Here is a 243,793-nt window from a genome sequence, read left to right on the forward strand (position 1 = left end):
GTTTATCCTTTCCAGAAGCGCTTCATTCAGTCCGTCGGAGCCCTGCAGCAATGGAGAAGGGGGTGCTCAGATCCGCGGGGGGGCACACCTTCCCCAGCAGGCCAAGCAGCGTGGGCAGGGCGGCCACGGGTCACTGCCCCTCGCCTGTTGTGGGCAAAGGTCAAATCTCAACTAAGGAGCCCTGACGTGGCCCCAAAAGATGGCAGCCTCCCCTTGAAGTCAATTTCTTCCTGTTCTACCAGAAAAGGAGACTCCAGGATCCGGGTCTTTTTAGGGCAACAATGACAATCTCTAGGTATGTTACCTGCAAGCTGATGCGCTCCAACAGCACAACTGGGGGTCCTGAGGGCACCAGTGACAGGGTCTCACGAAAACCCAGGAGAAAATATCAGCAAGGTAGAAGATGAAGCGTAAGCGTCACCTTCTTGCTAGAATCTGGGAAAACGGCCCAGGAATCATAGACAAGGGACCAGTGGTGGGCCTGGCTCTGGAAGGGAGCAGCCGGCCAGCCCAGGGCAGGGAGGGGCCTCGCACTGGCCAGACTGGATGTGTCCTGCCTGGGAGCCGTCCCTTCCTGTCTGTGCTGCGTCCTCTGCCCTCCTCCGTCTGGCTGCTCCTCTCATCCTCCCTGCCTCTCTGTTTTTAGGCAGCAATTCCACCCCTGCCCGCCTGTGAGTTGATACAGAAAGGCCTGCATGTGGGGCCCAGCGTCCTGGGTCACAGGGCCATCACTGGCTTGAACCGTTTGCGTCCTCCGTCTGTCTCCACGTAACGGGGAGGAGCAAACTTGGCTCCATGTTAGATCTGTTCTTTTAACTGCGACCTTTGTCCTCTGTCCCTTGTGCTTGGTCATCCTGGTTCTGCACCGTTTGCGAAAGGATGCGGCCCAGAGCCTGAAATACACAGGATGGCCCGTCCTTGAGGCGCTGGCCTTTAAGGGGATTCCATTTTTAGATTAAAAGCTGCTGGACAGAGGATAACATCAGCCTTGTTGGAGGTGTACTGGAACATTCTGACCTGAGCTAAAAGCACAGAGCATTCTGCACCGAGCCATGTGCAACAACTAACCACCCCCTCCCCTCCTCAGAATTCTGATCCGGGGAGATGCTTCTGCGAGACCTTAAGCTGCTACCTTCCCGGTCGGCTGCCTCTACTCCTGGCCCCAACCACTTGTCCCGATTTCCTGGCCTAGAGGGCCGCGAGCAGAACGAGCCTGGCCTCGGGCACGTGGAAGTGAGGGCAGGGAGGACAGTGGGAGAGAGACGTTCTCGGAGGCCAGGCTTGGGCGTGTGTCTGCGCAGAGCCTCCCGGCTGAAGGCCTGGGTGGGCTCCTCCCGGTGCCCAGGGGCAGTGCCTGGGACAAAGGCCTCTCAGACCCTGCCGGTGTGCCCCGGGTCCAGACAGAGCTGGTCCCATGCGAGGACAAGGATGAGACAGAGGAAATGAAGGTACGAAGGGCTGGCATGTCACCAGGAAGACGTCGCAGAAGAGCCAAGGCCTGAAAATTGACATATGCAGAATGTAACAGCAAGTCACTTAGGGAAAACGTGCTTGCCATTTTCAAATGAATGTTTGGACGAGGCACGTTTTCTACTAAATAGAGGCGAAGAGCCAAAGACAGAAAACGGAGATGGAACCGCAGCAGCAAACGGCCAAGGCGAGGAAGGGCGTCTTGCTTGGTCATGAGGAGGGGGTGGGAGGAAATGGGTTCCCTGGAAACAGCGACCAGCCTCAGGTGAAATCAAGACCGTGCCCACTGAGCCGGCCGTGGAGGCCTTGAGGTCCTGAGGGGACAGAGTGGCGCGCAGGATCAAATGGGGACGAGCCGGTAGAGGTGGAGGCAGAAAAATGAACCCTGAGGACTGGACAACAGGCTTCCTCCAGGAGAAGCTGGACTCAGAGAAGGAACAAGTTTCACAAAGCACATGTTTGTCTCCTGAAAAGCCCTGGGCTTCCTGTGTGGGGACCCCCAACTGGGTTTGGTGTCCCAGCAAATTAGGAAGAGAGCATAAAAGGCTTAACTTTTTTTTTTCTTTTCTTCTTCTTTTTTTTTTTTTTTTTTTTTTTTGTCTTTTTCTAGGGCTGCACCCACAGCATATGGAAGTTCCCAGGTTAGGGGTCTAATCAGAGCTGCAGCTTCTGGCCACAGCACAGCAACACGGGATCCATGCCACGTCTGTCACCTACACCACAGCTCATGGCAATGCCGGATCTTTAACCCACGGAGGGAGGCCAGGGATTGAACCCACGTCCTCAGGGATACCAGGGGGGCCATCCACCACTGAGCCATGACAGGAACTCCAATACAAGGCTTAACTTTGACAACACTGCACTAAGTGAAAGAAGCCAGTCACAAAGGCAGTATACTGACGACCCCATTGACATGAATGGCCAGAGCCAACAAATCTGCAGGGACTGAAAGCAGCCAGTGCGAGGTCCCGTCGTGGCTCAGTGGAAACAATCTGACTAGCATCCATGAGGACGCAGGTTCGATCCCTCACCTCACTCAGTGGGTTGAGGATCCGGCGTTGCTGTGAGCTGCGGTGCAGGTCGCAGATGTGACTCGGATCTGGCATAGCTGTGGCTGTGGTGGAGGCTGGCAGCTACAGCTCCAATTCCACCCCTAGCCTAGGAACCTCCATATGCCTTGGGTTCGGCCCTAAAAAAAAAAAAGCAAAAAAAAAGAGAGAGTTGTCCCAAGGATGGGGGTGCTGAGGGTGACTGCCTCTGGCCTTGGGGTTTCTTTGGAGGAGACTGAGGATGCGTGTCTAAGGTTCCATGGACGCCTCCTTCTAAAGTTTGACGGCTGCGCAATGCTGTGGATGTGCCAGGAATCGTTCCAATGTATACGTTCATGGATAAGGTGTGTGGCGTGTGGACGACGCCTCAATAAAACTTTAAAGTTTAAAATCCTACAGGAGCGCTGGCAGTGAAATACATACAAAGCAACTGCTTGATGGCAAACAAGTCCAAGCGCCCTCGGCCGAGGCCAGGGCTGAGAATCTCCACCTCTGCTCACCCGCACGCCTCGTACCCGGACCGGCGCCAGCCTCGCACACCCGCACTCGGGTCTCCACATCGCACTCTGCAGGGAGCTCGCGTCGCCCTGCCAGCTCTTGGGTCAGGACTCCACTATCTCTCTGTCACTTCCAGGCTTCTCCACATCCAGTGCCAGCCAGCCCCCCAAACCTCAAGAATCAGAGAGGGAAGGAAAGTGAGCGAGGGCTGCGCTGTGACTGGCAGCACCTCGACAGGGCCCCTGGGCCCTCGGCTCCTTCTCCCGCTGGCCTTCGTGGGTTTGAGCAGCAAGGCCTGGGGACAGGGTGGACTCTGCAAACGAAAATCTAGCCCCAGGGGTCAGGGCAGTTGGCTCTCACCCAGCCTCCTTCACACAAGGTAGCTTCGTGGGGGCCTGTGAGCTGCACCTCTTGGGGCCCTTGGAGAAACATGGGCATCGTTCCCTGCAAAGGCGGCTGATGGCCTCAGGGCACCACAGGCCAGGGTCCCTCATACCCCTGTGTGCCTGCCAGCAGCCTGGGGGGCATGGAGGGTGCAGAGGCCTCAGGCCCCGGGTGAGCCTAAGCCTGGCTTCTCACAGGCTCCCAGCTGCTGCTGGTCTGGGTCAGGCACCACGCTCAGACTGGAGCCTCTGGACAGGTGGATGGGAAAGTGGCTAGCCCGAGGCCCAGTCTACACCAGCAGAATGCCTGAGACCCGTGAGAAGAGCCGTGTCCTGGAACGTCAGGGCCAGGAGGCGGGAACAGCAGACTGAAAACTGGGGTGCAGTCTGTGGTCTCTGGGGAGCTGAGGTGAGTTTTTGAGCACAGACATCGTTAAAGACACCTTTCTCCCGGTCACAGTCAGGACAGTGCAGGAGACTAGGGGAGACATGGACATACCTTCAGCCGGAAACACACCAGCCCCAGGGTGACTTCGGCACAGACTTCAAAGCGGGGATCCTGAAGCACAAATGCCTCAAACTCATGAGACAGCTGCACGTGCTTGAAAGGAAAGGGAAATCTGAGGTTCTCATCTCCCCTTGATTCAGAACCCAACCGCCTCGACAGCCTCATTAGGCTGCACATCTAGAGTTCATTTATATGCTTTTAGCCGTTTCTTCAGGCACTTCTGCCACCCACTCCCCAGCTGTCCCCACGCAGGTTGGGAAGAAACTGGCTACCTTCAGAAAAACAGCCATTGTCATTTTCTTCTGTTCAGGGAACCATTTTCATCACACCAGAACCATCTTTACAATTTTAGGATAAATGTTGTGAAGAGGGGCTTAGACATTCTAGAAGAGAGATGGTGGCCGACGCGAATCGGATGGCTGAGTGCCGAGGCTTCACCATCCTGTCCTCACCATGGCCCATAAGGCAGGGGATCACACGGAAGCCAGGCCCATTCTGCAGACAAGAAGACTGAGGCTGATCTGGCGCAGCCGCCCAGCACCCGCGCTCCAGTGGGGTCGTTTGTTCTTTTACGGCCCTCGCCACGGTGGGGAGGGCCACGTCCAGGGCTGCTTCCTCTCGCTGGACCCACCTACTTAACTTCTAGGTGTTTATGGAGCTCAAAAGCCGATTCAAACAGTATGAGGTCTGAGGACCAGCTCGCCAATGCCTGGGCACACGCGCAGCTCGCGCTAAACCCGGGCGTCCAGCTCAGGGCTCACTCGCAGGTGCCCAGGGAGCCTCTGAGCAGAAATCGGGCTGCTCAGGCTGAAACGCATTTCAGTGAGCTGTCCCCGGGCACGCGATGAATCTGGTGCCACTAGAGGGTGCCAAAGACAGCTGCTGGCGATGCCCTCAGCTGGATGGGGCTCTGGCCACAGGCACCCTCCTGGTAAGGCAGGACCACACTCTCCGAGAGGCAGGGAGGAGAGCTGCAGCGGGAAGCACCGGACCACACCCGGCTTTCCCTGAGCCTCCAGCTGGGATGGGGAAGTGCGGATAAGCCATTTGTGTTTTGCCTTCTTTCCGCACAGAAGCAGAACCCTCCCTGCTTTTCAGCACAGGTTCTTCAGTGGGGAGAACTCAGGAACACACACACACACACACACACACACACACACACTCCTTTCTTAGTTTCCTTCCCACCGCGACCCCCCTGCACAGCCTTGTACAACAAACAGATGGCCATGCGTGCTCCAGGGGCCCCCCTGCACTGCCCACTGCTACGTGCCCTGCCACGAGGGAGGGGCCTGGGGCCAGCCACACGCCCTGCCTGCAGCTGCAGTGGGATGTAAACGGGAAGGCTGGCCCAGTGCTGTCCCCAGGCTTAAAGACTGCAGGTGTGACCCATCCCTGTGATGTCTGAGGACCTCTGTCCATCAGGGTGGGGTCACGGCTGAGGAAGGACCCCAAAATGGGAGGGCCTGGCTGGAAATCGGCCTTCTGCAGCCAACTAAAGAAGGGGGCGTCCTCTGGCCTCAGTTTCCTCAATTGTCAAAAAGGGAAAACCAGGCTTTACACACTGTCTATAAAATAGATAACCAACAAGGACCTACGACTGCACAGCACAGGGAACTCTACTCAGTATCTTATAATAACCTATAAGGGAAAAGAATCTGAAAAATAGACCATATGTGTATAATAACTGAACCACTTTGCTGTACACTTGAAGTTAACACAGCATGGAAATTTACCATACTTCAAAAAAGAACTGGGGGGTGGGGAGTTCCTGTCGTGGCTCAGCGGTTAATGAACCTGACTAGCATCCATGAGGATGCAGGTTTGCTCCCTGGCCTTGCTCAGTGGGTTAAGGATCCAGCATTGCCGTGAGCTGTGGTGTGGACTGGCAGCTACAGCTCCAATTGGACCCCTACCCTGGGAACCTCCATATGCCACGGGTGCGGCCCTAGAAAGACTAAAAAAAAAAAAAAAAAAATTAAACAAAACAGGGTAATGGGGCTTGGAGTTGATCCATGGTTTTCACATTTCAGTGCTCATCACAGTCACATGTTTGCTGGTTAAACAGTTACCGAGACCCAGCCGCAGAGACCGAGGTCACACACGTGCTTCTGGGTGGAGCGTGTCTGAGAATCATTGGCTGGAAGACACACACTGCCCCCTGGCTCAATCTCTCCCAATCTGGCAGATTTTTTGGAGAAAAACCTATCGCCTTCTGACTGCTGCACTGTTAACTGGACCTCACTGTGGGCCAGCCGTGGCTCCAGCATCAGCTAAGTGTGTTATCACTTCAACAGCATCCTGGAGTGAAAACCTGTCATCTACATGGAAAGGTCTAGAAGCTCCAGAATCTTGCAGTGCCCCAAACTATCCCTCTTATTTGGGTATTAATACATATTACTTGCTTTCTAAAATCTAGGCCTGCCCCAGTGGCACTGGATAAATAATGGAAACAAAATTACCTTGCGGATATAGGCCTGCAGTCCCTTGACTCCGTACATCCTGAAAACAAACCACATTTTCAGGGACCGGAATCGCCGACCCAGTGGCAGCTGCCAGTGCTGAAAGAAAACATAAAATGGCATTTCAGGACCATGCTAAGAGTTGCTTTCCTTTTTGGCTCGTGTCCTTGCCTATTTCCCTCTCTCTCTCTCTCTGTAACATTTTATGTATTATTTATTCATTCATTCATTTATTTTGGCTGAGTCCGCAGCATGTGTAAGTTCCCAGGCCAGGGATAGAATCTTTGCAACAGCAACAACCCAAGCCACAGTGGTGATGACGCCAGCTCCTTAACCCACCAAGCCACCAGGGAACTCGGACTGTTTCTCTTGAAGGCAATTAATTCCCTGGAGGCCACCCCTCTGGCTGCCATGCCCCAAGTTGGACGGCAGAGCTGACAGCAGTGAGATGAGTGGTCCGGTGCCACCGCCCTTGTGGGCAGACAGGGGAGGTGCAGCCCTGCCCCAGGAGGCTTACACTCTAGCAGGGTGGCAGGGGAGCGGTTCACTGATTTCTGCCCATGGGAAAGAGGAAGCAGAGAACAGAAAGCCACACCCTCTGCTGTGCACGTCCCCTGAGCCCCAGAGCCGTCTGGGGAGCAACTTGGATCCTTTTTCTGCCCCACAGGCCACCAAGGAGTCACCTACAAAACACATCTGTCAACATGCGGGGCTTTGCAGGAGCTCTCCCTAGCTTTTGTTTTGTTTTTTGTCTTTTTAGGGTCGCGCCTGCGGCATATGGAGGTTCCCAGGCTAGGGGTCGAATTGGAGCTGCAGCTGCCGGCCTACACCACAGCCACAGCCACAGAAATGCAGGATCCAAGCCGAGTCTGCAACCTACACCACAGCTCACAGCAACGCCAGATCCTTAACCCTCTGAGAAGGGCAGCGATTGGACCTGCATCCTCATGGATACTGGTTGGGCTCTTAACCGGCTGCGCCACAGTGAGAACTCCAGTATCTCTGTTTTATCGACCAGAAAGCAGGCATCAGAGGCTAAGGGTTGTGGAACTCAGAGAGCCGGAGTCACACCCCTGCACGGCTGGCTGGCTTTTATTTAGCTGTGCGTTTGCACATTGTTGGGGGATCTTCTGTAAAGATGAACCTAACTTGGAAACCTTACTGTCACCCCATTCGCTAACGAAGCTGCAAGGTCCCGATACACACGGTGCTGCATCCCTTGCTTTTTCCTCCCAAGGCAGAGCCTCCCGGGAAACCCCAGCAGGATTCAGGGCTAACCCTGGAGAGAAGAGTAGGCAGAACTCCATTTCTCTGGTGCTGGAGTAACAACGCCCACAGTTGAGTTGCCAGCTCATTCCGGTGTGGCCCGAAAAGGCTGTCACTGCCTCTCTGGGGCCCGAGGCTGGGCTGGATTCCCCGGGAAGCAGAGGTGCCTCCGAGCCCCCAGCCTCCACCAGAGGAAAGTTGAGAGAGGACGGTGGGGTCCTGTCTTGTGGGCCATTTTAGTCCCTGCCCAGGGCTCCTGCCTGGGAAGGCGGCTTGTCACCAGAGCAGCGGTTAAGAGCTCTGAGCACTTCTTATGCCCTCTGACCCTTTGTTCTCCCCCTGCCCTGGGGGCTCCAGGCACCAGCCTGAGTGGAAGGGAGGGGCCCGCCTTACAGAGGGATCTGAGTGCCCAGTCCCTGCCCTTCGGCCGAGTGCAGGCATCATCATTTCATCCTAACTCGAGACCTCAGCAGAGGTGCCCACTGCCCAGCACGACCTGTTGTTAGGACCCAGTTAGAGGCTGTGCCTTGTGGAAGGGACCTTGACCCTGAGGGGAACAAGGGGCAGCCGGGGTTACAGTCCAGGACGCCTGGCACTGCATCCGCATTTTGGATTCCCACGTACCTGGCGCTCAGGACGACAACCCCCACTTACCCTGTAGTCCGTGATAAGCCCTGGAAAAGAGAAAGCAGCAGAAAAAAGAACTCATTGAACATGTTGTTGATGACATGCTAATTTGTCCCATCATCTCCTGAACCAGACCTAGGACCTGGGACCGCCGAGGGCAGAGGCTAGGTGTTGGTTGAGACGCGTCTGGGGGAACGGGTCCCCAGGGGAGCCTCAGAGGGCAGAGCCCAGAGGGAAATGCTGACTGGCTTCCCATTCGTGTCACTTTCTGCAGTTACAAAAGCATGGTGATCCGAGAGTCCTTCCATGCCCTTCAGGAAATTGGCCCTCGGATCACACAGAGCTTTATCATCCGGTCGTTCATGCGTAGGGGGGAGGTCTGTGATAGCCAGAGTGGTTAGAATGTGAAAAAGAATCCAACTTGGAGGAGTGTCCATCTCTGTATTCTTGGCTCTTCCTATGTTTGTTTGTTTTTGTCTTTTTAGGGCCGCTCCCTTGGCACATGGAGGTTCCCAGGCTAGGGATCAAATCAGAGCTGCAGCCGCCGGTGTACACCACAGCCACAGCCACATGGGATCTGAGCCGCGTCTGCCACCTACACCACAGCTCATGGCAACGCCAGATCCTTAACCCACTGAGCGAGGCCAGGGATGGAACCTGTGTCCTCATGGGTCCTAGTCAGATTTGTTTCTGCTGAGCCACAACGGGAACTCCTAGGCTCTTTGTCTGGGTTCTGGATCCGCTGAGTCAGTTTCATTATCTTGGATGCAAAGGCCTTCGCAGGGCCAGGAGCGATGGCTGTCAGTCTCTGCCCTCGTGCCGGAAGCCGGGGCCGCAAGGGTGCCCCCGGACAAAGATTGTGCATGGGGTTTATACGTGGTGGCCATGGGCCCGGGGTCACAGGGCGGGGGGGGGCTGGAAAAATGTGTTTTGGAGTCTGACCCTCCAGGGCGTCCAGGGAAGGCTCACTGTGGCTGGTGTCCCCCAGCTGTGGAGGGCATGGCAGACCGCCCAGAGGGACAGGCAGCCCGCCTGATGCCATCCCCCCTGACGGACTGCTCTGGGTCCACTGTGCAGTGGGTCTATACCACATTCTCAAGGAAATCTAAAGTCACGACTGCTTGGGGTTTCCCGACGGACGCCTGGAGAGACCAGGTGTTTTCACAACTAGGACCCTCCTACGGCAGAGATGGGAGGACACGCAGGGCATTTTGCAAGTTTCCATCTCCCTGTTTCATCTGGGACCCTGGGCGGAAGCCCCAGGTCACCCCACCTTGGTCGCCCCCCAGCCCGTTCTCTCTTCTTCACACCCCGTGGCACGAAGTTGTTAACAAACACACCACCAGCAGTGTCGTCAGAAGGGACCTGGCAGGAGTTCCTGGTATGGCGCAGCGGAGACAAATCCGACTAGGAACCATGAGGTTTTGAGTTCGATCCCTGGCCTCACTCACTGGGTTAAGGATCCAGCGTTGCCGCAAGCTGCAGAGTAGGTCGCAGATGCAGCTTGAATCCCGTGTTGCTGTGGCTGTGGTATAGGCTGGCAGCTGCAGCTCCAGTTCAGCCCTTAGCCCGAGAACTTCCATATGCGATGGGGATGGCCATTCAAAAAATAAAATAAAATAAAAAATAAAGAAGGGACTTTAAATATGCCCATGGAAATGAACTAGCAGCATCCAGGAGTGTGCTTGCGGTGTAACAAGGGCTCAGTAAGAATTTGTGGAAAACCCAGGGGCTGTCATGAAGAGGGAGGCATGAGTGGTCCACCCTTTCGGTGACGTCACTCTCCCATCCTGACAGCCACCGGCCACACGTGGCTACTTACACTTAATGCAAATCAAAGGCATTTAAAAATGGTCACACCAGCCACCTTCAGGCGCTCCACAGCCACAGCCACCCGTGGTTTAGCGCCTCCATGTGGGACAGCACAGAATTACAGACCATTTCCTGCATCATAGGAAATACTACTGGACCACGCGGCCGAAGATTTTAGTAAGAGGAGTCGGACACCGTAGCTGCTGCAGCTCAATGACACGGCGTCCAATGAAAGACAACATCTGCTTCTCAAAGAATCTGCTTCCTTAAGGACCAGCTGAAGACCTGGCCAGATAGGAGCTTCTGTGCCAATGTTTACTGGTGACATAAGGAATGCCAATGCCAGAGCTCCCTGGTGGCTCAGCAGTTAAGGACCCAGCGTTGTTACGGCTATGGCGCAGGTCACTGCTGTGGCATGGATTCGATCCCAGGCCTGGGAATTTCTGCATATGCCATGGGGTAGCCAAAAAAAAAAAAAAAAAAAAAAGAAGGCCAAAGCTCTTCTCTGCCAGCAGTTCCTTGATGATACTTTTACTTACACTGTGGATTGCTTCACGTGTCTCATAAGCTTAGGATGTCTTTAAAACTACGTAAGATATGTATGGGGTGAGCAGCTTCTAAATTTGCAAATGGCATATAGTAAAAACAATAAAACCTAGCAATGCCTAAGAGAAACCCGGCAAGAAATACAGCCCCATTTAGCAGGGTGGACATTTGAGCACTGGGTTGTGGGGCCGTTCTGGCTCACCTTTTTTTTTTTTTTTAATTTAATTTTTTTACAACATTGTATTAGTTTCAGGTGTTCCGCAAAGTGAGTCAGTTAGACGTACGCGCACATTCATTCTCTTTCAGATTCTCCTCCCGCTTAGGTTATCAGAGTCCTGGGTCAAACTCCCTGCGCTGCACAGCAGGTCCTGGTTACTCAGCTGTGTGACATGCAGCCGGGGTGTATGTTAATCCCCACCTCCTAATTTACCCCCTTCCCTGCATTTCCCCTTTGGTACCTAAATTTAGCTGCAAAATCTGTAAGTCTGTTTTCGTTTTGTGAGTAAGTTCTTTCATATTATTTTTTAAAATCAAAGTATATTGATTTACAATGTTGTACCAATTTCTGCTGTACCGCAAAGTGACCCAGCCAAACATATGTGTACATTCCTTTTCTTATATTATCTTCCACCCGTTTTTATTAGGTTCCACATATTACGGCTCAGCTCCCTTCTATTTTCCAAATGTACACACTTTATAATGAAAGAATGCATCTGAAAACGTCTGCATGCCAGCTCTGGCGACTATCTTCCTAGCATCTGTGTTGTGAAATTTCTGTCATCGGAAGAAATAAAAAATCATCTTTGTTTTGGTCACTAGTTGGCACAAATCCAATGAGAACACACGAAAGTGCAAAGCCGCGGGGGGCGCGGTAACCATGACCCCTCCTGCCGTTGCTGCTCTACCGTGGCCGCCGCAGCGCCCGCCCGCCAGGCACCGTTGCAGTTAGGAGGCAGCAGGTCTCCCCAGCCCCAAGGATCTGGGGTTCCAGTGGCAGCAAAGTGACCCGGGAGGTGGCTTCACAAATTGTAGGGAGCCGTGGTGGGGAGACAGCTGAGAGGAGGGCACCTGCCCGCAGGGAGAGGCCGCACCACCTCCCCACCCTGGGGGCAGCGCTTCCTGGCCCTGCACCCACCCCCCAGGACCCGTCTGCGGCCCTGACTCTTCACGTCTGGCTCCCGCAGTGTGGAGGCAGCTCTGCTGGAAACAAAACGGGAAGCAATCGGAGACCCTGAGGCCAGCACTCACCCGAGCCCTGGTGGCTGTGCTTTAAGTACACGGGGTCCAATTTGAAGGCTCCAGTCAGGTCCGTTCTCCTTTTCACCCTGTTTTTAGACGACAAATGCAGAGGCTTAATAAGGACGGGAGGGCTGGGCCGTCCTGGCCTCCTGCTCCTGCCTGCCAGGCCCAGCTGGGGCTGCCCGGCCCCCTGACCCCCTTCCCCACGCCTGGCTGCAATACAGCAGCGACCTCCAGAGCTCCGGGCATGGGGGCGGGGGGTGGGGGGAATGCCATATTATCAACAATAAGTCTTTGGTCTTTGTCCCTGGTTGCTGGCCCCCAGCTCCTGAAACCCTCGCAACGCCCAGATGCGATGGTGCCGGGCACCTGGAGAGCTTCAGGGTTTGGCCCGGAGGCGTGGGACTTCGAAAATCACCCCTGATCTCCTAGGAGGGACCATGAGACCAGTCAACCCCAACCTAAGCCTAACCCTTAGCCCTCAGCCCTAACCCCTAACCCTAACCTACTATGCAGCAAAGTGACCCAGCCACACGCATACAGGCCGTGCAGCCCTTGAGCCCCTGTCAGTCCGCATCCGAGCCGCACGCAGTGTGGGGAGACTTTAGTTCCCAGCACCTGCAGTGCGTCCCTGAGATTTAGCGTGCGTGTCTGATGACTAATGAAGTGAGTAACTTTGCCTTCACCAAGCGGCCACTCCTGCTTCTTCCTCAGAGAGAAGGGTTTTGTTCACCTCTTCATTAGATTGTTTACCTCGGTATCGCGTGCAGGATTGTAAGGCATCAGGAATCCCGTGGGTACAAAATACTACGGGCTGTTTCCCGGCCTCTCTCTTCCTCTTTTTCTTTGTAGGGCTGCACCTGCAGCATATGGAAGTTCCCGGGCCAGGAGTCAAATCAGAGCTACAGCTGCAGGCTACAGCACAGCAATGCTGGATCTGGATCCAAGCCGCAACTTGGACCTACACCGCAGACTGAGGCCAGGCCAGAGCCTTAACCCACGAGGGAGGCCAAGGGTTGCACTCGCATCCTCACAGAGTCAGTGTTGGGTCCTTAACCCGCTGAGTCACAGCAGGAACTCCTGGGCTCTCTCCTGCGACCTCCGCTGGGTTTGCCCCTCCGATGGTCCTGGCTCAGCCAGAGTCGCTGGCGCGGAATCCCCACCAGATTTTTCTTCACTATTCTCCTGGCTGTTCTGGGGCCCTACTAACGGTCGGCTCAGCTTCCCCAAGTTCCACAAAACACTGAGTCCGGATATTTCCTAGAACAGCTCTGAGGCCTGACCCTGAGTCTCCCTCACCTTGTGTGGGTCAGGCCACTTCATTTAGTTAGGACCTGGAACGGCTCCCCCCCAGATAGCATCCTTTTCTTCACAGGTTTCTGATATATTCTTTTTTTTTTTTTTTTTTTTTTTGCTTTTTAGGGCCACACCCGCGGCATATGGAAGTTCCCAGGGCAGGGGTCAAATGGGAGCTGGAGCCACCAGCCTACGCCACAGCCACAGCCACACCAGATCCAAGCCGAGTCTGTGACCTACACCACAGCTCACGGCAACGCTGGATCCTTAACTCACTGAGCAAGGCCAGCGGTAGAACCCGCATCCTCATGGATACCAGTCGGATTCGTTTCCACTGGGTCACGACAGGAACTCCCAATATATTTATTCACAGTAACCTTGTATCTTTTCTTGCTATTATCAAAGTACTTATTTTAGAATTTTTGCACATGCTATTTACTGTATATGTAAAGAAATGCAGCCTTAGGTGCCTTCTAGAATCCCTGCTGTGTTCTATCAACGCTCTCCTGGAAGGTCCCTGTCTCAGGGCAGAGAGTCACGCCATCCGAGAGTAATGAGTTTTGCGGCTGCCACTCTAACCTCTCCTTTCATTTCTCTGTGGTTTTTCACTGCAGAGGTGAGGAGAGCACAGAGCTGAACAGACTGCGCTTTACGGGAATTGTGATTTTTTTTTTCCTCCTGATATTAAAGGGAGCCCTTCTAATATTTCACTGCTAAGAATAGGTTTGCTATAGTTTTTTGGTAGTTTTTTTTAATCTGATTAAAATAGTTCTCCCCTGCTCCTCTTTTACGAAGAGCTTTTGTTCCACATAGGTTAGAATTTTATCTGATATTTTTCCCGTATCTAATGTGATGATAACTGCTTCCTCCTTTACTGGTAAACATGGTCATATTTTGAAATCTTCTAATATTTAAGCCTCTCTGGCATATCTGGAATAAACCTATTTTCGTCATGATGTATCATCTTTTCCCCCCTTTTGAACATCATTGAATTTTATTTGTTAAAATTTGACGTGGAGGCGTTCCTGCTGTGGGGCAGCGGGACCAGCCGCATCTTGGGGAGCCCTGGGATGCGGGTTCAATCCCCAGCCCCACACAGTGGGTTAAAGATCTGATGTTGCTGCCACAGCTGTGCCTTAGGTCACCACTGCAGCTTGGATCTGATCCCTGGCCCAGGAATTCCATATGCCTCGGGGCGACCTAAGTAAATAAATAAAATTTGACTTGGAATTTCCATGTGTAATTTTGTGAGCTCGTCCTGTTGCTTTTTTTCCTCCGCTTCTCATCTGGTTTGGAACGCGACGTGACACTAACTTCACGATGTACCCCTCTCTGGCTGGTCTCTGAACTACATTTAAGTTTGGACCGATAATGGCCTTGACAGTTTGGTAGAATGCACTGCTGGAAGAATCTGGATGTTTCTGTCATGTGACATGTAGCTCTTGGCACCTTGTCTTTAAGGCCAGGAGACTCTTGAGGTCTTCTCTTTATGCTGGAGTCACTCTGATGCACGCTTTTGGAGTGATGGGATGTGCACGTTTGAGGCAGTTCTGGCATTCCGTGCTCCTCGGCCACCTTTAGAGGTCCCTGCTGCGTCCGTGGTCATGTCTCTCTTCTTTCCAGGGCAGTTCACTGTCCTGCCTCTTTCTGGGCCCTCTTTCCAGGTCATCTGTTCTATGAGGCAGTTCGGGGCGCTCTGGAGCCGTGTTACTCTTCCCTACTTCCTAGTTCGCGAGTGTCTCTCTCTCTCTTTACTGTTTCCCTCCTTCTCGTTTCGGGGCTTTATTCTGTCATTCTCCAGCTTCCACGGGGCCCTGTGCTCCGGATTTTCTGGCTTTCGTCTTTCTGTTTAAGTCTGTTCTCTGGAGTCCTGCTTTAGCAGCTGTTGCTTCTGTTCCATCTTCAAATGCATTCAATTTCTATTATTTCCAATTTCCCGTCTTCTTTGTTCATGGACCCCTGGCTGCAACGGGTCTGTGGCGGCCTGCTCTTGCAATTTTAGGTACTGACTTTGTTTTTCTTTGCAAAGTTTAGCGACATTATGAAAAGGAGCTTTATGGAAACAACGAAATGGACGTGTGCGTGCATGTGGGAGCACACGCACCACAGAAACACCCTTTCTGGGCATCAAAGTCACCTCACCTGGGATAAGCCTGATGGTCAGGAAAGCCTTTCCCTGTCAGCAGACACAGTCCCGAGCCATCCCCTGTCTTATGCAGAAAGCATGGTTTCCTAAGTTGTCTTTAAACAAAACCCCAACACCATGTGTGTGAGCTCAAGAGATGAGGGCTCCCATGACCTTCTGGTGCCAGGAACGCCACAAAGTTTCGAGATGCCAAAAGCACCAAAGGACAAAGAAATCAAAGAGATTGCTAGAATCCTGTGCCCTCAAGCTTCTGACGTAAATTCCAGAATCATGTCTTATCCTAACCAGCGTGATCAAAAGCTCCTTCCCAAGGAACTGAATTAAAAAAAAAAAATCCAATGTAGCAGAAGCGTACACAAGCTATGAAAATGTTGGTGAAAATTTTAATTTTGTGTGGAAGAAAATCAAGCCTCTTTTTAAAGGTTTTATATCCATGTCCTTGGTGGATTTTGAGGCTTGCTTTGGAGAGGATCTAATATTAAGAGACATTAAGATCAGAACAGGATGGTTCATATTTACATATAAAAGATTCAAAATGCCAAGTAAACAATAAAAAGCTTATGAACAGAATAATGAAATCATTATAAAATGTATTTACGATGCTTGTAATGATGGCGAGTTTTAGCAACTTCAATTATCTTGTCCATTTCAATATTTAGCGAATAAAACCAATGGGCTTACTTTAAATTAGGGACTAACCATTGGTAAAATGTCATTAAACAAAAGAGCGACACTTCTGGTTTTGAGGAATACAAAAAAGCTGGTGAGAGCAAGAAAAAAAACGGGGTCTGTTTATATCTTTCTTGTTGTATCAACGAAATCTTTAAATAGAACTTGGGTAGTTCCCGTTGTGGCTCAGCAGGGTAAGAACACAACTAGTACCCATGAGGATGCGGGTTTGATCCCTGGCCTCGCTCAGTGGGTTAAGGATCCACGGCCACTGCGGCTGAGGCGTAGGCCCCCCGCCTGGGAACTTCCACATGCACACGTGTGGTCCTAAAAAGAAAAAGAAATAAAATAATGGTAAAAATTCACAACTTAGGGCTGTTTGCTTGTTTCCACTCTGGGCGCTGAAGGAATGAATGCCCAGCGTTCTCTGGAATCCACTCAGGAGGTTCCTCATTACCCGCATTCTACTGTGTTAGGACACCTCATTTCACTGCAGTGACCTCTTAGAATGGCCAGCTGTCTGCAGATGGCTCTCTGGATATTCAGGACAGCGCAAAAAATGCCTCTGAGTAGGCTCTCAGCTTCCTTCTCTCCCTGCTCCCTGACCACACTCAGACCTTCTGCAAACACGCAGGGGTCTCCAGGCTGGCCCAGCCTGCTCGGCAGACCCGCAGCTCAGGTCCTTGGGATGGGGGAGGGATGGGGAGGGAAGCTGCTGTGGTCCTTCTGCACACCTTTGGCTTCTGGGTTCTATAGGCCTCGGTAGACACAGAATCTGATTCTGCCTCATTCACACACACACACACACACACACACACAGAGACAAACCAAAATACCCCACTCATATTCTCTAATCAATCCTGTTTCTACCCGGAAAAACCCCGTGTGATCTCCAGGCATCCTTTTGTGTGTATGTGTGTTTGTAAAGGTGTGTCACTTTGCGTGTTTGTCTTCACTGGTGTCCTGAGAGATACATGATTCTGTACTGGACTCTCTACTCAGTTATGGTTTGTGAACCTTCACCCTCGTGCATTTAGTCGAGCATGAATGGTCCCATGCGCTTAGAAACCCACGACACATCTCAGAACTCTGGTCATCTTACCGGTAAAACAGTTAATTCCTCTATCAGTAAGGTCACAACAGGATGAACGGAGATGGTGCGTGAGAGAGTAAGGGCTGCCGAAGAGCAGGTAGGATCTTGAATGTAGAATTCCTACCCAAACGTCATGACGGACGTAAATCAGAGACTTGGGCACCCCTGGAGGAGGGCTTGCGTGTGCCCCCCTTTTCCAGGCTCTGTGAAAGGGCCAGCCTTTCCTCGTCCATGGCACTGATAAAGCAGGCTTTCCTCATGCCCAGCCTACGGCCTGGCTTCCTGAACCTGAGGGCATGGATGTATGTGTTATGCTCGTCCTCATCAAAGTCAGCATTCGGATCATACATTGGAGGTCCAGAATACTTGTGGTCCCTGGCAGCTCCCGTCTTCCCCACCTGCAGAGCTGCGGTGGGGGCCAGAGACGCTGCTTAAATGAAATGTGTGGAAGGGACCTGCACTCGCCAGGGCTCCTGAAATATCCGCTTCCGATACTGTTTGACCCAGGAAATGAGTAAAGCATCACGGCACCCCGCAAGCCCCTCTGGTGAGCCCTACCCAGCTGCCCACCTCACTCCACCTCTCAACAGCCATCGGATGGTCTGTCCGGGCTGGTTTTGTGGCTTCCTCTGCCAAGTGACTCACTGGCAGCTAAGGACCCCTTTGCAGCTCGTTAACTTGCACGGAGGCCAGCCCCCCCTCACCCAACGGAGGCCTCTGGGACTCCCGCCAGCTCCATTCTAGCTGGGAGCTCAGGACCCACAACCAGATCACGAGCTCTCTCGGACTGTGACTGCGCCTGATCAAACACCCCAGCAGACGGAATCACACCCCGACCCCTCCTTTTTTGAGGAGGGGATTGACATGTACAAATTACCCTCAAGATGTTCCACTTTAGGTAAAAGAGGAATACAAAAGAAGACTAACGCTCACATTACAGCATTTATAAATTCTTATTCACGTTTCGAAGTTAAGCCTGAAATGCCCATATACGGATGGGTTTTTAAATCATGGGTCAGAGTTTGAGGCAAACACTGACCAAAAAAAGAACCTGATTTAGACAGATGTAAAGCACTGAAAATGTAGCTCACCTTTAGAAACACTAGTTAAAGGGCAAACCCTTCATTTGGAGAACTGGGGAAACAGACTTACCTGGACTCCTCACCTTTCTAAAGAAGAAAGAGACCATTCTGCCCTAGAACAAGTCTGCACAAAATTCCTGCAAAGCCGCCGATCTTAAGAGTCACTGACCAACTTCTCACTCTCCTGAACCCAGAAAAACTAGTTTCTAACGACCTCATTCTACTCCGTCATCGTTATTCCTTTAAACACCATGGACGGAGTGAAATAGCGCCCACTTTAATTTTTTTTTTTTCTTTCTAGGGCTGCACCTGCGCATGTGGAATTTCCCAGGCCAGGGGGTCAGAGCTACAGCTGCAGGCCTGCACCGCAGCCACAACACTACCAGATCTGAGCCGCATCTGTGACCTACACTGCAGCTTGCGACAACACCAGATCCTTAACCCACTGAAGGAGGCCAAGAACTGAACCTGCCTCCTCAGGGACACTATGTCAGGTTCCTACCCCACGGAGCCACAACAGGAACCCACACTTTACTTTTTGAATTCTTTTCTTCTTGCTCTAAATATAACCAATGTGATAACCGTACTGCTAGGAAGAATTTCCAGGGAACTTCCTAGAAAATAGAATTACTTTAATTTTTCCTTAGCAAATACTTGTAAGCGTTCAGACTTAGATTTAGAAAACATTTAAGAATAAAAACACAGAAGCAAATCCATTAGAAAGATGTGCTGAGGTTACTGCGCACTTTTTTGGTTAAGGCTATTTATATTAAGGCAGAGATTTGCTCTGTCAACCTTCTCTCCTCTTGAGCCAGTATGTTCTAGACAGCAGTGTACAACAGGGTAAGATTTAGCAAGAATTCTACCCATGGTTGAGAAATGCAGGCAAGTAATAGGTGATGGATGTGTTTCTCCAGCAAGGACACCCTGGTCGGCCAGGTCTCTTTCATATAAACTATTCTAAAGAGCATGTAATTGTAGGGTAATTGACATCAGAGGCAAGGGGAGACTTACCACATAGCCGAGCAGTCAAAATTCACCAAGAGCCATTTGTGGGGATTAAAGTTAAATGAATCTGCAAACTGCCAGGGAATAATAAGAACAAAAAGAAAGCACTTCAGTTATTAATGTTTAGCTAAAAAAAAACAAGACCTCATGCATGGTAATGAATGGTTCGTTGTCTCATGAGGGAAAACGTGGTATTTGGGGCCAGGGACACTGGAGGAGGTCTGGGCTCTGAGCACACAGCCCCGCACTCAGCCTCTTTTCATTCATTTTCAGATCACATCTCATGAGACCTGGAGCGAATATGCATCTGACTCTGGGCAGAATCGCAAAGGCAGGAAGAGAACTTTGGAGCGGGAGACCCAGGGTTGGCATCCGGCACAGCCACTTCTCTGTGTGGCCCAGACGGGAGTCCTGCTTCATGGGGATGGCGTGACAGTGCAGCCAGGAACTCCTCAGTGTGGCTCCTGAGGGTCGGAGCAGCAACCCTCCCCTGCAAATAGTGTGACAGTCGCTGCTCTGTGGTGGTACAGCTGGCCAGGTGGAGGCCCAGGGAAGCACGTGATGAAAACTGGCTGCCGACCTCCAGCAGCTCTGGTGAAGCAGAGACATCCGGCAAGAGAGCAGTCACAGGGAGACCATGTGACAACGGCCTTGGGGCAGCCCTAAGCCAGGCACAGAGGAGCAGGGGAGGGACTTGCTTCGGGGGGGAGGGAGGGGCAGGCCTCAGAAGCGCCCCGCAGAGGGGCAGCCACAGAACTGGAGCGAGGCTTGAGGTCCCAAGGACACGAAGGCAGCGGGTCCAGGCTGATGGTCTTCGGGACACAGCGAGGGCCAAAGCGCCCAGATGTCCAGGGAGTGCTCGCGGGCAGCGCGAGATGAATCACGCTCTTTCTGAGCTGGAAAGAGCAAGGCATCTGAAGGGCGGTGGAGCCCCAGTTCTTTCCGTCTCCAGCCGGGGGCCTTGGTGCCCTAATAGAAGAGGGGCTGGAAGGAGATATTACCTGGAGCCTTCCTATCATGTCTGTATCAATCCTAATTCAGTATAAGCCTATCACATTTGAACCAAGGATGCACTTCGGGGACCTTGGATAATTTAAAATATGCAGAATTTCAAAGCATAACCCGAGACCAAGCCTGATAAAGGCCATGCGGAGTTTCCATGGCGGGCAGATGCACACCACAGCCCGGTGGGCTCTCTCTTGCTTTGGATCTGGGAGTCCCAATTCTTTTTTTTTTTTTTTTTTGTCCTCACTCACAGCACACAGAAGTTCCCAGGCCAGGGATTGAACCCGTGCCACAGCAGTGACAACGCCGGATCCTTAACCCACCATGCCACAGTAGGAACTCCCTGCCTCCAATTCATTTATTAATGGAGAAAATTCATACTTCTTCTTTTCCACATAGAATAAGATGTTATTACTACTTTAAGTTGCATGCTTTCAAAGTGGCATAGTCTGAAGTCACACAACATTTTTCCACATTTCAAAGTGCTGGATTATTGGGAATAATCGGAATTTTAATGCACAGGCGCTATGTCAGAAAACTGACTTGGCTTCGGAAATACCCTGTGCCGAAGTTTTCTCAACTCTAGGAACTAGCAAGTTCTCCGAACAGATGTTATCCTGAGTAGTGGGATGGTGAAAATTTCACATCTAATCTACAATAATCAGGATCAGCCCATTTTTTATTTAATCGGTGGACTCTTTTGCCACCATCGATGTGGTAGATCAACGGCTGCTTCCATTTGTCTAAATGTTTTAGTTCTTTTGTCCCCTCTTTTCTTCCTTTACTAGAATATTTATTTATTTATTAAAGTATCATTGATTTATGGTGCCGCGCCCATTTCTGCTGCGCAGCGTCGTGTCAGCCATACCTATACATCTGTTCTTTTTCTCATACGACCTTCCCCTGTGGTCTATCCCAGGAGACCTGACAGAGCTCCCTGTGCTGGGCAGCAGGACCTGATCGCTCATGCACTCTAAGTGGCATAGGGTGCATCTACCAACCCAGACCTCATCCGCGCTCATTGCATTCTAACAGTGTCCTCCCTGGAAGCCCGTGGTGATGGCTGCCAACACCGGGCCCGCCAGTCACACATCAGGTTCAAGTGCCATCCTATTTTCAGGGAGAAAAAGAAGAGATTTCGACCAGCAAGGCTGGCCGAGGAGGGCATGCTGAGTTTTCATGGGCCTTTGCCGGGGGCCAGAGTGCATGCCCTTTGTTCATCCCCAGCTGATGAACGGGATCCGGCCCAGCTGGAGGCCCAGGGACGTGGCCACGCAGCCACCTCTGTACTAGAAGCAGAAAGGGTGGCAGGGCCATGGCAAGGCCCCAGTGGGGCTGAGTCTCCTGTCGGAAGCTTCGAAGTCTTCCCAGGGCTTTGGGACACCTCCCTCCGGACGAGCAAAGAGCAGGAGGAGGCCAGGGTGGGGACGTGGGGAGACATGTGGTCAGCTGATGGCAATCTCACACCCAACCCACTCTAGGGGGGCAGATTCATTTCCCTCCAGGCTTCAGTAAAAGCAATATTGGGCAGAGGCAGGAAATTAAAGCGCGTTTCATTTCTTGATAACGGGAAACTAAAGGTGAAAGAAAGGCTTTGTTTGCTAGGAATTTTATTAGTTTCCTCCTGGGGGCTGATCTGTTTGAACATCTTTCATACCAGCTGCGCCATTTTCTTCCTGCTGATGGAGAGGAAGGCACTTATCTCCAGGGCAGCGGCCAGAACAGGATATTACAGCCCCTTATCTGCCCAGCTGAGCGGCCGGCCCCCCTGGCAGAAACGGGGAACAGGGCAATGACTCACTGTCATCGGGTGTGGATCCAGGTCTGCTGCTGGTAGGAGCTCCCGGCAGCGCCCCCCATGGTGGTGGTCTGACAACTGGACCGCCCCCCACCGCCCCCGAGAAAGCGAAACGGTGTCAGTGCACACGGAAGAGAAGAGTTAGCAGGACAGATGGTGGAATTCTGTACCTGATACGCAGAAAAGACCAAACTCAGGGGGCACACACACCTACCTCCGTGAGTGCTTCGCCCTTTGTCCCTCCAGACGGCGGTACAGACGTCCCTGGGGACGTATCACCACACACGAGAACCCAGGCCACAGCAAAAGGTGCTTACATGGTGTAGAGATTTGCACCAACACCCACAGAACTAGCTACCAGCCGCGACCTATAGGGACCCGTGTCAGCACCGCGTCCCCCACTGTCAGGACGGCTCACATTTACAGAGGAAGCTCCGTCCCTCCAAGGACGGAGCTAAGCCCCTGAACACATTCGGGAATCAATAAGTCATTCTGGAATAAATGAGTGAACCACGACGGATGAGGGGGAGGTATCCACCTTGGCGTATGAGCAATGAGGGGCTATTCTTTTCAAAGACGGCAGTTTTGTATTCCAGACCCTGAGGCCCGCTTTCCCAGGATTATTATTTGGGGCGTTACGAGAATCCAAATGAGCCATTAGAACTTGGTCAGCGGCAGACGAGAGAACAGACGGAGACGTGGAGTGACCGTCTCTCCAGACCGCGGTGGCGGACGATGATGGCATCAATGCATGCACGGCTGGCTGTGGGCAGGTGCGGCTCTCAGGCCTTTAAACGTGATTCACTCCTCTGATCCTCACGACAACCCCTCCGAGGAGGCCTGACCCCGAAATCCATTCTGTGAGGTATGGACAGGCTACCAGCCTGCCCAGGGGATGTGGCCGGTCGGAGGGCGAAGCCGGGATGGAACAGGCCATCCAAGCTCAAGCCCACACCCTGGGTCCTTGGAAGCCATGAGGCCAGGGTCTCGAGAAACCCCCCAGGGTCTCCAGAGAACCCAGCTCTGAGTGCGAAGCCACCACACGCCCCCTTTGATTCAGCAGCTGCTTCTTCCTCACTGGCAAAGCCGGCCTCTCTGGGCCCTTCCTGCATGGGGTCCCTGGCGAGAAGGAACTTCCCACCCCGGGAGGTGCCAACAGGGAAACCCCGCTCAGGCCTAAAATAACAAGCCAGGGCCCATCCCTACGCTCAGCTCTTCATGGTAGGTCTGCCACCCTGGAGAAGCACAGCATCAGCCGATGGTGTCGTTTTTTTTGTTGTTTTTTTGTTTTTTTGGTGGGTGCTGTTCCCAGGCTAGGAATTGAAACCAAGCCACAGCTGCAACACCACCAGTTCCTTTAACCCACTGCGCTGGGCCGAGGAGCAAACCCGAGCCTCCGAAGCGACCTGAATCACTGCACTCGATTCTCGACCCACTTCACACAGCAGGAACTCTTGAGCAGATCATTTTGATTTTGCCATTTCTCCAAAGAAGCAGGTGTCTTCGTCGGCATTACAGGCCATGGTTTTTTTGTTTGTTTGTTTGTTTTTGTTTTTGTTCTTCGTCTTTTCGCCATTTTTTGGGCTGCTCCTGCAGCATATGGAGGTTCCCAGGCTAGAGGTCGAATCGGAGCTGCAGCCGCTGGCCTACACCAGAGCCACAGCAACAGGGGATCCAAGCCGCGTCTGTGACCTACACCACAGCTCACGGCAATGCCGGATCCTTAACCCACTGAGCAGGGCCAGGGACAAACCCCGCAACCTCATGGTTCCTAGTTGGATTCGTTAACCACTGCGCCACGATGGGAACTCCCAGGCCATGTTTTCTGAATTCTGAGCATGTCCAGGGCGCTGCCGGCTGCTTGTTCAAACTCAACAGAAGTGAAAACCACACTCAGGTGATGGTCGCAGTGTGACTGCGCTATTGATCCAGATCGATGGGAAGTGCAGGCTGGCTTTTTAAATTACCCCTTCATCTGCAATGCCTTATGATGTCATTTTCTTCCTGAATATGTTTCCACAGTTCTGATAGGGATGGAGGAGGCACAGGTGGCTGTGGAAGTCCCAGGAAGGGGCTGCAGATAGAGAGGGAAACCCAGGGGGCGCTGGGAGGTCATTGTAAGTTAATGATGGCTCAGGAAAGCCATCAGCACAAGGCAGGCGGCTGGACTAGTGGAGGCAGGGGAAGGGCCTCAGGGTGTTGGGTTGGGGATGGGGTGAGGCCTGCCTTCAGATTCAGACCCAGGGCAGGAGTTTGAGGACCGCCCCCGAATAATCAATCTGTTTCTTGCCTATCACCCTGTCTCTCGCTGAATTCCTTCTTCGGGAGACATGAAGAACTTGAACCTCAGGGAGTCCAGACGCAGGGGGAGTGATTCTGAGTTAAAACCGTGGGTTCGAGTCCCAGCCTGGGTTCAGGCCAGATTCAGGCCATTCGTGCTGTCAGTTTCAGTTCTATAAGCTCAACTCTATGTGACTGACCGTGACAGCTCTGCCCAGGATTCGTGAGAAATGGCCTGGACGTCAGGTGTGTTTTGAGGGAGCAGACGCTATGACCCATCACAGGAAGCTGCAATGTCCAGTCATCACAGAAGCTGGTTGGGACAACCCTGGTTTGGACCCTGATTTGCTGAAACAAACCACAGTCGGAGAACACGAATGTCTCGTCCTTCTAAGGAGAAGTCACGGATGACATCATACTTTTGCAGAATGATCTTTGTTAAAGACTCACTCACCTCCACTCCATTCAGCAGGTGCCGGAACTCAGGGCAGATGAAGGCACTGCCTGCGTAGGCAGCATCCACGTGCAGCCATATGTCCTCTTCGTGACCTGAAGCCCAGAAGCACCTTGTGAGCTCCGGAAGGGACACCCTCCTCCCGGGGCTGAGCGCCTGTCCCAACCCACACGTTCCCTACCGCGGTCTGTCAGTGCCGCGTGTTGGCCTGAGGTCTGCATCCTGACAGGCTGCTCTGGTCTGAAGGCAGGGATGCTAACGGCAGAGGGAGCGTGCGGCTGGCCCCACGGTGACGGGTGAGGACCAGGTGCTCAGTGAACGCAGGAGACCCAGGGGAATGCCTTGATGGTCAAGGCTGACCCTAAAGCCCACCGCAGCCCAAGCCTCAGCGCGTCCACCCACAGCCGCTCCAGGTACTCGCCGTGCCCCGCCCCCACCCCACCCACTGGCAACTTTCTCCTGGATCCTCTCGGCCCTAAAGTCACCAGAGGAAGGGGCCTCTCTCTGCCCGACTCCACCTCACACGAAGTCCAGGCTCCTGTTCTCCGCTTCCTGGAATCATTCTCCGCTCCTTTTCTGAATATACTTTTTGTTTTCCAAGCGGACTGGAAAAGCCTGGGAGGAAGGGAGCCCACCTGGCTTTGCAGCTGAGATGGAGTCCCGTCTACACGGGGTCCCTCAAGTCGACGTATCACCTGCCTCCTCCGGTGGCGCCCAGCCCCCTGCGGGCGCCCAGCAGGTGCGGATAAAGCAGCCCCGAGCTGTGATTACTTCCTCCCTCAGTGCTGGGTGCTTCTCGGATGGAGAGTCCGCAAGCCCGCAGGGCGTGGGTCTGGGGTGAGGGGCGGGCGTCCTTCCCTCCCTTGGGTGTGGGGGGGGGCTGCCCAGAAGCACCCAGTCAGGGCTCCACGAAGCGTCCCTCAGCACTGCCAACGCTTTGTGCTGATGGATGGGTTCCTGGCTCACTTTTGCCTGCGAGATGCTCGTGGATCACACACGATGCTGAGGTGTGAGGAGCCGTTCTGAGCTCAGCCGATAAAAGACATGAGGCGTTTCAAAGCCTCGATCCCCTTCCATCTTCAGGATGGATGGGATTAAGACCCGCGGTTGGATAGGATCCAGTACGGCCTGGGGACATGGGACATCGCCACAGAGTTGCACTGAGTGGGGCCTGGGCAGCCTGGAGCAGGCTGGGCGGGTGAAAGGAGTCTGGGTCCCTGACCTCACAAGAGACCAGTGGCCCCGGTGACCGAGGATCCCACGCAGGTGTAACAGCAGGGTTTTGGGGGGCTTTGGGCACCCCCTCTCCATGTCAATCTGACCTCTGGAGGACCAGGAGGGACTGGAGAACCAAGGGCAGCTACACGGCCAGTGTGAGACAGAGCCCCAGTAAAACCCCGGCGCCAGAGTCTGTGTCTGCTTCCCTGGCAGCGAGGAACCCCACTCTGTGCCTACTGTCACACACTGGGGCTTGGGGGCAGGGGTCTGCCCTTGTGACCTCCCAGGAGAGGACACCCAGGAGCCCCAAGCCTGGACCCCTCCCGGGCATCGCCCCCCAAACACCCGGTAACCATGAGCGTGCTCTCCCTGGGATCATCAGCCCCGAGAGTGGCCCTGGAAGCCCTGAACTTGGAGTGACTGTCAGAAGCAAGGCAGCCTTTGAGGGGCTGGGTGCCCTCTAACCATGTACTTGGCCTAAAGCTCCCGCAGGAGGAACTCACAGGCTCCCGAGGAGAGTGGATTCCCAATGGGCCGCCTCTTTCCACAAGGAGGAAACTGTGGGTACCACCTCCACATCCTGCATCTCATACATGATCAGCCCACAGCACAACCTGCCTCTGGCCCCTTCAAATACTGTGGGCATCTGCAGGGGTCAGGGCATCCCTGAGACCCCAAGGCCAGGGCACAGGAGTCGTATGGCCCCAGGCGAGGTGCACCCAGCACCCAGGCCATCTGGATGGGGAGCTTCCTGATGCGTCCAGAAGGGAAGGGGCTGCCCCCACTGCCTGCAAGTTTCCTGTCGAGGCCTCCATGACAGGGTGGCCAGGCCTCCTGCACCGTCAGTCACATCCCCCCATCAGCCAGCCCGCCCTCCCGCCCTGCCCACCCCCACTCCCTGAAGCTGCTATCCTCAGCCGGCTGCCTTTAACCCCCTGCTTTCTGCTTCTCATCCTCTTCTCAATAAACCTGCCAGGAAATTCCACTGGTCAGTCCAAGGGGACCAGCTGAAACCATCTCTCTAGATAATTGTTTTGAAAGGAACTAGAAAGAAAGTGTCTTTCCTAAAGTAGCAGTTTGAAGAACCCCACCCCCGATGTGCCCCCTTGGTCAAAAGCTGGTGGGTGAAAACTACTCTGAATTATTTTAATGATTTACTCTAATCACGCTACAGAACAGGGTCAGCCCCGGGCTCAGGGTGAAGGATGCTAAATATTTGGTGACAGTCAAGTAAGCAATGTCAGAGGAAGGGACGCAGGTCAAAGGCTCATCCACGGGGCTCATTCGTGGGGCAGCTCTACGGATGGTTACCAACAGCATCATGGGTCGTATATACAGTTGTCAAAATCAACCCGCCACGCCGGCTTCCCTGGCCCCAGAACAGCCTCTGCTTTTGGCCCCAAACACATCCCCCATCCAGCTCGTCCACCACCCCCAGACCTGGGAGCAGAGGGAGCCCCAGGACAGCAGGACAGCCGGCACTGGACGGCAGGGCCATGTGGGCCATGCCCTGCAGGGACCTCACCCTCTAATCCGATAGCCCCAGAGTTACATCAGCCGGCCGCCGGCCAGGACGTCCAGTTCTCGGCTTGACGGCTGAGTCAGACCAGCTCAGAGGCTTGGCTCGTGACCAGGAGTTGCAGCTTGTCACCGCCGCTCAGCCCTTCTCCCCAGCCCCAGCGCCAAGGCCCCGCACCCCTGCCTTCAGCGCCAGCTGCTCAGACAGACACTGCCACGGCCCTAGCAGGGAGCCCGAGACCGTGGGAACAGGCCAGGCCCCACCCAGCCACTTGGCAGCGGCCACCTGCCCCACGTAGCTGCAGCTCCAGGGCCCCTCTCCTTCTGGTCTCGCCCCGTTTCTGCGCATTAACTCAGTGCTCCCAGAATCCGATCATTTACAACTCCAAGTGCTAGTTCCCCTCGGCTCTGCAGGTGGGGACGGAGCTCAGAACCGAAGACACGGGCTTCAGGAGGGACCCAGGCTGCACCACAACGCGTGTGCCAGCGGGCCAGCACCCACGGCTCCGAAGAGGGTCCACACACGGACCCAGGTTAGGAGAGGCAAGAAACCGCTGGGGTCACGCAGACGGACAGTGAGCCAGGCCCCAGGTTCCTGGCACAAGCCACAGTGTGGTCACAGACACCCAGACCCCTCGGGTGACTTCGGTCACCTGTCCCTCCCCGCCCGTGGGCAGCAGCTGTGGGACTGGTCCTCCCCGCCGAGGATGGGGTGGGGGCGGGGGATATGATCTGACGCCCCTGCCTGAGCAAAGGCCTTCCGGCCACACAACCCCTCCCAGTCCACCACGTCCCCAGGGCCGCAGGCTCAAGGTGACACTCCAGGAACACGGCCTCTTATTCCCGGTTCACCTTGGAGTTCTCTGAATTCTGGTCTCTGGGGGAAAGCTCAGTGGTCCGGGGAGGGCGGCGTGAGGCCGGCCCAGCACACACAAGCAGCACACACTCCCCTCGGGAAACACCCTCCACGGATCTGTCACAGGAGGGCATCACTCGACCTCATTCAGTAAAAGTGCCAGGAAGAAAAGATGCTGGAAGGCTCAGTCCAAGGATAGAAAACTCTCCTGCCATCACGTACACGACCCTCTGAGAGTCTGAGGAGTTTATTCTCCTCCGGGGGCCTGTAGCCTCACAACCTGACATCACTAGTCCACGGCTCGGGATACTTTAGTCCCACAAATAGTTTAGCTATCGTCCAATTAGCCCAAACTCGGAGTTTATGGAATTCGAACTAAGGAGGTTTATGTCACCGCAAGTACGAGGAGAGTTGGGCAAACGAACCCACAACGAGTTTAACTACGTGATATGTTACATTATATTGTATTGTATTATGTCGTATCACACTGTATTGCACAGTATTACATTATATCATATTATATTTCGTTGTATTCTATGCTATTACATCGTATTGTGTTGTATTGTATTATACCACTAATTATATTATATTTTATATAATACTGAGTTCACGTTATGAAGAACTCAAAGAGACCAGCTGCTAAAGTCCCCATATATTGAGAACACTTTCCAAAAGAAAACTGAATCAGATACTTACAGATGGGTCCCACTTCTAAGAGATTGTCAAAGGAGCAGCACGATGTGGTCCCCAGCGTAGCCACCACCTGGAGAGGAAGAAGCAGACCTGTTCGGCCCCAGCTCGGAGTCACGCTGTAACCTCCATACACACAGCCGCCACCCCAGGCCGAGCTCCGAGCCTTGAATCCACATGCTAGAGGATGTCTGCTGGACGGACATGCGAGTCTTTGGATTCGTGTTTCCTACGTGCATGGAAGCCTTCTAACAGGTTAAGAGAAATAGGCCGTGAGATTACAAGGAGCACTTGCACAACTTCCCAGGATGCTGAGGACAGAAATACAGGCGTGGACCACAGGAACAGCATTCCCTGGGCTTTGCTTTACTGATGGCAGCCTATTGGTTCGCTGGGAGTGTTATTCCCTCCACAGAGTAAGGAGTCCGGATGTTTTTAGTTTAGTGAGTGTGTGCAGAGGCCTGGCTGTGCTACTCCAGACATCACAGGATGCTTCTTCTGGTCCAGCCCCCAGGTCAGCACAGAGCCACCCAGGCGTCGGACCAAGAGTATCCCTCCCTAGCCTCCATCTGCTGCTCCTCTCTCTTGGAACAAAGTCTTCCCGAAGGTTAACTTCAACCTTCAGAAGATGAAGCTTTGCTCTCCCAAGGAGATGCGTGAAAAAGACCTACCAACCCTGAACATAATTCTCAAAGGGCGTCCTGGAGAGCTGTCGACGCCACAGCTGGGAGATGTGACTGGGAATCCTCTGCGCTCTCACTCCTGCTCCCTGAGGGCCCCGCAGCCCTGCGCAGGTGACCACATCTGCACGCCTGACCTGTCTATTCTTATGCACGAGGCCATCTCTCCTCCTTGACCCAAGAAGCTCTTGAAGCCAGCATCTCCATCTTACGCGTTGCTAGGAAGTCACACTTTTATGGGCAGAGAATCGGTGCCGAAACATTTGCTGAATGCAAAGTCCCGCCAAATGATCAAAGAGCATCTTGTATTTACAAAACCACAGAGCCTAATCGATTTACGATGGCAGGTACTGTCTGGATAATGAAATTTCTCTTTTGATGTGACAAGACTGTGAAATTTCATTCGATCCATGTAGCCTTCAGGGAGCCTCCAGCACTGCTCTGAGCCCTGAGAACAGAGATGGTGAATTCAGAAAGACACAAGCTAGAAAACTTGAGAAACTGGCTGGAGCCTCTCTGGTTCCATTTCACCCGTGACCACTCGCATTTGACCTGAAAACCAAATGCAGGTCTCAGAGACAGCCAGAGAGCTCTCACCACAGAGGGCTGGGGTCTGCGCCATGAAAGCTCAGGTGACAGGCCCTGGCCCTCTGCTGGCACAGTCACCTGGGTCAGAGAGAGTGTTGCATTGTGATTCAGATGTGGCAAGGACCATCTTGGGAGGCTACTGCCGTGGGAAAGACAGCTTGTTCTATCCACGGAGAAGGGACCATGCCATGTCATGCAGGGCCACACAAGGAATGACCAGGGTCGGTCAGGAGGCAGAGGGGAGGCGGGGGAAGGCGGGCAAGAGCCTTTACCATGGATTCTGCGGAAAGGACCAGGCGAGGCAGAGCAAGCAGGCCGAGAAGTGGGCAGCGAGAATTATCTCAGTGGGCTGCGGGGCAGAGGGGCTGCCCTGGCTCTCAGGCCTCTGGCTCGGGGGAGATCAGGGCAGCAGAAGAGAGCCCCACGGGGAGGTGGGCAGGCCTGGTGGGCCCTGGGGTGGCTGCTTCGCTTAGGAAAGGCCCACTTGCCTCTAAGACCTCGAGCTACTGGCTAGACCTTCAGGGCCAGCAAGGACCCTAAGACTCCCAGGCACCAGCCGGACAGGAAATAGAAGGCCTGATGAATACGCAGACACTGAAGCCGAGCACTTGGGACAAGGAGGCCTGTGTTCGAGGCCCAGCTCTGCAGCAGCCTGTCACCTCGCTGGGCTTTCGTTTTCCCCTTTCCGACACAGGTGCACTGGACTAGGACCTGCCCATCGTAAGGTCTGCGAGTGTAGACCTTCCAGCCTCAACGGTGCTGGGGCTTCTCAGCCCCCTTTTCCTTCCACCTCTGGTCCTGCCTTCCCCAGTTCAAGCTGATATATATTTCTTCCTGATATAGAAATGGCTGCTAAAATGCTTTGTCAAAGGAGCCTCGTTGGGTTGGTGGAGCATAAGACTCTTAAAATGCTTCGACTCAGAGTTCCCACCCTGGTACGTGAATGAAGAATCCAACTGCAGCAGCTCAGGGCGATCCCCAGCCGGGAGCAGTGGGTTAAGGATCCAGCATTGCCACAACTGTGGTGTAGGTTGCAGCTGTGGCTTGGATTCAATCCCCGGCCAGGGAATATCCATCCGGCAGGGGTGCAGCCAAAAAAAAAAAAAAGCTTCGACTCGGTCATAAAAATTGCATCGCTTAAAAACAACCACAGGATGATTCAGCCTTCTTAAAGTGGCTTGTGATTTATTTTCTCAATTTTAAGAATCTCTTGGGAATGACGGTTCTGCAGTTCGGTGGTTCCTTCAGTTTCACCTCATTTTCCTCAGTTTAATTCTAATGGAAATGAAGGCAATACCTCCTGTTTTTAAAATTACACGTAAATACCCTCTTAACAGTGTTTTCTGTTGATGTGCACACAGGAGCGTGTCTAGAGTGATTTGACCAAATATTAATACTGCTTGTCTTTTCCGATGAGATTAGGTTAATATAGACCTTTGATTCCTAGATATTCATGTAATTCTGGATGTTTTTGTTCTAGGTAGGGAGCATTTTGTACAAACAAGAAAATGCTTGTTTTCTGGGCGTGCGCTCTGCTGAGAACAAGGACAGGTGACTTTTTTCAGCGCCCAGGCCAGCTGGCCCGGGGAACTCGGCAGAGACTATTCTCAGCCAGCACAAGCCTCATGCATTGGATGCATTCATGAACACCCCCCTTTACAGCTGGCTTTCGACTCCCAGGGCGGGGCCCGAGGACACGCCGGCAGGAGTACACCAAGACACGAACCCAGGTGTGTCAACTCGGGTCCTGCCGGTTAAAGGACCCAGCACGCTGGGCCGTGCCAGAGGCCCCTTGCAGCTCACGAGGGCGGCATGTGGGTGGCACGGGGACCCAGGCTCGCACGAGGATGTGCCAGGCCGGCGGGGAGGCGGGGGCCCTGCGTGCTTGGAGTTTTGGATGGCTGTGAGTCAGCGCGTCCTGATTCTCAGAAGCCACTTGAAAGCCCAGCACCTGCTCTCCTCCAGGCTCTGATTTCCCCAGCTCAGCTCATGACGTTAACCTGATTTCAGCCGCTCTGCTGTGGCCTAATCACATTTGCGCAGGGGGAGGCGGGTGAGGGGGGCGGTGCAGGAGCCCCACCTCTGAGACCCGGGGCGGCCCTGCTGCCCAGCGCTGTCCCCATCCCTCCTCCTCGTCTCTGGCCCCCTCTGCTTGAATACAGCCGCACAGGCCCTGCCCTCTGCCTCCGGCCTGACTTGATCAAGCCAGAATGCCAAACTGTGGAGAGGAAGAAAGGGAAATTTATCACAAGCCCCAGGAAGTTCGTGGAGGGGTGGTGGTTCTGACTTCCCAGGTCCAATCTGCCCCGCAAGCCCCCTGCTCTCAGCAGTGGGGCTGGATTTTGAAGGGGCTGCAACCTCTTTGTGAAATGATGAAGGCTAAGGGGCTGCATCTCGGGGTCATGCACAGAGTTCACACAGAGTGATAACCACCAGGCACATGATTCCAGAGAATAACCAAGCCACAGGTTCAAGCCCAAGCTACCCTCCCGCCCAGTCTGGGCAGCCTCTCTCTCCAGCTTCACAGCCCTTGGCTGCCCCTTTAAGATAAGAACCAGCTGCATTTCCGCCCAGATTCTCTGACCTTCAGCATCTCGAGGCCTTGGCAGTGCCGTTTTCTTCAAGCAGACAGTCAGGGGCTCCCGGGCGCTGCCTGCTGTCCTCCAGGACGGGGCTTATGGGTTACCTCTTAGCAAGGCGTCACTGACCCCCTCTGCTGACCTCATCACCCTCTCTAGCCCTCGTCACGTGGGTACAGAGACAAATGACACAGAGATGGGGGACGCGTCTGTCTCCCCCAGGAGCGCTCCAGGAGGAAAGGGACGATGGCTCTCCGTGAATGCCCGGGGCTGGCGCAGGCATTTGACGCGGATCAGACCACGAGCTCTGATGAGCTGTGAAACTTCCCTCTGCTCCGAACCACGGGCTTCCAATGTAGGTCACGGTGCACCTTGACTGCTCTCTTAACCTCTCTGCTCGAGCACCTAAGGTCCTCGAGGGTCCCCCGGATCTCAGCACCCACAGGCCCAGCACCCAGTGGGCGCTCATCTGTCAGCCACGTGAACGGCGCAGTGAATGATCACGGAACTGGGGCACGTTCCATCCCCAGCAGCTCTGAAATACACGAGTGGAGGTGTCTGGCCCCTGCTTCCAAGACCATGAATTTGAGAGCCCACGGGGAGGACCATGACACGCAGCCAAGGTAGATGCCACCTAAGGAGACACAGGAAATGTCCCGACAAAGGCCACTCGGCAGGGCTCCCAAGCGGTGCTTTATTTCCAAGTCCTCACAAACACGAAGGCAGAGGGCAGCGGCCAGAGCAGCACCCCGCCCCCCACCCCACAGATGGTGAGCGCGAGCCTGGACCAAGGATGCCCCTGCCACACCAGTAAACGAAGGATATTGCCCCAGGCTGTGCACCCCGAGGGCACTCAGGACACTGGCCCTGAAGAGTTGAGATGCACATCAAAGCCATGCTCTCAATGGGCCCAGACTCCTGCTCTCCCCACGCATAGGAAACTGCTAAATTCAAAACCAGACGTTTAAAGAAAGTTTAACACCAGTTCTACCCACTGTCTTGTACAGAGTGTTGAGTAGTGGGGGAGGGAAGGAAGGGGAGTTTGGCGTGGGCAGAGGCGAACTACGACATCCGGGATGGGAAACTAGCAAGGCCCTCCTGTGGCGCCCAGGGGACTCTACGCAACATCCTGTGTAAACCATACCGGAAAAGAACACGAAAAGGAGTGTTACACACACACATACGTATAACTGAGTCACTTTGCTGTTCAGCAGAAATTCACAAAACATTGGAAATCAACCATCCTTCAGTAAAATTGTAAAAATAATTTTTAAAAGAAAAAGAAAAATTAGCTTCAATTCTATACAATCTTTCCCAGGAAACAGAAGAGGCAGGAACCACTTCTCAAGGGTTTTTATGAAGCCAGTATTACCCCAACATCAAAACCAGAACAAGACTATAAAAAAGGAAAATGCACAAAACAACATCACTCACGATTATAGAAGCAAAAGTCCTTAGAAATATTCGTAATTAGAATAGATAAAAGGAACTACACACTATGAACTAGTGGGATTCATTCCGGAGGCGAGAGGCTGGTTTAACACTTGAAATTCGTGGTACTCTCCCCTGTTAGCAGACTAAAGAAGAAAAAAAACCACACGACCACACTAATCGATGCAGAAAAAGCACTTGACGAAATTCAACACTAACTCACGAAAAAAATTCTCAGAACTCTAAGGATAGAGAAAAACTCGCTCACCTTGAGAAGGAACATCCATCAAAAAACCTGCAGCTGACACCACACGTAATGGCAAAAAACTGAGTACATTTCACTTAACACTGGGAACAAGGTAAGAATGCCCACTCCCATCCCTGCACTGGGAGGTTCCCGTTGTGGCTCAGTGTAACAAACCCAACTAGTATCCATGAGGTTTTGGGTTCGATCCCCGGCCTTGCTCAGCGGGGTAAGGATCCAGCATTGCCGTGAGCTGTGGTATAGGTTACAGGTGTGTCTCGGATCCTGCACTGCTGTGGCTGTAGCATAGGCTGGCAGCTACAGCTCTGATTCAACCCCTAGCCTGGGAACCTCCATATGCCATAGGTGTGGCTCCAAAAAGAAAAACAAAAGCACTGGAAATGCTATCTAATGCAAGAAGGCATGAAAAAGAAATAAAAGGCATAAAAAGGCGCACAGTTCAGAAAGAAAGAAAGAAAACTGTAGCTAATTGCCAAAGACCTGTTGATCTAGACAGAAAACCCCAAGAAATCTATTTTTTTAAAATCCTCCTATAACTAAGAAGTGAGTTCAGCAGGGTTACAAGGATACAAGAGCAATGTGCAAAAATAATTGTTTTTCTATGAGCTACAGTAAACGCAGGGACACCAAAATTAGACATACAATACCATTCACGATCTTTCCAAAAAGAATTCTGTAGGCAAAAACCTAGCAAAACATGTATAGGTTTATACGATGGAATAAAGATTTAAGTGAATACAGAGACATATCATGTTCCTGGCTTGAAGACTCAACGTAAAGATTTTAATTAACATTTAGAGCAAAGGGAAAGTCTCAAGAAAAAGTTTAAAAATATTTTTACCTCAGTGAAAATGAAAAAGGGACTTATCAAAATGTGTGGCATGCAATGAAAAGAATGCTTAGAGGGAATTTTATAGCATTAAATACATATATATATATACACACACACACATATATGAAAAGAAAGGAATATAAATTCTAATATATTAGAAAAGAAAGGAAATTTTAAGTCTACTATGCAAGCTTCCACCTTAAACTGGAAAACAGAGCAAATTAACTTCAAAGGAACTGGAAGAAGAGAAATAATAATTAGAGCAGACGTCAGAGAAATTAGAAACAGGAAGTCAATGGTGAGAATCAACAAAACCAAATGCTGGTGCTTTGAAGAGATCAATAAAATTGACAAACATCTAATTAGGTTAACTAAGGAAAAACATACATTACTAATATTAGCAATATAAATAAATAAATAGATAAACAAACAAACAAACAAAAGGAGTTCCCGCCATGGCTCAGCAGAAACGAATCTGACTAGCATCCATGAGGACACAGGTGCAGGTTCGATCCCTGGCCTCGCTCAGTGGGCTAAGGATCCAGCGTTGCCGTCAGCTGTGGTGTAGGTCGCAGATGTGGCTCGGATCCCATGGTGCTGTGGCTGTGGTGTAGGCCGGCAGCTGCAGCTCTGATTCTACCCCTAGCCTGAGAACCTCCATGTGCTGTGGATGCAGCCCTAAAAAGACACAAAAGAAAAAGAAAAGAAAACTAAACTAGTGGTTACCCGTGGTGATGGGGGAAGATGGGGATGAGGGATTAAGAGTATGAACAGCCTCGGATAAGCAAAGAGGATATATGGTACAGCACAGGTGGTTACAGGCGGTGTACGGCACTAAATTCTAATGGAGTGAATCTGCACAGATGCCAAGCCCTGTGCTGCACACTGAGACGACCATAATACTGCAAACCAACCACACTTCAATTTAAAGAAAGAAAATTAACTGAATTCTCTACACTCTCTTCCAGACAATTGAAGAAAAGGGAACGTTTGCTAACTCATTCTGTGAGGCCAGTATTAGCCCCGTTCCAAAATCGGATAGAGACATCGCAAGAAAGCAACTATAGACGACTGTCTCTTGTGGATAAAGATGTGAAAATTCTCAAAAAGACATCCGCAAACTGATTTCAATTACAGAGTTAAAAAAAATAACAACTAAGTGGGACTTCGTCCAGATATGCAAAGCTGACGGAAAGTAAGCACTGAACATCAATGAGTGTAACCTACCATAAAGGCTAAAGAAGAAAAAAAAACCACGTGAGCGTATCAACAGATAAAGAAAAAGCATTTGACAAAATCCAAGATCCATTTACAATTAAAAAAATTCTTAGCAAATTTAGGATTAGAGCAGAATTCCTTCAACTTGATAGAGAACATTTATTAAAAATCAGACATACTGAAGAGTGAGAGAGTAAAGGATTTCCTGGTAAGATCAGAAACAAGGCAAGGCTTTTGCTTAGGCCCCTCGCAGTCAACATGACACGGGGGATTCTCGCTATTATGACAAGACCTAAAAAGGGAACTAAAGGTACACAGACTGCGAGGGAAATACGCTATCCTATTTAACTGTGTGTTAACCGGTCACTGCTTTGCTCACTCTGCCTCTCTCACAAATGGGGCATCTTAGCAGCTACTGAGGTCTCAGATCTGGACCTTCTGTGGTTAGTTCTTCTTCGGTCAGTCTTGCATGTCCCAGGTCCAGGGGCCATCGATGGTGTCACCTTTAACAGGAAGCAGAAGCAAGGCTTCTCGGCTTGGCAGAGTCCCCTGGGCTGGGCTCTGGTGACAGGTTTCTGCGCTTAGCACACGCCGAGGAAAAGGAGTCTCGCTCCACCCGCCCTCGAGGAGAAACGGGCCGACCTGGAACTGCCTGGCCTGGGGCCGCTGCTACCGCCTGGAAAGGGGCCCTGGCCCTGGCCCTGCCCCCCCAGAACCCCCACCCCCTCCCCAGTGCAGGACTCAGACACCCCCAGAACTTACGAAGAAAGGAATCAGGCCGGCAGCCTTGTCTCTCTCCAGGGCCTCCTGCAGGGCAGAAGCTCGCATGGCAAACTTGCCATCCGAAGGGATTGCTTTTAATTTCACGCCACCAATCAAGCCGGCTCTTTCCACCGAGGAGTGTGCCTACAGAAAGGGCCAGGGTCAGATGCTGCAGCCCCTGAGCCTCCTTTCCTGCACCCCCCCCCCCCCCGCCCCAGGCCTGGAACCGGTTCAGGTCCTGAAGAATCCACATCCTGGTTTTATCATTCACTCTTAGCAGGTGAAGTGCTAGGCACGCTGGGGATGGTTTTCATCCAGTGGTTTGAATTCTAGAGAAGCAGGGCGCGCCGGGAAGGCACACCCCACACGTGGAGCGAGGACCTGGCCGCAGAGCTGGGCCTGCCTCCAATGCGGGGCCTCGGGCAGCAGGGCTCAGCCCAGAACACAGGGCTCAGGGACCCATACCTGGCAGAAGGGGGAGCCAGGATGGCAGCACCACGGGATGACAGGTGCATTCTCGCAGGGACGGCAGGAAAGCCAGCTCTCATTGATGCCTCCGCCCTCTGCCTGCAGCCCCACCATCACGGCCTCAGACTTGACCCTGTCCTGGGGCCTGGGTCTCAGCATTCCCTAAGGTCGGCCTCTGAGGCCTGGGCAACTCTGGCTCCAGCCCTTTCCTGGGATGCCGGCAGGTTACGCCGTGAACCTCCACGGCCTACAGTGCCCACTGGACAGCACGGCTGGAAAAAGGACACATAATGAGGGCACTTCCTAAGCTGCTGTTCTGCTCTTCAAATGAAGATCTAAAATGGCCTGTGACGCGTACGACCAGTCTCAGAGGCAGGGCTCCCCGTGGGCTCTGGGGAGTGAGGTGATCAGGCTGTAAACCGAGAGCGGGCACCTGGACCCCACGCCCACTGGGCTCCTGCCCATCAGGAACTGTGGACTCCACCCGGAGGAGCTGATTGGAGCTAAGAAGTCTCAGCAGGCCTGGGACGCAGCGACAACAGGAATTGTTGCCAAAACCACCGTTGTTTCTGTTGGTCCCTAAAAGATGGATCTCTTGGGCCCCAAGCTTCCTGGACCCCCCACTCGGCAGGGCCCGGGCATCCATCCACCCTGCATTGCTGTGGATGCTGGCTGGCCTCGGCTCCCGCCGCCCCCTCACTGCAGAGCTGCCTTCTGCTGATGGAGCCGTCTTGTCCACACCCCTCGGGACGCACAGACGCAGAAAAGGCTGGCTCTTTGCCTCAAGGTGAGGCAGCCCCATGGGGTTCATGGGCCAGGCTATGGCAGACTGTCCCATCCTGCCTCCCTAACTGCTACAGGTTTCCCCAGAAAGCACCCCTCAATAAATGGTGAACCCCTAAAACCCTGCATTCGGCCCTGCTGCTGGGGAACGCGACAGGACCTCGGAATTGCGTCCAAGAGCCCCGGCTGTCCGGTGGATGTAACGAGCTCACCTGTCGCCTAGGATGGTACTAGCCGCGCACTGCCCTTGGGAGAATCTAGAAAACATCACAGATCCCATCTCTTGGGCTAAAAGTTCCCTCACGAGACCCCGTGAGGAAAGGCAAGACCCTAACATTCACAGCAGCTCAACCTACACCCACTGACCACCTACACGGGGGGCTTCTTCTTCTTCCTTTTTTTTGGCTGTACCCACGGCACGTGGCGTTTCCTGATTGAGCCTGTGCCACAGCGGTGACAATGCTGGCTCCTTAACCCACTGAGGCACCAGGGAACTCCAAATGCATGCATTTAATAAAAAAAAATTAGGGCCTCATCTGTGGCACATGGACGTTCCCAGGCTAGGGGTGAAGTTGGAGCTGCAACTGCCAGCCTACACCGCAGCTCACAGCAATGCTGGAGCCTTAACCACTGAGTGAGGCCAGGGATCAAACCCGCGTCCTCATGGACACTAGTTGGAAGCGTCACTGCTGGGCCATGATGAGAAGTCCCACACCATTCTGTTTTGGTTTTGTTTGCAGCCTTTTCCCAGCGGGCTGGCCAGTGGGAAACGCGATGCTTCTACTTGCAGCGTCCTCTACACATCACACCGCACCCACATCTCCATTATCCTAGCGCAGCCACCAGCCAGCAGGGTGCCCATGCTGGGGGGCAGGGGCTTTTGTCCCGCAGGACGGTTTTCAAAAGGCTCAGGGGTTGACATGATTTGCCTGAGATCACAAAACTTAAAACAGCACAGCCGTGAGATGGGCCTGGGTCTTTGAGCCCCACGTGCCCACAGCACTCTGCAGGGGCCAGACGACCTCAACACCAGCCTCACGGGGGGAGGGGGGGAGGGGGGAGCTGGGCACTCGGACCTGACGGGACGTTTCTTTTCAACTCGATCCAAGTGGCCACACTTTCTCTTTAGTACAAGTCTATCTTTTTTTTTTTTTTTTGGCCACACCCTCGGCATGTGGCATTTCCCAGGCCGAGGATCAAACCTGCACGACAGTGTGACGATGCCAGATGCTTATCCTGCTGCACCACCAGGGAACTCCCAGGTCTCTATCTTGAGACAGCTGGGGCACTGCTTCTGGATTGGAAATGGCACTGTATAGTTCGGTTTGGCTCGAGGGCCCTCCCGGGCTCGCACACCCACCTGGTCGGATGCATAGGCCACCAGCTTCTCCAAGACGGCCCCTTGGGTCAGCCCCGGGGAGGCGGCCTGCAGGCGTCGCGTCACTTTGGTCCGAGCAGCCAGCAGGGCCACCAAGGTAGCTTCACTGGCACTTCCCTAAATCCAAGAACAGGTAGACATGAGCTTCAAAGGGCAGCCAGAGAATCGGTCTCTAAGCTTGGGAGATGCGAGCTGAGATCTCCGTACTTTCTTAAAGGATGAATCTAAAATTGCGACACTCAGCCTGGATCACACGGGGAGCACTGCACTCCTGCATCTACCACTGCTGCTCTCACTACCACGTCAAGGATGCTGTGTCTGTGTCACATGACACAACGGCCAGCACCTCGGAGCTCTTAGCGTGTCCTGGGCACCACCAGGCCCGCCTGTGGCCACCCCCCCACCGGGGAGGCCTCCAGCCGGGCCAGCACATGCTGCCCCCCTCCCCAGAGGAGGAGACGCCCAGGGCGCAGTGCTCAGCCCCGCTCTGTGCACAGGCACTTGGTCAGAGACATCCGCATGTCTTGACAGATGGGTTGCCTCCTGTTTGAGACTCAGAAGTGGCCCTGGGGGGTTTCCTCCATCACTAATGCTGTGGCCTGAATTGTCCCGCCCCCAAATGTCATATGTCAAAGTCCCAATGCCAGTACCTCAGACGGCGACTGCGTTTGGAGAGAGATCTTTCCAAGGGTCACTAAGCGAAAATGAGCTCTTTCCAGAGGCCCCACGCCGACCGCCTGACACGCTTTCCTCCTGTGCCCACGTCTCGTGTGTCAGCGATCTGTCCCCTGCCTCCTTTGTTGTCACCAGACATGGACCATCAAAGCTCACTGAAGGGACAGCTCCGGGGGGGAATGCTCGTCTCCCCCCGATTCCCATGAGAGTGCGGCACCCCAAGCACCACCTTCGTCGGCAGCCTTGGAACACACACTACCCCCATGTCCACTCTCCTCCCAACTCCATTTCAACGAAAGGTTGGAGGAGTTCCCTGGTGGCTCAGCAGGTTAAGGACCTGGTGTGGTCATTACGGCAGCTCAGGTTGCTGCTATGGTGCAGGTTCAAACCCTGGCCTGGGATCTTCCACATGCCGCGGGGGCAAAAATAAACAAAATAAATAAATAAATAATGAAAGGCTTGAATTACCAGGCCAGTTCAGTATGAGTTTTCCTGGAAAACTCCCCTCCTCCAGGCAACAAAAAGTGATTTAAAAAAAAAAAAAAAAAAGCCCAATGAGATCACTATTAGTCAAGCATCTGTGACTGGGACAGCTCAGGGCGGCCAGCTCGGCTCGGTGACCAAGGCAGGAGGGCAAGAGGGTCTTCCCGGCCTTTGCTGGAAGCAGATCTGTGCCCAAAGGAGGGGCCCAGGGGCAGTAACGGGACCTTTGCGTTCCCGCCGCAGACGAAGGTTGCCATGGCGAGGCCACTGCGACGCAAAGAAACAGGCTGAGCACTGCCACTGGGCTGCTGACCTGGGAGCAGAAAGGTCCTTGCATCTTTTGAGTTTTCAAGTGTCACCCCACACATGGCAGGAAACTGCCTTTTCTTCCAAGAGAGCTTTCAAACCCAATTAGGAGCAGCCCATTCTCCGTGGCCCTGTTTGTCCAGCTCAGAGGACGATTTGCCATTTGAGTCAGATGCCTGGCACTGCGCTGGTGCCCAGCAGCTGCGATTATGGCTGCGAAGGGCACAGCATCGCCCACATCCGTGGCCCCCAGGCTGCCACCAGGCTCGGGCATTCCGGGACTTCGCCAATTACAGAGTCAGCCTTGTCGGCCCGGAAGGGCAGACGTCCTGCCTCGAACGCAGACACAGCTCCTTTCATCCAGCAAACTCAGTGGACTCGTCATTCAGGAGAGCGGATTGAATTCTGGGTTAAGAGATACCAGAATTATGCTGAACCTAATGCTGGGGCTTTTGTTGATTCTGGAAAGTGGGACTGTCTTTAAAGGAACGAGCATTTAAAGGCAGGGCCCAAGGCAGCACGGCCACCTCTGGACAGTCTCACCCAAGCCAACGGTCAGGGATGCACCTCATGGTTCATTCACGGGCCCAACTCACCCGTGAACCAGCCTTGCCTCCAAGAGCTGGAGCCTATGTCTCCAGCTCTCAGTTTCCTTAACTAAGAAAAGGATTGTCAATAATTCCATCACTCTTCACGAGTATTTGGAGCTTAAAAAATGAGCACATAAAACACAAGAAATAATGAGTTCCCATGTGGCTCAGCGGGTTAAGAACCTGACTAGTACCCATGAGGGTGTGGGTTCGATCCCTGGCCTCGCTCAGTGGGTTAAGGATCTGGTGTTGCTGCAAGCTGCGGCATAGATTGCGGATGCAGCTTGGATCTGGCATTGACGGGGCTGTGCTGTAGGCCTGTAGCTGCAGCTCTGCTTTGACACCTATCCCTGGAACTTCCAAATGCTGCAGGTGTGCCCCTTAAAAAAAAAAAAAAAAAACACAAGAAATAAGCTAAAACGCAGCTTAGCTCAGAATGGGCATTCAATAAGAAATAGCTCTTATTAGACGCTACACACCTTGGATTATGAGGTATTTGTAAAATTTTGAGAAGTATCAAATTAGAAGAGTCACCTTGGGCTGCTAAAAAGAACTGAATGTGAAATTGTTTTAGCTATAACCCCCATGAAACCCAGAAAAACTATTATTATTTTTTTTTTTAGGGCTGTACCTATGGCATATGGAAGTTCTCAGGTTAGAGGTCGAATCAGAGGGGCCTACACCACAGCCATAGCCACACCAGATCCAAGCCACATCTGCGACCTACACCAGAGCTCATGGCAATGCTGTAACCTTAACCCACTGAGCGAGGCCGGGGATCGAACCCTCATCTTCATGGGTACTAGTCAGATTCGTTTCCACTGTGCCACAACAGGGACTCCCAAATTCTTTATTTGGGTTTTGTTTTGACTTTGGTGGAGAGGGGTGGTGAATATGGACTCAACCAGGAGAGCCCCAGCAGAAAGCTGACAACCTTTGTAGGCGACGGTTGAGCCCCATCCGAAAGGGTGTCCTTTGAGGGATGATTTAGAAGAGGGAGCGCTGTGACCCAATATAAATAGCTTCTATTTCTATAAATTGTGACACATCATAGAAAGGCATGCAATCGTAATAGTCTCAAAGACCTTGTAAACGAGGGGAAATGCTCAAATAAAACGGTAAGTAAAATACCACCCAGAAAATCTTCATGGCCTATCATGCCAGTTTGGTATATATATGTACACACACACACAACTGAGATAACACAGGGAGGAAGTGTGCCCCCAAATGCTTCTGCAGCTCTTCCATTCTTATAAAGGATCATGTCTTTTTCCGCAGGAGGGACAATCCTTTACAAGGAACAACAGAACCAAAACTGACACTGACGGCAATCAGTCGGCAACGTGGAAAACTGAGCCAAGGATGTAAAGAAAACCAAAATGCGGAAGAGAAAGTGACCAAAAGAAAAGAAAGAAATGAAATGAGAACGATGAGAGAAAACCAAAAATGACAGAAGAGACACCCAATCGTGGAAAAGTGAAGCTCCTGAAAAGCAGGGTAGAGGTGACGCAGAGACGGTAAAGAAACTAGAGTCGAAGAAGCGCGTTCCCGGGTAAAGGAAGAGCAAGTGGATCTTGGCCAAATGTACAGAATGATAAAGAGGAAGGAAGCCCGCTGCAAGGTCCAGGCTGTCCCGAAGGGTGCAGTCGCCCTCGGGTGCAGAACTGGGTCCAGTAGAATTAAAATCCGGGGTCCCCAGGGCAATCCTGCGCCCTGGCTCTCACGGCTCTGACCCCTAGGCTCTGCTCTTCCTTGGCAGGAGCACCCCAGAGAAACAGGAGCAACATGCCCGGGACCAGGAAGCCCCCTGAGCACTGCCCCCTGAAGGGAGATGAGGACAGGGCTGAGCCCAGCAGCCCCTCCCCAAGGCTGGAAGGAGCTTGAATTCAGATCTTTGTGTGAGGTTTCTCCAAAGTGGAAACATAACCTGTAACAAGCAGGAAACTGTCCCGGGGGGCTGAGATGTATGCATTTGTGACACAAGCCCCAGTGGCTGCTATGTTTCATTCCAGTTCGGAGCATCACATTGCAGCTTTGTTAACGTTCCTTCTCACAGTGCCCCCACTCGGAATCCTGGGCGTCGGGTGGAAAGTGCTGTGACCAGAGAGGTGGGGCAGGAGGGGCAGAGGGAGGGGAGTGGAGCCCAGCCCCCTGGGCAGCCGCCCAGACAAGGTCATACCAAGTACCACAGCACGATCCCTGACCAGAATCCTTTTATCCTATTAATAAACTGATCATTGACGCTCTCGACCATATCGTTACCCACGAGCATCTAGGACAGGACGTCCCACCCCAACCTCAGCCATCGTGGGACTATCTCAACTCCGCCAGAAACCCCAGGAACCCCCTGGAACGGAGAGAGGCAGCCCTCCTCTCTGGCTTCAAAGGGGAACATGCACAGGCTCGTTTGCCCAGTTCTTCCAGCAGAAAAGGCGGCCAGCATCACAACAGACATCCTCACAACCATCCTAGTCCCGGGAGGTTCCCTCGCCCCGACGCGCCAGGATGAGACACGGCCAGCGCCGGCGCCAAACCCTCCGCTCGCCGGCTCCTCGTCAGGAATCCATGCATCGCCCCCAGGACTTCAGTACCATCAACCGCTACTGTGTCTGTACGGAGAAACCGTCCACCACCATCACCAGCCCTCCGCCTGGACGTCCCACCTCGCACATCAACACACCAGACATCCCAACACAAAGGGAAGAAAGAGGTCTGACAGAAGAAGCTCTGGCGGGAAGGCCACGGTCACAGCGGTGTCGGTGTCAGCTGTGGGTCACGGCAGGAGGCCGTCTATCAACGTGTCTGAGCGTCTCTGCAGCAGAGTGACCTGACCCGCGGGTCAGAGGGCCTGTTCCGGGGCCCACCTAAGACCGTTGAACCTGAATCTGCAGGGAGGGTAGCGTGGGAGCCCCGGTCCCTGACACGGGCTGACTGGGTTCGGCACAGTAAGGGCCCCCCAAAGACGTCACGCTTTATCCTGCAAACTGCGAAGCTCTGCCTTCCACGGAAGCCGGACGGACTCTGCCCCGTAATGAAGTAAGAACCTTGACTCGGGGGAGGGGGTTACCTTGGATGATCTGGATGGACCCAAACTAATCTCCTGGATCCTTGAAAGTGAGGAATTGTTCTCATCTGTGAGCAGATGCAGCCATGAAGGAAGGAAGGGTCAGAGAGACAGAGCACTGCCCCCCTGAAGACAGGGGCGGGCTGTGGCCAGGAATGAGGGAAGCTTCTAGAAACTGGAAAAGCCACGGACAGATTCTCGCGTGAAACCCCCAAGGGATCAGCCCTGGTTTTAGCCCAGGAAGATCCATGTCAGCCTCCTGACCTACACCACAGCTTTCAGCAACGTCAGATCTTTAACCCACTGAGAGAGGCCAGGGGTCGAACCTGCATCCCCACGGAGACAATGTCAGGTCCTTAACCTGCTGAGCCGCAACGGGAACTCCTCCATCGTTTTTATTTCTATGCACCTGCCTAGCGAGAGCCAGTACTGTTGCCACCATAAACAGGGGTCTGGGGTGAGAGACGGCATGGAGAGACAGATCCAGACACTGTTTCCAAAGCTCAGCTTTGCTTATTCTCCAGAACAAACATGAGGGCACAAGACACGCGAGGGCCTTCTTCCACCTGCAGCCATTTCCCTTCCTGGAGCCCGTGCCTCCCAGGAAGCCGGGCCGGTGCTCTCGGCCTTACCTGGATCACCCCGCCGCCTTCTCCGGCCTCTCCAGCCAGAAACGCCTCGGGCAGCTGCAGCATCTTCCCCAGCCAGTCCATCATCACTGTCTCCAGCTCCGTGCATGCCGGGCTGGCAGCCTGCGGAGGGTAAGGAGGGACCACAGGTCACGCCCTGGGCCTCCCCCAGCTCGTGACCACAGGTAGGACAAGGAGGAGACATCATTACTCCCGCCACTTTGATTTATCCATTTAGCAAAAGGTTTTAAACATTTTCCAAAGGCCTGTCCCTGGGTGGGAATCACTCTGAAGGGGGGCTTTCCCATCTCAGAGTTCCCGGAGCAGCAGCGCCAGCAGGGCCCTCCCCCCACGGTCCCAAGGCCTCTCGGGGGACCCTGGGGTGGGGCCGGACCTGGTGCTGAGATTGCACCTGGAGAACCACCGAGGGCGGTGCACGCCCCTGGCCTGGGCGGCCACGGGATGCGTGCGTCCACTGCGTGCAGGGGTTTGCGTCTCTAGGCTGACCTCACGTCCCCCCGGCGACGTCACCTCTACCCCCCCCCCCGCCCCCGTCTCCCCCACAAACCTCTAGTGGCTGGACTCAAAAGGGGCTGGGTCTTACCGAATCTAGGGGGCAGCAGCAGCATTTAGTTTCCACGGCGCCCCAGACTACAGCCCGCCCAGTCCCCGATGCTATTCAAATGCCCCCAAAGGTTTCAAACACAGGCTCTTTGGCTACAACTCTGCAGGACTGTTTGGGCAGGAAGGCCCATCACGATGCCCTGCTCCCCAGCTGCAGGTGCTGCACGGGGAGCTTGCTCGCTTAGCGGTCTGTCTACAGAAGGACGTGGAGAGGCTCACGGGTGGATCCTTGCCGTCACAGCGGGAGGGAGGAGACGGCGCAGGGCAGGAGCCCCGGCAAGACTCTGATCTTGCCTCTGCGTTCTCAGGAGGGAGCTCCACGTGCATGGGGGGCAGGGGGGCCCCAGGCCCCCCAGGATGGACAGAGCGGCCCATCCACGCAGTCTCACTGTGGTACCCTGGCAGCTCGGCCCCCATGTGCACCCAGCTCACCATGCCTGGCTGGTGGGAACAAGCTGGACTTTCACCTTCCCGCCCCTCCTAGAGGCCCGCCCCATCCTGGCCAAGCCCCGCTGCACCCACTGCCCAGAACCCAGGGCTCGGCCAGGGCTGGACCTTTGTAGGCATTTTATCTGCAGACAAGATGGGACTGGGGCTGGTGGCCCGGACCCGAGGGGACGGGACGCAGGCGGCAGCGTTTCTCACACAGCAGATTGCACAGAAGCCCTCACTGTGCTTGGGACACGCAGATCCCCAGGCTTGGGCTGAAGCAACCCAGGGCCTCGAAGGTGATGTGACTTCATCCAAGTACTGCTCAGAGCACCGCTGTGCACACCTGGCTTCTGGGTGTTGACATCACTCTTGCTCTATTTCCCTGGACTTCAAATTCCCTTAGGACGCCCCCCTCCAGCGTCCTTGTCCCTCCAGGGTGGCATCTGCCACCTGCTCACCTGCTGTGACCCCCAGCCCCAATCTCCCTGACACTCACCCAGGAGAAGCCGATGCAGCCAATGGCCCCACACAGCATGTCGGCGAGCATGGCCGGGTACGAGCTGGCCGTGGGGAAGTAGGCGAAGAAGTAGGGGCTGTGCCAGTGGGTCACCTGCGGAAGATGGGCGGTCACTCAGGGCCAGGGAGGCCAGTCCGGGGTGAGAGAGCCGGCACCAGGGCTCACCACAGCTGACTGAGTCTCCAGGAACAACCTTACGCTCCGACCAGGCGCACCTGTCGTGAGGGGCCCGCCCCTGAGGTCCCATCGCTTCCCGTTACGAGGTTGTTCTGCCTGCTCCCCTCTGAGTGCTCAGGGTGGTGGTGGGGGGGACTGGTCCTGAGTCCTCCCAGCCCTGGGCAGAAGCGGGACCTCGCCGCCCACTCTCACAGACAACGGATGAGACATTTCTTCCACACGCCTGATTTCCCCACTGCTAAACACGAAAGCAGTGGGAGTGTATTTTGAGCAACTAAGTTACTTGAAACCAGCCAGTCCCCAGCGGCTGATTTTCTCCAGCAGTCATGTGCTGACTCTCTCATGTACCAGGGCTCAGGGCAGTGGACTGAGCTGGGGGCCTGGGGGACGTGGGCTCACTTCCTTTGCAGCCCACACCATCGGGGTTGCAATCCTGGCTCCATCACTTACTAGCTGTGTGACCTTAGGCTGATCACCCAACTTCTCTGGGCCTCCGCTGCCTCAGCTATAAAACAGAAATAAAAAAGCATCTTGGAGTTCCCACTGTGGCTCAGCGGGTTAAGAACACGACGTAGTATCCGTGAGGATGTGGGTTTGATCCCTGGCCTCCATCAGTGGGTTAAGGATCTGGCGTTGCTGCGGCTGTGGCACAAGCCCCGGAAGCTGTAGCTCCGATTGGACCCCTGGCCCGGGAACTTCCATATGCCACAAGGGTGCTCATAAAAAGGAAAGAAGTTTCTCTGCCAGGAAGTGGTGGTGAGGATGGGGCGAAATCCTCGGCGTGCGTCGCCCGAGGCCCCGTGAGCGTCCTGCGCTCCCACCCCGGGTGCAGTCTTACCCCCGGCATGATTATCTTCTCAACGTCCTGAAGGATGTCCTCAAACGTGTCTGGCTCCTGGGGGGCGGTGGCGGGGATCAGGGGGCGCAGGTAGCCGGGCTGCACGTCGGGATACACCTGGCGACCCTCGATGCCCTCCAGGTAGTCAGCCATGTAATCCACCATCTCCTTCCCCCGCCGGCGGAAGTCGCTTGCATTCATGGTGCCCGGGCTTCGTCAGTGGCAAAAGCTGCACAGAGGGAAGAGCAATCCGCTGGCAAACGCAACAACGGCTAACCTGGTGGTGGGGGTGGTGACTCCCAGCACGCGGACCCCTGGGGCTGCCTGGACACCCCGGAGCCCACCCGGACCCCACGTCGGGAGCATTGTGCTCCCGACCCAGGAATCTGGAGGCTCCAGCAAAGGGCTTCTTTCTTCTCCTGCTGGCCAGCGACTCAGCTGAGGACACGGCCCCGTCTCGTGTTCCCTGTCGGCCTCCGTGAAGTGGGCCAGAGCACACACTCACACCCCAGCTTTCCCTACACGCCTCGACCCAAGGTCCTGCCTCGCTGTTTTCTAGCCGTCGGACAGAGAACCTCTGACGGCTTCTCTGAGAACAGCAGGTGACAAGGCTGATCTCTGCGCAAGATCTGAAGGTGGAGCCGTAGCTTGTGCACAGCCCCAGCCCGGAGCCTGGGGCGTCCTCTACTTTGTCGTGACGCAATCATCAGAGGGACCTGCACCTCCACCACAACCTGCTTTTCGAAAATAGTGCTTTCTCTCCTCATCCCTTAACGACGCCCAGGTGGTTGTGGTCCCCGGTGGCAGTCACAGCCCAGAGAGTCACCAAGAACACAGGACTAGCAAACACAGGACCTCTCCCAGGGAAACTGCAAGGTGACGCTCCTGTGGGTTTTTGTTAAGAGATCAAATGTCCTCTTTTTTATGTGTTTCTTTTTTTTGCATTTTTATTGATTCTATTTTATGGCTGCACCCACAGCATGGACGTTCCCGGGCCGCCTACTGAATCTGAGCCATAGCTGGGGCCTACACCTGCAGCAACACCAGATCCTTTAACCCACTGCTCTGGGCCAGGGTTTGAACCCGTACCAGTGATCCAAGACATTACAGTCAGATTCTTAACCCACTGCACCATAGCATGAACGCCTATGTGTTTCGTTTTAAAGACATGTTATTTCATATACATTGACTCCTTCACTTTGAACTCCTGGTTGACAGCTCTGGAGCTCATGCCCATGTGTTTTCTCCCTAAGGCATGTCACAGCCTTCCTGCCCAAAGGTCCCCTAGGACGCGCTTCAGCAGTGCATTTGGGGGCTACTGCAAACAGTCAAATAACCAAGAACAGCACAAAACTCTGACCAATGTGGCGCTACCCAGCCCACTTGTAGAAATAACTAGAAGAGCGTTGCTTTGCTCGATGCTGGGAGCAAGCACATCGGGCAACTCAAAACTGTCATCATGTTTGTGGCCACGCATGATCCTGGGAGCCCTGTGAGTAGTGGTCTGGGATCACAAATGGATTGTAGCAAATGGTGGCACTTGCGGGAAACTTGGACGACACAAGGAAAAATACTCACCTAGAATCGCACCACTCAAAATTCCGGCACATGCCCTTCCAGATGGTTTTTTACATGTGTGAGAGACAATTGTGTGCTGAGCAAGGGGTGCATTTCTGAATTCCCCCCATAGTTCAAACCTTCAAAATTCAAGATTAGTTTTCCTAATACTAATAAGAGGCTGGGGATAAGCGCCAGGGGATGATTCTATTTCCACGGTAACTGGCACAGGTGATGGTCTTGGGACCACGTTCCCAGCATTTTTTCCTAGTGTTTCCCATCGTCTGTACTGTTTTTTTATTTTATTTTCTTTTTCATTTTTATTTGTGTGTGTGTGTGCATGACAATCTTACCATTAAGCGCCACAAGGCCGGTTTTATTCAAGACTATTGTAACAGGGAGGGAAACCATCTCCCAGAGCCAGAGGGGCCATGGGGAGCTGGAACCAACAGGTGGGGTTAGGGAGCCAATGGGACATTATTAAGAGCACCTTGATGGGGTGCAGGAAGACGGGCTGGATGGGATACCGAGGGTAGAGGCATCCCTGACAAACTGACTGAGCACGATTCCGTGGCCAAAACTCGGCCTCTGTTCGCTGATGCCAAATAGAGATGAGGAGTTGTGGGTGACGTGGAAAGGAGTGGCTTTGACTGCTTCCCACGCAAAGGAGGCCACAGTGATGGGATGGAGAGGGAGTTACACAGGTAGTTGTAGAAGTCCCAAGAGGGGCCCACAGATAGAGAGGGAAACCTAGGGATACTTGGGGAAACACCTAAATAATCAATAATACTATTATTAATATTAATAATTAATAATAATAATCACTCAAGAAACCCATCAGAATATCTTGGAAGGAAGCAGACTTGCTTAACTATAGTGCTTTCTTTTCTTTTTTTTTTTTAAATTACTATTAATTTTTTTGTGTCTTTTGTCTTTTTAGGGCCGCACCCACAGCATATAGAGGTTCCCAGGCTAGAGGTCTAATCAGAGCTGTAGCCGTCGGCCTACGACAGAGCCACAGCCACGCCAGATCCGAGCTGCGTCTGAGACCTACACCACAGCTCATGGCAACACCGGACCCTTAACCCACTGAGCGAGGCCAGGGATCGAACCTGAAACCTCATGGTTCCTAGTCGGATTCCTTTCCGCTGTGCCACGATGGGAACTCCCATGTATCTTTTCTTTTTTTTAAAGTCGTGCCCTGTCCTCTTCCCTCCTGTCTCACTTCTAAGTTAATTTTTCATTTGGAATGACTAGGATGTTGCACAGAGAGTGAAACCGGCTTTTTCCCAAAAACGAAGGCATTTCAAGTTGACTTCAGACTCAACCACAAATGTATCAGACGGCAGCTCTCTCTGCCCGCTCACTCTCGCCACGAAGCAATCGTGAGCACACTTCCTGCACTGCTAACTACTTCGCCACTGGGCGTTTCTCCCATCGCCGGTGACTCTCAGTGTGACAGTGCTGTCTCCACGGCGAGCACCACTAGCGTCGGACATTTGGGTCGTTTCCAGTCTTCACCTACACGACTCGAAGAGGCAGTACAGCCTAACAGCCAACGCTTCGTGTTCAAAGCTGGAAATTTCCGCACAACCCGGCAGAGATACCGCTGTGCTAAAAACCTCATTCCGCCAACCGAAAACAAACACCACAGTAAAGCTCTATCCCAAATAATTTTTTGTGATAATTAGAGAAGGACATAGCTACAGCTTGGGAACAAAGGCGCAACATAAATAAGCATATTCAAAATAGGTTAGATTGTTTATAAAGCACTGAAATATACGACCTCATGCTTACATTTTCACACTTTGTCTTGGTTAAAATTCTCTATATACAGAATGTTCACATGCATATAAACCTCCATAGAAGTTCGCAGGCTAGGGGTCAAATCAGAGCTGCAGCTGAAGCCTACACCATAGCCCTGGCGACACCGGAACTGAACTGCATCCCTGACCTGTGCCATAGCGTGTGGCTCCGTCGGATCCTTAACCACCTCGGGGAGGCCAGGGATCCAACCTGCATCCTCACAGACACTGTGTAGGGTTCTTAACCCGCTGACCCACAACGGGGAGGTCCTTATAATTTCTTTAGAACAAATTATTACAGACATAGATTTTTTAGCGTGTTAAAATCATATGGCCGAACTTCTCCGCTGAACATATCCTAACCAAATTACTCTCCCTCAGGGACTGTGTAAGAATCCAGTTTTGCCACACAATCGCCAACACTGGGTTTGAGATACACTGTAAGCTTTGCCAGTCAGGCGGGGATTAAGGATTTCATGTGACTCTGATTAATGAAGTTACACAGTCATCGCACACGTCCTTGTCATTTGAGTTTCTTCTTTGACAAACTGCTGGTTTGTTGACGCTTTTCCACTAGGATGTCAGATGTTTGCTTATTTAATTCCACGAGCTCTACTGTAATAAGTGCACGTGCCCCATGTCTGTGACACATACTGCACACATTCCCCGCATTTTATTTGACCTAATTTTGCTTTTAATTTAGTCTGGTCTATAAGAATCTTAACTTTGACGCAGTCAAACCTCAGAATCTGCTGCTTTATGGTTTGTTCCTTGTGTGTGACTATGAAAAATGCCTTCAAGAGTAAATATTCATGCGACCTCTCTTTGCCCCTTGAGGGCAGGCCCTGCAGGGCACAGGCAGGAGGCTCAGCATAGGAGCTTTACGAAACTCAGAAAGATGCCTGGTTCCGAGAGTGCCAGGCACGCCCTTCGCACGGGAACGCAGGAGAGGGTGAAACGGCAAAATGAACAGACAGACGCGCCAACCTCGCCAAACAATATTCTGAAATCGTAAGATACGACCTGATGGTTATTTTCAAATCCTTCTGTCATTTATTGGCCAATTCTCTCCCACGAAGACCCTTCCAGAAGGCTTTTAGTGCAAAGCCACAGGGAATCTCGTGTTCATTTTGTAGCCGCTTGCTATTTCATGCCCCACGCTGGGCAAATATTGACGTGACGATGGAGCAGACAATAAAGGCTGTGACGGATGTCTTTCCAGGCCCTGTGACAGCTGCTGTTGAAATAATCTGATGGCAGCGCGGCCAGCAGGTGCCTCCCCGACGGTACTTCACCAGCAGTGCCTGCGCCCCTCCTGGCTGACCTGGGGTCCCTCCTTCTTGTCATCCACCATTCTGCTGACATCCTCGCTCCCTGTGGGCCTCCCCGAGCCGAGTCCTCACCTCTTTATTTTGCTTGCTGGGGATGAGTCAGACCCTGGACCACGGTGAGCACCGGGGTGTTTGCCGAGTGAGGAGAATGAATGAAGGAGGGAACGAGGGACCAGCGAACGCAGAATCTCTGTGTCCTCTGAACCCTGCTTCTGACACCGGCTCTGCTGGATCCTCTACCTTTCACACAGCTCTGGGCCACCAGCCCATCACACACCTGCCACAAAAAAGCCCCCAAAGACCACCGCAGCTCAGGAACAACGGGCGGCTTCCCCACGGAACCCTCACCTCTTCCCCCGCCCCCGCCTCTCGGGGCCGGTTGGTGCCACGGCTCTAGGCCCGAAGGCTTGAACTGAGGGCTTTCCCACGTCTTGGCCCCGCAGGTTCATCCTGGAAATGGGCCTCCCTCTGCTCTGGCCCCAGCAGTCCCCACCGTCCTAGCTGGAACGACCCCCCTCGCTGGACCCCTGGCGTCCCACAGCTGGCTTTGAACCTGACCCAGGCTCTAGCCCGGGCTACCCTGGCAGTGGGGTTGGGGCGGACTGAGCGCCCGCAGATCTTGGTGACAGTGCGGGATCAGACACGCCCGCCCTCCGCTGGCCACCCCTCTGGGCGGGCGGGGGACCAGGACCTGGCGCCTTTGTGTCTGTGCCTGGTCCTGCCGATGGCACGACGAGCCGTGTCTACCGCAAACCCTGGGACCCGGGACGCTTCATTCACCTTTCCTGGCCTCCCTTTTCCATCTGGATAAAAAGAAGTGCTTCCTCTCTTTCTACACGATTCCAGGACAATGAAGCCACAATTTATGTTTCAAAACCACTTCTTCCTCTGAGACTCTGGGGCCGTGTCTCTGTTTTTCACCTCGAGCAGCATCAACCTCGGCCCAAAGCGAATGGGGCTGATTCCCCCGACAGACCGGCTTCTGAGGAGCATGGATGGGCTCTGTGGACACAAAGCGCAGAAACACACCCGGCAGGAGAATCGCTTCCAACCAAGACGGTCAGGAAGCGTCTAGCAAGGAGCGCTTCCCAACAATAAGGATTGCGGTCTGTTAACGCGCCTCAAGAGAAACCCTTTAAGGTCCTTTGTGCCACTGAAGACGGTGGGTAACAAGGAGGGGAGGCCCTCAGCTTGTTCACGCCAGCGTTTCGTCCGTGACCCTGAGGCACATGAACACAGACCTCGGGGATGCTATGGGTTCATTTTCACACCATCCCAGCACAGCCAATATTGCAATAAAACTTAGTCACACAAAGCGTTTGGTTTTCCAGTGCCTCTAAAAGTTTTTACCCCACGCTGTAGTCTATGAAGTGTGCATTACAGCTAAAAAACAACATTAATACCATAATTTAAAAGATAGTCTTGCTAAAAAAAAGAAAAAAAAAAAAAAGACCAACCGTCCTCTGAGCCTTCCACGAGTCTGCAGTCTGGTGCTCTTTTTGCAAGTCACTTTAAAGGTCACTGATGACACATCAAATACAGGAACAAATACAATAATAAAGAAGTGTGAAATAGTGTGAGAGTTACCAGAATGTGACACGGACAGGAAGTGAGCACACACGCTTGGAGAAATGGAGCCACAGACTTGCTCGGTGCGGGGCTGCCCCAGAGCTTCGGTTGGTGAAGATCAGAATATTTGCAAAATGCAGTGAAACGAGGTGTGCCTGCCATCAAAACGAGCCCACCGAAGCCTAGTGGCACGTGGCAAAGGTCAAGGCCACCTCTTCTCACCGTGGCCCATCCTTTAACCTTTCTAAGGTTCTGTCTCTGTCTCTGTGACAAGCAAGTGCGAAAACACCTGCATCCCTGTTCTGCTGGGAGGACAGAGGGGGACCAGGGCTACGTGCCGGGTGCAGAGCTGGGGTGGAGCTGAATGCTGTTATTACTAATAAGGGACATGGTGTTGGCGGGAGACCAGGGATTTATGAGAAGCCTCTTCACTTTCTTTTTTTGGCCATGCCTGCAGCATGTGGGAGTTCCTGGGCCAGGGATCAAACCCTTGCCACAGCAGTGAGCGGAGCCACTGCAGAAACATCAGCTCCTTAACCTGCTGAGCCACAAGGGAACTCCTGTGAAGTCTGTACACTTTGTTTCATTTTTCTATAAACCTAAAACTGTCCTAAAAATTAGTCTATTAATTTTCAGGTAAAAATACATCAGTTAACTGAGCAAAAGTACCTTGTTTTACGGCTTCGGGGAAGCATCAGTTCCTCCCTCTCCTTGTATGAAAAGTTTCCGTCACATTTTCTCCAGGGCTCTTAAGCCAATCTGTTTATGAAACGGACATTCTGCTTTCTTGCTGCTCCTTTTCCATTCATAAGACTTTGATCCTGCTAGTGGATTTGCCAGATTCCTTAGTGAGATAACGGCCACGGGGCTGGAGCAGGAGTTTAGCCCTCCCACCCTCAGATCAACTTTCACTACCCTGGCTCTTCCTGGAGACTTTGGCTCCGACGCCCACTCACCTCCACAAAAAGTCTTCAGAAGTCAATGGTCGACAGACGAATGGATTAAGAAGATGTGGTACATGTATACAATGGAATACTACTCAGCCATAAAAAATGAAATAATGCCATTTGCAGCAACATGGATGCAACTAGAGAAGCTCATACTAAGTGAAGTAAGTCAGAAGGAGAAAGACAAATACCATATGATATCACTTGTATGTGGAATCTAAAATACAGCACAAATGAACCTATCTACAGAACAGAGACAGACTCACAGACATACTGAACAGACTTGTGGTTGTCGGGGGAAGGTGGAGGGAGAGGGATGGACTGAGAGTTTGGGGTTAGCAGATGCAAACGACTACATTCAGAATGGATAAGCAATGAGGTCCTACTGCATAGCCAGGGAACTATATCATCTCTTGGGCTAGACCATGATGGAAGATAATATAAGAAAAGGAATGTATCCATACATGTGATTGGGTCACTTTGCTGTACAGCAGACGTTGGTACAATATGGTAAGTCAACTACTTTTTAATAAAAATTTTTTTAAATGTGTGAAAAGTTTTTTAAAAAAGAAGTCGATCTTGCATGAAGATGCTATGTCAGTAAAGCCTTCAGTACATGAATTTTGGAAACTATGAAGGGAGAAACATCATAGACTCATTTGCTTGGGTGGAAAAGAAGCTGCTCTCACAGCAGCATCAGCAGAAGGTGTTCCGGGAGGTGGTACCCATATGGGAGCAGAGGGTGGCTGCATCCAGAGTCCTTGCTTTGCATCTTATCTTCATTAGTTGTTAGCTGGTGACCCCCAGGAGCCAGAGAAGCTAGTTCACCTCTGCACCTCCATATCTCACACCTTCCCCTAGACGGGAGGGACAGGGGAGCAGACTCTGCCGCTGGAGCCAAGACCCAGGTCATTTGTGCCAAGGTGCAACTTGGCCGGGCTGGCCCAGATGGAGCCGGCACCAGGAAGGAGACATCAGGGTCACAAGGGGAGGGGGGTAAATACCTCTGCCCTTCAATGCCTACCCGCGCCTCCCATTGGCATAACACGACCAGGAACCAGGCGTCCTGGGAGTCAGGGAAAGAGAGCCTGTGGGGGTCCAGAGGGGAGAGGTAGGACCAGAAACTCCCACAGGCTCACTTCGTGCCTCATCACGTCGGCTGCGGCTACCCCGTTACACAGATCTCAGCCTGCAGAGTGTCTGGGCTCTTCTCCCAGGTTCGAAGTGAGTGGTAGCAGAGCCCAGCAGGGTCCCCGCCAGGGACTCTGTCCTTTGTGCCGAGGTGCCCTACCTGTCATTCCAGTCGCTAAGGCAGGTACGCGACAGGCCACAAACACCCCAGCACTTTCTCCCACTCACACGAGGCCCTTCCGCAAAGCTAAGTGTTCGCGTGGAAATAGGAACTCTCTTTGGTTTAAAATGATCACCGTGTCTGTTAACTTGAGACAGGCCGAGACCTGGGACCCTTTGCTGCAGCGGCTGCGGTGCCTGTTCCTAAACAAACAGGAGAAACACCATACAAAGAAATTCTAAGGGACTAAAAATAACTACAAGACAGAAAACCAATAAAGCAACAGAGATCCTAAAGGAAACAATAGAAAAGTTAGACTTAATTGATATCTTCAGGACACTACATCCAAAAAAATCAGAATACACATTCTTCTCAAATGCTCATGGAACATTCTCAAGAATCGACCACATATTGGGACATAAAGCGAATCTCAATAAATTTAGGAGCATAGAAATTATCTCAAGTATCTTCTCTGACCACAATGCCATGAAATTAGAAACCAACCATGGGAGTTCCCGTCGTGGCGCAGTGGTTAACGAATCCGACTAGGAACCATGAGGTTGTGGGTTCGGTCCCTGCCCTTGCTCAGTGGGTTAACGATCCGGCGTTGCCGTGAGCTGTGGTGTAGGTTGCAGACGCGGCTCGGATCCCGCGTTGCTGTGGCTCTGGCGTAGGCTGGTGGCTACAGCTCCGATTGGACCCCTAGCCTGGGAACCTCCATATGCCGTGGGAGCGGCCCAAGAAATAGCAAAAACACAAAAAATTTAAAAAAAAAATAAAAATAAAAAAAAGAAATCAACCATGGAAAAAGCAAAGAGAAAAAACCTACTACATGGAGACTAAACAATATGCTACTAAAAAACCAATGGGTCAATGAGGAAATCAAGAAGGAAATTAAAAACTACCTTGAAACAAATGATAATGAAGACACAACCTCTCAAAATCTATGGGATGCTGCGAAAGCAGAGCTCAGAGGGAAATTTATAGCAATACAGGCCTTTCTCAAAAAAGAAGAAAGATCCCAAATTGACAACTTAACCCTCCACCTAAATGAATTGGAAAAAGAAGAACAAAAAAGTCCTAAAGTCAGCAGAAGGAAGGAAATTATAAAGATCAAAGAAGAAATCAATAAAATAGAGACTCAAAAAACAATAGAGAAAATTAATAAAACCAAGAGCTGGTTCTTTGAAAAGGTAAACAAAATTGACAAACCCCTGGCCAGACTCACTAAAAAGAGGAGAGAAAGAACCCAAATAACCAAAATTATAAATGAAAAAGGAGAAATCACAACGGATACTGGAGAAATACAAAAAAACCATAAGAGAATACTATGAACAACTATACGGCAACAAGTTTGACAATCTGGAAGAAATGGACAATTTTCTAGAATCTTACAGCCTGCCAAAACTGAATCAAGTAGAAACAGACCAACTGAACAGACCGATCACTAGAAATGAAATTGAGGACGTCATAAAATCACTCCCTACAAATAAAAGTCCAGGACCAGATGGCTTCACAGGCGAATTCTATCAAACATATAAAGAGGAATTGGTGCCCATCCTCCTTCAACTCTTTCAAAAGGTTGAAGAAGAAGGAATACTCCCAAAGACATTCTATGAGGCCACCATCACCCTCATTCCAAAACCAGACAGAGATACCACCAAAAAAGAAAACTATCGCCCAATATCATTGATGAATATAGATGCAAAAATTCTCAACAAAATCTTAGCCAACCGAATCCAACAACATACCAAAAAAATTATACACCATGACCAGGTTGGGTTCATCCCAGGTTCACAAGGATGGTTCAACATATGCAAATCAATCAGCATCATACACCACATTAACAAAAAAAAAAGTCAAAAATCATATGATCATCTCAATAGACGCAGAAAAGGCATTTGACAAAGTCCAACATCCATTCATGATCAAGACCCTCACCAAAGAGGGTATAGAGGGAACATTCCTGAATATAATCAAAGCCATTTATGATAAACCCACAGCAAATATAATAGTCAATGGGGAAAAACTGAAAGCCTTCTCACTCAAATCTGGAACAAGACAGGGATGCCCACTCTCACCACTGCTCTTCAACATAGTTTTGGAAGTCCTAGCCACAGCAATTAGACAAACAAAAGAAATAAAAGGCATCCATATAGGAAGAGAAGAGATAAAACTGTCACTGTATGCAGATGACATGATACTATACATAGAAAACCCTAAGGACTCAACCCCAAAACTCCTTGAACTGACTAATAAATTCAGCAAAGTAGCAGGATATAAGATTAACATTCAGAAGTCAGTTGCATTTCTGTATACCAGCAATGAAATATTAGAAAAGGAATACAAAAATACGATACCTTTTAAAATTGCACCTCACAAAATCAAATACCTCGGAATACACCTGACCAAGGAGGTAAAGGACCTATATGCCGAGAACTATAAAACTTTAATCAAAGAAATCAAAGAAGATGTAAAGAAATGGAAAGATATTCCATGTTCCTGGATTGGAAAAATCAATATTGTAAAAATGGCCATACTACCCAAAGCAATCTATAGATTCAATGCAATCCCTATCAAATTACCCATGACATTTTTCACAGAACTAGAACAAACAATCCAAGCATTTATATGGAACAACAAAAGACCCAGAATCGCCAAAGCAATCCTGAGAAACAAAAACCAAGCAGGAGGCATAACTCTCCCAGACTTCAGGAAATACTACAAAGCCACAGTCATCAAAACAGTGTGGTACTGATATCAAAACAGACAGACAGACCAATGGAACAGAATAAAGAACTCGGAAATAAACCCTGACACCTATGGTCAATTAATCTTTGACAAGGGAGGCAAGAACATAAAATGGGAAAAAGAAAGTCTATTCAGCAAGCATTGCTGGGAAACCTGGACAGCTGCATGCAAAGCAATGAAACTAGAACACACTCTCACACCATGCACAAAAATAAACTCCAAATGGCTGAAAGACTTAAATATACGACAGGACACCATCAAACTCCTAGAAGAAAACATAGGCAAAACACTCTCTAACATCAACATCATGAATATTTTCCCAGGTCAGTCTCCCAAAGCAATAGAAATTAGAGCAAAAATAAACCCATGGGACCTCATCAAGCTGAAAAGCTTCTGCGCAGCAAAGGAAACCCAAAAGAAAACAAAAAGACAACTTACAGAATGGGAGAAAACAGTTTCAAATGATGCAACTGACAAGGGCTTAATCTCTAGAATATACAAACAATTTATACAACCCAACAGCAAAAAAACCAATCAATGGAAAAATGGGCAAAAGACCTGAATAGACATTTCTCCAAAGAAGATATACAGATGGCCAACAAACACATGAAAAAATGTTCAACATCGCTGATTATAAGAGAAGTGCAAATCAAAACTACCATGAGATATCACCTCACACCAGTCAGAATGGCCATCATTAATAAATCCACAAATAACAAGTGCTGGAAGGGGTGTGGAGAAAAGGGAACCCTCCTGCACTGTTGGTGGGAATGTAAACTGGTACAGCCACTATGGAGAACAGTTTGGAGATACCTTAGAAATCTATACATAGAACTTCCATATGACCCCGCAATCCCACTCTTGGGCATCTATCCGGACAAAACTCTACTTAATAGAGACACGTGCACCCGCATGTTCATTGCAGCCCTATTCACAATAGCCAGGACATGGAAACAACCCAAATGTCCATCGACAGATGATTGGATTCGGAAGAGGTGGTATATATACACAATGGAATACTACTCAGCCATAAAAAAGGATGACATAATGCCATTTGCAGCAACATGGATGGAACTAGAGAATCTCATACTGAGTGAAATGAGCCAGAAAGACAAAGACAAATACCATATGATATCACTTATAACTGGAATCTAATATCCAGCACAAATGAACATCTCCTCAGAAAAGAAAATCATGGACTTGGAGAAGAGACTTGTGGCTGCCTGATGGGAGGGGGAGGGAGTGGGAGGGATCGGGAGCTTGGGCTTATCAGACACAACTTAGAATAGATTTACAAGGAGATCCTGCTGAATAGCATTGAGAACTTTGTCTAGATACTCATGTTGCAACAGAAGAAAGGGTGGGGGAAAAACTGTAATTGTAATGTATACATGTAAGGATAACCTGACCCCCTTGCTGTACAGTGGGAAAATAAAAGAAATTATTAAAAAAAAAAAAGAAATGCAAGTATCATAAAAGGTCATATGAAATCCAAAAAAAAATAAAAATAAAAAAATAACTACAGACAAGGGGCACTTGGGACAAATTATGGGCAAGAAGATACAAAAAAACTGAAAACCCAGCAGCTACTGGGGAAGAGCAGAGAGCAAAAGCAAGGTTCTACAAATGCTGCCCCCCACACACACACCCCAAAGGGGTGGGCAGCCACCTAAGCCACCCTCTGCTCTGACCCCTGCACGCACCTCTAGGCTGGCCCCATATAAGGAACCAGCTCACCCCTGCCCCTGCCCCCAGTCCCCCCAGGGAGTCTATTGTTTGTTTTCACTCCGGTTGCTACCACAGGGGCTCCAGGAAAGCCTCGCTTGCCTTTTCCTGCCCGGCCTCTGATCAATTTCTCTTGATTCTAAAGCCCAAGAGCCCTGGGCGGTCACATTCTTACAAGCGCCTCGTCGTTGCCCGCGTCCTCCGTTCATCTCCACAACCTCACCAGGGCTGTCATCTTCCTCCTGAACACACAACAAGGCTGAGACACAGAGAGGCAGGACCGGGGGCTCTGACCCTGACCTGGCTCCTCTCAACGCACTGGACGCAAACACGGGTGCCGGGCACCCCCAACAGCTTTGGGGTTGACACGCCCTGAAAAAAAAAAAGCCTGACTCACCCTCAAGTTTAGAAACTCGAAAAACCACCTTCCAAGAATGGCTTCCTAGAAGCCAGAAGGGCCAAGGCAATGGCCCCGGGCCCCCTGCTTCCGATCCTGTCGGGGACAGAGCGAATGGGAACACAGCAGTGGGCAATGTTTCACTGGAGGTGGGCCCCTGGCCAAGCCAGGCGGCCTCTAAGCCTCCGTCTTCCACCTGTCCATGGCCATACGACCAAGCATCACGGAGAGTTCTGAACAGGGTGCAAAGTCCCTCTCGGGGCGGTGGTCCCTGCTGCAGGAGAATCTCCGGGGAGTTTGTGTCGGGGGGGGGGGGAGGGGGGCATCCCCCAAAGGCCTGAGCAACAGGCAGTGGCTTCGCCCTGTTCACGCAGGCAGCACCTGGGTCTGGATGAAAGCGGTTCCTCAATACACTTTACGACACCGGCTTCGTCAACACTGGGAGCCCACAGACCACGCTCCTCCTCCCAGAAGCCGTGGGGAGAGGACGGAACGGGATTTAAGGTCAGAGCAGACAGACCTGAGTCCTGGCTCTGCTGCAAGAGGCCGTGCCGCTGTCGGCCGACTCCGAGGCCCCTGGAGTCTCCGTTTAGCCCCTTGCCACAGGGCAGCGAGAGGCTGCGGGCAGAAGGCCCTCTGACCATAACTCGGTCTGTGTCTGGCATTTAGGGACCCTGGAAGAAACGGGTGGGACCATCACCAAGGCCGACAGGGCAGCAGGGCAGCAGGAGAGAAACGGAGCTCAGCCGCCACTCTGGCCCCAGGTCAAACCTCCGGGGAAAGCCTCGCTCCTCTGATGGGAGGGGAGGCAGCTTTGTATCTGTTTCGGATTCAGTCTCTGACTAATGAACACTGTCCCACCGCAGAAACTGGCACAACATCACAAAGCAACTGATTTAGAGAGGATGGGCCGTGAGATGCTGCCCTACAGCACAGGGAACTACATCTAATCACTGGTGATGAGACGTGGTGGAGGGTAATGGGAGAGAAAGAACGCACATAAATGCATAACCGGGTCCCTTTGCTGTTCCGCAGAAACGGACAGAAAGCTGTAAATCGACTACAATTATTTTTTAATTAAAAAAATAAATCAACTGCATTTTAATTTTTTAAATTGTTAAACAATTTAAAAAAAAATAAACAATGCCCCAGCTCAGTATTTTCCTGGCCGAAAATTCTCAATGAGAAGAAGCCGTAATAAGGAAATTTATAGCCTGATTTGCCATTTTCCTCCCATGGGAAGATGCTATTATTTCCATACGCCTGCAAACGTGTTGTGACTTAACAGAAAGCTGAAAAATCCACCACTTAAGCAATTTCAAAAGAAGAGAAATAGCGGCAACCTTGAACTCAGTGATATTAGTCCAATTTACTCCCGAGCTCCGACCATTCAAATAGCTGTCATCAGGGTAAGTGGACCATTCGGTGGCCTCTTTACACGTATTTCCCCCAAGCCTAATTAATATCACATACACTGCACCTTACCCATACCTGCGGGGTTCCTGGGGTCACCCCCCACCACCACCACCCGCTGGACTCCGGACTGTGTGCGGCTGTGAACAGCACCGCATGCTACCCAGCTTGGGGCTCAGTGCTTTGTTCCCCTACTGAATGTTCCCTCCAAGAGACTAACTCCCCAATGCGATGAAGAGCTGTGAGTTTTACAGTTCTTTTGCGTTTTGCCAAATTTCTTTCCAGAAAAACCAGAGGGACACAAAAATGTCACCCACCATCAGCCTGGTGGGCATAACCACCCCACCTCTGCTAGCTTTTATCGTTCACCCACAAGTGCAATTTAAGCTTAAAACTTTATGATTTTATCATCCCCACCCCTGTTTGGTCTCTAAAACATTTGCACGAGAAGCACCCGTACTTTGAACTCCCCCGTTTCTGTCTATTTTGGTGTAAGACCAGACATCCTGCCCCTTCATTTTTTCCCTCATTTTTTTCTCAATTCTTCCCCTTTCTCTTTCTCTTGAAGTCGCATTAAGAGCTGATAAAGGCTCACAACCAGCTGCCTTTTCTATAGACTTGAGACAATTAAATCATGTTCTAGTTCGTTTCTTTTCACAATAGCCAGGAACGCCCTGTGGCTACACCACGTAGCGACTTCCCGGCAAGAGTAAACACAGGACACCTGCTGCTGGGCGTCCAGGCGTCTCCGGCTCACTTCTCAGGGGTTCTCCACTTTTTTCACAGATCAGCTCGGCAGTAAATACTGACTCGTTGACTCACTGTGAACATTTCGCTGTTTCTCAGGGCGCGGCTTCAGGCCTGTCACCCGCATTGCTAAGAAGCCTGCATCTGAGGCCCTCTGAGCCAGACCCTGAGAACGCTTGGCCCTTGACGGCCACATCCCACCATCCAAGAAGCCAAATGACTCGGTGATGCCCGACTTGACCTGCTGCTAAGCTCGCCATACGCTTTCCATCACTGACATGCTCGACACCCCTGCAAGTGTTATTACTGCAAGTGTTATTACTGCAAGTATTATTACTGCCTTTTACCAAGGCTCCCGGGGGCCAGTGCCTGGACCGAGGCCTCAGAACCAGGAATGGGAGCAGCGGTGCCGGCATTTCTGATTCTGAAGCCAGCCTCCTCCCTGACCCCTGTGGCCGGGCATCCATGCATACCTGGGCTGCCTGTCACCTGTGCCCTCATGGGCCCTGAGGAGTCGTAGCCCACAGACCCCAATGGAGGCTCCCACCTGGGCAGGGAAGGCAGCACCTGCCACTCAGCTTGTGGTCGCCACACAGGAGAAGATGCTCTGGGTGGGAGCACTGGGCCCACCTAGACGGGTCCTGATGCAAACGGAAACAGGCAGAGGCTGGACAACCCAGAAGAAGGGCTCCTCCCTCATATCCCCCACACCTTGACTCATCCTGAATGGTGACCGTTCCCAGGTCTCCGGGGTGGCCCCACCTCTGTTCTCAATCTTCATGGCATCCCTACAAAGCAGCAAAATTATCCCAACTCTAGAGAGGAGACAGGTGCAGGGAAGCAGGTGGCTGGACTAAGCCACACAGCTGGTAAGCAGTTTTGCACGTAGGTCTGTGCACTCAGAGAACCAGACCAGTTCTCTTTGGCCTGGGGGTCCCCCCTCCCGCCCTTTGCTTACAGGGAACCCCCCCCCCCGCCCTTTGCTTACAGGGAACCTGGCTGCACCGAGAACCAGGACAATTTCAGCCTTTCTTCTGAGGCCCTGTGCCAATCCACAGGCCGTGGATGCTCTGAGCTTCCTCCTCCAGAAATGCTGATGGAACCTGGGGAAACCTCGGGACCACACTTCTAAGATATCAAGGGAGCCTAGGAGTCTCTCCCCAAACTTGTCCCCAGACTCAGATGAAGAAAAACAGAGTAAAGCCTCCAGAATAAGCAATATCTTGAAGAAGGGGAAACATTCATAACCCCCCCAGCTATTTATTTGAATTGGTGGAGGTTCAAAGGGTTTGGGGGTTTTTTTAAATAATTTTAATCAAACTATCCACCTGCCACGTGCCCAGGAGAGACAGAAGAGACTGCTGGGAAAGTCACAGTCTTCTTTCTTTCTGAAGCATCCAGACACTCCTCATCTTGCCTATGTCTTAATTGTTCCAGGATGACCACTGTCCTGGCCAGCTTCTATGCTGCAACTGTCCCCTTTCCTTTTGATTCTGGAAGGGAAATATTGCTGATTGAAATGAGAAATCAATTGGAAAGACCCAACTCTTGGAGCCTTTGAGAGAAATCGGATGAAGGGGAAAACCCAGGCCACCTGCTAGAATTTCCCTTGGAAACTGGAGGAAACAACAAACCCTGGCAGGTGGACCCCTTGGCTGCATTTAGAATCCCTCCCACTTTCCCACCTGCAGGCTCCTTGCTGGTTAATAACAGAGCTCCCATTAGTAACCACCTACTGTGTGCCGGGCCCTTTATAAACATCAGACCCGATTTTTACAAACATCGGCAGGACGCGGCCCGCTCTCCCTCACAGCTAGAGGGCCGGAGAGGTCTATCCGGCTCCCAGCCTCCTCTTTCCCCACCCCATCTCCCAGCCTGGAAAATAATTTCCACTCATTTAGTATGTTGCCGTTGTGGCTCAGAGATTTTAGGCTAAAAAAAAAATCATAAGTTTCTGATTCTTTATGGGACTTGTTGCTTAGACATGACACCACACGAAAGCAACAGGGAACTTAGGCTGGCGCATATTTTCTCAAAAAGTTCCTACGGCCTGCCCCACCAGCGCACAGCTGCACGCAAGCCCTCCCAGCTGGCCAGAGGAAATCCACCCAGCTGGAGTCAAGAGACAAACCTCCAGTCCCCAAAGCCCCCAAACTGGAGGGCGCCGCCACCGGAGCCGGCTCCGTGACAGGCCCAGACCCCCAGGCTACAAGGACAAAGAGCAGTACTCACAGGCAGCCCGGGGTGCTTGTTCTCTGTCTCTCTCTCTTCTCCTTGGTGACAGTTAAAAGGCACAGAGGATGTGATTGCCATTTATGTAGACAGAGTGTCCGCCTCCCCAAAGCCAATCAGAGCAGCCTGCTCTGCTCCTTCCCTGGCAGCATCTCCCACCTCCTCCGCCCTCCTGCTCCGCACCCTCCCCAGGCCGGGGCGGGGGGGGGGGGGTCAGCAGAGGCAGAGTGGGGCCCAGAGACGGCTGAGCCTGCAGGGGTTGGGGGGCAAGAGGCCAAGGAAGACGGGCCTTGTGCCCCACTGCGGGACCCAGACAGGAGCCAGCTCCCCTGTGTCTCTGGACGACCTTTGAGCAGCAGCAGGGTCCCTGCTCTTTCAAGAGGCCAAGAAGCGGGCCGGGCACGGCAAGCCAGGACCTGCTGTACCAGCACTGACGTGACCACGGGAGGCTCAGCGTGCCAAGCCCATTAGCCCAGATGGAGAGAGAAGCACAGGCAGGCAAGGATTTGAACCCAGGTTCCCCGGATTAAAGACATGGTTTTTTTACGCCTTTAGACACCGCCCTCAAGACACGGATCTCTTCAAACTCGGGCTGGGGCTTCGCCTCTCCTGCCCCTCGCTGGGCAGGCTGACCCCGGCCTCATGGGGCAGGGTCCCTTCCTCTCCGGAGGCGGCCTCAGAGCACCAGAGCCAGAAAGGGGCCAAGGTGGAGGCCACGCCCGCCAGCAGGGACCCGCAGCTTCCTCTGCACACACCACCCATGCGCGCACTAGTGCACACGACACAGTGCACACACCAGTGCTGCACGCACGGCACCACGTCCATGTGCACACACAGGGGTGCCCACACCATCCTAAACACACACGCGCAGCACACACCACCGCACACCACACTGCAGCGCGCACTTGCAGGGCCTGCAGCGCAGTCAGGCGCTGGGAAGGGCCCAGAGAGGACCAAGCGCGGCCCCCGCCCCCTGCGGCTTTAAAGAAGCAGCATCTCTTCCAAGGAGCATCTGCGCTCCGGCTGAGGCTGAGACGGAGGCCTGGGCGGGGCCGCCGGGGCCGCGGGCTGGCTCCCTCCCTCCCTCCCCGCGCGGACCGCGCACCGCCGGAGGGTTGGGGGATCCAGCGGGTCTGCGCCGGGGCGGACTGACTGAGCGCAGGAACCACCTCGCCAGGGAGCCGCCCAGGACCGCTCGTCCCTCCACACGGGGGAAGACGGGGTGAGCTGGCCGGGATGGGGCGCTCCGGGCCGGCGCGATGCCTCTCCCTGCACAGCACCCGGCCCAGCGCAGACACTGGCTAAACCCCGAGTGATCCCGGGAGACCCTGCGCAGGAATACGGGGGTGATGAGAAGCCTCTGGGAGACGAGGCCGGCGCAAAGAAGGACGTCTCCCATTTCACAGAGTGACCGAGATAGTAATTAGCACTGATAAAGGTTCTATTATAGGCAGCCTTACACAGGGTCACGCGGTCCCCCACACGTGCCATACCCAAGTAGATAGTATCATCATCCCTCATTGACAGATGAGGAAACAGAGGCCCAGAGAGGTCAGGAATTTGCCCAAGGTCACCATGTGGGAGAGCAGGCCATCCCTCACCAGCAGGCCAGCCGCCCCGATGCCCGGCACTGCCAGGTGTGCTTGCTGGGTGGCACTGCAGGATGGGACATGTCGTGAAAGAACAAGCAGAGAGAAAGCCAGGCTGGCTGTTGTGCCCAGAGCTGCTAGGCTCGCCTGTGAAGAGGGCACAGCCCAGAGGCGAGCCTGCAGCAACGGGCTGCCTGCGTCTGGAGGGACACCAAGCCCTTTGAAGGGTTTGAGGCAGCAAACTGAGGACAGACTTAGGGATCTGAAGGTTGCTCTGCTGTTGCTTGGAGAGTAAATTGCAGGGAGAGAAGGGATAGACTTGAGATTGATTCGGGGGGGGGGGGGACCCAGGAGGGTGTGGAGGAGCCTGAAGAGGCAGCCCGGGGCTGAGACTTCAGGCTGCAGATTCAGGCTTAACCTGCCTCCCCACCTGCTGTGTGGCCTGGGCGGCTGCTTTCCCATCCCCAGTGACAGTGACAAGTTCTGACTGACGATCAAGGACGCTAGGAATGGACCTCACAGAATCTTACACAATGTGTGCAAGACTTGTATGAAGAAACTTACAAATGCTCATAGGAAGATTTAAGGACGACCCAAATAAATGGATACACGTATGTACATTTGTCTTTTTAGGCCCTCACTGCGGGCACGCGGAAGTTCCCAGGCTAGGGATGGAAGGGGAGCCACAGCTGCCGACCCACTGAGCGAGGCCAGGGATGACACTGCATCCTCAGCGATACCAGTCGGATTTGTTTCTGCTGAGCCACAATGGGAACCCCAATAAATGGAAATAAATGCCTGCCCATGGAGGAAAATATTCTGTATTGTAAATATTCCCATTTTCCTAAAACTGATGAACAGATTCCATACCACTTTAATCAAAAGTGGGAAAGGATTTCTTGAATGATTCACTTAATCAACTGACCATTAAAGACTGACACATTTGACTGAGTTACTGTTAAGAATATTTGTTCTTCAATCTATGGAAACCGGAAAGAACCTACCAAGTGCAGGAAGGGACTTGAAATGCATGTTGGTCATTGTGGGTTAGGATTTGTCATCTAAAAAGACCTTTTGATAAGAAAAAGACGACTCAGCAGAAATACTAGCATTTATCGGAAATAGAAACCAAATGTCTCATAAACATGTGTAAAGATGATCTTTCTTGTTACTAATCAGAGATAAGTATTTACTGCCAACACATGGCATTGCAATTGATTTTTATGTGTGTAATACTTTTTCTAGCCACCTAACTAGATTGTCTTAGAACTTTTAATAATTTCTCTGTTCATTCGGGTGGATTATCTTCTATGAAAACAGACGTAACATTTAAAACTCTGTACTCGCTTCGCGCTGTCCTAGGGCCTCTTGAACACAGCTGAATAGAAGCAGTGGTTGTAAACATCTCATCACCGACTTTTTTTGGGGGGGGTGCTGCACCTGCAGCATGTGGAAGTGCCCAGGCTAAGGGCTGAATTGGAGCTGGAGCTGCCGGCCTGCACCATGGCAAGGGATTGAACCCACATCCTCACAGAGACAACCTCAGGTCTGCTAGGCCCCCAGGAGAGCTCCACTGTCTAAGGTCTTTCGTTGAGTGATTGTCTCATTTATTTTGACCTTTTTAACTTTCTAATATAAGAATTTGAAACCATTTGCTTACTTCTGCGTACTACCTTCAATACAACGCTCAAAATTAAAGTTAACATATTTCATTCTCATTTATTTCTAAGCATTATTTAACTTGTATTACATTTTTTCTTTTTTTGCTTTTTATGGCCGTGCCCGTGGCATATGGAGGTTCCCAGGCTAGGGCTCCAGTCGGAGCTGTAGCTGCCAGCCTTTGCCACAGCCACAGCAACATCAGATCCGAGCCTGTCTGCGACCTACACCACAGCTCAGGGCAACGCCGGATCCTTAACCTGCTGAGCGAGGCCAGGGATCGAACCCACAACCTCATGGTTCCCAAGTCAGATTCATTTCCGCTGCGCCACAACGGGATTTCCAATTTGCATTACATTTTGAATTTGATTCGTGAGTTATGTAGTAGCTTTCAAAAACTTTCCAGACACATATAGCAATTTTTACTTATCTTTTTCTTGAATTGTAATTTAGTTAATTGAATTGTGGTCGGAGAGCAGCTGGTACAATAACAGTTCTCTGATCGACATTGAGTCTTGCATTATAGCTGCTACATCCTGAATTTGTCTAAACTTTTCACGTGAACTTGAAAAGAGTCTTTTCTAATTATTGGGTGAAGCGTTCCACATACATCCAACAAACCAAGACTGTTACTTGTTGAAATGTTTCCAGTCTTTACTAATGCTTCTGTTAGCCTGCACTCTCATCTAGCTCGCGCTCATTGCTAGAGATCTATAAATCAACTATAATAAAAATTAAATTAAAAAAATCTTCCATGACGGTAAACTTGCCAATTTCTCCCTGTCGTTGTGCCAAGATTTTGTTTATACATTTAAGTCTTTTCCATTAGGTCTGTTGTGTTTAAAACTATTACTTCTTAGTTTAATGACTAACTAAGACTGAACCTTTTATCGTTTTATAAAGTAGCTGCTTAATAGATAATTCACGAATGGCCTCATTACAGGGGTAGTGCAGCTCTGCTCCTCCCGGTCGTTGGTGGCCAAGGGTGCAGGGGTCAGGGCTGGTGATCTCGCAGGTGGCTCCCTGTCTTCACCCATTACTTGGGGATATTTAAAAGTCTGAACGTCACTTTGAATCGTAAGCAGCACCAACATTTTCCGGGCTTCAGAACGTCCTGAATCCACTCTGAGGACATCTGGCGTGACAGTTCGCTGAGGCACCTCCGTCCCACACCTTCATCTGGCTGATACCAAATTACAAGGAGGAGCTCCTCCAGAGCTGCCACCTGACCTGCCACCCAGCCCCCTCCCAGAGCCACTCAAGATCCTCAGGGCAGACGCCCGCAGGGCTCACCACTCTGCCTCGAGGCCCCCCGGCCGCTTCTCGAGAAGACCATGCCCGCTGAACCGCAGCGGGAACTCCCAGATGGTACAGTTCTTGAGAAGAAAACTTTGCTTCTCCATCAGACTGGAGTTAAAACAGTAATTTTATTATTGTTTTGAGAACTTGACTAGTATCCGTGAGGACGCAGGCTCAATGCCTGGCCTCGTTCAGTTGGTCAAGGATCTGGCATGACCATGAGCTGCAACGTAGGACATGGCTCTGATCCCGTGGTGTAGGTCAGCAGCTACAGCTCCGATTCGATCCCTAGCCTAGGAACCTCCACATGCCGTGGGTATGGCCCTAAACAGAAAAAAAATTGTATTTTCTGATGGGACTGAAATGAGCCTACTAAGTGGGCACGAAAGAGCCTCTCGCTCTCTCAAATGCCATAGGGAGACTCTGGATTAGCCTCTGGGTAGTGTATACTGCATGTCATGAAGGTGGAGCCTGGGCAGTCACAGAGGTTGCAGAGGTCAAGGAGTGGCTACTAGCCATCAACCCCCTCCCACGTGCTGGATATTTTCCAGACAGTATGAGATTCAGGGCTCCCAGGAACCTGACGCGGTGGGTACCACTAAACCCCCATTTTGGAGAGGAGGCCACGAGGCTATGGGATGCCGTGCCCAGACCACGCTGGTGGCAAGCGGTCGGGACACGTGTCCTGTGTCTGACAGGTGAGCAGCTGTCCGGGTTGCTCCCCAGGACCTGCCTCGTCACACACAGCTGAGTGTGTGCGTGTGTGGGCACAGCGACCATCCCCGAGCTTGGCAAGCCCGCAGCCCGACAGACACCATCGGCCGGTCATGCTGCCCAGTGCCCAGGCGAGCCGAGCAGCACGCCAGCGCCTGGCACTGCCGCCGCCGGGGGTCAGGGTACAGGGTGCCATTTCCAACAAGCACAACCTGTTAGTATGAGGCCAGGACTTACCTGCTGGGGACTCCGGCCCTGTCGTTGTCCGCTCTGTGCAGAGACGCGCTGGCTCTGGGGGCTGGAAGGCGGTGGGGACGCTGGGGAGTTCGTGCTGAAATCACTCACTCTCCCGGCCTTTCCGATCCACGCCTCCTGGCCTTTTGAGCCTCAGATGCTGGTTAAACATTAATTTCTTCTGGTGGAAAGGTCGAGATAATCTTGAGAAAGCCCCTCATCTCTGGGGAACCTGGGAAATGCTCCCCCACTCAGAGTGTGTTTGCTCTCCAGCCTTTTAATATTTCACACTTTCAGATGTTTCCTTTAGAGCTTTCCTCCGCCTGAAATTTGCTGTGGGGTAAAAGGCATGAGATACACCCCTGATTCTCTCCCCCAGAGAATAAGCTCATTCTTCCAACATTACTTTTGCCAAAAGGTCCTCCCCTCATATCTCCCTTTCTTGAGCTCGCTGTTGTGATTCTATGAAATTTTTCTTTCATTTCTGTGCCAGGGCTACAGTGCTGAAACTTTAGAACCTTCTAATGCATTTGACACTTGCAAAGGCAAGCATTCCCTTGTCGGTTTTCTTTTAAACAGTCTGGAGTTTTCTCAAAAAACTAAAACTACCATATGGATCCAGCAGCCCCACTCCTGGGCAAATGTCTAGAGAAAACTATAATTCAAAAAGATATAGGCATGAGTTCCCATTGTGGCTCAGTGATTAACGAATCTGACTAGGAACCATGAGGTTGCGGGTTCGACCCCTGGCCTTGCTCAGTGGCTTAAGGATCCGGTGTTGCCGTGAGCTGTGGTGTGGGTCGCAGATGCAGCTCGGATCCTGCGTGGCTGTGGCTGTGGCTGTGGCTGGAAGCTACAGCTCTGCTTAGACCCCTAGCCTGGGAACCTCCATATGCCACGGGAATGGCCCAAGAAATGGCAAAAAGACAAAAAAAAAAAAAATGCATGCACCCCAATGTTCATAGCAGCACTATTTACAATAACCAAGACGTGGAAGCCACCTAAATACCCATTTTGTTTTGTTAGTGATCCCCAACCCCCCAGACAGAGGAGTGGATAAAGACGATGTGGTACATATATGCAATGGAATATTACTCAGCTATAAAAAAGAATGAAACAATGCCATTTTCAGCAACATGGATGGACCTAGAGATTCTCATACTAAGTGAAGTGAGACTGTGAAAAAAACACCATGTGATACCACTGGTATGCAGAATCTTAAAAAAAGGATACAAATGAACTTAGTTGCAGATGGAAACAGACTCACAGAGGTTGAAAACAAACTTATGGTTACCAAGGGAGACAGGTTGGGGGGGATGCCCTGGGGTTTTGGAACTGGCATAGGCACAGTGAGGTCTACAGAATGACTGGCCAATGGGCACCTCCTGTGTGGCACAGGGAACTTTCTTTTTTTTTTATTTTTTTGCTTTTTGGGGCCACACCAATGGCATATGAAAGTTCCCAGGCTAGGGGACAAATCAGAGCTGTAGCCGCCAGCCTACACCACAGCCGCAGCAATGCAGGATCAAAGCCGTATCTGCGACCTACACCACAGCTCACCAGCTCACTGTAACACCAGATCCCAGGCCCTCTGAGCAAGGCCAGGGATCAAACCCACACCCTCAAGGATACTAGTCAGATTCGTTTCCACTGGGCCACAACGGGAACTCCAATACAAGGAACTGTAGCCAACATTCTGTGATAATCTCTATGGGAAAAAAATCTGAGAGAGAATGGATGTGTGTACGTGTAACCAAATTACTTTGTTGCAGAGCAGGAGAGCAGGAATGATCGACATTGTATATCAAATAGACTTCAATAAAACTTTAAAAAATGAAAAAAAAATCCTTGCTACTTTCATAAATTTCTGTTTCGAGAGGAACTTTAGGAGTTCCCGCTGCAGCTCAGTAGTGACAAACTTGAGTAGTATCCATGAGGACGCCGGGTCTGCGAACAATTTTGGGTTAGTTTTTGTTGTTTCTGTCTTGTTTTTGGCAGTGCCTGCAGCATGCAGAAGTTCCCAGGCCAGGGATCAAACCCTGGCCACAGCAACAGCCAGAGCCGCCGCAGGGACAATGCCGGGTCCTTAACCCCCCTGAGCCACAAGGGAACTCCTTGGGTTAGTTTTTGTGAAGGGTGTGAGGTCTCTGTCTAGATTCATCTTTGCATGTGGATGGCCATTGTTTCTGCACTATTTGTTGGAAAGACGGTCTCTGCTCCGTTGTGTTGTCTTTGCTCCTTTGCCAGAGACCAACTGACCTCATTCATGCGGGTCTGTTTCTGGGCTCCCCACTCCGTTCCACTGGTCCTTTTTTCTCTGCTCTCGATTCCACATGGCCTCAGTCACGGCAGCTTCGGAGGCGGCCTGACGTTGGAGGTGTAAATTCTTCAACACCGTTCTTCTCCAATTCAAAGTTTTCAAATCACTGGGCTCAACCTATGGTGGGTGGTGAATCTAGTTTGGGGATCTGGTGACCAGCATTTTATTTTATTCATTTATTTATTTGTTTATTTTTATGACCGAACCTGCGGCATATGAAGGTTCCCAGGCTGGGGGTCAAATCAGAACTGCAGCTGCCGACCTACACCACAGCCACAGCAACGCCGGATCCAAACCGCATTTGCAACCTACACCCAGCTTGAGGCCACACCGGATCCTTAACCCACCGAGTGAGACCAGGGATCAAACTCACATCCTCAGAGACTCTGTCGGGTTCTTAACCTACTGGGCCACAACAGGAATTCCCAAGATCAGCATTTTTAAAAAGGAAAGAGGAGTTTACATTGTGCCTCAGTGGATAATGAACCCGAATAGCATCCATGAGGACACGGATTCAATCTGTGGCCTTGCTCAGTGGGTTAAGGATCCAGCGTTGCCGTGCGCTGTGGTGTAGTTCGCAGATGTAGCTCGGATCCCGAGTTGCTGTGGCTGTGGTGTAGGCCGGCAGCTATACTTCCGATTCGACCCCTAGGCTGGGAACCTTCTGTGCCACAGGTGTGTCCCTAAAAAGACAAAATAAAATAAAATACAATCGGAAAGAGACCAGAACAGAACAGGAAAGGGGGCATTGCACCTGACAAGGGAAACAGTGTCTTCAGAAATTTCCGTTTTGATTCTGTCCGTGTGTACAGGCCCTGGGCTCTGCACGGTGACACACAGTTCTTGCAGTTGTTTGAGATCAGAGACGGCAGACGCTGCTAAGGATGAGTCTCTCTTAGAGAAAGAGCGGAGGTTAAGGTGTGGGCAGTCTCAGAGGCTTGAGCAGGGATTCCAGAGGCTGGAGGAGGGCACACAGCTCTCCATGGCATCCAGCTATTCCCGTCTGTATCCAGCTATTCCCGTCTGTATCGTTCATGTTGCAAACTGAACATAAGAATTTATTGAACAGTTTAGCACTTGATGCTCACATGTTCCTTAGCTATTTGTAGCTTGCTTCTGTGAGTTTCGAGCTTCCATTTCCAGTGTTATTTCTAGCTGGGGGGGTGACAAGACCAGTGGGAAGGGGCCAGTGGGACCCGGGGTAGATCTGGAGCCGGGCGGGCTGCCTTGGCTCAGCTGGTGGGGGACAGAGCTCCGGCTCATCCACTCAAAGTGATTCTAATTAAGCTAATGCATCGCGTGGGTGTCATCGCATTGTCTCTCTTGAGCTGCATCTGGGGGGTGCTGGAACTTGGTGTCAGTGGCCCCGTTTTAGGAAGGAGGAGAGGGGGGTGGAGGCTGAAGAGGGTTCCTGCTGGGAGCCTGGGCCGGCGGGTGGGAGAAAGGACGGCTCGTCTTCCAGGCAAGCCCTGTCTTTGCCCAGTAACCTGACCACAGACCCAGCTGTGGCATCCGTGTAAGTTATTGAAGGCCATCGTTGGGGTCCCTGGGTGACTCAGGGCAGATCTCAGCTGCCAAAAGAGCAGACTGGGGAGTTCCCATTGTGGCTCAGTGGTTAACAACCCAATTAGTATCCATGAAGATGCCAGTTCAATCCCTGGTCTTGCTCAGTTGGTTAAGGATCTGGTGGTGCTGCAAGCCGCGGCATAGGTCGCAGATGTGGCTCGGACCCAGTGTGGCTGTGGCTGTGGCTGTGGTGTAGGCCGGCAGCTGCAGCTCCGATTCCACCCTTAGCCTGGGAACCTCCCTGGGCTGGGGTGCAGCCCTGAAAACAGAGGGCGCGGATGGTGGGCACTGGGCGGGGGGCAGTCAGAAAATCAAGAGACTTGGATCCAGGCCTGGCCATGCCAGGACCGCTGTGTACACCTGAGCAAGGCAATGGGGCGGGCATGCAGGTGGGGGGGGGCCTGGGGGGCTGCGCTGCCTCCGCCACATGGTCCCCCAGACCCCCAGCAGCATTTCTTCGGGTTATGCTGGCCATATGCTCCCTGGGACAGCGTCAGGCATTTTAAATATAATCCTCAGTCTTCCCACCCCATTCCTCCAAGACTCCCACCTTAGAAGCTGACAAATCCCTGGTGGCTTAGGAGGGGGGAAAACACAGCAGGTGCCGTGGCTCAGAAATTCCTGGAGCTCAGGGAAGCTGGGGAGTGTCTCGTCCCCCTGTGCTGCTCTGTGAGCCAAGACCGGCCATTGCCGAGTCAAAGATTTTTTTTTTCTTTTTCGGGCTGCACCTGTGGCCTATGGAAGTTTCTGGGCTGGTGGCTGAATCAGAGCAGCCGCTGTGGCACAATGGGATTGGCAGTGTCTCTGGAGTCCTGGGACACAGGTTCGATCCCGGGCCCGGCACAGCGCGTTAAAGATCTGGCATTTCTGCAGCTACGGTATAGGTCACAACTGAAGCTCAGATCTGATCCCTGGTCGAGGAACTCCCATTCTGCAGGGCGGCCAAAAAGGAAAAAAACAAACGCAAGGGTATCCACTTAGGCTCTTCCGCAGCTCCCTGAGACAAGAGGATGCTTCCTAACGACATGAGCCTGTGCAGTGAGCAGGTTCCCGGGTGAGCCAGAGGCAGGAGACGCGCTCTTTCTATCCCCCAACGAGCCACTGTTACCGTCAGCGTCTCCCCGACCCAGAGCAGTTCCAGCGTCTAAACATGAAGTGCACGTGTTTGCACATGGACCCGAAGTGTGTGCCAAGCTGTACTGCTTTGTACCTGAAGAAACAGCCGCCCCTGTCTCTGCGGAGTAAGAAGGAGCCACGGGGGCCTCACCAGGGCAGTTACACGGAAGACAGGGCTCATTCTTGACGCTTTAACGTGATTCTGAACCAGCCGGACCAAGGAGGCTGGAGTTGCCAGATGAGCTAAGGCCCAGCCAGCCTGCTCCAAAGCTGCACTGTTCATTTTTCTTAATTGAGGTTGACTGATTTACAATGTTGTATCAGTCTCAGGTGTATAGCAAAGTGATTCAGTTATACACATATATGTATAAAACTTTTTTTTTTGGCCTTTTTGTCCCAGCATATGGAGGTTCCCAGGCAAGGGGTCCAGTCGGAGCTGTAGCTGCCGGCCTACACCACAGCCACAGCAACGTGGGGTCTGAGCCACGTCTGCGACCCACACCACAGCTCATGGCAATGCTGGATCCTTAGCTCCCTGAGCGAGGCCAGGGATCGAACTTGCGTCCTCATGGATGCTGGTCAGGTTCGCTAACCATTGAGCCACCACGGGAACTCCTTATATGTGTATAAAACATATATGTTCCTTTTCAGATTCTTCTCCCTTATAGGTTATTACAAGTTCTGTTATTACTAGAATGTAACTACTATTTGACTATGAACTCTTATTACGAGAACTATTGAGCGCAGTTCTCTGCTGCACCGTAGGGTCTCGCGGGTTACATACGTCGAGCGGTGTGGATTTTTTACTCACACTTTCCCCTTTGGTCACCAGACGCTTGTGTTCCGCGTCCGTGAGTCCGTTTCTGTCTTGCATGTACCTTCCTATCTGCCGTGTCCTGAAGAGCCCACGTGCAGTTGCCGTCACGCGGGGTCTGTCTTTCTCCGCGTGGCCCGGCGTGATGGTCTCCGGGCCTCGTGTACCGTGTACACGCGTGTGACGGGAAACCACCGCCCCGAGGGACGGTCAGAAGGCCAAGGGGACCCGCCTAAACGGGAGACGGTGGAGGGCGTCGCCCGCGGCGGCACATGCTGGCTCCCGTGTCTCGCCCGTGGGGGTCCCTCGAGGGCGGGGGTCCCTCCCCGGGATCCGGAGCTCTGCCGCTTCAGGACATTCCTCAGCTACCGAAGGGGTCCCGCCTCGTTCCTTTCACCCCGGGGCTCACCTAGACCGGCCCTGTCCAGTGGGACTTCCCGTGATGGGGAAATGCCCCCTGGCTGCGCTGTCCGGGGGGGCGCAGGCCGGCCCCACCTGGCACGTGAGCACTTGCCATGCAGAGTGCAGCCAAGGAGCTGACTTTTCACTTCATTCTTTTTTATTCAGATTTAAATAGTAACGTGTGCCTAGTGGTTCACTAGGTAAGGCCACGCTCCCTGCCCCCGTGCTCACACTCACCTTCGCCCTCCACACACCTTCCAGGCGAGTGCCCCAGCCAGAGGCAGTGCTTCCCTACGACTCCTGGGCTGCAGCCCTCGTGGACACGTATGTGCCTGTGTGTGTGTGTGTGTGTGTAACTGTAGAATTATTATAGCTAAGAGTTTACCATAGCTCATACTTCAAATAACGAAGCTCCATAACTATCCAACATGATGTATATTTGCCACGGGACAACCCAGGGGAAAACCTGTTCTATTGCAAATCAGTATGGCATCATTTGGGGAGATTTGTCCGCGTGATGGTGCGTGAGGCTGAACATGGAGGCAGCTGTGACCACAGGCAGGAGAGGTATTGGTTGGAGGACCAACCTCGAGGGTTTATATTGTGACATCACATACACAACACTTGGTGTTTATTTATAACTAAGTAATGTTTACTTCTGTCCTGTCAGCATCCGACCCAAGGCTTGTCTTCTTTCCCACATGTACTTCCTATAAATGACTGGGCCGAGACCTCCTTCAAAGGAGGTCAAACCAGTGTCACTCTTCTATGAAGACGCCCAAGATAAAAGGAGAAAATAATAGAAAGTAGGAAAAAAGTCGTAGAAAAAATGGGATTAAAGAGCATTCACTAGAAATATATTGTCATGGAGTAGGTTAAAACTGCAATCAACTGTAAAAAAATTGCAATCAATTGCAATGCCATGAATTTAAAAAAAACCCCAAGCTATCCCTTCACCAAGCTCAAAGCAGAGATCTGAGTTCAAGGGGCACAAGCAAGGAAAGGCAGCAGGGCTCGGAAACATCCTCGCGATGAGTGTACACGGGCACGTATCTCAGAAGAGAACCACACACCGTGAGTGGCCTGGAGGACAGGCCAGGCGGACGTGCACTCTGAACGGAAGCGAGAGGTCGAAGGTCTGAGAAAAGGTAAGGAAAGGCAGATGGGAGAGATCCAACACACTCAAAATTGCTATTTTTAAAGAAAAACCTGCAGGGATGGAATGAAAAATATATTTAGATGTAATTCAAGAAAACGTTCACAGATTAAACAAGGCTTGGATCTATCTCCAGACTAAAAGTATACATTGTGGAGTTTTCCTGTGGCTCAGCGGGTTAAGGATCTGTGGCTCAGGCTGCTGCTGTGGCACAGGTTCTGTCCCTGGCCCAGGAACTTCCGCATGCCATGGAGGTTTCTTCTGTGGGCATGGCATCTCCGGCCCGGGGGGGGGGGCGGGGGGCTCCAACTGCCTGGAAGAGCAGCCCTCTTTCAAGCTGCAGGATGACAGAGGAAGCCCAATTCCGCCAAAGATGGATTTTTCACCTGTTTCCTGTCCTTCTGATTAGTGTTGTGTAATTTTTAACATAAGAAGGGGCGGTATGAGTCTCCTATTCTAAAACCCCGTGGTATAGGATACTTTCCTGTTTACATTTAACCAGTGCAAATTTTCATCATAACATATTCTTAGAATTTTACTAATCACTCAAAATATGTTTAACATATAATACAGGTTGCCTTGATCTCAAGGTCGCGAGATCAGGCTTAAGGTTGTGCCTTCTTGGGCGCCCCCATCGTGGCTCAGTGGAAACAAATATAACCAGTATCCTAGTATTCACGAGGACGCCCGTTCAACCCCTGGCCTCGCTCCGTGGGTTAAGGGTCCAGTGTTGCCATGAGCTGTGGTGTAGGTCACAGACACGGCTTGGACCTGGTGCTGCCGTGACTGTGGCTATGGTGTAGCCTGGCAGCTGCAGCTCTGATTCAACCCCTAGCCTGGGAACCTCCATGTGCCATGGGTACGGCCCTAAAAAGACAAAAAAAAAGTCATATCTTCTTTTAATTCCATCAGCCTCTCAGCTTATCTCCGGGGCTGCTTGTGCCATCATCTTTGGAGGGAACACCACAGCCTACCCTTTGGACCCTGGCCCAGAGAGTGCCCCACCCCAGCTCTGCCAGGGTAGAAAGGCGGGCTCCCCACATCACGGCTCGTGTCTACACTGCACTTCCCACCACCGTGCACACACTCCCCAGTCCTCCTCTCTTCCCCTCTGCCTGCCCCCCCAGCCCGCTGGTTCTCCTTTCCCCCCTGTGGAACCCACTGCCCTCGCCACACACTGGCCACTCACACCAGCCGCCCCCCGCCCCAGGCCTCTCTCTCTCGAGGAGGAGGGCGCCGTGAATTCCTACTGTTCTTGCCCTAAAGACGGCCTGCTTTCAACCAGTGAGCTTCCCAAAGCCCAGAGGCCCGGTTCTGAAACCAAGGGCCAGGAGAATTCAAAATGCCGCAGGGGTGCCCCCCTGGGGGACAGGCCTGGCTTGTGACAACGCACCCTCTGCCTGGGGCGGGGACGGGAGGCGAGCCGGGCCCAAGGCCAGCCAAGTGACGAAGCCCAGGGCCGCCGGGTGAGGCCCTGCGGAAGCAGAGGTGCAGGCAAGCACCCTCGGAATCCTCCCGCCCACTTCTGGTGTGACCACACAATCCAGGCTCCTGCCCCTGTCACCATCTCACCGCGGTGGGCACCGTGGCACTGGACCCAGTCAACACGAACTCTCATGAGGTTCTGGAGGTGTCTGCTACATCTGAGTGGGGATCTGACCCCCTCCGCAGCTTTTGGAGGGCTCGGCTCTTGCAGAGGAGGGGAGGGAGGGGAGCAGGGGCCAGTCCCGGGACCAGCAGGGAGCACACCCATTAGGGCCACGCAAGCCTGCACAGGGCACATCAATTCCATCGGAACTAGTGTCTAGCCAGGTAAGAAGCACAGTTACAAATCCCCTAGGTCATTTCTAAAGGTTTTTAGTGGCAGACCAGCCAGAGGGTTCGTAACACAGAAACAGACATTAGGCAATAGAAAGTGGAGAACGCTGTATCCATGTTTATTTCTAATTACAAGAAACAGAACATCAGTCCCTTATTTGTACAAAAATACCTGAAGGTTTACAATTCGGTTCACGAGTCGAAGAACCGTGTACAGAAAGAAGCGAAGCACATGGAATCAAGGTTGTGTCTCTTCACGCCTTCTGCATTCCCTGAAAACGATTCCACGTCAGGCCGTCTCATGGTCACTGCAGTTTGCCCGGGGACATGACAACCCACCCCTGCCAAGGTGTGCCGACTGGTCAAACCCTCAGGTACTAAGTGCGGAAAAGAGAGGACAAAACATCTCGACGGAGGCACAGGTTCCTTCAAGGCTTAGCAGACAGAAGAACGTTCTGGAACTCAAACGCCTAAGGGAACAGAGATCCCTACCCTGACACCCAAAGCATTTGGCGTTTTCCTTCTCAGTTCAGGGGAGGGTTTTGCTACATAGAGTTGCCGTGTAGAACAGAAAATCACAGGCAGAGAGATAAAGTCAACAGGCTCCAAAAATGACCCTGAGAGCTGTCCCATTTACATTCATAGTTAAATACAAAAATTAAAGTCGCATGTCCTTCAGCCCCTGGCTGGCCAGGCTGGACGCCCGCCTCTTGCAGGGACTGGCTGTTGGCAGGTGGACCCCGGCCACCTGGCACAAGGCGGGCGGTGGGGGCCGTGAGGGGTGGGGGGGGGGTGGGTCAGGTTCTGACGTGTCACTGCGCTGGGAAGGGACACACACAGAGCCGTGAGTCAGAGTCAAGCTTTAGTTCTCCTTTTAAATAAAACGTATATTTATAAATATGCGATACAGCAGGTCCTAGCTCTCTGTAGCCTAGGGCAGCATCTCATCTCGCTGGTGGAGACGGGTCTACGTAAACAGGAAAGAGAAATGGGAGAGGTGGGCTTTTTTTGTTTGTTTTGCTGTTTTTTTTTTTGTTTTTTGTTTTTTTTTTTGGTTTTTTAAAGGTTTTTCAGCCAACCAGTGAGGAGAAAAATGTCTAACAGTGTAACTAGAGCCTGAGTCCCTCCAGTGGTAGCGGCTGTTAGGGACGGCTTGAGAATTACCTAATTGTCAATGGGGGGAAGGTTAACAGATAACAAAAAAACACCCAAAAAATGAAAAATAACGCAACTGAGCATTCATGGTTAAAAACATGTGTTACTAAAAATTCTTCATTTGAGAACAACTAGTGTGGCTTGTCAACTAGCATACAGTGTCTACACCACGAGCCGAGGTACAGCGGGTAGGCGTCATGGCCCTAAGCCATGTGTTTTCCTTGGGGAGCGCTGTGGCAGGTGCGGCCCAGGCTGCCCAGTGGGCAGCACAGGCTGGGGGGGCGCATACAAGTGTGGCAACGGTGACCCGGGGCAGGAAGTCCGCCTTCGTCTGGTGCCCACCGCTGCTCCAGGAGCCCTTTCTACTCCGCAGAGATCAGAGGTAAAGACACGGCTGCCCTCACCCCGGAAGACCAGCTACGGGGACAGGGTGAAGGGGTGGGGACAACTTGAGCCCCCCTCTGATTTAGCTCCTACAGTGAGACGCAGCGTGCGCCAGCCAGCGCTGCCGTGACCGTGGGCCAGCAGAAGAGCTGCCTGCCACCTCACACTTGCTGGCGTCCGGGGGTCTCAGCAGGATGGAGGCCACCAAGCAAAGACCTTCCTGTGCTGGGCTGCCTCCTCAGTGTTCCCATCTCTATTGCCATGGAAACCCAGGGGACAGGGAAGCAGGCCAGGTGGGTACCACTTCCTGGTACATCCTCTCATCCCCCAAGGGAGTCAGGACAGCCCTGAAAAGCCAGCAGCACTGCAGAGGGAAGGCAGTGATGGTTCTAGAACCGGCTGGAAGGTCTCCAGGGGGGCCAAGCAGCCTGGCACCCCCGAGGGTAGCAGTGGGTACCCACTGTGTCTCAGGTAGGCTGGCCTGCAGCCAACTCCAGGCATGGCCCCTCAGCTCTGCTGCGGGACAGCGAGTTTTCTGGAGAAGCGAGCCTCCCGCACGGTGAGGACACACGCCACGGCCAGCGCGAGAGGGGGCGCCTGCTCAGAGCAGCCAGGCAGCCCGCTTGGGCACAGAGCGCGCCAATCACCCACCACAGCGGACACCTTTTATCTCAACAAGCGTTCAAGTATAGTGGGCAGGGCTGGGTGTCTGTGACCCGGAGGGACCTGCGGAAGGCAACAGCACCCCTGGAGACAGCCTCTGGAGGCGCCTCTGCCACGTTCCCCTGCTGTAAGCTGAATACAATACTGAAAACGAGGAGTGCAAAAAAAGGATCAATACAAAACAGTAAACATAGCGGTTTTAATTGTCAAGGTTATTCCAGGGCAAGAGTTCATTTCCAACCACTCCTCTCCGCCTCTGGCGCTGCCGCGGCCCGGCCAAGACCGTCACCCCAGCTTATTCTCGAATTTGCTCCCCCGCGCCCTCGTGGAAGAGGTGGCGCGAGCGCGGCGGCCCTGCTGGATCTGCAGCAGCAGATCAGCCTCGAGTCCAACAAACCAGCCAACCTCGGTCGGTCGGCACAGAACGAACGGATCTTGCTCTGAGTCCCCAGGTAGAGACAGCGCGCGTTCTGAACGATGCACGGACCTCCTGGTTCCAGTGTCGGCCCCTCCAGTCTGCAGCCAAGGGCGGGTCTGAGGTCATAAGGCCACTCGGATGCAGTGGTGCTTGAGTTTGCAAGGCAGGACTCCTTTGTTCAGCTGGTAGAAGTCAACGAGCTGGATCAAGTCGGAGAATTTGGTGTTCCCATCGTCGAGGCTGAAGAAGGTCTGCCCGTCATCCTCGCACTGGGGAGACAGAAGAAGACCCGCTCGTCAGCAGCCATGCCTCGGGAGCAAAGGGGCCCTGGACAGAACCGGCACCGTGCGCTCCCGGCATGGGTCTGTCCTAAGGGGTACACACGGAGTCAGCAAGGCGGGCAGGAGGGCGCGGTGAGGTGTTTGCGCTGGGCGCTGCCCAGCCCCTGAAGCTACCGGGCACAGGCGTCCCTGCTGCTGAGCTGGTCGTGGGCGAGACCGCCAAGCAACTTCCAGCTCACCCTGCCCACGAGGGCGAGGTGGACCAGTTAAGCTGTGAGTGTGCACTGCACACAGCTCGCCCCGTGGAGGAGAGGGAGGTGGACCCGCCAACCCGTGAGCATTCAGGGTACACAGCTCGCCCCGTGGAGGAGTCTTTGGCCCTGAGCCTCATGCTAGGTCCCAGGCAACCTCTTTCAGCCCGTGCCGATCACTCCGGTCCATTACGAAGCAGACGTGGGAGGAGCACCAAGAGTTAGTGCTATCACCACACAGGAAAAGTCGCATGCCCGGGTCCTGGAATATTTGGGAGCTCTTTTTATTAAAACGGAGGACGTCTGCGGCATCTCCCAGAAACGCCTACACCCCGAACATCCACGGGGACTGAATGAAGTTGGGGATCAGTGAGCACAAGGCGGGGTGCAGGGGAGGGCACCCCACCCTGGCCGCACGCAGGCCACCGGCCTCCACCCTGTGCCGACGACTAAACCCAGAACCTCTTCTCCGCTCGCACTCGGCCGGGGCCTCGAGCTCATCCACTGCCTGTGTTTCAGCTGCCGCAGGTCTCAAGGGCCGCCTGACAATCTTAGGCCACGGGTTATCCGGGGAGTCAGGCAGCCTCCGCCGGCCAGGACGTGTTCGTTTCAGTTCATGTCGTGTAACGCAGTGGGAACAAAAGGCCTGTGGACGAAGCCCCTTCCCAGAAACAGGGCCCCGTCTGCCCACTGCAGTGCTTGGCGGAATCTGGGAAGCCTCCAGTCCAGAGGGTCCCTCCCCGGGTCCAGGGCGGCTGCTGGGAGCTGTCAGGGTCTCACTACCCTGTGTCTACGAGGGTGCCGGACACGGCAGGAAGCGAATTCACAGCAGAAGGGCCTAGAAGGCTGCCTCTCCCAGGCCACAGAGCCAGTCGCACCTGCCCTTCCTTCTCTCCCCAGGCCTCCTGTCCCCAAACATGCCTGAAAAACGCCAGGGAGGCCCCTCTGCAGGAAATGAAGCTTGGGTTACCCCAAGCCTTCCAGGGCTTTGCTTGGCTACAGGCAGAGTCACCCTGTGGGAAGAGACCTGGCCACCGTCTTTCAGCACAAGATCCCAGGACTGGGTCCCGGAGCAAGCACATCGCGAGCGTCACTCGAGCAGCAGCACTGGCCCCTTCCGCGTCTCCATCGACAGCGAGAGCTGCGCTGTATGTTAAACACTTTGGTTTTGATCTGGGGTGTCTCGTCCCCAGACAGACTGCACGTTTTTGAGGTGCTGACAACCCGCCACTCGACGCCCACGTCGGGAACCAGCGTCGGAACCTGCCGAACCTGGTCACCCCCACGACAGGGCTGGCGTTGATGAATCCGTTTGACGACGGGGCTTTTGAAATTGTTCGAAGGCAGAATCTGTTTTCTGATCCAAGGACTCGGCAGAAGGAGCAACAGGATTTCTCTCTGGGGCCACGGGTCAGCTGTTCCACCTCCCTGCTGGGCGCCCCTGGCCCACCCCAGCATCAGTCAGACTGTCCCTTAGATGGAGTGGCCAGAGCTCCTGCGCAGCCTCCTCCATGACCCCACGTGCTCCTGCCCACGTCCTTGGCTGGCAGCTCTGCCCCAAGTCCCCCATCGGGTGCAGTTCCATGAGCTGGACAGCCGTGTGGGGTCACGGCACGAGGCCACCACTTTCAACATCCCTTCTAGACAAACGCCGAACGCAATTTCAAAGAACAAACCTCTCAAGAAACGTTGGAAAGGATCCTGGCCCTGAGCTTGAAACTGTCTCAAGCTCACTGCTCTACAGTCTGGCTCGTTTGGAAATTGAAAATCACATCACGAATACAACCAGAAAACAAACAAACGAATTAGTGTGAAAACGTCAGTACTTACAGGTAAGATCTGGAAGTTTTTGATTTTCTGATGATGACACAGTGTGAGGACAAATGCCTTTGGATTACTCTGGCTGTCACGGAGGAGAAAAAGCCTAGGAATGCAAGCGTCAGTGGATGGTTAGTGTAAAAAACCCAGATTACGGGGGGGAGGGGAACGGGGTGGCTTTTGGGAGTTTGGGATTAACAAGCGAGAACTGTCACATCCATGGATAGCTGGTCCCTGTGATGCACACCGGACACGAGCCCAACACGGAATCAACTACACTTCAATAAAATAAATTAAAAAAATGTGGACTACACACACACACACACACACACACACACACACACACACTTGCACCCACCCATGAACACAGACAGGCTCGAAGCCACGACGGTTCGGGAGGCCATGGGAGCGGAGGGGGCTGGAAGGCAAGCTTGCCCCCCACACCCAGACTGGGGTTTCTGGCTGTGAGTCTCCTTGGAGAGGAACCAGGGCCCCTTGGGGGTGTGGCTGAGGCAGAGGACGCACCGGAGGAAGCCAGCACGTTTCCCGCCAGGAAGTCAAGACGGGTTCCAAGGATGCTGACCCAGGAGGCGGTGTGGCCACATCCATGCGTCCACACTGGCATGATCCGTAAGTGAGCAGATAAACAACAGAGGAGGACAAAAGCCCTTCCTAAGAGCGGAAGGCCAGCTAGACCCAGAGGAGGGAGGGATGGGAGAGCCACCACCAGCCACCACCATAGATCTCACCACTGACAAGATCTTCAGTGATGCTGAAACCAGCCTCATGGCTTGATGAGAAAGAGAGTATCTTCCCAGCCTTCAAGCACCTGCCCCCAAGAGTTAGTCATGCCAAAGGGGCAGAGTAACCTGCCAGCGGAGAAAGTATTGGGGTATTCGAGCCAATAGGAACAGGGCAGCCCACCAGGAATGGGACAGTCCCCCAGGAATAGAACGGTCCCCCAGGAACAGGACAGCCCACCCCAGCACCTCCTAACAGGATGTGCTAAGCCTGGCCCAGCCTCTCCTCCAGGGAGTGAGCAGCGGGCCCAAACCAGCACGTTCTGGCCCCAGTGCTCCTGCTCACAGCATGTGTCGAGAGACAAAGGAAGCCAGGCCCGTGCTGGCCCAGGGCGGTGCTGAGGCCAAGAAGTTCCTTCCTTTGATGATAAAGGATGCAACTAGGACCCCTGGTAAAACCTGAGTCACGTACGTGTCAGCTGACAGAACCGTGCTCATGTTCATTTCCTGATTTTTATAATGATACTGTGGTTACATAAGAGAAGGCCTTGGTTTTAGAAATTTTATATTGAAACAACTGGGAATAAAGGGGCCTTATGCCACAGCTTACTCCTAAATGGTCAGAATAAAAAAAATGCGAAGGAGAGAGAGAGGGTGTGTGACAATGGAAAGACGCTGCAAGGTTCACAACAGTGTGCCTGGGTAACTTGGGAACAGTCTCTTTTTTTAATGGTTTTTATTTTTTCTATCAGAGTTGATTTGCAGTTTTTTGTCATTTCTAATGTGCAGCAAAGTGACCCAGTCACACATACGTGTGTGTGTGTGTGTGTGTGTGTGTATTCTTTTTCTCACATTATCCTCCATCATGTCCAGCCTCTCACATGATGCTTGTAACTCTTCTACAATTTGAAATCACATCAGAAAGTCTATAAATAACAAGAGGGGGCGAGGATGTGGAGAGAAGGGAACCCCCTACGGTGGATGCAAACTGGGGCCGCTACTGAAGAAAACGGGGTGGAGGTGACTCAAAACCCTCACAACAGCAGCTTCCATCGTGGCTCAGCCTCAACAAAGCCGACTAGTGTCCACGAGGACTTGGGTTTGATCCCTGGCCTCGCTCAGTGGATTAAAGGATCCAGTGTTGCCGTGAGCTGTGGTGTAGGTCACAGACGTGGCTTGGATCCTGCATTGCTGTGGCTGAGGTGTGGGCCGGCGGCTACAGCTCTGATTAGACCCCTAGCCTGGGAACCTCCATATGCTGTGGGTGCGGCCCTAGAAAGACAAATAAATAAATAAATACATACATCAAATACTAAAACTACAGTTACCATATGATTACCTACTCCTGGATAGATAGATAGATATATACAGATATATGGATATATAGATATGGAAAAAATGAAAACACTAATTCTAAGAGATACATGCACCCTGATGTTTACAGCAGTACTGTTTACAACAGCTAAGACATGGAAGCCACCCAAAAGTCCATCGACAGAAGATAAAGAAGATGTGGTACAGACATACAGTGGAATATTACTCAGCCATAAAAAGAATGAAATACTGCCTTTGGCGGCAATGTAGATGTACTTAGAGATTCTTATGGTTTGTGAAATAAACCCGACAGAGAAAGACAAATACTGTATTCTACTTACACGCAGAATCTAAGAAATTACACAAATGAATGTATATGCAAAACGGAAACAGATACAGAAAACGAACTCAGGCTACCAAAGGGGAATGGAAGTGGTGACGGACAAATTAGAGGAATTAGAGGATTAACAGAAACAGAGTGCCACGTGTAAAGTAGATACAAGACTTTACTGCGTAGCTCAGGGACTCATACACATTGTCTTACAGTAAATAACCTACAATGGAATACAATCTGCAAAAGTACTGAATCACTATGCTGTACACTTGAACTAATACAATATTGTAAATCAAAGCTACTTCAACATAAAAAAACACTTCAGGAGTTCCCGCTGTGGTGCAAGAGGATCGCGGTGTCTGGGGAGATCTGGGTCACAGGTTGGATTCCTGGCCTGGCACAAGTGGGTTAGGGACCTGGTGTTGCCACAGCTGGAGCACAGGTCAAGTCTTCGACTCGGATCTGATCCCGGGCCTGGGAATGCCATATGCCTGGGGTGGCCAAAAATGAAAAACAAAACAAAACAAAACTTCGAAAGTGTTGGAGTAGCATAAAGAAGCACGGACCACTGCTTCTCCACAAACGCCTCTGGAATCAGATAGTGAGGCAGAGCCACTTGTTAGAAATGCAGAAGAATTCCCAGTGCCCTAATCCCAGTGACAAAAAAGAAACGGCCAGGGAGGAAACAAACTTTAAAGGTATCAGGAAGTTCCTGTCGTGGCTCAGTGGTTAACGAATCCGACTAGGAACCATGAGGTTGCGGGTTCGATCCCTGGCCTTGCTCACTGGGTTAAGGATCCGGCGTTGCCGTGAGCTGTGGTGTAGGTCACAGACACGGCTCGGATCCTGCATAGCTGTGGCTGTGGTGTAGGCCAGTGGCTACAGCTCCGATTGGACCCCTAGCCTGGGAACCTCCATATGCCGCAGGAGCGGCCCAAGAAATGGCAAAAAAAAAGAAAAAAAAAGAAAAAAAAAAGACAAAAGGTATCAGACACCCGACCTCAGTGGTCAGCTAAACCACCAGTTTCTAGACTGTAATGTCAAATGGGAGAAGCTATATGTGACTGGAAGATCCTGTGCTTAAAAGGCAAAATCTTTTTTTTGTGCTACAGGACTTGTCAGAGCCTTTAGAATAGAGCTATTCATCCTGGCTTCCTCAGGCCTGGCCGAGGCGTCCCATGAGGCCTGACTCTTCACAGCACTTTCTAAGCAGGCCGGCCCCTCTTCTATAGGACACGTTCTTCAGAATACAGTTTGGAGATGAGATTCCAGCCAGAGCGGAGTTCCGCTGTCCAGCTGGGTGGGCGGGAGTGACGGGACCCTGGAGCACGGATCCGCGCGCGGTGCCCGGGGCAGGGCTGCGCACCGGGGTCTTCCTGTCTGCCTCCCACATCTGGGTGCTTTTCTCCGAGTCGTTTCACTAGTAGACACCCAGGAGTCGGCAGGGCTGGGCCCTCCCAGAGGAGAAGCCGTGGCTGTGCTTCCTCAGTGACCCCGTTTCCTCCTGAGCACCCCAGGGAGCCGCCACAGACGCTGTCTGCCTCCCAGTTTAGGGGTGCCACCCGAAAACCCTGAGCTGCCCCTAGAGGTCTGGGTTTTATGGGTCATGTCCAAAGGCATGACTACCTACCCCAACGACTACCTACACGGAGGAGCCTGAGATTCCCGGGACCGACACTCAGGAGCTTCACGATCACAGCCACTGCCTTCCCAGCGCTCCCTGCAGCAGCAGCTACACGCTCAGGGCTGTTGTGTAGACAGCATGGGTACCAGAGCACACAGTCCATGCAGCCGGAGGCATCAGTGATCACCACCAGCAAACCGCAGGGCCAGGGGTTTCTGGAAGGGGAGCTACCGGGGAGACGAGGCTGGGGGCTGGCGCTACGAGCGATGGTCCTGCTTAGGGGATCAGAGTGGAGCCCCGGGCCGTCTCCACCTCTCCTGGGACTGAAGGCAGGGCTCGCTCTTCTGTTCAAGAAAGAACAGGGCTGCTTGTGCCGGGGGCTGGCGGAGGCCAGAGGACCGCGCGGCCCAGGCGCAGCCCAGGTACTGCACACACCGCTTTGGTCAGGGCTCACGGAGTCCTCCCGTGTCTTCATTTTACAGTCAGGAAAGCGGGGCACAGAGAGGTTAGGCACATTTCCCAAGGTCACACAGCCGGCAGAGCCCCAGCAGGAGCACAGGACGGCTGGTAGAGTGGAGTGGGCGCGCAGACGGTGAGTGCCCTATGCTCTTACTGGGTGCGGGGGTGGCCTGCAGACAGCACCCTGCTTTGCCCCCCGGGGAGGGAGAGCTGCAAGGGACTCAAGTTTTGGCAAGGAAGATTCCTTCCGCCCAGTGAAGGGGCCTCCAGGGCCGACAGAGGGGCCAGCTCAGAAGGCACAGAGGTGGGGCCCAGGGCTGCCGGGGGTGGAGGGGCTGGACCCCGAGTGTGAACGAGACGGGGCGCGAGGGGCGGCAGAGCCTGCAACGCTGTAGGTCAGGACGGGGCCGCAGAGCAGGCTTCGCCCCTTGCAGAGCTCCCTCGGGTCCAGGGCCTGGGCTGGGCTATGGGCGGCCAGAGAGGGGACAGAGCACCGGGAGCTCCGGGCCAGCAGGGCGTGGGCACACGTGTGCAGGGACTCGTGTGTGTCTTTCCTCCCCCACCCCGCCCCCTTCTAACTCCATCTGTGATTTGAGGCTGAAGCTCCAGGAAGCAGTTTCAGAAGGTCTGCCACCCTGCCTGCCTCTCAGCATTGTTTTCTCTTTGTTGTCTGACTCCCTGAATTGGCTTCCTGCCATTATCTCTGCGGGGACGGGTATTGACGAGGGATCGACTGTTTAATTTACCTCGTGTTGCAAAGCTCATTTCCTCCCTAAACGCGGGAATCAGAGAAGGCGCAGCATCGCCGAGATGGCATCTAAATTGCTCCCATCCGCCCGCTGGCGTGTTTTGCTGGAGCACCAGCAGCCGGATGTCGGGGTTGAAAATTATAACCTGCAGCAACCGAGACTCTGGGAAGGATGGAGAGGGTGAGGGCGACGTGGGGAGAGCAGACAGAGGTGACGCCCACACCTGTCACCAGGGCAGCACACAGGCAGCCTCGACAACTGGGACTTGACCCCGGGAAAAGTTGCAAGACAAACACAGTTTTTGTTTTTGTTTTTTAAAAAGAGCCGGCGTTCTGGTTGTGGCTCAGCAGGTTAAGAACTTGACGCTGTCTCTGGGAGGATTTGGGTTGGATCCCTGGCTTTGCTCAGTGGGTGAAGGATCCGGCCCTGAGTGAGCTGTGGCGTGGGTCACAGATGCAGCTCGGATCTGGCGTTGCTGTGGCTGTGGTGTGGACATCATTCTGATTGGACTCCTCACCTGAGAACTAACGAATGCCACAGGTGTGGCTGGAAAAAGAGAAAGAATAAAGAAAAAGAAAGGAGCCCACACTCAACACACAGCGCAGGGACCCCGGTGCCAAGGCCCTGGGCACTTTCACCCCTTTCCCCACAGTCCCTGGGAGGCTCTGTCGACACACACAGGGCCCCGTGCCCTATCCCGAGCCTGATGCTTCAGCTGCTTAGGGATGCGGGCAGCATCACCGCTGCCCTGAGCCCCGGGAAGGACGCTGTGGCCTCGGCACCAAATACGCCTCCTTGGCACCTTCAGTTTTCTGTCAGTAAGATGTCGCCGGGCAAGCAAACCCAGCCGGCTGCCTCCGACGGACTCCCACGGGCCACAGGGACCTGGGGCCCCACGGGAACATTTGGGGGTTCGCTCCTGATGGGGAACACGGGTAAGCCCTCTGCAGCCCCGGGAACAACACAAACCTCAATGCAAACAATGTCACTGAGACAACACAACATCGTCACCGAGACAGGCATTTCGGAGCATAGGCTTTGCTCTCGGAGGCAGGCCAGAAAGATCAGAGGAGAAACATCTTTCTTATAGTCAGGAGGGGTCGTTTCTGAGGCTTGAAAAGGGACAGTTCTGTGTTAAGGTGACATTTCAGAAAGGCCGTGTGGCACAGACGTACGGCCACACAGGCCCAGCGCCATCCTGACACAGTTCACCTGGGATCTAAGGTGCCTGAGCTCTAAACACACAAATGGAAATGAGCAAAAAAAAGAGCAGGAGACAAGAGGGCAGGAGGGAGGGGGGGCAGAACAGCACGCGGTCTGAGGACACGATGGCCCTCCTACAGGGGGGAGGTGGAAGAGCCAACGCAAGTAGGACTCAAAACCTGCCCATCGGACGGAAAAGATAAACGTGAACATATTTTTAAAACTCATATAAACAGGAGTTCCCACTGTGGGGCAGGGGGATAAGAATCCAGTGGCTCAGGTCACTGGACAGGGGTGGGTTCTATCCCAGCTCCAGGAACTTCCATATGCCTCAAGTGCAGCCATTAAAAAAAAAAAAACTGTGTAGGACTTCCCACTGTGGTGCAGTGGAAATGAATCTGACTAGGACCCATGGGGACATGGGTTTGATCCCTGGCCTCGCTCAGTGGGTTAAGGATCCGGCCTTGCCGTGAGCTGTGGTGTAGGTCGCAGACGCGGCTCAGATCCCGAGTTGCTGTGGCTGTGGTACAGGCTGGCAGCTACAGCTCTGATTGGACCCCTAGCCCGGGAACCTCTATATATGTCGCAGGTGCAGCCCTAGAAAAACAAAAGACAAAAAAAAAAAAACAAAAAACTTGTATAAATAAAACTCCCATAAGTTGAGTCAAAAAGACAAATGACGATCTGGGGAAAAAATGGATATAGAAAATTGGCCAAAAGATATACGGTCAGTTCAGTGTTGCCAAAAGGAGAAGAAATGCAAACCGCCCTGCACACACGGCTAGAGACCCAGCTGCCCGGATGAGGGAGACGCAGGTGACAGCTCCCCCCGCTGGAAGAAGCTGGGGGAGAACTGTGACTTTAACACACGTTGGGGGAGGGGACTTGGCCGTCTTGTATCACCCGTCCACTCAACACCCCTCCTAGGAACTCAGCAGTGAAGAGATACGGGCAGGACTAAGAAGATGGGGCACCGCCTGTCCTACCAGAAGCCTGGAAACGATGAAGCTTTATTATGCAGAGAACCCAGCGGGGACACAAGAGGAGGCCGCCCTCTGGTCGCCCCGCCTGTGCATCCTCAGGACTCCGAGCTCAGGACGCGAAGCCTGTGTAAGGAGAGGCAGACACAGAAACAGGTGGGTCGTGTGTATACTGTGAAAAGGAAACGAGAGAAGGATGAACGGATACTGATGAAAACGGCTCCCTACTGGGGAGGGGGGCGCGGAGCCGACTCACCAGGCAAAGTGCCCTGTTTCACAGTTTTGGCTTCAGAACCAAGGAAATGTCTTAGTTTAAAAGGTGGCATGAAATTAAAGAGATAAGACATCAGACCCACTTAACAAAAATCGAACACCAAGAGGCACGAACCTAAAGACGTGCCGGTTTTGGGGGGGATCCACAGAGAAGCATCACTGTGAGGCTGGGCGGCAACATGGCCCGTCTGACGGATTGAAAGGGCAAAGACCTGAAACCCTGAGTATGCAATTAGCAAGTGACTTGCTTCCTCAACATGAAAAGACGGGGAAAAAGGAACGAAAACTGGGGTGGCCAGAGCCTATTACTCTGCCGAGGGAGACTTCGGGGCACTGGATGCCACTGGAGATCCTGATTTCAACCAACGGCATTTAAAGGACTTTGGTGTGTGCGGCCAGGATGGGACATGACAGGACACTAAGAGATCCTGTTGATTAAGTGCACTAGTGACACTGCGGTTGGGCCCAAAGAAAGGGTCCCTGTTTGTTAGAGACACTCCCGCAACAGTTACTGGTAAACATTCCGGATGTCCTGGATTACCTCTAAGATACCCCGGAAGGCGAAGACGAAGAAAAGTGAAGAGAGGGAGAGAAGAGAAGAAGGAGGGAAGAAATAAGAAAAGGGCGGGGAGGGTAGGAAGCAGACTCAGGAGGGCAAGACCTGAAGCCTGGAAGCAGCGACTGATCCATTAGACGCTTCTCGATCAACTGAGTTTTAGATTTCCATAACAAAAGTGTTTCTTTTTTATTATATGCTGTTGTTTTTGGCCGTGCCCTTGGGATGCAGAAGTTCCCAGGACAGGGATTGAACCCAAGAGCCACGGCAGAGATGACACCAGGTCCTTAATCCACTGAGTCACCAGGGAACTCTCCGCTTTGCTGTCTTAAGCCACTATGGTTTGTGGTTGGGCTACAATGCGTAATCAAATGCTGTAGGCAATCCCACCAACAGGGTCATAGGGTTCCTTTTTCTCCACACCCTCTCCAGCACTTATTGTTTGTAGACTTTTGGATGATGGCCATTGTAAACGGGTGCAACGCCTGCGGAAAACAGCATGGAGATGCCTCAGAAAACTAAACATAGAACTACCATTCGATCCAGCAACCCCACTCCTGGGCATCTATCCGGACAAAACCATGATTCACAAAGACACATGTACTCCGATGTTCATTGCAGCACTATTTGCAATAGCCAAGACATGGAAACCACCTAAATGCCCATCGACAGAGGAGTGGATCCAGAAGAGGTGGTACATATACACAGTGGAGTATGACTCAGCCATTAAAAAGAACGAAATACCCGCATTCTTAGCAACATGGATGGACCCAGAAACTCTCATGCTAAGTGAAGCCAGCCATACAATGAGACCCCAACATCCAGTGCTTTCACTGACATGTGGAATCTGAAAAAAGGACAGACGGAACTTCTTTGCAGAACAGATGCTGACTCACAGACATGGAAAAACTTATGGTCTCCGGAGGAGACAGTTTGGGGGGTGGGGGGATGCGCTTGGGTTGTGGGGTGGAAAGCCTGTGAAATCAGATTGTGATGATCATTATACAACTACAGATGGGATCAATTCATTGAGTAATAAAACAATAATAAAATTTTTAAAAATGCTGTAGGCAAAAAGATGTATTTTTCCATGTGCCCACTGCCTGATTGATTAATTAATTGAAAATAAGTAATCTGTGTTTTTCGTTGGTTTGAATTTCATCAAAAAGACAGAGGATGGTTACCCAGCCTGGACAGAAAGGGCCGCAATCCCTCTCTCCACGTCCTGGCTGCGCAAGGTCGAGCACCAGCCCCGCACCCCGAGCACACCCCTCGGCCCTAACACAAGGCGACGGCTACCCCCCCCAACCCCCCCGCCCCGGTCCAGCCGACGCCGGCTGCTGCCCGCCGCAGCCCCTTACCCATCCACCAGCCCTTGCTGCTTGATGATGCGGTGCGACTCCTCCCGGGAGATCCTGCCGTGGAACCAGTGCTGCGTCCTGTGAATCACTGCGGGACAGAGACGGCGCGTGAAAGCCACGCACACCTGCACGGGGGCCCGAGACCCGCGGCCGCACCTGTCGGGCTGCGCTCTGGGCCGGGACGACTTCATGAAGCTCGGGGAGGGCTGAGGGCTGTCTTATTTTATTTACGTACAAAAATACCAGGCCAACGTGCCGTGTTTACCTGTACTTAGGGTAGAAGGGTGGAGGGGGCTTTGGCTACCTAGGATATTCATCCGCGTGCTTCGCTTCTGCAAAAGAAATCCCCGCGTGAGCGCGAAGACAGCAGAGTGACACAACCACCCAGCCACCCAGCCACCCGGGGCACCGCTGGGGTGGGAAGCTGGCCAGGTGACGGGGCCTCTGACCGTGGAATGACAGCGGCCTGAGTCCCCTCTGACCACCAGCACAAAGAGCTTACGGGTGGCAGTCGTTAAAAACAAAAACCGAAGCAGCCCCACATATTTTGAATGATCCCAGTCTGGAAGCAGAGCCTTGTTTCTCATGCAGAAGATACGCAGAAAATTCCTGATAAATCTCAGGAGAAAAGCAGGAGCTCTTCCAGGAAACCCTGGCAGGTGTGCCCACAGGTCAGTGGCTCTGGCCATGTGCTCTTTGCTGAAGCCGAGGGGCGGGAGGCTTTTGGAGCCAGAGCTGCGAGCTGCTGTTTTGTACATTTTCTTGGAAGCTCAGAAGAGTTTGGAGGTTGGCTGCTCGTCTTCCAGCTCGAGAGGAGGGACTTGAGCCTCAGAGACCAAGGCCTCAGAAACGGTTCAGGGCCGCCTAGCTGGTTAGTGGTCAAACCACGACAGGAAAGCCTGGCCCTGACAACTCCCCAGCAGGAACTGGTGAGCCAAGAGGTTGGAGGGCACTGCTCCTCTCTCACCCCCGCCCCCCACCGGCTCAGGGATGTGGCCGTGGCCAGGTGCTGGGCATGCGGAAGAGCCCAGAAGAGCCAACTGTTTCCTGCAGGCGGGAACAGCAGCCACCCTCCCTTCCCAGCACCTCACCCCCTGGCCAACAGCACAGAGCCACCCCTCGGGGGCAGAGCAGGGTGGGCAGCCACCTGCGAGGGAGCCTGTCCCGGTGGCACCCGGCCCCGGCCTTACCCTCCAGGCGTGGCCTTCTTCCAGCGCTGCACTCTGGGCCTCGGCCGGGTTCTCGATGACTCTTCCCGTTTGCCCAGAAAAATCCATCGCCACGAGGGAGTTCTCAGAGACGCTGCGCTGGAAAGCAAGGGCCACCCGTTCTTGGGATGCAGCAGGTGGGAACCTTGGCCTGGAGGGGCCACCAGGACCCGGGAGGGACAGGAACGGACAGCAAGTGCCCCCACCTCCCAACCCTCCAAGGATCAGGTCACACCATCAGCGCCCCAAGGGCTTTGGTTTTTCTCAAGAAGAAGAAACGAACTAATCCTCTCGAGGCTGCTGAAGGCTGCTCACGAGGCTGCTGGTGCCCACAGGATTTGGACTGAGGAACCCTTTGCAGGCTCTCTAACGAGAGCCAAGGCCCATCAAAGCGATGCACGTGTCCAGGGCGAGCCAGCAGCCCGGCCCTTCCCTCGGGTAAGTCGGGCCAGGGAAACACGGGGGCTCCTGCTGCAGCTAATCTGACTTCTAGGAACGGACACTGAGGGAGCGATAAGACTACATTTTTGTTGCGTTTTTTTTTTTTGTCTTTTTAGGGCCACACCTGAGGCATATGGAGGTTCCCAGGCAAGGCGGCGAATCGGAGTGGCAGCTGCCGGCCTGCACCACAGCCACAGCAACAGCCTGAGCCACATCTGTAATCTACACCACAGCTCACGGCAACACCAGATCCTTAACCCACTGAACGAGGCCAGGGATCAAACCCAAGTCCTTATGGATACTAGTCGGCTTCATTACCACTGAGCCACAGTGGGAACTCCAAGACTGTGTTTTGACCTTTCTGAAAATAATATCTCTGAGGACATCTGAAAGTCCTCTCAACTTGAATTAGTGACCTTATGGAAAGCAGAGATATTAAAAAGTGGCACAGCACACAGCCGTGACTCCTTTCCGTGTGTGGACATCATTGAGTCGTCTGCATTTTAACAGTCTCTACACGGCATCCCTCAATAACTGCTATCAATTCACACCTGAATATTGAAAAGGGGCACTCTTTAAAAAATGTCATCCATTTCAAAGCAGATTAGGATCGCCTAGCACGCTTTTAAAAGTAATTCTGATGAGACTCCATCCCAGACGATTAACATTAAAATCTCCAGGGAAATTTAACTACATCACATTAACTTCATTCTTTAATAACCTTATGATTTTGAGATTGTTTCTTTTCTGTAAAAAACATTTTTTCACAATATCGCACCCATCAAAATGAATAACGTGCAGTGTTTTTCTACAATGAACAGTTTTCCTCATACACGCAATGTGATATTTTTAATAAAAATGCTTGTCGGTTTATAAAAGGATTTAACATCCAAAACACAATCTAATTCGAGCTCTAAATTTCTGGATGGAGAGAGTAACTTTGCTATAACCGTGACAAACAGAACAATTGCTTTATTTTATTTTTCTTTTTACGGCTGCACCTGTGGCATCTGGAAGTTCCCAGGCTAGGGGTCACATCAGAGCTGCAGCTGCAACCTCTGCCTTAGCCACAGCAATGCAGGGTCCGAGCTGCATCTGTGACCTACGCCACAGCTCGAGGCAACACCGGATCTTTTACCACTAAGCCAGGCCAGCGATCGAACCCACATCCTCATATAGACACTATGTTGGGTCCTTAACCTGCCAAGCCGCAGTGGGAACTCCACAACTGCTCTAGAGGAATGGTAAAAGGCCCTTGAAATGACTGAATGACTTCTAGAAGCAGTTCAACAGGTTTATCCATATACAAGATTTTCTGTAGTAGTTAATAAAATACTGCTTTTTTGAATATAAAAACAAAATTCTGAGAGGATGAAGTGTCTGCACCTCTGAGAACACAAGAGAATGCACTAGAGTCAATCCTCACAGAGCAGGAAGGACTCGGGCAAAATGTTACCAGCACCACGGGTGCCAGGGCTGCAAGGGACAAAGCACGGGGGGGGAGAGGCGGCTCCTGAGCGCAGCTGTCGGGTTTCTGGGCCCTCGAATAGAACCCGTAGACCGACCGGCAACTGCAGGAGCCCTGCGGGGATGTGTGGGGGTGGGGAGAGGGGAGGCAGAGGGGCGAGCTCCCCGAGGGCACACGGCTGGGGAGGCAAGGTGGCGAGAGCGCCTGACTTCTCCGAAACGCACAGGCTGGCTGTGCAGCTGCTCTTGGGCAGCCCCGTCTGAGAAAGATGCCCACAGCCCACGGCGACCCCGCTGCTGAGACAGCTCAGCTGCCAAGACCGAGTTTACTCACCACGGGAGCTGAGAAGGGGGACAGCACGGCCTTCCTCTGCTGCGGGACCCTGTAGTTCTGGTAGAGGAGCATTCCGTACTGAAGGGGAAGCAAAGCCAGAGTCAGTCGCCGGGGCCACGGAGCCCCCAAAGCCCCACGCATGGCAAACCCAGGGCACACAGGAGCAGCACCCGCAGGCCTGCCGACAGGCTGGTGGACAAACCCCCAGCAGAGCCCTCTGTCTCGGGCCTGCCGCCGCCACCACTCCGTGGACGGTTCCTGCTGACGGCTCTTGGGATGCTGGGTGGGCAGGGGCTGAGCAGGGCAGGGACAACGGGATAACGATGAGCCGAGAACCACAGGTGACTTTACGGAATGTCGCTAGGGGCCGAGTTCTGTTCTAAGTGCTCATGCTGCTATTTTATTTCCTCCTCTCCGTTTTCTGAAATATGTACTTTATCCTTGTTTTAGAAACAAAGGAACTGAACACAGAGAAGGGAAGCGAGTGGCTCAAGGTTACGGTAATGATGAGCCGGTAAGGATTCAGGATCTGAATGTATAAGCTTGTTCCCAAACCAGTGCTCTTCCAAACCACCGGGCTCCCTGCCCAACCAGCTCAGCAGCTCGTGCTCCATGTCCCTGGGCAGTGTTACGCACCAAGGATCCTGCAAGGCCTCCTACACTCCCGACATCCCAACCTACCCGACGGAACTGCCCACTGAAACCACATGGAAGAGAAAAAAGGGCAAAAGGAGAAAACACAGGTCTCAAGTGGGCTACGCCTTCCTTTCCACAGCCCTTCACGGATGTAAGTGCATTTCCGGCTTGAGACCCTGCAGCAGGCGCTCGTTTCTAAAATGAAAGTATTTAGAACATGATGGAAAAAGATCTGACATTGACACAGCTGTGCTCTCGTGAGAGGGGAGGAGAGAGCATGGGTCAGAAGCAATATGTAGGAGATAACGGCCAAGAATTTTCCAAAACTAAGCAAAAGACATCAAGCTACAAAATCTAGGCGTGGGATAAAGACACAACACACAGAATCACCCAGGAACATCATGGAAAACAGAGAGAATGTTGGAAGTAACCAGAAGCAATGAGGAGGCACAGCCGACTTTTTAACACGAATGGTGAGTTGGAAGACAGTGGGAAGGGTGGAATGAGGAGATAAGAACTGCTAGTCTAGGATTCAGTGATGGGTGAAAAGTTCCTTCAGTAATAAAAGAAAACTTAAAATACACCGAACAAACAAAAATGGAGAGATTATGTTGCCCGCTGGCCCACTCTAAAAGAGCTGCTGCGTGGAGATCTGGTCCCAGAGAGAAGAATGTAGATGCAGAAAGGAATAGAGTGCTGCTACGGAGGCCATTAAATAAAACACAGTACATAAAACTCGAGTGGTTTAAAGTGTAGAGAAAACTGAAATACACGATAAGATATTTCAAAAGTGGTCACGAATGGAGTTCTCCTGTGGCAGCAGGTTAGGGATCCAGCATTATCACTGCAGCAGCTTAATTGCTGCTAGGATACAGGTTTGATCTCTGGACTGGGAACTTTTTTGGGTGTGACCAAAAACAAACAAACAAAAAAACAAAAAGTGGTGCTGGAGTCCAAGGCTCCTTGGCCTGGAAGAGGTCAAAGTACTAAATTATATCAGACTACAATCAACGAAATGTGTAGATGCCGTGACATCTAGAGTAACTACTAAAGCATGATAAGAGAATGCAAAAGTGATATGTTAATAGACATTAAAACTTCTTTTTTTTTTTTGTCTTTTTGCCTTTTCTAGGGCCACTCCCGTGGCATATGGAGGTTCCCAGGCTAGGGATCGAATCGGAGCTGCAGCCACCGGCCTACACCACAGCCACAGCAACACAGGATTCTTAACCCACTGAGCGAGGCCAGGGATCGAACCTGCAACCTCATGGTCCCTAGTCGGATTTGTTAACCACTGAGCCACGACGGGAACTCCTAGACATTAAAAATATTTTTAAAAATACTTGATGAATCTCCCTGCCAAACAAATAGAACAAAAAACAAAGACGGAGGTAAAAGGGAATATGAGACAGGTAGAATAAACAGAAAACAAGCAGCAAATTCAAGACTGACGCACAAACAGTAGGAATAATCATACTAAATGATACACTTCCTAACACACACTCCAATGAAAAGATAATCGGAGGAAAAAACCGTGATTATTAGAGCTATATCCTAAAAGTAAGGGTCCAGAAAGGCAGGGGAAATGTGGAAAGAGAAACGCCACGCAGATGCCCACCCAGACGCAGCTGAGGAGCCACAGCCAGAGCGGACAGATTAGATCTAAGGCAAGGAGACGGCTGTAGATAAAGAAGCTTCTTTCCGAAGGACCAAGGGATCAACATGCTGAGAAGATATAAGCATCCCGCAGTGGCGCGCACCTAACGACACACACACGTACCTAAGCGTGGGTGTCTACCTCTCCCTCTAGAGGTGTGTGTGCATGGATGAAGTAAAGGGTTAACTGCGCCCATAGAAAGGTTTGCCCTGGCTCCCGGGAGGGAGTCTATTAGCCCTGAGGGGCTGCCTGATGAGAGGGTCTTTGCCTGGGGGCCTGAAGCCGGGCTGTGCAGACGATGCTGGTGAGGTGAATTACGAGGGGCCTGGAGCCACACTGTATCACACTGGGCCTCTGGGGTGTCTGCAAGCAGCTGTGGCTACACGGCCAACCCCGTGTCATACTCTAGACATCAAGGATCCGGTCAGCTTCCCTGGCTGTCACACGTCATTGCTAGGAGAAGCCAGCACTGTCCACATGGCCCCAGGAGCAGAGGACAACCAGAACCCCATGCCTGGAACGCTCTAGAAACCCCTTCATGAGCCTTCTCCCACTGGTGGTTTTAATTCTGCATCCTCCCGCTGCAACAGACCATAACCCTGAGTCTGAGCCTTGCTAAGTACCCAGGAACTAACCTACCTAGTAATTAAGGAAGCTGAGAATGGCCTGGGGGACCCCCTGAATTCCCGGTGCGTCTGTGTGTATGTATATATTTCCCGCTTTTCTTTCTTTAGTCCGAATTTTGATCGTCTTTTTATAATGTCTTTCTTTTTTTTTTTTTTTTTTTTTTGTCTTTTTGCTATTTCTTTGGGCCGCTCCCACGGCATATGGAGGTTCCCGGGCTAGGGGTCGAATCAGAGCTGTAGTCACCAGCCTATGCCAGAGACACAGCAACGCGGGATCCGAGCTGCGTCTGCAACCTACACCACAGCTCACGGCAACGCCGGATCGTTAACCCACTGAGCAAAGGGCAGGGACTGAACCCGCAACCTCATGGTTCCTAGTCGGATTCGTTAACCACTGCGCCACGACAGGACCTCCCTTTTTATGTCTTGAAAGGAATACTTTGACCACTGATTTTAAGCCTTATTTTTTCAAATAAAATTTAAGACTAAAAAGTTGCCTCAATTTCAACTTCAGTTGCAGTTTGTCATATTTTTATATTTACCTGTTTCAAAATCTTTAAAATTGTTTTTCCGTGTTTTGTCCTTGACCTGTGAGGTGTTCAGCTAGCTTGTCTCTTAAATAGGCATACAATTGTGCTTTATTTGCATTGTGTTTTTATTTTATTTTATTTATTTTTTCATCTTTTTGCCTTTTCTAGGGCCACTCCTGCAGCATATGGAGCTTCCCAGGCTAGGAGTCCAATTGGAGCTATAGCCACGGGCCTACGCCAGAGCCACAGCAACACGGGATCCGAACCGCGTCCGCGACCTACACCACAGCTCATGGCAACGTCGGATCCTTAACCCACCATGCGAGGGCAGGGATCGAACCCGCAACCTCATGGTTCCTAGTCGGATTCGTTAACCACTGCGCCACGACGGGAACTCCAGCGTTTTTAAATATTATTTTTGCTTTAATGATTAAAGAAGACATTTCCAATATTTATTACCTGCGGTGCCACTACAATGAATTCATATTTTCTTTCCATTAACAAACACTAGCACTCTCAGAATGGTAGTTTTATTTGTATAGCCTCTTTATAGGGTGTAGGTATTAACCCTTTGTGCACAAGCTACGGTATAAATTATCTTGTATTTTCTTTTTTATTTCAGTTGGATGGGTTTTAAAGAAATGTTTAGTCTGGCCAGCCTTTTCTTTTATACTTTCTTTCATTGCTGCAAAAGAAGAAAGTCTGACCATAGAAATACTTTGTCCTTCTTTTGTAATCTAGGCCTCTCATTTCTGATTCACAGCTAACTGAATGGGACCCTTGCAAAGCACGCAACAGCTGGGATCCTGCTTTGTGTGCAGAGAGACCAGAGGGACATTCCCAAGTTAACCAGAGTGGCCATGCTGTGCAGAGTCCCTGCTGCCAGCTCTGGAAGCATCCTCCCCGTGTGTCAGTGTGAGAAGCCACGTGGAAGCATAAACAACACAACGCCAACTTCTTTATCTTGGAATTTAATACAACATTTAACCTTTTTACTCATATCCCCACCCCACCCTTTTATGGGCACACCTGCAACATATGGAAATTCCCAGCTCAGGTGGCATCAGAACTGCAGCTGCAGGCCACAGCCACAGCCACAGCCACAGCCACGCCAGATCCAAGCCCCATCTGTGACCTAGGCTGCAGCGTGTGACAATGCCGGATCCCTAACCCACTGAGTGAGGCCAGGGATTGAAAACCCACAACCTCATGGGTACCAGTCGAGTTCTTAACCCACTGAGCCACAACGGGAACTTGGACCTTTATACTCCTGAGATGGGAATCTGAGTTTCCCTCCGTGTAAAGACAGTACGAAGGTTGAGGATCACGGTCAAAAAATGATTTGTGCTTTGAGCTCAGCTCCAGGCACGCAAAATGCATTTAAAATATACGCCGTACCTTGAGGAGCTGGGATCTCGCAGTGCACACCTGAGATGCAGCAGCACTCCACAGCTATCAGTGGAGAGGGAACCCAGCCAGCTGCCTGGGGGGGCATATGAGGCTGTACTTGAGGCCATGTCTCATCAGGACCCTAAGGACAGCACAGCCCCTCAAGTGTGAAGGGACTGAGACCGTGGCCCAGGTGCTGGTCTAGGTTCTCCTACAGGTCACACGGTGCAGGGCTTGAAAATTGCTTAAAACTTAGAGAAACTCTTTTTTTTTTTTTTCAGAAAAAAAATGTAGTTAAATTTCTCCTTCCGTGGTTTTTTTTGGGGGGGTCAACTTTAAGGTTTCTTCTTTTTACAAAGATTGTGCATTTCCTACTTAAAATGCAATAGCAGGTAGATACACACAGTATGGCTTCACTTTTCCCATTTTAGAAATTACTGGGGGAGTTCCCATTGTGGCACAGCAGAAATGAACCTGACCAGTATCCATGAGGACACAGGTTCGATCCCTGGCCTCACTCAGTGGGTTAAGGATCCGGCGTTGCCATGAGCTGTGGTGGAGGCTGCAGAGGCTGCTTGGATCTGGCGTGGCTGTGGCTGCAGTGTAGGCCGGCAGCTGCAGCTGTGATTCGACCCCTAGCCTGGGAACTTCCATGTACTGTGGGTTCAGTCCTAAAAAAGCAAAAAAAAATTTTAAAAAGAAATGACTGGGTTTATGCGCCTTCCTGAATTTCCTCCTGATGCACCCTCTCCCCCATTTCCACCTGTCTGGTGGCGCAAAGCCAGGTGGCCGTGTTCGTGAGTCCACACCAGGTGGCAGTGGCTGGACTCAGGCACCACGTGGCACAGCAGGTGGGTGGGGGCGGGGCTGGGTCTCCCAACTGCTTCAGGGCAGACAAGCGCTTTGAAGATGCTGCAAAAGACACCTGAACGAATGCTGAAACTGCACATGGGTGTGAGTAACTGGCCTGCCTGCCAAGGGTTTCTGGCTCTGCCTTTTTTTTTTTTTTTTAAGGCTGCACTTGTGGCATATGGAAGTTCCTGGGCCAGGGGTTGAATGGGAGCTGCAGCTGCCTGCCTATACCACAGCCACAGCAATGCAGGTCCGAGCTGCAACTGCGACCTACACCACAGCTTGGGGCCACACTGGATCTTTCACCCTCTCAGTGAGACCAGGGATCAAATCCTCATTCTTATGGACACTATGTCGGGTACTTAACACACTGAGCCGCAGCGGGAACTCCTGGTTCTACTTCTGAGTCAAGCGACAGCCCCTGGGGTTGGGAGGGACCAGGCGAGCAGTCTGGACCTGCGACTGTGTGTGGAGGTGACGTGTGTCATCCACTGGGGATGGGAGACCCCGGGGCTCTGCCGTCCCTTCCTGGTCAAGACAAGGCCACGCTCCCGCCACACCCCCTACAGGTGGTTTGCTCAGGTCAAAGGGCTCGGGACAAGGGAACCACTTCCAGAACGGGATGGGTCTGGGGCTTCCTGGAGACTCTAGGGGAGGGTGACATGTGTGTCTTAGAAACGGAGTTTGGAGCCGAAATGTTGGGTTCCTAGTGCTGGCTCTGCCACACGCCGGCAGCCATGTGGGCCATGATGCCATGGGCTTCGGGTCTGTCGCCTGTACCAGCCTCGTGCCCGCACATCTAAACAGGCGCTTCCATTCCCCGCCGCCTCCAAATGCGGTGGACCCCTACGTGCTGTTCTGCACGTTGCTTTGGTATTGTCGCTAGCAGGCCCTGGACAGTCTCCCACCGCAGAGCCCCGAGGGAGGCCTGCTCCTCTTCCAGCGGCAGGAGCCCTCGGAGTGCGCATCCTGTAACTCGGGAGCAGTCCCTAAGCAGGGACGTTCGGGTCCCGAACCAGCCTGTGACGAGCAGCCCACGACACGCGGTACCTACACCGCACGGCACGCTCTCCTCCGTCCCAGCACAGTGCCGCCTACGCTGGAACTCTCTTCTGTGCATCGGTGACAATCGTAAAACAAAGTGACGGACGTGCTGGGCGAGACGACCCCCCCCACCCGCTGCATCTCCCAGCGGCCTCTAAGCTCAGCCTCCCCGTCTCCTCAAGTGGCGCCGCCTAGAGCCTCGGACCTGCTGGCGCCCGGGGAGGTGCCTGGACCACTGAGCATGTCGCCCACAGCTCGGCAAACACGCTTCTCCAGACCCGACGTCAGCCAAGTTCGTCTTGTCAACGAAAGGGCACCTCACGGGGACTTGACGTTCCCAGGAGTTCCAGTCACATGCCGTGTGTGTGCAAAGGCACCTTCTGGGGGTATCAAAGGGAGATGAGCCCCTTCTCTGCGCGGAGCACCCAAGGGCGTGCGAACCACCTCGCAGCTCCTGGCAGTCGCTGTCCGGCGCTACTCCACGCCGGGGTCCAGAAGAGACGTTTCCCTTGGGATTACTGGCAGGGGCCACCTTTGCCTCGAGACCCGAGGGAGACCCGCACAACTCACCCGTGTCCCTCCTGCCCTACAAAGCACAGCGTGGCCCGCTGCCCAGCCCCAAATGCCAACAGTGCCAGGGTCACGAACTGACTCCAGCCCCGCTAACGAAAAGCCTCTGTGGGAAGCTTCTGAGACCCTGAAAAATGTGTGAGGACCCTCGGTTACTACAGCCCGGTGACAAAACATGGGAGAGTGACAGGCATCTTCCATGAGGGATGTGCACGGATGCCACTGTGACCGTGGGGCCGACGTGTGCTGTGACCACAGAGCTGAGGCTCCCAGTGACCACAGGGCTGACCCACACACGGTGACCACGGGGTGTGCACGCGCACACACACGCGCACGCTGTGACCCCAGGGCTGACGTGTGCTGTGACCGCAGAGCTGACACACAGGTGCGCACACACACACTGACCGCGGGGCACTGACCTTGAGGAGCCTGAAGGCCGTCATCCAGCACGTCCGGCTCTGCTCGTCCTCGGCGCAGAGCAAGCGCAGCTCTTTGGCCTCGGTCCTGACCCTGTTGGGCTAAAGGAGGGAGAGGAGGAAGGCCCGTGAGTGTCGCGGGGCATCGGGACACGCGCCCCGTCCCGCGAAGGCAGGGCTGGGTCCCGCACACTGCACGACCCGCCAGGCACCCGGACAGCACGCGCAGGGGTGCACACACCTGCCGTGAGTGTCGTCACGGCTCTGAGGGCGGACGGGCCCTGGGTGGATGTAGCCCCTTATGCTTCGACTGGGTGGCCAGCCGCCCTCCCACAGGGGGTCTCGGGAGCTGAGCAGGGAAAGCCAGCCATCAAGGCGGGGGTGTGATGGGGACGAGGGCGGGGAACTCTGCGCGGAAAACACTGATTCCAGGAGGGAAGGCCGGCCCTTCCGTCGCCTCCCAGGAAGGACGAGGAGGCCACCACCGCAAGGCCAGGGGGTGGGGTGCGGAGCCGGTTGGGGGAGAGGCCCCCGGGCTCAGGGCTCATAGAGCATCTGGGGGTCCCAGGGACGACCCTGTCCAAAGGCCCAGGGTGACACTGACGTCGCCCAGAGGAGGTACTGAAGCGGTTGAGCCGCGGAGCTGAGCGGGGTCACGGGCCTGGCAGGAGCCCAGAGACAGAAGGGACCGAGAACTCGAGGCTTTTGCGTGGCTGGGTCGCCATGGCGACCCTCCGATCCCACCCCTGAGAGGCGGTGCTGGGGTGGACACTGGCCCAGCTCGCCCCCTCGGGAATCTGGAGTGGGGAGAGGGGGCCCTGGACAACAACCCCTCCTGCGGCCCAGACGGTGGGAGAAAGAGACTGCAGGCCTGCAGAGGAAGAGCACAGCGCGTGGGCCAGAGGGAAGGGGCGGCCGGCTTCCAGCAGCGGCCCGTGCACCTCGGCCTTCAGCTGGTTTGAGGTCAGCTCCTGTTGTTACCCAGAGAAGCTTCATTGAATGAAGCAGAAAACGGTATTTTGGGAAGGAATGGGCTCCCTGGGCCTGCCTCCTTGTCGGGCTCAGAAGTGAGCCCGGCTGGAGACTCTGGGTTTGCTTACTGACTGCTGGATGTGGGCAGGGGGCTGCTCAGTTCCGGCCCTGTAAGGCCCTGGGAAGACTCAGGAAGAAGGCTGGGGTGGAAGGCCTAGCAGGGCGTCTGGTGCAGCGTGGGCAGTCCGTGAAATCTGCTCCGAGAGTCGTAAGGACAGGCATCACCACAGCCTCACTGGGGAGAGGAGTGAGCCCGCCAGAGAAGGCTGTGTGTGCGTGCACACCTGTGTGTAGGCGTGCACATGTGTGTGTGTCCCCACAGGGGTGTGTGCGCGCATGTGTGCATGTGTGAGCCTACGTGTGAGCATGTGCCCTTCCACGTGTGCAGAGGGAGGGCAGTGCTTTGGTCACCCCTGGCCTCCTGTCCCAGAGACTAGAGTCCACACAGAAGGCATCAGCTCACTTAGTAGTGAAGTGTCACTGGAGCCCACCCAGGTGACAGGCAGGGGGTCCCTAAGCCGCCAGGCCTGCGACAGGCACTGCCCATCACGGACTCTGCGTTTCCCCGAGCATCTGAGCTATTCAAGGACGGATACATCACAAGCACACAAGAAATATTTTATATGGATGAATAAATACAGTATGAAATTGTTTCTGTTTAAAAAAAAAAAGCAGCAACCAAGAGAGGTCCCTGACTTAATTCCAAAGTGCCCAGCAGGATGGGGACAGTGCAGCCTGGAAGGGCTGCGGGTAGGGTACCTTGATGCAGAAGCCGTAGTCCGTGGGGGCGCCGTACTGCTTCCTGCCGGCGATCAGGGAGAAGATGCTGCTGTCCTCCAGGTCGGCCAGCAGCTGCAAGTGTCTGGGCTCCTGCAGGAAGGAAGGTCAGGTGTACCGGGGAGAATTTCCCAGCACAGAGAGAACAAGTGTTCCCCGTCTTCGCCAACAGAGGGCAGTCTCGGCGCGCTGCCGACGCCTCTCCCCTCTGAGAGTCCACGGATTACAGCATCTCCTAAACTAAGTGCGAAGTGAAAACCACATTCCTCCAGCCCCCGCCAAACCCCCCCGCCCCTTCCCAATTCTCAGGCAGAAGAGGGTTCCAACGTATGCGACTCTCTGCCAAGTCAAAGCGCCACAGCCTAATGTTCGAAGAGAAAGCCGGGAGAAGATCTGCAGCCAGAGCTCAAAGGCAGGACCCACTCCACCTTGGCCCTGCCGCGCGAGCAGAGTCCAGGCGTGCCTGCAATGCTCCCACCCACAGCTGGCCCCTCCTCGGCCTCCTCAACGCTCCATCCCATGTCTGTTTCCTGCTCTAGGCTGCAAACGTCCCCGGGTTCAGCACACCCCACATGGGGCTGGGAGATAAGGCGGTTACCCTCTCCCCACCGTGAGAAGACCTGCATCTGCGGATGGAGGGCAGGCTGGCAGTGCCTACTCTGGGGCCCTGCTCCTCCTCTCTGGTCTGCGCCTTCTCTCCAGCTCACTGCCCTTCTGGCAGCCACACCCCTTCCCTCTGGTGGCCACGCCCCTCTCTGGGGCCACGCCCCCTCTCTGGGGCCACGCCCCTTCTCTCGCTTAAGCCCACAGGGCGGATTTCCCAGAGCAGCCCCAGGGCCCCGGATGCCAGGCCAGCACCTTCGCCTGGGGTCCCCTTCTTCTTTGTCCTCTGCAGGTACAGAAGAGACCGCAGCTCTTGGATGCTAAGTGCGTGGCCAGGGTCTGCTGATTACGCCCCCAGGGCAGGCACTTGGACTTGACAGGAAGGAGTAGGTCAGTGGTGCAAAGCCACCAGGAGACCCGGCCAGACAAGCCTGCAGCACCCCAACTCTCCCTGGAGGCCGACAGGCTGTTTCCCTCCCTCACCTCCTCTTCCCACTGGGGAAACACACAAAACTGCAATTTATTCCGTAAAATAGCTACAACAACATGTATTAGATTGGCATTAGCGTGGCAAAAATCTATCAAATATCCTTACGGCTTAGATGCCAATTCCCAAATTATGGAAACTAAGCCAGCATCTTCCAAGGGACTCAGGCAGCCAGGAGGCTCTGCTCCCAGCCCGCAGGAGGAGCCGGCTGGCCAGCTGGGGGATGGGGGAGCGACACCGCCCTGGGGCTGTGTTAGAACTTCTAGTTTGCCAGGCAGGGCTGTGTACCAGGAACTCTGAGTTTAGTTTAATGGCATGAGCTAGGAGGAGCCCAAGGTGCATGTTATTTTATTTATTTCTCTTTTTTCATTTTTTTAAAAAGTTTCACTAGAGTTGATTTATGATGGTGTGATAATTGCTGTACAACGAAGTGGGGCAGTTATACGTGTAACACACCCATTCCCTTTCCAAGGCGCATTTAAAACAAAGCCCACGTTCACCCTGAGCGCCCCCAGCCTGGCGGCACTGGCGGTCCCGCTGTGTTTCATCTCACCTTCGAAGCGCCCTTCGTGGAGCAGTAGAGGCCTGATCTCCGCAAACACACGTACAGCTTCTTCCACGATTTCCTTCCCAGCTCCTTCACGTGCAAAAACCCTTGAATCTCAGGACAACTACTGGAGTTCAGAAAATTCTGTTGAAGGGCATATTTTAAAAGTCAGGTAATGCTCATACAAAATTATTAAAGCAGCTGTGCTACCAGCATCACTGACACTGGACCGTTGTATTCATTACTAAAATACTCTTTTTGGGTCAGAGTGTTTTCAAATTGTATTTTTCCTTTCAAAAGGCTTAAAAATCCCATGTAGATGGCTGTTGCCTAAAACATAATTAGTATTTAATCGCACCCAAGCAAAAGGAGCTAATGCTGAGAGAAACCACGAAGCCATAAATCTTCTAATGAGACGGTACATTTAAGGACCCTGCCCTTTACTCTGGCTTTCTGTAAAGCCTTCCGTCTGGTCCTCAGAAGTGCCAGCAGCACTGATCAGGGGCACAGTGGGCTGGGAGCAAGCATCTGGCTGACCACGTGCCCTCCAGAGCAGGCTGGGTACCTGGAGGAACAATGCCTGGCGATGGCCCACTGTCCCCAGCTCCCACCGGCAGCACGTCTTTCTTCAGGTCCAGGTGGGCCAGCAAGGCTGGGGGAGGACCCTGGGGTCCTCTGCATGACCGAGAGGGACACAGCTCCTCCCACAGGGGCAAGGGCCATGTGGCAGGTCCTGATGCCCCTGAGGCCGTGCTCCTGGGGTCACCATGCATGTTCGCCAGGCCCCAGGCTGCCTCCGGGAGGCACCTGAAGAGCAGGAGCCACTGCACAGGCTGCGGTACCCAAGCACCGACAGCTCTCGCCCCGAGCAGACAGGTGCTCTGGTCTGGGGGCTTTCCGGAAGAGCCCACCAGGCCGAGCACTGAGACGCTGAGCTCCGGAGGCAGCAACACAGCAGGCGAGGCAGGGCTCAGGGCAGAACCCGTGGCAGTACCTTGCAGGACTTTTCTCTAGTTTAGGTGCCACCTGGAAAGTGCCGGGTACCTTGGTGAATGGTTAATTCTCCATGTAACACACTGTTAAGGACACATTTTAGGGGTGCAGAGTCACAGCCTGACTTCCCAGGAAGAGCACGAGTCAGCAAGGAGCCCAGGAGGCACCCGGAGGCCCTTCCCCAGTGGGGCAGGGGATGGCTGAGTTTAGTTGGAACAGACTTAAAAAGCACAGAAACAATTAAGACAGGTGCCCTGGCTTTTAGAGAAGAGTCAGCTACTTTTAAAAGATTTATGCCCACCCAGTCATTTTTCACCATGAAGTGGACCCAGAATTTCTATAGCGATTTCCAGGGACTCAGGCTGGCAGATGGGGGCGTGCACAGAGAACACGGGAGCTGTGGCTGCCCCATCCCGCCCTCCGGCTCCCATGGCCTCTCAGTCGGAGGAAGTTTATCCTGCTAATAAGTGCTTGTTTCGCTCTGAAGCAGCCTGGCTACACACAGCTTTCCCCAGTCAGCACTTGTTTCTGGTTACTCTAAACTCCACGAGAAGCCAAGGCTCATAAGTGAGTAAGAATGCACCGGGGACCCAGCCCAACGCAGCTGAAGAACCATCTATGCAGAGACTGCGGCAGAAGCCCCTCCCAGCCCAGTACCTGCAAAAGCTGGGTCTGACTGCCGTTGGACTGCTGGCACCAGGTAACCATCTGTTCGGGGAAGAAATTCTAGGACACGGGAAAACGGAGGGGTTCAAGGTTAGCTTACGAGTGGCGAAAAGCAAACTTGCAGGTATGCCAGTCCTAAAACACTACAACTGTGTACCATTTCTATTTAAAAAGCAGTCTTTTTAGTCCTTTACCACACGATGGAAACGCCTCCTTCACTCAGCTGCATCTTTCCTCAAACACTGGATCAAGTCTGGGGCATCCGTTATGTCCACTGGGCATCACGCGGCCAGTGCACCAAGCAGACAAGGCTGGCACTCGGCCAAACTCAGGGACACAGTGCTTGGCAGGAGGAAAAGGACTCCGAAACCGGGAGCCGTGCACAGGGACGTCAAGAGGCTTTTCCCGGTGTGCTCCCCAAGCAGTTACCAAATCTCTTCCTTTTAGTAAGAACAGCAGCCAGACTCTCGGAACCAGAGGTGGACAACAGCTCGTCCCCCCGCGTCGCTGCTGTTGTGTCTCAGGATGAAGATCAGGGTTCCTGCCACGGCCCAAATGGGGCTCCCAACCCTGATCCTTCACAGGGCAGGTGCCCACCTCCCAGAAACAGGAGGGAAAAAAAAAAAAAAAAAAGAAAGAAATCAAGGAGACCAGAGCTCAGCATGCCTGGACGTTGGTATCCCTCCATAAGTAATCCCCAAATAATACCTGTTATTTGCAGAGAAACACGAGTTTTTATTTTACGGAGCATCTGCCCAAGTTGCTCCGAATTCATGACCTTTTAAAATAACTGGAAAAGCCTGCCCCTCCCCCATGTAGAGACTGACCCCCTTCCCCATGGTCACCTCTGGGCAGGACAAAGCCACTAGCTGAGTGTCAGAGAGGAGTTTCGGGCCGGGACGGCTTCATTAAACAGCAGCTCAGATCCTGGCCGCCTCCTGCCCCCTCCCGCTTCCTGCACAGTGATTTTATGATCTGCTCCCATGAAACCCCAGGATAAACTGCAGGATCTCAGGAGTTCCAAACCCCAAGCCAAAGAGGGAAGACTCACCGTGGGATTTTTGAAAAACTCATATTTCGCGTAATTCTTCCGGAATAAAAATTTGCTTTCGCTCGCCAGCGTGTGCTGCACCTGGGTCACCCGCTCGTGGTCTTCCAGGCCCCTTTCTGCAGAGAGAGGCTCGGGTGAGGTGAGCCGGGCAGAACCTCCGCGGAGCCTCACAGAGCCCGGCGGACCTGCGGCTCCTCTGACCACCGAGAGCGCAGAGGAGCTCAAGAGCCGAAAGCAGCTGAAACCTGTCTCCAGGGCTAAGAGGCGCACACCCGCGTCTCAGGACCCACAGCGGGAGGCCCTCGGGTCTGTCCTCACTTTGCTGCCATCTCCACTTGGCACCATTTGGTTTGAGGAGTCGGTAAAGACTCTTGGGAAACGCTTTTGCCTTCAAATTAAGAAATTTCAACTCTTGTAAAGAACAGGGACTCTACCCGCTGGGAAAACAGCCTAAGAGGAAGAACAGCGGGAGGGCTGTGGGCGAGGGAGGAGGATGCCCGGTGGGTGGGCAGAGGGGCGGCAGAGACAGAAAGGCTTGGGTTTCATGAAACTCAGTTAGTTGCCTGAAAGGGGGGAGAGCGAACGGGGATGCAGGTGGGCAACCCCCAGGCGGCCCGTGCCCGCACCCATCTGTGAGCTAGAGTCCAGGCCACACACACGTCCTGGGGCTGGACTGCGTGGTTGGGAAGGACACACACGTGGCACAGCACTTGTGCGTGTGCACACGCGTGCGCACACACACACACACTTCAGTGCAGGAACGTGCGGCACCATCGCCCTGGGACGGGTCTGGCTCCACGTGGCGCAGGAGCCGCACGCCCATCTCCCTCGAGCTGCTCTGACGGGCAGCGGGGAACTCACTGTGCTCCACAAAGGGGTCAACCACAGGAGCAGCCCCAGTGTGTGCGAACCGACACCCACATGGCAGAGAAGGAGAGGCCACGAAACTGACACAGAAGGCCGGGTCGGCCCTCCAAGCCGCCACCTCCACTCATGCGGCCAGGGCCGAACCCCCAGAAAGTGTCGTCCCCAAGGAAGGACCGAAAGGATTTCTAAGTCAAAGCCGTCTCGGTACGTGGGAGAAACCCTGCCGACAGAGGACGCGGTCACCGGGGCACTGGGCTGAGCGGTCACGTCGGCACGCAGATTCCGCAGTAAAGACAGACATGGGTCAAGCCCAAGTCTCCTCCCCAGACAGACAGGAAGCTCAGGCACCCCAGGAAGGGCCAGGCCTGACACCTCCTGTGACCCACGGGCAGGTCCACTGGCCCCTGACTGCGGGGGCAACCGGCCAGCAATTCCGGAACCAGACCCTGCCCTGCCTCCCGGACAGGAGCGGAGGCGCAACCCGAGAGCCCCTGCAACAGCTGTGTCTGCTCCCAACACGGAGCAGCGTCATTCATGTCAAACAAGGGCCCTTCCTCGAGATTTTTATTCAGAGAAAAGTATTTCTGTAGTTATAAGGGGAAAAAAACCAACCCAATAACCTGCTGGTGGTTGTTTTATAGACTTTATCTTTATACCAGGTAAGGAGAAATCAATGGGGGGGAGGCAGGGGCCACTCAGTCGGGACGGGGCAGGTGTCCACCGGCTTGACGGGGGCCCCCGGCCGGCGTAACGAAGGCAGGCTGAGGCGTCAGCACCCCCTGCCCCAGCTCCTCACAGCCCCCCACCACCCGGCAGGGCCCATGTGGCAGAGACGGGCCTGCAGTTGCAACAGCACCCAGGACGCTCCCCGCTCCGGCCGGTGTGAGAGCATCATGGGCTCAAGGACCAGCGCTCCGAAAACACCCTGGCTTCTGCATCCCCTGATAAGCAGCCCGCTGGCTTGCTGTCTACCTGAGCGGCCAAAGGAGTCCCTTTGGTGCCTTTCAGCGCTAACACACACGGAGACAAGACGGAGAAGGAGCGGCCTGCAAGGGTGGCCCCGAGTGCCAAGGCTGAATGTGGACAGCTGCCTGTCCCTGGACCCGTCGACACCTGCCCACATCAGGGTCTGCATGTGCCCGGGACAGCACAGGGCAGCCGCCGCGCCCTCCTCACCCGACCAGTGAGCAGCCCAAGAAGGGGCTCCTGCCTCCGCCGAGGTCTTTCATCCCAAGTCACACAACAGACGTCCCAGATCCTTCAGCCACAGGACCTGGCTGTGACCCGCTTCTCTTTCCGGGGCTCCAGGCTCACTTCCGCTCCAGCCTCTCCTGCTCACCTGTCCTGATGCGGGGCCTGCAGGGAGGGACCCTGTACCCCAAGGGTGGAGGGGACGTGCCGGCCCACCTTCAAGTTCACAGGGGCACCAAGATGCGGTTTTCACACCAAAGTTCCTGTTTCTTGAAATTCTTCTAAAAAAGTCTGTGAACTTGAGGCACTGCAGGCTGGTTGTTTAACAGCCCTCGGTCCTCTGCGTGTGAGGGCGTCCTGGCTGGAGCAAAGCCCTCCAGACCTGCACACCTGCTTGAGGCAGACAGCAGGGCAGCGCTTCCCAAAGTGACGGCGCCTCTCGGCCCCTCCGGGTGGGACTCTGGGCTGTCCGGGGGCACTGGCTGGGGACGGTGCTGCCACGTCTGAGGGCCAACACAAGACACCAAGGCCGAAATATCCTCATCAGGTGGGACCTGGAAGCCCCCTGACAGCTGGAGACCAGGAAAGGTACACGCTCAGGCGGGGGCTCGGCACACGGACGCGTGGTGACCTGAGATGGGGACCGCCAAGGACTCTGCCCAACCTTTCAAACCACCGAGGGGTCCAGGACCAGGACCACTGGAGCCGGCAGGGGGGACCAGGAGGGCCACCGGAACTGGCTCTGGCAGCCAGCGTGGTCAGAGAGGGCCCTGCCAGCCAGAGACGCGGCCTGCCAGGCTGGCAGCTGCCACCGTTCCTGCCCCTCCGTGAGTGAGACGCTCTTGCCCCATGGGCACCTTTGGGGCTGCAGCCCTCCTGCTGGGGGAAAGGAAGCCACCTCAGAATGGCTGTCTTGGGAGCTGCCCCCACCTCCCAAATCCCTTCTGGGTGTGAAAGGATTAACAGCGTTAAGGTGTAGCATCTTAGCTGCAAGGATCAGCGCAGTATCTGTGCTTGAAAACCCTCAAATTCTGAAGCTCTGCACAGACTCCAAAGCTGCCAGGCGAGGCGGGCGCCCCCCCCCCCATTACTGGGGGAACCACCACAAGCATCTCTCCCTCTGGCCTGAGCCAGCAGCCTCGATTGTGTGCAGGTCCCGGGAGCAGCCCCAACACACACCCCATGGGACAGGGACTTCCTAAAGGGAGGATCAGTGACGGGGGGCGGGGTGGGGGGGTGGGCTGCTGGCTCTGCCCTGAGAACAGGGAGTGGCAGACGTGTGTGCCAGGACCCAGGAACATGCCCGGAACACTGCCCGTCAGAGGACACTGCCCACCCTACCCAAGCGGTTTATGCCACCACACCTGTGCTCCTGGGAGCGGCGCCCCCAAAGCCCTGCCCACGGGGGGTCTGAACAGGGTCCGGGGCCTGCCTTTTCCCCACTCCTGGTGTCTGGCCACGAAACACCAGTGGACAGTGGAGGGGAGGGGATTCTCGCCTATAACAACCTGAATGAAAAAGAATTCCATGTCAGGCGTGGATCGGGACGAATGGGCAGGGCACACGGAGGGCGGGGGTGCGGTGAAGCCCTTCCGAGCGGCGGCGGCGGTCTGGTGCCCCAGGCGCTGACCTGAGGGGCGGCGTGGCTCGGCTCCGACACCTGCCCAGCCCTCCACGGAAGCCAGCGCGTCCCTGTGCTGCTCACGAGAAGGGAGCCGGTGGCAGAAGGTGAGGAAGACGCTTCCGAGGGGATGTCAGGGCACCGCCCCTCAGCTCCCAGATTTCTATGTTAAACAGGATCCGAAATTTGATCCCGATGTTCTTTTTCACTTTCCCACCGTTCCACTTGCTCTTCTTCTGCCCCTTTTCTCTGGGTTTTATAACCACCTCCCATCCCCCGAAGGGGCCTGCATGAATCCGTCTGTGAAGAGGAGAAGGAACAAAGACGAGCACAGCCCGGACACTGCGTGCGCGGCTCGCATTGCCCCTGTGGCTTCCTCGGAAGACACTGGACTTCGCGCAGCTGAGCCCTTCCCGAGGTTAACGTGTCCAGTTTCTTCTCTACTCTGTGACCTTCAAGAAATCAAGCGCTACTTGAACGAAGCTTCCTTAGGCAGTGTTCTAGGTATCGGCTCCTGTTTCACGTGTTCTCTGCTGTTTTCACGCATCGCAGGTATTACAACAGCTGCAGAAGCTTCTTCCATCGTTTCTCTCAAATTAAATGCACAGACTTTTGAGTAAGCCTTCAGCAATATTCATTAAACTTGGGTCCAACTATGCTGATGCATTTTTTAAATTAATCATATACATGTGTGTGTGAGGGCCTATATAAGCACGTGTGTGTGTGTGTGTATGTGCACATACAAACTGCAAGGTTCTGACTTTTTTTTTTATGGCCACGCCTTCAGCACATGGAGGTTCCCAGGCTAGGGGTCGAATCGGAGCTGTAGCTGCCGGCTACACCACAGCCACAGCAACTCAGGATCCGAGCTGCATCTGCGACCTACACCACAGCTCATGGCAATGCCAGATCCTCAACCCACTGAGTGGGGCCAGGGATTGAACCTCAGTCCTCATGGATGCTTGTTAGATTCATTTCTGCTGAGCCACGACGGAACTCCAAGGTTCAAACTATTTTAACTTCCAAATTACTTGCATGTCAAGAGGCACTTCTGGTGGCCCCAGGACCTCTAGGGGTCACTCATGGATGTCCCGCACTGGAGCTTGCCAGCCAGTTTCCACCGAGCAGTGGTGTTACTGGTCACTGCACTGTGGCACTACTGAATGTACCCGCGGGAGGAGGCCGCTGGCGACAAAGGGGACAGCCTCTGTTGACACACAAGTACCCTGCAGATCCACAGTGATGGGAAAGAAATCAGAAGGTGTTTCCTAGGGCGGCTAGAACACAAGTCTTCAAGCAAGGCCCACCCAAATATGCCTCGTATTCTGTAGGCTTAGACTGTACAGTGTGAGTTGCAAGAATGCTATTTAGTGAAGGGACCAGATTTAATTTCAATTTACTAGTCTTTCTACAAAGGTTATGAGAAAACCTATAGGAAGACGTTTGCGAGCTGTGTCGTTTTTCTCTCCTTCTGGACATGGAAGAAAATATAATTACTGATTTAGAGAAAATCCTGGTTTTAAATATGTGCCTATGATTTTGTATGCATCGTATGTAATCCAGTAAAAATTTACATCGAAGTCTGAAAAGCTTCTTTACTTAAAATAAACCACCTAAGCAAAACAAAGCAAAAAGACCTCAGTAAGGTCTGCGAATGGTACACGTTCCAAAATGCTCTCTTGCTGTCCTGAACCACGCAGAGCCAGTGTGTAAGTCTCGAACTTAGATGACACTGCTCTACGGCCCGCGCCCATGCCTGGGGGCCTCCCCGTGCCCTCCTGCAGGCTGTCGCTGTGGCCGCCTGGCCCTGGCCCGTCGGGGGGAGAATCTGCTCTGTGGTGATGCCAGAACCGGCCCAGGGCCCCTCCACAAGTGTGCAGGGAGCCCCCATGTCTCTCACCGCCCAGACCTCCTGCTGAATCAGAGACCCTGCTTTAGTGTCTGAGCCCTTGGGAACCCCTGCTTCAACCATCCAAGAGCGAGATTCTGAAAGCACCAGAGGGGAGAGGAGTCGGGTGGAGGAAGGTGAGATTTTTAGGAGAAAGACAAGAGGCAGGAGGACAACACACAGACCACCTCCTACACTGGCAGGGGATACTCAGTGACCGTCGGCCGAGGGTGGTCTTCCCTTGATGTCACACCAAGTACCCAGTGCTGCTCCCCACAGGGTGCTGTTCTCCATCAGGCATTGCCCCTCCCTGGTGCTGCTCCCCACCTGGTGCTGCCCCTCCCTGGTGCTGCTCCCCACCTGGTGCTGCCCCTCCCTGGTGCTGCTCCCCACCTGGTGCTGCCCCTCCCTGGTGCTGCCCCTCCCTGGTGCTGCTCCCCACCTGGTGCTGCCCCTCCCTAGTGCTGCTCCCTCCCTGGTGCTGCCCCTCCCTGGGGTTGCTCCCTACCTAATCCCAGATGCGGGTGGTGCTCCACCAGCGTCCAGCTGTTGTCATCCACACAATGACTTCTATAAACCAGCAACTGGCACAGGTCCCTGGCTGTCATGTCCGCCAGAATCTCCACCACTTTGCACGTCCCATCTTCACTAAAGACTTTAACATCCTGCAACACAAGAAGGGGACACCTACAGATGAACAACTCTGGGTTTTCAGAAATAAACACTAACACGAAAGAAAACAGAAACAAGCATAGGCAGCAGGGCTCCCACACATGCATAACTGTGCTTCCAGGCAGCAGGCGACCCGAAGGCCGTGGGTCTGAGGACACGCCCATCCGCACCCCCGCCCAGAGCAGGCGGGATTACTACACTGCCCAGGGTCAGGGTATCTCGGGGACACTGGCCAGCTGGGGTGTGGGCTGCTTCTCCATAGCCTGTCTTGGGAAGTCCTGCTGGCGGTTTTGGGATTGGGTGCTTTGCAGGTGAACCAACTGTAGAAACAAAGCAACTGAAGCCTGCAGAAATCCCAACTTTGTCCAGCAGGTCTCTCTTCCTAGGTCCCCAGTGTACCCACTGCCCCCTCCTGCCCCCCCCCACCTCGTGTTCACTGGGGCTTAGGAAGGCGATGTGACTTTGCCGAAGCACAAAACACGCAGAAGAAGGGCAGAGTAAGGGCAGTCACGACATTCTCTGGCCACTTCCCCTTCGAAATGACACGCAGGCTCCATCTCCCCCGTACTGCTCAAAGCCGTCCCCTACGAGCAGCACCCAGGCCAGGGGATGCTGGCCAAGCCGAAATCCAGAGGACCCCAAACCCCCCTGCCCAGCCACAAAAGCAACGGGGCTGCAGCCTTTAGGGGAACGTGAGAGGCCTAAAAAAAATCTTACCTCAACAGCTCGGAAAAGGCAGTCAGAGGAGCAAGTTGGCATTTTAAACCGGGACTGCCTCTCGAAGGGGAGTTTGTCCCCAGCCTCTCCCAACTGTCCCGGGCAGGCAGGGCCCCCTCCAGACGGCCGCGGTGGGGACGGACCCTGGCGGGCAGGCGGTCTGGGCAGTGGGGACGTTCCTACTCGGCTCCGCAGGGAACCCAGCCGCTGGGGACCAATCAGGCCCCGGCCCGGGCCTGATGCAATCCTTCCCCACCGGCGCTCCTGCCCCGGGAGGAGGTGATGACAGCATGACCACAACACGCGGCTCAGACCGATACTCCAGAAGAATCCGGGCTCGCTTTCTCCCGGGGCAGCGAACCAGGAGCAGGACGCTCAGCCTGAGCACGTGTGTTCTCTGCACTCGGCCTCTGCCAAACCTCCTAGAATCCTGCAGCCCTGCAACCTGCTGCCACGTGCAACTTGGGAGCTGGTGCACCTGTGGCCCGAGTGTCAGCTGGTCCCAAGGCCTGGCTCCAGCGTGCTCTCTGTCCTTTTCCTGGTGGTTTTGAGTGTTTATTTCCACAGCGAGGTGTCTGGCAGGAGAGGGCGAGGTGCTGGGATGTGGTCCCACAAGGGTGGCACCTTCCCACAAAGACTGTCCCCAGCTGACTCAGAGCTCACGCAGCTGGCGGGAAGGCAGGCGCGGCCCGGGAACAGAGCTCTCCGGGGGGCAGGGTCACCGCTCCTGCCCAGCACGTCACCTCCTAGTCGGCGCCCCCCCCCCCCGGGCTGGATCAGGACTGAGGGACCTGCTTCCGACCCACATCCACCTTCAAACCCCCCCCCTGTCTTTTCCGGAGTTTGTGTTTCACTCGGTGACAGGTCTACGGCTCCAAAACCCTGAATCTTCAGGTTCAGCGGACACGACTGAGTCTGAAAACAAACCCCATGGCCTCTAGATAAAAACTCTGTAAGAACAAATGCCTTTAATATAAAAGAAGAACGAATGTGGAAAATACACACGAATTCACACAATTCCTTCCACACATGGGGACGGTGTTACCCACGCATCTCCTACGCGTGCGCCAGCGCAGCTTCCCACGCCTGCGGGTCCCCCATTCTCCTTCCTTCCCCAGCTGCTAAGCGAGCTTATCCGCGATGACAGGGACACCCCCTTCTCTAGGAGGCCGAAGTTACACGCGAGTGCACCTCCCGCCTCTCCGGGCCTTTGCCTGCCCCCCCGTCAGCTGTGGCACCAGTTTTAAACCTTCTTCTCGGCCCCGCTGCACTTTGCGTTAAACGCTCTCCTCGCTTCTCTGTTGCCCCGAGGCCAGGCCCCAGAGGGCTATATATAGTGTGAGCGAGTATTAAAATCTAAGATGTGCTTTGTCACACGGCCATGTCCCCGGCTTTCAGACTCCCAGAGCCGCCAGCTGGCAGGACCTGCTGGGGGTGGGGGTGGGGGTGGGGGAAGCGGGGCCCGGGCTGCAGGCCTGGGACAGGGACACAGAGGGACACAGGCTCCTGGGACAGGACCCCGCATCGCGCACTGCCCTCGCTGCCTCTGGCGCAGAGCTGCCCAGCTGCCTCCCAACCTCACCAGGGCCGGCGGACCGCAGGTGAAACCAACCCCAAGACAGAAAACCAAGAACGCCGCCAAGCACACGAGCCACCTCGAACTGGGGGCACGGAGGGGCTGCAGAGCCCACATCTGTTACGGACACATAAAGCCTCTGCGCGCCTCCAAAGCCCACAGCTGCCAAAGGAGCACTTTGCACTGGGTCCGCAACCCCTTCTGTCAGCCCTGGGCGCTTTGGGGCTCGCTCTGGGGGCAAATCAGGCTTCTCTATCTCAGCCTTCAGGGCAGGGGGCCTCGGCTGAAGGAGGCGGGGTCCAGACCAAGGTTCCCGCGTGAGACGCGAGAGCAGCTTTCGAGGGCGGGACGCAGATGCTTCTCCCTCCACCCAGCAACACACAGCTCAGCCAGGAGCCCATCTCCACCGAGGGCACCAGTGCCTCCGGGGGAAGTGTCCAGGGAACACACAGACGTGGGTCCTGCCGGGATGGTGGGGGCTCGGCGTGCAGACCCCGCGGTGCCAGCCAGGCCCAGCCACTTCCTGACTCTGTGGCCCTATCATCTGTGACCCGCCTTGGCCGGGTGGGGCTTCTGCTGAACTGCTCTAGAGTCAGACCCCCTGCAATCTGGCCTCAGCACCCACTAGCTTGTGGGGACAGGCTGAGCGACCCCACCTCTGGCCTCACTCTCCTGGTCTGTAAAAGGGGTTGGACAGCAGCACTAGCCTACGGTGTCAGCTTGGCAAGGGCTAATGGGAGCCTCCCCTGGAAAGCTCCCAGCCACCTGTGCCTGCCTGCCCCCCCAACCCCCGCTGCGCTCGGACAGGCCAAGGAGCTGGGGACAAGGCAGGCTTCCGCTGAAGGCCCGAGACACCAGGGGCGGGGGTGGGCCCAGGGCCCTGATGCCACGACCCCCTCGGGTCTGCAGTGCCGAGAAAGCAGCCTCATGACAGGGAAGATGCAGCGGGAACAGGAAAGGCCAACCGCTGAATCCGCAATTTCCGTTTCCCCACCACAAAGGAAATTAAGAAAGTGATTTTAAAAAATAAAGCAGTAATACTAAAGGGGCCATGGTAATCTCGGCAGCCTGAGAGCCTCTCAGAGTCAGTGGGGGCAGGAAGGCTCTGCCAGGCTACCCAGCCCTCTGGCTGGCTTGGCACCGCAGCCTGTCCTAAAGCCTCGAAGCAGTTAAGGGGAGGCTCCATCCCTCCGGGAGCTCCCCTGTCGATTTTCCGCTTCGTGCAGAGAGAAGCACAAGCTCCCTGCAAACTGGAAGGAAGGCGTAAAGAACAATTAGGGTGGAGGTGCCATCATCTCCATGGCCTCACCCTGCACTCGGGATCCTGGCTTCTTGTCTCGTGGTCCCCAACAGATGGTGGGGGTCCCGACCCTGCTGCCACCCTCACTCCTGCTTCAGTCACTGGGCCCTCCCTGCCGCGGTCTTGCGGGCTTGGGATCTTGTGGGAATTCCATAGATTCCTCACTTGGGCTGAGATCAACCCATAAGACAGTAGGTAAAATGCTCTCAGCTCTTTGCCCCGGGCTGTCAGTGGGGCAGGCGGTCCCTGGGGGAATAGTGGCCTCTGGGTGCCTGGGCTGGGAGAGCAGACGGGCCCCAAGCCTGCAGAGAATCCTGGAGAGCCCGCGGAGTCTGAGCCAGGGCGCTCCGGCAGCTTTGTCTCAGCGCTTCATCACCGTACAACTTCTCAGTTCAAAAGCTCTCTGGGTCCTGTCTGAATGCATTTTTCAAAGCGAGGATGGAAACTAGGCTTTTCGGTAACTCTGGGTGCCTTCTCTAAACACAGGGGTAAACACTGCAGGAGAAACCAGGCTGTGATCCAAGGGCCAAGAGGGGGCCAACTCCGTGGAGCTGAGCCAAGGTTCTCGGCAGTTCTCTGGGCCTCAGCATGGGCACGAGCACATGGGCACAGCAGCGTCTGGCTGCGGGGCTGCTGGGGGTCAGCGGAGGCCCTGTGCTGCCGCAGGAACGTGGCTTTGCACTTCTTCCTCTGTGCAGCTCCAGGGGCCCTGCCAGGCTCGTTCCCCAGTTTCTGCTGTTTGCCTGTCGTCCCATGGTGGTGGGCGGGCGGGGGGGTGGGGAGCCAGCCGTGGGAGTCACTGACCACACTCCCACCACACCTGCTTCTCCTCCTCCTGGGGCACAGGCAGCTTCATCTGGCTCTCCCGGTGCAGCAGTGTCTTGCTGGTGCCTCTTCAGACCCTCCTTCCACCCGGCACCCCGATGTCATCGTCTGCAAGGCTCCCTCTAGCTTCTAGGACCTGGTATTACAGGTGGGCTGTTGGGATCACGCGGGGGGGGGTGCAAGTCTCTGCCACGAGCACCCCAAAATACGACAGGTGTCTTGTCCGTCCACCAGCCTGCACCATGACACATGCGAGAGCTGTGAAGGCCGGCGGATTGAGAAGTCGAGGGAAGGACTTGATTCGGGTGGAGGCGGCTTGTGGGTGCCCCTCTCTTCCTGTAAGGACAGGGCGGCGGCTTCCAGGATGGGCTAAGTCAGGAGGGCAGGACCACAGAATGTGGAAGTTCTCTCGCTCTCTCTCTCACACACACACCCACACACACACACACACAAACACATGCATACACACACACGTGTACAGCGGACCCTTGGCAAATGTGAGGATTAATCTGAGTATACAGTCAGCCTTCTGTATTTGTGGATTTAATCAGCCACAAGCTAAGAAGCCCCGTAGCGGTCACTACTGAAAAATATCCATTTACAAACGGACCTCCACTGTTCAAACCTGAGCTGCTCGAGGGCACAGACACATTAGTTTTTTCTTCCAGGTTTTCATAGTAATGTATTTGGAAAGTGCATAAGGGACAAAGGAAAAACTTGCCAGTCACTGACAATTCCCAGACTTGCTGATACAATCCAGAGCGGGCCCGCCCAGCATTTTCCTGCACTTGTATTTAAAAATAGGCACATCGACAGGGACACGATTGGGCTCAGATGGCACACCCGGTTTGGCAATAGGCTGTGGAGCTTCTCGTTACATCGTAAACATCCACCAGGTCATTATGCTTCTTCGATGCTTCAGTGCCTGTGAAGGATTTCGTCACACAGTTGTGTTGAAGGGGCTGCTGTCCCAGTGCTGCCCATCAGGTGGCTTCTCAACGGTCCCTGTCATCACAGGGCAGCCTGTCAAACCTCTGCACACGAGTCTCTGTGCGGGGGTCGCGTTATTTCCTTAGGCTGAGCTGCTGGGTGTAGCGCATCTCTAAGGGAGACGCTTCCGAGAACGGCCACGACGGCCACGCGTTGGGCAGAACCCTCGCTCTTGCTTAAAATGCAATTTAAGCAACACAGTGGACCTGGGGCCGTGTCCCCTGAACGTCTGGGAACCACCGGCTCCCCACTTCACGAGACTTACAAAGCACCACCTCTGTGCGGCCCCCCACCCACTCCCACCCCAGCTGCCTAAATGCATCGAGCACGAAGAGAACCCCGGGTCAACAGGGCGGGTGCGGGCTGTGGCACCTGCCAGTCCTGGATTCAAAATCCCAAGCAAGCCACCCCTCTGACCCCAACATCCTTAACCCCAAACGGAGGGGCTGTCGCAAAGGCTGAAGGTGTCACTCGAGAAACGCATGGACATCCCCGTCACAGGAAAAAGCTCCAAAAGTGACCATTTCGGAGCGACGCCTCTCGTCCCCTCCCCTCGGAGGGCGGTCGGTGCCTGAAGATCACCCTCCCTGGTTCCGTCCAGGCGTCAGTCCGGAAAAGGCAGGAAGCTCATCTCGGGCCTCGGCTCCACAACCTCGACGGAACTTTACACTGTTTCCGGTCTAAGGAGCGAGGAGCCTTGTATTTTAAGAAGCTCAAAGCCCACAGTGAGAGGCATGGGTCCCCAGGAGAAGAGGCCCCAGTGCCTCTGGGCCTGTCCACCTGCTGGGGTTGGGCTATAGCACGGGCTGCCCGGAGCAGGGGTCAACCAGATGACCCCAGTGAGGCCTGCTGACCCGGGAGCAGCGTCAGCTCTGCCGGGGCTGGGGCAGGTGGCAGCATTTGGTGAGCAGGTATCCCTTCAGGGCAGCCCGAGGCTGGGCCTTTCCACCAAGATCAGAGGCCCCGGTGAGAGCAAACCCCCGAAGCCAAGCCCTTCCCGGGGCGGCCATGTCCTTCAAGCAGAACTGGGGGCATCGGGGCTGCAAACGTGCAGCGCCCATGCAATTCCTATTGGAATACCAAACGCCTCCTAAAGGTTTTAAGGAATTAGGTGCCACAGGGATATCAACAGTCCTGTTAAAAAAGAGTCACCATCTTTTATTTATTGATTTATTTATTTTGTCTTTTTGCCATTTCTTGGGCCGCTCTCATGGCATATGGAGGTTCCCAGGCTAGGGGTCGAATCGGAGCTGTAGCCACCAGCCTATGCCAGAGCCATAGCAACTCAGGATCTGAGCCGCGTGTGCAACCTACACCACAGCTCATGGCAACGCCGGATCCTAAACCCACTGAGCAAGGCCAGGGATCGAACCTGCAACCTCATGGTTCTTAGTCGGATTCGTTAACCACTGCGCCACGACGGGAACTCCCCAAAAGTCACCATCTTTTATATAAACATACTAAGATACTTAGAAATGATACGATGGCTGGAATTCAGGTCAAAACAGTATTAGAAGTGGGCAAGGCTTGATGACTGCGTGGGCTGGACAAGGGGCCCAAGGGGGGCCCCCACCCTCTTTGACTTTTGTGGGGGCTCCAGACGCTTCCTAGAAAAAGCCTAACTACACCTCGGCGCCTTCAGTCTTGCGTTGCCAGAAGAAGCCGGCACGTGTGAAGACTTCCTGCCTAATCTGTTCGAAGAATCGAACCCACCTTTCTCGTACGAATCCTCACATCTGGTAAAGAAAACGCTCCCTCCGTGGTTTGTATTTTAAGAAGCTCAAAGCTTCTCCCTACAGTGAGAGGCAGTGGGTCCTCAAGAGAAGAGGCCCCATCACGGCCTGCCCACCTGCTAGGGCTGGGCTACAGCGTGGACGGGGTTGGTGTGGGGGTGGGGGTGCTCCTGTCCTTTGGTGGCAGAGGCTAAACAGCCCCCGGGTTACAGGACAGCCCCCAAGAAAGGACTCCCCAGGCCTGATGGCCAAGGACGCTGAGGGCCCGGCAGGGGGCCCTTGGGCTAGGATGCGAGGTCGGGGTCTGATGAGGACGTGTCACGGGAACCGGGAGCCGGCCCGGAAGGGCTTCGACGGCGACTGCAAAGCCACGGAATAAGATGATTGATGTGTCCTCACGACAAATAAACAAACACGTACACATGCAGCTGGGAGAGAAGGGGCTCCTCCTCAAAGCCCAAGGCCAGCTCAGATACGCCGCGTGACAGGCCCAGAATCAGCAGACAGCATCAGCGCGCCACAAAACCAGGCGACGGAAGCCGGCGGGAGAGAAGCATGTGAACGTGGTTTCAAGTGATCTTCCTTTAAACTGTGTTTTGTTCTAGAAAAGTATTTGTTGGCCTCACCTGAGGCATGCAGAAGTTCCTGGGCCAGGGATCAAACATGCACCACAGCATCGACCAGAGCCACAGCAGTGACAATGTGCCAGGCCCTCCACCCGATGTGCCACCAGGAAACTCCCTAAATTACTTTTTTTTTCCTTTGGTCATTTTTTTAGGGTTGCATCTGAGGAATATGGATGTTCCCAGGCTAGGTGTTGAATCGAAGCTGTAGCTGCCGGCCGACACCACAGCCACAGCAACATGGGATCCAAGCCACGTCCGTGACCTACACCACAGCTCACGGCAACGCCAGATCCTTAATCCACTGAGCAAGGCCAGGGATCAAACCCGCATCCTCATGGATGCTGGTCAGATTCATTTCTGCTGAGCCACGACGGGAATGTCCCCCAAATTACTTTTTAATTCCAAAGGGAAAAATACTAGCTTTCCGATGGAGAGACTCAGCAGACATGAGTCATAAATATCACCACTGGAGATATTTGGACAAACCATCTTCACCAGCGTCCTGAACTCCTGCCCAGAGAAAGACACAGCCGCCTGGGGTCACCCCACCAGGGACAACCTGATGGGGTCCCAAGGAAACTCCCTACAAACCGCACACATGACAGAGGCTGGGCAGAGGCTGGACGAACCCCACATGAGAGGAAATGAGAGACTCGAAAACCAGTGCAGAGGCCGCCCTGTGCTCCAGGGCTCCTGAGCCGGACAAAGCGAACTCACACACAGTGCCAGGAGGACTCCGAATACGGCTGCGGGTGGACCCCGGCACATTCATTAGAGCTCGCAGCCCCATTCTGATACCTGCTCTGGGCTTCGCTACCTGTCACCCTCACCCTCACACACGGGTGCCTGTCTGTCTAGATTCGTGCAGACAGGAGCGGTAAAACTTAAAAACGGGACCTGCTAGCAGTAGGGATCCAGGCAACGAATCTAGAGGTTCTTGGTGTTATTACTGCAACTTCTCTAGGGCCTGAAGCTACTGCAGAGGCAAAGTTCAAAAGACACACCGAGGGAAAATGATGACCTGCGCGTCCCTCCCTCACTCGGCGTCTCACCAGCGTCTCATGCCCCGCAGAGGGAGAGGTCACAGGTGACGAGACAGGGCCCTCGTGCGGCTGCCGTCCGCCCCGGGAGGCCCCCTCCCTTCTCCGTGAAGTCTGGCTTCGCTGTCCAGGCACCAGGTGGCTGCAGTAAAACGTCCGAAATGCAAGGAAACGCTGACAGGTCAGGCCCCAGAAACAGGCCCACCCAGGTGTGCAGCTGCACCTGCCCAGAGGGGGCTGCACGATGCGACCAAGAGACAGGGCAGTGACGTGGCACCTCCCGGCCACCACCTTCTCCCTCCCTCTTGCCACCGTCAGAGCCGCTCAATGTGAATCCCATCAAACACCCCAGGTCCGCCCTCAGGCCAGTGCAAGGTCTTTCTCTCCACCTTGGTAACATATTCACTGTCATCCGGCTTCAGCGGATGTCCCGCCCGAGACGGGGCCGGGCAGGTCTTGGGGTTCTTTGGGGGCAGGGGCCTGGGGCTGCGCCTGAAGCAGCAGCATCTCATCGGCAAGGGCAGACCCCGGTCAGCACCCACCTGCTCACGCCCCACCAGCTGGTGCTGCTGGTGGGGGGTGGAGGCAAGGGTGGAAAGAACAAGATAAACGGGGGAAGGTGACAGAAGTTGAGAAGAACTTGAAATTCGAGGAGCTGAGAGAGAGTCTCGAGAGGCCAAGAGATTTCAAGCAAGGACGGCAACCTTCAGACCCTCCTTCCAGCCCGGACAGCGCAGGCAGCCAGCGCCACCCTCGAAATGCCAGGGCCGGGCTGATGTTCAGAGCTATGCCTCTTATTCAAGTACGAGAGTCAGGAATATGTTTCTGTAGATAAAATTTCCCCTCTCAAATTGCAAAATACATCTGCTAGGCATGGAGTTATCCTAATTACCCTCATACCCCCAGAACAGCTTCTTTGGGGAAAGGCAAGCTCATCTCCCATTAGCGAGATGGCGTAATTACAAAAGTACCGATACCTCTCAGCAGTGAGCGACAGTAATTACTGAGAAGTCTCTTACAAAGTGGAATGTGTTCACTGGCACCACGGAACCTCCCCGTTTGCTGCATGTTCAGAACTAAAATTAGCCAACGCTACCAAACCCCTTGCCGAGGGTGACAGCCAGACCCCCAACCTGCCTGCTCTGTCTGTCTGTCTGTCTGCTGGACAAGGAGGGCTTTTCATTCTGCTCACGGATCCACAGGGAAGAAATCTAATCTGAAGACCGCAGTCCGGCTCAAGCCCCCTAAAACCAGGACAGCACAAGCTTCCACAAAACACGAGCTCAGAAGGCGCAACACCAGAAAGAGTAGGTACCTGAAACTGACAGTGCGCGTCTTACCCCCGCTCCAGCCGCAGGGGTCTGGGGCTCCAGGGTTTCCAGGGCGATGGGTAAGCAAACGCCCTGCTGCGAACCTCCCTTAGGTCTGTCCCTTTGCTCCCAGACGGGCGCAGTAAACACCTTCTAGAGTTTCTCGAAGCTGCGGATCAGCCAATGGAAAAGACGGACCGGCTGGGAGTCTGCTTCCTCGCCGGGGCGCGGACACGAGACGCCCGCCCAGGTTGTTCCGCTCCTCAGACAGGGATCAGCTGGGCCCCGGGGCCGCCACACTGCACCGCATGGGGCACACAGCTGACGACAGCTACAAAAGTGAAATTCATACACACGCATCCACAGTAACCAACACACAAAGGCTTTAAGCCGCAACTACAGTGCTGGGACTCCATCTGCCTGTCATCTACCTCCTTCCCTATCAGCTATTACCAATCTGTCTGTCTGTCTATCTGTCTATCATCGCTGTACCCACTCGGCTGACCACCATTAAGTGACCAGAGACCTATTACAAGAACGTTCGATTCGGCTCAGTTAACAGTAAGGAAAAACTGCAAACAATGACCCTGTTCATCAGAAGAGGGTTCGGCTAAAAAAACGTACAAAACAAACAAAATCAGCCCAACCACCACCACCACAAGGATGGTCTGGTTAAAGGAACGACGGTCCCCGGACGCTGGAGCACCCTGAAGCTTTCGGGGGACATGCGAGGATGCATCAGGTTCTGGACAGGTCAGGCGGCGTCCGTCCACACCGGTCACCTTCGAACGAGACGACAGCCGGGAACCCAGGAGCAAAAGGGAACTGCGCTTTTTGCTGCAGACCGTCTTGTGCTGTTGGGGTTTCGCTTTTGGTTTTACCATGAGCATTCGTCACTTTTTTTTAAATGGTGGCACCTGCAGCACAGGGAGGTTCCCAGGCTAGGGGTGGAATCACAGTTGCATCTGCAGGCCTGCGCCACAGCCACAGCAATGCAGGATCCAAGCCTCATCTGTGACCTGCAGCTTATGGCAACACCGGATTCTCAACCCGCCAAGGAAGGCCACGGATGGAACCTGGATCCTCACGCAGACAACACTGGGTCCTTAACCCGCTGAGCCATTCATCACTTCTCTGATTTAAATAAGTTGGTTTTCCTTTGCCTGGACTCCCGGTCGAGCACAGTTGACCTGGCGGCTCGTCACGGCCACCGTGGTCCCTACGCCTAATTCTGTTTTCAGCGCCTGTGGTTTGCTAAGTGTCTGCTCTGCCTGAATGGGCCGCTTCTCTGGAAGGACAGGACAAGGGCGGGAGCGATGGTTTCGGTGGGAGCACCTGTCGGGGGGCCAGCCTCGGGCCTCTTCTCCCCCGGGAGGGGGCGGCTCTGGGATCAACGGAATAAAGTCCCAAAGGCATCCTGGGTCTTGAGCACAGGGCGCTGCCCTCCTCTGGTGCCCCAGCCAGGCCCCCTCCCTCCCTCGCCCTTCCCAGGTCAGCCACCTCTGGCATCTCTAGACGTGCTGAGTAAGTGCCGCTAATTAAAAGCAGGCGGCAAAGGAGACGCGCGCCTGAGAATGTCAGCGTCATTTCATCCCTCCCGGGCGTGGACATGCATGCTTCCCTCCCCGTCGGGAAAGGCCCCTGGCGTCTCGGCAAAACAAAGCGATACAAACCCACTTAGGATCGACTGGCTTCTAGACCTGGCATGTAGCCTACAACGCAAAGCTCGTATTTACAATAAATAAATAATGAAGATACACCTGCAGGTTTTGTTAGATCGGCCGAGGCCTCTCCAGGGGATTCAGGTCCACTGTGGGGGTGCGCGGGGCGGCAGCGCCATCACCCAGCTCACTGGCTGAATCCCGAGCGCCTCGTCTGTGCCAGGCAGGTGGAATCGCACCTCTGCCTCCAGCATGTCACTCGAGTCGGGGGACAGACAAGCTAAGGAGCAGAGACGGAGGGGCCTTAGGGCCGGGAGGACTCTGGCTCCGACCCTGAAACAGGAAGTCACAGCCTGAAAGATGCCACAGGCTCAGCTCCGGGTGCTGTGGGGACCACACAGCAGGCAGAGGCCAGGGACCTGCTGGGTCAGGGAGGGGGAGGCTCAGCCCCGGGTCCTTCACTCCCGGCAGCCTGCGGACACGGAGGGGGATGGGGGGAGAGGTGGGGGAGGCGGGGGGCTCACGGTGAGCAGGTGGAAGCTGAGCTGACACCCCTGGGACCCGAGGAAGGGCCCGGCTTGGGTGGGGGGAGCTGAGTGTGCAGGGCCTCCGAGACATCGCAAGAGGAGCCAAGTCGGCGCTGGAAACACAAGTCTGGGGCTTGGGGAGGAACCCGACCCCGGGTTTCAGCACAGGGACAGGGTGCCCTGAGCACGCTGGGGCCGCCCGTGGCTGCCTGTGGGGACCAAGCCTTCCCCACAGCCATGTGAGGCCCCCGGGAGGCGAGGCCCAGGTCCCGCTCCTGCCTGGACACAGGAAGAAGCTCCAGAGGCCCGTAAAACATGCCAGAAACCTCAACACGCCCTGGGGATGGCAAGATGCTCCCCGTGGGTTTCGGCCGCAAGGAACGCCAGACTGTCCTTTCCTGGACGCTTCCGGGGCTCCTCTGCTGGTCACCAGCGAGGCCAAGGCAAGCATCTGAGCTGGCTCCCAGGCCTGGGGACATCAGGAGGAGGCGCAGGTGCTGGAGGACAGCAGGACCGGGTCCGAGAAACGGGGCTCGGGGGCCAGGCTCCAATCCTGGCTGGGGGCGGGGGGCACCTGGCACGTGCACGAAAAACCGGGGAGACCCCCTCCCGCCGGGGAGATGGAAGGATGGGAACAGGGGGCTGCCCTGCCCTTGGGGCTCACGTCCCCTCGGGAAAGACTACACAGGTGTCACCACTCAGGACAACTTCAGGAGATGAGGAAGGACACAGGGACCCTGCAATCACAATAGCGGTGCCCTTCCGGGAGGGCTGAAGCCAGAGTGACACCAAGTGACCCTGCAGCAGTGGCCCCAGGGGGGTGGCCTGAGGGGAGGTGAAGCCGGGGGGTGGGGCCCAGAGATGGCTGGGGACTGGGTGACACTGGGCCAAGGTGCCAGCACAATGGGGCTCGGGGACAAGGAGGCTAGGGCCACACACAGAGCAGGGACAAGGACCACACAGACCTCAGCTGAGAGGACGGACCACTGTGGGGGTGGGGTGGAGGGGTCTGATTTCCTCCAGGACGGCCGGGGTGGGGGCACCAGTGGTCCATTTCACAGCCGGAGACCCCAGGGACGGTGCACTTTCCCTCAGCAGGGAACTTCCCGTCAGAGTCTTGAAAGCAGAATCCGGGCGGCCACGAAGGCAGGGGTTCAGCAGAATCACCAGGAAGCACGTGTCCCCAGGGAGAACGAGTGATGCCAGGGGGCTAGGGCGGGGGGCTCAGGACAGGGAGATGAGAGGTCAAAGCGGGGTCACGGGGGCCTGGAGAAGCAGTTTGGGAAGCTAGGCTGTGCCAAGCGCTCTGGCAATGCCATCAAAAACACCAGCGAGACCCGAGGTGGGTCGCAAGTCTCCCTGATAAGTCAGCTGCCCTGCTGTTCCCAGATGGCAAAAGCCCTCACAGGAAGGGTGCTGTCCACTCTCCGACGTCCGCACCCCAACCGCCATCGCCCCAAATCAAAAGCCCTGGAGGCCACACAGCCGCCTACTGAGCCCCCAGCTGGGGCAGCGACATAGGGGGAAGAGGTTTTACCACTGTTGACAGAGCCCACCCAGGAAAAGCTCTGGGTAAGTGCACAAAAATTCTACCCAAACAAATGACCCAGACAGGAGTGGGCATCTAAATGTCAGGCTCAGAGGGGGACACGCCTGATGACAGCAGCTTCTCCTGTGGGTACTTGGCTCCTGAGTGGTACAGCCTTGCAGGTAAACCCAGCCGCTGGCATGGTGACGGGCAGGCGCTGCCCCGGGAAAAGCAGCATCTCTCTTCGTGTTTCATCTACTCAAGAGCCCTTCCCAGACCGAGGCTCAGAGACGAAAGCCGCAGGGATTTCTTTCCACTGGATGGAGTTTGTACACATCCAAGCCGAGCACGGAAGAGGCAGATCCTAGCACAGCTGCTGGGCCAGCAGGACGTGTGCATGTTCCGTTCCCTCCGAAAAGAAGGAACAGGGAGCCAGAATGTTCTCGCTGTCTCCTCTCAGCAGCGCGCCCCTCCCGGGACGGAGCTGGTCCCCTGTGTCGGCAGCACCCGTTCAACTGCCCGGATCCAGAGAACCAGCGGCCTCAGCGAACAGGCTTCTGCACCAGGCCCTCGGGGCCACTGGCAGGCGAGCCAGGGCGCCCATGCGCCTCTCCGGAGTTTTCCAGGCTGTTCCTCCCCTGGAGGAAAAGGACCCTGAAAAATCTGTGCACGTAAGAGGCACTTCGGGTGCTTCAGACACACTTTTCTTTGTTCAGCATTTTATCTTGAGATGATTTCAGGCGGACAGAAAACCAGAGAAAAATGGTCCAATGATTTTGTCACGTATCTCCAGCTAGGTTCCCCGATATCACCACTTGCCCCTCGGCTTTCTCACGTCCTTGTCATCCTCTGATCCGGGCTGCCGACTCGAGTGAGCCCGGGACCGCTGGCCCTTTACCCCGGACAGCTTGGTGTCTCTTTCCTAAAAACAGCAACGCTCGAACCACAGTTCAAGGGTCAAAGTCAGGACATCACAGCGACGCGCCACCGTCAGCTGCTGTACAGTCGCGTCCAAGTGACATCACGTCCTTGGGGTCCAGGAGGCCTCCCGGGCCCCAGGCGCTGTCGGCAGCCCTGACTCCACCGTCTCCGTCAGCCAGGTGCCTCCTCAGACGTGGCTGCCCCGTGGTTTTGTTTCCAGGTCTTTTACACCCTCAACCCCATGCGGAGTTGTGGCATTTGGCTGCAGGTCCTCGGTCCTGGCTCACGCCTCTGGCACCAAAGAAGAGGGCTGGGCTTCTCAAGACGCCCCATCGGGCCGTCCTGGCGATGCCGCCTGGGCCCTCGGTGGATGGGGCGGCCCCGCTGGTCTCTCCACGGCCCTCAGTCACCCCTTGGATCAGTTCCTGGGTCCCGATGGGTCCTGATGCCTCCTCCATCCAAGCACCTCCGAGGTGGCCCTGCCTCCTCTGAAAGGACGATGGAATTCAGAGACAGACACAGGGCCGAATACATTTTTAAAGGAGGGACACAGAACTGCCAGCTACCAGCGGGAACATGAAAGCCACGGAGGGCAAGAAGTCACCAAGTGTTGTCAGCCTTCTCGGATCCAGGTCCACCCGGTTCTTTCCGACCTCAGCTCCTGCTGCAGTGGCTCCGAACGGCCATCCCACACCTGCCGTCCAGCCCACCGCACCGCAAACCAGAGCCCCTCTTCAGGGCGCAAACCTGCCTCGTGTCCCTCTGGTGATACTCGGCAGAGTTTGTAGTGAAACGCAGTCTGGCCAGACCGCCAGGCCCTGACCTCTGCCCCGCCCCCCGCTTCTGGAACAAGCCATCCAATGGCTCCTCACCCTCCAGCCCCTGGTGGTTTCCTGGCTGGTGCCTTTCCTGCAGCCAGAATGTCCACGTCCCACACCTGACCTTGGGAGAGTCCAGGGCCCTGAGGACGGGCCAGCATGTCTCTCACAGCAGCTCACGGGCTCCCACGGGCAGGGCCTTGGCGGTGCCCACATCTGGAAGCCGCAAATCGTGCCAGGCGTGGGCCCGTGAGATGGACAGAAGTGACAGGGGCTCGGTTTCCCAGCTGGACCTGAGCTGGCGAGGGGTGAGCGGCAGCCAGCCTCCAGGCTTGGGGATCTTACAGAAAAACACACATGCGACTCACCCACTCGACTAAGAGCAGATGAAACACAGAGGGACGGAAACCGGAGCAAAACCTGGGCAAGTGGGGACGGCTGGGCATCTGTTCCTCCCCGTGACACCTGAGGTGCTGTCACGACAGTGCTGCCGCTGTCTCAAGCATGGGCTGCGTCCCGGCCACAGGCAGCTGTCACCGCCCTGGTCCCTCCTATGGTGCTGCACACGACACTCGCATCTGTGTCTGTGCAGGATTTTCCTGATACTAACGAACCCCAAGAATCCAGGATCCAGAAGCAGGGCGGCGAGAAAGTGCTAGGACTCACGAGAAGCTCCGCTGCAGGATGACAACGAGGAAGTGACGGGGTGAGGCAAAGCCAAACCACATCCGTCCTCAGCATCTGGTTCTCCACCGGGGACCAAACATAAATTTACCAGCAGAGGCCGTCCTCGTAGAACCTTTCCAAACGGGTCACATCTGTGTTCTTTTTTTCCTAGAAATGCCGAGACTTGGCTGCACAGTGCGGGGAGGGTGTGGGCAGATGTTTTACCGAATTCTCCGTCTGAAGACACTCAGGGCGCCATCACCTGCTTTGCGCCAAGTGAGTCTTCTGATTTTTCTAAAAAACATTTCTTTTACCCAAACTGCTCCTCCTTCATGTTTGTCAAGAGCGCGAGGCGGGAGCCCAAGAAAAGAGGACGAGCAAAGGGGCTTGGGGGCAGAGGCAGTGCAAAGGCCACGGCCAGCTCGGGGAACTCAGGTGGGGAAGGTTCGGGTCCGTGTCCTTCGTGAGCGCGGAAGGGCTGGGACCCTGCTGGGACCCGGCGGGTGGCAGAGAGCCTGTGCAGCACAGAGAGCCCTCAGCCAAGACCCAGAGGTCTGACACCTACTTTTGAACCTCGTCATTTCATAAAACACTGTATCTTAAACTGCCAGTAAGGGACACATTGAGAGGCCGTGGAACGGAACCAGAGTCCTTCCGTGACGGTCTATGGGCTTTTTTTAAAAGCGCGGGTGCTCATGCTGCATGCAGAGGGCAGCTTCTGCACGGCGCGACCTGTGGCTTGAGACAGGAACGGGAGCAGAAGTGAGGGGTGTCGGATCGCATGCATTTACGGCAGAGCGGTCGGGGTGGGCAGTCCGGCCAAAGGCTCATTTCCTGGTTCTTTCCTAAAGAAATTTCAAGTCAAAGCATTAACAGCAGGAACGGGCAGATTAGTTTGGCATGGAAAATCATTTCTTTTTTGTTGCTGTTTTGTTTTTTAGGCCGCACCCAAGGTACATGGAATTCTTGGGCCAAGAGTCAAATCTGAGCCACAGCTGTGACCCAGGCCACAGCTGCTGCAATGCCGGATCCTTAACCCGATGCTCCACAGCAGCAACTCCGGAAAGTCACTTCTCGACCAGGCAGCTTGTGTCAAAGCCACTGACACAGAGGTTCTGACAGCTACCTGCTCTGCCCTGGCCTTCGCCTCTGCAGCAGGACCCAGTCGCAGACGCCTGCGCCGGACACAACAACACTGAGATTTTTGGTGAAAGTACAGTGATTCTTCCCATGAAAGCTATCAATGATTTAAGTGTCCACTGTCCCAACACACCTGCCAACTCCAGATATCAAGAGATACTTAATGCTGTCATAGAGGGTCCTGAGCTTTAGGGAATTTCTATTTGCAAGACCAGTGCTCTAACCCCTGAGCTATGGAGCCAAGAATTTCTGTTCAAAAAGATATTTACGGGGAATTCCCGTCACGGCACAGCGGAAACAAATCCGACTAGGAACCATGAGGTTGCAGGTTCAATCCCTGACCTCGCTCTGTGGGTTAAGGATCTGGCGTTGCTGTGAGCTGTGGTGTAGGTCCCAGATGTGGCTTGGATCTGGCATTGCTGTGGCTGTGGTGGAGGCCCGCGGCTACAGCTCTGAATTGACCCCTAGCCTGGGAGCCTCCGTACGCCACGGCCCTAAAAAGACAAACAAATAAATAAATTAACTAAATGAAAAGATATTTATAGTCCAGAGAAAGCCAGGGGTTGGGATCTCACAAGAGGTTCTTGAGATACCCTCCTGTCTCACACTTAGCGACGCACACAGCCCAGAGCGCACGGCAGACACGGCTCCCCACCTGCACCGCATCCCTTGTTCAGACGGAAACACAGGCGTGGGAAGAGGGTCACCTTGGGGCTCTGGAATGTTCTCAGGCTGCACCCCTCAGTGGGCTCTGAAACACCTCGGTTTGGGCACTACTCCCAGAAGTCTGAGGGATGGGCTTCACCTTTTAAGAACCATCTAGGCCAATTCTGCCTCCCTCCCCAGAGCGGGTTCTGCGGGAAGCCGGCCGTGGACAAAGCGGCTCTGTGATCCTAAGTGTCTGAGAGGCTGAGTCAGCCTAAAACGCAGCTTTTCCTCTGCTTAGGATGCCTCAGAGCCTCCAAAACCCAGTGTGGAACGCAAATTTCCAAGGAGGTGACGAAGCCAAGGGCATTCTGAGGGCTTGGAAAGCGGAAGTCCCTGATTCCTTCCGCCTGAGGGACCCCACAAAGCCTGGCTGCCTGATTCTCCCTGGGGGACCCCACGAAGTCTGGCTCCCCAATATCCCCAGGAGACCCAACAAAGCCTGGCTCCCCAATTTTCCCTAGGGGCCCGCACAGATCCTGGAGGCCAGTGGTGCTGCTTCTGTGGTGGAGCTGCAGGGTCTGGCTGCCCTGTTGCTCCCCTGTCGCTGTATGGCATTTCCAGGGGGGCCACAGAGCCCACCCGCCTTCATATGAAACCCAGTCCCCAGGCTCCGCAGCCGCAGTCCCCAGGCTGGCTCACCCCAGAAGGAGCAGCACTTTCCCACCAAGCCCCAGGGCCTCTTCTGAGAGGCTGCTCCCTCAGAAGAGCTCCTGCTTAAGTGGAAAAAAGCTTCCTGACTCCCGCCCTCTGCGGGACCAAGGCGCTTAATCAGAAACGTGTGCTGCGCTCACGCTGCCTCTCACACAAAAGCATCCTTCCCAGCAGCGAACGGAGGACCCACAGGCTCTGGACTCATCCAGGCCAAGTCCTGCCTCCGCTTCCAGCCCAAGTACTGCAGCTTCTGGGCATGGTGTGGCCCCACGTGGGAACCGTCTGCTCTCTGCCGTGTGGACACGAGCAGTGACCACCTTGAGACAGGTGCTAAAGCACCCGGCCCTTCCCGATAGGACCCGGACCTGCACGTGACCACAGTACCACGTGACACATGGAAAGCCTCTCCCTGGGCCAGGCAATGCATCCTTCTGCTCCGGTGACCCTCTTAAGACAGAAGTTACCCTTACTTCTCACGGTTCTGGAGCCCGGGGTCGGGGTCAAAGGGCGCAGGTGGGGCTCTGGTGAGGACACTGAGGTCTGTCTGCTGCTGTGCTCTCGCCCTGTCCTCACTGGTGCTCCCCTTCTACTGCCACCCCAGGACCCCTCCCTAGGCCCGAACCTAAGGCCATGGCAACAGGGCTGGGCTGTAACACAGGCACCCCAGGAACGCAGACGTGCAGCCCACGCGGCACCCCGACCGCCAGGATGCCCTCAGCTCGGGCCAGCCCAGGACGCCTCTCCCACAGCCCATGGCCAGGACGCGACCGCAGAGTGGACACAGCCCCAGGTGGGGGCAGCGTGGGAGAACTTCCAGGCTTCGCCTGGTGCCTCGTGCGGAGAACGCCGGTGGCTCCGGGGACATCCAGTCCTTCCAGGCAGGCGATGCCTCCTCAACTCCCCCCCGTTGCTGTTCTGCCTTCCTCAGAGATGGCGGCTGCTGTCACTGTCACAGGAGGGTCCTTGTGGGCGGGGCCCACACTGCAGCCAACCAGCTCGCTTCAGGGTCTGGCAGAGGGCCTGGCACACAATAGGCTGCAAAGGGCCCAGCCTGCAGGCCTACAGGGCAGTCGGGCTGGAGCTGTGGCAGAGCCGGCTGCAGCAGTGAACCCGAGCCTCGGCCGTCTGGGGCTGGCCTGCCAGGGGGGCTTCGGGTCCTGCCTGCAGCCACGGGGCTGTCCTGCCACGCAGTGTTACCCGGGGAGTGGGACAGCACTGTCACACGTCACATCGCATCACAGTGGCTGCTTTCCAGGCAGGCCTGCGATCCACACCTGCCCACACCCGCCTCACTGAGCAGCCACCCATGGTTGCAGAGCAAGAACCAGGGCGCGGGGGAGGAGGCCCTGCCCTGTCCGAGATGGATCTAGAAGGCGCTGGCGAGAAGGCGGGGCTGCCTGACCCCCTCGCTCCTCCCGCCCCTCTGACCAGAGACCACACAGAGGTCCCACGGCTCCCGGCTCCTCCCAGACGCTAACACTTTCCTCCGGCCCAGGGGACCTCCAGGGAAGGAGGCGGCATTGGGTGGCCCCAGGCGTCCCGCAAGTTGCGTCCCTTTTTATGCCACCTCAGCACTGGGAGGGGACGCCAACCCCAGCTGCTTCCTCTGACTTTGCAGCAAGAGGAAGAAGGGCAGCTTTCTCCCTCCCTCGGGGAGCAGCAAAGGAGGCCCCGCTCCCGTCACGGTCCGCCCCGGAGGCTGAGCAGCAGCTCCGGGCAGCCGGGCATCACCGCCCCCAGAACACATGCTTCAGGGTATCCCTCTTCTGCGGGACAGAAACGCCCTTCGAGCCAGCTCAGCGCCACGCAGAAGCCCAGGTTCCCCACGCCTGCAAAGCACGGGGGCGCCCTTCCTGGCTGCTGGGCCCCGAGGGCTGGAGGAACCTGGACAGAAACACAGGCACCCATGCAGCGTTCTCGTGGGGAACCAACTCTGATCCCAAGAAAAACAGCAGGCAGAATTCCTGGGTTTCCTGATCCTGCTTCCAGACTTGGACAGTCCATGGGGGTGGAGGCCTGTGTTCCTGCCAGCCACTGAGTGAGCCAGATACTATTTCCGTGGTCTTATTTTAGGATGGGAAGGCTGTAAACAAGCTCCGTGCCCAGGCCACAGACAGCGTGTCTAGACCCTCTTACTTGCAACAGAAGGTCAATGGGAAGGCAGCCTTCCCAGATGTACGTCAGGCATGTGACAAGTGCCACCGCCCCAGGCTCCAGACAGAGGCCCCACCTCACCTCCTGGGGGCTGACGGGGGTGGGGGCTGCCAGGGCAGAAGGGGAGCTGCCCTGGGGACTGCCTCCCTCCCCCCCAGGGCAGACCCCAGGGCCCCAGGGGGTGGGTTTGCAAAAGAAGGACAAGGCCCATCTGGCCTTGAGGACGCCGAGGGCGGAAAAGTGCAGAGAAGAAGAGGGCGGCTCTCGCAGAAAAGGCAGGGAAGTGGCTGAGGTCCACGGGGCAGAGAGGACAGCAAGTTCCCAGGACATGCCTGGTTTAGTGGCTGGAATCAGAGTGCCCGACCCTCGGGTCAGCCCCACCCCCCAGCTCCATCACATACCTACCCCCCCAGCTCCACCACCCACACCTGCTCCCTCCCCAGCTCCACCACCCACACCCGCCCCCCCAGCTCCACTGCTCACACCAGCAAACCCCCCACCACTAGCTCCACCACCCACACTGGGTCAGCCCCCTGCAGCTCCACCACTCACACAGGCTCTAGCCCCCACCCCCAGTTCTACCACGCCCCCTGCAGCTCCACCATTCAAATCACTCCCAAGCTCCATCACCCACTCCGGTTCCCCCAGTAGCTCCACCACTGACCGCCGGGCAGTAGAGACCACAGATGCTGTTGGCATCATCGTTGTTACCATTATCACCCCCCACACACCCTGGCAGAGCATCGCTGGGTCTCCCTCCCAAGCCTGCAGCCCACCCTGCCAACAGGGGATGGCGGGCGGTTTGACCTTGGACACGGTACTGAAACTCAGCCTCCGTTTCCCACCTCGGGGGTGACGGCTGTGTAACAGGCAGCACAGTTTGACTTTAAGGTAGAAACTGCTGGTTTAAAAAGGTGCTGGCATCTTCTGGGTCCAGTCAAGATTATACGGAGCGGATCATACTGAGAGTCAGGAATGTTGCAAAGCGTCCAGCCCGGGTGCCCAGGAGGCCCAGCATTTAAGGGCTCAGTATGCAGACAAAGACGACAGTGGAGACATGTCCCCGGGGAACTGAAATTCATCTTTCAGCACCAAATTACTACTACCACTATCATTCACCATTTTTATGAGACTCTTCTGTAACATCTAAACATCTAACACATCCCAAAGGTTGTCTCTAAAACGTCCCCGACCTAAGTGGAGTTGTGGCCGATGGATTAAAAAGCCTCATGAAGCTACAAGTCTGGCAGCAACGGGAAAAGACCGAGAAGCAGAGATCCCACAACTTCCCTCCCTTCTTCCCAAAGTAAAAAGCCAGCTCACCCGTCTCAGCCCCACGCCGGAGCAGCCTGACGCTCAAACCAGAGGTGGGCTTACCTGCTTGGCAGCGGCCTGGCCTGGCGGTAAGGAGCCGGGCGAGAGCACAGGGGGGCTCCCGGGGCCACAGAGCTCGGGGAAGGGGTTGGGGATGGCAGGCAGCGACGAGGTCCTAAACTGCTGGTCCTCCTCCTGCAGGCGCCTGTGACAGGAGAGACAACCTCGTTACAAGCTGCCGCCGGCTCTAGGCCCAGGACCAGGTCAGAGCTGCTGGCGCCTCCACGTTCATACCGCTGCACTCACGGCCGTCAAACGGGGGAGCAACCTCGGTCCACTGTCGGGGAACGCACGATAGAGGCTGGTGCAAACGTGCAGGGGGCTGTCAGCCTCAGCAGGAAGGGGATTCTGACACAGCTGCCACGCGGATGAGCTCCGAGGACACTGCTAAGTGAACCCAGCCCGTCACCACTTCAACCGAGCACCGAGGACAGGCACATTCAGAGAGGCAGAAATAGAGCGGGGGGGCCAGGGGCTGGGGACACGGAGAATGGGAGCCAGTGTTTAACGGGGATGGGGTGTTGGATCTGCAGGATGAAAGTGTTCTGGATCTAGAAGAAATAGGGGAGATGGCCCCCCTTTTAGTATTTATTTATTTATGGCCGCACCTGCGGCATACGGAAGTTCCCAGGCCAGGGACCGAACCCCTGCCACAGCTATGACCTGCGGCAACACCGGGTCCCTTAACCCATGGCACTGGGCCGGGGATCAAACCTGCACCTCCACAGCAACCTGAGCCGCTGCGGTGGGATTCCTAACTCACCCCACCGCATGCCAGAGAGCTCAGCCATGCTGGTAACACAGCCCGATCTTCCGTAGCAGCTTGTTGGTGGCAGGGCATCCAGGTGACACACAGGGTCTGTGTCACACAGAGCGAGAGGGGAGGAGCTCCCACCTCGCTCACCTCCCAGCCCCCAAGCTACCGCTAACCAGTGACCCGCTGGAGAGTGTTCATTTCATTCCAAATTTCAGCTCAAGAGCCTGACTGTCTGATGCTCTCGTTCACAAAAGCGTCTCCTTTAGGAGGCTGTTTCGAGCCTTTTATATCTTTTTTTTTTTTTTTTTGGCTGTGCCCACCGGCGTGCAGAAGTTCCTGGACCAGGGATGGCACCCACACCACAGCAGTGACCAGAGCCACAGTGCCTGCTAGGCCACCAGGGAACTCGAGTGTTTAAAAAAAAAAAAATCCTGTTTTTTTAGGGCAGTGAAATTACTCCCACGATACCATGCGATTGGGTCCCCATCATCATGTGCATTTGTCCAAACCAGAGACCGTAGAGCATCGCGAGCCAGCCCAGGGTGGTGGGGGGCACGGGCTCCAGGGGACAACGACAGTGATGAGGCTTGTCAGGGACAACAAGGCACCCCTCCCCGACGTGGGATGCTGATAGCAAGGGGGGGGCTGTGTTCACAGGGAGGGAATGTGGGGGGGTCCCAGTATCTGCCTCTCCATTTCGCTATGAGCCTAAAATAAAATGATGCTACTGAAGCGGCCAGACACGGAACATACATGCACCATTCCACACACAACAAACACCCAGAACAGACCCTCCACGGGGCTGTGGGGAGGGAGGGGAAGAGGTCTGGGCCCCTTGGGAGATGGAGATGCTCCAGAACCAGGCGGGGACGGGGGACAGGGGGCGCCCCCGGGGGTGCATCCCCCCCACCGCCCCCCGCACAGTGCTGGGCATGTACTAAACGCCACTACCCACACAGTCTAAAGTGATTCAGTTCAGGTTGGGTGAATTTTACTGCAATAAATTACATTCAAATATTGGGGAAGAAAGTCCCATGTTGACTCAGAGCAGTTCACAAGCATCACCCAGAGCAAAACTAAGGGACATTAGACGGGGCTGAGGAGAGTCCTGCTCAAGAGGCCTGTGGCCCAGGTCCGCCCTTGCACCACTAGCCGGCGACCCGGGCAGGGCTGGGATGCGGCCTGGAGCAGGACCGGGAGGCAGGCTGGGCCGCGCTCCTGAGCTCTCTTCAGCTGTGGGACCATCTGCGGGCAGACCCTGCTCCTGGGCCCCTGGGCCGACCTGCACGCGGGCCACCATCCTCCCAGCACGGCTGTACTGCCCATGACATCGGCTACGGTAGGAGGCCTCGACAGACTGCCACACAGGAGGGGCCTGGCACACTCAGGAATCCTCAGCAGACTCATGTACAAAACGAATCCTTGGGCTTCTTACACTGGTCACCCTGTTTTTAAATGCACCCGAACCTAAGAAACAACAGCACTCAGTTGAGAGAATGCCACTGAGCAGAGGCTGTGCTTGGCACCAGTGTCTGCTCTCTGCAGGGCCCTCCCGCCCTGTGCCCCTCCATCCCCTGCGGAGCTCTGCCCCCCGCAGCCCCCAGCAGAGGACAGGCACAGCCAGAGCTCTGTGCTCAAGGGTCCCGGGCAACGGACTGGCAAGGAGCCAGGCCTTCCTGCACCACCGACCCCCGCCCAGCCCCAGGCACCATCCTCCCAGGGGCTCATAAGGCTGCCTCAGATGCGTGGCCAACATGTTCGGGTCCCACAGAAGCTCACAGAAGAAAAGAATGCCTCCCCGGGAGCACAGGACACAGGCGTGACGCTCCAGGGGGCAGAGCGGGACACACACGGGAAGGAGGGCTGTGACGAGGGGCGGGAAGCCGAGACGGCTCCACCTGCTCCGTGTTCACTCTGCCCCCAACCCCCACGCGCAGCTGGCCACCCTGGGCAAGAGGGTCGTCCAGCTGCAGAAGGCTTAGGATGTCAGATCTGAAAGAAGGCTCGGAGATGTTTCCAGAAGCAGAGAGAACCCTCCCTCCTCACAAGCACAGGAAAGGCGATTCCCAGCCAGACAGAGGACCGAGACACAGCGCCCCACACGCCCTCCGTGAAAGTCAGGGAGGCGGTGGGTGAGAGAGAGTCCCTCAGCTGCCCTCACCCGAAACCTGCCAGAGTCAAGTCAGCTCCAGTCAGGGCCACGGAGGGGGTCCAGCTGGATTTCACAAACACCTCCGCTCAGAAGGCCTACAACGCCTTCATTGCTCCCCTTCGCAGCTGCTGCCCGCCCACTTCTCCCCCCTCCCAGGCAGAGACAGAGCCGAGGGACCTGGACACACTGCCCCACACCCCCTCCAATCCAAGTGCTGACAAAGCTTGCCAGCCGGGGACACATGGATGGAGAAAATGTGGTACCCACGCATGACGGACTATTACTCACCCATAAAAAAGGATGGAGACGCTGTCGGGTTCTTAACCCACTGAGCAGGGCCAGGGATCAAACTCTCATCCTCACAGAGACGCTGTCGGGTTCTTAACCCACTGAGCCACGATGGGAACTAACACTCAGTTCAGAGTCTGCCTCCTTCACTCCCCAGAGCCCCTCCCTCCACCCTAGCCTTGCAAATTCCCTGGAGGGTGTGGTCAGGTGTCTGAGGCTGTGCAGCTCTGAGCAGCCCCTGGACCCCACAGCCCCTCTGGGCCGTGAGGCCCGGGAGCCTGCAGCTGCCTGCCCGGCCCTTAGCCCACTTACTCCAGACCAGGCTCCTCTGCCGGTTGCTGCACATCCCAGAGGGCACAGAGCAGGTGCTTGTAAAAGTGCCCTGAATTGAACCCCCGCCACGGGGCTGGACAGAGAGAGGGGTCCGCGGGCCCCACCACCCACCTGGCGGCGAGAATGTGCAGGGGCTGGGACCGTGGCACCCGGTGCCTCGGCGACGCCTGTGGCCGCAGGGGCCTTGCTCCCGGGGGCGGCGGGCCGCGGGCATGCTGGCCGTTGTGCAGCAGGGGCGCCGTCTCCGAGGCCGAGCACAGGCTCTCCAGGGACGCGTCCATGTCGTTCACCAGGGCCTCCAGGTCCACGTCATCCTCTGTGCGGCAAACGGAGAACAAAAGAGACGTCAGCAGGCCTGAGGGGCCCCGGCCGAGGTCACCTCGGTTCCACAGCACACATCATGTGGCAACACAGGTGGGCAGAGGACGGGAATGAACCGGCCCGTCCCGCGAGGAACCGTCTGTCTCGCAGCATCAGCAGCTGCCTGCATCCCAGCAGGTCCCGCACACCTGCAGCCCCCCTGTCCAGGAGGCCACTCTCCGTGGGCTCTGCCCAGGCCGCTCCAGCCCTGCCCCGCCCTCGTCTCAGCCCTGCCCTGTCCCCATCCCAGCCCCACCACCGCCTGCTCGGGGTCCAGGCCAGGGTCCTGGTCTCTAGCTCTCATGGGAGCTCAGCAGGGGAGCCAGGCAGCCCGCCCGCCCGTGGGCAAGGAGTCAGTGAGTTACATCACCCGCCCGGGGACAGGGCCTGGTGCAGGGTAAACCTGGGAAATGGGCCTCGGGGAATTGAGTGACCTGCCCCAGGCCACACCTGCCCTTAGCAGGGAGCCTTAAATCTGGAAACACAGTTGGGGACGGAGCCGTGGCTCAGTGGTAAAGAACCCGACCAGGAGCCATAAGGATGAGAGCTCAATCCTGGCCTCGCTCAGTGGGTCGGGATCTGGTATTGTCGTGAGCCGCGCTATAGGCCACAGACGCCACAGATCTGGCGTTGCCCCGGCTGTGGTGTAGGCCGGCAGCTGCAGCTCCTGTTTGATCCCCAGCCTGGGACCCTCATATGCTGCGGGTGCGGCCCTAAAAAATAAAAAGAAAACAAGGTTGGCAGCTGCCAAAGTGACCCACCAGGTGCTCCCTTGAGCAGTGAGCCCACTGGACACGCCCCACCTCTCCCGGCTCCCCCCACAAAAGTATCTGATGCCTTGCTTTGTTGAGCCTTCCTGTCTCACAGGCAGAAGGGACGAAACAAAATAGAACCGCGTCAAAACCTAGAAGGCATGGCAGCCGCAGGGCGCAGGGCGGTCGTGGGCAGGAGCAGGTGGCCCCTGAGTGGGTGGGGAGCTCCAGCCTGAAGCAGGAAGTCCGCCCCCAGGCCCCTTTACCCTCAGGCAGCGATGCCCAGCTGAGGAGTCTGGGGAGGGCCTGGACCAGATGAGAGCCGTGGCAGGCAGGGCCCTGAGGACAGAGGGACACGTGGATGGACTGGAGGGGAAGATGGACAGGGGCTACAGGAACAGCAGCCATGGGGGTGCAGTCCCGCCGGAGCCAAGAACAGAAGCCCAGGTGGGGTGGCGGTGCTGGGGAAGAGCTGGGGAGAAGGGGGCGTGCAGAGGTTAGGTAATCCTGGGGCCAGGTGTGAAAAGGCCACAGTGCTGAATCAATCAGTCATTACCATGAAAGCAATGATCAAGCCACCACCAGGGAGGACGCGGGAGTCAGTGGGCAGGGTTCCTGCGCAGAGTGCAGGAGACACGGCGGCAGGTGTGGAAGAAGGGGACAGGACAGCAGGACGTCCTCCCTGCAGGGCGGGTCTGCACACACCCTCCAACCCCTCACCCCTGCGGGGCCAGCGGACCAGGCCCTCATCCGGGACTCAGGACAAAAACCATGGGCAACGGCTGCCCGTCTGCCAAGACCTCAGCTGCTCATCTCCGGAGGAGAGGCACACGTCTCAGTGGAGTGCACAGACGGGGCTGCTGGAAAGTTCTGGGATGTGCCATCATGATGGCAACCCCTCCTGACTCCTATGCAGCTGACCTCTGACAGGTGCTTCAAGTGTGTAGAACAGTTAGGTCCATATGCCACCTTCACCACGATCAACTCCACAACCCCACCTTAAGGGACCTTTTAAGACTCAGGGGGTGAAACACCAAGTCCACTGGAATTACGGAGTAGGCGTTGGTATAGTCAGGTGGCCTTGGTATGGACAGGAGGCCTTGTGTGGACAGGTACCTTTGCATGGACTGGTGGCCTTGGAACGGACAGGTGGCCCTGGCGTGGACAGGTGGCCTTGCTGTGAACAAGCATTTGAGGAAGCACAACAGGCATCAGGTGTTTCACCAGCAGCATCTCCTACTTGATTAAATCCAAGAGGAGAAACCCAGCAGAACGCAAAGGCCACTGGGGTCCCGGCTTTCATCCTGCTTTAGAAGTTAACCAGGATTAGGCGTTCCCGTCGTGGCTCAGTGGAAACGAATCTGACTAGTATCCATGAGGACACAGGTGCGAACCCTGGCCTTGCTCAGTGAGTTGAGGATCCGGCACTGCCGGGAGCTGTGGTGTAGGTCACAGATGTGGCTCGGATCTGGTGTTGCTGTGGGGCAGGTCAACAGCTACAGCTCCGATTCCACCCCTAGGCTGGGAACCGCCATGTGCCGCAGGTGTGGCCCTAAAAAAAAAAAAAAAAAAATCAAACAGGACCAGCACTCTCGTCCCCTGACAGATTTCTGTTGAGAAAAATAAAAGGTCCTGCTTGGCTCCGGGGGATTCTCCCTTGAGTTATTTCTGGCCTGTGCCCGCCGGTGGGGAACCACCGGGGGTCCTGCCCTCTCCCTGCCCCAGGTCCTTCCTGGGTCCCCACCCCCACCCCAGTCAGGCCCCCAGCTTTCGGGACACACGGAATCCTGACGTCCCTGAGAGGACACACAGAGGTGACGGGCCGTGAGCTGATACACACAAGGGCTGAAAAGCCCAAGTGCGAGGCGACCCTTCGCTCCTCCGAGAGGTCGGCGATGAGACCACGCTCTACTGGAACACACTGGCCGGCGAGTCTCTGCTAGAACCAGGTTAACCCCGCGACGGTCACTTCCTACCTGGGAGGTGTCATGAATCGAATCCAAGCACCACGTGGGCATGTTTCTCCCTGCCTCTTTTCCACAGCCCTCAGAGCACAGACACAACTCCTGCAAGCGTCTAAACTGTGCCACCCCAGGACAGACGCCAAGATTTCCTGCGGGGTCAGTTAGCATTTTATTTGTTTAGATGATAAACTCACTTCGGGCTGTCTGATTTTGCCTAAGCTTTGTTAAATTCTAAGACTAATAATTCGATCTTCCCCAGGGGAGTTTTAAAGGGCTGACTGATTTTTATTTTTATTTATTTATTTATTTATTTTTGTCTTTTTGCCTTTTCTAGGGCCGCTCCCGCGGCATATGGAGGTTCCCAGGCTAGGGGTCCAATCGGAGCTGTAGCCGCCGGCCTACGCCAGAACCACAGCAACGTGGGATCTGAGCCGTGTCTTTGACCTACACCACAACTCATGGCAACGCCGGGTCCTTAACCTACTGAGCGAGGGCAGGGATCGAACCCGCCACCTCATGGTTCCTAGTCAGATTTGTTAACCACTGCTCCACGATGGGAACTCCAGAGCTGACTGATTTTTAAAGATGTATATACTTCTCTGTACGCCACGGCTCCTTTTTTTTTTTTTTTTTTTTTTTTTTTTTTTTTTTTTTTAATAACTACACTGCGATTTTACTGGAATGACATTCAGTTCTTGCAAACATTCCACGGGCCCATCTGTCGCAGAGGGCGCATGTCCCATGCCTCCCCTCCGCTATCCATCGGCGTGAGGCCGAGTGGACCAACCCTCAGTCATGCGAGGAAGCCTTTCTACGGGGGTCATGCAAGTGGCTGAATCAAACAGCCAGGGAAAAACAACGCAGATGCTTCTGGAAAGAGAATCAACATGAAGCATCTACTGCTGCTAACTTGAGACCAACATGTGTGCGGTGAGACGGCGCCTCTGAAAGCGATCCTGGAGCCAGGAGGGGAAGCAGTTTTACACGTAAAACTCCCCTCCACGCAGGTCTGCAAGGACACAGTTACTGGACGCATGCAGGGCAAACAACATGGCTGTAAATCAGGCTATTAATAGTTATTTTCCTTCCTTAAATAACCTGACCCTAAACAGGGCCCCGACTCTTGTCCTGAATATCTGAGTCGATCATCTGACCTGCACTGGGTGTCACTGCCACTAGCAGCGAACGGAGGCTAGCTGAGCGTTAAAATGGGTCCGGAGTCAGAGACACATGTGTGGGTTCACAGCCCATTCCAGGTGAGCGTCTACCAGGAACCAAGCCAAAGAGGCCCGGCTGCAGGCAGAGAGGGGAGAGTGAGTCACGGGGCACTCGCCTGGCAGCCCCCAACCCCCGCTCAGTTCACCGCGCCCCACAGTGGCTTCTTTAATGACAGTCAAGATGACACAGGATCTGCTCCACGAGATCATGTCGGCGCCTTAAAGAAATGCTCTTTGCACCACGTGCGCATCTGGCCGCAGCAGCTCAGCACCCCCCCCCCCCCCCGTTTCCACGTGGAAGGCGCACTCGGAAGGGACGGAGAGCAGGTGGGGCAGGACACTTACAAGGCTAGAGCCTGGGGGTGATAAAGCCTCAGGTCAGAAGAGATGTGTCCCTGAGGAGAAAAGTGAATCAAGGCATTTGTGAGGCTGATAGAACAGAACCACATGTTCCATCTAGGAACTCGGCTCCCGGAATCCTTCTAACTTCCCACGGAACATGAGTGGGGGCAACTTTTAGCATATCTGGTCTCCTCTGGCTGTTCCCGGGACAGCTCCAGAGCTCCCGCTAAAGGCGAAAGAATCGGGTTTTTTCTTCATCATCATGAGCCCCTTTCCCACTATGTCTGAGTTGACGTTAATACGGTGATTTCTAGAAAGCCCCCAGTAACCACGTGATGGAGACTGGTTGCCAGGGGAACCCGGGGCCCAGCTGTGTGATGAGAGGCCTGGCACGTCCAGCCCCACCCCCACCTCCAGGGAGGGAGAGGCGGAAGGGGTTACATTAGTCGCAAATGGCCAGTGAGTTCACCCACGATGCTGGTGTAATGAAACCTCTGCCAAGGCCCCAAAAGCCCAGGTCCCGAGAGCTTCCGGGATGGTGAGCAGGTGGGGGTGTAGGATGGGGGCCGGTGCAGGCAGAGGGCTGGCACGTCCAGGCCTCCTGGGTTCCTTTCCCTCTGCGTCTCTTCCATCCGGCTGCCTCTAAGTGGGTCCCTTACAGTGAACTGGTAACCAAGTGAGTAAACTACGCTCCCGAGCTCGGAGGGCTGCTCCTGCAGATGATCAGACCACGTGTGCCGCTTCCGAACGGAACTGTGGTGCAGGACTCCCAGCTGGGGTGCGAGAATTACGGAGTAATTCTGGAGAACAAAGTTCCTGGTGAGGGTGGAGAAGAAAAAAGGGATTTTCTTGACAGCCCGGTACCTGAAAATTCCCAAGCCCATGCGCAAAGGCCAAAGTTCTAACACATTTCTACCGGGACAAGAATTAAAGGGCCAGCCTACCAACGTGCTGAACCTAAACCAGCTTCCCCGGGCAAGTTATTTTTGGTGATCTCTAAGCAATCAGAGCCTTGTGCAAACAGAACTCACCGTGTTACTGAGATGCCTTTTCTGCACACCAGTTAATCTTCTCTTCTCATATATTCCAGTCTCCTGTATTTAAGTCTTAGTATTTAGAGCTGCTTGGACGTAAGTTAAGCAGAATAGGAAAATCACATATTATACTGTGAAGAATATTCTTCTCTGTTCTGATTCATGATGCTTAAAGATTTTGAGCAAATATAAAAGCCAATCACCTAACCACAACTCCAAATAAAAATAAAAATGAACCCTCAAATCCTGTCATTTAAAAAACAAAAAACAAAAAACAAACAAAAAAAAACAACCGACGCCTCATTTCAGTGGTTACCATGAGCAGGCAGGAAAGAGAAAGCCGTACGTAGAATTAAGTCTGTCTAGGATACGCGCAGAAATACATACACGGCCCTGGAGCAATTCTCAGCTCCTGGTGATTTTCGTGTTTGCAAGAGAAACACTTCCCGACCTTTGGGGACGCGGGCATCCTCTCTGCTCTAGCCCCACAGACAACAGTACTTGACAAGTTGGGTGTCTACTAACTGGGGAGCACGTGGCAACAAGCGGGTCATTTTAACAATCTGGAGGAATGGGTGTGGGGTGTTTTTGCATTAGGATCACATATATCCAAAAAAGTGCCGCCAACACTTTGGGGGCGGTGTCCGGCTCCCAGAACGCTCAGCCCCCTCTCTCAGGCCCCACAGGCCACGTGGGTGGAACCATCGCCCAAAGCCTGATCAGGGTCAGCTGGTGACTTGACACTGGGCAGAGATGCGCACATGCACATCCAGGGACCGGCCCAGCTGGACAAAGCGAAGATCAGAACCACCGCCCTGCAGTGCTGATGCTGGACTGTCTGCTCCCTGCTTTGTGCTGGCAGGTGGCAGCACACTTACTTCCCTCGGAGTGCCTTGCCTTCGCCCCGTCCACGCGTGGGACCGTGCGTGCGGGGAGGAGGCGGGCCGGGGTCGTCGTGCGTCCAGTCCCTCGAGAGCTCCGGCACTTCCTTCTGTCATTGAGGAACTCCACGGACCCCACGGCGGGTGATGGAGCCAGGATTCCACCCGCTGCGTGAGGCTGCAGGCACTACTTATGGGTCAGGGAGGCAGGGGCAGGAGGAAGAAGGGATGGGCTGGTCCTGGAGCCTCAGGTCCCTGGACTTGCAGGGACCCTGGGCTCCGTAGTCACACCTCCTTTTGCTTTCAACTCGAGGGGAGACACTGTCCAAGGCTGGGCTGCCCAGATCCCTTCATCTTTGATTCCCCGAATGCAGGAGGCCTCACAAGGGGTGGAAAAGAAATCAGTATCTCAGGAAAGAGGGGCTAAAATCCTATCTCCCTCGGGGAAGGAGAGGATTCTGCCAATTCCCAAAAGCCGAAACCAGAAACTCCTGAGTTACCGGTGGAACCCCAGCTGAGTTACCCTTTCTCCTCAGCTTGCCCACAGCCTGCCATGAAGCATCGCGAACCCTGTCTGGGCCACAGAATGGAGTCAAGTTCATGGAGCTCTCTCAACACCTGACAGCAAACCCTGGGCCTGCGTCACAAGGGCCCCCGTCTGCAATGATTCTGTTTCACGGCAGGCGTGCCCTCCGCCCGCCCAGCACAGGAGGCGCCGCTGCCCCTGGAAGCCTCCGCATCCACTTCTGGTTTCCGAACCCGCAGAGCACAGGGCGGTCCTGAGCGAGGCGGGTCAGGCACAGCCCACGAGCTCTCAGAGCGGCCGCTCCGGGCTGGACCGTGAAACGTTTAGGAGCTCACGTCCAGGCCTCTCGAGACGAAGGGCAGCAAATCCCGCACTTCGCCCAAGCAGCAGTGACTCAGAGTGCCACACCGTGGCCTCCCCGGGCCTGCCGTCCGAGCTGTGTGTCCAGCGCCACGGCCACGCACAGCTGCCAACACTGAGGGCTGGCGAGTGTCCCTGCGCCTCACACGGCCGACTCGTTTCACCCTCCCAGTAACGAGCAGGATAAAAACAGCTCTTCGGCAGCGAGGCAAATAAGCCGGCGCTCGGGGGGAGACGGCCCCCGGCGGCAGGTGACAAAGCCCAAGTTAGAACTCTGATCTCTTTTCTCTTCGAAAGGTCAAAGTGATTATTCCGAACGACGGTGCCGGCGGCCAGGCCGGGCTGCTCCGCGGCGCTCCTGGGAGGCCCGTCGGGGAAAAGCCGGCCCAGGCCGATCCAAAGTGGGGGCGCTTAGCCTAGCTTAGCCTGGAAGCTGAGCACGGCTCCTCGGCCCACCTGCAGGTCTCAGCAAACAGCTCTTCTCCCAAATTCCGCACCCTGAGGACACCCCACAAGACACGGGCCGATGTTCTGAGGATGCGTCTTATTTGGCGTGAATGTGAAAAGTGGAAGGAAACCCAGGGACGACGACGGCAAATCACATCGCCGCAGGGGCCGGCAAGCCCGATCGGACAAGGCAGGTAATCAGAGAGCAGCCCTGCAGCCACGGGGCGTCTGATCTTCGCCCCCGAACGGCACTTCCTTTTCAAGTTGCGGGTCTAACGCGACAGAGTGAAGGTGCAGAAACAAAGCAGTACACACATGGATTTTTGTTTTGTTTTGTTGGCATGCAGGAAGTTCCTGGGCCAGGGATGGAACCTATGCCGCAGCTCCAACCAGAGCCACAGCAGTGACAATACCAGGCCCTTAACCCACTGAGCCACCAGGGAACTCTATGTTAATTTTAATTATGTAAAAAAAACCTTCCTGGAAACAGAAAAAAGCATGAAAAATAAAATCAAAAGTAGGAACTGTCCCTTTGTTAGGGTGCTGCTGAAGCTACCTGGGATGGGATCATTTTTTCTCATGTCCACACCCAGAGCATACAGAAGTTCCCGGGCAAGGGATCAAATCTGAGCCACAGGTGCAACCACGCTGCAGCTGCGGCAATGCTAAATCCTTCAACCCACTGCTCAGGCCCAGGGACGGAACCCACACCTCCACAGTGACCCAAGCTGTGGCAGCCGGATTCTTTTTTTGTCTTTTTACAGTTGCACCTGTTCCAGTCCAGGGTTTCACTCGGTGCTGCAGCTGCAGGCTAATACCACAGCCACAGCAACACCGGATCCGAGCCATGTCTGCAACCTACCCTGCAGCTTGCAACAACGCCTGATCCTTAACCCACTGAGCGAGGCCAGGGGTCGAACCCGCGTCCTCAAGGACACAACGTCAGGTTCTTAACCCACTGAGCCACAGCAGGGATTTTGGGATCATCACCTTTTAAACGTGTCCCAAATCCTTTTCCACACTTGACAGAGAAGACGGAAGGCAGACCCTCTGTCTCCACCCTTCCAGAGGGGACATGAGCTGAGTAAGCCCACTCCATGCCAGAGCCTCAGCGAGATGCCAGCACAGGCTCAGACCCAGGTGAACAGACTCTGGCGGGGACCCTGGTCCCGCACACAGCACTGTGCGTCCCCACGGCCGCTCTCAAGACTCAGGCAGAGGGCCAGCCAGTCCTGGTTAGCCTGTCAGTCGGCCCTTCCGGGCAGAGCTGCCACCGCTTCTCAGGAGTCCCTGGGTCCCTGATGCTTCCATGTCCCTTCCTGATACCTCAGCCCCAGAGGAGCCAGTCCTGGGCAGGGGGCAGGGAGGGAGAAGACGCTGGGATGGGGACACGTGGGGGATGACCCTCCAGCAGAAGGAGAGTGGAGCCCCTCCCTGTCACGAAGCCGAGCCGCTGTTCTAACACCTTCTGCAGCCATCAGCTGGGAGCCAGGAGGCGTCTCAGCCCAGCCTGGCCTCACCGAGCACCAGAAACTCCCAGCCTGGCTCTTCCCGACTCGTAAGTAAACACACTCAGGGCACCAGGTAGGGCAGTGGTTTTTAAACGTCTTGGGCCAGAATCCTCTCTTATAACTGGTTTTCTTTGCCATTCTCTCTCTCTCTTTTCTTTCTTTCTTTCCTTTTTTTTTTTTTTGGTCTTTTTTAGGACCACACCTGAGGCACATGGAGGTTCCCAGGCTAGGGGTCGAATCGGAGCTGTAGCCGCCAGCTTACAGCACAGCCACAGACACGCCAGATCCAAGCCACGTCTGCGACCTACACCACAGCCCACGGCAACGCCAGATCCTCCACCCACTGAGCGAGGCCGGGGACGGAACCCGCAACCTCATGGTTCCCAGTCGGATTCGTTTCTGCTGCTACAATGGGAACTCCCTGAACCTGTTTTCTTATTTCTTTAAGCCATTTTAATTTTTTTGGCTGTGCCTGCGGCATATAAAAATTCCTGGGCCAGGGATCAAAACTGTGCCACAGTTATGACCCGAGCCACTGCAGTGTCACCACCAGATCCCACAGCCACTGAGCCACAGGAGAATTCCTGAGCCATTTTTAAAAAGCAAAAGCAGGTATACAGCAGCCCCAAAATTGCGAGGCAGGACTTGGAGCTGTTCACACACCCACGTTCAAAGCAGCGCCATCCACAGCAGCCGAGGGGTGGGAAAACCATCCGTGTGAGAGGAGAAAGCAGACGGGCCCGTCCTGGGGCGAGAGACCATCCGTCACTAAGTGGAAGGAAACGGACACACCCTCGCTATGAGGCGGGTGACCCCGGGACGCGACGCCCAGTGAGAGAAGCCACTCAGCTGGTCACAAAGGGACCAGTACTCCATAACTCGGGCGGTCAAAGGCAGAGACAGAAAGCGGAAGGTGGGTGCCAGCGGCTGGAGTGGGCAAGGGGCGCGATGACTGAGTGGGAGTGGATTTCAGTTCTGCAAGTACCGCAGTTCTAGGAAGAGCCGGTGGGGAGGATGTACTTAAAATCACCGAACCACACACTTTAAAATGGGTCAAGACGGTACGTTTCATGTGAGGGATGTTTTACCACAATTTGAAAAAATAACAACAGTAAAAGCATTTTTGAAATTGGAATGTTTAACATTCTCAAATACCGTCACTTAAGGTCTTTTCCTGGCTAATGTACTTGGGCTCCATTAAGACGCCTGGGACCAGAAAGCTGCCTGGATGGCACCTGCTTGGACCTCGAGGGGAGGGCGTCCTGGGCTGCCCCCACCAGGAGGCCACACCAGGGGACTTCTGCTGGCCACTCGGCCCCAAGCCCCGCCCCCCTGGTGGACAGGGGCACCCGCGGCCCTCCCGCACCCCAGCACAAAGCCACCTCCACTGCTCTCTGCCTGCATGCGGTGGGGGGCAGGTGGGGGCGTCCTCCCTCAGCAGAAAGAAGAAATAGTACGGAAGTCCCTCCCTACGGCCAGCGCAGGGGCAGGTGGGCTTCTGGGGGCCAGAGCAGGTGGCCCAGGGTGACCATAGGGACAGGAATTTACATGGAGAAGAGTCAAGGGTCCCTCCCTCTAAGAGTTGGGGGCCAGGACCCAGCCAGGAGGTAAAACAAGATCCCGGACGTACCCAGGCAGAGGTTGAGGGTGAGGCGGAGACCCCTAGGGGTGGCCTCTTGGGTCACTGGCCAGGGAGTCCCAGACAGTCCGGCTCGTGAAGGCCCAGGCCCGGCTCGTCCCGAGTCACACGCGACATGGGTTCCTCTTCCCAGCAAACCCTGACTTTCAGCACAAACATGTGCACGCTGCCTCGCCACTGCTGTGGACGGGGACCGGCAGGTACTCAGACCCACCAGTCCGCATCCTCTGATAAGGCGTTCCCGCTCCCATGGCTCGTGCGGGGCCCGGCCCTCAGTGGAGGATGTGATTGCAACTATGCTCAGGGGAGAGGCCAGGCTCCGTCTCTCCACCAGGTCCAGGACCACCCAGGAGGCTTCAACACATGGAAGGGAGGGCGTGTCACCACGTGCAGGGTAGATCAGGGTCAAGGCAGACGGCCCGGCAGCCACACAAGCCACCTCCACCACCGGGACAAACCAGCAGGAAAGGAAGGTCGTGCTGGATCACGCGGACTCCGATTGCCAGGAGATTCCCTTGAGTGCCGCGTGGTCTAGAGAAATACTCATTCCCCTCCGTGACTCCATTCACTGATTTCAAGAACTGGCATCTGCTCGCAGTGACCACGGCTGAGCAAAGACGGTAAGTTTCCCTCTTCCTTGGATTTTGTCCTGCCTCCCTGCTGCCAGGAAGGACCTGGACATCACAGAAGTTTCTTTCCGGTCTTTGAAGACTATCTGTGGCCTGCGCCTTGGAGCAAACCCAACACAGGAAAGGAGTTCCCGGGACCAAAAAGTTACACCTGCCAAGCAAGGACCAAGGACCTGGGCTGCAGATGGCAGAGGAGAGCCCAGATTCAGCTGTGTGATCTTCATCTGGGCCGTGAAGGGACAGCGGGGCGGGGAGAGGGGACAGGGCTACACTCGCCAAACATCACTCAAGTCGGCAAAAGACTGCATCTTTGTCCGGCCTTCCTGCGCGATTTAATCTGCTTCTTCCTAACCTTCTGATTTGGAGTCCCAATTCTTCTAGGACATCAGGCCAACTGGGTGCAAGAAACCATGCAAATAACCTATCATTCTGGAAGGTTCTCATTTTCTGTGAATCCTAAACATGAGTCCAAGAGCCCTGGAAGTGAACAAGGAAAATCCAAGGCACAGCCCAAAAGCCTGTCGCTCCCGGCACCGCGCTGGCAAACAGGCCATTGTTTAAAGGGAAATTAGAAACCGGGGAGTCTGATCATCCATCCTGTTCAACACGAACCTCTCGGACTCCGTGGATTTACCTCCATAAATGCTACCTGACGGTACCCCACAGTCTTCTTCCCTCAACAAACACTCCCGGAGCACCAGCTGCCTCTGACGTGGTGTCCGGTCGTGGAGCTACAGACGTTCATGAGAGAGACAAGAGTCCCACTGCCTGGAAGTAATGAGGTCTAGCAGCCAGCTCTGCAGGAGGACGGTCCCATGCGAAGCGTAAAGCTGCCAGAAGGAGATGGAACTGCCACCAGCTCTGGAGCACTGATGCCCTGCAGGAAGAAGCCAGGACCTCCTCTGCTGCAGGAGGTGGGGGTGGGGACATCCTGAAGAGACGCTGGGCTCCTGGCAGAAAGGGGTGACCTCAGGCCGCCCGAGGGGAACCCCAGCAGAGCCCCATGCAAGAGGGCTTAGGGACACGGGGTAGCAGCGGCGGTACCGAGGACAGGGCGTGTCCTCAGATGAAGCTGCCTTGGAGGAGCTGATGAAGGGTCCAGAGCAGCCAAATCCCCAGAGGCCGGACGCTGTCCCAGGACAGCCGTGCTCACGACTTGGCAGGAGAGAAGGATTTTACGAGCCCGCTGTTTACATAAGTCAGGACAGTCAGGCAGAGGGCACTGCTCTACCAAGAGCCCCATTTCTCAGGCATCGGGATGGGGAAGTCCTTACCAGAGGACGTACCGGGCGATTCCAGGAAAGGGCGCCTCTCCCAGAGGCACGAGGCCCGGGAGAGGCCGCTGTCTTTCCAGGATGTGCACGGACAGTGGGCTGAACGGAAAAGACGGGGCGTCTGGGATGGGGCAGGCGGGGCCGGGAGGGCTGAGATCTGCTCCTCTGGCATCTGCTGAGCAGGACCCCGGGGGCTTCGGTCTGTGAACAAAGGTTCCTGGGACTCAGCTGGCTTCTCGCTGAATCCAGCTCACTGAGTCGGGCCAGGGAATAAACAGAGTCGGGGGCTTACGAGTCATCTCATGATGACGGCTTGTCAACCCAGAGAAAGAACAGCACACTCTAAGGGGCAGCCTCCGAATCACGCCCCAGGCGAAGGAAGACTCAGGAGCATCTCTCGGAATTCGGGTCTTGATGCGGACCCGAATTCTGGTGGGACCAGCACAGAGGGAGGTTGCGCACTCGGGACTCGTGAGAGAGGGGGTTGATTTTGCCACTCTCTCTGCACATGGCACTGCATGTGCTCATGAGGACGGCACAGCCGCTGCCATTTCTTGAGCAGCTACGAAGCACCAGATCTTACGCCAGGCACACCTTGCAGCTCGAGTGCTTCCTAATCTTCCTACCCAACCAGCCACGTAGGCATTTTTAAGGTTTCAGATGAAGAAGCCGAGGCAGAGGGTCACTCAGCCACCACGATGGAGCGGGGAGTTCGTCCAGCTCCAGGGTGGACACACTGCTTCCCTGGGACGTTGTGACTTTAATTTTTTTCAGTGTTTTTGCTCACTAAGCTTGGAGTTTTCATTTCATTTTCTTTTCTTCTTTTTTTTTTTTTTTGGCCACACCTGAGGCATGCAGAAGTTCCTGGGCTAGGGATCGAACCTGTGCCCCAGCAGCGACCGAAGCCACTGCCGTGACAGCCCTGGATCCTTAACCACTGTGCCCCCGGTACACATAACTCTTTGTCATTAACCTTGAGTTTCTAGAGGCTGAGCCTGGACGTTCTCTCATCTTTGCCTCCCCGCCTAATTTCACAGCCTGCACACGACAGGCGGCCAGTCCGCGTTAGCTGAGTATATGGAAAGCGGAGGCATCAGCCTCTTTAAATCATCTGTAGAATTTTCCAGAAGGTCAGACAGCCAGGCAGGGCCCCAAACTCTCTGGAAGCTGCTGAGCTCCCAGTCTGTTAGTTTCCTGGAAAAAGGCCCACCAAGCAGATCACACCCAGGCCACCAGGTAAATACACGCCAGACGTCTACACCCCACACGGCTGGCGGACTGTTCCAGGCTCAGGGGTCTCCTGCAGGAAGCATCCCCCAGCAGGTGAGACCCAAGCCGCAGGAGCCCACCTGGCCCCTGAGGTCACAGGAGTGAAAGAAGGATCTGACTGTCTCTACCCAGGATGTTCAGCCAACGGGAAACTTCGAGCCTCGGTGTCCTTGCCCTTCTGTGGTAGGGCTGGCCCTGTCACTTCTCCACGCAGCCAGGGACACCGCCCCGCACGGCACACCACCCCACACGCGTCGCATCACCGCTGTCCCCTGCGCTCCGGCGGGACGTCGTGCAGTCAAAGTCGGACCCTTCTGGGTACCAGCAGCTTCAGGTGATATGGGATCACTCTCTTTAACCTCTGACGCTGCCCGCAGACCACGGGACAGGAGGAGCGGGCTTCAGTGGCATGCTGGGGGCTGCCCTGGGGAGGGGTCCATTTCCAGCTGGAACTGCACGCCTTCCAAGCCTGTACTCACTGCTCGCGGCTGCAAGCTCACCCTTGGCAGAGCCTGACTCAGAATTCCACTGACAAGTATTCGCCGTCAGCTGTGTCCAGTGTACTGCAGCTGGTCAGAGGGTGACCCATAAAGGGGGGGGGACAGGACAGGCACGGCTGAATGTGGCATCTCATGCCATCCCCACCCACAGCCATGACTCATTATATCCATTCCGCAGGTTAGAAAGGCAGGGCTCAGAGAGGTTAAAACACACAGGGATCAGAGAGGTTAAAACACACAGCCAGTGTCACACAGCTGTTAGCAAAGGCTAGATTCTCCCCTGGTTTGGCTAAAAAGCCAATACTCTCTTAATTCTCTCCAAAGACTAAAACAAAACCAAATCAATCAATAAATAAGAGCCCTGATCTCAAGGAACACAGAACTAAACTGCAAGGAGAGATGTGTATCTGCTGTACCAAAAACAAGCAAAGTGATGAGTTTAGGGGACAAGTAAAAGCCACAGGAGGAGCCCCCGAGGAAGCTCTGATTCAAAGGGTGCAGGAAGGAGAGGCGGGCACCCGGGAAGGCCCTCGAGTTGGGCATCCGAGTGGGGACCCCAGGAAGGAGCAGGCTGTGAACACAGAGAAGAGGTGACCGCGTCACAGCGGGCACTGCCCAGGGACGGAGGACAACAGTAAATAGCTGGTTCCAGAAAAGCAAGCATCCTGCGCAGTCCGCCCAGTGGCAGCAGAAGCCGGAAGGGCGAGCGAGGCCTAGCCGCCCGGGTCCCTGAGTCTCACAGCTGCAGCTGCCAACTCGTCCTGCAACCACAGAAGGACTCAAAAGTGCCAGAAGGGAAACTCCGGCCACCACCCAGGGCGGAGCCAGGCGGGCGATCAGTGAGAAAACTCAGAGAAACTGGCACCCCTGAGAGCCGCCCCACAGCTTCAAGGGCAGCGCCGGCCACCTTGCGACAATGCAGAAATGCAGCTGGCCTTGCGCCTGCACCTGGGGGCCCTACGCCGAGACCCCAAACAGGGAGCATTCGTCATGCAAACGTGCCTTTAGCCATGTGCCACACAAGCGGCTGGAGCTCCCTGGGATTAATTTTCAAAATCTATCGAAAAGATCCCTCCATCTCTGAGATGGAGGGATCAACAACCTGAGCCCCCATCTCCTCCAGTCCCCCCCCCAAAAAAAAGGTCGGGACTCATAAAAGTCTCCCTTGGTCTGAAGGAGGCCCGGGGCTGAGCGGTGGGGTTGCCCGCCCCCCGGCACGTCCTCAGGGAGCAGCAGGGGGCAGCGGCAGCCTCCAGGCTCCCGGCTCCAGACCTGCGCCCAAGTGTCTAATCCCAAGGAGAGGCCTGCTCCTCCGGGGCTCTCCCAAAGGGTCTGCTAGTTATGTACCCGCAGGGCCTGCTCACAGGGAAGGAGCTGAGATCCCGGGGGCCCTCCTGGAGGGGGATTAGGTCACAGGGGGTGTTTAATATGAGCTCCTATTAGCCGTGTTCACACAAGCGACACCGTAACCCGGCGGAGTTACTTCCTAGAGCCGCAGCCCCAAGGTCAGAGGGCTACCGAGCCTCACTGGAAATCCTGCCATCTCCCTTTGGGGACCGAGTTTAAAACTCTATCAGAAAAATAGCACATTCCAAAAAGATATTTACCTGGAATGGCTGGTTAACTGCAGTTTAAAAAAATAAAATAATTTAGGTGAAGGGTAACATCGGGGAAGAAAGACATTAGACTTCGGGAGACAGGGTATCCTGGTTTCCTGCCTAAGGGCAAAATCTAAAGATACTCACTCACCACAGATCTTAATAATGAAGGAGCCAGGAGTTCCCTGGTAGCCTAGCAGTTAAGGAGTCTGCATTGTCATTGCTGTGGCTTGGGTTCAATCCTTGGCCGGGAACTTCCACTTGCCGTGGGCATGGACCAAAACAAAGAAGGAATGGTGTCAGCGTTGTGCCCTGCCACTTCTAAAAGGGGTTTATACCCCCTGGATGAAAAGGTCCGTGTGTGTGTGTGTGTGTGTGTGTGTGTGTGTGTGTGTGTGTGTGCATACGATGAGTGTAACATCACAGATACTCTCAGGTATCACACAGGAAACAGTCAACTGGGTGAGGGGCCGCCAATGAGCCAGGAGGCAAGCTTGGTCCAAAAACCCCAGAGGAAGCCGCGTGGGCCTCTCGGTTGACTTCCATGCCCTCTCATGTACCATCCCTCCGCCAGATGCTCCTGACACCTCGCCAAGGGGACCAGAGCCCCCACACCCTCCCACGTGGGAGGTAGAGGCAGGAACTCAGGACCCTTGTGGAGCCCACAAGTGTATCAGTGACATGGTGTTTCACACTGCGTTACCCAAGTATCTCTAAGACACAGATGTGGACAGCAGAACCTTCCAGATACTCAGACGTGGCCTCTGCCTCCAGGAAAGGCATCAGCTCAGAAGAAAGGGGAAGAACCCGATTCCCAAGGTAGCAGGTGGTTTTTGCGTACAGATAGGTACAGATGGGGGCTGGCTGTTTCCCTCCCTTATCCCAAAATGTGAAGCGGGGGGCTGGTGGCCTCGCTGTTGACGATCCAGCGTTGTCACTGCTGTGGCTCAGGTGGCTGCTGTGATGCAGGTTCAGTCCCTGGCCTGGGGAACTTCCGTACGCCACAGGTGTGGGCCAGAAAAAACCCCACAAAAAAACAAAAATGCGAAGGTGCGGCGACTTGGCTTGATTCCAATTTCGACCCCGCGTGACCTCTCCGGGACTTCTGGGCAAGTCCTGAGCCGCTCTGCCTGGGCTCCCCACCCGTGGCTTTTTGACTAAATGAAAAACCAGGACCTGCAGGAGGATTTTCAGCATAGGACCCCGAGGTACCCCGTCCGCATCGTCATCACGCATTTTCACAGTAATCACGCACGGGGGTGTCTACGGACAAAGAGTCTAAACCACGAGGTGGCGACGCACAGGCCCCACCGTCACAGCGCAGGAGAGGAGAGGCCGCCAGCCCCAAACCCGCCACCCCGCCTCCGGCGACAGCAGAGCAGCTCCCCGAAGGGGAGGGACCAAGACAAAACCCTCTCGGGGGGCTTCCCACCACCTCTGGGAAACAACACTCTTTTCTAATTTTGGTCTTTTCTACTTGGCACAGACGGTTCAAGGAGATACTGGGTTTTCCAAAACTACCTCATTTCACATCTGTTTTCTTCCACTTGCACTGTTCCTCGAAGAAAACTAAAAAAAGCATCCCACCAAACGTAGTTCTGCACATTCAAACTGATACCAATAATCAAAACCTTTGGCCTAAAGAAACCAAGAGGGAGCTGCGATCGTGGCTCAGTGGTAACGAATCTGACTAGCATCCATGAGGACGTGGGTACGATGCCCGGCCCTGCTCAGTGGGCAAAGGACCCGGCGTGGCTGTGAGCTGTGGTGTAGGTCGCAGACACGGCTCAGATCCTGAATTTCTGTGGCTGTGGTGTAGACCGGCAGCTACAGCTCCGATTCAACCCCTAGCCTGGGAACCTCCACATGCCGCGGGTGCGGCCCTCGAAAGAAAAAGAAAAAGAGAAAAGCAAAGAAAAGGAAGGGAAAGAAGGAAAGCAAGAGAAGCAGCCAAAGCAGCAAAGAGCCGTGGCCGTGCAGGGGGGACGAGCCCACTGGAGGCCCAGAGCCTGGAAGACACACCTCAGTTCAGGGAGTCAAGTGCTGAATTTCAGAGTCTCCTCAGAGTCACAGACAGACCGAGTTTCCAAGATTCCCGGCCCCAGGGGTCATGGGCAATCTTCTGAACACATCTCAGGAGGCTTTGTGCAGTGCACACACAGCCCTGGCCCCAAGGAGAACACAGCCCACGGACAGTGACTTTCCAGCGCGGATTTCAAACCACCCCGCTCCTTGGGGCATCTCTGCTCTGCAGACGCTGCTGGGAGACAGAGCTGGACCAGCTTCCGCGCTAAGCAAGAACGATCAGACACAAGTGAAACTGAGAAAAGGCCTCACTTCCAAAACCCACATTTCTCTGAAAGCACGCATTGCAGAAATACTGTCAAGAAAAAGCTAAATATAAAATTCCCATACTGTTAAGCAAGTCTAAGTATACACCCAGAGGAGCTGAAAGCAGAGGCTGGAACAGGTATTTGCACACCCACGTTCATGGCAGCGTTATTCACAACTGCCACAAGGAGGAGGCAAAGCAAAGGCAGGCTGACAGACAAGAGGTACACAAAGTATCACTCAGCTACAGAGACGGCGACATCCTGACGCATAAGGAACCCTGCCATGCTAAGCCGGCCACCAAGGGACGATGCTGGATGAGGTCACTCACACGAGGTGCCCAGCAAAGGCAAAGTCACCAGGACAGAGTAGAACAGAGGCTACAAGCAGTGTCGGGGGATGACTTCTTAGCAGGTACAGAGCGTTTGGGGTGATGATTTTTAAACATTTTTTCTTTCTTTTTTTTTTCTTTTTATGGCCACATCTGCAGCACAAGGAAGTCTCCAGGCTAGGGATGGAATCAGAGCTGCAGCTGTAGCCTACGCCAGTCATGGCAACCCTGGACCCAAGCTGAAGCTTCGATCTACTCTGCGGCTTTCGGCAATGCTGAATCCTTAACCCACCAAGTGAGGCCAGGGATCGAACTCACATCCTTACAGAGACAATGTCAGATTCTTAATCCGCTGAGCCGCAGTGGGAACTCCTGATAATTTTTTAAAAATTAGATAGTGGGGACATTTGCACAACACTGGGAAGGTAAAGAATGCCACTGAAATGTACACTTAAAAATGGTTTAAAATGGTAAATTTTATATTAGGTATACTTCACTCCAATAAAAAGTATTTTTTAAATATTGTCGAGAGAAATTCCATTAAAAAACCACCCGCAGCAAGGAAGATGCATGCCTCCTGCAGCATGCCGCTTGGGAATGTCCGAAGCATCTTTGCACCTGTCACACAAAAATAAGCTGCTTACACTAGGAATGAGCTATCAGAAACAAGAGTAGTTAATCCTCTTTGCCAGAGAGAAGGAACAGGTCAAGGAAAGTCACAGCAAACCCTTTACTCTAAACATCAAGTCCCTTGCAAAGGACCAGCCAACCCTAAATTAAACACATCACGGACACCTAAGGCCTCGGGTCGGAGCACCTGTTAGAGGAAGACACAGCTCTCTGACTTTGCCAAGTGCTGTCATGTGTCCCAAGGCATCTTGTCAAGAAGAAGCCGTGTGGTGAGCTGGCTGGGAGATGGACAAAGGGAACGCTGAGGGAGGCAGGAGGGCCCAGCACAGTGAACTGCAGAGTCCCACAGGCTGTGCAGACGCAGCCCTGGAGGGGGCAGAGCCACCCCACCCAGCACTGCCGGACAGAGGGCTGCAAACCCCGGCCTGCTTCCAGGGACACGCAGGGCTGCGAGGGTGCGGAAGGAGCACCGAGCAAGGGGCCCCTGGATGCACTTGAAAGGGCCACCTGCCTTGCTGCTCCGCACCACAGACCTCAGAGCAAAGCTCCCTCCAGCCCCAGCGCAGGCCGCTCCCACAGCTGCCACGTGAAAGGAGCATCCAACGTCAGACACAAACACGGCTCACTGTCCATTCCCACACAGTGCCCGCTGGGCTTCGGGCCGGCTTTTCTATTGGAGAGTTTCTCTTAGGCATAGGATTTTTTAAAGTAAGCTGAGGATACTCACACACTGCAAATATTTTCCCCCGGTTGAGGCTGCCTCTCAGGGTTTCAGACGCTGTCAGGTTTGCACGCAGTCTGCTTACAGTGTCCTCACACATCGTTTTTCCCTTATGGTGGTGCTAAATCTTAGTTTCATAGTTCCTTCTCAGAGTTCCCGCTGGGGCACAGCCAGTTAAGCCTCTAACTGCAGCAGCTCAGGTTGCTGCAGAGGCACGGGTCCAATCCCCAGTCTGCTGCAATGAATTGCAAGGATGTGATTCAATCCCTAGCCCAGGAACTTGCATATGCCAGAAGTGTGGCCATTTAAAAAAAAAAAAAAAAAAAAAAAAAAGGAGTTCCCGTCGTGGCGCAGTGGTTAATGAATCCGACTAGGAACCATGAGGTTGCGGGTTCGGTCCCTGCCCTTGCTCAGTGGGTTAATGATCCGGCGTTGCCATGAGCTGTGGTGTAGGTTGCAGATGCGGCTCGGATCCTGCGCTGCTGTGGCTCTGGCGTAGGCCGGTGGCTACGGCTCCGATTCGACCCATAGCCTGGGAACCTCCACATTCCACGGGAGTGGCCCAAAGAAATAGCAGAAAGACCAAAAAAAAAAAAGTTCCTTTTCAGCCTGTGGGTATAAAGAGTCTCACTACCCATTAATTCTTATGAATGGAAAAAAAGCAGAAACATTTGTCTTCCACTTAGTGATTAACTGAACTGAAACTGATGACTGTGGATGGTGCACAGGAGGGAGGATCCAGTGGCCCCCACCCCCCGACGCCCCAGCCTCAGAGCCCCGCCACGACTTCTCCGTGTCGCCCTGAGTTTCTGCAACTGTGTGGGGCTCTGCATGGGACATCCGTCTGTCCTTGAATCAACTGTGACGCCCACAGGAGGCCTCGCTGCCGGCCCTCCCTCCGCCCAGCTCATCTTCAACTCTATCTGGCTGTTCCTGAGTCTTCGCTTGTCCGGAAGTCACACCAAATGCTCTGAAACTTGGTCGCAAGTGCATTAAAGATAAATGTGGGAAGACCTGACCTCTTCACTATCCACGTCTTCTGACTTACCATCCAGGGACAACCCTCCGCGTATTCAGGTCTTTTTTATGTATTTTACTAACGTCTTAGAACTTAGGTAATCTGGTTGAATTTACTCCTAGATACCTTCTAATTTTTTGTTATTATCATAGTGGGACTTCTTGCTGTCTCCCTGGCCACACCCGTGGCATGAGGAAGCTCTGGGACGGGGGGAATCAAAGCCACAGTGGCAACTTGAGCCAGGGCAGTGACAGTGCCCGATCTTTAACCTGCTGAGCCACCAGGGAACTCCTAGACGTGGGATTTCTGTTTGCATGACACTTCCTGTTGTTTTCTGTTACACGGATACTATTAAACTTTATCTGCTGATGTCACTTACCTACCAGTTTGAAAAACCCATTTATTTTAAATGGCTTTTCTATTGGGATAATAACACCATTTGCAAAGAGGCACCACTCTCATTTTTTCCTTTTGGTGTTGGCATGTCTGCTGTTGTGTTTGTTTTACAACCCTGGCAAAGACCTCTAGTGACAGCAGGCCTTCCTGTGTGTCCTCTGACTTTCAGGGACATGATGCTAAGAGCTCCCATCGTGGAGGCCGAGGGCCAAACATCTTTGACAAACAGACTTGGAACAGGTTACAGAGGTTACCGAGGTTTCTTCTCAGTACAGACAGTTCCTGACTTAATGACAGTTCCACTTAGGACTCTTTGACCACAGTGAGAAAGTGATTCGCATTCCGTAGAAACCACACTTGGAATTCTGGATGGCAACCTCTTCCGATGTGGTCCATCCTCTGTCGTGACGCTGGGCCGTGAGCAGGCCGTGGCTCTCAGGCAGGCCCACGTTCGCAGGGGAGACACCCAGCAACCTGAAGCCGTTCTGGACCCAACCACACTGCTTGTCACTTTGGTGTGGCGTTCAATAAAGAACTGAGACAGTCCACACTTCATCATAAAACAGGTTTGTGTTAGATTTTGCCCCCCGGAGGCTCGTGTAACTCTTCTCAAAACCTTTCAGGTGGTCTGGGCTAAGCTACGAGGTTCAGTGAGTCAGGTGCATTAAAAAGCATTTTTGGTTGAATGTTGTCAACTTACAATCAGTTTCTAGGGATGTGGCTGCAGGAAGAGCCGTCCTGCCTCAGGAAGGGTTGGGTTGTTCTGGTTCGTTTTGTGGTGCAAGAGTGGAGAACTGTTTAACTGCTCTCGCTGTCTCTGGTGAGATGATGCTTGTTTTCCCTTTCATCTTTTCATGCGTTAAATGTGTTCAGAGTCCAATGCCCTGAAGAATCCTTGTGTTACTATCATAAACCCAGCCTGGTCAGAGCCTTTGTTTGTTTTGTGTTTTATTTAAGATAAACTGCTAACTTGATTTATTCATGCTTTACACAGACTTTTTGGATGTCAGTTAATACGTGAAATATTTGCCTATATTTGGATTTCCTGACTGTCTTTCACGAAGCTACGAAATATTATAGAATAAGCGGAAGAGCATTTGTCCCTCACCAACCATTTGCATAAAAGAGAAATCAGGTGTCTTTTGAAGGTTCCCTGACGCTCATCTGCAAAACTCTCTGAACCTTTTTAGGAGCCAGTATTGCTCACTAACCCCATTACTTTCAGACTCTTCTTCCTTTATTAAAAGCTGGTCTTTCTCCGGGTCAATATATTTTGTTTTCCTCTTTCAACTCTCCTTTATTTCTTCAGAATTCTCTGCCCAAACTTTTTTTTTCTTTTACAGCTGCACCTGCCGGCCTACCCGCAGCCACAGCAACGCCAGATCTGAGTCACATCTGTGACCTATAACACAGTTCACGGCAACACCGGATCCTTAACCCTCTGAGTGAGGCCAGAGATGAAACCCACATCCCCACAGACACTGTGCCGGGTTCCTAACCTGCTGAGCCACAACGGGAGCTCCTCTACCAAAAACTTTCGAGTGCTGTCTGCACTCACAGGGTTGTATTTGCCATCATGTTACGCAATGTTTAACTCACAAGGAACAGAAGACATATTCTTGGCTTTCTTAGGTAGTTTCTAGGCTATTACTTCTTTCAGATGGGACCCCCCCCCCTTTTCTTTAGATAATTCCTTTCTGAAGATGCAGTTTTAGGTTCACATCTAAACCTAAAGGAAGGGGAGGGAAGCGTGGTGATTTCTCACAGACCCCTCATCCCCCGTGTGCGAAGCTGCCCACCATCACTCTCTAAAAAGGTACATTTTTTTTTAATCAAGATGAAGCAAGAGTGACACATGAGGAGCCTCAGCTTTTACACACAAAACACAAATATTGACACAGTTATGATCAATATTTTAGCTGCGCCGAAGATGCTAAATACATAACCAAGTACATTTTTTCCTAATGCAGCCTCAGGCCATTACCCACTCCTCTCACCCTGACTAGGTAACCACGCGTTTCACTTAACCACGCATTGAACACACAGCCCCAATGTCCGAGTCCCCAAGGTTTCAGCTCGCCTTGTGCAAGTGGCCCCGTGGAGGCGAACGGGCGCCAGCAGGCCCCGCTGTCTGCTTACGGTTCGCAGGCCCACACCCCCTCACCACCTGCTTATCTTGGTTGGAAATACGACTTCTCGGAATTCTTTCGGGGAGGACGGCCAGTAACACCTGGTCCCAGTCTTGGTCAGCTCCCAGGCTTTATTTTCGCTGAATTGCATCCTCTCTCTCCCTCTCGCATTCGGCAATGAAGAAAATTGGGTTATTCTAACTCCCACCAGCTCTAAACCCTACCACGTCTGATACACTCTCAAAGAATCCAAACCACCAGCCCCATGTCCGTTCCCCGTTCCACCTCCTGATCACGCCAGCTCCGTGCAGGTCCCATCCTGCATCTAAGCTTACGTACTGGACCTAAGCTACAACCCTGGTATCCATCTAATACCCTCCCTGCTTCCCCATGGCGAGCCCAGCCGAAATTAGCGAGAAGGAATAGAAGGAATCGCAGCAAGAGAGACGCCAAGGCACATACACACTCAACCAGTTTAAGTGCAAACACAAGAACGCCAAAATCAAGGCGATCCCACTGTGGGGGAGCCCTCGAGATGCCTTTGAGGTGAATCCCAGGATAATTCACTTGAAATCGATTCTGAAGTTTTGCCCACTGAGGCTGTTCATTGAAAGAAACTACACGCAGACAGCGTCACCAAGTAGCTCCCTTTACAGCATCTGCTTTCCTTAAAGGGGAGAGGAAGAGCTACGGTCAGCATCTCCTTACATGAGTGCCAAGAAGAGCTTCTTGGAACACGAAGCCCCGGCGTCACTGCAAAGCAGGAGCGAGTCGGGGCGCCTGTGTCAGGCCGCTCTGCGATGCGGCCCTTACCTTGGTGAGGGGCGAGCCGGTCGGGCTGCGCTGGGAAGCCAGGTCCTGCCAGATCTCGAGGATGGTGAGGGGATGTCTGCTCCACCTGGTCCTGAGGAGACAGGTGCACAGAGGCGCTGGTCAAAAGGAGCACTTCACATCTGTCACATCCACCGCCCCCCCCCAGGCCGGTCTTTTCCTCCCCAATTTCTTCAAATTTACTGACTTTGTAGGTTTGGATGACAGCTGCTGAAAATACACTGTATAAGGAGAGTTAATCATGAAAAGGTACAGCCTGCTTGGCAAGAAAGTTAGAAGAAAGTTACTCCTGTTTTTTGGCCTAAATTGCTTTCCCTGAATAGCAATTCCAACAGAATTATTGTCAACCACAAGACTTAGGCAATGAATACAAATAATTAGCATATTCCATGGAGCGTATGCATTTTTCTATAAAGATTACTGACTCGAGCCCTGAGAGGTCTGTCACCTGTTACGGAAATGCCCTTTTATAACTGTACCCTCCACAAGGCATTGGGAACTCAGTAGCTTTTTTTTTTTTTTTTTCCTTTTTAGGGCCACACCTGCTACATATGGCTAGGGGTTGAATCAGAGCTGTAGCTGCCGCCTACACCACAGCTACAGCAACGTGGGATCCGAGCAACATCTATGACCTATGCAATGCCAGATCCTTAACCCACTGAGTGAAGCCAGGGATCAAACCTGCATCTTCATGAACACTGTGTCAGGTTCTTAACCCACTGAGCCACAACGGCAACTCTTCAGTGGCATTTCTTTAGACATCAGGGTGACAGCAAAACTTTTCAGCCAAAGTGAAAAGAGCAATATTACAACCAGGCCCACAACTCCAAAAAAAAAAAAAAAAAAAAAAACAACCATTTTCATGGGACTAAAATCAAGCCAATGAAAGAGACATTAAAATTTGGAAAAAGAAAACAAGCCTTTAAAATAATTACAGGATTATAGTAAAATATTAGCAGTGATTAATTGGGGTGGAGAAATTCTCTAACAGATTTAAAAAACTTGAAGTTTTTATAATTTTTATCATTTTATAATGTAAAATTTTTCTATTCTATTCTGTTCTGTTCTATTCTAGTCTATTCTATTTGCTCTTTAGGGCCGCACCCACAGAATATGGAGGTTCCCAGGCTAGGCGTTGAATCGGAGCTATAGCTTCCGGCCTACACCACAGCCACAGCAACGCCAGATTCCCAACCCACTGAGCAAGGCCAGAGATCGAACTCGAATCCTCATGGATACTGTTTGGATTCATTTCTACTGCACCACAATGGGAACTCCAAATTTCAGAATTTTAAAATGTAAAAATACAGATTATAATTCTATGCGTATTTTTATAACACACATGTATTACCTCTGTATTAAGAAAGGTTTTAGAACTGCGTCAAAAGTTTAATTTCTGGGAGTTCCAACTGTGACACAGCAGGTTAAGGAACCGGCACTGTCTCTGCGGCAGCTCAGGTGGCTTTTCAGGTGCAGGTTCAACCCCTGGCCTGGCACAGTAGGTTAAGGATCTGCTGTTGCCCCTGCTGTGGTGCAATTCTGCAGCTGCGGCCCGGATCCCGGCCCAGGAACTTCCATCTGCCACGGGTGCAGCAAAAAAGTGAAATTGAAAAGGATGAGTTTTGCATGGGAAATCTACTGCGACTGATAAAAACTGACACACGTGCAGTGGTTGCTGTCAGCAACCTCACCCCCGGGTACCTACTAAGGTAAGTGCCCACTAAAGGTACGTCCACTCTTGATCGCCGAGTACTAATGGGCAGCCCTGGGTGGGAACGCAGGTAGCCGGGCTCCAGGGCCCCCAGGCTGCCCCCCAAGCTGCCCAAAGAGGGTCCAGAAAAGCACATTCACGTCAAGGCCCTTTACCGCCTGAACCCCTCCCAGCAAGGGGCTTCTCCTGCCCAAGCGTGGGAGGGGCGGGTAGACGGGAGGGGGCGGGGGCAGAGGGAGAGGCCCTGCCCATAGAGAGAGTCCAGGAGGACCGGCGCCCCCACATCCCCTTCCTCTAGGAAATCGGGGAAAACCGAACACAGTCTCAGTCCTCTCGGGCACAAGGAAGCGCTTTCTCTCGGATTCGATAATTACAGCTGCGATGCTCGCAAGTTGGGAAAATCGAAACGCTAAAGGAGAGGATGAAGACGCAAACTGGCGGGAACCTCTCCTCTCTCACCGGGAAGCCATCCGATCAGTTTTTGGTCTGTTTAATTTCAGAGGAAAAAACCCACACACCCAGAGCGTGTATGTGTACGTACTGTGTGAATGATTTATGGAGAGTGTCTGTGTCACACTTGAATCACGCGAGGGTTACGGAGGATGCAGATAAGAAACGGAACCATAAACGTGGCAGGTCCCGCAGTATCTTTCTGATATTTTCCATGGCAACAAACAACCCCATCAGCCCTGTCCTGACTCGGGCGTACTCCATCAAGCAGACATGTGACACGGCTTCTTTCATTTACACCCTACTGGCCACACAGAGCAGATGCAAAATGAAAATTAGCCAAAGTTCCGTGAGAGTGGGGTAAGGCCACAGGCTTCTGGACCTGTGATGCACCCTTTATGATGCACAGCTGGACACCCCTGAAATCGTATGGGGAAAAATATGAAATCATATCATTTTGTGTTTTGGGTTTCTTTCCCCGGTTAACATCACAAGACATTATTCTTTTCTTTTCTTTTTTTTTTTTTGGTCTTTTTGCCTTTTCTAGGGCCACTCCTGCAGCATATGGAGGTTCCCAGGCTAGGGGTCCAATCGGAGCTGTAGCCACCGGCCTACACCACAGCCACAGCTATGCAGGATCCGAGCCGTGTCTGTGACCTACACCACAGCTCACGGCAATGCCAGATCCTTAACCCAGTGAGCAAGGCAGGGATCGAACCCACAACCTCATGGTTTCCAGTCGGATTCGTTAACCACTGCGCCATGATGGGAACTCCAACATTATTATTTTCAAACCGTGGTAAATATCGTTTCACGTTCTAAACTACCCTCGGAAACGCCTGCAGTCAGCTGCAGATGTCAGAGAGCGTAAATACATCGGCAAACGCCTCTGGACCTAACATCTGGTCCACACTCCTGATTATTCACTTAGGACCCCAGACCTGGAAGGGCTAGGTCCAAAGTCATATGCTTTTTTTTGTTCTTTTCTTTCCTTCTTTGAGTCAAAAGGACAAGTTCACACTTTTGACCCTTCCACCCGAAATAGAGAACTGCTAACAGCCCAGGCAGCCAGCACTGCGCCAGGTGACCGTTGTAGAATTTTTTCCTGCTAATCCCAGAGGCAGGCGGGGGCCTAATCCTGAGGTTTCTGCAAGCAAATCTTTAACACCAAAGCGAACCACTTCTCCATGTGCCTCTCAGCCCTTTGTCTCTCTCCCTGTGACTCTCCTTGGACAAGCCAGCTGGACTAGAGCAAGAGCTTTATACCAAGGCCTCTGTGAAGGAGCCCCAGACCCAGCTAAGGGTTTGGGGCCCCGGGCTGGACTTGCTGAGTCAGTTGGCTCATCTGTAAAATGGGCTGCAGACCCTGCAGGCCGGCTGGGAGGACGCATGGACAAGGAAGCACAGAACCAGGGCTCGAAGTCAGGGGAGCCCCGGCCTGAGGTCCTTGGTCCCCCAGAGATGTCAGTCTATTTCTTAATTCCTCCAGGATGAGCTCTTTGTTTGCTAAGACACCAAGTGTTTGCTGCAAATGCTTTTCCTACCTTGTGTGAGACGTAATTATGTTTTTGTTTATCAGCATTTAACTCAACGCAATCAAGTTTATTGAACGTTTCGTTTCTACACCACACTTGAGGCATATGGAAGTTTCCAGGCTGGGGGTCAAACTGGAGCTGCAGCTGCCAGCCTCGGCCACAGCCACAGCCACACCAGATCTGAGCTGCATCTGCGACCTACGCCACAGCTGGTGGCTGACTCGAGGTACTCCTTTCCTCTGACAGCCACCTGGGCAGGAAGAGGCGAGGCCGTAAACTGCCCGGCCCATGTGGGCCCCCTGAGCACCCCGGTGCCTGGCCTGGACGCCACTGTTATCTTGTGTTCCCATCTCCGCACACAGGGGCCTGTGGGCCTCGTCGGTGCCGAGACCTGCCCAGGCCTGGGCCAGCTCACCAGGTCCCCACCGTCACTGCCGACCCCCACGCTCGATGTCAGCACACGCGTCCCCTCTCGCTGCTTTGCCGTGAATTCCTCAGCAGCGTCCTCTAAGCCAGCGTGTCCAAGTTGACGTAAATTACTGAAGTGTCTCGTCTGGAAGGCTTCCTTACACTGAACTGCGAGGTTCCTACCCACTCCTAACACGAATGTTGGGGTGGCCCATCTGACTGAAGTCAGACCCACGGGCACTGAGACAGTGTAGACCAAGAAACTGTGCCACCCCACCTATTTCGAGGGCGGGGCCGGGGGGGCGGGGACAGCCGCCCCAAGACGGCGCTCCAGGCGTGTCTGGGATGGCACGAGGCCCTGCGGAGTAACAAGCACCCGGTGTTCCCTGCGCCCAGGCCGGCCTCGGGCCCGGTCACCCACTGACCCGCTGCCCCCTCTCTGTGACAAGCACTCCAGACGCCACCGAGACCTCTATTCAGAAGACAAGTCACCTAAAAACCTAATTTAAGTCAACCTTGTCTAAACAGTGTGGCCAGATTTAGCAACTAAAAATACAGGCTGTTCAGTGACATCTGCATTTCAAATAAACAACTAACAAAATGTTTTTGGTGTATGTCCCAAATATTGCACGGAACTTATCCTTTAAAAAATGTTGTGGTTTATCTGAATTTAACCAGGCACTCTACACTTTATGGGGCAATTCTATACCTGAAGTCCTATTTTAAATCTGACAGGTTCACATGACAGATGAGAGTGGCAGGAACAAAAACCGCATATGCGTTCGTGTGTATGTAAAGCTCCCAGATTAAAAGAACATGAGTCGACACAGAGAAGCTTCAGACAAGAGCTCTGCCATCTTGCAAAGCCAAGAATTTGTTCCCGCGGGGAAAATGACGGTGCTTGTAAAGTGAAGCCCCAGCACAAAGGCAGCCAGGAGGAGTCAACCACCCGCCAGGCAGAGGACGGACCGGACCCTCCCCTCCGCCACCGCACGAAGGTCAGGAGCAGAGGAGACACAGAAGAACGCCAACTGGGACAAGGGCAACGGGCTTCTGGAAGGCTGAGCTGTTGGGCTCCAGGGCTAGTTCGGGCTGTCGTGGGGTCGGGGGTGGGGTTCCGGTCCCAGGCCGGTGGCCTCCCTCTTGGGTCAGGAGGGCAGGGTGGCCAGGCTGTGGCCCGGGGCCCACACGACACAGCCTCCGCCTCTGCAGGAGGCCGGGGCGAGGAGAGGAGGCAAGGCTGCGTCTCTGACGGTGGCCACTAGCTGGTGACGCTTCTCCAAACCAGAGCCCAGACGCAGGGGGCTCTGCCTCCCACGCAGATGGGCACCGGGGCTCCTTCACTGATGCTGCAAGGCTCACTTCCTACTTCATGCTGGACCACAGACCCACGTGGCTTTCAAAACACTTTCCAAAGTCAGAGGCAAGCCGGGCCCAAACGCCTTCCTCCCGCCTTATGCGGGCGAGCCCGTGCTAAGCGAGAGGGTCAAGCAGCACAGAGTCCTCCCTCGGAGCTGGCGGGGTGGGTGAGACCACAGCACAGACCAGACACGGACTGCTCCCCCAGCTGGGCTGAGCTGCTCTTCTAGAAAGTTCCATTGTGAGCCCCACTTCTGGGGCTGCAGGAATGCCCCCAGCCCTGCTCCTTCAGGCCTCATGCTGGCCCTGGGCTGGGCCCCAATGTGGCTGGCTCCTCTGGAACCTCCAGCCCCCCCGAACCCATCTTTGGTGCCCAGCGCTGAGGCCTCTGCCCGTGGAGACCCTATGCGGACAGCCCAGGGCACTGCCCGTCAGGACAGCTGGCATCAGTGTGGTCAGTCCCCAGAGCGAGAGGCCAACCTCACCTGAAGAAACGGGTGAGAAATGCAGATTCCCAGGCCCAAGGGCCCTGCTCTGTCCCAACTGTGGGGGTGGAGGGCAGTCTGAGCTCCTCATCATAGGTGACACGCTCACCAGAATATTCCCGGGCCACCTTCCCGGCCGGGGCTCCCCGGCGGCCACCTCCCCTCCTGCTCTGCCCTGGAGTCCTCACCACCTGGGATTTCGCCACCTCCATGCACACCGCCTGCTCATCTTGCAGGTCCAGCCCGAAAGGCACCCCCTTCGGGAGCTTCTGTGACACCCCCCAACCCCGCCTCAATTCTAAGTGGGGAGTGAGAAGAGCCACCCCTCCCCTCCCAGAGCCCCAGTCCACCGACCCCACGACCCCAGCCCGGCCCCAACCCAAGCCCTGATCTGGCACAAGGACACCTCCGCGTCTCAGAGGGGTGGGGGGACGGAGACCGGGAGGGAGGAAAGCCACAGAACGCTGAGCCGGGACACACAGCCCGCTGCTGGAGACCAGCAGGACGAGCTGAGCTGTGTGCCAGTGAAAAGCAGCAATGCAGCCTGAGGGCATAAAAGAAAAGAAGCAGCTGTCTGCCAGCCCTCAGCGGACAGTCTTGTCTAACTGATCCTCGCCCAGGCTGCTGTGAAGCAGTACAAGGGGCCCAAGAGCCCAGGGAGTGTTCACTGGGCAGGCGAGGGGTTTCGGGACCATCCATGTCTCAGAGCAGAGCTGGGGAACTGGACAAGACCGGAGTGTAACAGTCAGCACAGCACCTGCCGGGTGATAAACGGCAACACGCAGCAAAGGCCAGACTCCGGGATCATGTCCTGCTGGTGAGTCCTGTGACTTCCGACAACTTCCTGCGTCTGTGTGCTTCCTTGGGACAGAATGGTGACCTCACAGGTGGGATGGGCTGATTAAATTAAAAGGATGTGTGACACACGGTCTGCCCTGTGTTCAGTGATGGTCGTAAGCCAAGGGGACAAGACGTCTGTAACCAAGACCTCTCCCTAGCGGGTGTCCCAGGGTGGTGTCCTCACACCTCCTGTGCAGAGTCTCTCAGGGATCTGAATAAAGGCTCAGAGACGCCCTTAGTGCCTCTGCTAAGGTGAACAAAGATTAATGCCATAGAAAACGGAAGGTGGGGAACTGAAGTGTCTTTGATCAGGGAGCACATGCCATCAGAATCCACAGGCATTCAGTGAAATACTGCAGGACCCCAAACTGACCAGCCAACCAGCCAGCAATGCACAAGAACGACGTGGGGGAATGGGCAATCCCAGGACACAGGCCTGAGGCTGAGGCTAAGACAGAGCCAGAGTGGCTCCCAGCCCCCTGCAACCCTTCCTACAGAGGCCCCACGACTGAGCTGGGAAAAGACACAGCAATGCAGGGTCCCCCACTTCTGGTGCTGGCAGCTCTCGGGCCTTCCCTCAGGCCTTTCCCACCAGGTGCCCCCTCCTGTCCCCTGGAGAAACTGCTGACCCGCTAATGGAGGTACAGAGGCTGATGTTTCTGAAGGTCAACCTGTGAAACCCAAGCGCCATGGTTCCATCATGCCACACAAGAGGCACTTAAAGCTCCTGATTTCACCTCAAAATAGAAATCTACTAGATGATGAGACTGCTGTCCTAGTGAAGAATAAGTGACAATATTATCTGCTGGTTTGTGTTATCTGCAATATTATAATGGGAACATACTACCCTAAATTCCACTGGAAAGAACCCAAAGCCCATATCTGTCAGATGCATGTGTATCTTATTGTAGAACTTGCAAACCTATCAGTCAGGTAGCTGTGATCAAGATTTCACATTACCCTCCTCTGAGCCACAGAAAATTGCTAATTTTTATTAAAAACAGACGTGAAGATTCCAGTTCTAGAGGGTGATGTGGGAATAATCCTGAAGTCACCTGTTTCCACAGACAGCCTGCTTTTTAAAAAGCCTAAGGTTGGCAGAGTGATGCCCACACTCAGAAAACCACATCGAGGCAGACAGGAGAGGCTGGGACAAGCCCTGGCATAAATCCCAGCCCAGCACAGTGACCCAGAGCTGGAGACAACTCAAAACCTGGTGCTTCTCCCTAAAGACTAAAGGGTTTAAACCCCACAATAGGACCTCAGCGTTTAAGTCCTTTATCTGAGAGGAAAGCTTGCAAAACATCTAATTCTGAAAACCAAAGGGGCTCGTGTCCCAAGACCCGCAAGACTGCAGTGATCTGGAGGGACCCACAAGCATGGACTCACAGTGCTCAGGGGTGGGCACTATGTTGGCAATTTCCCTCTGACACATGCCAGAACACCAGCATCTCCTGGAGGGGAGACTTAGACACTACTGGCACCCTGATTTCAGGTCTGGCACCCTGGTTTTTGCAGTTGCTACCCAGGGGACACCACTGGATCACCTGCCTCTGATGGCCAGAGTGCTTGCATGCCTGGGATTCATGAGACTCTAACAATGCGAGAGAGACGGTTCTTGCAAAAATGCCACTCCCCAGGGCACTGAAGACAGCAGACAGAGCCCCAATATTTGTGACTGCCACCCAGGGGATATCACCAGGTTACCTGTCCAGCACAGGAAGGTATATATACACTTTTAAAACCTGTCACCTAAGGGTCTGGATTCCATAAAGCCTATATCTAGGTACTGAGATCCTCCCTGTAACGAAAATGACAGGTTTTGGTACAGCATCAAAAATATCATGGGCTTCTGGGCGAACCACAAAGGCTTGAGGGATGACCAAGAGCTAGGGCAGGGTTGAATGATAAGGTCCCTCTCCTACCTGAGGCCATTCTGTCAAGATTGGGAGAGGCGCTGGTTTTATCTCCTGTATAGAAACCAACACAGAGCCAAATAAAATGAGAAGACAGAGGAATATGTCCCAATGAAAAGAATAAGATAAAATATCAGGGAAAAAAAACCTAGGTAAAATGGAGAAAAGCAATTAATTTACCCAATAAAGAGTTCAATGTCATGGTCATAACGATGCTCGTGGAACTTGAGAGAAGAATGGAGGCTCACAGCGAGAACCTCAACGAAGAGATGGAATATGCAGGGAAGTTCAGAGTAGAAGTCACTGAACCGAGTAACGCCATAAACGAACTGAAAACTATACTAGCAGGTTCAGCAACAGACTAGATGAAGCAGGAAAAGGTCAGTGAACTTGAAGACAGGGCAGCAAACCTCACCCACACAGAGCAGCAAAGAGAAAACAAAACGATAAAAGAATAAAAGCGAAGGCAGCTTAAGGAGACTCTGTTAAGATGACCAACATTCACATTAAAGGGCTCTCAAAAGGCGAAGAGAGAGACAGAAAGGAGCAGAAATATTTTTTTGATGAAATAATGGCTGAAAACTTCTGTAGCCTGGGAAGAAATAGACATCCAGATATAGAAAGCCCAGAGTTCCAAATAAGAGGAACTTAAAGAAACCCGAACCAAGACAGACAATAATTATTAAAACATCAAAAATTAAAGAAAGAGAAAAATCTTAAAAGCAGCAAGAGAAGACAGCTTGTTACACACAAGGGAACCCACATAAGACCAGCAGCAGAAGTTTTAGCAGAAACCTTGCAGTCCAGGAGGGAGGGGCATAATATATTCAAAGTGCTGGGGGTGGAGGGAAGGCCAATCCAGAAGACTCCACTCGTGGTTATCACTCAGAATCGAAGAAGAGATAAAGAGATGTTCAAAAGCTAAACCACTAAACTGACCTTACAAGAAATGTAAAAGGGACTTTTTCTGAGCTGAAAAGATAAGATGCTAATGAGTGACAAGAAATCATGAAATAATAAATGTCACTGAAAAGTTAATATATAGTAAAGATAGGAAATTAGTCATTTATAAATAATTAGTTAAGGGATAACATGATAAAAAGATGTAAAATATGACATCAAAAAACATAAAACACAGTGGGGGAGAGTAAAAATGCTGAACTCAGAATGAGATCAAACTTAAGTAGTTATCAACTTAAAACAGACTTTAACCGATAAAACTTGCTGTATGTAAGCCTTGTGGTAACCACAAGGCAAAAACCTATACAGAAAACACACAAAATAACAAGAGAAAATAATATAAGCAATACATAAGCCCTAAAGAAAGTCACTAAATCACAAAGGAAGAGAGACAGAAGAACAAAGAGGAACTACAAAAAATAACCAGAGAACAAATAACAAAACGGCAGTAAGTACACACCTATTGATAATTAGTTTAAACATAAATGGGTTAAACCCTCTTATCAAGACACAGAGGAGCTGAATGGATAAAAAATCAGACCAATCTGTAGGCTGCCTACAAGAGACTTAATTCAAATGTAAGAACACGTACTAACTGGAAGAGCAGGGATGGGAAAAGACACTTCATGCCCATGGAAACCAAAAGCAACCTGGAGTGGCAATGCTGTATCAGACAAAACAGACTAGGAAACAAAGCCCACAATAAGAGACACGCCTGCTAAAGGTCGAAGCGTCGTCATTTAAGTTTTTGAGACATAGGGTTATATATCAAACGGTGTACTGTTGACAGCCTCCACAATCCAGATCTAGATGTGCACCAGGAGCTGTGGGCTCTAGGTCACCATGGCCCCTTCCAAGGTCAAGGAAGGTTAAGGGGGAAGGGGAGGGAGTGGGACGACGGGGAGTTTGGGATGAGCAGACGCAAACTATTCCATTAGAATGGATGAGCGATGAGGTCCTGCTATCAGCGCAGGGAACTATATCCAATCACTTGCGACAGACCACTGATGGAAGGTGAGAAATAGCATGTAGATATGTACGGCTGGATCCCTTTGCTGCACAGCAGAAATTGAAACAACATCGTAAATCAACTATACTTTAGCTTAAAAATTTTTAAAAGCACTTGAAAATAAAACAAAAAACAAATCTGTCAACCAAGCAAAAATAAATTTCAAAAACAAAGGTGGAAAAAAAAAAGAAGGAAGATTATCGCTTAAGAAGGTGATAATCTGGAAAATGCAGATGAACAACACCCACTAAAGGGGAGGGGGCGGCCCAAACGGGCAAAGAACATTTAATATTTAGTGGCTGAGCAGGTTAAGGATCTGAGTAGTGTCCATGGGGATGCGGGTTCTATCCCTGGCCTTGCTTAGTGGGTTAAGGACCCGGCATTGCCATGAGCTGTGGTGTAGGTGGCAGATGCAGCTCTGGTTCGACCCCTAGCCTGGGAACGTCCATATGCTCCAGGTGCAGCCCGAAAAAGGAAAAAAAAATTTTCTTGTCTTGCCATAAAATTTGAATTTTATTTCATCCAAAGAAAGGAGAAACCCACGCCGCCAGCCTTCCCGGTCAAGGCGTGAGGGAAATACTTCCTATTTATGTTGCATTAATATGTGCCACTGACCCTGACATGAAAATACCTGGACCGCCTCTGATCAGAATAAGTGCAGAAAACATTCGTCCAGAACAGTCAGCTGCTCCCAACCAGCCTGTCCTCACAGCACGCACAGCGCCTCTTCCTGCCCAGCTCGCCCTGAGCCAGGGCCGCCTCCAGCCCCCAAGGAAAACTCGCCTCCTGCCAAGTTTGAGGGCTTCTGACTCCACGTCCTTACCTGTGGATTAGTGTGTAAACACCAGCAGCAGGCTGGGCACGCCCTGAAACGCCGAGCTAGACCTGGGTGACAAACAGCAAAGACCAGATGTGGCCGCTGTCACGAGAGGTGACAGCGTGGGACGCGCTCACCGTCTCACACTGTTCAGGGTCACGAGGGGGCTCGGGGACCCGGGGGGGGGGCACCTGCTGCCAAACGCCAACTGTGGCTGCGAAAAGGAGCCCAGTGCTCAGGCGGGTGAAATCGCAGCACGAGTGTGCTGTCACACACAGCCCCGCGGGGAAAGGACAGCGCTGTGCCCCGCGCCCTGGCTGCTCTTCCACGCTGGCTCTCCGATGAGGCTCGAGGTTTTCTAAAGTCACGACCTGACCGACCTGAAACCCCACCGGTGGCGCCTGTCAAGAATAAAACACTGCCACGGGCGTCCTGGTGGCCCCTTGGGGTCCACGGACCTCTTGGGATGTCGAGGAGGAGCCAGAGGCCACGGGGTCACTGGATCTCCCCAACACGCCTGGGCTGGGCAGTCAGGCACCCGGCCTCCTCCCTCCCTTCCTGGGAGGGGCTGGAGACAGAGCCGGACAGCACTTTCCAAAAGACCCGGTCACTCGGCCGGTGTGATGGCCTGACACGGCACGAGAGTGGGCAGCACCCAGGATGGAGCCCGGCTGTGGACGTGACCTGACCCATCAAGTTCCAAAGCCCCCACCCCTGGCCTCCCGCAGCCATCCCGACGCCACCAGGGGAGCCCCTTGAAGAGTGGGCTGGGGCCGGCGATGCTGGGTTGGGTGAGCAGCGGAGGCCAGGTGGCAGACTTCAGGTGGGGGGCCCAGGTGCCCCAGCACCCCCTGGGCTTGTTCTCTGGGACCCGCCTCCCGTGAGAGGAGAAGGACCAGCCTGGAACACCCACAGGTACTAATACAACATCCATCCATCAGAATGTCCAGCAAGCAGCACCCCGGCCAGCCTTGGCCTCGAGGGGAAACTGAGCCACCAGCAATGTGACATCACACCCTGAACGCGCTTCAGGAGCATCAGCGATTGGGCAGCCCAGGTGTGAGAGCAATGCGACAAACTGCCAACCTGCACAGGGCATCACACCTGCTCTGACCCCGGCCCCAGGATCTCTGGCCAACGTGGAGTCCACCTTTTGGAAACTGGGGAGCAGCTCTGGTCTCCCTCCCCTGTCACAGAAGATGGGGAGGGAGGCCCAGGCCACAGGCACCAGGGCCTGAATCCCTCTGGGAGGCACAGGGAGCCGGTCACCCGCTGCGCACTGACCCCCCAGTGTGCGGAGGTCCTGTGATGAAGCTGGTGGGCGAGGAAGATGAGCGTCCAGCTTGGGGGTGGAGAGCAGGCCGATCCAGGGGCAGGAGCCATGTGGACAGGGAGGTGACCGGATGCTGCTCGAGGCTCAGCTCCCTCCTCTAAAGAGGGGACCGGCCCCTGAGGCCCCTGCTGGGGCACAGAGCTCTGCGGGCAGGAGACCCCGCTCCTTCTGCAGGAAGCTCCCTGCTTCCTCCCCCTGCACCCCCACTAGGCCCCAGCCGGGAGGCCAAGGGACCAGCCAAGGCCACGGGGTCAGGAGGGACGGGCCCCGCACACGCCCTCCCCCACAAGCAGGACGAGGACAGGCGTCTCTTCCTCGAACTTCTCAACAACAACCTCAGAACCAGGGAGACGTGCTCACTGCCCTGGAGGAGCAGGAAGAGGCCCCAGGGTGTAGGATGATGTAATCCCCGTGGTGGCTCTTCCTCCCGCCACGTCCTCCGGGAGCAGAGGGCACGAGGCCAGGGGTGATCGGCAGCCCCAGCCGAGAACCTGGAGGCAGAACGCGGGAAAGTGGGCCCCACCGCGTCCTGCCTGGGCTCCCACACCGCACCTGGGCCAGGTGTGACAGCGCCTCAGGGGCAGGTATGAGGCGGAGCAGGGCAGGGCAGAGGGATGATTCCAGAAGCATGGTGAAGGGCCCAGCTGAGAGGTCAGGCCATGCTCCCTGAGCTGCATCTTCCGCGGAGCTGTGTGCAAAGCGAGCAGCTTGGAGTTCCCGTCGTGGCGCAGTGGTTAACGAATCCGACTAGGAACCATGAGGTTGCGGGTTCGATCCCTGCCCTTGCTCAGTGGGTTAAGGATCCGGCGTTGCCGTGAGCTGTGGTGTAGGTTGCAGACGCGGCTCGGATCCCGTGTTGCTGTGGCTCTGGCGTAGGCCGGTGGCTACAGCTCCGATTGGACCCCTAGCCTGGGAACCTCCATATGCCGCGGGAGCGGCCCAAGAAATAGCAACAACAACAACAACAAAAAGACAAAAGACAAAGCGAGCAGCTGAGACAAAGTGGTAGAGCGGCACGGGTCCCAGGGCACAGCACGCCGGAGGCTCCGTCTCAGGGTTGTTTACCCCGTGGACAGAACCTGCAGCAGGCATGGCCGTGGGGTCCCAGGCGTGGCCAGGAGAAGCTGTGTCCTTCGTATACGAGAAACCTCAACGTGGCTTTTGGGCCAAGCATCTATAAATCACCATGTGACAAACTATCTGATCAGAGCAAATAACTACAGCTGCTATGCCTGTTTGCTCACCTATAACGTGCGGTCTCTGCTTTCTTTTCAGCTCCAGAGCAGATATTACATAAAAATGTTCCGAGGCTCATCTGTTCCTAGAACCACGGTTGAAGTAATATTACAGGGACCTCTGTGTTTCCAGCCAAGACGGAATACCAAGGATTGCATGTACCCTCTCTTCTTGAATAAAACATTGAGACAGCTTTCATGCTCTGGACAACAGACAGCACAGGACAGCAGGCCTGGGCGGGGGGGGGGCGGGGGAACCAGGGCAGAGGGCCCGCCTACTGCCCCCTGGAGGCCTGGAGAGAGTCTGCAACCTGCAGTGCAAAGAAGCCGCCTTCTAAGGAGCTGGCGTTCAGAGGCTGGGCAAAGAGGGGCCCTGGGGACATGCCGAGGGTGCCCTGGTGCGAGAGGAGAGGGGCGTGAGGAAAGCACCAAGGCCAGGTGAGAACCAGGTAAGCTGGCAGAACAACCCACAGCATGCACTCAGGGCAGGGCAAGGCTTGCGCTCAAAGGGGCTAGGTGGGAAAGCTGCGTGTACACACACACACACACACACACACACGCACACACACGCACACACACATGCACACAGACGGGTGCCGGCTCCTCTCCGCAGACGGCCTTGCCTTCATGGGGAGGGCAAAGTAGGCCTGCACTAGAAGTGACTCCGGGCCCAGCTCGTGAGGTTTAAAAGCAAGTTTCCCAACAACTGAACTGTTTCTAAGAAAGCCTAACTGTTCCTGTAACAAATCCCTCCAAATAGTTAAAGGAATAGCCCTAAAATAAAAAGAAAAAAAAAAAAAGCCAGCACTCAAATATGTGAAATTCACAGCATCTGGCATCCAGTCAAAAACTACCGGCCTGGGAGTTCCCAATGTGGCTCAGAGGGTTAAGACAACCAGTATTCGTGAGGACGAAGGTTCAGTCTCTGGCCTTGCTCAGGGGGTTAAGGATTCAGCGTTGCTCTGGGCTGTGCTACAGGCCGCAGGTACAGCTCAGATCCGGTGCAGCTTGGGGGAGGCCTCAGCTGCAGCTCCGACTTGACACTGGCCCGGGAACTTCCATACACCGAAGGTGCAGATGTAAAAAAAAAAACCCGAAAAATACTACCAGGCCTGAAAAGAAACGCCTAGAGCAGGGTAAGCAGGGAGGGAGCTACAGTTCAGCTAAAACTCCAGGGAGGACCTCACTGAAAAGAGGTCTGAGCAAAGCTCGGGGGGCAACGTGGCCTAGAGGTTAAGAACCTAGCATTGTCACTGTCGTGGCGCAGGTTTGATTCTCGGCCCGGGAATTTCCACAGGCCAAGGGCATGGCCAAAAAAAAAACAAAAAAACAAAAACAAAACCTACCTCTTTTCTTGGTGCCATCCCCACAGCATATGGAAGTTCTTGAGCCAGAGATCAGATCAGAGCCACAGCTGCGACCTAAGCTACACCTTGGCAACACCAGATCCTTAACCCACGGTGCTGGGCCGGGGACTGAACCTGCGTCCCAGCGCTCCCAAGATGCCACCACTGCCATTGCAGCACAGTGCAAGGGAACTCCAAGGAAAAACAATCTGCATTTGAACTGTGACCGTCCTTAACACCGAGGGCAGATGCCAGGTCTCTGCGACATCGCGCAGATGCAGCTTCTACCGTATCCTCCACACACTGGAAGTTTCTACCAATAACGAAGCGTCCTGTCTTCCCGAGGAGCTCATGCTCCTTTACCGTTTCCCTGCGTATGTTTTCAGCCCAGTCCCTTTATCCTAAGTAGGTTCCCAGGCACCTAGAAGCAGGGGGGGTGGCGGCAGAGCAGGGCAGGTCCAGGAAGCAGAGGATGCTTTGCCCAAAGAGGAAAAACAGCCAGGAACAGTACAAGGACCCGTGCAGGCCACTAGGAGAGTGAGCACAAGCTACATACAGCACAGAATTTAAGAAGAGAATTTAAACCGAGCTACTACTTGAAAGGCCAGACACTTAAACAGGAAATTAGAGAAAAGAAGTTCGGGTTTCAATTACTCTGTATGCTTTCATAAAAGGAATAACTTTAAAGTTCATCCTGTTCTCAAATGCACCATTTTAAAAAAACAGTTGCAATTGCCTAAATTTCTGTGAATTGAAACCGCAGCCTCAGCCCCTGCACAGGCTCCCTTCCATCAGGCAGGCCCGTGGGAGGCAGGAGACAAGTGTGGCCTCTGATCCACTGCCCTGGGAAGGACGCCCCTGGAGAGGCAGGGGAGCGGGGCTGTCCCCACGGCAGCCACAGCCTGCTTTCACCCCCAATCCAGCACGCGGGCCAGCCCCAGGCCACCCCAGCCTCCCGCAGGCCCCACTGCTCCTGGGCAACGGAGCACAAGCCTCCGCTCGGCCGGGGAATGGGTGACATCAGCTCAGCTGAAACTGGAGCTGACAGAGGGCAGAGGTGACACTGATCAGTGACAGCACAGTAGGGAAGGTGTGGCCGGTGATGGGCAAAGCACGACCCCTGCCAACATCCCTGAGAAGGAACTGCTACCTTCCCTGCAAAGAGGGAGCATTAAGCAGAGGTCAGGGGAAGCATCTGGACAGAGAGCGCCCGCCAGCCGCAGGCAGGCCCCCGTGGACACGTGCAGAAGGGTGGGGTGCACAGAGGCCAGCGGGGTGGGCAGCAGTCGGACCAAGCAGGAGTGCCCAGGTCCAAGGGCTGGCGGTCAGGAACTTAGCTGACACCAGGAGCCCCGCAACCAGAAAGCGCCAGTGCCGGTATGCAGCCCCGTCCTGAGACAGTGATACGTACGTGTCCAGGGAGCAGGCTGGTGAGCGGCAGACACTGGAAGTTGGGCCACCCCAATGCCAAGCAGCCCACAGGGAACCCAGGGCCCGACTCGCTGTCTCACAAGCAGATCCTGCCCTCTGCGGCCACCATCTCACTCTGCAGGCCCCAAGCGCCCATCCCACCAACCCGTCTTACTTTTCTTTTTCTGCTGCACCTGCTGCATACGGAAGTTCCCAGGCCAGAGACTGAATACAGTCAGGAGCTGCACCCTACAGCACAGATGCGGCAACACTAGATCCTTAACTCACTGCGCGGGGCCAGGGACTGAACCGGCGCCTCCACAGAGACAAGCTGGATCTTAGCCCACTGCACCACAGCAGGAACGCCCCCTCCTGCCCATGTGTGGAGCTATGACATCTTGCTAGAGAGAGCACTGATTAACTCTGGCCCCTCCATCAGCCAATCCGCTTGCAGGCAGGCATGACACACTTGCCCGGCCAAGCACGTGGTGCCCAGGAGAAGCAGAGGGCGAAGGGAGCTCGGAGGGCCCAGCCCACAGCCCCCACCCCTGAGCAGGGCCCAGCCTCATGACCTGGGGGTTACCAGCATCTGGAAGCCTCGGTCCCCCTAAAAGAAACAGACACCAAACCCATGCACAGTGCTTGCCCTGGTATCAGACACAGAAGAGAAAGAACACACAGAGGGTATTCAATAAATACAGCTACGTGAATTCCTCAGAAGAAACCTAAGACCTCACGCCCACCCTTCCAGAAGATGAGAATTCGATGATGGAAACGGAAGCATTCAGAAAGAGCAAGTCTGTCCCTCTCGAATAAAAAATTAATGTACAACTTTAAATTTTTTATTTCTACGTAACTGTCTGTAGTATTTCACAGATTCTGAGACACTTCCCCATTTTTGCCATTTTGAAATTCAAACATGGTCGAATCAATCTACATTTAAGGATTACACCGGATAATCTTTCTCCTTATTTTAAATGAAAAGTTGTCATCAAAAATGACCCTTTGGGGAGTTCCCGTCGTGGCGCAGTGGTTAACGAATCCGACTAGGAACCATGAGGTTGCGGGTTTGGTCCCTGCCCTTGCTCAGTGGGTTAACGATCCGGCGTTGCCGTGAGCTGTGGTGTAGGTTGCAGACGCGGCTCGGATCCCGCGTTGCTGTGGCTCTGGCGTAGGCCGGTGGCTACAGCTCCGATTCAACCCCTAGCCTGGGAACCTCCATAGGCTGCGGGAGCGGCCCAAGAAATAGCAAAAAGACAAAACAAACAAACAAACAAACAAACAAAAAATAAAACTCTTAAAAAAAAAAAAATGACCCTTTGGGAATTCCCACTGTGGCACAGTCAAGGACTCACCTGCAGCCGCTCAGGTCACTGCAGAGACAAGCGTTCTCCCTCCGGCCCAGCACAGTGGGTTAAGGATCCGGTGTTGCAGCAGCTGTGGTGTAGCTTGCAGCCGCAGCTAGGCGTCAATCCCTGGCCTGGGAAGTTCTATGTGCCGCGGGTACGACAGAAAACCCAAAAAAACGACCCTTTATCTCATGGCATTTTAGGATCAGAGAAATTCAGTAAGCGCAGAATCCAAGGACACAAACGGCTCACTTCATGGGGAGTGACTTCTAATTCTCGCAAAGGGGCTTGATGTGGGTGACACCTAATCTCTCAAGGAAGCTACTAACAGAAGTCGTGTACAGGGAACTTAAGGGCGTGTACGGTCACCGATGTCGTCAATACATTTGTCAACCGCCAGCTTCACCTCGAACAACGTCTCTGTTAAACAGTGGTGTCATCACATTCAGAAATAACCTCGACAGACTTGCAGAAGCGTCTCAGGTGGACGCCCCCTCGGCCGGAACAATCTCACGGACGAAAGCGAAGTCTCTGGTGATCACTGCTTCCGTCTCTCCCCCCACGGCGGGCGGGGGGGGGGGGAGGAAGCAGCCACAAATATCCTGAAAAAAGCACGGTCCAAGGAATCTGTCTCTCTGCTGAAGCACGAGTGTGTAAGATGAGAAACAAGGCCTCAGGGTCCCTCTCTGGCTAAAGGATGACCAGCTTCGGGGACAGAATTCAACTCCAGGGAGTGACCCCAAGTCCTGATGCTGCCAAGAGATCAGGAAACCCAGAGATGGAAACCCAACTGAAAACCCAAAGCTGCGTGTGACTGCAAGTGAGGTCCCACATGCTGGCCGAGTCCAGTCCCAGCTCCCCAACGATGAGGCAGGTAACAAGCAGACACGCGGTTACCGCAAGGCCCCTCTGGGCTCTGGTCGCCCAGAGGACTCACGCGAGCAATCCGTGACCTGAAACGGGATGGGTCAGTAGAGGGCCAGACGCTGCTCCACCCTGGAGGTGGGCCCAGAAGCAGCACGAGATGCAAGTGAGCCCGGCCCTGTTCCAATAAAGCTTTATTTACAAAAGCAGCCCGGGGCCAGATGTGGCCCACAGGCGGGAGTCTGCCAAGCCCTGCGCTGCACGGGGAGGCTGCTGGCCTGAAGGCTCAGGGACCGAGAACTCACCAGGGGCCAAAGGACATAACCTTCCGAGACATGGGGCTGGGACAGAATTTATGAAATTATTCCACAAGTGGAGAGTGGGGGAAGGGGCCACCGCAGGAAGGCTGTGTCCTTGACAAAACGGTTTCAGGAGAGCAGAATCATAAGGAGTTCTACGATGTTCTCCTCTTTTTTTTTTCTTTTTTGGCCTCATATGGATTTCCCGGGCCAGGGATCAGATCCCAGCCACAGCTGCGGCCTAAACTGTAGCTTCGGCAACACCAGATCCTTAACCCATTGTGCTAGGCTGGGGATCGAACCTGCATCCCAGGGTTCCCAAGACACCACCAATCCCATTGTGCCACAGCGGGAACTCCCAGGATGTTCTACTCCCAACACAAGCAGATGTGTTTCCAATGAGGAATCAGGAAAAAAGCTCTAAAAAGAGAAGTAAATTTTTGGAGAAAACATCTGGAGATGCACCAGTAACCTTACCAAGTTCTCAAATTTACATTCAGGCGTCTCTGTTTCTGCATCACAGTTCAACATTTTCTCCTGATGTTTGCACCTGAACCCATTTTATTTTCTGGGTTTTCTTGTTTTTTTCTCTCTTTTTTTCCCCATTTTTTTTCCTGCAGGATAGTAAACTTTCTTTCACTTATAATAAATAAATAAAATGCAGCTCATAAAAGATGCATAATCTGGAGTTCCCATCTTGGCGCAGTGGTTAACGAATCTGACAAGGAACCATGAGGTTGCCGGTTCGATCCCTGGCCTCGCTCGGTGGGTTAAGGATCCGGCGTTGCCGTGAGCTGTGGTGTAGGTCACAGATGCGGCTCGGATCCTGCGTTGCTGTGGCTCTGGCGTAGGCCAGCAGCTACAGCTCTGATTCGACCCCTAGCCTGGGAACCTCCAAGTGCTGGAGGTGCAGCCCTAGAAAAGACAAAAAGACAAAAAAAGGCAAAAAAAAAAAAAAAAGGTACATAATCCTTTCTTTGAAACCCTAGAGGACATAGCTGGAAAGATGACACAGGGTCCAGTGAGCAGGCCCCAGTGAGTCAGGGGGACACGGCTCTGACAGGTCCGGTTGGATTCTGCATGACAGGAGAGATGAGGCGACTCCTTGGCTCACTGCGGACCGTGGGCTGGGGCCTCTATTCATAAAGCCCCGGAGACCTCTCCATCCTGGATGCCCGAGGTCCAGACCCTCCCCAGCTCCCCAGCGCCTGGAGAGGCCCTGCCCCATCTCTGGACGCCTCCTCGGGGAGGTCAAGGCCTCTCACTCCCACTGTCCGCTTTTAGTGGCATCAGAATTACTCTCCCTACTCACCGGGATCCTAGCTGCCGGTTTTCTCCTCCCCCGCGAGGAGTCATGAGCCCCAGGAATCCATCCGCCTGGAGAAGAGCAGCTGCCCTGCACCCAGTGTGGGTGGCGTCAAGCTGGTGCTCAATCGATACCCAAGGAATTGAGGGTCACACCCGGCCAGGCAGCCAAGCAGGGCTGGCCCCGGGCCGAGGAATTTCCACAGCCTTCCTCAATCCGTCGCCCAACACCATTCACCCTTTTTCACCAACAGGGAAACCGAGGCAAGGCCACCACACCACGACAACGTCGCAGTTCGAAGGAACAACCTGAGTCTTAAACGGCGAAGCGGGCCGGCCCACGCACCTGCGCCCCCGTCCCTGGAGCAGAAGCAGGAAGGCGACCGCACAAGATCCGTCTTGGCACTTCTGTGGCCAGAAAAGGCTGCGGGACTGAACTGCAGGCCTCAACGGAGCCGCAGCGCTTTGTGAGCGGCTGGAGTCAGCCAAGTATGTGGACACTGAAGACCTTAAAAAGAAATTCTTCTCTATAAAACCGCGAAGATTTATCTACTTGCTGTAACAGCAGATCACTCAAGACCGAACGCATCGTAAATCATCCCCGGTTCTGAGAAACTCTGGAACCGTCATCTGATTTTCCAGGAACAGGAGGGAAAAGCGGCCAAGTCTGCCCGCTGGACTCTCACAAGAGCGTGACGGTGCCTTCAAGAGCCACCAAACGGTTTGCGGGGCACTTCCTGCCAGGGCGACAGGGTTCTGCTGGCAGGGCCCACGGTGTGTCCACAGCTTCCTGGCTCCTGCAAAAGACCCTTGGGCAACGCAGCCGGTGACTACAAACACCTACCACGTCCACAAAGGAAGCGCTGGCTGCAGCTGGCACGCCTGCCATCTCTGTCTGGACCAGAGGTGATCCGAGATGCCAGTAGGATGAGCCAGAGCCCAGAAGAGGGCCTGGGTTCACTTGACCTACCTGGCCCTGAGGGTCTGCTCTGTCACCGGGGAGGAGACGAGCGAGGTCAGAGAACTCACACCCCCTCCCTGAGGCAGGTTTTCCTTGAAGTTCATTCTCCCGGGAGCGCGGGGCCAAGAGTAAGGCAGCCGGCCGGGGGGTGGGGGGCAGCCGGCCAAAGCTGAGGGGCCACACGAGAGCTGAACCCGTGACCCGTGGGTGCAGTTTGGAGCTTTAATCAACAGGGTGAGGCAACCACAGCCGCTTGAAGAACAAGCAAAGGACCACACAGGAGGCAGAGGGCAAGGCCTGGGGCAAGCTCACCCACAGAACCGGCCCTGGGTCACCGGCACATGTCACATCCCTGCTAGGGTTTAGCCCTCTCTTCCCGTCTGTAACTGCCGTCGGCTCCGCCCCCCGATCCAGCGGTCACGGCGCCTGAGATCCCCAATCTTCTGTCTCTTTTCCAAGATCTGTTCCTCTTTTTCACCAAAAAAATTCATTTTTATTTTTTTAAATGATTTTTATGTTTTTCCATCATAGCTGGTTTACAGTGCCCTGTCCATTTTTACTGTACAGCAAGGGGACCCAGTCACGCACACATGTGTACATTCCAGCAAAACAAAATTTCCAAGGCACCTCTCTGAAGCCGTGATGCTATGTGCAAAGTATCATCCCTGCAGCTAAAAAGAGACCTCGCAGATGGAAGGCGAGAACGGCGAGTTAAGAGAAGCGCAAAAACCGGTCCACGGCAGAGCCCACGGAAGGACTTCCCTGCTCAGGGCTCCTGCTGGAAAACCCGAGTGGGAGAGAGACCACGGGTGCTTTATATGCTGAAGGGCTGACAACGAGGAAGCAGGATTCACTTGCCAAACCCAAAGATCTCAGGATCAAAGACAGCGCTCTGCGTCACAAAGCAAAAGCTCAAACGAAAATCAGCCTCGGAAGATGGAAGAAACGGACAGACGAGCCCTGTCCAGCAGCGCGTGCCAAGGAGCCGGGGAAAGGGCGCAGCGAGGCTGCCCGATGCTCGCGGGGGCGGGAAGGGCTCCGTCTGCAACAGGAGGTCACGACCGGGCCCGGGACCACCTCCTTCCCACTTCTCACTCTGGAAGCTCCTGTCTCTGGTGCAACATCCCCGTGTTCACCACCATTCAAAATCGCCACCCAGAGTTTCAGGGGCTGGCAGGGGACAACACAGGGCCTGTTTCGTGCAGGCAAGTCTGCACGGCCCCAAAAATCTTTTAGGAAAGGACGCCACGGTCACGGCGACAAGCTCTTCCAAAGCGAAGCCAGGAAGGCCTCCGCAGCAGGCCTGGTCTTCAGTGCTGCAGGACAGCCGCGCCGGCCTGCTGGTGACACATCCGGTTAAGAGCCACACTGACGCTGGCCCCCGGCCAGCAGCACCGCCCGAACCACGCACACCCCTACCTGGTAGTACGGATGGTGCAAAAAGGAATCCGGGCCGCCCGCTAAAGCCATGGGTCCCGGGTGGCTTTCCGCCAATCACATCGACTGGGCCTCGGCACCTGGAAGAGAGACAGACCGTGAGGAGCCGGACACAGAGAGGAAAGTCCACCCGCCACCTCCGCTCCCGGGCAGTGCACCTGACAGGTGACCCTGGACGCAACTCGGACGTTTGTCCAGGAGTGCACTCGGCATGGGGCTGGGGGGATGTCAGGTGCCAACTGCAGAACCCCAAGCAGCCATCTGCGGTCACAGGGCCCGGTGGGGGGGTGGCCCTTGGGGGCGTGAGGGGACCCACAGAGCCCAAGCCAGGTCCTCGTTGGTTCCCAGCAGCCCTCTCCTCTTTCTCCAACGATTACTAACACCCTGAAGGCTCCGTCATGCTCTGGGCAGCACAGACTCAGCCTCATTCCAAAGACGCCCTGGGGCGGGGGTGTCGCTGGGGTGGGGTCCTCCGAGCACCCCCCCACCACGTAAGGGCTGCCTCCACCGACCGCCGCTGCTGCCAACGAGAGGGCGCTGCCGGGGGACAGCAGAGCGCCGCCCAGATCCCACGCGCTCCCCGCCCTGCACGTTCTTGGAGAAGGACGCCCGCAGGAGGGGCCTTCCTTTCTTTCCTTTTTGTTTTCAGTTTTAAAGTTCCATTGACGCAGAGCTGATCCATAGCGTCGTGACCATTTCTGCAGCACAAGGCGACCCGTTCCACACGTCCACACACAGACCATCAAGAATGCTGGGCAGAGTCCCCTGGGCTACACAGCAGGTCTCCACCGGCCAGTCATTCCGTAGACCTCCGTGTGCACACCCCAGGCCCACCCCCCCACCCCCCCATCTGTCCCCTTCCGTCAGCATAACTTTGTTTTCAAAGTCTGTGGGTCTGTTTCTGTTCTGCAAATAAGTTCATCTGTATCCTCTCTTTAGATTCCGCATATAAGCGACATCATATGATGTTTGTCTGTCACTGTCTGACTTCACTTAGGGAGAAAACATTTGCAAATGCGGCGACAGAATGGCCCTTCAATGGCCCTTTGGAGGGACAAACGTCGTGCCTGACGCCCAGGAGAGCTGGCCGGACGCTGGCCATGTGAAGGCACATGTCCGGCTCCCATGACGAGCCCCCAGGCGCAGGAAAGGGAGGTGGTCTTCCTCCCTCACCTCCGACAGCTGACCCTTACAGGACGGTCAACGGGGGGCTTTTGGAGCCAACCCCCTCCCCCCGCAATGCAGAGGACCGGGCAGGCGTGGGAGGCACGGGGGCTTGGTCCGGACTGGGGACCCGTCCCCTCTCTGTCTGTGAACACAAAGCGTGCCCCGCCTGACCGCTCACAGACAGAAGTCCCACGACGATGACAAGAACGTCTCTGAGATGCGTCTTCCCTCTAAGCTCAGCGCAAGTTAGCTTCACTTCCATGAAGACAGAGACTGAGGAGCCACCCTCGGGACGCAGCGGTGGGGGTGGGGTCCCGGGAGAAGGTGCGGAGGCCTGAGATGCTCGACTCCCGCCTCCTCTCTCGGGTCACGAGAAGTAAGAACACTCGCAGGAACAGGGGCAAGGGCGGTTCGCATTCTCTGCTTTAACCCGTCCCAGAGGCGTCCCGGCCCCTCACCTCCTCTCTGACCCTGAATGATTCATAACTCCTGAGGGCAGGAGGCTTTCTCAGGCCTCTGCGCCCACACGCATGGTTTGCAGCTCCGTCAGCGCTGAGCGTTCCTACCCTGTAGCACCGGCCTCAGGGATCACCTCCTCCAGGAAGGCCCCTAGGCTTGCCCCTCCATCACCACCACCCAAGATGGCACAGCCAGCATCCACTCCAGGCCCCCGGGCCACATGCCCGGCTTACACCCATCCTCCCACCTGCCACACGGGGCTGCAAATGCCCCTCCTGGGTCTCGATCCCCAGATGGGCCAGGTGCTCACTGGTCGCGGAGGCTCGCTCCTTGGCGACCCGGGCCTGAGTCTCAGGAAGTGCCAGTGAGAGACGCTGCCTGCTTCTCAGCCTGGGTCCCCACTGCGGGCTCTCTGCAGCCGCAGCCTCGAGGGCAGATTCACAAAGGGGTCTCTGGGGTCATCACGACCCCCGCCCAGAGGGGAGGAAACCAGCCAGCACCACGGGCCGCCTGGGGGCCCCTCCTCGCCCATGGGGACTGGCAGGGAGCTGGCGTCCCCTCCGAGGGGACAGCTCGCCCCCAAGGCTGCATTTCAGCAAAGTGACAAGAGCCTCGAGGACGCACGAACCAGGAAATGGAGCTCAGAAACCGCTCCCTGATCCCACCCTCTGGGCGCCGAAGGGCTCATTTCCCTGAAATTGCTGAGCAAGAGAAAGGAAGAAAAATTTCAAAGGTGGTTTGCTCCTGTCAACAAAAGACGGAAAATGAGGACAAAGGGGGAGCAGGGGACACACTACGGGAAAGAAGCCGCCCAGGAGGAGATAATCTGACGCTGTCAGGTCAGAAGCCACAGTGCGGGGAGCGAGAGCCCGGGGGGTAAAATTCCAGAAGCCCCACAGGCGCCCGCGAGGAGGGGCTGCGACCTGCTGCCGAGCGGTGTGACCCGAAGGCTGGGACAGAGTCTGGGGCAGAGGATGGATCTGGAAACAGTCAAGGGACAGGCCTCCTCCTGTTTCAGAGGGCGCAGCAGGGTCGGGACCTCCCCTAGAGCCACAGGTGGAATCTTCTCGAATCAGAAATAAAAGACTCGGAGTTCCCGTGGTGGCGCAGTGGTTAAAGAATCCGACTAGGAACCATGAGGTTGCGGGTTCGGTCCCTGCCCTTGCTCAGTGGGTTAACGATCCGGCGTTGCCGTGAGCTGTGGTGTAGGTTGCAGACGCGGCTCGGATCCCGCGTTGCTGTGGCTCTGGCGTAGTACGGTGGCTACAGCTCCGATTGGACCCCTAACCTGGGAACCTCCATATGCCATGGGTACAGCCCTAAAATAGCAAAAAGACAAAAAAAAAAAAAAAAAAAAAAAGAAAAGAAAAAGAAGAAGCAGAAGACCCACAGAGGCTTCCCAGAGGAACCGAAAGACCTGAGGACAGAAAACTAAGGACACTGATTCCATCAATCCAAGTAGTCAAGTCAAGGGAAGATTGGTTATGGGCTGAACTGTCGCTCCCCCACCCCCCCATCCCAGCACCCCCACCCCGCTCCCCAAACTCCCAAAACTCTGATGACGAAGCCCCACCACCCAAGACCTCAGAGTGTGGCTGAATTTGAAGGTAGGGTCTTTAAGGAGATAATTAAGTTAAAATAAGGCATTACCCTGGGCCCTAATCCAACCCAAGAGATGAGGACAATGACCCCTTGGGGACACGGGGGACATGGCCTTCTACACGCCCAGGAGGGGGGCCTCGGGAAACCCGCCCCCCCACACCTCGGTCTCAGACTTGCGGCCTCCAAAGCTGTGAGAAAATAAGTTTCTGCTGCTTAGGCCCCGGTCTACGGTACTTTGTTACAGGTTCCTAGAAAACTGTTCAGACCCAAGATATTAAAACACTACCAGACGGTCAATCACAGCTCAGAGGACCAGAAATTCCCAAATCTGTAACGTTTCTACCAATCGGTTAAGTTTTCTGCGAGTGTCTCTAGGATTCTTGAAATCCCCAGCATAGGAACAAAGGGATGACACGCAAGAGGCTGCTGGGCTGGAAGGACAACAAGGTGGCAGGAGCGCCCTGTCCCCACAAGAGCCCCCCTCAGGTCTCTGCAGGACCGGCAGTCCCACGCCTCCGAGCTCTGCCAGCCCCAGGGCAGTTAGTGTCCTGTGTCTATCCATCCAGGCTCTGCTGCCCAGCCCGTGAATCAAACACCAATCTGGAGGATGCCTCCAGGGCACTGGGTAGATGCGGCTCTAACAGGTGCAACCACTTGACCCTAAATAATTACCCTCCACAGCAGGGTGGGCCTCACCCAAACAGTTGAAGGCCTTAAGAGCAGAGACCGAGGTTTTGGAGTGCCCGTCATGACTCAGCAGGTTAAGAACCCAACAAAGTGTCTGTGAACCGCATGTGGGTTTGATCCCTGCCTCGCTCAGCGGATGAAGGATCCGGCATTGCCGGGCGCTGTGGTGTGGGTCACAGATGTCGCTTGGATCCGGTGTTGCTGAGGCTGTGGTGCAGGCCCAGCCACTGCAGCTACGACTTGACCTTTAGCCCAGGAGTTTCCATATGCCGCTGGTAAAGAAAAGAGAGACTGAGGTTTCCTGGAGAAGAAGGAATTTGGCCCCACGACTGCAGCAAACGCCCGCTCGAGTTTCCAGGCCGTGGGCCTGCCCTGCGAATTTCAGACTTGCCAGCAGTCCCCACAATCGATGGAGCCAGTTCCTTAACGTCAATCTCCTCCCTCTGTACACATATGCGGCGCTCTGTCTCACTGGAGAACACTGACCTATACACCCCAACCAATGGCTGCAAGACCCCAGGACCACACCACGATGTCTCTGCAGGCATCCCCACCACGAACACACGGCCACGTGGATCTTGGGACTCCAGCAACCAGCTACCAGCCCCTTCCCCAAACACTCCTCCCACCTCTACCCTAACTACAGCCTTGTTTCCGTGGGATGCTGTTTCTCCCCTTCAACCCATTCCCGACAGCCTGCGGGAGGGTCCGTGTTCCTCTGGCTCCTCCTTCCTGCACAGAGAACAGCTCCTCCTGGCCCCTTAAGGGTCCTATCTGCACCCTCCCATCAGGCTGTCCCACACCCCGCACGCCCTCAGAGACTCTGAATGTGTTAAATATAGGAAAACATATTGCTACTTCCCCCCGAGGTTTCAAATTTAATGGAGGTTAAGAGTGCCCAAAACATGTAAATGTGCCAGTTTTATTTTCTAAATATCACCTTTGAAAGTATTTGCCTGGAGTTCCCGTCATGGCTCAGTGGTTAATGAACCCGACTAGTATTCATGAGGTTGCGGGTTTGATCCCTGGCCTTGCTCAGTGGGTTAAGCGTTGCTGTGAGCTGTGCTATAAGTCGCAGATGCTGCCTGGATCCTGCACTGCTGTGGCTGTGGCGCAGGCTGGCAGCTGCAGCTCCGACTGGACCCCTAGCCTGGGAACCTCCACATGCCACGGGTGTTGCCCTAAAAAGACAAAAGACAAAAAAAAAAGAAAAGAAAGCATTTGGCAAACGTGATTGCTTTTCAGTCAGAAAAATATACATCCCGTGAGTCCTGTCAAGGAGATTCTTCCGTACAAGAAAACTATAGTTAGACACAGCAAGAGGGTTGGAATAATTGGTCTCTACTAAAATGTGTCAAACCCAAAGCTAACATCACATTCAATGAAAGAGAAAAAGCTTTGCCCTAGATCAGAAATGAGGCAAGGATGGCCCTTCTCACCACTTCTAATGAACATAGTATAGGAAGCTCTAGCCAGTGCAATCAGGTAAGAAAAAGAAATAAAAGGCATCCACATGGGAAACGGGGAACTAAAAATATCTCTTCACAGATGACACAATCCTATCAGTACAAAACCCTAAAATTTACAAATACACACATACCTAGAGCTAATAAATAAATTCAGCATGGTTACAGGATATAAAATTCAACATGCAAAAATCAGGTGTGTTTCTAAACACTAACTGAAAAATCTGAAAAGGAAATTCAGAAACCCCCATTCCAAATAGTATCAAGATAATAATTAGGAATACTTTTAACCAAGGAGGCAAAACACCTGTGCACTAACAATTACAACATGCTGCTATAAGAATAAAAAGAAGACACAGACAAGGAAGACAGCCTGTATTCACGGGTTGAAAGATTTAACACCATTAAGATGATAATACTGCCCAAAGCAATCTACAGGTTCAATAAAATCCCACTGGCATATTTTACAGAAATCAGCATAACCCTTCTAAAACTCATGAGAATTCTCATGGGGCCCAAACAGCCAAAAACATCTTGAAAAATATGAACAAAGTTGTAAGACTTTACATTTCCTGATTTCAGAACTTACCACAAAACCATGGTGATCAAGACAGTGTGATACTGACATAAGAACAGACAGACCAGTGGAATAGACAGAGTCCAGAAATAAGCCATCACACCTACAGTGGACTGATTTTCAATGAAAGGGCTGAGACCATGCAATGGCAAACAGGACAATCTTCCCAACAAGTGGGTCTGGGAAACTGACATCACCGGCGATGCAAAAGAATGAAGTCAGCCTCTTCCCTTATTCTACAAACAAAAATCAAGTAAAAATGGATCAAAGACCCAAAAGTGAGAATTAAAACTGTTACACGATAAATTGAAAACATAGGGAAATTTTTTCATGGGTTTTTTTTCACTGGATGGGACAGTGATTTCCAGAATATGACTCCAAAGGCACTGGGAACAAAAGAAAACAGAAAAATTGGGCTTCATCAAAATTAAACATTTGGGGGCATCAAAGGACACTCGTGACAGAGAAAAGACCCACAGAAAGGGACAAGAGTTACAAATCATTTATCTGATAATGGATTCATATCCAGAATTTATAAAGAACCCCTGCCACTCAACCAAAAAATACCCCGAACAACCACATTTAAAAATGGGCAAAGGACTGGACACTTGTCCAAAGAAGATGTTCACATGGTCAATAAGCCCAAGAAAAATGCTCAACACGACGAGTCATCAGGGAAATGCAAATCAAACCTCAATGAGATGCCAAGAAAGTAGGAAGTGCCGGGAGGATGCGGGGACACTGGAGCCCTTCTGCATTGCTGGCGGCAATGTCCCAAAACGGTGCAGGCTCTGTCAACAGGGCTACGACCACTCCTCAAAAAATTAAACAGAGAATTAACATACATTCCAGCATACATACATACATTTTTTATTTTTCTTTTTCTTTTTGTCTTTTTTAGGGCCACACCTACAGCATGTGGAGGTTCCCAGGCTAGGGGTCGAATCAGAGCTGTAGCTGCCAGCCTACACCACAGACACACAACACCAGATCCAAGGCTGTGGTCTGACCTACACCACAGCTCATGGCAACACCAGATCCTTAACCTACTGAGTGAGGCCAGGGATCGAACCTGCTTCCTCATGGATACTAGTCAGACTTATTACCACTGAGCCACAACGGGAACTCCACATTCCAGCAATTCTACCTCTAGGTATATGCCCAAAAGAATTGGAAGCAGAAGCTCAAACAAATAGCAGCACATCCATGTTCAGAGCAGCACCATCTACAACTGACCAAAAGGTGGCGCTAAACCAAGTGTACACTGACAGGTGAATGGACAAGCAAAATGCAGTCTGTACAAACAAGGGAGTACTACTCAGCCTTGAAAAAGAGTGGGATTTTGATACTTTCTACAACATGGATGAACCTTAAATTCATTTTGCCAAATGACATGTCAGTCTAGAGGGGATAAATACTGTATGACCTCAATTATATGAGGTAACTAGACTGGAAACAAAAAAGGAAAATAGAGGTTAACCAGGGTCGGGGTGGGGGGGATTGTTTAACAGGCACAGAATTTCTTTTTGGCATACTGAGAAAGTTCTGGAAACGGAATCACTGTTACACAACCCTGTGAATGTATTTAATTTCACAAAGCTGCACACTTAAAAGCAATGGTTACAACGGTAAATTCCATGTTTTATAGGTTTTACCTTCATGTTTAAAATAATTACGGAGAAGGCAGTGATTCAATGAGCTTCCTTTAATTAACAACTTTCGCTCATTTTTTTTTTTAAGACAACCACAAGATGCGGCAGAATTTCTTAGGATGCTGAAGCTTGGAGAAGCGTGAAGCTTCTGCCTGCTCAAGCCTTTCCATTTTGATTTCCCTTGAGCAGCCATACCTATCTCAGTTCTGTGGCTCTGCGTAACCCAGCTGTCTGAGAGGTGAAATGGAACCCATTCAGCAAGTCCTGCATAAAAATTCTCTCGCCACCCACACCTGACAGAGCTGAAAAGCACTGCCATCGTTAATTCTCAAGGGTAAGTCCACCTTCACAAGGATTCCACCATGAATAATGTATTGGAGGCTGTCCACTGCACTTGAATTTGGAACTTGTGATAAAAATTTAAATAATCTTCTTCATTAAGTTTGCACTTTTTCCCCTTATGGGACAGTAGTTCAGAAAATTAGTTCAGGCAAAGTCAAAAGCTTACTGATTCCAGAGTCAACATTTTTCTTCACACTGTCAATATTTACTCTTCTGGACCCAGCAGCTGAACGTGAACATATGCCTTTGTTCTTTGCAGTTCATGGTTATTTTTTTTTCCATGTTAAGGGCAATGTGTACTCAATTAAAACGATACAATTGTCACACACTTGAAAACTGCTGCCCTCAGTAGCACTTTTTCTGAAAAGCAGTGGGGTGCATCTACCTGGAACTCTGGAGACTTCTCCTATCAGGACCAATGACAGGTTTCACTAACAGCAGATCTGAGCCGTTCAGCGCTCAGCCTGCATGAAGCCGACTCCAGAAAAGGCGGCTGCGAGGGAGGCAGCAAACTCGTGGATGGGTGCCGCTGCCTCCCGCCACTCGATCTCAGGGCTCCAGCGACCCACCCTGACAGCCCCTCTCCTGCTCCAGCTTCCTCATTAAAGACGCTCCTCGTGACCTACTGTCTGGATATCAAGGCAGGATGACGGGCTGTAACCCACAACATGAGAACAGGGTCAGGCTGGGGCCTGCGGTCAGCAGCCCACCCCGAGTTCGCAGGCTGCCCTCTGCAGCCACTGCTCTCCCTGTCCCGCCCTCTCCTTCCCGCTCAGGGTCAGGGGTCAGCTCCAGATGGTCCCCTGTGCCCGCCTCCATCTCTGAGCTGCTACTAGAAAAACACCTGCTTGATGCCACCAGCCGCTCCCAGGACCCTGCATCCCGCCTGTCGGGATTACCTAAGCACGGGTCCAAAATGAGGGCTCGCACTGCCGGGAGACGCTACAGCATGTCCTCAGGAAAGGCCCTTTGGCCTCTCCAGAGCGTCTCCGTTTCCTCCTTTCTCTTCTCTCTCCCCAAACTCCCTCCTGCCCTTGCAGGACTCAGGGTCGGCCAGCCTGCCTGCCCCAGCCCTGCGAGCTCACTGCCCAGCCATCCCTGCTCCTCAGAACCGCCAGCACGCGCCAATCAATCCTGGCTCACTGTGAGTAGTTCATAAATCCTTCCTTGTTCAAGAACTCAGCCTTGTTCTCCGATGCACCCAGAGGGCACACAGTAGGGCCTTGAAAAGGATCTGCACAGCACTACAGGTGGACAGCATCATAGCAAAATGTGCCATTTACAACAGCAGAAAACGAAATAGGCCACTGCTGGTGGACAGGTTACATAAGATAAATATCTTGGTAATCATTCCAGAATAAACTGAAGTCACATAATTACACCGTGTATCTTAAACGTACACGACAGGACTGTATGTCAATTACATCTCAATAAAATCCGGGAAAAAACCTGTAAAAAGTTTTGAAAAAAGACAAAAACAAAACGAGCAGTTTCAGATCTTAAATCAATGCAGGAGCTGTCAATAGAAATCTGTCTCTTTCATAAGATCCAGAAAATCCTGCTCCTTGGTAGGAAAAATCATTGAGCAATGTTCATGATGTATTAAGAAAATCACTTGTGGAACTGAGAGCAGAATATCTGCACTTTAAATCATAACACGAGGATAAAAAGAAACTAAGAATACTTGAAACATCAAAGGGAAAGCAGAAAACAAGCAGACGAAGAAGTATATTCAACAAAGAAACAGCTGAGAAGACGGATGACGTAGCAAACAAACGCCGACGCTCCACCTCCCTCCTTTTAGAAATAATATCTAAATCCATTCCAACATCACGAGTTCCCCCTGAGGTGCACTGGGTTAAAGATCTGGTGTTGTCAACGGCGGCGGTGAGGGTCTGAGCCCCAGCCGGGCGCACGGGTTAAGGATTCAGCATTGCCGCAGCTGCGGTTTGGATCTGAGCCCTGGCCCAGGGTGTGGCTGAAAAAAATATTTTAATTAAAAAAAAAAATACCCAAGGCAATTTGAAATAGAAGAGCCTTAAACAGAGAGCTCTAGGACAGGGAGAGGCAGAACGGGCCAAGATACAAGAGCAAAACACACACTCAGACACAACGGCAGTGGCGGCAAGGATACAAACATGTAATTAAAACAAAGCAGCATGAATCCTCGCGGATAAAAGGATAATTAGTGATGGACAAAAGCAGCACAGGTCTCCGCCTCCAAATAACAAAGCAACACCATAAATGAAGCTTGAATACTAAAAACGGACATTATGCTCCAGGAAAAAGTTTATGTTAAAAACACACCAACTGGAGTTCCCGTCGCGGCGCAGCAGAAACGAATCCAACTAGGAACCGTGAGGCTGTGGGTTCGATCCCTGGCCTCGCTCAGTGGGTTAAGGATCCGGCATTGCTGTGAGCTGTGGTGTAGGTTGCAGATGCGGCTCGGATCCCGTGTTGCTGTGACTGTGGTGTAGGCCGGTGGCTACAGCTCCGATTAAACCCCTAGCCTGGAAACCTCCACAGGCCACGGGTGCGGCTCTAAAAAAAAAAGCAAAACAAAACAAAACAAACAAACAAAAAACACCAAGTGAAACTAAGACCTCCAAGGAGAAACTGAGAAAAAGCGTTTGTCTTTCAACACTTGCGGTCATCGCTGAGGGCAGAGGGAGGAAGAAATTTGGGATAAAAGAATGTAGAACATTCTGCACAGTGGGCCGGAAATCGCAGGTATTCATCAGAAGTGGGCATCTGCAAATATTTACAAACACCTGCGAATTATTTTTTAAAATGCCGTGCCACAGAGAACATCAGGGCATCTGCTAACATGTAAAGCTCTCCGGAGCTAAAAAACACCTGTGCCGAGACCCCTCCGCCAGTGGCATGAAGGCACTGACGCAGGACGGGCCACAGTGCCAACCCTCCCTGAGCTAAACCCCCACCACCTCAGAAGCACGGTCTTCAAGCGGGAAATGGACGCTCAGGTGTCTTTGCTGCCTACACATCTGCTTCCGAAATTAGTGAGAAAACGGCTCAAACGTCATCAGAAAAATTAAGGACGCTCTTGGATTGGATTTAAATGCTTCGCAAAATACGTAGAATCCAAAGTCCTTCCAAGCAACACCTAAAAGAGACGCATGTCCCTATAATGAAACCCAGGCCACCGAGGAGAGACTCCTTCTCTTCTACAGAAAACCTGAAAAAGAAGACCTGATAAGTTCTATCTGCACCACGCTTCCCAGACTGGACTGAGAGCTCCGGTCAAATTACAAAGGACTGAAGATGGTGACGTCGTGGGGACTGCCTCAACTTCATTCTTTCAGTGAATCTCATAAAAGGCCCCGGTCCCTCTCTTCCCAACCAGCCCTGACGTCCAGCGCAGCGGCAGGAAGAATCTCAGGGCCCCAGGGCCGCGAGGATGGGTGTGGAACCTGCACCGCGCCCCCAGCGCCACTGCAGAGCTGCCGAGACAGCAACATCCTAGAAGCATCTAGCAGCCTCAGCATGGCGAGCTGCTTGCCTCGCAGTTACTGATGGAGCAACAAAAAAGCTGGTTCCCTAGGCAGGTGTCTCAAGGTGTTGGGGGTGATGGGGGCAGAGAAAGGACAGGCAGCACCGCCCCTCCCAGGCAGGAGGGTCCAGACAACCAGCAGCAGGGCTGCTAGCAAGCCTGGGGGGACGGGGGTTCAGCCCCTGGAAGACCCTTCGGAGCCGCAAAATGTGGTGCCAAGGACATGAATCACTGACCCTAAACAATCAAGCAAGATCGCTGTGTTTTAATCTGAAAGGAACTGATGAGGCTCCAGCTCCTGCCCCTTGGCCGAGACTGTGGTGAACCGGGTAAAGGAAGCATTTCGGCTCTCGTGGCATCAGGTTCGTATAAACCACAGGTGGGAAGAGGCTGTCTCGCTTCGTCTCGGTCTCCAAAGCAGCGAGGAGCGAAGGTCGGGACCCAAGTATACTTCAGAGAGGGGCTTGGATCCAGTCACGGCACAGAGGACCACCCCACGTCACGCTGGGGCCAACCTTGACCACGCGGCGACCGACCGTGGGTCCTGTGCTTGTCCTGACCAGCGCGGACGCTGCACCTGCCCTCAGATTCCACAGCCCTTCGGTCCGTCAGGCTGCAGAAAGTGGGCGGTTCTGCGGGCTAACCCTGCCCCCAAGGCCCACTGTGACCCCAACGTGACTCTTTGGGGGCAAACAAATAACTGTAGCTCTAAGCGTATTAATTCAGTGTCTCATCGATTCCCACATAGCCAAAAGCCCCGACACAGGAAGCGCCGCTAGGCTCTCACTAGGGAGATGTGGCCTTGACCAGGAAGTGGCCGTGCTGGCGGCGCAGTCACAGCTCAGCCTGGAGAACCCAGGCGACCCTCACACGGAGCGTGTTTCTGAGCTGCAGGGCCGACCACAACCCAGCATCGCGCATCAGTAAGTTCCCTCTGGGGTACAGCTGTGAGGTGTCTGCTCCTGTTCCCAAGGAAACGACACAGGTCCAGCCACCTAGGACCATCAGGCCTGGGCTGGCCAGGAGGAGGTGTCCCAGGAGGTCACCATGTGTCCTTCTGCTGGGACCAGGGAGTCGACCTGCGCCTCCAATGTCTGCGATGAAAACAAGTCAGGGCTGTAAACAGAATCCCAGCATTCCTGGCCAGGAGCACAAGGTGAGAGGTGACCAGGTTACAAGACCAAACCACTGAACAGCACTCCCTGTCTCGGGTCGCTGAATGTCGCAGCGCTAGGAGACCTGACGACTCCAGGCTCCGCCTGCCTCAAGCTGGATTTCCTGACACAGCCCTGGCGTTTCCAGCTTCTTCAAGATCTGTTCCCTGTTTCGCTGTCATTTAAGCGTTCTGGCGCCTAGGAGTGGACCTATTAGATCCAGTTTAGCTACAGGTTTCAAGGCTTCCACATAACCCAATAATCCTTTTTTCTGGTATTAGTTTATATCATCCTTTTGGGGGGGGTAGGGCGGGGGGCTTGCCCGAGGCATTTGGGAGTTCCCAGGCCAAGGGTGGAATCCGGGCCAGAGCAGGGACACACTGGATCCTTAACCCACTGAGCCACAGGCAGAGCCACAGAGCAGGTGTGAAAGATGCCCTGTCCCACTCTGCCCAGGACTGCCACTCCATGGGGTTAAAGGCTCAGACACTGGAGGGAAAGAAAACCCTGTGCTTTTGCTTCAAACCCAGTGATTTCACTCTGAGGGCTCTTCCGTCTCTGTGGACTTGAGAAGAATGAGGGGAGCCGGCACGGCCTCCTGCCCTGCCCGCCCCACCCCCTCCTGAAAGGCGAGGGTGCCCTGGGCAGATCCAAGGCCCATGCAGACTCCACGCATGCTGCCCATGATCTGAAGAAGTTTCCAGGTCCCCCTCTACGACGGCGCCACCTGGCAGGTGACCACTTAGGGTTAGGACAAGGGGTGGGGCTGTGACCACCACCGCCCAGGGCTTCAAATCCATTTGAAAGATCAGATCTCGCACTGCCTTCTTATATAATTTCCAGCTATTTTAAAACAAAAATCTCCATGTACCCCAGTTAAAACCCTTCCAGTTCAGATACAATCTGGTTCAATCAGATACAATCAGGTTCAATCTACAGGAGACGAACTCCAGGTGCACACAAGACTTACAGGACCCGGGACCAAGGAGAGGTCCTCAGAGCTGTGTGCCCCTGTGACAACCTGCTACCTGGGGGGGCCAGGGGAGCAGATTAGTTAATGAAGCCCCGGGGTAGAGGTGTGCCTCGCTCTGCCTCCCCAGGACAGGCAGAGGGATGGCAGGTGCGTGATGCCGCGAGCAGCACAAAGTCCGGGGGCATCGGAGCCTGGGAAGCCTGCCCAGACCCCTGCCGCCACCCCTTGCAGGACTGAGACCCGGGCACAGGCGAGGCCCCGGGGGAGGTGGGGATACGCCTACCCTCAAGAGCAGGCAAGGAGCGAGATGGGCTGGGGCAGCCCTGTGACCCCGAGTGGTACCCACCAACCTGTGCGTTAGCCGCCCCCCGCCAGGCTGCGGGGTGGCGATGCACCTGACCGAGGGCCGGGGGGGAGAGGAGGCTTCCTGGCGGGTATGTGGGGTGAGCTTGGGAACGTGGAAGAAACTAGTCAGAGGTGGACACAGGAGGTGAGGGACAGGGGGACAGACCCACGGAGCCCCCACGGCCAAGGCTGTCCAGGGAAGACACGATGACGGTATCCACTCTGGCCACCGAACCTGAGGTCCAACAACTCTGGTTTCACGGACCAGGCACGACGCACCCCTCAGGGAGGAAGAGTGACCAGGACACGTCTTTCAAAACCATCCTGGGAAATCACAACTTCTGCTCAAGGAAGAGGTGCTAAAGCCGAAGCGCTATTTTAAAACCCTCTTGTTGTCTCACCACCTAAAATAGCTGGAACAGGTTTACACTCTGCGGTTGAGATGATGCCGAAAAGTCTTCAAATGCGCGAGTCTGGGATGTTTACAAACATTTCAAGCTACTTTGTGTGAGGTTAGGGCCTGGATCACAGAATTCGACCCTGTGAGAATATTACCAAATGGCACCCTAACTTGCTGCCCCTTACCCCCAAAGCAGGTTTTTACCCACTCTGGCCACACCCCACCCCCACATTTCAGGCCCTAAAAAAAGCCACAAGGAGTTGTTCCTCCAGAGGTTGTGTAAGCTGTGGGGTCTATCATTTTCAAAGCAGTACTTGCCCCCACCGGTTCGAAGAAGCACTAATCTCCCCATGAAGCCGTCCACATTCATCACACACCCTGTGGACCTCACACCCCCACCCATGCGTCTGCAGAGCAGGGGTCAGACGGCCTCTGACAGTGCAAAGAAGCAGCCCCTTTTCCACCCTCTTCCTCCTCCATCCATCTTCAGGCCCACAGCGCCGTTATTTCTGAAAGCCTGAGATGCCTTTAAATGGAGCTCTTCAATCCGTTTGTACTTCTTATCACAAATCTCAGCACATGTTATTCCATTCCTCCACCTTCCTCTAACTGAGGCTGTAACCTGAAAAAGAATTAACCCTCCTTTCAACTTCGCCTGGATTGTAAAGGCCTGTGACTCCACTACCCCCTCCTGAGCATCGCCGCAGGCTGCCCCCACTCTCAGAGAGAAAAAAGGAAGCTCTTTTTCCTGAAGACAGCCGGAATGTCTGGCCTGAAGATCACACAGGAGCCCTGTGGCAGCTCTCCCCGGGGGGTGTTCCCTAGAAGGAGCCCCCGCTGCTGCCTCGGGAGCCAGGCTCCCCCGGGGGGTATCAAGGCAAGAAAGCCTTTCGCAAAATTTCAGAGTCAGCCACGAGCAACGTCTTGGGAGATGTGGTTCTTAGAATTCGTATAAAAAACCTACATGGAAAGTTGCATGTGCTACCATCTTTGGATAAGGACCAAAACCAAACGGAGAGCTTTCTTGGAGTTCCCTGTTGGCTCAGCATGTTAAGGACCCCGCGCTGTCACTGCTGTGGCTCCAGTTACAGCTGTAGTAAGGGTTCAGTCCCTGGCCTGGGAACATCTGCATGCTGTGGGCGTGGCCAAAAAGGGAAAAAAAAAAAAAAGAGGTTTCTTTACTGCACCTTTTCTTGATTCTACCTAAGCAGGTGCAGGTGCAGGTACAGGCGGTCTTTGTCGTTTTTCATGCCTCCACGGCAGGGCCGCCCTGTTCAACAGAAGCTTCTGTGGGACAAACACGGCGAGGCAGGCAAGAGTCAGCCTTGGGACGAGACGGGCCAGCGTGTGCGATGCTTAACTCTAAATAACCAACAGTGGCAGAAAACACAGGTACTTATCAGGCTTTGGTTTCGCGCCTCCCCAACAGGTGAAGCCAAGTCAAGCCCACGGTCAAGGCCAGAAGGGCTAAGTTTCCATATCACGAAAATACATGCCTTCCCAGTCTGGCGTTGCTGGCCGCTCTCCCAGAAGGGCAAAGACAGAGGCCAGCTTGGGTGATGGACCCCCCCCCCTAGGCCGCAGACTCGGCCTGCACTGACCTCCAAGTCCACGACAGCTCACTGGTGTCCAGGCTGGGCCCTCCCGGACCACGGTCTGGGCCGTCTCAGAAGAAAGCTAAAGAAGCGCCCTGCACTCCCAGGAATCATCTGTGAAACGTGGGTCAAATCCAGCAAATCAGGGTCGGTTCAGAGCAGCCACAGAGGCTGGCCCCTGACACTACAATCAGACACAGCAAGACTGCGCGAGGCGGGGTCCACCCGTCTCTGGTCCCCCCCTCCCCGGGTCTAGACCCCTAAAGGAGAGACATCTTGGTCTCGCGGCCCCGTCCAGGGCTGGGCTTGCCTTGGACATGGTCTTGCTGACCGGTCCTGGCCCAGCTCTCTCCCAGACCAGAGCACAGTGGACCTGACGGGTAGGCCCGTGGCCATGCCCCAAACCGGGCACCCAGGACTTTGGCAGGAGGAGATGAGGTCAGGAACAGAGGCGAAAGAAAGGCACGGTACTCCTACGAGCCTGAAGAGGCACACGAGCGGTAAGGAATCCCCCCTGCAGCAGCTGTGTTACAACCACAAATGTCCACCAACCCACTGTGCTGGACCCGCAAAGAGGACACCCCTCAGCCCTGCTGGTATCGGGAAGGGAACAAGATGTGCGAGGGGGGTTACCTGGCATTTCTTCCCCTCGCCCCCTTCCCAGACCAGCAGGGTCCAGTGGGAGCCGAGTCCCATCCCCACAAGTGGGGAGGCTGGGCTCATGCACCTGCTCTCAGGGCCCAGAGGGGAGGGTGCTCCAGGGAGGTGTGAGTGGGGCCGAGGAGGCGCAGGACTTGTACCCAGGCCAATGGTGCTGGGGACGGGGCGGGGGTGGGGTGCACCAGGGGGTGTTCAGGCCCCGAGGCCACGGATGTCCACCTGTGAGGCCTGTGTTCTTTCCGCCAGAAGGCAACTCCCTGCTGAGAGGACGAAAGGGGATCGAGAGCCCCACGGCATCAGCCCAGGTTGCGCAGACCCCCCCGCGACCCAACGCTGGAACCAGAATGTCATACCCGTGCTTCCATGAGAAGCACAAACTCTCACACAGCCGAGCGCTGAGGGGCTGGGTCTCCCGGGGACGCCAAAGCAGGGGGGCGATGATTCCTCTTGCTCTGATCTGATTAGTGACCTTGAGATTTCTTCTATCAGAGGACGATGCGCTAAGATCAGGCCCCCCCATATCTGGAACCCCCCCCCCCCAGAACAAAGACCCTGCCCTATGTGAGGGGGCGCGGGCTGAGCGGGGTCACGGGGACACCGCACCTCGCTCTCGGGTTCAGCTGTGAGGTCGAGAAGCACAGGGGACACCTCGGGCTCGGGGTGTGCGGGCGGAGCGCCCAGAGGAGTCGAAGGAAAACAAGACGGGCTGCAGCAGAGGCTGCGAGGTCGGCCCGAGTACAGAGCAGACAGACACACGGTCGACGGGGAGGGCGAGGGAGGGGCAAGAGGAGAGAGAGGAGCAGCAGGAGAGCACGTTCCAGAAGCTAAAGGCAGGAGGATGCCGAGGCAGGAAGGGAAGGGGGACGTGAGCGCACCGAGTCTCTTAAAGACCTGCCTGGGCGAGCCAGCCCGAGGACCCCGGCAGCGCCGTGACCGCCCGCCTTGCAAAGACGGCGGCAGAAAGCATCCCATCCTCAGTTAGACTCTGAGACGCTTTAGACTGTACTGTAACCGGGAAGGACGACGGATGGACGCAACTGGGCGGAGAGGACGGAGTCTGCCCTCAGCCAGGCCCTGCGTGGCTCAGTAAGTGCAAACACGTGCGACGATAACCAGCCCTCCTCTGCCTGTGTCTCGAGGGAAGCGGGCCAGCGAGCGGCACCCTCCTGCTGTGCCCAGGGGGCCGCACACCTCTGCTGGCCTCTGCGGGAGGGCGTGCACCTGAGGCTGAGCCCGAGGCGGGACCGCTGCAGGGGACATGGAGCTTGGGGACGGCACCCCTCAGAGGCACTCGGCAGCCCAGACAACGGGACGCAGAGAGGATCGGGGGGCCCACTTGAGAGCACCGCCCCAGCGCCGGATCACTGGGAACGTGCATGTGCGCCGGGCGGGCAGGCGGCCATGCAGACATGAGACAAAGCTCCCGGCCTCACAGCCCCACGCCCCAGACCGGGGACACCAGAGAGGAGGCCCTGTAGTCAGCCACCAAGCACGCCTTTTCACTGCAATTCCTTGGCTCACCCTCTACTGTCCAAGACGATAAAGGCCCCCGTTTGACAAAAAGTAACCTGTCCGACGGCACAGTCTGTTCAAGGGCCATGAGAGTTCAAGAAAGTTGGAGAAGCCTGGGGCCTCGGGACGAGGGCAGGTGCAGAAGCTGCGGCCGCCCTAACTCCATAGGGGCTCCTGCATCTTCAGAGACTCACAGGGAAGAACGGCCCAGGAAAAGCCAACGGTCCCGCCCTCCAGTGGAGAGAGGCACGCAAACCTCCCACGTGGCCCTGCTGACCTTGGAACAGACACGCAGAAGTTCCCCAGCGTCTCAGCCAAGGCTGACCCCGGAGAAGCATCCGTGATGAGTCCAGTTAATACAGAGGGTTGAAAACACTCCGCTCTGTGCTGTGGACAGTGGAGGAAACTCGGGAGTCAAAGGTCAGGCAAGGAGGCAATGAGGAGAGGAGGAGAGACAGGTGGGCAAGGCAGCGAAAGCCACGGCCTTCCTGCCAAGGAACGTGGGCCCCAACCTGCCAGCCTCCCTCCACCCGGGCCTGGGGTCCCCTCTGTCAGCGGCTAAACTGAATCCCTAAGTTTAAGCCCTGACCCCAGGACCTCAGAACGTGGCTGTGCTTGGAGATCGGGCCTTTAAAGATATATTGAAGGTAAGGTGAGGCCTTTACAGGGGCCCCGACCCCACAGATGGCTGGTGTCCTTATAAGGAGAGGACAGAGAGGGAGGTCCCGTCGTGGCACAGAGGAAACGAATCCAACTAGGAACCATGAGGTTGCGGGTTCGATCCCTGGCCTCGCTCAGTGGGTTAAGGATCTGGCGTTGCCGTGAGCGCTGGTGTAGGTCACAGACATGGCCCGGATCTGGCGTTGCTGTGGCTGTGGTGGAGGCTGGCAGCTATAGCTCCAATTAGACCCCTAGCCTGGGAACCTCCATATGCCATGGGTACGGCCCTAAAAAGACAAAAAAAAAAAAAGACAGAGAAACTCACACGACATCATATGCAATGACAGGGAGGAGACGGCTGTTTCCACACCAGGGATGAGGCCTCAGAGGCAACCAGCCTGCCGACATCTGGATCTCAGACCTCTGCCTCCAGGACTGCAAGGCAGTGCACGTAACGGTTCAGGCCACCCAGCATGAGGTACTGGCTGCAGCAGCCGAGCTGACCAACACTGCCCAGGGCCGGCCACCCTCCCGGGTGAAGGCTCCAGCAGACACCTTTGCTGGAGGACCACTGTAGCCTCAGCTCTCAGAGCCCCACAGGGAGGACTCACCCTGCCAGCTGCCAGGAGAGGAGGGCTGTCCCCAGAACAGCTGCTGCAGGAAGCACGGCGGCAGGAGGCCTCGGCACCTGCCCTGGATCCTCATGACGTCTGCCCCCCCATCGCAGCGCTAACGTGGGCAGAACCCCGCCCGCCAGGCCCGAGTCAGGGCCCTGCACCCGAGCGCCAAAAAGCACAGCGGCCACCCCTCGAGGGCTGTGGCCATAGTAATCGCAGAAAAACCTGCGAGCAGGTGACCTCCCAGGAGAGCACGGGGATGGCAGAGGTGCGTGCAGGGCAGATGGCAGGGAAGGCGGTCCTGGGTGGCCTCCACCCCCAACCCCCACTCAGCTCAAAGAGCTAAGATGAGGAGGGCTCGGCACGGGCGGGGGCTCCCGGCAGAAACCCTGGGAGGCAGGAAGATGCACCTACTGATAGCCCTGAATCAATAGCCGATGGGCCTGGATCCCGCCAAGAAGCCAGCGCTTACCTGTTAGGGCTGTGGCTGGGGCCCTGGGTGTCTGGCGGCCGCCCGGCTGGACAGAGAGGATCCAGGCGAGATGCAGCGGCCTGTCTGGGTCACAGGGCTGCGTGTCCCCACGGCCCCCTCCTGGGGCTCAGCATGGTGCCCACCGCCAACACTGAAAAGGCAGAGAGGCCGTCACTGAGGGCGCTGCACCTGCGCAAAGGCGAGTCCTCCCCCCTCCCCCAGGAAGACGAGTTTTAAAACACATTCAGAATATGCTTTTTCAAGGCGACTGCTGGAAAGACAGACTGTTTGAAGGAAGCCCATGAGAAGCAGGTCGCCACAGCAACTGGCCCAGGGACCGATGCCCGCAGGGACCCGAAAAGCCAGGGGAAGGGGCTGGGCTCCCAGCTCACTGCCCCAAGGCGGGTACGGCACAGACAGGGCTCCCCCCTCTCCCAAGGCCAAGTTTACCTAGCGGGCATGCGTGGAGCCCAGATCAAAGCCCTCGTGCTCCCCAGGGTCCTTTCAGGGGGGTGGCCCTCACCCCGCCTCACAGGGACCAACGTCTGGCCCTCAGGCCCCAGGCCTGGAGGCTCTCCGCATGGCCCACGCTGGTCCCATGGGAGGGAGCAGAGCAGGGGGACCTGCAGTCGGCATCCTGCCTGTCCCCTTCGATTTAATTTCCAACTGTGGGACAGAGGCGCCGCTCTAGGTGACGGGGGGGGGGGGGGGGGACCACGTAACGTGAGCATGGTCAGCTGGGGACCTCTGGGCTCCCTGAGTCTGGCTCTTCTGCAGGGCAGTGGGGGGAAAGCCCACCTCCCTAAGGGTCTGAGGACACGGCCCCGGAACGCCCGTGAATCCTCCAGAGTCCAGAAGAAACACACGCGGGCCCTGACTTAGGAGATCAGAACTCAGGAAAGCCAGGGGACAGCTGTGCCTCTGTGCATCTGAGCTGGTCCCTGCCTGCAGCACGGCATCCTTGGAGGGTGAACAGATCCCCCAGGGAACCCTGATCGTTCAACAGGGGAAACAGCACCTGACCTGCCTCCAACCTGACGTGGAAAAAGTCACAGGTCTAGAACTGAGAACACCACTGTGGCAAGTCCCGCCGGGCACACGGGCTGAGAATCTGGCGTGGGAGCCACGGTGTCTGAGCCACCGCCTGACCCCGGCCTTGCCGTCAGAGCATCCCCTGAGCCTCAGCGGCCCCCAGCTCCAGAACGGACACAAAGATACTATGTCCCTCCCGGGCTTTTAGGAGAATGAAAGACGCAGGTAGGCAGCAACACAGGGCAAATGTTAAATACACTAGTATGTAGTTACCAGCCCTCCTACTGGCAGATGCCAAACGCGCCGGCCGCCTGCAGGCTGTAAGGTCTGCTGATGTTCAGAGGGACGCGGATCTTTTTAGGAGCCAAAGACAGATCCCTGATCCAGGACAATTTGACTGCTCAGAGCTGAACAGCCCCCGCACAGGCAAAGGCACTTGATAAAATGTGCCTGCTTTCACCCTCAAAGAATCTAAGTCTGGAAAGTATTACATTGTTTATGTCCGGCGAAGTATCTCTAAATTCTAGCAGCTAAGTTGATCCCAAGTTTAAAAACTATATATATGGTCAAACAGGACCAAGGATCTTTTTTTTTCTTTGATTCTTTAAATTTTTTTTTTTTTTTTTTTTTTTTGTCTTTTTGCTATTTCTTTGGGCTGCTTCTGCGGCATATGGAGGTTCCCAGGCTAGGGGTCGAATCGGAGCTGTAGTCACTGGCCTACGCCAGAGCCACAGCAACGCGGGATCCGAGCCGAGTCTGCAACCTACACCACAGCTCACGGCAACGCCGGATCGTTAACCCACTGAGCAAGGGCAGGGACCGAACCCGAAACCTCATGGTTCCTAGTCGGATTTGTTAACCACTGCGCCACGACGGGAACTCCTGATTCTTTAAATTTTATGGCCGCACCCACAGCACATGGAAGTTCCCAGGCCAGGGACTGAATCAAAGCTGCAGCTGCGACCTACACCACAGTTATGACAACGCCAGATCCTTTAACCCACCATGCCAAGCCCACACTCCACAGCGACTCGAGCTGCTGGAGTCAGGGTCTTAACCCACTGCACCATGGCGGGGACTACGGTGTGAGGGTCCCTGAGACGGCAATGGGCTGGCAGGCTGGGAAATGCACAGGGGGTCAACGTGCCCGTGATCCCTCTAATTCTCCTAGTCCCAAAACTCTCCTTCTTCTGCAGAGAACCCCAAGCCTGCCCTGGATGCCAACCCCAGTGCCCCAGGACCAGTCCAAATTCAGCTTTCACGCACATGCCTTCCAGCTGACAAGAGACGTTCGGGGGATCTACTTTTTTTTAAAAAGAGTGACAGATAAGAATTTGTTTTTAAAAATTTTTTAAAGTAGAGTGGAGGTGATTTACCATGTTGTGCCAATTTCTGCCGTACAGCACAGCGGCCCGGTCATACGGACACACACATTCTTTTTCTCCTGTTGTCTCCATCAGGCTCCATCACAAGTGATTGGCCAGTGCCCTGTGCTGTACAGTGGGACCCACAGTTCGTCCGTTCTACATGTCACGGGTTGCATCTAAAATGATGGAAGGCTTTGGGAATGTGTGTCACCCTTGCCTGCCAGGGGCCCTGCTAATCTTCCCTGTGCTGTTCCAATTTTCATGTATGTGCCGCCGACGTGAGCACAGATTCAGGTTTTGCAGCAGGAAAAAGAATCTTCAGTTAGAGAAGGAGGACGCAGAGGTGCCTGCCAAGCTGGTCATCACATCAACCACTTCCGCCTGAGACGGTGGACACTGACCTTTGCACAAGACAGTGACACTAGGACATTTGAACCTAATGCACTGAAAGGAGTTACTCAGACACAGCATCTCCTCAGCAATAAACCTCCAGGCGCTGTTTCCATGAGCCCCATGGGGTGGGGGCGCAGGACCCCCACCAGACCTGGCCAGCTGCACACACACTCCTGGAGGAGCGGGAACTCTCTGGGCGCGAATCGCCCATCAGGCAAACACCGCTTCTCTCGCAGCTTCACAGCCAAACACGACATGAGCTGGGAATCTTAAAGACTATACGAATGTGGGCAAGACATAAATGTCCTAATTTACTTCCCAAATGTTTCGAAAACAAAGGCCCTCTTGATTTCTGCTGCGTGCCTTTCATTTCTTCCAGAAATTCCTGAGTTAATATAAAGTTTTCCTTCTTTCTCACACTAAACATTTAGAGTCATAACAGTGACTATTTAGACACTCAACAAATCCCAACTTTCACGATGAGGATGTGCAGCCTGTGTGGAATGAAGGCTGGGGCTTCTCAAAAGGGCGCAGGATACCTTTCATCGCAAAAATAAAATTCGGTATTGCGCCGATCTCAGAGCTGACTCCGCTTTCAGAGTAGGAAGATGCTTAGGAAGACAACCTGGGAAATACACAAACGAAACAGAACTGAAGACAAGGCAAAGCTTCCCAAGTAATTAGAAAAGCTCAGAGCGCTATCGCCAGAAGCTGTGAGCAGCTCGAAGGATCAGCAGCAGTTAGAGCTGGGGTGCCACGCCCAGGGACAGGACCTGCCCCTCAGCTCTGACACCGATGCGTCCCTGGCAGAGAGGGGGCGGCACGTGAGGATGAAGGGCATGGGCACAGAGGAAGTTAAAGCCCTGGAACGCTCCCCCCGAAGGGCAACGTCACGCTGCAAACCCCAAGCACACAAGGGAGGTTCAGCCGCACTCGGCAGTGACACTCCAGCCCCGTTCCACGAAGGCCCCTCCTAGGTGGCCCGTCCACCAGCTGACACCTGGGGCTCCACGGGGATGGAGAGCATGGCTGTGGCTGTGGCTGTGGTGTAGGCCGGCAGCGGTAGCTCTGATTGGACCCCCAGCCTGGGAACCTCCATGGGCCCTAAAAAAAGGCAAAAAGGGAATGAAATTAAAAGCACAGAGTTTAAGAGGGGGAATCTCTGCTTGCAGGTAATTGGGATTTCAGTGATGCGATATAAAATAAGCAGGCCTCTGAGGCTGACTCAAGGCACCCCCCCACCAAGGCAGGTGGTGACACGAGGAAAACCCTTTAACTCTCTCCCCATTAAATGAGGGCCAGGAAGCCCCGATTACAGTGCTAGTACTGGAACCTGGAGGAGGGAACAGAAATTCAGTGTACACGTTGACTAGAAAAAGAACAAGCCCAGAGTTATCTGGAGATGAAAAGCAGCCCAACCAGCCGGAACAAGTCAGCGCCAACATGGGCCTCTAACCAGGTGGGGAGACAAGGCCACGGCTCGCAGCCCCTTTGCACTCGGAAATTCTAACGGGGAGTTTGGTTGTGGTTCAACAGATTAAGAACCCGACTAGTATCCGTGAGCATGCAGGTTCGATCCCCGGCCTCGCTCAGAGGAATAAGGATCTGGCAAGCTGCAGTGCAGGTTGCAGATGCGGCCCAGCGCTGGTGCGGCTGTGGCCTTGGTGTAGGCCGGCAGCTGCAGCTCGAACTCGACCCCCAACCTGGGAACTTCCATATGCTGCAGGTGCAGCTGTAAAAAGAAAAAGAAAAAAAGAAAGTCTAATGGTAAGACGGTGCTGTTATCCAAAGACACGACAGAAATCACTGACTTCAGAAATATATACAAGACCCTTGAAAGAAGAAAAAACAGAGTGAGGAAGCTGAGAGAGACCTGCAGGAGGACGCGAAGGCGGAGGTGCACCCCATTCTGGGAAGGGAAGCCCCTGCTCCCCCAGTGAGCGGGAAGCCCGGACCGCCCAGCACCCCAGTGAGTACCTGGCCACTGACCTGCAGGCAGAGCAGATAGGGACCCAGGCCCGGGAAGGGCAGGTGGATAAGGACCACCCAGCACCCCAGTGAGCACCCGGCCACTGACCTGCAGGCAGAGCAGACAGGGGCCCAGGCCCGGGAAGGGCAGGTGGATAAGGATGATGACAAGGTCGGAATGACAGCAGAGATCATTCATGCCCCACAGGCAGCAAGTTCCTGATGGATTCACGATAGAAACACGACAAAGTGCTCGGGGTGGAGCAGGACAGACACACGGGTAGTTGAACAAGTCCCCATAAGGGACCATAAGAGAGAGGGAAACCTAGGGGACTCGGAGACCACTGTTACTAACTGCTCCCGAGGCCATCAGAAGGGGGCAGGCGTGCTTGACGGGCGGAGGCTCGAGAGATGCCGCAGGTTACAGGGTGGGGGATGGGGGAAGGCCTGCATTCAGGTTCAGCTGCAGCGCAGGCGTTTAAGGGCTCCTGGGGAGCCGCCAAAACAAGATTTACCCTCCCGCTGTCTCCCCCAAGTCCTGACACTCCTCCCACCTCAGGGCCCTTGCCTGTTCTGGGCCCTCCATCACGTGTACCCCCTGCTTCTTCCTCCCCGCCCGGGAATCCTGAGGCCAAGTTCCAAGGTGACGACTAACCCCCCTCTCCAAAATGCTATTCCCGTTCCTAACCGGCCTGGTTCCCCACAGGACGGAGGGCTACCATAAAAAGCCAGAATGAAACCGAGCAGGACACTGTGGGGCCCTCCCAGGTACAAAAGTCCCTCTGTGTCCCCTGTTTCTTATTTGCAGAAAAAGACTTCAGTCTGCTCGGCCTTCCCTGGGTTCCAAAGAGCAGACTGAAGCAGTTACTAACTAGGGAAGGGAGGCAGGGCAGAAACGAAGGAAAAGCACTTAAGCAAGAAGAGTAATTTCCCCTTCGACAATAAAGGAATAAGACCGAGTCCTAGTTCTTCCTCAAAGGGAGACACAGAACAGTCTGACGCAGGCGTTTAAGCCCTTCTGCAGAAACCAAAGCCCTTCCAGGCGGGGACAGTGACGACCCACGGCCACAAGCGCCAGAGCTGGGACTGGCAGGAACCAGGCTGACGAAGCCGATTCCTGTTCCGTCCCCACCAACCAACCAGAAGAAAGGCCAGGAGCTGCAACCCTCACCCCAAATGCTGCCTCTAAAAACCCCTCCCTGGGAGTTCCTGCTGCGGCGTGAGGGGACCAGCAGCGTCTCGGAAGCCCTGCCCCTGCAGATGCAGGGTCCATCTCTGGCATGGATCAGTGGGTTAAAGAATCCAGCGTTGCCACAGCTGTGGCTGGGATCTCACCCCTGGCCCAGGAACTCCACAGGCCACAGGATGGCCAAAAAAGAAAAAACAAAACAAACAAAACAACCCTCCCTGAAAGCCATCTGGGAGTTCCGGTCTCTTGCGTACAAACCACCTGATCTTCTTGCATTGAAGGCTATACTATCCTTCGGCACAGCCCAGGGTCAGGTAAAGGGGTTTTGCTGCAGGCCAAGGAGGCGCCTGCCTTGAGTTCAGCAACACCCTCCCTGTGCCCCGAGTCCCATCTGCCCGGCCTGGCCTAGCCCTGCCCGCTGCCCCCGTACCCCTCTGATCCTGCAGACACACCCAAGGTGCTGCTGCTGCTGCTGCACTCTGTGTCTGCCTCTGCTTCCCCGCCAAGGAGCCACTCCTCGTCCAGGGACCACGTCTCTCCCCGACACCGCGCATCCTCTGCTCTCAGCGGGGGCCAAGGGTGCACAGCTCTGCTGAGCACACGAAAAACTGCCCTAAGGGGAGCCCAGTAACAGTGCTCCGGGCAGGGCTTCTCCAGGCGGGGAGGCAGGCGGAAGAGCCCCAAGGAAACAGGTGCCTGGCTCCGCCCCAGGAGCGGCCTCTAAAGTTCAACCCACGGAGAGCACGACAGACCAGGCCTCCCACAAGGATTAAGGGGTACACAAAGGGGGAAGGTGACAAGAGTACCTGTGCTCATCCAGGAATTTCACCCAGAAAAAGACCCAAAAAACCCAGAACGACTCGGACCGGGGGGAGGGCAGCAGGATGAGCAGAGAGCCAGAGGCAACTGGACTCTGCCGACCCCGGGTTTGCAGTTTTACAACAAGGGCCGCGAACTCCTTGTGGAACATATTCAAGTTTCATTTCCAAGAACTTTAGCCCCATGTCAGACCAGGTCCCGCCCGCTTCTCCCCTCTTCCTGCCCTCACCCAGAATCCCCACCTGAGACCCCAGAGATTCCCAGAGGTTCCCCTGCCCTGCGGGCTGCTATCCCCCCACCCACCGCCCCCATTCTAGGAATTGCAGAGAAATCCATGCCCTCCACCTAAAACAATGAGGCCATTAAGTGCTTCCTGCAGGTCTCCTGAACCTGAACTCGCAGGTCCCATGAACTTGAACTCACAGGTCCCCTGTGCACAGGCAGTTTCTAGAAATGCAAAAGACTTTGCTGCGATTTTCTTTTCTTTTCCTTTCTTTTGCACTTTCTTCCTTCCCTTAGGAGGTTTAAAAAAAAAAAAGGATAACGAAGACAGTAAGTGATGACACTACAGCTGTGTAGACCGCACACAATTTAACCGCTTAGGCAAGAGTTTTATAGGAGAGGCTCGGCCATCAGCTGGGAGCTTTCTCCTCTCTTCGCTGAGTGAGTTCACAGGAAGGGCTTGTTTGGGTGCTTTATGGCCACTCTGAAGACAGCCCGTTGCCAAAATGCACCAAGTCACGGGGCGCACCCCAAAGCCCACTGGCCCCCCAGCTTAGGGAACATCTTTTACTCCCTCGTTCAGGACCTGCAGCAAGTCATGACGGTGGCTCTAGGTTTTCAGGGCAAGTCAACCTCCGGAAAGCGGGACCTTCAGCTCAGATCAAGAACTGCGGAAGGAGGACAGAGCTGTGGGAGTCACCCAAAACAGAAGTGCTTAGAAAACCACGACCGGGGCTTTGAAACGCACTGCCATGCCCAGCAGGCAGGCCTGCGGGGGCTGCACGCGGACCCAGTGTGCAAGCTTATTCAAAACTCCATAGTGGGAGTTCCCACTGTGGCTCAGGGGGTTAAGATCCCGACCAGTTCCACCCCGGCCTCACTCAGTGGGTTAAGGATCCGGCATTGCTGCGAGCAGCGGTGTAGGTCACGGATGCGACCCCCAGCCTGGAACCTCCATATGCCGCAGGTGTAGCGCTAAAAAGAAAAAAACCTGGAAGATAAAAAAAGAGACCAGTGAGACAGGGTGCCGACCGTCTGCCCGGCAGACAGAGGGAGAAGGTGGCTTCTGCAAACGAGAAAGGGGCCCTCATCGGACACCCAGTCCGCCGGCACCTCAATCTTGGCCACCCCGAGCTGTGGGGACAAGCGTGTGCCCTCAAGCCCCGCTCTGCATTACAGCAGCCCCCGGAGGCCCCCAGAGGAGGGAGACCCATGGGCCACCCCCAGCACGGCTGCTCAGGAGGGAAAGGAAACCCCCAACCTCAGCATGCGATGGCTTGCACCCCGGCCCTCGATCCTGCTCCCGTGGTCGCTGGCCCTGGGTGGCCACGCCCTCCGCTGCCACACAGGCACCCACTTGGGACACACAGGCTCTGGGGCCACTCCCCAGCAAGCACTCGAACTGGCCTCCGGTCTCCTGGGCCCCCGTCCACTAGGCCCACGGAGAGTCACCTGCGGTGGCCGCCTCGAGCTCTTCCCTCCCGCTGACCTTGGCCGCGCTGCAGGCACCGGAGGCGAGAAACAGTTCTCAGGAGGTCTGGTCACAGCACCTAGCAGCGGGCCACCTGTCTGCCTGACCGCCCAGCCATGGCCCGGTCACCAACCTGTTCAGCAGGGCTGATGATGTGACAAACAGGTGACCTGACAGAGCAGACCCTCTTGCCACTCTCTGCACCCTTCTGTCCTGCCCCATCCACCCTGCTGCTCCCTCGTGGTGGACCAACGGCCCTGTCCCAGGGGCCTGGGACTCAGAGACGGCCGAGTGAGTGGCAGAAACTCCAGGACGCTCTCTGAACCTCGGGCTGCTTCTCTGTGCCAGGAGGGCCTCGGACGCTCACCAGCTTCTGACATGAGGGTGCCCGGCAGAGTGTATTTGGGTGAAAAAGCGCTGGGCTTTGCACAGTGTAGACCCGTGTCTACAGTGTAGACCCGCAGCCCCTCCCAGCCCAGCACCAGCTCTGGCCACTCAGGAGCGATGACACCCGGACAGAGCAAACACGGACGGCCACGGCCTCTTCTCCTTCGAGCAAAGCAACGCCCTGCAGCTGCACAGTTTGGAAAAGCCAGGGTGGGAGGCTGGAAATACTAGCCTATGCGACTGATTCTGCTTCTACCTGGCTGGAGGAATTTGGGGAGAAAAGGTGAAGAAGAATCAGTCCCCTGGAGGAGGGGTATCTTTTTTTTCTCTTCCTTCCTTCCTCTTTCTTTATTTCTTCCTTCCTCCCTTCTGTGGCATATGGAGTTCTTGGGCCAGGGAGGCAATCCACAGTTGCAACCTACGCCACAGCTGCGGCAATGCTGGATTCTTTAACCCACCTTGCCAGACCTGGGATTGAACCGCGTCCTGGCGGGCACAGATGCCGCCGATCCCGCTGCACCACAGCGGGGACTCCCAAAGGGTGGGTTCTTTCGATGAAAGGCTGCTGGCGAAGACAGGACGCCACCACGAGGCTCTCACCCACCCAGGAGTTCGGAGCAGACCACTGGACCGTGGCCACACCTTCCTTAAAGGTCTCTTCCCGGTGCCCAGCTTAGTCCTGGAATTCACGACTCTTCTCCCGAATCCATTCCACAAACTTGGGCAGAGAGCTCACCGAGTTCTCGGTCTGCGCCTGTGAGGTGCCTGTAGAACGTGGTCCCTCACCGTGTCTCTCGGGTGATGCGAGATGCAGGCGTGGGGCCGAGTCTTGGTCAAGACCCAGGAGCGATAACATGGGAAGAGCCACAGCTGGCAGCACGCGTGACCAACCGCTATCAGCTCCGCGCCAGCAGCAGGCACACGCCGAACACCTCGGGGATCCAGCAGATCCGGACGGGGAGCGGCCCTGAACAACTGCTCATTTCCCGCGGGCTCCTTGCTGCTCACACATCACTGCCCAGAGGACAGGTCCCCCCCGCGCCCCCCCGCCAGCTGGACAAGTTCGCCCCTCGGGCCAGAGGCAAAGGAAGGGTAAAAAGAGAGCTTCTCCCCGTCAGATGGTCACCGGTGTCCCACACAAATCACTCTGAAGCCCATCTCTGCGTTCAGGTGATGGCACCTCAAAATATCACGGTTCCTCTCGTAAACGGAGCCTGGGCGGCTCTCCCACCGCAAAGCTAATTCAGACCTCAGTCCCGCACTTGGGAGTTCCCGTTGTGGCTCAGGGGTAACAAACCTGACTAGCATCCATGAGGACACAGGTTGATCCCTGGCCTTGCTCAGTGGGGTTAAGGATCCAGTGTTGCCGTGGCTGTGGTGTAGGTTGCAGACACGGCTCGGATCTGGCGCTGTGTGGCTGTGGTGTAGGCCAGCAGCTGTAGCTCCGATTCTACCCCTAGCCTGAGAACTTCCATGTGCCAAGGGAGTGGCCCTGCAAAAAAGAAAAAAAAAAAAAAACCTCGCACTTTGCTTCTCCTTCTCCCCAAGATCTGAGCTATTAAAACAGTCACAACAGCCTAATTCCAAATGGTCCCCTACAAAGACGACTAAAGTTCACCCAAATCTTTTTAGAATCCCATTGTCTGCCACGGTGGTGATGCGAGTGCTGAGAGAAGGTCCGAGCCATCACTCCACACGAGAGGCTCCCTGGGGGCGAAGGCAGTATGGCGACCCGAGAAGGACCCTTTATTGGGACCCAAACCACCTGCTTGAGCTACTGGAACAGTCCGCACACCCCGCCCTGCCCTCCTTACTCCCCAGGCTCGCTGGTTCCTGACACCACAGAGGCGCTGAGGCTTTGCCTGCTCTTCCTGGATGGCAAACGAGTAAATCAATCCCTGGCCTCCTCCCACAGCTCCCGAGCCCGGGGTCTCCGGGGAGGTGAGTGCCTTTCGTGTGTGGATGAGACGACAGGTGGCTGGGGCCCCCAAACAGCTTCAGGACCGGGGCTGGTCCCCAGACCGGCCAAGGCAGACGCAGAGGTTGGCACCTTCAGCCTCATCCCGTGCCCTCCAGGGCAAGAGTCCGGAAACCGAGTTAACGGGCCACGGCCAATGAGTTCATCAATCCCACCCGCCTGAGGGAATCGCCACGAAACCCCTCAAGGGCAGGGCTCAGAGGGCCTCCGGGTGGCTGGGCGACTCCGGCGCTGGGGGATGGGGCACCCCCACCTCACACATGGCTCCCATCTGGCTGCCCCGCCCTGTGTCCCTCCCCATCCCTGTGGCAGTTGCAGGCCCCGACCCTGGGGGAGCTGATCCTAGCTCCAGGCAGACAGCGTCAGAACTGAGTTGAGCTGTGGCACACTCGGCTGGAGTCGGGAGAGCTGGGGCACGGATGTCAGGAGGGAAAAGAAACCCTTACATTTGGTGTCGGAAACGTTGGAAGTAAAAACAGGGCGACGTGGCAGAGAAACACAGGTCCCGGGGCCAGACCGTTGGCGCCCCACCCCCACCCCGAAGGCTGGGAGTCTCCCAGCAGCACAGGGAGGCCCTTCTGCCCTCGGGAGCTGTGGGCACCAGGCTTTCGGAACTGCCAGCAGAAAGGGGGGCGGGAGGAAGAGAACGCGGGTCCCTCTGCTCTCCTGTCGCAGCTCCGCTTTTCCGTGTCCGAGTGCCATGTCCTGCTTCCCCAGGATCCTGAGCCCCTGCTCTAAAGCCACCCCAGGACACCAAGATGTGACCTGTCGCTTCCCTCTCGGTCTTTCCAGAAGGCACCCCGGAGGCCACGGGATGTGTGACAGATGCAGAACAGATCCCAGGGCCCCTCTGCCTCTGGTTAAGCCAGACGTGAAAGGGATTTTTAAAACGTAAAACACCGTCACACTCATGCAATTTCTTTATTTGAAACACAGAGTGACTTTTTCTTAAAAGATGTTGCTCAGGTTTCCATGTAATGGGTTTATTACTATTCTTTTCATGCAGTGAATCATTTTTAAAATTTCTGTCTTCATTTCTAAAACGACACAAAAGCAATACCCAAGGCCACGGAACATAAGCACTTCGGGATCTTCTGTCACTTGTAAGAGTGTCAATGGCTCCCAAAGCAAAGCAGGCAGAGCCACGGGCGCCCTGTGCAGCCCCGCCTGCTGGGGGACAGTCCCGGCCCTGCGGAGAAAGCCTGCAGGGAAGCCCACCCACCGAGGCGTCTTCCTGCAGAAAAGCTTTTCCTGGAAGTGAACTTCAGGACTCTTCATCCAAGACGCAGCCCTGGCCGCGTCCCATCAGGCACGTGGAGGGCGCTCCACGCTGGCGGCATAGGGGAGAGCTGTCTGCTCTGACCCTGGCTGGTCCCACGCTGATTCTGGCAAGACGCACGGGCTCTGAGTCACTCAGCATCGTCTTCTCCGGCCCTCCTCCCATAAGCCACCCAACGGACTGCAGCAGAGGGCAAACGTCACAGGTCCAGTATTTCCAGTTTTCCAGGGGCATTCTGGAGCCGCTGCAGGCCGGGGGCAGGGCGCAGACCCACAGCACCCCGTGTCCCCATCAGTGCAGACGCAGATGGCACTTCCTTACAGAGGACCGGGGGCCCGCACCCGCCCCCCAGGCTCCACTGCCGCGGGATTACCTCGCAGGGCTGCACACAGGCGCTTAAGGAGGAGAAAGAGGATCTATTTCTGAGCCAGGAACGTGCGACCGCCTCTTGGAAGTAGGGCAGGGGCCTCTGTAATGCCTGTCACCTCTGTCCCGAGGCGTCCTCCTGGGCAGGTGCAGGGAGTCGGTGCCTGCGCGCACGTCCTCACCCCGGGACGAGGCCAGCGGACTCAGGGGCACCTGTGGTCCCCGAAACCCAGCCCTGAGCACAGAGCCCACGCGTGACGGCCACGGGGACAGAGGCCAGGCTCGGGCACTTCGCCTTCAAAACCCCCGGCCACCCCCAGTGCTCTGAGAAAGGACAGAAAACCAGAAGCAGGACGTGCAAGAGCAGCGGCTGCCCCCAGGCCCCTGAACCCAAGGCCTTTGCGGCCACACTCAGCACTGGAAGGCAGGCGGCCACCGGCCCAGAAACAGGCGCGGGGACCTTGCATCAGTCACAGCACAGAGCGAACCCTCCTTCCTGTGCCTCCAGGCCGACAGCTGCTGGGCCGACTGCATCCCAGACCCGCAGCCTGTCAAGAACAGAATCTCCCCCAAAAAACGCCCCGGGAGAGGGACAGGAGGGTTTGCTGGAGACCCAGGGCATGCCAGGCTCTCACACGTCCCCTCCCCATTTACAAATCCTGAGAGCAGAGGACGCACGCCCAGGACCCCACACATCCGAGCTGGAAACACTCCACCGCCTTCCACGGTGGCATCCGGGCCACAGAGCGGGCGGGACTCCCAGGACCTGAGGGCAGATCTCTTGGGCTAATGCCCACGACCCTGAGGAAGGCCTAAGACTGCAAGGGGCTCCCGCCTCCCCTTCCGCAGGAAAAAGACTCGCCTCCTCCCTCCCCCTCGTCTCCCTCCCCCTTCCCTTCCCTCCCCTCCCCCCTCCCTTCCCTCCCCTCCCCTCCCTCTTCTCCCCCTCCTGCTCCCTCTCTCTCTCCCTGGAAGGGCTGTCCTGAGGATCAGATGCAAACTCAGAGCTGTGCAGAGAAAGGGCTTCCCTGCACCCAGTCAAATGCTCATTCTGCTCTTTCCCTAACGGCAGCCCAGATCCTGCCCCAGCAGTTTTGAGGTCCTGCAGCCGCCTCCCCCATAACCCCATCCTAGGATAAAAAGGCCCCATAACAACCAGTTCCAGTTCCAGGGCTTCGTAAAACATTCTCCTAAATGTAACTTACTCTGGAGCTGTGCACTCCTTAGCAATCTTTCTGAAAGCACAAGGATCACTCTACGGAAAAAGATTCTAAAGGAACAAAGGACAAAAGCTATAAGATACACCCCCCCCAAAGCAGCAAAATGGGAGAGAGGCTTCCTTATCAGTAATTACTTTTTTTTTGTTTGTTTGTTTGCTTTTTAGGGCTGCACCCGCAGCATATGGAGGCTTCCAGACTAGGGGTCCAATCGGAGCTACAGCTGCTGGCTACACCACAGCCATAGCAACTCGGGATCCAAGCCACATCTGCGACCTACACCACAGCTCACAGCAACGCTGGATCCTTAACCCACTGAGTGAGGCCAGGGATTGAAAACCCGCACCCTCGTGGTTCCTGGCCAGATTCGTTTCTGCTGCACCACGACGGGAACGCCCCTTATCAGTTACTACTTTGAATGTACATAGATGAAGCCCTCCAATCAAAAGGCAGATATTAGCAGAATGAAGGGGAAAAAACACATAATCCGACCATATGCTGAGACTCACTTCAGATCCAAAGGCACCATCAAGCTGAAAGTAAAAAGATGGGAAAAGATATTTCACGTCACTGTTGATAAAAAGAGACACGGAATCCCGATTCCAACTGTTGGCCAAACAGAGAAGACAAAGGAGGACATCCGGCAGTGAGAGACGAGCCCCGCGGTACGACGTCAACCCCGACCCGGCCGAGGGGAGGCAGACAGATGTGCGACTCGGCAGACCGCAGCCTCCGACGCCCCGCTCCCAGCCACGGAAGGAACAACCAGACGATGGCGAAGGAACCAGGTCCCGAGCAACCTCAGAAACCAATGAAGGTCACGGACCCACAGCAGAATACACTTCACTTCTTAAGTGACCTTGGAACACCCTCCAGGACAGCCCGCGTGGTCAGCCACGGAAGCAGCTTTTCACATGTGCGAGGCCCACGGCGAAGACCGTGCGCAAGGGACAGAGTGAAAGCTCTCCTCTAGGAGCTGGACAAGACAAGCATGCCCGCTTTCAATACTTCCACCTGACACAGTTCCGGGAGTTCCCGCCCGAGCCAGAAGGCAGGAAAAAGAAGGAAGGTGTACAAACCGGAGAGGAAGCACGAAAATGGTCTCCGTTTGCAGATGACATGACCTTTCCTTTCTTTTCTTTGCGGGGGGGCACACTCGCGTACAGAAGTTCCTGGCCCTGGGATGGAACCCATACCACAGTTATAACCAGAGCCACACCAGCGACAACAAAGGATCCTCAACTCACTGAGCCGCCAGGGAACTCCTACCGATGACATAATCTTGCATGTAGAAAAACCTTCAAAGTTACATACACACACACAAAATATCAGAGTTAATAAATACCTCAGAGTCATGGCTATAAAACCAGTGTGCCAAAACCAGTTGTATTTCTACATACTAACAATGAACTACCTGAGAAGGCAACGAAGGAGACACTTCCAACAGCAACGAGGATAGGAAAACCATTCAGAATCAATTTAAACCAAGAGGTAAAAGACTTGTACCCTGAAAACTCCCAAACATTTCTCTAAGAATAAAAGAAGATATAAATAAGAAGAGACATCCGACCTCATGGACTGGAAAACAATATCAAACATGAACGGTCAAAACAAGCTACAGATGCAATGGAATTCCTACCAAAATCCCACTGGCATTTTTACAGAAAGAGTCGAAGCCATCCTAAAATTCAGAGGGATTCTCACGGGACCCTGAATAGCCAAAACAATCTTGAAAAAGAAGAACAAAGTTGGAAAAGTCACATTTCCTGATTTCAAAACTTACTACAAAGTTACAGAGTAATCAAGACAGTGCAGTGTTGGCAGGGGAACAGACGCAGACTAACTGAATAGAACTCAGAGCCCAGAAATGAACCCTCACATAGGTGGTGGGTACATGTTCAACAAGGATGCCAAGGAGTTCCCGTTGTGACTCAGAGGTTAAGGAATCCGACGAGGAACCATGAGGTTGCGGGTTCGATCCCTGGCCTTGCTCCGTGGGTGAGGATCCGGCGTTGCTGTGAGCTGTGGTGTAGGTGGCAGACACGGCTTGGATCCCCCGTTGCTGTGGCTGTGGGGTAGGCCGGTGGCTATAGCTCCGATTGGACCCCTAGCCTGGGAACCTCCATGTGCCGCGGGAGCGGTCCAAGAAATGGCAAAAAGACAAAAAACAAAAACAAAAACAAAACAACAAGGATGCCAAAACCATTCAATGGGGAAAGGACAGTATTTTCAACAAATTATTCTGGGAAACTGGATATCCACATGCAACAGAATGAAGTGACCCCTCACCTCACCCCCTAAGCAAAAATTAGCTCCAAGCGGATGGAAGACCCAAACTTAAGAGCTACAACTGGAACTCTTAGAACGCGGAGAGGAATAGCTTCACGACACTAGACTTGGAAATGACTTCATGGATGTGACACGTTTGTAAAGGAAATATAAGAATAAAATACGTACATTGAACGTCATCAAAATTTAGAACTTTGGTGTATTACAAGATCAGAGAGTGAAAAGATCACCCACAGAAAGGCCCAAAGAGCCGCAGACCATGACTCGGTTAGAGAGTGAGTATCCAAGACGCAGAAAGAAGGCCTACAATTCAGGAACAAAATGCAAATCAAGACCACAACAAGATGGAGTTCCCTTTGTGGCTTAGTGGGTTAAGAACCCCACATAGGATCCGTGAGGATGGGGGTTCGATTCCTGGCCTCACTCAGTGCGTTAAGGATCCTGCGTTTGCCACAAGCAGATGTGGCTCAGATCCAGTGTTGCTGCGGCTGTGGTGTAGGCCTGCAGCTGCAGCTCTGATTCAACCCCTAGCCCTGGAACTTCCATATGCCGCAGGTGTGGCCCTAAAAAGAAGGAGAAGGAGAAAAAGAGGACCACGAAGAGCTACTACTCCCTGCCCATCAGGACAGCTATTCTCCAGAAAAGAAAGAGAAAAATCAGAAGTCACCGAGTCCCAACGTGGCTGTGGGAGACACAAACACCTGCCTGGTGGGAACAATCTGAGGCTTGGCCACGAGTACTAGCTCTTGCGACACCCAGTCACCTTCGAGAAGCACAGAGCTGCTCAGCATCACAGCAGACTTGACAAAAGACGCCAAAGGAAGGGCGAAGCCCCACAGGGTCCGTCAATGCCTGTGCTGACCGCTACAGTGGCAGAACGCAATCCCCTCGGGCCCGTTACAGAAGGAAGGGGGTCGGGGGCAGAACTCATCAAAAGGCCGAATGAAGAAGCTGTGAGGGTGCTGGAGCCTGACACACAGAACCTAGCCCCGCAGATGCAAGAGGACAAAGGCTGCGGGCAGGGCACCTCCCCAACAGGTCCCACCACCCCACAAAGCACAAAGGTCACGCTGACAAAGACGGACAGGGCCCGGCCAGGGAGCCTCCTGCACACAGGAGTGGTTCCTCTCCACTGCTTGCGGCCCTTGGAGGCGGTCACTTGGGGTTCTCACCTGATGCCGGGGGCAGGGGGAGGCAGCCTCGAAAGCAGTGAGGGCTAGAATTGAAGGGCTCTGCAGGACCACGAATCTTGAAAGCTGGCAGGGCTTCTAGATCATTCAAGATCCAAAAGGCTACAAACCGTCCTTAAAGTTCTCTTCCATCATAATCAAAGGAAAAACCACTGAATGGCACCCACGGGAACCTGAGTAAATGTCAAAGCAGGATTCTGTGCAAATATATATAAATGGAAGAAAGTAGGCACCCATGTATGAATGCCGTGTGAATGGAATACTACTCAGCCAAGAAAAAGAACAAGATGTTGCCATTTGCAGCAACATGGATGGACTCGGAGGGCATTCTGCTTAGTGAAATGAGTCAGAGAAAAACAAAAACTGTATGCTCTCGCTTCTAAGTGGAATTTAAAAATACAACAAACTAGTGAATATATCATAAAAGAAGCAGACTCACAGATACAGAGATCCCCAGGCAGGGTTGAGGAAGTGAGAGGTACAAACTATTAGGTGTAACATAGGCTCCAATGGGGACTAGAGCCAATGTTTGGTGATAACTGTCAGTGGAGTGTAACCTTTAAAACTGTACACAAAACACAAACATTTCACTCAAAGGGGGCAAATTAATAAATAAAAACCAAAAAAAAAAAAAAGAATGCCTCTTATAACAGCATAGGGCCAATCACTAAAATTCTCAGCAAAATTCCCAGATTAAGTAACAGCATCAGTAATAACAGCTCTTATAAGGGAGATAAAGTGTCCTTTTCAGAGAATTTCCCAAGAAAAAGAAAGCAAAGATAAAACGAGAGGAAACGCACTGACTTGGGCACCGGCCCTGACCCGCAGCACGCGGGAGCCGGGAGACGGAAAGACGGGTGAGGCTCGGGTCCCCCCAGCCGCACCTGCAGAGTAACTGCAGCCCGAGGAAACTGGCTGGGCCCCTCGACGGGGAAGCAGTTCTGCCTCTAGACACTGTTATTATCTCCCTCGTGTCAGGACTTCAGTTTGCCAGTGCCCTCCAGGAAGATTAGGGAAAAGCACATTTATATCCTTTTTTCTTTAAATTAAGGTGCAGTTGGTTTAGAGCATTATATTAGTTTCAGGTGTACAACTCAGTGATTCAAAACTTTTATAGACCGCACTCCATCCACACGCACTACGAAACCCTGGCTGTACAATGTCATTCATCGCTGCGGCTTCTTTAGATCCCTTCCTACTGCCGGGTCAACCGCACCACCCCTCTGTGGCGGCAGGTCCCTTCCTCCAGAGGCGGCACTGCTTCCAGGCTGAGGAGGGTGCGCCCAGGCGAAGGAGGCAGCTGGGCTCCTCAACGGTCTGCCCAAGGAAGGAGGGAGAGCGCAGGGCCCGTCAAAGCCACCCAGGGCGCCCCTCAAAACCCTTCCCCCGCCTGAGCACCGAATCACCACTGGGAGCTGCACAACCACCAGGGCCAAAGTCATGGACAGACCCACAGCCAAGGTGCCACCAGCACTGCAAGGATGGCACTGAGAAGCCAGCACCCAGATCAGCCAAGGAAAGGAGAGGAATGACGTGCAGGTGACAGGTGACACAAAGGGACCGCCTACACGGTTAGGATTTCCCCTCCCTAATCTCAGATCCCACCGGGGCAACATGAGCTCAGCAGCTACCCTCCCAGATGGCCTCGGGCAACTCCCCACAGCCCAGGGCCATTCCTGGAGAAGGCCCCCGGACCCCTGCCCGAGGAGGCAGGGAAAAGTCGGAGGAGCAGGTGGATTCAGCCCACGGCGTGGCTCCTAACCTGAGCCGCTGCTCAGCGCTGTCCTGTCCCGTTAATTTAACCTCCGAGAGCCTTGGCAGGTTTCTCCTGAATCATCTGAAGAAGCCTCATGGAGAGGGCTCAGGTGCCTGAAGGGTTTGGGCCGGGTTATGACTTCGTGACTCTTTTCCAACGTGGGAAGGCTAAGAAATAGGAGTAACTCCAGTTCATGACACCGAGCCTGGATCCGATGTCCGGCCATGCCAACTACTGGGCACGCATCTCTGTGTCCTGTGCCAGGTGGGGCCGGGTGCGCCCAAGTGGGAAGACCAACTTAATTTTTTTAATCCTGATTAAAAAACAAAAGACAGAAACAAGCAGGGCCACAGGCGGGCTCTTCTCGCATTCTCTCAGACCCCTGGGGTCACACGCCTTCCCTCGGGGCTGGACCTCCAGGTGGGCCTCAGCTCGAAGGCGTGGGGCTTCCTGTTCCTGAAAGCCGGTGGTTACAGGGCCCAGGAACTAGCCCTGCCCTGGGGAGGCTTTGGAACAAAACAGCCTCTCCATCTTTGTGGGCCTGGCTGCTTCACAAAGACGCGGGATGGCAGGTCCCAATAGCTGATCGGGGCAAGGTCTGGAGCCATGTGCCGGTGCAGAGGCCACATCCTGGAAGCACCTGCTCCCTCCTATGCACTCCTCCACCTGACATGATGAGGGCGTGAAAGGAAGGGGACCCTGCCGCAGCCCCCGGGAGTCTCTGAGGACGTATCCTTCCTGAGCCCCAGGTCCGAGGTCCAAGAGGCAGCCCCTCTTTGAGGAGCCCACGAGGGGTGAGCGCGGGTGAGCTGAGGTGCCAGCAGAAGAGGCACCGAACTCCCAGATTCAAAAGATGCGGTGTCCTCTAAGAGCTCAGAACCCTAGCCACGGGCTTGGTGATTCAGTGACAGCTCAGAGATCAACTGTGACAGGAAGCCTTAGAAACACTAAACTCACGTTTCTACGCGATTCTGGAATCCCTCTAACCCCTGGCGCAACGGCAGTGGAGGGACCAGTAACTCTCTTTAGTGCCTTCTTCAGTGGCCAGCCTGCATCCAGTTCAACCCTCCAGGGCAGTACTGGGGGTCTCTGCTTTACCCCAATGCCCACCGCACCCCACGAGGAAACCAGCCTAGGGGTGCCTAGCAGCCCAAGTCTTACGTAAGCATTCTTCTGCAGGCTTTACCACCCAATGCTCTAAAGAGCCAAGAGCGCAAACCCCCCATCAGACACCTCCATCCCCACCCAACACGCAGGAGCTCACGGGTCCAAGCTAAAGAGGGTGGAGACCCAGCAAATGACACTGGAGGTCCAGGCGCAGCGACATGCACCAGAGTCGAGGCGGTGCCTGATCCCAGGGCCACCTCTGGCTGGACCTGACATGGAGCACTCTGGGGCATCATCAAACTCCCTTAAGGGTCCTTGGAGGTGTCCACTTCCCGCTCTCACGGTGGTAGGGAGGCAGGGCAGACCGCAGCCTCGGGGACAGCGCACTTAAACATACACACGCGTGTGTCAAGACAAGCCTGCCACGAACGAAGGCAAAAGAAGGCCTGGAGTACGTGACTCGTACAAGGTGACCGAGTGAGTAAGGATGTCAAGGGCCCTGTGGCCGGAGCCCACCGGGAAGGGCTGGGAACTGTCGCCAGCTGAAGGAGCAGTAAATGCACATGTTTCACCACATGCAGGAGCAGGGCAGGAGCAGGGAGGCCCCATCGGGTGCCAAGTTCAGACACACAGAGAAGCTGCAGGACCCAGGGCTGGAGGAGGAGGGTGGAGAGAGAGCAGATATTCACCCGCGGAGGAGGGGCCCAAGGCGGGGAGGGCCGGGCTCTTTCGATGTCATCAAATGAGAGCCACGGAAGCAGGTTCTGAGAGCAGCCAAGAGCTGAGCCGAGCATCCCACCCAAGTGCCAGGCCACAAGCCTTTCTCCCCGTCCAGGCAGATCACAACGGCCTGGCCTCTCTGGGAGGTGGAGAGGCTGCAGAGTGAACCAAGGCACAGGAGCCACCCCCAAGAATCTAGAAGAAGCCAAAGGGCAGAGGTTAACTGGCCCAGGGTCCCAGAGGCAGTCACTGGTAGAGGAAAGCTGGCTTTCCCCCAGGACTCCAGACACGAGGTCTTCACTGCTCCCTGAGTGAGTGTTCCTCAGGCATGGGCGTGCCAGCCTCCTGCCCTGCTGCTCGCACCCTGGACCGTGAGCTCCTGGACCCGATCACAGCCACCCTGCTGCCTCCGGGGGCGAGAAGAGAGGGCCTCCCTCGGCAGACCCACACCCCCCGTAGAAACACCGGGGCTCCCAGCCAGAGTTCCTGGAGGTGGAGGAGTGGGAGGGAAAACAGTGCAGTGCGGGGCAAGGAATCCGGAAAAGCAGCTCTTCATCAAATGACCAAACACGCCTGTGCTGCGCCAGGCGCCAGGACAGGAACTTCACAAAAATTTCCTTTTATAAAAGGTATACAAGCTGGCAGGCCAGCGGGCAAGGGGCAGCTGACTCAGAAATGCAAGAGAGAGAGTTCCCTGGTGGCACAGTGAGTTAAGGACCTGGGCTTCTCATTGCAGTGGCTCGTGTCACTGCTGTGGCACAGATTTGATCCTTGGCCAGGGAACTTCCACATGCCAAGGGAGCAGCCAAAAAAACAAGAAAAGAAAAGGAGCTGAAGGCTAAGCCAGAGGAGGAGAGGGAGGCTGCACACAGAGAGGCCCAAGCATCAAGAACGAGGCCTGCCGTCCATCTGTGAAGGTGGCAGGAGGGCAGGGTCAGTGCAAGAGGACTCCAGAAAGTCCAAGGATCGGCAGGACACGCAAATGCCCATGTTCACCCCTGCCCCCCGGCAGGCGGGTTTCTCCTCTGAAGCAGCAACAGGCTCTGGGTCTTGGGGACCACACTGAGCCAGGTGGGCCAGCGCAGCCAATGGGCGACCCTGAGGCCCGCAGTGCTCCCACCACCTACTTGTCAGGATGAAAGGAGGCTTCCTCAGACAGTCCAGCTGCCCTGGAAAAGGCCCAAGACATGGTCCCCAGGGCTCCCCATTCAATGGGCAACCAGTCAGCCAGACCCTGAAACCCATCATCAGCCTCTCAATGATGCCTTTGCAAGTGGGTGGCACAGCAGGGCTGACCTCGAAGCAAAGCCTTGAACCCCAAAGACAGGGCCAAGTGGAATGGATCAGATACCACCCCATCAGCCTCATCGGTCTGGGCCTCTGTCTGGCCACTGCTGGGGCACAGGAGTGACAAGCCCAAGGCCAAGGTGGCCTACCCACGTAGCTGGCAAGCAGGGGTGCCAGGGGGGCTTGTGCCAGGGGTCGATGGAGGGAACAGGCACCAGCTGGCAGCTCTTCCCCTCACTCTGCTCCCTCCCAGGGCCGGGCCGTCCGGCTTCTCTGTCCTGGAGGCTCCCCCGCCTTGCCCCCCCACAGCTGCTTCCCCAGACTGGCACACCAAACAAACCAGGCAGGAGAGTTCTGGGCTGCCAAGGGCTCTGCTTTCTGGATAAGCCAGACCCACACAGGCAGAAAAATAAATAACATAAAAACTGGAAAGAAGGAGCTGTGAGCAAAAAGAGGGGAGAAAGGTGACTAATATGTTCAGAAAGACATTTTAAAACAGTGCACCTATGAAACAAGAAGAAGAATTAGTTGGGGTAACGATGTGTTGTCTACTCACCAACTCTAATAAACACCCCCTCTGGAGGGTGTCGCAGGGGAGGCTGGGCTGCGACGAGGGAGGAAATCTTTGCATTTTCTGCTCAATTTTGCAGTAAATGTAAAACTGCCCCAAAAAACAAAGTTGCAAAAATAACAATCATCAAAAAAGAAAAAAAGGGAGTTCCTATCATGGCACAGCAGAAATGAATCCGACTGGCATCCATGAGGACGTGGGTTTGATCCCTGGCCTCGCTCAGTGGGCGAAGGATCTGGCATTGCCGTGAGCTGTGGTGTAGGTCGCAGACACAGCCTGGATCCCGCACTGCTGTGGCTGTGGTGTAGGCCGGTAGCTACCGCTCCAATTCGACCCCTAGCCTGGACCCCCCACATGCTGCGAGTATGGCCCTAAAAAGACAAAAAACAAAAAATAAAATAAAATGCATTTTAAAAAAAAGAGGTTAAAAAATCAAGTTGATTTACTCTACATGTTAGAACCCTACAGATGCAGAGAGGAGCTAAAAGATGAGAGAACAAGCGCAGGCAGCCAGCAACCAAAGCAAGCCACTCTAGAAGAGGAAGATGGAAAAAAAGAAAGCAAGAAATTAATTCAAAAACAGGCCCCCAGCCCGAGGACCTGAACTTCCAGCTTGAAGAGGCCTCTGACATGCCCTGTGATAGACAGAGAACCCCAATAAGGCACATCTCCAAAAAGGAGTTTCTGAATAATGACACAAAAAGAAAATCCTACAAGCTTCCAGACATAAAAAAAAGAAGAGGAAAAGAAAAAACACTGAAGGAGTTCCCACCATGGCTCAGTGGTGAACGAACCCGACTAGGAACCATGAGATTGCGGGTTCGATCCCTGGCCTTGCTCAGTGGGTTAAAGGGTCTGGCTTTGCCGTGAGCTGTGGTGTGGGTCCAGACTCGGCTTGGATCCTGCATTGCTGTGGCTGTGGTGTAGGCCGGCGGCTACAGCTCCGATTGGACCTCTAGCCTGGGAAGCCCCATATGCCACAGATGCAGCCCTAGAAAAGAAAAAAAAAACACTGAAAAGTGAAGAGTATAGCAAGGACATTTTCAGACACAAAAGGAATGTCCCTTTTTTAGGAAGCTATTATGAATCACTCTCCATCAAATTGTGGGAAGAAACCAGAAGAGAAGAATCACTACTTTAGGTCCAAGAGAAGAATAAAGGGCATGTCCAGGACGCCGGAGAAGGACGATGCCAGGATACAGCTGGGCAGGGCGTCTGGAGGGAATGAAGAGACAACTGGCCAGATACCTAAGGCGTCTGAGACAGTATCTGCACACCTGGGTCAGCCTGGGGCGGGGCGGGGGTAGGAGGTGCTAAAGACATCACGAGGAAGCAAATGCCAGTCCAACTCCAGCGGAACACAGGACGTCCCGCTAGACAGTGACAGTGCTCGGAGTCCACCCTGCGGCTCGACCACACGCAGCGTTCAGAGCTGCTGCCCGTGAGCAGCGTGCGCTGGTCCAGCCACCCACCTGAGGGACCGTGGGAGCCGGAGCACAGGTAAGGATGGGGGTGGGGGGGGACAGAGGTCCGCCTCCCCAGCTCTAAGCAGGGAAGCCAAAGACCCTCCCTGAGGCTGGGGTCTGGGGGTGGGGGGTGGGGGCAGGTAAGGCAGGCGACAGGCACTGAGACACCTTGTCACCGAGAGACATCTGCGCCAAAATGTGGAGGTGAGTTCAGAAAAGGTCAGCTGAGAAGCCTGCTTCCTTCGGGGACCTGCCTCCTGACACTATATGTGCGTTTACCACTGATTAAAAAAAACAGGCGTTCGCTCAGTGGCGCAGTGGGTTAAGAATCCAGCACTGTGGCCGCTGTGGCTTGAGTCACAGCTGTGCCGCAGGTTCAACCTTCAGCCTCGGAACTTCTGCATGCCACAGGTGCGGCCAAAAAATAAAAACTAAATTTCAAAAGCCTGCCCTGCGTGTTGAGGGGTTAGAAAGCCAGTGACCCCTGAAAGGGGCAGACCTTGTCTGGGAAGGCCAGGACAGGAGAGCAGAGGTCAGGGCCCCACCCAGGGAGAATGGGGCCCGAGGGGGGCCAGCTGCGTCCACTGTGAACCTACAGGCCCTGGGGTGGGGAGGGGGCCAGGCCACACCTGCAGGTAAGGGATGACCCAACCAGGGAGCAGGAAGCCCGGCCAGCCTTACCCTCCTCCACGAGGGTGATGCACAGAGGTCCCAGGTGCTTGTTTATCTGGAAACATCCTTGAAGGGGCTGTGAGGGATCCACACGGTTCTTCACAAGAGAGCAGCGGCATTCCAGAAAAAGCCACCCGGAGGCTCTCGAGTAGCCCCCACAGCCTGTGCTGCCCATCAGATCACCTGGAGGGCCCTGCACGTCACCAGCTCCACCTCCCGGCCCATGGGCAGATCACCAAGCAGGGTCCCGGGTTTACTGCAGGCAACATGCTTAGGCAGCGAGACCTCCTATAGGCATGATGCTACTGCACCAACTCCTGAGGGTATGCGTTCCTCAGGCCCCAAGAGCCTTTTGGTCACTATGAGCCTCTTGGAGCAGGAAATCCTAAAAATATTACCATTGGACATGGGGTAGAATACAAGTTCTTATATTAACGGGTTCTCATAAAAGGTTGGGAAAAGACACTCCCAGAGATGAAAGCTTAAAGGAAAAAGAAGCCAAAGACCTCACTGATCAGAGAAGTGAGAGCTTGCAGGGTCTGCCCTCCGAGAAGCACCTCGAACGTGACCCGGTGGCGGAGGTCCCTCACGGCTGGGCCCACGGGGGTCCTCGGGTCTGGTCTTGGTTTCTCCTCCAGCGTCAGACCCCAGGGAGCACAGACAGAGCCAGGCAGCTGGGCCCACCAGGCAGAGCCCCGGGCAGTGCAACGCCATGGAGGGTCCCCTCTGCCAGGCCCGCCTATAGTTGCGGTGACAATAACGCAGTGAAGAGGGCCAAACATAGCAAGCTCTTTCTGTGCCCAGGGCCCTAAGACCCACAGGACAAGGCAAGATGGCAGCTGCTCGTACCCGGGCCCATTGACCTGGCCTGAAGACCCAGCCAGGACTTCAGGGAGATGCAGGGCTGCCCACCTGCAGGGCCCTCGGACGGGGCGCAAAAGCCATGCCCGGGGCACAGCCAGCCACTGGCCTGCACTCGTCTCAGTCCCAGCTGGGCTGAGTGCCTCTGCAGACCCCACACACTGACCAGCCGGAGGTCCTGAAGCCGGATGCCCCGTGGCCTGGCTCTGCAAACGCCCAGCGCCACCGCCTGTCTGAGCTCCATCATCTCAGTGGCTACACGTCTCTTGCTCCCGGTCACAGAGAAGCAAAGAACCAACCAGTGATGCCTGCTCCTCACTGCGGTCTGGTTCAAGCGGTCAGCAGCCAGGCGAGGTCTCCAGCCCGCTGGCCACCTCTGCTCATGGCACCGCACCTGTGCGGAGTTCAAACTGTCTGCGGCTCAGAGGCCAGAAGAGGCGTCACACTCACAGCGACTGGCGCGCCAAGCAGCTTACGGTTAATGCAACAAGGTTTTGCACAGCTCACAGGTGCAGAGACAAAAACACAAAAAGCAGAGTCTCCTTTCTGATGCGAAGAAAGACCCTGCAAATTAACCCAGACGCTGCACAACCAAGCGCGCCAGCTGCTCTAAGATAGGCTGAGTGTCACAGACGCAGCATCTCGGAGCTGCTGCCACCGGCAGGTTCCCCCACACCCAGCGGCGCCCCTCCTTCCCTACAGGTCGGCACCCCTGGGACCCCACTTTATCCATGGGCTTGGGGAACCCACTCACCCAGCTAGTAACTGGAAGAACCAGGGATCCAACTGAGGCAGCCTGCCTCGTGGGGCCGTGAGGATGGCCACCAACCCAGGCAGAGCCAAAGGGAGCAGGATGGCGGCACGCGTCCCCATGGGAGATGCAGCAACAGAGAGTCCACCCTGGAGGGCGAGCCCAGAGATGATCGCAAATTTGGGGTCTGAGCAATCAAGGAAAGGCTCCCCCGAGTCCACAGGTGAATGCGATAGCTGAAAAACAAGAAACACTTCTCCAGCTCTCCCCGTAGCCTGCAGACATGAGCAACCACCTTCAGCCGCGTGTTCCGAGCCGGGATTCCAAAGCAAGACCATGACGTCGGGGCAAAGAAGTTATTTCGGCCTCGACATCCACCCCTTTTCCTAAACGGACAGACCAGCACTTGGGCAAAAGCAAGGCTGCTCTCACTCTCAAGCCCATCTCTCCCATCGCACAAGCAGAAACGGCAGGTCTCCATGAGGCTGGCGTGGTCCCAAGGCAGAAAGTCACAAGCACTCATCTCCACCTCCAGCATGATTTTTCTTTCCTTTTCTTTTTAGGGCCACACCTGTGGCATAAGGAAGTTCCCGGGCTAGGGGTCAAATTGGAGCTGCAGTACAGCCTATGCCACAGCCACAGCAACACCGGATGCCAGCCGCATCTGTGACCCATGCCGCAGCTTGCGACAACGCCAGATACTTCACCTACTGAGCAAGGCCAGGGATGGAACCCCACATCCTCACAGACACTAGGTCAGGTTCTTAACCCACCGAGGCACAGCAGAAACTCCCCTGAGATGATAACTATGGGACGTGGCTTCTTATTTGGTGCCATCTCAAAAACCAGTCATACCATTTTTCCTTACATCATGAAAGAAAAGCCAGGAGCCTGTCCACAAGCGGGCGGTTTCAAGCTTCACCTGCTTTTACCTCCTGCCATTTACCAGGGCCCGTGATCGCCAGGAGCACATGGACAAAGCCCACTCCTCAGAGGTCGGTTCTGAAGCTCGTCAAAGTCACAGGGAGCAGTCGACTGCCAGAGTTTCCCTGCTGGACGGAGAAGGTGGGGCAACAGACAGAACTGTGCGGTTAAAACACCAGCACACCATAAGCCAGCCGGCGCTTGGACGGAGCTCTTGGCCCACAGACCAAAGCACCTGTGTGCCAAGCCTTGCCTACCGAGCAGCTTGAGCATCCCAATGTCTTCCATAACCTCCCCGTCGTCCACAGGTAACCAAAATTAAGACAGGCGAAATACGTTCTCAAATGGCAGGAAAAGTTTTGCTTCAATTCTGAATCCATGACTGAGCACATGGAGGAGGGACAAAGAAAGCACCTCCTCCTTCTGGACCCACGCAATTAATTCCACCTTGGTTTAACAGCCTGAGAACAGACACAGGGGGTCACGCCCCAAGCGACAAACATGCAAGCTTCCATCCTAGGAGGCAGGACAGAGTTCCCTGCGGTCGGTGGCAAAGTTCTGACCAGCAGGCCGGCCCACCCTGGACAGGAACTCAAATGCGCCCTCCCACTGGGCACGGGTCCTCTTCCCCTGCAGCCAGCAGCTGGACAGAATTCCAAAGAAATAAGTTCCTTAAATCATGCCAACTTTAAGCATTAGGTTCCATCAAATATACCAACCTGGACTTTCTTTTTGCCTTTTTGTCTTTTTAGGGCCACACCCACGGCCTATGGAGGTTCCCAGGCTAGGGGTCGCATCAGAACTGTAGCGGCTGGCCTACATCACAGCCACAGCTACCAGCAGGTCTGAGCCACCTACACAGCTCACAGCAACGCCGGATCCCTAACCCAAGTAGAGCAAGGCCAGGGATCGAGCCTGCGTCTTCATGGATGCTAGGCAGATTCTTCTCTACTGAGCCATGAAGGGAACTCCCCACCCTGGATTTTCCAAAGCTCTGAGATGAAGGCGAAGGCACAGTGACTTTACGCACGACTTCGGTTTCTAGACGATGTGAAGGCTCAGAGCAGCCACATCACCCAAATCCAAAGTTCTGGACCAACTTTTAGGGTCTTCATTTGCTCCTCAACGTCCACAGAGATGTTCACTGTAACTGGGCCAGGCTACCCCGGGTTCCCACCCTGGACAAGCAGCTGGCATGCACCTGCCCAGCACCGGGCTCCCGGTGCACAATGAAAGGCATTCTGCCCAGTCCAGCACTGCCTCAGGCAGTGCAGACCAAGGGCAGTATGGACAGATGACTTGAGGGGGATGCAGCTTTTATTTGAATTTATTTTATTTTAATTTTTCTTTTTAGGACCGCCCCTGCAGCACAGGGAAGTTCCCAGGCCAGAGGTCGAATCAGAGCTGCAGGTGCCGGCCTACACCACAGCCACACTGGATCCAAGCCGCCTCTCTGACTTAGGCCGCAGCCTGCAGCAACACTGAATCCTTAACCCACTGAGCGAGCGAGGCCAGGGATCGAACCCGCCTCCTCACGGACACTATGTCAGGTTCTTAACCTGCTGAGCCACAACGGGAACGCCTACTTTTTATTAAAACACAGTTGTAATTACATAAGCAAAACTACCGTATCAGACTCATGACTACATGAGTTTCCTCTCACATCAGTGTGTATGTAAGGACAAAAAGTGAGTGGACAAAAGAAAACACTGATAACAGCCTGGTGGCAGGCAGAAACCTGGCAGGTGGGGGCCGTGGGAATGGTAACAGGACCTCCTGGTTCCCCGGGTGGGTGACTGGAGGGGAAGCTGCGAGGCCATTTCTCTTTTAGAGGCCGATGTACTTGTACAGAGCATGAACCACACAGGACTGAAAAAAAACCAAAAACCTACAAAACCCGAAAGCTTGGGCTCTGCCATTTGCTGGCCACGTGACTCTGGGCATGCCAAGGAACCTCCTGAGCCTTGGTGTCCAGACCTGTAAAGTGGGGAACGGGGGCTGTAAGGGATCAAAAGCAGTTAGGCTTTGAACATGCCTCTCAAAGTGGGAAATGCTACAGAAGTATCCGTAGCTACACTTCCGAGTTACACCGCAGCTTGCTGGGTGCGTAACTCCCTGTGCCCTCAAATTCCCTCCCTGCGGTGGCCGTCTTCTCTCAAGGGTTCCCAGGAAAACTCGAATATTAGGCGCAGTCATCCTTCAGTTCTGATTTTGAACAGAAAAACCCACTCACCTAGAATCACGCCTGGAAACACTTTGCTTTCCGGGCTTTTCCCTAATAAAATACTACCCTAAAGGACACCTCCATTGCCATCAGTCAGAACTGCTTTTGCTGCAGAAACCTAGATTCTACCTAATTTTCCTCCTGGAAAGAAGGAGGGAAAGTCTAGGTCGGCTCGCGGAAAAATGGCCAGCTTAGTGCTGTAAACCGCAGTCAAAGCGTGCTGCTGGGCTGACATGTGTTCTTAGTAAAACTGAGCGAAACGTTCAAGAAAGCACCATTTCTGAAACTCGGGGGCTCCAAACGGCGGAATCAGCTTTTTCAGAAACAAAGTGCTCCTCGCGGGGCCTCGTCAACAGCAACAAAGAGAAAGTTGTGCAATCACGCGTGTTTACTCACAAGCACTAGTTGTTTGGGCTTTTTCTTCGCATCTCCTGCATGAAGCTGGGTACAGTGTCTGCAAGAAAGCCTGCTCTCCAACGCGTCAGAAAGATCCAGGCCCCGGCGAAGTCACCTGTGGCTCTCCTACTTGACCCACCGTTTCTTCAAAGCAAACGACACAAAGTTGGCATTTCTTCCAATCCCCAAAAAAGACGAACACAATAAAAAGTGGAGACTACCCTCATTTCCATAACGCACATGCTCCTGGGCTGTCGCCAGGCAGGCGTTGGAGAGGCGATCGGCAGAGGCGGAGAGTTGCATCAGAAATTTCCTTCTGTTCAGCTCTTATCACATTTCCCCGGCGGGCAGGCGGCTAATCCGCGAGCCCTCCACTTGGGGCTGGGCCCCGGCGGCGGCGGCGGGTAACGGGGACACCAGCGGAACCCAAGGGAGAGATCCCGAGGCCCGGCCGCGCTCCGCCTCGGGGGTGTCCGGGCCCCAGTGGCCCGGCGCGGGCGCACGGGGGCTGCAAGGGCGCCCACCCCCCGGGCGGCCCGGGAGCGCGGCCTTGGCCTGACGGCCGGCGGGGCAGCCCCTGTCCCAGCCCCGGCCCGGCCCGCGAGCCGCCGGCGTCGGGCGGGATGGTCCCGCAGGCGCCGCCCGGGCTCCCCCGCTGCCCGGGGTCGCGATCGCGCCGCGCCGCGCCGGGTCCCCGCCCTTGCGCGCCGCAGCCCCCGACCCGAGGCGACGCCCTTCCGCCCGCCGCGCCCCCGCGGCGCCCGGCGTCCTCGGCCCGGGCGGCCAGCGCGCAGACAATGACGCCGGGACCGCCGCCCGCCCGCCGGCCACAAAGTAACTTGGCGCCGCGCTCGCGACCAACTCCGTACCTGCCGCGGCGCCGCTCCCGGCCGCCTCCGCCTGGCCGCCCGCCACCCTCGGCGCGGCCGGGGCGGCGCGGGTCCCGCGGGGCGAGGGCGGCGCGCAGGGCGGTCCCGGCTCCCGCGCGCCGCCGCCCGGGGGCTGCGCGCAAACTTTGGGCTCCGCGCGGGTCTCCGCGGCCTCCGAGCGCCCAGCCCGCCGCAGCGCGCCGCTCGCGTCCTTTCCTGCCTCCTCCCGGCCTCCCCACCCCCTCGATGGGCTTTAAATCCGCCCGGCCCCGCCCGCCGCCGCCGCCGCCTCCGCCTCCGCCTCCGCCTCCTCCCCCGGTGGCTTTTCCTGCTCCTCCTCCCGCCACCGCCGCCGCCGCCGCCGCCACCGCCACCGCAGCCCGGACCGCTCGGGGCTGCCAGCGCGGGCGGAGCTGAGGCCTGGGCGCAGGGCGGCGCGCGGGGGGCGCGGGGCCCCGACCACCCGGGCTCGGGCACCCGGGCAGGACGCATCGGACCCAGCCTGGAAGGCAATTTGGAAGCCGGTTCTTTGAAACTCAAGTATGAACTGTGCGGCCCAAATCCTCCCTCGCGGGCGCAGCGGGAGGACCAGACAGAGTTGCTGCGGCCCCCGGGCAACGGTTACCTGGGCTGGAGAGTCCAGTCGCCGCCAGCAGGGGCTGGAGCCTCGACTCCCATCAGCGTGTCAGTATCGGGCGGTGGAGGGGGGAGGCCTCAGGACTGGTCTCGGGGCCATCGGGCCTCAAAGTCCTCATCTTCGAAATGGGCTCCTAAGCCCGCCTCGGTGA

At 54.5% G+C, this 243,793-nt stretch overlaps 2 protein-coding genes, 1 long non-coding RNA gene and 1 other non-coding gene across 40 annotated transcripts in view; 1 reads left to right on the forward strand and 3 right to left on the reverse strand.

Annotated features, from left to right (window-relative positions):
- DDC (dopa decarboxylase) overlaps nt 1–71,671 on the reverse strand; it is a 74,811-nt gene extending 3,140 nt beyond the window's left edge. For 3 of the 14 annotated variants that reach the window (XR_014814367.1, XR_014814372.1, XR_014814371.1), the window contains exons 1-13: nt 71,553–71,671; nt 48,290–48,518; nt 47,254–47,367; nt 45,705–45,824; nt 39,937–40,071; nt 37,326–37,469; nt 28,977–29,043; nt 24,689–24,783; nt 19,158–19,225; nt 11,849–11,943; nt 6,368–6,466; nt 3,900–4,001; nt 1–42 (exon numbers count right to left, since the gene is read on the reverse strand). The exon at nt 1–42 is cut by the window's left edge. Coding sequence is in view for 5 of the 14 variants with exons in the window: in XM_021063927.2 (XP_020919586.1) it covers nt 1–42; nt 3,900–4,001; nt 6,368–6,466; nt 8,288–8,307; nt 11,867–11,943; nt 19,158–19,225; nt 24,689–24,783; nt 28,977–29,043; nt 37,326–37,469; nt 39,937–40,071; nt 45,705–45,824; nt 47,254–47,367; nt 48,290–48,490 (1,284 nt within the window). In the remaining 9 variants the exon portion in view is untranslated. 14 annotated transcript variants of the gene reach the window in all.
- An 11,451-nt stretch (nt 71,672–83,122) lies between these two features.
- GRB10 (growth factor receptor bound protein 10) lies at nt 83,123–243,380 on the reverse strand. Of its 24 annotated transcripts, XM_084974063.1 has the most exons (20): nt 243,006–243,233; nt 242,137–242,280; nt 212,235–212,385; nt 208,320–208,427; nt 192,366–192,463; nt 169,337–169,427; nt 144,776–144,980; nt 141,138–141,279; nt 118,706–118,862; nt 112,631–112,746; nt 111,571–111,639; nt 109,927–110,064; nt 108,266–108,376; nt 106,478–106,576; nt 98,755–98,832; nt 96,495–96,611; nt 95,570–95,636; nt 95,305–95,392; nt 85,724–85,817; nt 83,123–83,630 (listed from the first exon to the last, which is right to left on the reverse strand). In XM_084974063.1, the coding sequence occupies exons 5-20, from the start codon at nt 192,414–192,416 to the stop codon at nt 83,484–83,486; spliced, it is 1,770 nt and encodes a 589-aa protein (XP_084830189.1). In that variant the 5' UTR covers nt 192,417–192,463; nt 208,320–208,427; nt 212,235–212,385; nt 242,137–242,280; nt 243,006–243,233; the 3' UTR covers nt 83,123–83,483.
- On the reverse strand, nt 214,812–214,919 carry LOC146400248 (U6 spliceosomal RNA). The gene has a single exon (XR_014816922.1). It is a non-coding gene; the product is annotated as a U6 spliceosomal RNA (small nuclear RNA).
- On the forward strand, nt 219,477–233,222 carry LOC146400249 (uncharacterized). The gene is made up of 3 exons (XR_014816900.1): nt 219,477–222,442; nt 226,252–228,048; nt 229,580–233,222. It is a non-coding gene; the product is annotated as an uncharacterized LOC146400249 (long non-coding RNA).
- Nucleotides 243,381–243,793: the final 413 nt, after the last annotated feature.

This window comes from Sus scrofa, chromosome 9, assembly GCF_054392235.1.
Source record: "Sus scrofa isolate SSC_HxYL_T2T_F1_AM1 chromosome 9, Sscrofa_HxYL_maternal_Yorkshire_Landrace_v2.0, whole genome shotgun sequence".
In the NCBI taxonomy this organism is placed as follows: Eukaryota; Metazoa; Chordata; class Mammalia; order Artiodactyla; family Suidae; genus Sus; species Sus scrofa.

Coding starts and splice junctions, on each gene's coding strand:
- GRB10 (XM_084974058.1), bottom strand. CDS start 192,416: ATGGCTTTAGCGGGCGGCCCGGATTCCTTTTTGCACCATCCGTACTAC. Junction 106,577..108,265: donor ACTACGGCTTCTGCATCAAG/GTACCCTACCCG, acceptor TCCCTCCTTTAG/CCCAACAGGGTCAGGACCGA. Junction 83,631..85,723: donor AAAACTTCCAGATCTTACCT/GTAAGTACTGAC, acceptor CTGTCTCCCCAG/TGCGAGGATGACGGGCAGAC.